The sequence below is a fragment of the Nelumbo lutea genome, chromosome 5 (genome assembly GCF_056320005.1).
Source record: "Nelumbo lutea isolate HS-2025 chromosome 5, American lotus-T2T, whole genome shotgun sequence".
NCBI lineage: Eukaryota > Viridiplantae > Streptophyta > Magnoliopsida > Proteales > Nelumbonaceae > Nelumbo > Nelumbo lutea.
In genome coordinates this window covers 13,513,296-13,761,020 of record NC_142688.1, presented here as the reverse complement: position 1 = coordinate 13,761,020, position 247,725 = coordinate 13,513,296, and the positions used below count along the sequence as shown (strand labels likewise).

Here is a 247,725-nt window from a genome sequence, read left to right as displayed (position 1 = left end):
CCAGTTCAAAATCAATTTAGATGGATTGGAAAGAGGAATAAGATATAATAGATTGGATTAATACCTTTCAAAATATTTATTAGATTGGATTAGACCTCATCCATCTGTAATAAATTTATATTGAATTGGAATGGTTTAAGCCAATATCTGATCTATCGATATAAGATAAGAATATATATGTCAATGGATTGGATTTGAGTTAAAACCAATCTAAATAAAAATGATTTTGAACAGATTTGAATAGTTAAAATTTTGAATTGAACCAATCCAAATTAATTCAAAACATTTATTGGATTGGGTTGGGCCTGATCCATTTATAGTAGACTCATTGAAACTAGATCGGATTGGACCAAATCTAGAACATCAACCTTAACCACGCACTCTCCCAATATTTACCGGTTGGAGTTGGACCATTCAATTCTTGAGCAAGACATGACCATTGATGAATTGAAACCTATTAAATAAATCATCACTCCCAACTTTCTTGATTCCATTTCTACAGTTCTACCTAAACCTAAGTTGCTCTGAGTAATTAAAGTGTTTGTCCTAGACGTTTGATTGTTCCGATTAAAACTCAACGCAATATTCACATTGGCGAGGGAGTGAAACTGAAATGCATCGTGGCGACTTGCGAGCAAACTGATTCCTAGCAATACGGAAGGGGAGTACTGTAAAAGCTAGAACAGTATGTAATACCGGTGCAAATGATTTGGTTCTTTTGCATCAATGTCTGTTCGAAGTTCAAACTCAAACAAAAAAAAAAAAATCATAATAATGAATGTTCTGGCCTTCTAGGTGGACTCGGTCATTTTGGGGGACGGGCACCCCCCTACCTTTTCCAGTTATCAGTTATCACGGAATCACCGTCAGTTGCATAATTACATATTTTTCAGTAACATTTAATAACGATAAAAAAAAAGAAAAAAAAGAAAATCACCAAATGGACCAACCCCCATTCCACCAACCATGAAGTTAGCTATTCAATCATGGTATGGCAAGACAGGATAACAATATATTGGATGTACCGATGTAGATTGTAGACGTGAAAATTGAAACCATGGAATTAAATTTAAAACCAAAACGAAACGATAGAATGTTGTGAAGAAAGAGAAACCAATTAGATAAGAATCCATTCTTCCGGTTTGGATGTTAAAAGCCTAAGATGTTTAATATATCACACACGAACACGACACACCCCCAACTCGGCCAGAACCCACCCACAATCAAAGCATGTAGAACGAGGCCCTTCAACAGTTCATAAATACAAGATATCATTCCACTAAGAATTAACAGAAAACCAAAACACCAAGAAATAATATAAAAATGGAGAAGTTAGACACGACAGTCAAACCAAGGCAATGCTGCTCTCACCACCTGGAGGCTTGCGGACACCACCTAGGTAGTCTCTGGAAGCTGCCTTCCCATCAGCGAAGATGTCGCTCCCACTCATCTCTCGCAGCTTCGCCTCGCTAAGCGACTTCTCAGCCGAACCGGGAGGTGCATCCCCTTTGAAGATGTCATTGCCGGAGAGCTCAGCAAATTTCTGGTTATGTATCTTCTTTGCTGTCTTCACCACCGGCTCCTCGCTAAACATGAAATTACTCTGACCTCCAGCAGGCTTTTAAAATTCACACCAAAATCACAACCCAGTTAGATCTCTGAAGAAAACAGAAAAAATAAATTAACAACAATAATAATAGAGGTAGGTAAATTGAAAAATGAGTACAAGTGGAAATGCATGTCAGAATAGGTAAATTGAAGAGCCTGTCCAAGCCTGTCATGTCCCCCATACCAGAAGTTGGCTCTCTAAATATCATCTTCCATGACAAAATAATTCAAAACCAACGGGAATTATTTTCCATGTACCATTTAAAACGATATAAAACACCCTATAAATAAGTAAATCTTTATTACCAGCAAAGAGAAATTAAAAAAAAAAACAAAATAATACAGCAATGGGAAGATTAGAGAGTAGAAGAAATTGATGAAAAATAAAAGAAAAATCAAAATGGATCCAATCCCACCCCCACACATTTAACTCACTCACGTTAGACACTTTGACGGATGTGCGTACATTACGTGGCACGGGTTCTCCCATGTCTTTGCCTTCTTTCTCCAAGGAGCGTGCAGCCAATGGTCGAGGTGGATTTTCAGGAGGGGGGCCAAATATATCATGCCCACTAAGCTCCTTGCACTTTGCCTCTGATAGCTGCTTCCTTATCGTTGCCTCAGACTCAATTTCAAGTGTCCCACTTAGCTCTCGCTGCTTTGCCACCTCAGGAATTGAAGTTGGCTTCTTGGGAGAAACACTCTCTTCAGCACTAAATGAGATCTGGCTGATCCCACTCAGTGCTTGCTGAGAAACCCAACCATAAGCCAAATTTCAGTTAGACATTCTGCTAAGCATATGCATATGAGTATATGTATCTGAAAGCTATAAGCGGAGCTGTCATGGTAATGCAGTAATGAGAGGCATGCATACTGTAGTGCACCTTAAATCTCAAAACAAATACCTGGTAAATCCGTAATCCTGTTTTATTGTTAGAAGCCGGATTAGCACTACCAGATTCTGCTGCATCATTCTCACTATCAGCTGCAAATATACCACTACCAGTCATCTCCCTCCACTTAGACCCTGAGCATGGTTTCCTGCAAATTTTAACACAGATTGTTCCAGAAGGCCTCAGGAAAACTATATAGGCAAAGTGTCATCTTGTTGAATTTAACACACCATGGAGATGTTCTGTTTTTCTGATATTTGAAAACGAGCTACAGTCTATAAAGGCATATAGATCATATCTATTCAGCAAAAATAATATTTTACTACTTACATAATCAGTTAGAAGTCATTCATTACTAGAAACTACAAAGCGATGTACCAAAACAGCAGGATGGTTGGTTGAAGGAAAGATCTAATAGAGTAATGGTCAATGAAGTGAGAGGCCTATAATTTGATGAAAAAAAATTGCATTTCATTCAGCACAAGTATTTCCTCTAAAATTTAATTTAGTGAGACCCTACTTTTTGTCAATATTTTTATTACTTCATATTCATGAGTAGCATTGAATCATATTTTTCCACCTCCCTACTAACTTAAATAACCATTTCCTATTATTCTTATCATTTAAGCATCATTTAGAAACAATCTTTCTTAATTGCTCCATTAATTTCAGAAAAAATCTTTTACGGTTTAACCTGAAATATGTCAAAATTTTAGCAAAATATTCAAAGTTTCATCTAAAATAAAGAGAACAAGCAATAACCAGTGGAGCAAGTATGTTGAGGCTCATAATGTGTTGTGTGCCTTGCCTGAAATCATGTGCATCTCACCTGAGATTTGTTGCTATATTTTGATGAATTAACCTTGAATTTGATGTTGAATACATAGTTTACAATATTGTAGGGTGTATTCATGATGTTGAATACATAGTTTACAAACAAGTCAAGTATAGAATTTGATACTCCAATTAATTAAGCTAATAGGCATTTGAAATTTGTTAGGCTTTCAAATTTTTTTGATGAATTAACCTTAAATTCGCATGGTCTTATACAATATTTTTTTTACTTTCTTCTAGTCTTTTTCAAAAGTGATGCCTCACTAAATCCAGGCATGTGCCTTGCCTTGAACCCTCCTGTTCCTCAGGCTCTGGGAGCCTCAGGCACTTAGTTGCACTTCTCACTTACAGAGACTGGCAATAACAAACAAGGCCCAGCAAGGGATGCATGAGCTGTCTACTTCCCAGGTCCACTCAAATAGACAATCATTTAATATTTCTAACCCACAATTGGCAGCCTGTACAATAGACTTATTAGTCAAACTACAAAGCATTAAATCTACAGATGTTCCTGAGCACAGTAGTTTCTTTTAGGACTTGTAGAAGACATAAACATAGACAGATGGAAAACTATCAAGGGGGAAAAAAAAAAGAACTTTAGAATGTGCCCCCAACAAAATTTTTCGTAGCAGAGGGACAATACAAACAGTCACCTCTCATGATAAAGAGGTTAATTAGAAGAAAGCATCAGAAAGAAAGTCCCAGTGATAGGTAAATGGCATATATGTAGCGAACTAGCCGGGTTAAAATTCCCTTTCCCAACAAAAAAATTCTGAACCAATAAAATAACCATAATAATGATCCTGGAAGGATATTTGAAAGGGATCTGCATAAAATGTTAGTAGCTTAATTAGGCATGATTTCATAGAAGATTTAGTTTTTTTTTTTCAATAAGTTTCATACAATAAATTGTTTTTAGTTTCTAAGAGACTATTACAAAGTTAAACAAACTAAGAGAGTTTGTAGGATTTAAATTAATTTTGCTCCATGCTTTTATATTTTAAGAGTGTTAGCAAAGCATTTGTAAACATCACTTATTCCTACACAACTAGAACATATCAAAATGTAGCATTTAGTAACTTCTTTTACCTATTGATTAGTAATGTTTCATTGAGATCAGGGAAATCCTGTCTCGGGTGTTTCAGATGCTCTAGCAAAATCTAAGGTGGGCAGTAACTCCTCATATAGCAATTCTTAGTTACCTTTGTAACTGTTAGGGAGGATCATTTTTTCCTGGTCTTTTCTGAGTTGTTTTGGTGAGGTGTATGTCTTATATATCTTGTGAATCCTTCCCTTTTTTAGTTTTAATGAAAGTTCCTTTCTTTAAAAACAGATCAGAAAAATAAAACACAATAAAAGGAAGAAAGCAAACAAAAGAAAACAAATCATGGGGATCTGACATACTCAAAAGAAAACAGCATCCCTAACACCACATGTACAAAATGTCCAAAAAACCAAGGAACCAGAAGCTCCAGAATAACAACCAGAAGGAAACCACCTCAAGGAATTTCCGATATGAATGTCATTCGAAAGAATAAAATCGATACACCAATGTATTAGGAAGGCATCTTGTATAATTGAATCCTCCAAACAAGGCTCATTATTGGACATTCTAAATTGATTGAGAATATTGAACTCCTTGAATTGACATTATTTGCATTGTTCCAAGTGTAGTAGACAAAACTATCACATATTTTAACTCCTGCAAGAACTTCCTTCCAAACTGGTATTATGAATATAGTTATGGAACTAGGAATTTAAAGAGATCGTTTCCTTTACAACAGATACACTATTTTTATATCAATACCAAATTCACCATTGCAAATATTTGGAGATGTAACACCGTAAGGGATATATGATGCGGTTGGCATACAAACTGAAGATCAAATATGCGAATTCAATATGTTGCTGAACAGGTGTTGTGAAAAGCCATGAAGTTAAAAGACATAATAGATAGGGAAAGAGATAATATTTTAGCTTGAAGGACGAGATCTTTTGCATGCAATCCATAATCCCATCTTCCTAAAAGCTACCGAGGAAAGGGGTGCAAGGCATCCAGACCTCAAACTTTGGATTTTTTTGGACTTACTATTAAGAAAGTTAAACGCAAATGAAGTTTAGGGAAATAAGAAAACATGTCTTCCAGCAGCCGTTCTTTTGATTGGAATGGGACACAACCTCCTTTTTTATCGGGGAAAAAAACAAAGAGTACAACAAGCTATCAAGTCTCGCAGACAACTGTCACTCTGACAATCCACAGCGAGTTCATTGATCAGAACAAAATAATCAGTCAGAGGAGAAATCTATCATATCCAAGTACGTCGATCTGGTTATAATTCCTTGAAGATCTGAACATCTTCATTTTAAGGGATCTAAATTCTAAAGTATCAGATCAAAAGTGAAAACCATTAGAGAGAGAGAGGGATTACTTATACATGATACTCCTTCAAATCGAGTGGCCTCATCGAATTAGGTAGATCGATGACAAAATATTTAGAAGAGGTGTACATTCCAAAGAGCATGTCAAAACCATTAACCGACCAGCAGATCTAAAGAAAACACTTCACTAAAACCCGAAGCATCCCATATCTTTTCCTTTAAAAAAAGTGGAACAGAAATCAAGGAATGCGAAAAGCATGAACAATGCAGACGAAACGGAGTTGAGAAACAACGAAGTCTCCGTCCAGCTCATCATAGGATAGCATTGATTACCACAAATGGAAACTCCAATAACAAGAGAAACTTCGAAGTTACAAGCAAGAAAAAAAAGGAGAAACAGTGCCATTGAATTTGAAGCACACTCGAGACTCGAACAGATCTCACCTTTTCAACAAGCTATCGACTTCTTCATCAGTAACCTGACCGCCGAAGAGAACTTTACTAATCCCGTCGGACGGCTGAAATTTTTCCAAGAAGAAAACCCTAAGTCGCCCAAATATCCAACAAATATTAAAAGCCATTCCATTCTCTAACAAAAACAGAAACACTTACTTGGTGAGTACGGATTGTCGGTCGCGAACCGGAAGTTGCAGAATTTGAAGCAGAGGAGTCGGCGGGAGGATTTTCGGACCATGTGAGCAGATCCGCTGTAGATGTGTGAGGCTTCCTCACAGGAGTAGTTCTCTCCATTTTCGTTCAACTTCTATCTTAGTACTCTAGCTGGAGTGCTCGCCTAAACAATGAGGAGTGAGAACGAAAGGAAAACAGGTCTCCAGATCTCTCCTCTCTCACTCCTCTCCTTGCCTTTAATGGTTTTAGTTTTAAGAAGCACTTCTGGCTCTGCGTTTTCTCTGTCTTCACGCACAAAAAAGCTCGATCTCCGGAAATGACGTGCCTGTCCTCTCCCTTTCTCTGTCTCTCTCTCTTTTTCTCTCTTCTCGCCTGCTCTCGCCCACTATATGAGTTTCCCAATCTGCTACTCTACCTTTTTTAAACTTTAAAACTGGAGGATATACCTCATACCGTCCTACTGGCTACTTCCACCACTAATTTGAATTTTCAATTTTTGTTTCGCTTCGCCTCTCATTCGTTCCGTACATTCAACCGGCACGTGTCTGTTTCTCCATGATAGACAACCGGCTCCACTCGGTTTCAGTTCTGATCAGAATCAACGTATTTAGGGGTGAATTCACCGAAATTTCCCCACATTGAGAGCGAGGGTAGAGCAACCTAGGCCAGAAGTAGCGAAGGTTTCGGTTTCAGAAGGTTGATTTTTGAATTTCAAACTGTCATTCGAGGGGTAGTTTGGTCAAGGCAGGGTTATTATCTGCTAAGACGTTAGACTAAACGAGAGATTCCGTTACATCTTACTATCTTAGGGACCAAATTATGAAAAACGCCTTGGAAATTATCAGAATGACCAAAATGTCGATGTGACGGGAATTGCCGTTGCGAGTGAGAATCGACATGATTGGGGGGATTTGGGGAATAAATAGTGTGTGTGGACTGTGGAGGTGACGAGAGCAGGCGGTGGATGACGGAGGGGAGGAAAGCACGCGTGAAGTGAAGGTGATCGGCAGGATCCGGTGCAACTCCTGTCATCGGAAGGCTGCAGACTCCAACTTCTGTGGATCGATCCAATTCTATTTCCTAGTCTCTCATTATGGGGGCATGCGTCCATAAAACGAAACGGTTGTGAAAATGGTAATCCAGACTCCAGACTCCAGCTGTATGACATATTCAGCAAAATGGAGCTCGACAAGGGCCAGGGGTGGTCACTGGTCAGTGGTCGTCCGGTGTTAAGACATAAAGACAACCAGTCGGAAACATGGCCGGACTCCAGCCAGAAACTCCAAATCGGACCTGCTACATCCAAATACAGAGCTATTTCTTCACATCAATCTCTCGGTACTGCCCCCCGCAGGCCACCCTTCACCTCAGTAGCCTAATGCCAGTAACTAATAAATGTTGTCAATGCTGAATTTTTCAATATCCACTCATGAAGCATGATGGTCCACGAATAACTTCTAACTCTTCTCCATTTCTCTCTCCGAGTTCGGCTCCCGTCAGGGCAACCACATTCGAGCAGCTTTTACAGTCTTATATCTCCATACTTTAAGCTTTATTTCATTTCATGGAGAGATATTTATATCTAAACTTGTAAGAGACTTCCTAGTAGTTAAGTCTATTAGTTAAGCACTTGCATTGCATGTAAGAATTTTTTTCATATTAATTAATTGAATTTTAGATATATCATAATTAAGAAATGAATAAAAAATTAACAAAACAAATAATATAATTAAAAATAAACTTAAATACTTATAGTAAATGTACACATGCATTGCAATGAAAATTTTAAATTATAATAACAATTATTATTATTATTATTAAATTTTATATTTCATTTCTATCATAAATAAAAATAATTTTTATTTAATATGATAAATGTATAGCATTAGAAATGTTCCTAAATGTTTTTGAAAAGAAAAATCTATACTTTTTATAAGTTTCTTTGAAAAGTTGGATCATTGACCTCCCATTTAAAAAAAGAAAATAGCTTTGTTTTTTGATCAGTTTTAAATTATATCCATCTACATTATATAAATAATTTTTACATATCACACAATTTTTGTTTGACATAATTAATATATAAAAATCTATGATGTGGGAAAGACATGGTACCGGAAGAGTTTTGACCAATCAAAGCCATCCATGAATTTTGATAAATAACATCTGATTGGCTACCAAATTTTTTATACCAGCTAATTGGTAAAAAAAACTAGATATCATATCTTTTCAATATTATAGTCGAACCCAATTTTCATATATTTTTTTGATTACATGTATTTTTTTATTACTTACAAAAATTTATTATTTAACTATAATATTATCAATTAATCCATTTGACCCAAACCACTATCCCACCACCCAAAAAGAAAAATAGTGTGATTTCTAGATTGACATTAATTTTGTATTACATTTCCATCATTGATAAAATTATTTCTTATAATATTTATTTTTGTTCAATACAATGAATGTATAATATTATAGATGTGCTCAATATTTTATTTTTGTATAAATACATAACATTAGATATGTGCCCAAAATTTTCTCTACTTTTCAATTTTTGTGATTCTTTGTATTTTCCATTTTTAAAACTATTATTATTTGACTATGACATCATTTCATTTATAGATTGATTTAAATTTGTCATTCCATTTTCATCATTTATAAAAATACTTCTTACATTTCATACTTATTTTTGTTCACTATAATGAATATATAACATTAGAAATGGGTCTAGTTCTTTTTTTTGTATTGTATATTTTACTTATTTTATTTTTCATTATTTAATTATGGCATTATTTATTAACCCATTTGACCCCAAATGGTTAAATTTCTTTCCCGCCATTAGGAGGGAAGAAAATGGTTTTGTTTTCAAAATATTTTTAAAAATATTTATTTTTATATTATTAAAATTAATATTATGGATTTAATTAGTATAATTTAATGATGAAAAAATACATCTTAAATATAAGATTTAATAACAAAAGATACCTTAGATATGAGAATTAATAAGAGAGAATACAAAAGTAGCTTTATTTCAATCAGTTTGAAATTTTATATTCCATTCCATCGTTAATAAAAATATTTCTTATTTATCATCAGTGTTTTCAACCTACCGTTGCCTCAACCAAATCAACCGTTCAAAACGTCACTTGGCCTTGATTTTCAGGTTTGGTTTTGTTGAGACTCACCCTTTCGGTCAAAAACTGTCTAACCCAGGTAGTTCAACCATTGACCCCTTCAACTGGCTATAGAGTCATGGGTTGCACACTTAATTATGTGCAAACTTTTGGAGGCCATAACTTTGCACTCCGATGTTTTCTTTTACTTTAGGTAAATTTTCAAGATCAATATGCCCCAAGGGCCTTAGGTGTCTTGCCTTGCTATTTTCACAAAAAAAAAAAGAGTCTCTTTTTTTGCCCCAAATTGCAATTTTTAATCTTTTTTATAAATAAAAATTAAAACTAAATAAAAAACATAAATAAATGTAACAGAAGACATATATTATATGTAAAACATAGTTATACACTATTTATGAATACAATATGTATTTTCACACACACACACACATAGAGAGAGAGAGAGAGAGTGATGATGTAGATCGGTTTGACCCATTCAACCTTGATGATTGAACTGGTGACCTATGACTTGAAGGCAAAAAAGGTTAAACTTCGGTCGGTTTTTAAAATATTGTTTATCATACCTATTACTGTTTAGTATGTCAAATATACGATGTTAAAAATGTTTTCATTTTTATTAAATTTATATATTTTTTTGCATTTTATACATTTTTTAATTTTACTATTTAATTGTGGCAACATGGATTGGGCCATTTTACCCAACCTGGTTTAATTTCTTGTTACCACCTAGATGAAAACACTATTTTTTTTTCTAGGTAGATTTTAAAAGTTTAAGTTTTATGTTCTTGGAATTATTAATTTATTATGTATGGATTTAATTATAGAATTTAATGATGAGAACAAACAAAAATGCCTTAAATATATGAATCAATGAAAGTGAATGCAAATTAATACCTTAAATGTTGGATTTAATGAGAGAGAATTGAATGCATTGAGTATCTTAAAATTACATATTTTCAACTCATTTAATAGCAATATTATATTACCCTATTTGCCCTCATTTTTTATCAATAAATTTAAATATAGAAGGATAATTTTGGTCTTCAAAAAATTCCAAAAACATTCTTGATGCTATTAATACTTTTTAAAGTAGTACCAATAGGGTAATCTAATATTGCTATATAAAAATATATTCTCTCTAATCATATATAATAATACATTTAAAAATGAAATCTGTAGGTATTTCAATCAATTCTACATTGCTATACAAAAAATATGTTAATAAACATTTTTAAACCTAACCAATCCACCCAATAGGGGCGCTCATAACCGAACCGTGGGGCATTTTTTGTAATTGAACCAATAGTACCATTTTTTAAAAAATCGGTAACCAAAACCTATCAGTTAACCGGTTAGGTTAACTGTCGGTTCGGTTCGTTGGTTTTCAGTTTTTTTAATTATTATAATATATATTATAAAAATATAAAAAAATTATAAATATATAAAGTATTATATTTTAAATAATAAATAATAAATTTATATATTATAAATATATATTTATATATAATGCATATTTATTAATTTATAATATATAAATAATATAAATAATAGATATAATATACATAAATATATATAAAATATATGGAAATATATGTATACCGGTCGATTTGATTAACCACGAGTTTTCTATATTAATTAACTGAAACCGAACCAATACCTTTAATTTTTAAAAACACTGAACCAAAACTGAACCATCAATTTGATTAATTAATTTTTTAGGGTTAGCATATCATTAATTGAGCCAGATGTGTTTTTTTTACTACAAGACACATTTTTGCGATCCCAATGAGCCCCCTGCAACGCTGTAACCTGTCATGCTTGTTCTGCGGATCACAAGCTGACGAGAGAATACGAATGCTATGCTTGGAAGTAGTTTCTGCTGGTTTTCTTCTCTCTACAGACATAAAGGGGGCCATAATTGTCAACTTTATTCTGTACTGCCACTGTGTCTGTGTATACCCTTGTGGACCGTTGGAACGTTCAACCGGGAACCGGCCTCTAAAACGGTTATTTGTCCAGATCAATTTTAAAAAATTTGATTCAATGTTTTATAAGATTTCTGTTCTTCTACCCACAAGAATTCTATTCACATAACACTTACTCTATGCATTGGGAACATCTCCCCATGTATAATAATGTATAAGAACATGAGATGTTACTCATGTGTGACTGCCACCTAATGTGGCTTCATCTTTAGGTTGCTAATTAAATGACAGAGAAAGTTGTAAATTTTTTATATAGAGAAAAATCCATTTGTTTACAATCTCTTTCCACAGCCCACATGGACAGAATAAGTAGTAGTTCTTTGAATTTAGTTAGTGTCTGTGAAGATGTTTTCTAAGTAGTTTAAGCATCATTTGGGAATGGTGTTGGCAACTTATTTAGAAATTTGGTCAGGTAAAGAATCATCCAAATCAAGGTTCAATTGATCTGTTCAGTCAAACTCTACAGCAAAATATTTAAAGAAATTATGTTTAACTTTATTACAAGGCTATTACTTGTTGACCTGTTGTAATAATGGTAAAATAAAATTTAGTTTTGAGTCTGTGGACAACTATAAATTAATGCTTGGCTCCCTGTCCAATCCACCCTGAAGACCCCATATAGTTGTGACCGACATTGAGTAATACCCTTTTATTTATTTTTATTAAAATGATGTCACTAATTGGCCTCACATCAGTACATGACCATCCGAAATTTTAGTTTATTTTATGAGCATATAATGTCAATATTTAGGATCTGTTTGGCTCATAATTAGAATCAGAATTGGAAAAACTGAAATAGATTCTTATTTCCAAGAGAGAGAGAGAGGGAATCACCATTCTATCAAATGAGAATGGGATTCTGATTCTACTCAACCAGATGGTCGAAATTTAAATGAATCATCCCAATTCTGATTCGTGACCCCTGTTCTTGTAAATAAAATTGACTTTTACTTACTTTTTATTTTTGATAAATCTTTACTTACCTTTACCTCAGTCTTTTTATAGAAAGTGAAAAAATGAGATTGAATTTTTAATGGAGAAGATGATGGTTTCATGAGAGAGAGAGAGAGAGATTTCGTTCAACAGAAACAGAGAGAGAAGTGGAGTCGTTAATATTGGACAGAAAAGGAAAGCCAGCGTGGCATCTATCAACTACTCACCAAAGGGTCTACTTGGCGCAATGCCTGATATGCAAGCAAGGACTCCGGATCTCTTACCTACAAGAATTTTGTTCATGCCTACCTATAATACACTATCCCCGTGAATTGAAAGCATCTCCCCCGATATAATACTATGCAGAGGATGAGATGTTCTCCATGTTTGATTCCAATAAATATGAACAAATTTCTCATGGGCAGGAGATTTAGACTCATAAGCAAACCGCTTCATTTGCCCAATTTAGGCCAAACCATACGATTTTGCTGTACTAATTATCAACTCAACCCAAATTTAGGCATTTAACACACACAAAACCTGGCCTACGCGCAATTTTATATTCCAATGCAGATGAGTTATAACCATCACCAGAGCTTCAGACACCATCCATATATCATCTTCATGTACAGCGCCAACACCCTTCACAGTTTTTAATTAGAGAGAGAGAAAGGGGCCAAGTGGGCAAGACTAGTGAGCAGGATAATGAAGTCCACGTGCAACTTGACTTGCAACGTACACAAACAACAAAACATGGGATTCCTTAAAGAAACCAAAGCGTGGTGATTAGATTATATATAGGTTGAAGATTTATATGCCCTATCTTTCATTGTTTGGCTTATTGATTGATTGATCGATGATAATATCTTACTTCACTTTATTGTATTGATAATATATTAGATGGCACAGCTGCTACTCTCCCACCTGTCAAAGTTGACAATAATTTTGGGAGCAGTTGGTCCACCCAAACTTAGTCCAAACCTACTAAAAACAGGTACAGTCATGCAGTGAATTCACTGTACCAGGGCGCTGCAGGACCCCATTGTGCACCATTCGTTCGCCGTTCGTTGTCATCCACGGATGGTGGAACCTGGACCTGCTCCACACAGTCTGTATCATATTGTTCCTTTGTTTTGCACAAGCCCAATTTCACCGACATCTCATTCTCAAAAAAAGTCACCGACATCTCTTACCACGTTGGATGGTCTACGTGGCAATTTTACTTGACATGTCAGCCGCATCTAGGGATCGCTGCTGATTGGATTAATTATCACAGAGAATATAAGACCCCACCACTGAACACATTGATTTGACTTCATTCATTTTCCTTAGATCGCTTGATAGATAGTTGGATGAATCATGAATCAACTAGCTAGGACTAGGAACCACCAATGATCGATCAACACCTTTGATATGTGATATGTGGGGACAGTCATTATTATAACATCAACTTAGTCATTGAGCATGGATTCGGAGTGGGGATTGATGTAACCATTTCTGGCTACATACCAATGTTTTGTGATGCCAAAATTTTTTGGCTAAGTACCTTGTTATTTGACCCGGTGGTGACGTGTCTTGGTGATGAGCTACTTGTTGGCGAACTGTCTGGTGGCGAACTGCCTAGTGGTGAACTGCCTGGTGGCAAGCTCCTTAGTGTCGAACTGCCTGGTGGCGAACTCCCTGGTGGAGAGCTACCGGGTGGCGAGTTCCCTACTAGGTGGCCTATGACTTAGAGAAAGGTGGAGCTCCCTAGTGCAGCGCAACCCGACCGCCTTCTGCATGAGGTGATATTCTTTCCTTCGTAGGCAGTGGGAGCTGAGGGACCTGTGAGAACTCCATCTTTTCCTCCTCTTTGCAGGCACCGGGAGCAGAGGGACCTGCGAGAACTGAATCAGAGGACCCGGGGGTATTTTCCCGGCGGGGGCTCTCCGACGCTTAAGTTAGCACTCTGATTGTAGAGAGCTTTGAAGATGATATTGGAGAAACGAGAGAGCTAGAGAACAGGAATTACCTCCATTTTTTCCATCCTCCTCCCCTTTGGGGGGTGAGGTCTTTATATACCGAAGTCCTCATGGGTTAGGTGGGTGAAAAGCCTCCAACCGGTAAGACTCGTCACATCCCGTCAAAACCGGGGTACGGTGGTGAACTCCTCGAGGTTGTCATGCTGGCGCCTGGGCCAGGTTGTCAGGGCGGTGCCTGCGTTAGTCGGCAGGTCGGTGTCTGGGCCAGGTTCTCAGGTCAGCGCCTGTGTCAGTCGGCGGGTCAATGTCTAGGCCAGGTCGTCAGGTCAACGCCCGTGTCAGTCGGCGGGTCAGTGTCTAGGCCAGGTCGTCATGCAGGAGATCTTCCTACGATACGTCAAACTACTCTTGTACTGAACTACCCTACAAGTGGCAAGTTGCTTAGTGGCGAGTTGCCCATGCAATGCCGAGCTGTCTAAGTTGCCAAGCTATGAGGGTGAGCTGCCTATGGTGAGCTGCATGTGGCTAGCCGCCTGTAGGGAGCTGCCTGTGGCGAACTGCCTATGGTGAGCTGCCTGTGGCAAGCTGCTTATGGCGAGCTCCCTGTGGCAAGCTGCTTATGGCGAGCTGCCCGTGGCAAGCTGTCAAGAGGTCACACTTAGTTGGCATGAGGTGCCACGTGTCACAATTCCACTGGAGGGCCAAATCTGCCCTCATCAGGGATCATACTCTCTAGTTGCGATCCTGATCCTTTTTCGGGAGAAAGGTTAACCTCCACATGATTTTTAAAAACGAACTGGTGATTGAACCAGTCAGAGGTTCGGTTATCGGTTTGAATGGTCTGATTGTTTGGCCCCAACGGCCGACCTATTTCTGACAAAAAAATTAATAAATTGGAAAATGGTCAAAGTTGTTCGAACGATTCGAATAGTTAATCGACCGGTTCAGCAGTTTGCTGACCAAAATCAACGATTTTAAAGAAAAAAACGATTTTAGAGGAAAATCAAACCAGTGACCGGTTCCCAATATTTTTGATCCAATATCCAGTCCGGTCCGGTTTTAAAAACAGTGAACCTCCATCTTCAATCCCTCAGGGAGATGGGTTCTCATCAAGGGACCCAAATTCCTGACCTTTTCAATTAATAGTTTTTTTTTTTTTCTGGAAAAGGGATATACTTAAAGGAAAGGAAAATTTTAAAGCATAATTGAGAAGGCCGGGATTTCACTCGCTATGCCTATCCCTGCCAAAGCAGTTTCCATCATTTATCCAATTAGGTGGGCGAATTCAAGTACATAGAAGGGACATGAAAATATATCATCTCTAAGATTGAGGATACTAAGTAGAAAGGTAAAAAAAACAAAAGAAAAGGAAAACAAAAACGTAAAAGGTAAAACCATAAGTCCCAAACCTCAACTTGGTTTACATGGGACACGGACATTGATATTTTTCTTTATTTCTTACCTATTCACCCTTAAAAACGGACCATATTTAAGAAACCAAATTTTATTTGACCCCTCCTATTTTATTTGAGTAGGGATAATTGTAAAAAAAAATAAATTTATTCATAGATTTTATAACCATATAAAATTCTTTTCCAAATGTTGGTGGAAAAAATTGCTACACTGCATTCAACATAGATCCCAATGGGAATACGAGGTAAGAAAGCTCAATCAAGTTGACTCGGATTTATGTGGAATCAGTTAAAACCTGGCCAAGTGAATTTATGTTGATGGCATTCCTTCTGAAATCCGACATTATTGTTTTAAGAATAACTGATTTAAAGAGTATTCATAGAAATTTCTTTTCCCTTTCATTTTTAGCAATCTTAATATCAACGTTTATCAAAAACAGATAATTCGTATCACATTGTAACCTGATTTCAGCGAGATTGGATCTGCTCGATCCCGACAAAGTGCACCTCACATGCGCATTCCATTATGTACTGGGAACATCTTTAGTACTTATGTGTTATTACTTATTATTTATGGGAGATGTTTTTAATACATGGGGATGTGCATGTGAAGTCGTTGTGAGGTGCAGTGTGTGAGAAGCAGATCCCAATTCAAATTGAGTCCTTTCTGATTTCTCATGTGAATAGGAGGCAGGGACGGATGCAATTACTGGAGTAATGTATATCCCAATACAAAGATTTGTCTGATATTGATCCAGTAGTTGAGATAGTCACTTAAGAGAATACTTTGGATCTCTGGCCAAACGATTGCATCCTCACATAAAGAACATCTCCCTTTGAACAAAATATAAAGTACAAGAAATTTCCCAATGGGATTATTTGGCCAACTGATCCAAACTCCACTCAACATCCCTTACGTGCATCTTGTTCAATCTCCATCCCATGTAACAATGCAAATCATGTAATACCAATGACAATGACTCTTCGGTGGCATTTGATAAATCTGAAACCTGAAGTTTGAAAAGTTAAAAAGATATTAAAAATGTTTGAAATTTAAAAAGAGGCATAAATGATTTTCTACTTTTTAGAGGCTATGGATAGATAATGTTGTTTGTGTTGGATCAAAACTTTAACATCTCAAATTGCCTAATTTTACTATTTTACCCCTATAATATGATTCTCTCCTCCTCTCCACACACACTCATATTGACATGTCTTAAGTATTATAAGCCCTCTTTTTTTTTTTTTGTGTGTGTGTGCAGAGCATAACAACCTTCAAAACAGACCTCCAAACAGTCTCACAATGATAAACCATTTATTATGAAGAAAAAATTTCCCAATAAACAACACCTATAAAACCAAAATGCAGCTTTGTCTATCTCAAACAAATCAAAATAAATATATACAAATCAAACAACTATGATAAATAAATCAAAATGCAGCTTTGTCTATCTCAAATAAATCAAACAATTGCAAACAAATCAAAATATTTAAACATAAACAAATCAAAATATGACTGCCTCTATCTCTTCCAATTTGGTTTACGATGACGGGGAGATTGGTGTTTTCTCTTTGTCTATCTCAAAAATCTAAAATTGGTTTCTTATGAACAGCCATTTGAAGAAGAAGAAGAAGAAGAAGAACACACCTTTGCTGCTTGGTCACCATTGGCTAGGCGTCTAGCCTGAGGATGCTACTTTAACACCTAAAAAATGAAGAATACAATAAGAAGCAACACGAGAGATTAGATGTATAACAACGAAGAAGCAAAATGGAAAGAAAAGAAAGAGTTGTGACCATGAACATACTTGGAGCAATCTTCAGACGTAGCGTAAGTGATGATCGCCTTTCTCGTTCGAGAAAATACAAATAATCTTAGGATTTTAGGTTTGGAGTTAAGCAGGGTCAAATCACATCATTTCAAAACTATTGAGGGTATTTTTGACTTTATGTTAGCTCTGAAATGCGTTATCAAACACCACCTTACTATTGCAATTTATGGTTATATATAAATATGAAAAAGCGTGATTGGGGAGATTTTATTATTATTATTATTATTATTATTAATTTTAGTTTTTCGTCACTTTGATAGGATTGTTTTATTTGTTTTATGTTAAGAGAGAATGGATGGCATTGACGTGAAGCCACTTTGCTAAGCAAGTTTCCGCATGATATAAAGAAAAAAGACTTCTTTATTCGGTTGATACAGTAAAAAAATTCCAAAACCTCATAAAAATAATAATTGAAAATGATATCTGGTTAAAAAAAAAAAAGGAAAATTTAGAGTTCAGTCATTGAATATTGCTTATTCATGGTGTAGGCGATTTCCAAGATTAAATAGTCAACGGTGGATTTTGAATTCTTGGTCATTTATGCATGGGCACATGGTAGTTGAAGAAAGACCGATGGATATTCTATTTGTTCGTAAGGTTTTCAATGGATAAGATACTCAATTAAATTTCGGAAAAGTATATTGCATCACATTTTAGAATTTAGAATTTTACTGTAATTTTATATAATTCAAAATAATAAATACTTTCACCTTAAAACACCAATATCTACTCGTATATTAGCATTAATTCTGAATTACTTTATTGGTAAGAATTCTTAGTGTGTATTTCCGATAATTACCAGCTTGATGAAGGTTGCATAAGACCTCTAGGATATTTTAGAATTTGAAACTCTATGCGTTATTAGAGATTAGAATTGGTTGGTGTCTTTCTCTCTTTCAAGACATCTCCACATTTTTTAGATAAATCTTAAATCAGATTATAATTTCTTAATTTTTAAAAGAATTTAAGTGACAACATTGACTTAATGTAACTCGATCTAACATTGAAAACACTGGAGCTTTAATATTGATGAGAATCAAGAGAGAGAAAGAGATAAAGTTTTTATTTATTTATTTTATTTTTTATTACTTAACCATCCCCAAAACCCATAACCCCAATATTGGTGCAGACGGGATCTGCCTCGGTCCCCACCACAATCAGCCAGAAACCTTACGAATTAGTTTTTTTTTTTTTTTCTTTTTTCACTAACTAGCTAGTTGGCACCTTGTATTATGGTTATGCAGCTTGTTTTCTAGTTTTTCCAATGCATATTTTATTTGGGTTATCTATAAAATACCCTCGGTTTCTGACAAGGGGAGGTTTAATGCAATTACCCTAAATAATAAGGCAAGGGATCGAAAGGGAAGTTTATGGTATTGTCAGAAAAGCTAGGGAAAGTTTAAAGTATTTTACCTTAAGGTCTTGTTCGCATTTTGGTAAGTTATTTATCCGGGTAAATATATTTATCTAAGTGTTTTCTAGGAAAGACTTATTCGGATAAGTGCATTTACTCATGTTCTTTTATTTTCCATGCAAATAAGACAATGATCATTTTAGCCATAAAAATCCATTATCGTAAGGGGCATTTTTGTTCTATTCAAGTATTGGCAACTTTTCCCAAATGTGAAAAATCTTTTACCCACCTAGGAGATGGGTATCACTTACCCACACATTAATCTGAAATAAGAACATGTGATTCTTGGTCAATGGGAACCAAAATCCCATTGACATCAAAATCCCCTTGACCAACTTTCCCCCCTCTCAAAATCCAGAAAAAGAACGCCCCCTAGATAGTAATAATAGATGAATGTTTAAGACTAAAAAAGATAACTGAATAATAGCAACTTGTGACGAGGGGGAATTTTTGGATTTGAGGTTTTTCTTGGTGCGTCAGGGGGCTACATCAAACCCATAAACCCCAACCCTTGCAGGTAACGAATTGGATCAAGTTTGATGTTCCCTCTCTTTTTAATTGGATCAATTCGGGTTCATGGTGAAGATGCATCTGGCAAGGTTTGGGTTGGACCAAACTCTAAACTCGTGCCAAAATGGACTTATTGGTAATTCGGTATATTTAAACCCTGGTGAAGGTGGGATTTGATCCTAAGTGATGCTATCCGGTCTGAGGTGTTCTGAACCGAGGTTGTAGTTAGATAATCCTATCAGCTGGACAAAACTGAGATGGAAGGACAAAGTTGTACATCGAAGTCTACAATCACAAGAAGAGTCAGAGGCATGAGGAATTGTTCCTCATGTAGGCACTCTGATGCTCAAGTTAGTGAGTAGTAAAGAGATTGGTCAAGATGAACAGATATATGTGGTTGGTCGAGACCGAGGTGAACGCAAGAAGGGTGCTTGATTGAGTTCCGAGTCTAAAAGTCCCTTACTTTGAGCGTGGTGTACCTATTTATAGTTGGACGTCCGTATTTGGGTCAGATAGGGCTTTTGAGATTCTTGGGATGAGGTTGTCCGCCAAGGTCCCTTTCCCGACAGAATTTACTTCATTGTCCATGTGGGACACTCTTCCTAGCCGCACCCATCCTTCACACAATTTTGGGTGACGATACCGATGTGGTCCTAAGGGGGCGGCCACGGAATCGACCACGTGACACCTTGGGCCAGCTTAACAACCACCTGAACACTAAATCTCTACTACAACTAACTAGAGACCTTATCAACTGAGAATTTGGATTTAGTTAAGGGTTGGAACTAACTAGAGACCTTATCAACTGAGAATTTGGATTTAGTTAAGGGTTGGAAGAAAACAAACCGGATAAAGGTTTATAAAGCTTTCTAATTCTTAGTTTACCGTTGAAAATTCTTCCAAGAGTTTTTAGTAGTATGCAAAAGTGAATTGGGGTATCCAAAATTAGGTTTAAATGCTGACTAAAAACCAACAATTGGAATATACCATACGTCACATATTAGTGGACCTAGTAGCCTATTGCCTTATTCTTTTGTGAAATCTCTTGCACTATGTCCATGATTTGGTTTGATTCCATTAATTATTCCATAATAGCAAGCAGTATGGACAAGAAAAGAAAGGCATCTATATGTATTTTAAAAAGAGGAAAGAGGGGAATGAAGGGTCCTCTCGCCATAGAAAATGTATGCACCATCTCCTTTTTTTCACTTTTCATATACATGTAGGTATTTATTTTTTAAATTAAATTTATAAAAAAAAATAAATAGTTACAATTAAAACCCTCTTAATTCTTAATTTCTCTAATAAAATCCATCATTACTTTTATCATAGAACTTTAAGGATGACAATTTTCTCCATCCCCACCAGGTACCCGACCTCCCTGACCCCATTGGGTTGGGGATGGGGATTGTTTTGGTGGGGGTGGGGATGAAGATGGGGATTAATAGAAATCTCTGACTGGGGTCGGGATTGGGATGGGGTTGAGGTGTGTTTGTATGCATGTGTGCGATATTATTTATATTTTAATTTTTTTTTATTTTAAGTAAATTTTTTTTCAAAAAAAAATTAAATAAAAAATTTCAGTGATTCAGGTTCCCCATAGGGAGCCTGCCCCGTTGCCATTCCTATAGAGCTCACAGAGATATCATCCTCTCATTTTTTGCAAATGTGGTTATATATTTTTAAATTAAATTGTTAAAAAATATAAAAAATCACAATTAAACATTTTATGTCTTAATTTTCTTTAATAAAGTCCATTATCAGCTTTGTCTAATAAGACCAGTCTTAAAACTCTCTCTCATCACCCCCAATAGTTAATATATTTGTAACATTTCCCCTCTCCCATTAAATCAATCTCTTCTTTCCTTTGCCAAGTTAAGACCCAACCCAAGACTAACCCCCGACATGATCCTAACTTATACCCAAACTGATGTTCAAACGTCAAATTGTTAACTCAAATCAAACCAAATTTCTATTCAACTTCACGCATGGGGTTATTTGCCGATTTATCCAAGAAATAACTAATGGATTTAAATGGTTGAAGTGATTAACTGAGTTGACTTTTTATTTTGCCTTTTAGTGAATATGTTATAAAGTGGTTTTTCTGTTTGAATTGTTTAGACAAATGACCTAGCTGTTCTCATACTCACTATAGCCCCTATAATGTATGTGATCTAATACCAAAAAATAAAATAAAAGGATGACTATTTTTTCTTTTTTCTTTTTTTTTGTAACAGGACCTCTTTTTTTTTATTTTAACCCTATGTTTTGTTTGAAGGATAGAGTAGGAAAAGGAAGGAAAACCTATATACAAGCTAGATTTGTCAAGGTTTTCCTTCCTTTCCCTACTTTTTCCTTCAAACCAAACATAGTGAATAATCTATTAAGTTGTAAGAGTCTCATTTGCACCAAAAAAAAGATGGTAAGATTCCTACCATAATAAAAAGTGGCATGCTACCTAAAAACTTATAACCCATCAACCAAAATCAAAAAAATGGTGACCAATCAACTCATTGGGCTGATATGTCTAATTGGTCAAAGTTCTTCCAGTTATCCAGTATCGTGCCTTTCTAACATCATAAATATTGTCAAATTGTAAACTCTTGAACGTTGATTGGCTTATTAGGTTAATTACTATACTCCATATTCTTTCATATTTTATAGTGGGGAAAGTATTCAATCTACTAAAGAACCAAAGAATACTCAATGAAAATATCTCCCAATGAATTTAACATACAACTTTCAATGCCTTTTTCTTTTCACAACGGGTTCAGAGGGCCAGTTTAGGGCTCCTCCACCCTCTAAACCGGTCAGACCCCCAATAATATACCCATAAGACGTATAAGAGTGGTCCCATAATGATATGTATCAGCCGATACGTATCGATACTCTAAACCTTCATACATGTTAATAGAAAACTTTCATAACATATTCACAATGAATATGATGGGTCATGGGAACTAATTCTCATTAAAAAAAAAAAATTAAACAAGAAGAAAATTCTTTAAGATATGGTGAATCTGTTCAGTTGAGAATATTACAAGTATAATATCAACCCAATCTTTATTATAGAATAAATTATTTGCTTTGGCACCACAAGAAAGAAACGCAACTTGCCAACTTTGAATAAATGATTTATTCAATTAACAGAAAAAACGAATGGAATTATTTTATTTCTTTGTTTTAGGAAAGTGGCACGGTCAGCAGCCTTCTCTGCCTCTCACCAAAATAGGATAAGTCTTGCATGTGGATGATTGAATTTTAATAAATGAATTCAAATAATAAAACGCCCACCGTGGGGCTCGAACCCACGACCACAAGGTTAAGAGCCTTGCGCTCTACCGACTGAGCTAGACGGGCACCTTGCCACTAAAGATTAATAAGTCTATCACAAAGAAACTGTATTTATGTTTTTATTTTATGAAGAACCGAGAACTAATCACATGGAAGAGGACTTTGGGGTTTAGGGAGCCTGGTCTCCTCCCCCTACTAGTGTTGTTTTGTGATTGATATAATATTTTTATTATACGGTTAAACTGTTAACCTTGTTTGGCCTTAAGACTCAGTCCGGAAGGAATACAAATACAAATATGTATAGTATAAATATATAAAAATTAATACAAAATACATAATTTTGTACTCTATATATTTGTATTTATACTCTTTCAAAACTGAGCTTAAGATCAACTTTATTTGGGTGTATGATTGGATTAGGGTTTTGATGTTTCAACCCAAGTTGGATTTGCTTATCCCGGCCTGCGAGGTCATAATATTCTACATATATGTGGAGGGTATTCTATTTAACCCCCATAGTCTTAGAGTGGAATCTATTTCTTTGTTTGTTTTGGATTTTTCACTATGCAGGAAATGAAACCTTCTAACCCATAAATCAAATTCCAGCTCACAGTTTCTTGGCTTTTGAAAATGTGTTATAAAAAAATATAATTAAAAGACTGCGGGTTCAAATTAAGTTGATTGGTATTGGTTGAACCCTATAGCCTACAGGGTCAGGGCAGGTTCAAAAACGTACATGTTATCAGTCAGGTCCGATCAGATTTGGATTGAATTAGGGATATCAACGGGTCGGGTTTGGCACGGGTTGTCACAACCCTACCCTGATCCAATCCGCCTTAAAAATACATAATTTTCGAGCCTGACCCAATCCTATTGGGTCTAACCTGATACTGACCTGTAGCATCCAACCCTATAGGGTCAGGTCAAACCAGGTTTTCCATTTAACCCGACCCATTAACATCCCTAGATTGAACCATTTGAACATAAGGTTGTGTTTGGCTGTAGTGCAATTTTATTTGCACTAGTACAAATGTATGGGAGTGCAAATGAAAACATATGCAAATTTAATTTAATTTTGTTTCGGATTTTACTTTATTCTACTTTGGGTCTTATTTTATTTAATTTTTATTGCAACCAAACAAAGTAAAGTAAAATTTGAAAAAAAAATATCAAAACTTGCACCCAAATCATTTGCGCTGCAACCAAACACAACCTAAAGGTTAGAGTGAAGGCAAATCCATACTGAATTCAACCAACTGAACTTGTATTGAGATCCCTAAGTAGCCTAGAGTTGAGATCTTCTGCCAACAAAACATGTTCCAACCCTCTATCAACCTCATCTAACACCGCACATCTCATCGTGAGACTAGAACCCACCATAAAAATGGGACCCACCATTTATGCAGGGGCGGAGCCAGGAAATTGTTATAAAGGGAGCCAAAACATAAATGAAGTATGGATGGGCCCATAGGGAGGCCAACTATTGAGATGGATAGGGGTGGGGGTATTCTACAGTGCGGATGAGAAATTGATGGTTGTGGACTGGAACACACCACACAACAATCCACTGTTGTTCTGAGCTGTGAATAGATTATGTGGATTGGACCAGTCCACACCACTTTTTTATTCAATGTATCTCACATACATTTTATGAATGGCCTACATATTCGATCATAAATGTCTAATTTTTGCATTTTATATAATAAATATATTGAAAAGGCATCCATAAATTAATATTAACCAATAAATATTAATTTTAATAAAAACGATAATAAAATAATTAAAAAATAAAAAAATTATTTTAAATATTAAAAATATTATTTTATTGACAAAAATATTAAAAATTTAATATTTAAATAAATAAAAAGGAGTGAAGAAGGAGCATCGCCAAGCTTGTGCTAGAATTAAAATTAGAAAATATTATTTTATTGATATAATATTAAAATTTATTATTTTAAAATATAAAAATTAAAAAAAAAAAGTATGTAGAAGAAATGTATTGCATCAAAATAAAGTGTGGAAATGCTGTGGACCAAGTCCATCCCGTGGCGTGGACCAAAATGGTGTATCCACGAGATGAACACGTTACCAAACACCACCTTAAGTTGCCAGTTGTCTCATAAGTCTCTCTCTCTCCACACGGTTGAAGAAATCTAAGCTCACTGTCCACACATAAAAACATCTGATTGACATTTTGATTAAAAAATGGGGAAGAACAAAAATTAAGGATCCAGCAGAAAGAAGGGATTATTTGGTCCTGGTGGAGTGAATGACGATGTTTTCCAATCTCATGGGTTATTGGACAATCCAACTTCAGTTTGATGCGTTTATACAATTCTGCTAATCATGCCCATGGGTACAGAATCTATAGAGCTTCTGTTTTCCATGAAACAAACTTGCCCATTCAGTTAGCAGGTCCTGAAACTAAGCTATCTATCTCTACTCCAGTGTTTGTAAAACTCCCAAGTTGGGCCTCAGACAACATGGACCAAAATTTTCATTAGACTCCTTGCTCGTTGCCCTTCCTCTCAGGAATATTTTATGTGATACAATGAGTCCTACACACATACACAAAGATTAGAAAAAAGTCCAAGTTATTCTGTTATGCGTACAACCTTTTAGTTTTACTCATTTTCAGCTGAAATGTTTGCCCATTAAATTTACAGATAAATTAATATATATATATAGTAAATTGGTATTACTAGGATAATTAATAATAAGGTATTATGTATTTTCATATACTCTCATTTTTTGCCAAAAGTAAGATGTCTTTAAAAATATATAATTCAATGTTTTCTTTTCTTTTTTTTTTTTTTTTGTCCTATCTGTAGTCTGAAAGGCAAAAGCTTGGGTTTGGTGTTTTTACAATGTGTTAGGGTTGGGCTTGGGCCTTTGGCCCACTCAACCTGGTCGGTCGCCACCCCTTCATAATCCTATAATTTAATGCGTAAACAAAATCTTAGCAGTTTAGATTATTCAGGTCCTGTGGAGAAGTGGAGTGCTTTTATAGTTTAATGAGTTAACTCAGGGAACTGCTACAGGGATTAAAAACTGAATGTAAATCACGCTGCATGGTTTGATTGGAGAGGGTGTGATTAGATGGGTGTGTTCAAGTCGAGAAGTGTTTTGCTCTCATCTTGAGATAGTACAAAAACTGTGTAAGGAACATCCACAGGGATTGGGATCTGCTCCTCACTCGGAGCACCTCACTCTAATCTCACATGCACATCTCATCATGCATTGGGAACATCTTCACTGAATAATAACGTATAGTATACAGAAGATGTTCCCAATGCATGGTATGATGTGCGTGTGAGGTTGGTATGAGGCGCCCTGTGTGAGGAGCAGGTCAGGTCTCCATTCACAGGCAGTAGACAACTAAATGAGGCAGCAGCATCTTTTCATTAAACTCTATCAAAGAGGGAAAGAAGAGAACGTGAGAATTTTGCATGAATAAGGTACTCAGTGCTCACACGAGGGATCATATTCAAGTTCGGCTTCTATCATGGCAAGTCAGGGCTCGCACTGTCAAGCATCCCCTTGCAACCTTGCATTAAGAATATCTTCCATGAAATAAATCATATAAATACGGAGATATTCCCAACATAGACTATAAAGATTATTGGAACGGGCTTTGCCCTGACCAAGGCCAGACTCATCATATTCATAAATACAGTCCCAACGAGGGGTAATCACTCTTGGCCCGGCCATCCCCACAAAATTTCCAGGCCGGGTTCCAGGTTTTTGTGTACATGCAAACGTACGAATCAATTCAAGCATGAGAGTTGAGGCAAGGCCTTACTATTGATCCATTGAGTTCTGTCCCCAAGCCTTCATCTACTAAATGATATGTAAACCATTTGTTAGCCTAAAGCCTAGTCAAATCCAACTTAATTTCAGTACATGTAGTATATATAATTTAATTTAATTTAATATTTTTAAAATAACTATTTTTTTATAACTTGGAAAGAGGGGAGACACTCAGACACATAACGGGGGTAGTACATCCCCAGTCCACAGCTTTGTTAGCTTCTCTAAAAGACGTGATGATACTCCACTTGGTCATTGATCAATTCAAATCCATTGAGCCTAATTTGGAAAGAGTACAAATACATATAAAATATAAGATTTTGCGCTCTACATATTTGTATTTATACTCTTTCGATAGGCTCAGTTTCGAAAGAATACAAATACAAATATATATAAAATATAAAACTTTATATTTTATATGCATTTATACCGTAAATATTTATATTTGTACCCTTTCCAAACTGAACATTTTCTGAAAACTCAGATCCTCTGCACCAATCAATAAGCAATCCTGTGTGGCAGAGGATATAAAAGTATAAAAAGCCCAGCAGGCCCAAAATTACGAATTGCTTTTTATCTTACAACTCTTCTTTTTGAGAAGTTATTCCAAAAACATAGAAGTGCTTGGGTTTTCAAAGGTAAAGAAGAAATAGAAATCCAATCCAATATTGCCCAAAATTACATACAAATTGGTCCACGAAGCCCAACAGGACCACATAACTATGCATCTCTTCTTCGAATTGTTTTTTTAATAAAATTTCTACAACGCCTCCAAGGCTGCCGCGAGTGCAAAAATGTCGTCATCTCCACCATTGCAGCCACCGTGCTTGCAGCCGCACTCGCTCCACCTCGTCGACCTTGCGTCCATCTTCCGTTTCACCATCTCCTTCGCTTCTGGTATTCGAACCTTCATTCCTATCTGCAGTGCAGGTGGCTTGAGGCCTTGGAGAAGGCTTCTTCTTCTTCTGCTCTCAGGAATTGTAGTAACCCATTTCTCGATTGCCAACTCGGGTGACTCGAAAACGTCTTTCCACGCTACTTCTGCTTTGCCCAGTAGCTTAGACCCGCCGATCCTCCCCAGAATCGGTGCTGTGCTTCTCCATCTGAGCTCAAACACCACGGTTTGTTGCTTGAGTTCCTCCACACAGTCTTGCGATCCGAAACACTCCAACGATATTGACTCGTTCCAACACGGGCTAGCCGTTGATGGGATTTCTTGACTGTTGAGCCGAACTCTCTCGTTGTTTCTCGCAGAGAGATAATACCTCATAAACAGGTTTCCAGCCGGTATGAATTCCAGGTTCTTAGCTCTTATGATTCTCAGTTCACAGTTAAGGTAAGGAAGATTTTGAGGGGCACCCATGGGAGCAGAGAGAGAGAGAGAGAGGGTTGATGAATTGGTGGTGGTGAAGGGAGGTCATGGTGTGTGGTGTTATATACAGGTGAGAGAAAGGCAGTCGCTTTTGCTTTGGAGGAAACCGCTATGTGGCGTCCATGGTATGAAAAAAAATTGGAGAAAATGGAGCAAACCCAAATCTTTTTTTTTTTTTGGGATACACTTGGATGCGGTATTCATCAACGAGCATAAAGCGATTTATGTGGTGACTGGTGACATCGAATCTGTAGATTCGTTGAGATTTAAAATAAGCCCTAGGGGTTCACCAAAGGACAAATATATACAGGAACAACCCCTGTTGAATCGGGTTGGGCAAAATCCGATCGATTAGGAAAAATGATTGTAATCCCAAATCGACCCGGATTAAATCGGACCAGAAACTCCACATCCTAACATGGAAATATCACTCGATCATTTTGGGCCCAGATTTGGTTAATCAGGCTTCGGTTGGTTTTACTCAACACTTGGGGCCATGTGACAATGGAGATGGTTTGTTGGATGAGTCCTCCAGCAATGGCGGATTGGGTGGCGATCCAACAGGGTTTCAGTTAGTTAGAGGTGAGCATTATTTGGTTAAAATAAAAAATTTCGCATTATATTATGTATTAAAATATATAATTTATTATATATATTGTATAATATATATTAAAATATATATAGTATTGAAATTCGGTTTTAACCAAAACTACCAAAAATTGAACAAAAAATTTTGATTTTTCAATATTTCTATTTTGGTTTTGTTTTTCTATTTAAAATTTTAGTTTTAAAATTTTTGATTTATTTGATTCGATTTTAACCAAATAAGTTATTTGATCACCCTTAGTTTCATTCTCGTATTGACCATCCAATGATTTCCTATCTAGGGGTGTCAATGGATCAGGTTTGGGTTGGATCCATCCAATTCAATATAAACGGATGGAACAGACATTGATTTCGACCAGCCCATATTTAATGGCCCAAAGTATTTATGGGATTAGATTGGACCTAGTCCATTTTTAATGAATTTATATTAGACTAGATCAGATTGAACCAATGTCCAATTCATTGATATGAGATAAGAGTATGGGTGTCAATGGAACAGGTTTGGATTGGACCTAATCTAAATTCAAACCAATTTAAACAGTTTGGATGGTCCAAGCATTAAATTGGATCAGTCTAGAATGATCCACAGTATTCATTGGATGACATATGGACCGGCCAATGACAGTCCTACTCCTATCTAATGGATGGACGGTTTGGAATTTGAATTGGCCACATGAAAAGGGATTAACTGATATCTCCGGAAGAGATATGATCTCATCGATATCAGTAGGCCAGATATGAGATATCCTCTCCCACTTTAATTCATCTAACCAGGTGGGCGTGACTAATGAACATATATAGTTTATGAGAGAAGGAATATTTTGGATAAACATTCAACAAGTTTATCACCTGGTTTTCGTCAGCTATGTCCATATTGAAGTCTTCTTAACTCCTGAAGACTCCAGTAATGACTAGACATCAGACGTTTAGTTTAACTACGTTCTTCAGTTTTAAAAGATTTCCTTTTGCTTTAATTTCTCTTTTTGGCCACTTGACAAAGTCACAAGGGGACTCTGCTGGAGCCTGGCGCTTAAAATTGCCAACTTGAAATGCAACGCAAGCCAAGTAGTGAAGCTTTTTTTAGTTTTATTTTGTGGGGTGGAAGAAAAAAGATTGGAGATAGGTAGCAGATGGGTGTCGTCTAAATCTGAATCTGATTGCCAGATGACTAGTCTATCAAACGCGTGCATATGTTTATGTAATAAGATGACAGTCTCAAGATCCAACGAGGATCCTTTCCGCGTTTAGGCCATATGTATAGAATCTGGAATTAGTGATAGAGATTATCCGAATTAGAAATGAGGAGGATCGACTAATAAGGTGAGATACTGAGATTGAGATATCTTTCTTTGTTTTTTTCTTATACCTACGTGTTAACCACAATTCAGTTTCTCCACTGCTGTCCATGCAACCAACAACTTGGCCTGTTTATTTTATTGTCATAAGCCCAAGCAATATTAGAGCTCTGGGTTGCTTTTTGATTAAATTACTATAACACAATAAAAAAAAAAAAAGATCCTCTCCTAACGGATCATATATATACACCCCTAGTTTCAGTCTTGCTCTTAGATGAGTTGTAAAGTTATATCTCTTTGAAAATTAGTTGATGAGAGATACTGGTTGCCAATTAACAGATACATGAAACAGCTTGGTTCAGAAATCCTACGAAAGGATTTCAGGATAACCTTAAGAGGAGACTCTGTTGGCGTCTTAGAGCTAAAGGGACTCCTTTTTTCTTTCGACGTGCGCCAACCACTGTTTCGCTGTGCTCCCCAACTGGTATTGAGGGATTATGTATTGTAGGTAGAGTCCGCTGTCCCCATCTGCTAATTAAAATCCTAAATACTAAAATTTAGAAAGGCTATATATGTGTAACAGGCTTTGTATTCATTCCATACTATTCAGAAGCTGCTGTGAACTCTGGCATGTGAACCTAGCCACATAATCAATCACTAGTGAACACGTCAGTGTTCCATGCACGTGGGATCCACATATGGTATAGGTCCCACCTATCCAGAAAACTGGTGCGTTCACAGTTCACTCCTGAGTAGGGATGCTCACAATTCGGTTGCCTTTTTTTAATAATCGAACTGGTGCTATCAGTTTTTGAAAAACCGGTAAGTGAAACCAAGCCGTAGCTAATCAGTTAACCAGTTGACCAGTTCGGTTCATCGGTTTTTTGATTTTTTAATTTTTATAATATATATTATAAAAATATACATGAATATATAATAAAAAATTATAAATATGTAAAATATTATATTTTAAATAATAAATAATATATCATATATTATAAATATATTTATATATAATACATACTTATTAATTTATAATATATAATATACATAAATATATAGAAATATATGTATACCGGTCAGTTCGATTAACCGCCAATTTTCTATATTGGTTAATACCTTTGGTTTTTTTAAAACGCCAAACCAAAACTGGTGTGTGTGGCTATATCGGTTAACTAATTTTTCAGTTCGATTTCAATCGGTTCAGTTTTTTTGTTTGTTTGCTCACCCCTACTCCTGATTGGTACATAGCATAGCTTAATTAATACATGCTCGTGTTCATGGCATATACATGGGCCCTAGTGATGGGATCTCTTGCAATAAGCCAATAACTGTTGTGCATGTGTGTGTGTGTGTGTGAAAAGTTAAAATCAGCCCCCTATCGCGTATTGAAAACATCGCCCGATGATAATACCAGAAGTGATGATGTCATTGTCGAGAGATGTTCCCAATACATGGCAGGAATGTGATGTGAGACGTTGTGGGGGGCTGATTTGATCTTGTATGTGAACCATGCCACACAACTAATAAGAAGTGGATGCTGACATGTTCACTAGTGATCATATGTCTATTGTACACAACCATGTGAAATCACCCAAGGTACATTTTCCACACAGTTTCCAACATCATCTATAGCCACACATCTCAAGTATGCCCCTATCCACTTCATAGTATTCTCTTTGTGACACGGGATCTTCTATCCACGAGAACTCTGCCCACGTCTACTCACAACACACTACCTCCGTGTATTGGGAACATCTCCCCCTGCATAATACAATGCAAAAGGATGAGATATTCTCCTAATCGTGGGAACTCTTTGTAACTGCCACACTCTCCTAATCATGTGGGAAAACTCCCCAGATTAGTGGGAGAGGTTTTGTTTTGGGCAACCTTTCTTAATTGTCAAGGTAACTACATGCAACTTTTGTGTGATGGAAACTTGCTTTTCTCTTCGGATTTGCTCTCTCCTTCTTTGTTTTTTCTCTGTTGGATTGTATTGGGTATAGGGGTGTCCATGGTTCAGCCCTTTTTTTTAAACCGAACCGGTGGTATTGGTTTTTCCATTTTGCCAAACCGAAACCGAACTGGTACCACCGGTTAACCAATCCATCGGTTTTGGTTTTTGACCGGTTTGATTCTTCGGTTTTTCGGTTTTTTATATTTATAATATATATTATATAAATATATATATATTATTATTATATTATAAATAATAAATGATATATAATATTTTAAAAATATATAATATATACAATATATTTATAAATAGATCGTTATAAATATAATATAAATATATATTTATATATATATAATGAATATACATTTATATAATACATAGAAAATATGTGACATATATTAAAATATATATAAAATATGCATATATACCAGTCGGTTGGGTTAACCGTCAATTTTTTGTAGGTTAACCGAAAACTAAACCAGTCTTTCGGTTTTTTAAAAATTCCAAACTAAAAGTGAATCTATTGATTCGGTTTTTTCGATTTGGTTTTTTCGATTCTTCATGGACACCCCAAATTGGGAATACGTAAACACACCGGTTCATTGTTTTGGGCTGTGAACCCGCTCAATTCATTTTATCAGCTATAATCCCTTCATTTTATCAACCATTTTACTGTATACACCAATTACCAACCACCAAAATGGGCCACAAACCTACAATATACCATACCTAATGCTCCCCAAAAGAAATGAGGCTCTGTTTAGTTTTTAGGAAGATTTGGGTGGGATGGAAAAAGATGGGATGGGATGGGAATTTCTATTTTTCGTTTTATATGGAAAAACAGTAGAAAAAAATACCCAACCACCCCTGCGTTCCCATTTTTTCCGTCTCACAGGCGTCGCAGTGATGATGAGAGGAAGCGAATCTCCGCTTGTTGCATCCACCACTGTGAAATTCTGCTTGAAGACCAGACTTCATCATGGTCATCACCATCATTTCTCTGCCTTCACAGAACCTTCTTCCGCCATTGCTGCCTCCATCGTTTCCGCCTCTGCCACCACCCCCGTTAAAACCATACACTTCTGTTTGACAGAAGCCAATCTGTCAAAGTGTTGAAATCATCCTTTGTTGGAAGGGCACCTCTGTTTGACAGAAGCCAATCTGCAATGACTGCAACAACGGCAGTGCAGGTCTTAACTGGTCGATGGAAGCAAAGAGGACACTGGCTTTGAGCTTTGCCAGACCGTCTCGGCTGATAAGTTCCCTCTCTTCCCATCCATCAATAGATAAGCCATGGTTGTTACATTCGGACCTATGACCATGAGATGAACCTCTGCTTAATTTTTCACTGGTTTTCTGCAACAAGGGATACCACCAAGCAAGCTAGCTCCAAAGCCCTCATCTCGCTGAACCATTTCAAAACTACAGTTATTTTGAAACTCTCCTGAGCCATGGATCCGGTCTTAACTTTGAACCAAGTGGCCAGAAAAATCGTCAGAGATCTGACCGTTGGGATAGGTTGAGGTTGAAGAAGAAAAGTCTCTCGAGTTTTCTCGAGATGTTGAAGAAGAAGGCCCAAAATATTTTCTCAAGTATTTTCACCGGGGTCGCACTGTTCTGGTGCAATACCGATTATACGATTTTGGGTCCCGCATCGTTTTTCTCATCCCAACCCCCTATTTCACTCAAAACAAATAAGAGAAAAAAGAATATTTTTGGAATATTTCAATTTTCTCGTCCCCATCCCACAAACCAAACGGAGCCCGAAAGAAAAGTAAAACAATGAAAATGCATATTTATCTTCTCAGACATAAAAACGATGAAAGGTTTTTTTTTTTTTTTTTTTATGTACACAAGCCTCTCTATCACTCTACAAATAATCAACTTTATCTGCTGCCTCTGTTTCACCCCTCATCTTTGCAGTTGAGTGCCAAAAAACGAGATAAAGTGGAAAAGAAATACAAGATACATATGGGACAGGTTTAATATCAGAACACGGACCAATCTTAAACTCTCCTTAAAGGACCAATTAAATTACCTTCAACGTTGGAACTTGTAACTTGAAAAAATGCAAAGGGCTCAACCAATCCAAGTTGGTCTGCTTCAACATTTCTTCACAGTATTATCAATATATGTTTACAGCTTTGCAGGTTCCCTAAGTCATGTAAAATCAAGTTTCATCCTCAGCAAGTTGCACATTGTATCCATGCTTTATCTCTGTTTCAAAAGTGTTCAACAAAAGGTTCAGGTGAATGGGCAACAACCATGCATGATAACATAAAAGAAATATTGATGTATTAAAGCTTATAAACATTGGCAATTGAATTGTTAAAGTGAAGCACATAATGTGTGAAGCTTGTGAGCACCAAAATTAAAACAAATATGTGATAAACAATTACACATTATGGTTCATCTTTATGAGGCCTTTAGTCCTGGTATTAACTATTAATTAAGGTCATCCACACTGCAGTCAATTAGTCTTTCGGTCTTGGAACATCATGAACACCTTGTACTATATCAACTCATATTACAGTAATCCATAAAGAGAATTTCTCCTCAATAGGGAGTGCATCATATCCCATTTATTGGTTATCGGGCTATATCATACAGAAGTTTAATAGTTATATGATTGATACCATTTTTTTATGAGTAGTTTATGATTGATATCCTTCTCGACTTAAAAAGATGTGTTTTTAGCATCAACTTGTTACTCAAGATTCAATTTGCATTTTCTTCATTTTATCACAATGGAAGTAGGTATCTTGAACCTTCAATTTTGGTCTCTGACACACTCAATGCAACTGTAAGCAGTTTAGCATTTCTATAATTTTATTTTTTTTTTCTTTTGGAGTAAAGGACAGATGTGCAGATTAAGAAAAGACATGTGCCTAATGTCAAATTTTCCTCACTTTGCAGATATTATCTAATCCTGGTTAAGAAAATAACAGAGTTGATATCAACTCGGTAACCAACTTGAGGCACCATTTCTATTTCAATATTTGAGATGTATCAAACTTGAGAAACTATATTGAATATGGAAAAAAAATCATGTTTGATTCATGCCTGTTGCCTAAAATATGATAATCAATCCCTGCCAAAAAAAAAAAAAAAAAGATAAAATATTATGAATAGGAGAAGAGTCATAAGAAATGCAAATTCTTCATGTGCAGTCATGCAGAGTTAGGATAATAATGGAATTATCAAGTGAGAGAACATCCAAACTTTATGTATTACAAGTAGAAAATTTTCAATCAACATCAATGGTTATTGCTCAGTTTAAAACAGAAAAAACAGAAAACGAGACAATATATAAAATCCACATGAAGAATTACTAGATTAAAACTCAACAGATCAATAGACTGCAACATGCCAATCTAAAAATTCATCATAACTACTGACCAAAATAATTTTATCAGCTAGGTCAAGAATCTGGTTCTGTTGATTGTTGACCTAACTGAATATGGAAACTATATTGAATATGGAAAAAAATCATGTTTGATTCATGCCTGTTGCCTAAAATATGATAATCAATCCCTGCCAAAAAAAAAAAGATAAAATATTATGAATAGGAGAAGAGTCATAAGAAATGCAAATTCTTCATGTGCAGTCATGCAGAGTTAGGATAATAATGGAATTATCAAGTGAGAGAACATCCAAACTTTATGTATTACAAGTAGAAAATTTTCAATCAACATCAATGGTTATTGCTCAGTTTAAAACAGAAAAAACAGAAAACGAGACAATATATAAAATCCACATGAAGAATTACTAGATTAAAACTCAACAGATCAATAGACTGCAACATGCCAATCTAAAAATTCATCATAACTACTGATCAAAATAATTTTATCAGCTAGGTCAAGAATCTGGTTCTGTTGATTGTTGACCTAACTGATCTAAATATGAATAGACTGATGGTGGATCCAGTTTGTTGGGGACCACGTTCCTAGAATTTATTGATAAAAATCACCATAAAATAATTGGACTGATACTTGCATAAAAGTTGAAATGTTTGGAACAACGGTACCTTTTATTGAAGGCTTCTCATAATTATCTTTCATTTCATCCTCATTTTTCCATTCACTGTCATTATCACCCATTTCTCCCCTTCCATCATTTCCTATGTCACTTTCACTAGCTGTCTCCCACTCAGAATCATCAGCATCTTGGGCATAGATGTCACCTAAATCACCCTCAGAATGAATACCCCCATGTTTAATAGCAGCTTCTCTAAATAACCAAGCAGCACGCATTTGCTTCTTCACTAAGCGTTCAGCATAGTCAGGAACCCTGTTTTGCCTCATTGAAAGATCAGGGTCATTTGACTGAGAACACTCATTTATGAACAGAATGGCATCTAATAAACTCTCTTTTGCTAAGCCAAGCATATCATATGCTTGAGCTCTCCTCCACAAGCTTTTAGCATGACGATTAGGAGGGTTATGAAGACATAATGCACGTGTAGCATCACTAATTGCTGCCAAGGGTTGTTGCAATAGTAGATGACACTGAGCTCGATTACTATATAACACAACTCTCTCCTTTTTGGACCTCATTGGACATAATGACAGTGCTTCAGAGTACTTTGATGCAGCTCCAGATATATTTCCAGAAGAAAACAGAGAATTGCCTTCCAGCTTGACAACTAGTGCTGCTGCTTGTTTGATATGAAGATCTTCCTTTGGCAGACTCTTCTCCCACTTAAATCTCTGCCTGGAATCTATCACTTCATCAATCAATTCTTTTGTACGACTACTGAGAGAGTTACGCCCTGTTCCTTGTGATTGGACACAATCTTGAAGAACATTAACAATAGAATCCCCGAGCTTCTTGTGATCACCCAGAGTTGAAATCTCTGCAAGGTCTGTAAGTGCTGGAACTGCCTTGTCAATTACCTGTAGAACAAAAATGCATAGCATTAAATATTGAATAGAATAGTCCAAGGTGAGGGCGGGCCTTGGCAGAACAGTTGGGTTGCTCCATTGTGACCTTGACCAGGGTTCAAATCTTGAAAACAGCCTCTCTGTATGTACAGGGATAAGGCTGCATACATCTGTCCCCCCCCAGACCCCGCATTGGTGGGAGCTTCGTGCACTGGGTTGCCCTTTTATGGTCCAAGGTACCCAGTACATTTATTGGCAGGTAGGATAAGTTAAAAAAATGATTTTGGTTCTTGTTGTCCTCTGCTTTGCTTTTCTTATTAGTACTTTTTCTTTGAAATTTTTATTGTGACCTGTTGGCAGGTAAGATTATCAGGAGCAGTGTTCTATTTAGACTTGTGCAGAGAACTCTTAATTGAATATGGCTTTTCTTTGTTAATTTGTGTGCACATATGTATCATAGAGAGAATATAGCAGGCTTTATGGTTGGAACATCAGCAAAATCCCACTAAAAGGGACTCAATGACAGATAGTGTATAATCATTTATAGAATAGGAATGTTTTATGGCTATAACGCAGAAAACCAGATTAAAGGACAGAAGAATACTTATTGCAGTTTTCTGGATCAATAATAAAGATTTTGAGAATAGAAATAATAAGGATACAATTGTCAAACCATATAAAGGCAAGAACAGCAAGAGAGTTCTAGATATACATACACTTATTGCATTCTTGGTTAACTTTTTATAGTTTTGTGAATAAATATTTGCAATGGGAATAGATCTCAGAAAAACTGATTCAGCAAACCTGTAAATATAATTAGTGAATTTGGAAAACAGGGTCCATTGCTTGGTGTAATGGTTAAATTAAATCAGAGTGAATTTGGCATCAGTTTAGTGGATCAATCGGGAATCCAAAGGTCTGTGTTGTGGTTAATCTGGAAACTATGGATAGGGTGGGCTATTGGAACTAAACCTGACATATTTAAACAACTATACATGAAAATTGAAAAGAAAATACCATATATAGAGAAAATAACGCATCATCTTCCATAAATAGAGTAATTATAACTCATTACTTATCAAGCTAGGTCCCCAAGTAAAGCACTTGAAACATATAAAAGGCATGGATAAAGGAATTGCACCTTGTGACAAATACTTGGATCCTGAACCAACCAAAGAAGACAGTCAATAGCCATGTACTGCCAGTCATCAGATGAGCGGGCAATATTACAGAGTGCTTCGATAACTCCGGGACAGCTTGCAACAGGCCCCCTACCAAGTTTATGATGACAAATTGTTCTTAATAAACCAATGCCTGCTGGTGAGTTTTCATTCACAAGTCCACCCCACAATCCTGGTAACTTCATTAAGAATTCAGGCTTGCATATAACAGAGAGAAATTCAGGCTTGAAAGCAAAGCAATTAATAAGCTGAAGAGACCAACACTGTAACTGGCTGGCCCATTCCTCTGCCTTCCTGGACTCCATTTCTACACCACCCATGCCACGTGTAAGCAAATCAGAGTGATAACTAAGCCTTCTATCAGCATACTGGTAAAAATGCAAGTAAACAATTTCCAATGAACCCATTGCCAGTTGAATGGAAAGCTCAAGAACTTCCCCATGACTTGCCACTGCAGGGAAAGTACTGGGATATGTAGCCAGGTGTCCTAGAGCTCGGACTGCAACTCGCTGTTCCACCCAGGTTAACCTCCCCCTTAAGAGCTCAACCAAGGGAGGAATTACTCCAGCATGCACTGCACTTTCTGCAAATTCTTCCATATTCATGGTATAAGATCCAATGATATGTGCTGCATAATAAGGAATGTATATATTCTGGTCATGAGAGAGCCAGCGGCGGTTCTTTAAACCCTTCCATATAAGTGCAGCCATGCATTCAAATATTCCCAAGTCAATGAACTCAGGATCATTGGGATGTGCCATTGCAGTGTTCCAAAGGCCACTGATTGGAAGAACCTGACCATCATCATCTTGAGAAGGTAGTTCCCTGAAGAACTTTAGTATACTTGTTCTACGTTTACTTGGATTAGCTTCCTTCATAACACAGAAGAAGCATCCTGGATATGGACAGTCCTGGGATATATTATCCATGTTCAGAAAATGGAACTATGCCTCACTGCATATCAATTTAATTTCTACAAATAACAAAAGGAATAAACATATTAGTGCTTCCCTAAGTAATAAGCATTAGTGAATGACAAATGATGACCAAGCAACCAAGTGATGGACTTATCTTCAGTGTATCAAAGAAAATTCAATAAATGTAGACCAAGTATTGTAAAAAACCGTACAAGTTTGTTGAACAATTCCCCAAGGCAAAAAGCTGCTTAACCAGTTGGATACCATCTTCAAGTATTGTAAATGCACAGAAATCATAGTGAGATCCAACTACTATTTATGGCTTTTTCTATGACCAGAAAACAACTAACCAACCAACCCACACGAAATGTGCAGATTAACAGAACTGCTGAACCAACTGCAGCATTTATTGAAGTCATCTCTTTTACATCATGTTAAAGCAAAAAACCAAGCAAAAAGTTAAAGGTGGGTGGCAAACTAACGAGACGACAAGAAAAACATTATAGTAATAAATAATAATAACAATAATAATAGTATTATTACTTGTAAGCGTGGCTGCTTCCTAAAAGTTCTAGCAAGTTATAAGAAATTGACGGTATAATAAAATGAAAAAAATGGGATAGATAACAAATGAAGTTTCACTGGTAAAGTTTGTTAGTCGGAATTCAATTAGCTGAAAAACACGAAATCGACAAGCCTAAGTACTGAACGAATAATCCAAAATTGTTTCCGTTAACAAGCAACAATGGAAAAATGTCAACTAAATACTACCGCAGAAGGTAACAAAATCAAAACCCTACTAAGCAGCCTCAAAATAGACGGCCCAGTGATCACAAGACTTTCAAAATCAAAGACAAAATAACAACAACCATGACTGACACTGAAAGATCGGATTCTGATGCTTGCGGAGAATGTACAGAGACATTGTAAGTCTATGAGACGAAAAAGATTGAAAAGAAAGAGGATTAAAAAGAGGAAAGAAAATTAGATACCTTTGTAGCAGCTGTATGATTGCTTTACAACACAGGCAGAAATGGACACTACCCGTTAGAACAAATGAAAAGCATAAAGAAAGCTTCTTCTACGGAGAGAGAGAGAGAGAGGGAGAGAGTGAGTGTTGGAGGGGGAATCTGACAGAAGAGTGGATCTTGCAGAGCTTATTTGTGATTTTGAATGCGCAAAGCAAAATTAAAATGGAGTGGGGCCACGAGGCCCACGACGATCCATTATTTTCCCTTTTTTCTTTTTGGTGTTTGAGATTGGAGAGGGGCGTACCTTCAACACCCTGTTTTCGTACTCAATTACAGATTTGCCCTTATTAACCACCCTACACCTTAGACGGATAGATATCCTAAACTTTCAATTTGCAATGGTTGATTAATCAGTCACCTGACCAGCTGGGCAAAAAAAAAACATTGATTTGGTTTGTCAATGAACACCTGATTTCAGGTGGTTGAACCGTTAATCTGAACAACTAGTTTTGGTATTAATTAATTATTTATATTTTTTAAAATTATAATGGATTATCCGTTCAAAATGGATGGTCAAACTGTTTGACTCCTGGATTGGTGTTTTACTATTTGGTCCAATTTTAAAAACTTTACTCTCAAAAATAGACACGTGGATCCATTGTTAGTATTTCATTAGTTAAACATTATATAATGTTAAAAGTATTCCTCTTATGTATTTTTTAGATCATTCTCAAGTAACCAAACATCTCACCATGATAATATTTTTACATGAACAACAAATAACATAGAGATAATGGCATATAAGGGCAATTTTTGGGTCCTAATATCGATAAAAATAATATTTAAAAAAATAAAAATTAAGCAACTTTTTAAAAATAATATCAATTAAAGGCAAAATCACTGTTCATATTCTTCTTCTTGCAATCTGTTCACCGGTGCTGCCACCGCTGGCAACACCTCTGCCTCCACCTCCGGCAACAGTTGTAGAGGTGGGCAGAGATAGAAATGGCGGCAGCGGAAGTTGTCGAAAAGTGACCATGCAAAATACAACATTCATTCACTTCAGTCTTTTACATTAATGTTTTCCCAGTACCCATCAATCTGTTGTAGTTTCAATTTCAATCCAAAGATGAAATGGAAGGGGAAAAGAAAACACGCATAAAAGAACAAAAGAACATTATCCCAACTCACTGGATGGCTTTTTGAAGGAAATAAAAATGACGGCGATGATAATCTATTCTGAAGTCATCTCTCAGGGCTTCCTCCAACGTCAATGTAGCGTTGTTTACCTCTGAAACTCCTAACAAACAAATCAATTGAAGAAAATAATATATATCAGCACCTTCTCCACTTGTGATCATCAACATTTCAAGATATATGGGAAAAATTAATTACAGAAAAAAAAAAGATCAACTGTACGTGATTGATTAGCTCAAGCTCACCATTCTCTGTAATATAAATGGTTGGGTCATTGTATCGTGCCTTTACATAGAGCAACATGTCTCGAATTCCTCTTGGGTATACATAAAGCCAATCCGAACCAGACTGTAAAATTATCAAACAAATAAGTCATAAACTGTTAATTAATCCATTTATTTAATATAATTAGTTGATTGATCGATTAGTCGTTGACATGAAACCGATACGTTTGGACCAATGGGGACACCGTTCCGTTGCGATGTCAAAATCACTCGAGAATCTGTAAGGTAGATTGCGAGAGCATAGTTGGAGGTGGAAGCGTTGGCTGCATAAGCAGTAGAGTAGTAATTTAATTATAGGAAATCGAACAATCCCTTCACTGCAATGGAATGGTCTTGTGAGAAATTTGGCAACCGATTTCCCACAAGAACTCGCATGTTGTCTGGATAGTCGCCATTGGTCAATGGGTCGGTGTACCTGTAATAAAAAATCTTATTCTCTTCTGCACCCGCCGCCTCTGCCTCCACCCATCTCCGACAACGCTGGCGGAGGTGGAAGTGGGCGGAGGTAGTCGAAAGTGCTACTGGAGCTGGCGGTGGTGAGTGATGACAACACTAGTAAATATTATTTTTAAAAAGTTAATTTATTTTTGAATTTTCTTAATAATATTACTTTTATTAATATTAGAGTCCAAAAATTGCCATTATATGCTATTATCCCAATAAGATATTCAAATATTCCAATGGTTATATTTTCTATTGATGATTTTACTCCATAAAATGATCTAAAAAATACATGAAAAAAGTATTTTTGACTTATCCTTTTCATATCATAGTCAAGCCCTATATAAATGGACCTATTGTTTTAGAATTCATGATATCAAGTATTGAAATTAAAAGTCTAAGATACCTGTCCGAGTTGACATCTCCGCCCTAGAGCACATCCCTGTCATGCATTGGGAGCATTTCACATGCGAAGCGATTAAAATCCTAAATTACATATTTTTAATGTTAAAATTTGATTCAATAAAGTACTAATTTAATTATGGGACATTGAACAATCCATTCACTGCAATGGATTGGTCTTGTGAGAATTTTGGCAACTGATTTCCCACAAGAACTCGCATGTTGTCTAGATAGTCGCCATAAGTCAATGGGTTGGTGTACCTGTAATAAAAAATCATATTCTCTTTTGTCGCCACCACCTCTACATCCGCCCACCTTCGGCAATGTTGGTGGAGATAGGCCGAAGTGCTACCGGAGGTGGTGATGGCGAGCGACAACAGCACTGGTAAATAGTGATTTTGTCCTTAATTGATATTATTTTTAAAAAGTTAATTTATTTTTAAATTTTTTTAATAATATTATTTTTATTAATATTAAAACCCAAAAGTTACCTTTATATGCTATTATCCCAATAAGATATTCAAATATTCTAATGATGATTTTACTTCATAAAATAATCTAAAAAATATATGGAAATAGTATTTTTTACTTATCCTTTTCATATCATAGTCAAACCCTATATAAATGGACCTAATTTTTTAGAATTCACGATATAAGTATTGAAATTAAAATTCCAAGATACCTGTCCGAGTTGACATCTCCACAAAAGTATTTTTGACTTATCCTTTTCAAATCATAGTCAAACCCTATATAAATGGACCTATTTTTTTAGAATTCATAAGTATTGAAATTTAAAATCCAAGATACCTGTCCGAGTTGACATCTCCGCCCTAGAGCACAACCATGTCGTGCATTGGGAGCATCTCGCATGCGAAGGGATTAAAATCCTAAATTACATATTTTTAGTGTTAAAATTTGATTCAATAAAGATGGAGGTGCAGGGAATCGAACCCCGTGCCTCTCGCATGCGAAGCGAGCGCTCTACCATATGAGCTACACCCCCGATATTTAAAAGTGCAACCACTTATTATTAATGAAACATATAGTAAAACGAAAATCTATCAAATTTTAGTCTTGAATTAGAAGTAATATCTAATTTTGTCTTTTAACATTTTATAAAAAACAATAGAGCCATAGACGGTTAAAATGAACATGTTCGGTGAAATGGCTCAAGGGGTCTCTCACAAACAACAAGTAGATTTTGGTTAATTTTCTAATTGATAATTAAGAAATAATAAGAAAGGGGCATTTTTGTCATTAAAAATAATGGGCGTGACAATAAAGGATGGCAATTTTTCCCATCCTCGACGGGGACTCGACTTCTCCAACCCGATGGGGTCAGGGATGATGATTGTTTTAGTGGAGCAAGAATAGGGATGGGAATTAATAGGAATCCCTGGTCGAGGTCGGTGTCAGGGATGGAGATTGATGTCCATGCCCTGCCCTGGCCCTAATTATATATTTTTATATATTTAAGTGTATATTATTTATATATATATATACATATTTAAAACATTGATTAAAATTTAAATTTTAGCACTTTTATTTATTTTAAAGTAAATATATTTTTCAAAAAAAACTATTATCTAAACAAATTTCGGGAATTTGGGTCCCCGCGGGGAATTCATCCCTGTTGGGGATCAGGGATAGAGGACAAATTTTATCCCCAACGAGGATCGAGGACAGGGTGGGGGTTAATTTCAAAATTGGGGGCGGGGGACAGGGAATATGATCCCCGCCCCGTTGCCATTCCTAGTGATAGCAATTAATTTTTAATATTTTTATGATTTATGATATGGGCTGTTTGGTCGAGATCAATAAGTACGTACACATTATAACCCATTAGTTGTTTTACGTTTCCAAAGCATGAAAACTAGGCAAATGTTTCATTCCCAAATGACTTTTTTTTTTTGGCAATAACAAAGAATAGGTAAATAAATTGGGAAGAAATAGATTAAGAGGGAGTTAATCAAATCGAATTCGGATATGACCCGATTCGATTCGATAAATATCCAAATTTGATCAATTATTTAATTCAATATATAAAAATTTTAAATGCTTTATATATATAATAATTAAATTATATACATAATTTATATATTTATATACTTTGTATATAAATAACATATTTATTAATTACCCAAACTAATTAATTAGTTGAATTTGAATCGATCGAATATTTAATTGGATTCAAAATCGAATATTAATTTTCAATATCCGTCATATATCAAATCGGTTTTTTTAATCATATTCAAATTTAGATATTGCTTGATCCAAATCGAATTCGATCTGTTTACACCCCCAGTCCCAACTTTCAATGATAGTCCCAACAAGTAAATAAGATGTGGAGCTGATGGACGAGAGCAATGTGTCTATTAACTATAAACCCTCTTCGCTCTTCAATCCATAGCACAACACAGTGCACACTGAGCCATTGATCCACACTTGCTTGGCTCAGGGCTGGCTCCAGTGATTTCACATTTGCCCCACCCCCACCCACAAGGGGGCGCCCCGTGACATTCCATAGCACATCCTAGCTGTGTATTAGGAACGTCTCCCATGTCTTATCCTTTCTTGTATTTATCAACAGGAGATGTTTCGATACACAACTAGGATGTGCTATGGGATGTTGCGGGGGGCTGGTGTGAACTCGGCTCTGGTGACCTTATTGTTACCCATTTGACTTCAATAGGACTTAGGATATTCTCTTCATACTTCATTTATGTATTGATAAATGACAGAAAATACATTTTTTAATGCATATTTACATTGATAATGAGATGTAAAAGTACATCAATCAAAAACTTACTTAAATGCAAATTTACTTATTTTTTATTGATATACTTTTACATGTCATTATCAATATAAATATGTATTAACAAATGTATTTTCTGTGATTTATCAATACATAAATGTAATTATTACCAAATAAATGAAAAAGTGAATCAGAGGACGAAATTATCATGAACCAGCATTTATACTCCATTAGTCCAGTTGTATAATTTCCAAACGAAGCCTTAGGGGTTGTGCTGCAATTGTACAACCCGACTTATGGGATATCATTATGTGTTTCACCTCATAGATAATTTAGTCAATTCACACCAGTTTGGAGGGAAAATTGGACTCCAACCACATTCTGATGCCCCAATACTTGAATATGCGTTAACAACCAACCACATGTGCGATGCGACCAGTACACGTGGAGGAAACAAATCACACTTGTAAACTGTTACAAGATCCATTTTCTCCATACTATTGGCCCCCTCCTCTCTAATCTCGTGAATGTATACACAACTCATACTCTATTATCTTGCTCTTTAATCACAATAGCTCACTTGCCGTATCTACTTATTTATCTCTTGTTAATTTGACTGTCATATATCTTTGCCTCCACAACCTGGTTTTTGAACTGCCGTTGATTTAGACTGTCGGACCGTTTGGCCCAAAAACCGTTTAAGCAATCGATTATATTTTACCTCAAACCTGGTTTTGGATAAAATACTGTTAAACTAATCAATGATCTATTAATTAAGGTGGTCAAACCATTGACCCCTTCAAACAATTTTTGGTCATTTTTTAGTTTTATTTTTCTATTTTATTTTAAATCTTTATCAAAATGGACCATCTGTTTGAACAGAACTGAATGGTCAAATTATCAATCAAAAAACCGGTGACCAAAACAATTCCATTTCTGAATCGTTTTTTAAAACCATACTTTACAAAGCCACCCCAAATACTTTTTATGATTGTTTGCGACCGATGAAAGGTAATACCAATCATCAGGCAACCTTCCTCCATCCAATGTTCGCAGGCCTTCTTCCCAGTTTCATATTGGAATCCTTTCATTTCCTTTCTTCATTTTTCCACTATTTTCCCTCATCCTCTTCTTTCTCTTCCCCTCTATTGTCATCATTGGTATTAGCAGCGACAAATTATTATCCCCTTCTTCTTCTTTTAACAGAGAAATATTGAAAATCTCAACTGGTTCCAATTCCAATCTCTAATTGAACCAAACAATAATAATAAACAATTTCGATTCCTCAGGATTTCAATTCTGATTTTGATTTCAATCTTGAACTCAAACCAAACGGACCCTCAAGTTGAAAGGAGAAGAAATAGGTGACTCAATATGGAGTGAATGTCTACGGAATTCAAAGTTAGTTATTTGAAATCAGAAATCTGCATTGAACCTGTCCGTAATTTTCCGTTATTTTTAACCCCATGTCTCTCCTGATACTGGTGTTGGTAAAATGGTACTCTCTCTCTCAATGCCGCTTACTGGAGTTGGAGTTGGTAACGTGTAAGGCTTCTCTAAGATCAGATATGCGGTCAATAAGCGCTCCCAACACTGTCCTAACAAAGTCTTGCATACTTACAAATTTTCAATGAATTTTTTAGACATTTTTTTGTTGATAAGGGATATTGGGATGGGAGATTGCAGGTTACCTGTTTTCGAGGAAAAAAAAAACACTATAAAAGGGAAAAAAACGGAAAATCTGAAAATAGACACACAACGCTCAAGAGGGATCCGCTAATGTTGGGAGCGTTAGTTGGGAGCATATACGAACTCGCAATCTCTCTCGAACACTACTAGTTCGCTTGCTAGCTATCGAGATAGGGTTCCCTTCCTTAACTCATGGGAGGAAGAAAATAGAAAACATTAGCCGAGGAAGGTCCGAGAAATGGCGATCATGTCTACTTCCCTCGCATCTCAACTGTCTGGCTCCAAATGCGCAATCTCCTCTTGTCCGCAGTTCTCCGGATTGCGTCGCTCCGGCTTGAGCTTGAAGTTGGATCAGTCGCACACTTTCTCAACCACCCAATCCTTCTTTGAGCATGTCAATTCTCATCTTCGTCTCTCCGATGGTCGACGAGGTTGCAGAGGTGTCATTACAATGGCCGGTTCTGGGAAGGTGGATATCTGTGCGTGTGTGTTTTGCTTTCATTTCTCCACTTCAAGTTATTGTAAAAACTTATGCTTCATATGTGTATTTATGTTTGTCTGTTGAGATTTTCTGCAAACTTTTGTTGGATGATGGTGTATGATTATAGACTTGGAGGAGCTGAGTTAGTTTTCTAGGACTAGATGACATCTATGATGGAGCACATCTGTATTAGATGGGGATTGTTCTCTTTAAGTGGATGTGGATGGATTATGCGGCTTGTCTTTCACTTTTAACTTGCTTGCTATTTTTCCTTTTTTCCTTCTTGCTTTCCTGAATTTTCCTTTCCTCAAATTTTAGACTTTAGTGGGTTCTCGTACTATTGCAGTAATATAGAAATAATTTGGTTACAAGGTTATTTCTTTTTTCATCTAATCCGGTTTGTTTTTCTTAAATCGATGGGGACTTCTAGTCTGAAATTTCTATTTGGAGGAGCCGGATTGAATAATTAGTCAGCATGGGAAGAAATAGGAAGACTTCAGGATTCTTATAAGGTCATAAAGTTCTGATTCACAGACTTCACAACATAGAGAGAGGAGATTGCATCCTCTCCCTTTGCAGTTGTTGAACATTATAGACTGCATATTTGTATGTTGATCAGTTTAATGTTCTGTTTTATGAAGCTCAATACATACAATGCATTATAGAATGTGCATTTCTCTCTTGATTGATTGTGGGGTTTTTGTTTTATGAAGAGAAGTCTGGGTAATTTAGTTATAGTAATGATCAGCCAAGTCTGTCGACCTTTCTACAAAAAAAAAAAAAAAAAAAAAAAAGAAAAACCGACCAACCAAGGGAAACTGGTTCAGTTAGCATGCATTTGAGGCTCTAAGTCAAGTTAAATGAAATATTGTCATGGTGGGACATACAATCTTTACTTAATGAAACAGAAACCAAAAGAAGTAAGTCAAGTTGTAGTATCAACTACCAAGTGTTGAAGATATATTGGTAAACATGTACAATCTAAGTGTGGTGGGACATTTTAATATTGGTAAACATATGCTCTAGATGGTAGGACATTTTAATACTGGGACCAATCAGGAGTGTGACCCTCAAAAAGACAGAGCCGTCCTTTTAGAAGACTGAAAATCTCATGGACTTTAGTTTCATGAACTTGACTTTTCATGAGATTCCAATGATGCAATTGCTTAGGTATTTGATATTAGGAAAGCTTTGGAGGCTTTCTTACATCTAATATATTCAGGATAGGACCACATTAGGAAGCATTTTGTTCTCTGTACCCCTTTTCTTAAGGCTGCAACTTGGGTCGGGTTGGCCCGAACCCAACCTGAAAAAGTTGGGTTGGGTTGGGCCGGCGTGATGCTCGGGTTAGGGTTAGGGTTGAAACTTATGAACTCGACTTTACTTCAGGTTGGGTTAGGGTTGCCTGAGGAACCCAACTCTGTGGTACATATCATATATAAATATATGTTATATATATGATATATCATACATTGATTTGTTTTGATGCATGATAGTTGTATAGCCCCCACCACACACTATCATTTATTTCTTTTAAGATAATCACTTCACTTAATCCTAATTGGAAATACTAAAACCTTAATAACAGATTTTGTGTTTTTTGAATATTTTATTCTTTATCTTCTCTCTGTTGTTTGCCACCCATAGCTTGCTGCCCATAAAAGATCTATTATAAGTCATAACTCATAATAAACATATCATATATAAATATATGTTATATATATGATATATCATACATTGATTTGTTTAGATGCATGATAGTTGTATAGCCCCCACCACATACTATCATTTATTTCTTTTAAGATAATCACTTCACTTAATCCTAATTGGAAATACTAAAACCTTAATAACAGATTTAGTGTTTTTTTGAATAATTTATTCTTTATCTTCTCTCCGTTGTTTGGCACCCATAGCTTGCTGCCCATAAAAGATCTATTATAAGTCATAACTCATAATAAACTATAGTTATTCTCATTTCAAACATCTTTTTTTCTAAATTTTGTGCTTAAAGAACCAATAAAAACATCAACAAACAAATATTAATAAAATATAGGATTAATATATGTAGTGAAACTTGAGTTAAGATATGAGATTAAGAAGTTCGTACGAGATTTTAAGGGATGGGAAGAAGGTTGGGTTGGGCCCAACCTGAGCCTAGCCCATCCCAAAGTTGACTTTGGGTTGGGTTGGTTTGAATTAAGGTTGAAGGAATTTAGTTAGGGTTCTGGTTAGGGTTGGGTAGGTCAGGTTGAAGGTCGGGTTGGGTTAGGGTTGGCGGTGCAACTTGGGCGGGCCCAACCCGAGCCCGAACCGGCCCAAGCCAGAATTTTACACGGGCTGGATTTGGATTTTCGGTCCTTGGGCTGGGCTCGGGCCTAGTTCGTAGGTAACCCGAGCCCGACCCAATTATATACATTTATACATATATGTGTATATATGTAAATGTTGCATACATATTTACAATATATATATATATATATATATATATATATATATACATATACATACATACATATTTGTATATATAACATTTGTATAGATATTTTGCATACATATTTATATACATACATAACTATATGTATATATATTTGCATAAATACATTTATATATGTATAATTTTAGAGTGGGTTCATTGACCAACCCGAGCCCGGGCCCGGGCCCGAGCCCAACCCGAGTGCATCAAATTACAGGGTGGGCTGGGCTTGGGTTGGGAAAATCGGGCTTGACCTTGGGCTTGGGCCTTAAACCCAAATTGTAGGGTCGGGCCTGGGTTGACCATAAATCCGACCCAACCCGCCCGACTTGCATCCCTTGCCTCAACTCGACCTAACCCAGTCTGACTTGCAGCCCTACCTTTTCTCCTATTTCTGGATGGGTAACAGGTAAGTGGTCAGAATGCTGAATGTGTGATTTGGTCTAGGGGTGTCAGTAGACAGCTTTGCTTGGGTTAGAGGTGGGATCCTGTTTGGGTAACATATCATTGGGTCTTGGAAGGGGTGGACCGTGGACTGGATATGGCCCTTTTGCATTTTCTTGCACAAAGTGGCTGCTCTCAGAATTAAAGCCATGTTCTCATGCTTGTTAGCCTGGGATTTTATCGTTCCATCATGGATCAGCCCTTAACAACCTATGATTTACTAATGCTATACAAAATGCAAAAGCCATGTTCTCATTTGGAGCTCTATATTATTGTTTTATTTTTGGGTTCCTGAGTGTTGCAGATTGTACTTTATGTCTTCCAGCACCTGATCTTTCACTTTTCTTGTCATTGCAGTTTTTCGTTGGTGGGAACTGGAAGTGTGTAAGTGTCTGCTATGACTTGCATGATATTCTCATTGTTTTGTCCTTATCTTGCTATTATATTGTTATTCGTCTAGTCTTAATGATCCTACCTGCTTTCAAGACCTTACTCAGTTATGTTTTGTTTGTTTGTTTGTTTTTTTTTTCTTTTTTTTTTTAAATAGAATGAAAGAGCTGCAAATAATCATCATTTACTTGATATTCTACTCTTGTAGTGGAATTTATTTAGTTAACAGCCTATATGGTGGGTGGATGGAGAGCGTGTTCAAGTGAGTCATTACTGATGAGACTCCCCCAGAACAAAACAAAGTGAATATATTAGATGGATGTGATCTAATTTCTTTTTGTAAATGTAAATGAATTGGAGTATTTTTTTGTCAATATGATGAGTATCCTTCACTAAATTTTCAGGGAAATGTTAAAACGGAAAATGCAATTAAGTAGAATACAAATACAAAATAATAAAGGATTGACATGTGAACAGGAGAGATTAGATAACCAATGCAATGAAGGCATCCACATGATCTGAATGGGTTTGTAAATGGCACGATAACACTTGGATCACTTTCTCAAGGGTCTAGCATTCTTGATTCCAGCATCTTGCTGACATTCTTTGGTCTTGTTTTATCCAATTCCAAGTCACCAAGTGTTCAGAAGCTTCAGCAGTTTATACTTTGTGTTCTTATTGTATCGATTAGAGTCTGAATTTGATGTAGTAGAAGATCAGCAGTTTATAATAAAGGATTGACATGTGAACAGGAGAGATTAGATAACCAATGCAATGAAGGCATCCACATGATCTGAATGGGTTTGTAAATGGCACGATAACACTTGGATCACTTTCTCAAGGGTCTAGCATTCTTGATTCCAGCATCTTGCTGACATTCTTTGGTCTTGTTTTATCCAATTCCAAGTCACCAAGTGTTCAGAAGCTTCAGCAGTTTATACTTTGTGTTCTTATTGTATCGATTAGAGTCTGAATTTGATGTAATAGAAGATCAGCAAGTTGAACAGCAGATTTGATGTGTAGTGAAAATTTCAAACCAGATCCAGAATAGATCTATGAAAGCCGGGGGGGATTCAAAGAAGAGATAAAATAGCCTAGGAGTTATGCTTGCACTTCTCTAGGAGTTGGCACCTAGAGGAGTCTGCACCATCAAGAATGTTAATTCAAACCAAATAAGAAGCAAATATTGCTCAAAAATCTATAATCCATTGATTGAATTATCATAGCCCTCAATGTGATGCCTAGTCGATAAGGTGCTCATGGAGGCTCGCCTTGCTTAATTGCTAAGATATTTTTCACATGGTGCTATTGGATACTTTTATATTCTTAAATATTTGACATCATAATAATAAAATATACATTATTAAACTAAACCATTCAGTTTAAGTTAAAATACTAGTTTATTTTTATAATTTTTTTCATTTGTTAAGGTTCAATCAACATGTATACTGCCTTGAATCATCAAATACTTCAGAACTTTATCTGATAAGCATGGAAGTGCTCAAAATTTTATCCAATTAACACATGGAGCACAATTCATCATCATCTTCGATCAGTAACTGAATTTTCGTTAAAAGATAAAAATATAGAGAGCACAAAGTACAAAGAGCAGGCAGAGATAAAACCCCTTATCTCCACATCACTACATCTCTAGTTTACAAGATAACCCGAAACATTTGATTACTCCCAACTTCTTGTTTTACTAAGGAATCAGCCATGCTGTTGGCCACCCTATGCATCCATTGAACTTTTACAACTATGCCCCTAGTCAACCATTTAAACCTTTTCAATTCATTTGTGTACATCCGTAAATCACTTCCTGTTTTTTTTTTGAGGAGAGGTAAAGTATAATTTCATTATATAAAAAGGGTCCCTCTACAGCTAGTGGCTGTACAAGAGGAAAGTACAAAACCAAACATTGTTCCTGAAATCATTTGCCAAATGACTTTCCCTCTCTTGCTTTGAGCCCCTGGAGGTGCCACCCTTTCAAAAAGTATTTTACCAATGTTGGGCAAGAACTATTGAAAGCAAATAGTGTACACTTTCAACCAGATGTTATAAGAGAAGTTTCAGTGCAATAACATGTTATTCATTGATTCTTCCAGCCCTGTTATAGAGTACACATTCTGCTGAATCAATCCCTACACCTCTAGATAATAGATTATCCTTAGTAAGGGTCCTATTTAAGTAGGTATACCAGATAGAAAAGCTACCTTTGAGAAGATGTATTTGTACCAGATTATACCCTTATGGTACTCCTGCTCTTATTCCTGAATTAACTTGTTATAAAAGGATCTTATAGTAAACTGCCTAGATTTCTCTTCCAACCACAATCTTTTGTCTTCTCTGCTAGGATCAATGTACATATTATAGAGCTTCTGAAGCAATCCTGTGAAAGGTTCCATCTCCCAATCATTTAAAGCTCTTCTGAAAATGGTATTTCATACTCTTCGCTTCTGTGAATCTCCTTCAGTTATCTTGTTATGCACATTCGTATCCTCACTTTCTGAATTCATTCCATAACTGCCTTTACTTCAGCTTTCAATGAATCTCCAACGCTAATCAATCCTGAGTATAACGCTACCACATGTCCCAACTCATTTTTCAATATGCCTTCAATACATTTGATATATGTGGGGCTAGGACATTTTTCTCTTCTTTTACCCTTTATTTTCTTTTATTCTTTTCTTAGGACAAAAATAGAAGCCCAACCCTTATATGTTTTGAATTTCTTTTCTACTTCCTTTTTTTTTCTGAATACGTTGATTTTCTATGTTTCAAATGAAGCTTATACATTTTTTTATGAAGATTTTTTGATGAATAATAATAAGTTTATTGATCCAGAAGCAAATTAGAGTGAGTTCATACATCACCCCAACGAGAGGCGCGAGCTACAACCCCTCCTTGAAACTTACAAGCAAACTAGGAAAGAAAAACAAGAATCACAACTGAGCCCAAAATAATTCTTCCCTTTTTACCCCTTGCTTAGCTAACACATCTGACAAGGTATTTGCTGATCTCCCCACCCACTGTACAGTGACCAACATATTCCTTGTCAACCAACTAAATTTTTTCATTTCATTCTTGTATCGCCACATAGCCTCTTCAGAATTTTTCAACCAACCCACCACCACTTTGGAATCCCCCTTGATTATTAGGTATTGTACCCCCGGCTGGTTTGCAAATTGGACCCCTTGTACACCAGCTAAAAGTTCTGCCCTGATGGAATTCCCAATTCCCAAGGGACCTGAGTAGAGCAACAAAGTCTCTCCCTTCTCATTTCTCAACGCACCCCCCACTCCGGATAATCCTGGATTACCCATGCTGCTTCCATCAAAGTTCAACTTTATTTAGCCTTCGGGTGGAGGAGACCAGCTTGTAATTGATTTGTCCTTTAGAGATGAACACCTTGCTACTGTTGACCAATTTCTCCAAATGTCATTAAAGGAGAATTGATGAAAGATTTCCAAGGTCTTCAACCAATGTATTGCCCTGTTTAACACACAGTCTTTCAAATCTTGGCTGTTCCTTTCCTTATCTTGAAAAATTCTGAAATTCCTTTCTTCCCAAAGAGTCCAAGTCAAGGCAGCACGAGCACATCTCCACATAATTCCCCCTATTTTTGTAGGCCAATAAAAGGTAGAATGGTTGAAGAGCATGTGAACTTCTGTTGGTAGACTCCAACTACCCCCAAACAATGAAAGTAGCCAAGCCTAAAGATCTGCAGAAAATGGACAAGATACTAATAGATGGTAGCAATCCTCACTGTGAGTTCTACAGAGGATACACCAATTAGGAGAAATACAGAGAAAAGGTCTTCTCTTTTGTAGGTTGTCTAAAGTGTTTACTTTCCCATGGAAAACTTCCCAACAAAAAGCCATAATTTTTGGGGGAACTGGCCTACACCAAATTTCTTTTGACGGAAAGGGTTGGTGAGTAGAAAGTTGAGAGATGGATTTGAAGAAAGAAGCACAAGTGAAGGTTCCATTGGGTCTAGGAGTCCAAACCCTCTTATCTGGCTTGGAGGGATCCAAACAAACCTGATTAAGACAATCAAGCAAAATAGAAAGAGACTCAATTTCAACATCCCTAAGTCCTCTACGAAACCCAAAATCCCAAGTAGGATCTAAGGGTGTTCCCAAAGGTGAGACAAATTTTGAGACCACCTTTTTTTTGTACAAAGAAATAGAAAAAAGCGAAGGGAACAAATCCTTTAACGGTGAGTCTCCTACCCAAATATCCTCCCAAAAAAGGATAGAGTTGCCAGAACAAACTTCATACCTGATAAAATTGAGGAATTGAGGAAGGGTGTTGTGAATAGCCTTTCAAGGTGCTGCTAGGTTAGCTTGCCTCGATACACCAACATCCCATCCATTCTCTGACCTCCCATGAATGCTTCTCACCACCTCATGCCACAATCTCTCTCTTTCCAAAGGCCATCTCCACAACCATTTCCCTAACAGAGCTTGATTCTTTCTAGTTACCCTCCCAAATCCCAAACCCCCCTCTTCTTTACTTCTGCACACAATTTCCCAATTAACCAAGTGATCATTTTTTTCTTGTCCCGGCTCCCATAAAAAGTCTCTCATCAATTTCTTCAGTTTCCTAGCTTCCCTAACTGGTATCCTAAAGACAGACATATAATAGGTAGGTAAGTTAGCCAAGGTAGCTCTTATTAGGGTAATTCTCCCTCCTAAAGAGATATAGTTCCTCTTCCATGAGACTAATTTCTTCTCAAACTTTTCTAACACTGGGGTCCAAAATCTACTCTCCCTAGATTTGCCCCTAAAGGAAGTCCTAAATATGACATAGGCCAAGCAAAGGTGGAACACTCAAGACACTCCGCAATAGCCTCGACCTCCCCTACCTCCAAATTTATACCTGCTATACAGCTCTTTTCCAGATTTATTCTCAAATTAGAGACACTTTCAAATCCTTTTATTAGCTCCTTTAGGTTTGCTACCTTTTCACTAAGAACTCCTTCACAAAAAATCATTAGGTCGTCTGCAAACTGAAGGTGGGTGATAGGGACTTGGTGTCTTCCTATTCACCAACCCCTAATGGCATCTTCGCTGTCAGCCTTAGTAATGATCCTACTAATCACATCAGCTACTAAGGTAAAAAGGAAGGGTGAAAGTGGATCCCCTTGCCTGACACCCCTGCAAGCTGGAAAAAAGTCCCTCACCGTATCATTTACCAGAATAGAGTAGTGACAAGTACTGATAGACCCAAAGATCCAACTACACCACTTGTCCCCAAATCCACCATTTCGCATAATCTCTAATAGAAATTCCCAGTCCACCAAATCATAGGCCTTTTCAAGATCCAATTTACAAATGAATCCTTTCTTACTAGACCTTTTCATTTCCTCCACACACTCATTCGCAATTAAGATCTGATCTATTATTTGTCGCCCTTGAATGAAAGCCCCATGGGTTTCACTAATGATGGGAGGGAGGACTGTTTTGATCCTCAATGAGAGCACTTTAGCCAGAATTTTATAGATGCTTGTCACCAGACTAATAGGCCTATAATCTTTTGGGTGGTTGGCATCATTCTTCTTAGGTATCAAAGCCAAAAAGGTGGCATTAATTCCAGGGCTTATAGTGTGATTGTCTACAAATTCCTTAAAGACTTCAACTAGATCCTCTTTCAACACCTCCCAACAGTCTTGATAAAAACCCATTGTAAAGCCATCTGGACCCAGAGCCTTGGATCTATCCATTAGAAAGACAACTTTCTTAATCTCTTCTTCCTCGAAATCCCTTTCCAGCCACCTTGCCACTCCTTCATCAATTCTTGGCCAATCCACCCTTTCCATGTCTGTTCTCTCACTCAAAGGCCTTCTATAAATCGATTTGAAGTGGTCCACAAATTTTCTGGCTATGTCATCCTGGTTGGTAATCACCTCCTCTCCTATCTCTAGCTTGGTCACAAAATTCTTTCTTCGTCTCCCATTTGCCAAATCATGGAAGAATCTAGTGTTCCCATCGCCTTCCTTAATCCACTTGTGTCTAGATTTTTGTCTCCAACTGATTTCTTCCCTCAATAACACTTCTTCCAAATCCTTTTTTAATTGTCTCCTTAACACTCTGTCCTCCTCGGTCAGCCCATTGTGAGATTCCTTTACATCCAAATTCTCTATTCGAGAGATTAGGCCCAATTTTTGCTCCTCAATTCTACCAAACTGATCTCTATTCCACTCTTTTATTTTGGCTCTCAACCTTTTTAATTTCTTATGGAACTTGATTCCCTTCCATCTTACCCCCCTCTCCTCCTCGCCCCACCACTCCACTTTTTTCACAAAATCTGGATGGGACAGTGATCGGAGGTGACCCTGGGTAACGCCCTAGCAACCAAGTTTTCCAAACTATTCTCCCAGGCAAGGTTAAATGAGAATCTATCCAACTTCGAGCACAAAGGGCTTTCTTGAAGGTTGGACCAAGTGTAACTGGCTTGCAACAGAGGTATTTCCTTCAGTTCACAATCTTCAATAAAACCATTAAATTTCCTCATGCTTGTTGAGATTACCTGTTGGGGATTACTGGTTTCATCAGAGAATCTAATGACGTTAAAATCCCCGCCCAGGCACCAAGGACCATCCCATAGCCCCTTGATTGCATATAGTTCCTCCCACATCTCATTCCTCTCTCTATAGGAATTAGGGCCATAAACATTGGTTAAGACCCATACACACCCATTTTCTACATTCTTGCACTTAATGGAAACTGAGAATCTGCCTATCAATTCTTCCGCTACTTCCACCACATCCTCCCTCCACAGTGTTACAATCCCCCCCGAGGCTCCTCAAGAAGGAAACGAGCTCCAACCTAAACCTCTAGACCTCCAAAAACTCCTCATCCATCTCCCATCTAATTCCATCAGTTTGGATTCTTGTAACAGCACAATATCAGGTTTTTCCCTTTGGAGTAGGTCTTTGATCGCCCTTCTCTTCCTTGCACTCCCTAACCCTCTTATATTCCAGCTAATAATTTTCATCGAGACAAAATAGCAAAGGAACCCAATAAGAGGCCATATTCTCCTCATTTTAGGCCCTTCCTCCTATCCCCTCTACCACTGAATTCTAAATCCCCCTCAATGTCTGAAATTAGCCTTTCCACTTCAGATCTTTTTTTCTTATTTGTTCCTCTTTTCCCCCCCTTCCCAATACAACCATCATCCTTTTTCTTTCCTCCATCCTTTCCAGCCAATGTTTGAGAAAGAATTTTACCCTACTCACACTTATTTTGGCTACAACATCTTTCTACAAGTCCTTCCTTTTTCTTTTGTTCCTCCATCATTGTACATATCAACTCCCAAATTCTATCCGCCTCCCCCTTACTACTTCCTTCCAACACCCTCTCTCCTCCTTCCACTATCACCCTCTCTCTTGCATTAGAACCTCTTGGATGGGAAGCTGGGATATCCGTTACAGGCATAGCAAACAAGTCAGTGCCTAAAACAGAATTGACACCCATACCTGATAGAACGAGGGTAGGACTAGAAACACTGGAAATGACTTGCTGACAGGCGGCAAATGGTTTTAAAGCCTTTCCCCTTTTTGGACAAGGTTGTGAAGTAGACATGGTAAAAGAATCACTTCCTGACGACCTACCCACTTGGAAAACCTTTCTTTATGTTTCCGACATTGGAATACCCGCATCCATCCTCACGGCCGATTCTTGTCCCGATCCACCAACATCCTGTAATTCATTAGACTCAGGGTCAGCTCCCTCGACGAAGGGAGGAGGAGTTTTCACAGCTTTAGAACCAATTTCTTCACCATTTCTAGTCTTCCCGCCACCTGCCTCTTCAGTCTCTTCCTCTAAAAACAACAGCTCTGTATGCAAGCTTTCTATTTCAAGAAAATCATTGTTGCTTTTCGGAGACAGACTTCCCAGACTTAGCGTTTCGTCTCTACCAGAGTCGTTATTGCTGTTTTGTTCACTCAACCAATCTTCAAGCCTTGTACTGTTCTCATTACTTGGCTTCAGGTATCTCGGGTTGCGCCTATCTGGTGAGAGACGGTTCGCCAAGTTGGATGGGACCCACTGTAGAGAGCCTCGAGACTGAGAGTCTTGAGATTTTTTTGCGCCTGATCTGTTTGATCGAGAGGAGGAGTTCGGGGTTGAAGAAGATAGATGCTTTATCTTGTCTATCATCTCATCCCTCCTCCCAGTCACGTGCTTACTTAACGTGTCTCTCGACCCATCTGTCTTGTAATTGGCATCGGGTTCAAGACTATAGGAGCCCAACTTTAAGGCCTTTACTTGAGATGCCTTCTCCGGCCCACCATAAAAGGGATCCACTCGATTGGGCCCTTCTTTTCGTCCCACGTGACCACTTAAAGAGTCACACTCCCTGTTTTAATGGTCGAACCAGCAACCTTCCCTGTCAGAGGTTGCTGGTTCAGCCCTCTCCCTTTCGACACTAGAAAATTTTTGTCTGTTTCCCCTAACACCACCTGCGCAAAGGATCTACCATTTGTCATAACCTTTTCTTGCTTTCTCCAGGTTTGACCTTCCAATTCCCCAAAGCTTTTTGGCTTCCCAGAATTTGTTGGCCCTTCTTAGTGAAGCATCCCTTCCCATTTGAATTACCCAATCTCACAAGTCCACGTAGTGCTTCTTCTTCCTCCTTCTCCCCTCCTACCATACGAGCCTCCTTCCACAGCCTTGCTTCAATGGAGGAAGCTAACCACACAGAGACAAAGCTCCCCTCTGTTCGTGCCTCTACCTTTTGTGGAATTTCTTCTGGCTTCACACCACTTAGCAGGATTGCTACTGAATAGAGGTCGCCCTAGAAAGCACCTTTCAAGATTCCTCCACACAACACAGCTATAGACTCTGCTATTTCTTGTTTCCATAGATGGAATGGCAAGCCTATTACGCGCACCACCACACCATCTTCGACAAAAAAATCCTTGGAGTTGGATGTTGGATTCCATTTGAAGACTGTGAATGATCCGAACTCAGCCTGAACATTGATAGCTGATATTTCCAAATCATTCTCTATTGGATCTAGGATGGCTTTACAGTTATCGAAGGGGGTTACTACGAAAACACTCTTCAACTTCAACTTGGTTGCCAGTAAGTCAGCTACCCTCCTCCAATCATTTACCTTTTCCTTGGCTTGTATCACAAGCTTACTATCCCATTCCTCTCTCTCTAGACCTCCCACCATTCTGCAATGGCCTTTTGTTTTTGCCATGACCACTGGCCCTTGTTCTACCCTGTTGTTGCTGAGATATGCCTTCTCCTCCCTTATGGAGGCTTTTTTCTCATTTGCTACTCTTTGACTAAGAAATCTTTGAGCAACTAGTCAACTTCTCCCCAACCTTGGTTCTGTTTTCCTGCTGGTAGACACACCAGTTGCCTTTGTCCCTTACCAAAAAATTCAGCCAAAGCTATGAAGAACCCCTTTCTATTCCTCTTACATTCAACAACATATCTTCTCCCTTCTAGTGTACTAAAATCCTGCCAGTTTATCTGCTTACCTTTTGAACAGGCTCCAGCTATGAACTCTCTTAGCCACTCGATCACTTCTAATCCTTCCAGCAATATTGTACCCTTTTTCGCTTCCCTTACCTTCAGGCTTACCTTCCCCTTGATTCTCATCTCTTCGAACAAGAGATTTTTTGCTTCTATCTTCAAGGATCTCCTCCACTGACCTACCTGCACGAACTCCATTTTCCTTCTATATGGTCCAAGGACTTTGTTGTAATCAAAATAGCGCTTAGCGCAGAAGATCCATGAGATTGGATTTAAACTTCCAAACTTCAATTGTGACAAATGTACTTTTTTATGAAGATTATAGACAATTAATAGCGAAAGATGGTTCTACTTGCTATGGAACCTAAGGAAACACCCTAGGATTCATGGTTTTTAATAAAAAAATCCATTGCCTAGGCAACTAGGAGATAATTAATAGTGGAAGATGGGTTTTACTCAATAAAAAAAAAACATCACCTAGCCTCACCTTGATGCCTTGAAAACCATGCCTTTAGGGTCCATTGCCTTGCTTTGACAACCAAGGAATACAAAGGTAGTCTAACACGTGAAACAATGAGTTTGCATGCACACAAAACTTTGTTTTGACCTTCTAATAAAACGTGGCATGCTATCAATCAAATGAAAAACCAAATCACCCAGTGAGTGCTTGCTTGAGTGATTTGGTTTTGATGTGTTCGCACGGTCACGACACTTACTTGTGATCCCCTAATAAATATAGATGTGCTATTAATCAAACAAAAACCAAATTATCTGGTGAGTGCATCTTGTTGTTGCTACCCCAAATGGCACACTAATGACTTGTTAGCATATGACAAAAATAGAGTTTGCCTCTAGTACTTTTTTGTGACAATTTAGAAATGTTAATATTGCCTAACATGTTCAACAATTAATTCAAATGACCATGACACTTTTATGCAACTCTCCAATAAAACACAAACATGCTATCAACCAAATCACCCAGTGAACGCATGCCTGGGTGATTTTGTTTCATTGAGTTCACATTGTCACAACACTTTCTTGCAACCCTACAATGAAACACAAAAATGTTAACACTCAAATGAAAAATCATATTACCTAGTGAGTGCATGCCTTTTTCCTACCCTATGATACAAAAACAAGCCGCTGACATATGAAAAAATAGAAACTACCTCTAAGGTTTACTACTTTACTATGACAATCAAGAATTGCCCAGGTAGTCTAATATGTGTTGTGATGTATTCACATGGTCACAATACTTTCTTGTGACTCTCCGGTAAAACACTAATCTGTTATTGGTCAAAAGAAAAACCAACTCACCTAGTGAGTGCATGCTTGAGTGATTTAATTCTGATGAGCTCACGTGAACATAACACTTTCTTGTGACCCTTCAATAAGTCATGACCATGCTAATAACCAAATTTAAAACAAAATCACCTTGTGAGTGCATGGCTTGGTGATTTGGTTTTGATTGGTTCACATGGTGACAACACTTTCTTGTGACCCCCCAATAATATTTTTTTTGATCAATAGCTTTGAAAGAATTTCATTAATTAGAAAACTTTAGGATACAACAAGAAGTTGTGAAAGAAGTCAGCTTAGAAAGTTGACCCAGGACAGAATTACAAATGTGCCCAAAACATGTGTTTTTTGAACCCCTTGCTTTGCTAAGCTATCTGCCAAATTGTTGGCAGATCTCCTAACCCATCCCACCTGGATTGACATGTTTCTTGACATCCATTTAAATCTTCAGAAATCATTCTTCAACTGCCATGTCACCCCTCCCCTTTCTTCAACCATTTTATCACAGTTTTTAAGTCTCCCTCGATGATCAGTCTATTAATATCCAATTCTTTAGCCTTCTCAACCCCATATGCTGCAGCTAGAAATTCTGCCCTTGCCACATCACCCTCTTCCACAGGACTGGAGTACAGAGCAATAATGAGTCCATTTTCATCTCTAATGCCCCTCCAATGCCTGAAGGGCCTGGGTTACCCACACAACTCCCATCAAAGTTCAGCTTCTTCCAACCATCTGTTGGAGGAGACCAAGCCTCAAAAAACCGTTGTCTCGTAGATGATGAGGCAGCAATAAGTCCCCAAACCCTAAAAAAGTCTTCGACCTTAAAAGCTGAAAACAGCTTCAAGTTTTTTATCCAATGTGCCATCCTCAATGTTATTGTTTCAACTAAAGCTTCCTTGCATTTTTCTTTACCTTCAAATATTCTATCATTTCTTTCCTCCCAAACGGTCCAAAGAATTGTTGCTCTAGTACACCTCCATAGAATCCTATCCCTCCTTTTCATGCCACTGATACCATTAGGGCTGAATAAACCTTCCACCTTGTCAGGAGAGGACCATCTGCACCCAAAAGGGGAAGTAAACCAAATGGTCCAAATAAAACAGACAAAAGGACAAGATATTAGAAGGTGGAAAGCAGTCTCACCACTCAACTTACACAGGACACACCAGTTAGGGGACAAGCACCAATTTGGTCTTTTCCTTTGAAGTACATCAAAGGTATTAATACAACCATGAAATACTTTCCAACAAAAAGCACTATTTTGGGGGGGGGGGGGGAGTAGGAGGGCACCAAATTTCTTTGACTGGGAAAGGAAGAGAAGATCGTGTGGCAACCAATGAATGTAGAAGGGATTTACAAGAAAACGACCCGTCAGAATTAGGACCCCGAATCCTAGAATTTGACCCACCTTCCCCCAAGAATACTGAATTCAGCAATCCTAACAGCTTAGACACTGCAAGAATCTCAGACTCTCTAAGGTTCCTGTTAAATCCAAAGTTCCAATTCAATCCTGGAATGTGAGATGGTTGACTTAGAAAATCTGAAATGGGCTTACCCTTGGACCTGGACAGATCACAAAGAGGAGGAAATTTCTCACCCAAAGGAGTATCCCCAATCCACACATCCTCCCAAAATCTGATTTTACTACCAGAAGATAAGTCGTACCTGATATGATTTAGGAAATGTAGGGAGAACATCATGGATGGCCTTCTAGGGAGCAGCCAAGGTAGCCTTACGGAGATATCCAGCATCCCATCCGTTGCTGGACATGCCATGAATGCTTGCAACCACTTTGTGTCATAATTTCTCATTTTCATTTGGAAACCTCCAAAGCCATTTGCAAAGCAAAGCCTGATTCTTCAGTCTAACATTACCTATTTCCAAACCCCCTTCCACCTTTAATAATACACAAACGTTCTATCGTTCAAATGAAATACCATATCATCCAATGAGCGCATGCTTGTTCTTTAACACTTTATTTGTTGCTTTTGGCACCTAATCATGAGTTCATGACCTATATCCAAAGCTTGTGCTGACATCTATGTTTCATGCATAGTCTCTAACTTTTTATTTCTCTTCATTTTTGAATAATTTCATCAATGTTTTAAAAACCAACCCGAAAGCCGAACCATTTTTGCCTCTGGGTCGCGGGTCACTAGTTTGACCAGGAGGGTCGAACGGAACAGTTCAGACTATTCCACGTCATCATATATATATGTATGTATTAAGTATATATTTATATACATATGTATAAATGTGTATGCATATATATTTTATTAATAAATAATGTATAAATATTAGATATGTTATATGTATTTTTAAATTTAATTTATATTTTTTAACTCAGTTTTTATTTTTTTATTTATAAAAAATATTCAAAATTGCAATTTGAGGATAAATATATATATATATTTTTGTGAAAATAGCGGGGCAAGGTGCCTACAGCTCCTTGGGATGCATAGATCTTGAAAAGTTACCCAAAATCCAAAAAAAAAAACGCTAATCGGACATCGGAGTGCAAAGTTACGACCTTCGAAAGTTTGCATACATTGAGTGTGCAACCCGCGACCCGGTGACCGGGTCAAATGGATCAACGATTGAACTGGCCGGGTTGAACGGTTCTTGACCATCTGATGGGTCTTGACTGAACCGGACCCAAGATCTTGGCCTGGTGACGTTCAAACGGTTCGACCGGCCGGGTCAACGACGGGCTGAAAACACTGAGTTTTATTTATATCTGGCTTTTTATTTCATAGCTTCCCGAAGTTTGTTGGTTGCCTCTGAACTAATTTTTGATAACTTAACATTGCATTTACCAAGTTCTGCTATGTTTTTGTTAAACTGGTCTTACCTTTTGTAGTTGACTTACCATTTCTGTTTTGTTTTTTTTTTTAATTTTTTAATTTTTATTTTTAGAATGGAACAAAGGAATCTATCAGCAAACTTGTTTCTGACTTAAATGGTGCTGAATTGGAGGCTGATGTTGGTGAGATAATTATATTCTGCTAAATTACTTTTACCATTTTTGAATTGTTTTTTTAGATCCAGCAAAATTCTTATGTCTTCTCTTTTCCTCTATGCTTTGGAAATATTATACCTTTGATGCTTAGAAAGGAAAAAATATCTTTGACTTATAAGAGTATTTTGAAAGCATTCCTTAAGTGTTAAGCTTGTTGGCCTTTTAATTTGTTGCATCAAAATTTGGCTCTTAATTGAGCCTTTATTCTGAAATAATAGTTGAGATAATAATTATTTTATATTTTCTACTTAAAAGGTGACAAGTCTTGTATATTTTCTTACTCATTTTTTCTCTTTTCTTTCTCTGGATGATGCAGATGTTGTTGTAGCACCTCCCTTCATATACATTGACCAGGTAAAGAACTCTTTAACAGATCGGATTGAGATATCTGCTCAAAATTCTTGGGTTGGAAAAGGTGGAGCTTTTACAGGGGAAATCAGGTTGTCTTCTTCTCCTGGTTGAATATGTATAAGTGGTTCAGAATTTCTAGTTTTTCTCTGTTTTAGCTCTGAACAATTTAAGCTATCACCTAGCAGTTTAACATGTCAGTACTTCTATCTTTTCTGTAACCAATCAAAGTTCTGATTTGGCTTGTTGGAAACTATTTCTGTAAATGTGTGGATCCTTGTTGTGAAAATACAAAGTTGCATGAAGACTATATCGGGACTTTTAAATGCCAAAATCTGGTTGCTGCAGTGAGGCAGAAGAAATTGGGATGTTGCTCCCTCTCCTCTTTTCTTTTCTTCCTGGAGATTGTAGTTCATGGAAATGGATGGAACATTTTTTTTTTTGAAAAACATTTAGAAGTTCTGGCTTCTTTCTATCATTTTGTGCAAAGCAGCAATCTACATAGGACATCCCACTCTCACAACAAGAAATAAAAAAAGGAAATTTATCCAATCTTTTGATTATGTTCTTTGTTTTTGTTATTGTTTTGGCTATTTTCCTTGGGATTATGTTGTTATCCTTTAATGATCAATGTACCCTATGAACAGAAAAATTAGATGATGTTCTTTAAGCATCAACTTATAAAGAGCTGACAAATAAATTTAATGAAATTGGAAACTTATAATTATTTTTCATTTACAGTGTGGAACAATTGAAGGATATAGGCTGCAATTGGGTAATTCTTGGGCATTCTGAGCGGAGACATATCATTGGTGAGGATGATCAGGTATGGGTTCCCAACACCCTCTTGAAATCTTTTCATTAAACACTAAATAGTTCTTGCTCTGTAAGTGAATCTACATTTTCAAATCAATTTTCTGAATGACAATATAAAATTTGAACTTGACTAACATCCTGCCACCAGTTTATAGGAAAGAAAGCTGCATATTCTCTAAGCCAGAATCTTAAGGTTATAGCATGCATTGGTGAAAAACTAGAAGAACGGGAAGCTGGGAAAACTTTTGATGTCTGTTTCCAACAGATGAAGGCATTTGCAGGCAAGTCTTTGCAGTATATCTTTCCTGCAGTTGCGCACTTTTTATTTTATTTTTAAATTCAGGTATGTTCATGAGATGCAGAGAATGTGCCTAGTTGGGAGGATGTAGTTATTGCATATGAGCCTGTATGGGCCATTGGCACCGGTAAAGTAGCCACCCCCCAGCAGGCCCAAGAAGTACATGTAGCTGTTCGTGACTGGCTAAAAAAGAATGTCTCAGAAGAAGTTGCTTCCAAAACACGCATTATTTATGGAGGTATTCCATTTCCAACTGCAACTTTGTTCATTTTGATTTATGGATACCATAAAATTGGTGAGGTTTTATGTACAGCATTCTTGGTATATTGTAAGTCTGGCATGTGAAATTGTCAAATATCTGATAATTGATGGAACTTTTTTTTTTTTTTTTTGCAACAGAAGACACATGATTCTGGATATTTTTTTTGGGTTTTCAAAATCATAAGAAAAGTGTAAAACATGTAAAGAAAGCCAGAATCTATATGTTGCACTTTCTAAAGAGGTCATAATTTGACTGGTCACCCTTTTCATTGCTAATAAGATATAATATTTGCTATTATTCCGTCTGGAGTAATGTTGTTGGGTTTTAAAGAGAAGGCAGCATCGACTGGAAATCTTTTCTTATTTAATAATGTAAATGTCTTTTAACCTTTTTATGAGCTTTCAAGTGTTATTATGTCATTTGTGACCTCTTCCAAAAGTATTCATTTGTGGCCCTCCAATGCATGCTGTTTGTTCAAGTAGTTCTCCCATCTTGCATGTGTATTATGCTTTTTGGTATGAGCTTCCAGGTTGAGTATCAGGCATTTTGATTAAGCCTCACTTCAAAGTGAACCTCAAGGCATAATCCTTGTACACCTTTCAAGTCATTGTATCAAGGTAGTGCTCATTGTTAAATAAAGCTGGTGTTAAAATTTTGAAATACATGTCTTTACTTATCTCATGTACTCCTCTTGCTTTTAACAAATGCAGTCACTCTTCTCTTGAAAAATTTGAAATACTTGTCATTACTCGTGGAAGAAAAATTCAGTAAATTCTCTTTTCTTTTGGTTAGAACAAAGACACGTGTTAACCCTTACATCAATGCCAATATTGGACTTTAATACATTATTTTAGCAGTGTGGCGAGTGAAGCACTGAGGGTCATAGTTTCATTGTTTTTTGATCCTTCAATGATGGTTTGGTACCTCTTCTGTGATTTTTTATCAATCTGTGACCAATGTGGTATAATCTTCTCTCCTTTGATATGTGCAGTAGGAGAATGGTTAATTGGTTGGAGATATTTCATGTTCCTTTTCATGCAATGTAAAAGAGAGATGCAATATAATCATTGGATGCTCTATTCTTTTCATTCTTGCATGCATTGGAGGGAATTTTAGGAAATTTATTGCTTCAAGGGTAGTGTGATAAATACATTGTTATGTAACCTAGGCCATAGAGCTAGTCAAATGCATCCAGACAAGAGACTAGGCGTAGGGGTGCAAGTCGGGCTGGGTTAGGTTGGGTTGATGCCAACTCTAACCCAACCCCAGTTGTTGAGCCCTCAACCCTACCCAACCTGACAGGTTGGCCTTTTTTTTAAACTTTATCTTCCTAAAATACCCTTATTTGTTAGACTTGAGATTAGCATATGAAGGTTCTTGAATTTTAGGATTATTATATGTACAAGGGCTGTGGTGCTTTAGGAGTACCATATTTTATATTGCACTTGAAAGTTTTTGCCTTGAAACTTAAAATTGTTGATATATATATATATATATATATATATATATGCATGTATTCATGGATGCAACCATACATGCATAATACATATTTATATAATATCTATACATACAAATAAGTCAGGTCCACATTTTTCAACCCTAACCCTGACTCAAACTTCAACCCAGTCCAACCCAATCCGACTGTTTTGGGTTGGCTTCAGGCTAACCTGGCCCAAGTTGCATCCCTAACTAGGGGTGTGTGTGGGTGTATGGGTATATGTGCATTTGTTTGTGTGTATACATGCATCTAGATATTGAAAATGTAAGTTTCTAAATCCCACATATATTTATAACTTAAATTATGTATCATTAAGTGTGTTAACTTTCTATATCCAATATATGTTTATTACTTATATTATTAATGTTACATATAATTACCGATACTATACACGGGGTCACCTTAATGTTTTAAGAGGTCCCAAGCCCATTTTATGGGGCATTCCTTGCCTGAACTTAGGTTGTTTATCCGGCTTCTTGCTATATTTGCTAATGACACAATATTCTAACCAATTAAGGTAATAAACTTTTTGAAACATTTTATTTCTTTTAGAATTTAGATTTGCATATCTTTTTTTTCTGTTGACTTTTCCTTTCTTTTCTTTTTCAAAAGTGATAGCCTAACTTTGTTCAGGCATGCGCCTCATTTGGGCCTTGTACCTTAGGCTATAGGAACCCTTTCCACTTTAGTTACACTTTCTTGCTTTTAAGACATTGGATCATATAGATAATCATTTTCTCTCATCCTTGTAGTGCCAGGTGTCACCAGGCTTTTCTAAAAGCACTTTTATACCTTTGTTTTTATCTCAGTTTGTTACTTAGTTGTTTAGGATGTGAAGCAAAGCATAGAGTATTATTTCTCAATATTTTGTCAAATTTAGACCGTGTACATGTTTGTTGGTTTCTAAGTTGTTTTGTAGTGATCTTTGCTTAGTTGTGCTTTGGGGAGGTTTGAGTCAACTATTGATGTAGTTTGGAGTGTGGTCCTTCTGGGTAGGGAGCTTTTACCCTGTACATTCTTTCTTTCTTTATCTATATAATTATACCTTACCTCTTTGAATATATACTGTGTACATATTTAAAAGTTTCCATGCCATTAAAGATAAAATGTCCCTGCACTAGTAGTGGTACACATATACAATAAGCATGTACTGTTATGTACAGGCTTTGGAGAGTCCTATTTGATTATTTGGCAGATGTCAGTATGTTCCCTTTGTGTGTGTTTGTGTGTTTCTCATTTCAATTACTGTTTGTATACTCTCATATACCTCTTAACTATTGATGTGATATCATAACTTAAGTCTAGATGATTAACAGTCGTGGTATTAAATGTTACTCGACTCTTGTTGCCTTTCATGGGCTTTTCAATGAAACTAGGTATCACGGCCTTGATAACAGTATTGTGGTTCCCAAAATTGCAAGTGATATTCTTTGTTCAATAATTTTAATTTCTTGGTTTTTTTATTGCTGTCTGATGCTTATCAATAATCACAGCCTGAATGCTCTGGTTCTAATTTTGGATGGCTCTCTAAATTCTTGATTTCATCATGAACTTGACTCCATTTGCAGGATCTGTAAATGGGAGCAACTGTGCAGAGCTTGCAAAACAAGAAGATATTGATGGATTTCTTGTTGGCGGTGCTTCCCTAAAGGTACTCCTCTAATTTGTGACAGAAAGTACTTTGAAATGCTTATTGATGATGCAATAAGGTGAGCTTATTATTATTATTTTGGAATGAATATAAGATGAAGGTATCACAGCAGGCATGACTTACCTTGATGTTTGTACCTTCAACATACATGAAAACAAGGAAGAGGGGATGTTTTGTGGATGGTTTTGCATATGGGCTCCATTTGGCAGACTTTCTTGACCAGAACCAGTCAAGTGGGATGATTTGAATCATCTCTCCATCTCATTCATCTGGATGCCAAGGAATAAATGTCCAGGAAATTCTATCCATCTCTTTTTTTTTTATTTTTTTTTTTATCAATAACAGTAAACAGTAATTTTATTAGAAAAGAGATGGAAATTACAACCAGAATGGAAGGGTAAAAAGTCTTAACCCTCCCTGTCAAAACTGAAAAAACATATTACAAGATATAGCCCAAAAGAAATTTGTTCTTCCCACCCCCTGTTTAGCCAAAGTGTTTGCCATAGAGTTAGCACTCCTCTTGGCCCATTGAACCCTTGTAAGCATGTTCTGAGTTAGCTGATTAATTTTCTTTCTTTCATTTGAGAACTTCCACAGGCTGGATTCTTCCTTCTGCAACCATCTAACAGTCAGCCGAGAGTCACCTTCCACCAGCAAATTGTTAATATTGAATTGCTTAGCTCTTTTAATTCCTTCTAGAGCTGCCAGGATTTCAGCTCTCAGTGAATCCCTCCAACCTATAGGTCCTGAGAACATAGCAATAATTCGACCTTCTTCGTCCCTGAAAATACCACCTATGCCTGAAGGGCCTGGATTTCCTTCGCTGCTACCATCAAAGTTCAATTTGATGAAACCCAAATCTGGTGGAGTCCAAACTGGTCTAAGAGCAATAGACATGGGGGCTGACCGAGCCACTTCTTCCCAATTTCTTATAATGTCTCCTACTGAATAGGCTTCAAAGAGCTTCAAAGACTTGACCCAATGGGCCACCATAACATATATAAGTTCTATGATGGCTTCCTTGCTTTTTTCTTTTTCATGAAATAATATTTGATTTCTTTCCTCCCAGACCGTCCAACAAACAGCAGCTCTAACACATCTCCACAAGATTTTACCTATTTTTTTTAGACCCCTCACTGATGTGGAATTAAACAAGCTTTGCACACTTGAAGGGGAGGGCCACTTGCAACCAAATAGAGAAAAAAAACCAACACCAGGTATCTGAAACAAAAGGGCAAGAAACTAACAAGTGATAACAGCTTTCACCATTCTTCTTACATAAGATGCACTAATGCGGGGATAAACACCAATTAGGCCTTTTCTTTTGAAGTAGGTCACAAGTGCTACACTTTTTTAGGATAGCTTCCCAGCAAAAAACACCTACCCTAGGAGGAATTGGGCTACCCCAAACTTTCCGAACTAGAAAAGGAGATCCAGGTATTGGACTAGGTTGTGTTAATGCTTTGAAAAAAGAGGAACAAGAAAAGATACCCGAAGGAACAAGAGACCAAACCCTAGAGTCCACACTGGAGGGTTCAAGAACTACTTTGTCCAAGATCTTAAGCAAATTCGAAATGGGTTCCAATTCAGAATCTCTAAGATCCCTTCTAAAATCTAAATTCCAACCAATAGTAGAAGTAGTAGACAAGGTAGCAAATGTTGCTACTGGTTCATTTTTAAACTTTGACAGAGCAAACAAAGAGGGAAATTGCTCTTTCAAGGGAATATCTCCCACCCAAGTATGTTCCCAAAAGTTCACAGACAAGCCAGAGCTAAGATCATACCTGATGAAGGGAAGAAATGATTGAAGGATGGCATGGATCGACTTCCACGGAGAAGCTCTTGAAGCCCTAGATGATAGTCCTGAATCCCAACCAATTGTCTCTTGCCCATGAATACTTAGGATTATTTTAGCCCACAGGTTCTCCCTTTCTTTGGACCACTTCCATAACCATTTTCCTAAAAGAGCTTGATTCTTCTTCTGCAGATTTCCCAACCCCAGTCCCTCTTCACTTTTGGATCTTGTAACTAGATCCCACCCAACTCTATGGTCCATTTTCTCCTCCCCTGGTTCCCATAAGAAGTTCCTCATTAGTTTTTCCAACACCCTACAGATTCCTTCAGGAATTCTGAACACAGATAGGAAATAGATTGGAAGGTTTGCCAATGTTGACTTAATCAAGGTTATCCTTCCCCCCCAAAGACAGGTGGTTCTTCCAAGAAGCTAACCTTTTAGTGAATCTATTAATCACCGGATTCCAAAAGCTCATTTTTTTCTAGGATTATCCCCTAATGGAAGCCCTAGATATTTTAGTGGCCATTGAGCTACACAACCTAAACCTTGGGCCCTTTCCTCCACCTCTCCAGCACTCGTATTAATACCAATCACACAGCTCTTGCCATTGTTTACTTTTAGGTTGGTCATTTGTTCTAACACCTTAACTACCTTCAGGTTGCTAACCCATCTAATCTCATCTCCACCACAAAACAAAATTGTGTCATCTGCAAATTGTAGGTGAGTGACCGCAATCCTATCCCTCCCAACTCTCCAACCACTAATCAAACTTCTTGAATCAGCCCTCTCAATAAACCTCCCAAACACTTCAGCAATTAGGGTAAAGAGGATCTCCTTGCCTAATACCCTGAACAGCTGGAAAATGATCCACCACATTGCTGTTCACTAAAACAGAATAATGGCAAGTCCTGATACACCCTTTTATCCACTTACATCTTCTCTGCCCAAATCCAAAGGACTCTAAAACTTCCAACAATAGAGACCAATCAACCGTATCATATGCCTTCTCTAGATCCAACTTACACACCAGCCCTTTCTCTCCTCTATTTTTATAATCTTCCACACTTTCATTTGCAATTAAGATTTGGTCCACAATTTGTCTATCCATCTCTTGTTTCAATTTTGTATTACCATATAGATTGATACAAGAGATGGAAAGAACTACCACACATGCACACATAAACACGTAAGAACTAGCATATGGAAATGTGAATTATATAATAAGGGTATTAATTTTGTTATTGTCATAATGTCATCACATCATTTGAATTTTCATTACTGCAGGGTCCTGAGTTTGCTACTATCATCAATTCTGTCACATTCAAGAAGGTGGCTGCTTGATTCTTTTTGATGGAGTCTGTGCAGATAAGGTCAATTAAAGGCCAAATAAAGGCTATTCAAGGTAGCAATGTAATGTATCCAAACTATGAGCGTTTCTATTTGAGTGGGGTGTTGATCAGAGCCCAGTTTTCCCATCCCATTGAGAACGAATGCTTATTTTTGTTGAACTTGGTACTCTTGTTTCTGGTTGAAATTAAATTAATAAAATTATGTTAGTGCAATCCGTCCGTTTTCTTAGTGAAAAACTAATATCAGCCAACACAGATCCCATTGACTTTAAGGAAGAGTCAGTAGATGACAGTAAATCACGGTCGTTGAAACCAATTTATAATGTGTTTCATACCAATTCTTGTAGGGCTAATAGGTTGAAGTTGGCCTCTTACAAAATCTTGGAGAGATGAGTTCAAATTCTCTTTTAGAAGAGATGAGTTCAAATTCTCTTTTAGAAGATGGTTTAGTGAGGTGCACTTGCACATTGCATTCCGCAGTGGTCTTTTAAGACAATCGGTTTTGGAGAAGAAATGTCATAGTTTAAGCAATTTGCTTTGGTGAAGTTCTCCTAAACAATAATAACAATGGATGGAATGCTAGTGAATTTTTGAAAAGCCATTTTAAGTGTAATATTTTTTTAGCATAATTTTAAGCGTAATTGGGTAGAAGAAGTTGAATACAAAGAGGACCTAACGGGCACATGCTTTAGTTGAATCCATTAAAAGGGAGAGAGAGAGAGAGAGAGAGAGAGAGAGAGAGAGAGATTCAACTTCATACAACACGTCCGCGGCCATTAAAAGTGCATCAGCAATGCCCTCAAAATGCAGCAAGCATACAACAGATTAATCTGCACGTGTCCCAGCAAAGCTGGATAACAGCTTCAGCCTCCTCACATTCATCCAATTTATTCCTTCACCAAATCACCACCACCGCCATGCTTATAGGGGTTTAGCGATAAAAGCTCAATCAACACAATTCAGTGAATTCCCAAACGGTCCCTAATTTTATCGGAAAGTCAACTTTTCGTGGCTTTTGCGATAGTGGCTTTCCTGCAGGTCCACCTTGCAGCGCCAGAAGCCGTTGCGTCAGCGTGAAATCCCTCACGACAGATGTTGAGTGTAGTTCGTTAGTGCCGCTGACAAGACATATTCATACATGCTTGATGCATCCAACGAATTGGGATATGTTACTCAGAGCGCACCTCATACCGACATCACAGCCACAGGAACATCTCCTATCAATAATAAATACAAATATACGGCCAGAATACGCTTTGTGAGGTGCATTATGTGAGAAGCAGATCCAAACTCCAACAATAGAGTTCTGGTAGTCTCCGCTCAGTTGCCGTATATCTCAATGTCAATGCTCAACCGAAACAGGATTCAGTCAGCAAAGTTCATTAGAACAACAGTCATTATAGCCTTGTATTGGGAATATCTCTCAATACCAACGCCCAACCAAAACAGGATTCAGTTGGAGCAAAGTCTATTCGAACAGTCATCGTAGCCTTGCATTGGGAATATCTTCCCATGAATTTAAGCAAAGAAGTACGGTGATATTCTCTATGCAAGACTATAAGGACTGTTCGAACACTGTTCGAACGGATTTTGCTCCGACTGAAGCCGATCTCCGCCCAACCAACCCGTTTGATAACGGCTGAACTGAACGATTCAATTCATCCATTTCAGCGGTTATCAAAGGTCCAAATAGTATCAACGGGGATTCTTCTTTCTTAACTCTTAAGAATCATCGGATACGCTACAAAATACAATAGCCGAAACGTGCCGCTCTAGCTTTTATTTTTTGAACTACAGCCACAGGAGACAGGAGAAGAATCCGGTCCGGACGTCTAGACTCTTTAGGGAAAGCCGAGAAACCTCGCTTGGGGTTTCTCAAATCACAGTTTCACTCCTTTTTCTCATCTTTCGAACTGCCTGTTTTCTTACCTAGATCTTTTCATTTTCTCTCGCCAGTTAGGCTCCTAAAGTTTCATATTTCCCGCTCACTATGCCTGCTGAAGGGGAGAAGCCTGTGAAAAAGGAGGTGGAAGACGAAGACGAAGATGAGATGAGTCTTAGTTCTTTTGTTAAAGACAAGAAGAAGAAACCCGTCTCTGGCAGCACGGAAGCTCGCGTGAAGACGACCAAAGTAAAGAAAGAAGAACCCAAAGAAGACGATGACTATAGACTCCCCATCAAAAAGAATTTGAAGAAGGCTGACAAGGTTTTCTCTCAAAATTTCCACCCGAATTTGTTTCTTTGTTTTTCTGTTCTATTTACCCTTTGATTACGCTTAGTATATAATTTGGTATTTTTCCTTATGCATTCGTTCGGGATTGAAGGATAAGAAAAAGAAGAAGAAAAAGAAGAAGGAAGAAGTAGAGAGGAAAGTGGCCGCTTCCCAAGAAAACGGAAAGAAGAAGGAGAAGAAAGTCTTTGATTTGCCTGGTCAGAGGCGTGAGACACCTGAGCAAGTACGGTGCTCTATCTATTCAATATCGTGTTCCTCATTTCTCTCATTTTCTAAAATTATATTTTTGTTTATTCATCCTTCCGGGAAATTTTCAGTGATGGGTTTGTTGCGTTATGGGTTTGCAGAGAGACCCATTAAGGATTTTCTATGAAAGTCTGTATCAACAGATACCTAATAGCGAAATGGCAGCTTTCTGGTAATAAAATCTCACTTCGTTTTTACTGCTTATACAGAGTTCATTGTCCTCTTTTGAGTGCTGCTTATATGGAGTTTATTTTCTCTGAAGAATGATTGTTTCAACGCCATTGACCTAAAATAGAGATAATGGAATTCCGATATCCTTTTTGGAATCTTTTTCAGTTATTTTTAATATTTTACTGCCGCATTTTTATCTGTCTTTTCTTTAGAAAAACATTAACAAGTATAGTCCATGTATAGGGAGAAGCTATGGAACACCCCAAAACGAGAACTGTACTATTCCATCTTTGCATAAAAAATATGCCAACAGAAAAGAATGATTAGTTAGGCACATCTCTAAAGCAGTTATGTTTATGTTCCCATAATCAAGAGTGGTGTAGTGCCTTTTCTTTTCTTTACTTACTATCTTCTCAAGACTCAACATTTTTTTTTTCTAAATAAAAATACTATATTATAACACCAAAATATTTTTATAGTCTGATTCTGATATACAAGGGAGCCAATCTGGAGCAGACTCAAAAACTTCCATAGGCTGCCTGGAATGTTTAGCATATTGGGCCAGAGAGTGATCTGGGATATTGTATCTATGGTTAATATTTCAAAGGGTACAAGGCCCAACTTTAGCTACTAGAGAAAGAACAAGAGACAGTAAATATAAACAAGTCCAAGATACAGAGGCCTTTGATAGTAAAGCATGCAAAATAAGCAAAGAGCCAGTGCAAATGAGAAGATTTCCGCATCCTTTTCAATCAGCTCACTATAAACCCCTGTAGATACCCGTTAACTTCTCTTCTTCAACCATGCCTTGAGATGTAAAACGTTCTGCATAAGCACCTATCACAGAAGCATGGGGAGTGAGAAAGAGATAACCACAGGAACTTAGATGGGAAGAAATGATACCTCCATCAGAAAATAATATATAAGAAATATCAGTAGATAACTGAATGGAATAAGGTATGGAAGTTCCCGGAGTAACACTTGCTGGAGGGATATCATGTGGACAGCGTGAAGTCACAAAATTGACTTGGTTAATTATCCAATGAACATAGACAACTTTCTGGTCAAGTAACTTTTCATTACATGCAAACCAGATATAATAAGAAGCTACAGGTATCCAACTGAGAATCTGAAGTCTCAACAGCTGTGACTTTTTTTTTTTTTTTATCAGCAACAGTTGTGACCTTGTTTTTAGACACCCTTGAATTTCTTCAGCCATATTGTCCAGATAACATCCAGAAGAAAAATCCTCCATGCCATCCCTTTTTATTGAAACCATTTATCTTTCTCCCTGACAAATACTTCTCTATAGATCTTGGCAGCACTGCTTTTGGTGACATAGTTGAAAGAAATACACCCATACGGGATAACCAAATTGATAATGTAAGAATATCCTCCATCTCCAATTAATCAATGTAAAATACAAAATTTTGGGGGCAGGGGGTGAATCTCCATACATCTTCTCAATGATTTGTCCATTGTTAATCACTTGCCCATTTCGGCTGTTCATTCCATGAAGGAAACTTTTGCAAGAACTGGTGGATCACATAATTATGTTGTGAAGAGGGGTGATATATAGTTGTTAGTTTCTTAAGGAAAGATCTGACAGAGTAACAGCAAATACTTCTTGACTTATTCCGGCTCCAAATCCTAGTATCAGGTCATGTTTCCTTGGAATACCGTTCTGAATCATATTAAGCAGATGAGCAAAATATTTAATCTTTTTTCCCCAATCATTCCAAAACTAGTGCAACTAAGGGGTCCAAACTGGCCCATACTCAGTTTTAGGCCCATACTCAGTTAACTCATATGGATCTGCTGCTAGGTTATCTTTGTCTTCAGCTACACCAAACAAGTTTGGAGAAAATCTCCGTCAAGGTCCTAGTGTCACGCCAATGATCCTTCTAGAAATAGGCTCTATATCCTGCCCTTATTTTTCACTTGATCATTTCAACATGTGAAGGATATACCTTTTCTTTCCCTTTCCAAGTGAAACAACCGTAAGAGGAAGGCCCTTTTTTCTTAATTGGTAACCATAAATTATATTGATAAAAGAATGATGTACAATAGTTAAGTATCCCTCTTAGGGATACTTGCTAACCTACCAATCTACTTCCTATCTGTCTTTAGGGTCCCACCTAGAGTAGCCAAGAAACTGGAGAAGTTGATGAAAGTCTTTCTTTGGGAATTGGGGGAAAGTAGAAAGAACCACTTGATTGAGTGGGAAGTGGTATGCCAGAGTAAAGAGGGGGGATTGGGCCTAGGGAATTTAATTCAAAAGAATATAACTTTGTTGGGGAAGTGGTTGTGGTTGTGGCCCTTGGAGAGAGAGAGAGAGAGAGGTTGTGGCATGAGATGGTAGGAACATAGTTCAAAGTATCAATACACCTCTGTGTCAATACGCCATGTATCGGGCGTATTGTGTCAATACTTTGAACCTTGGGTAGGAAGCATTCATGGTAGCTCAGAGAATGGGTGGGATGCTAGCATATCTCGTAGGCAGCCTTGGCAACACCTTGGAAGGCAATTCACAATATTCTTCCTTAGTTTCTCAGTTTTGTTAGGTATGATGTGACTGTTGGCAACTTAATCCCCTTTTGGGGGGACATTTGGGTTGGAGATACTCAGAGAATGGGTGGGATGCTAGCATATCTCGTAGGCAACCTTGGCAACACTTTGGAAGGCAATTCACAATATTCCTCCTTAGTTTCTCAATTTTGTTAGGTATGATGTGAGTGCTGGCTACTTAATCTTCTTTTGGGGGGATATTTGGGTTGGAGATACTCCTTTGAATGACCTCTTCCCTTCCTTTTTCTTGGTTTCTTGGTAAAAAAAACAAAGAGTTTGTCTCAAAAATTTTTCTCCCCTTTGGAAACTCCTTTGGCACCAAATTGGGATTTTGGGTTTCGTAGAGGTTTAAGGGATGAGGAGATTGAGTATCTAACCAACTTGTTGAGCCTTCTTGATACAGTCTGTTTGGACCCCTTTTTTTTGGCACCAACTTGTTGAGCCTCCAATCACTCCCTAATTACCGTTTCTTTATCTGTTTGGACCCCTTTGGACCATATAAACTAAGGCTGCAACTTGGGCTGGGTTGGCTCGAGCACAACCCGAAAAAGTTGGGCCGGGTTGATGCTTGGGTTAGGGTTGAAATTCATGAATCCGACTTCATTTCAGGCTGGTTAGGGTTGACCCCTTGGACAATCCGACTCTATAGTATATGTCATATATAAATATATGTTTTATATATATATATTATCATACATTGATTTGTTTAGATGTATGATAGTTGTATAGCCCTCACTACATACTATCATGTCTTTCTTTTAAGATAATCACTTCACTTAATCCCAAATGAAAAGACTAAAACCTTAATAACATATTTTATGTTTTTTGAATATTTTATTCTTCATCTCCTCTCTAATGTTTGCCGTGCATAAAAGATCTATCATAAGTCATAACTCATAATAAACTATGGTCATTTCAAACACTTATTTTTCCGAATTTTGTACTAAAAGAACCAATAAAAACATCAACAAACAAATACTAATAAAACATAGGGTTAATATATATAGTGAAAATTGAGTTAAGATTTGAGATTAAATAGTTTTATGAGATTTTAAGGGATGGGAAGAAGGTTGGGTTGGGCCCAACCTGAGCCAGCCCAACCCGAAGTTGACTTTGGGTTGGGTTAGGGTTGGGGGTTTAGAACTTAGGGTTGGTCTCAACCTGACCTAACCTGGCCCGACTTCTTTCTTCAAGTCCCTATGCCAATATCCCTCCTAGTAGTTTTTCCCTATTAAGGAAGTTTGGTGTGGGCTTATTCCCCCTCAGGTTATGGCCTCCTGTTGGGAAGTGTACCATGGGAAAGTAAACGTTTTGGATAATCTACAAAAGAGAAGACATTTCCTTTGTATCTCACCTAATTGGTGTATCCTTTGCAGGTCTCATGGTGAGGTACTAATATCCCATTCCTTTACTGTAGAGTTATGGGATTGGATTTTTTTGATGTTGGGGTGCAGGTGAAATAGGCTAACAAAAGTAAGCCTATTTGATCCTTTTACCTTTGCTTGGTGTCAAAGAAGAGGAAGAATTATGTGGATAGTTTGGGAAGAAAGGAATGCTAGAAATTTCGAAGAAAAGGACTTAAGGAGAGAATCCACCAAGAGCTAAGGGCTGCATTTTGAACAGGGTTATTCTCTGGTTCAAATCCTTGGATTTGTTCCACCAATTCTCCTTTAATGATATTTGGAGGAATTGGTCAATAGTGGCAAGCTGCTCCTCTATAAAGGCTAGAGTAAGTATAAGCTGGGCACCCCCTCCTGAAGGTTTCTTGAAGTTGAACTTTGGTGGAAGTAGTCAAGGTAATCTAGGCCCCTCTAGGATGGGAGGAGGAACGAGGCTGGAAATGTGGTTTTCTTTTACTCGGGTCATCTAGGAGTTGGCTACTCTACTAGGGCGGAATTACTAGCTTGCCCCTCAAGGTGTACAGTTTGCATTTCAGCTAGGTGTGTAACAAGGTATACAGTTGATCACTATTTACTACTTGCTTGGCCATTGCATGAGCCGAGTTTCTTGCTGATCTTTACCATAAGAGAATGATGCTATTACCTAGAACTTAAGTTGTTTCTCTATTCCTATCTACCCTGGTGATTACATTCCATTGGGTTCCAAGGAGTGCAAATTGTATGGTTGTCCAGTTGGTGCCTTAGCTAGGCAAAAGGTGCATAGGAGGGATTTGTATTGGGAAGTTCCAAGGAAAGCCTAATGCATGTTCTGTTGGGGTAGACAGTGGTTGCTACCTCTCTTTTGTAAATCTGTATATTTTGTTTATTTGGCTTTCAGCATTTTACCTCCAATAGCCACTTATCATAGTCTAGAGTTAGCCTTTTGCAAATGAATACCTAGGCTTATTGCATGGAGAAGACCTTAGTCCAGTCAACTAAATGGGGTTTTAGGTTATCCTTCCAGCCTTTCCTGCAAAAATCCCACTGCCATTCTGCTACTGCTTCAATTTGTTTGTGATTGTGACACATACCAGGATTGGGAATAAAGTGAGGAAATGGTTTTTTTTTTTTGATAAATGAGTAAAGTGAGGAAATGGGTGTTGCAATATGCTCTTGATCAATATCACCTTGCCTCATTAAAAAGATACTTTGTTTTCCAAAGACAGTATCCTTCCTTCAAAATGTTCTATGACTGGTTCCTATATGGATTTGGAGGTGAACTTCGCTGCAAGAAACAAACCCAAATACCCGGTATGAAGAGAGCTGACACGACAATCCACATTTTCATCAACCTGAATATTATTTTTTAGGTTCCAACTCCAATTTAGTATTAGAGCTTGGGTTAACCATTGTGACTGCTGAATAGTGCATGAAAGATACTCTGCAATTGGAAGTGCTGATGAATGAGTAGATCTATCACCTTGTTTATTAAGGAATGTGTTTCTTGAGGATAGTTTTCTAGGAAACTAGGTCTTTTTTGTCCATTCTTTTGGATTAAAAAAAGAGTCATATAATATGATATGCAAATATTTTAAAAGGCGAAGCCACTATGATATGAAATGGGATGCTTTTAGACCCTTCGGAATTTAGATACAACAGGAGTTGATCTCAAGGCATGATTCTTTATCTTCAAAGTCCATCCTATCAGTATAGTCAAGTTCTATAGGTAATCTTTAGGACTTTTGTGATGCCAAATGAGCAATTGTCTCAGCAATGACCAGATGTGCCTGGGTGAACAGATAAATATACTCGTTAAACTTCACAAAAACAAAGATATGGAACTACTAGACTATTGCAGATGGGTGGTAAAAACTACTGGATGAACCTTTTCTTTTCTCTATTTTAGAAAAATAAGGGTCTTTTTGGTTTGTGGTTTGGAATTGAAATCAGAATGTGGTCCATTCTGATTCCAATCGTTTGGTTGGGTGGGTTCAGAATCCAATTCCCATTCCTGGTGGAATGGCATTCCCCCATTTGAGGGAATGGTCAATTCCCTCCCCCTCCCTTGGGAACGAGAATCCATTCCAGCTGATTCCGATTCCCGTCTGAACCAAACAGGTAGGAGGTATAGACCATTCTGATTCCGATACCGACTGTGAACCAAACGGACCCTAAAGATGGTTTATTTTCATCTCTGTTTTTCAGTGCTTTAGTGCTCTCCCTTCTTAGCCAGACTTCAACCATTTTGGAAACATTAACTTGTGAGAATGATCATCTCAGTTGTGTTAAACAATATTTGGTGAATGGTAACAAACAATGCCAGGATGTAAGTCCTTGGTTTTTTCCCAGCAGATAAGGTGGGGCCTGTGACATATCCAGCTTAAAATATCTCTTCATGGGTCCACCATGCCTCTACGGTGAAGAATGCAGGGAGTTGCATAAGATTTTGTTTACTAGCATTCCTCCTAATGTTAGTAAAAACTATGCTAAATGATATTCTAAATAAGATAGATGGCCTGCCATTTGTTATTATATTTGTTGACTATAATTTAGAATTATGTTCAGTCATCAGTGGTAATTTTTATTTAATGTTAATATGCTTATGGAGGCTGCTAGGCTGCTTGGGTGACACTTTTGACTAACTACCACAAAATTTCAACTAGTTTGTTTAACTTTCTTTATATTTTTTGTTTTGCTTGCTTTACATTTATGTGTTCTGTAATATTGGCAAGGATCAAAATATTGATATGCCTGATACCAACAAGGCAACAATTGGGTATTGGTGTGTACATAGTTTTCAAGGTGCCAAGGTGAGGCTAGGCGACAGGGGGTTGCCTTGTTGCCTAGTCGCCTAGGTGATGGATTTTTTAAGTAGAAAAACATATACCTAGGGTAGTTCCCTAGATTCCATAATCATATTTTCTTAATAATTATCCATAATTTTCATAAGAAAATCATAAACTTCATGTTAAAGTATAGAAAATCAACATTTTCATGAGAAGACAAAGAAGAAAAGAAAATTAAAAAAATGTAGGGCTGAACCCTTATTTGACAAAATTTTAAGTTCTTTTTTTACTTATTGTTCAGGTTTTGAATGCAGCAGTTAGCAATGTCTGTGTTAATTAAATATTCTAGTTTAATAATGTCTATTTTATAATTATAATCTCAAAAAATTAAGAATATAAAAGTATTTTGTAACTCGATATACAAAACTGCTTGGTGATTGGGCGAGGCGAGACTCTAAGGGCGCCTTGTCACCTAGGCACCACCTTGACAACTATGGGTGCGTATTGGTAAGACCAATACTCTTGCTTTATTTTTTATTTATTTTATTTTATTTTATCAGCATGAGTGGGATGCCTTCTACCCAGTGTTTTAAAAGCGCAAGGCGCAGGGGTCAATTTGCACCTGAGGTGCAAGGAGAGGTGCACACCTTTTTTAAGCAAGGAACAAAAATAAAAAGGCTAAAAAATAATAAAAAAATCAAAAAATTATTAAACATAATATTAATAAAAATATAAACTTTAATTTTAAAATAAATGTTTTAAAAAACCTATTATCTAATATTAAAATACATAAATATAACATGTAAAGCATACTCAAATGAGAATTTAAAAATAAAATCAAATATATAAAACATTTTCAAGCATCTAAAACTCACAATCTCTTTTTCTCTCAATTGCATTACTTCAAGTAGCTAATGTGATGTAAAACATATTACATTCCTGATTCTACGAGCCACTTTTGTATCATGCCCCTCGAGGCAAGCCCAAAGAAGTCCATGTTAGGTCTTAAATTCTTAGTTCTCACACAAAAAATAATGATTTTATAGTTTTAATTGCTTTTTAAGAAGACATTTTATTAGGATGAATGCATGAGGTATTTTAGGATTCAAAAGTCTACCCAGGGAGGGCAACAACTAGCTGGGCCAATGGTGGGTTGAAAACATTGATTCAAAGTCTTATTTTTTAATATAGAACTTGCCTCTTGTATTCGATTTGTAAGGTGAATGAGGAATGCGGTTATTTTAGGAAGGCAAATTATAGTCGGGGGTTTTATGTAATATCAGCTCTACATTGGCAAGTGGTATTATCAGACCAACAAATCTCTACGTTTTCTTCTTTCACATTATTAATATAGCAAGCCATAGGGTAGATACTAGTGATGAAAAAGGATACTCCCAGTTATACCTTAGTTACACCATTTAGATTCTCTAGTAATCCATTTAGATCAATGATCATATCATGGTTGCTTTATAAAGGTAGGGCCTAGTTACTTTTGAGTTTTGTCATTGTGCTTAGCTTCCATATTTTTTAATTGGAAAACGATCTCGGTCTTCTTTGATTTTTATGACTACAAACTATTATTGGTGAATTCTAATAATCTTTGTGGGCCTCAGCAAATCTGTTGATCTTCATTCCGATTCCAAATCCAAGGGATTTTGATTCCGATTCCAATTGTGAACCGAACAGATCCTAAGATCTAGACATAAGACACGTACTACTTGAATTGTATAGAAATACAGTATGTTAGATCATACCTGGATTCTGTGTATATCATTGTTGTGAGAATCTTTCATTTAGCTCGAATTGCTTTACAGGATGATGGAGTCTGGCTTGCTGCCTCTGGAAGTGGCAAAGAAGGTTTATGAGAAGAAACTCAAGAGAAACCAGCTTCAGAAGCTTGGCTCGCCAGTGAAAACTGTTGCATTAGTAAAGAAAACCACGAAGTCCGTCACTGTTGAGAAAAAAGCACCCCCGCCGGCTTCCTCAGCAAAAAAGAAGACACCTGAACCCAAAAGTGTGTCAAAGAAGCGGAAGAGTGGAGATATCAGCTCCGAGAATGAATCGAGTGACGACGACTTCGTTCTGAGCAAGAAAAAGACGAAAAAGCAAAGAGCTAATTGATCGGGAAAATGGATCCATAATCACACATGTTTCATTCTCCCTCATTCTCTCTGATTAATTGGTATAGTATTTTGGTATTCCCGCGTACCTTGATCGCTTGTTGTCACAGTAGTGATAGTAATGTTAGTAGTATTACTTGTTACTGCCCCCCATTTAAATATTTTTCGGGCCTTTGGAAGGTCCAGCAGACGTGTAAGGTTCATCTTTATCTAGTGTTGGGCCCGGGCCCCCATCCAGCATCCCTATTGCTGGATGCCTTAGTTACAGTGAGAGAGACATGATCCATCATGTGGGCCCACAAAATTGTCAGTTTTTGGTTTCATTTATTGGGCCTAACACGATTGGAGGCTCACATTGCAAAAACCGGCTTTTTGAATCGAACAGGATGGTCGAACCAATGAGCTTTCCGAGCCTTTTTTTTTTGGATGGTCCTATCCTATGGGCCGAGTCACTGAACTGCCGATTTAAACTGGTAAAATACTGACCCAGTGAGAGTCCATTGGTTTTACCTCTGTTTGGTTCAAACCACATGGGTCTAATTGCCAATGGGCATGTGGATCACCATTCCGACCATCCATTTGAGGGTTATTGTAGTACTCCTGAGCTTAAGAATTTTTGGCTTTAGATTATTAATCATAGTGTCTTACCAAACGTTCAAAGCTTTTTTTTTTTTTTTGGCTCAATTTTGCTTTCTCACAGTCTAAAAGGTCAAAAGCGAAAATTTACCCGAAAGGATTGTTAGAGAAAAAAAAAGCTTTGGGTTGGAGGAAATCAAATCATAATAGGGTTTTATCTTTTAAGGGCAGGGGGATAAGAACATAAGACCAGCCGAAACTCAAAAGCATCTTTTGATGTTTTAAAATATCACATAAGAACATAAATTATTATTAAATTGTTATCAGAGAGAGACAGGGATTTGAATCACCGACGGGGCCTCCTGATACAGGCGTGCGTTTGTTTCAGTTTACTTTTGAAAGTGGGGTAGAGGAATGGGAGTAGGGAAACTGTGTTCTCATATTGGAGTTGGTGACACTAAAATATTAGTTATAAATGGTTTACCATGAACCATAATCATATACTGAGGGCTGTTAATCCGTTCCACATGTATATTGCAGATTTACAACAATTCAAAATTTTAAATACCTCCATCTATAACACTAATACCCGCCGTGTATTGGCATCAATTTTGAGTTGACACCTACCCCAACTGTACGGTGGAGACAAGATTTGTTGGGAGTGGACTGAACAGTAAAAACCCCTTTTCTTTTTCTGCATGGACCATGGAGTAAGTCATGGCCAACTGCTGTAGAAGGTGTTTGGCATTGGTGCTGGGAACACCGGTGTTTATTTTTTTGTTTGGAAACAGTGTTACCACATAGGCTGTTTTTTGGGAAAACAGCACTGATTTTGTTTTGTGAAGTGCTGTAGAACTATTTTCAGCATTGATCTATATTATCCAATACCCAAGATGGTGCCACATCATTGCATTGCTTGTAGCAACGGACCGTTTTCTGAGAAAACATTGAATTTGATGTTTCTTCATAACACACTTTCCTGATTTTCAAGACACAGGCAAGAGTAACATTTTTTTAGAAAAAATTGGTACCAAACAAGAGGCCGTTTTCTAAAACACTACTTTTTCTAAAACACCTACTTTTTCTAAAACGGCATCGATGCCAAACACCACCATAATTTGGTCATTTTGATGGTTCTTTAAAGCTCTTTTGGTTGGCCAAGTCAAAGCCTTAAGGCCACAGCATTGGCCACTTGTTCTTTTATTAAAATATATATATGAATGTGGAACTAAACAAAAGGTTTCAGCTTTTGAGCTATCTAATTATCTTATGACCACCATTAGTACAGTGGGCCATTAACTAATTAATTAATGTAATCCAATTTGCTTCGCAGAAAATGGGTTTGACAACTGAACATAATTTGTGTAGATGACAAGTGTTAATTAACTGGTGGGGACAAATCTTACTGCTCACTTTCTTTTCTCTGTGACAAATCAAAATCGAGTGTGTTGATACGGGCCAGGCCTCCCATCAAAAAAAGATTAATGATTTGGATACTTCTCATTCTTAATATTGCCCGGCTTCTGCATTACCAATGAAAAGACATTAGATAGCCCTTTTTTTTTTAATATAGAAAGATATTTTGGTCATTCAAGCAAATTAAGTCTTCTTCTTCTCATATAGACATAGTTATTGAAGTCAGCACTGAAGTTAATGGTTGTCGCACCTCAAAAAGAAAAACAAGTTAGTAGTTGTCTAAATGTATGTCATGCCATAGGTGCATGTATATCAAAATTATATTGGACTCCAACTTTAATAGGACTAGTATATGGAAGTTTATATATGAGAATGAATTATGACCACCACACAATTCTCCTTGCTATGCATTCTCTTTTATATTGGGTTCCACCAAGTCCCACAAAGTTTGTGGTTGAGATTCTTACTTTGTGTTATGAAAGATCATAAAATATGTAAATAAATAATAAGAAAATATGTAAATAAATAATAAGAAAGACAATGATTTTCTTACATAAGTAGGGTTGTTCATAAGAAGGCTCAATCCGATCAAATCGATTAATCCGGACCGATTCAATCCGAGTCGGCCGGGTTATCTTCAGCATCGGTCGGTTTTGGGTTGTAAAACATTATAAATCGATGGTTCGGGTCGGTTTCGATTTTCTTGTATAAAAATCGAAACCGACCCAAACCGAACCGACTAATTATCCCTTTATGAAGTTTAAATTAATTAAGCCCCCATAACTAACTGTGCCTCTTCAAATCTATTACATTGGCTAGATTAATGATTGTAATTAACTATCCTGAAGTCTCCCTATAGAATTCACCCAAATCCCAATTAAGACAATTAAACTTCAAAATGAATATATAATCAAAGGGATAGGTTGGTGGTTTTGGAGATAAAACTTAATTACTGAAAAGGTATATAACATATATACCTCTATAATATGCATTATTATTATATATGAGTTTTGCTCTTCTTCTTCTCTCCAAAGTGCAAACTGTGGACTAGAGGTATATCCTATTTATCAAAAGCAAGGCTTTTCCCGCATTCACTACCTCACACATTGTGGTGCCATAGTCCCTACATATATATTGCAATTGAGTTTTTGTCAAGCATGGTTGAGCTTAGAGCCGAAACCGACCGAAATCGACCCAACTCAACTCAAACCGACCAAATCGGTTTTGCTTAACACTGGGTTGGTTTTGGTTTCAAGTCCAAGTAACCCAACCCGTGAACAGCCCTAATAATAAGTTCAAACTTCAAAGTAAATTCCGTAAAGAAAAATGGAAATAGGAATGACAATGGGGTGGGGACTATCTCCCCCCATTCCCCACCATGATTTTGAAAAAAATCCCTATCTTTGACCGCAATCCCTGTTGGAGATAAAAATGATTCTCTATTCCTGATCTCTGACAGAGATGGATTCCTCGTTGGATATCTGAATCCTTGAAGTTTTAAAAAAAATAAATTTATTTAAATTGTTTTTTAAATATATTTTGATATATAAAATAAATGATATTATATTTATATATTTTTTATATATAATTGAGGTTGGGGCAGGGTGGAAAATTCACACCTCATCCTGATTGGATATCACTATCAATCTCCATCATTGTCAAGACAATCTTCATCCCCAATTCCTTCAGGTGGAGGAAACTGAACATCTTGTGGAGGCGGAAAAAATTGCCATGTCATAAAAGATGTGTGCTAGTTCACGTTTTTGTTGCAGCATGCATCGTATATTTTGCCATAAATCATTAAAAAAAGGTAAATTATAGATCATTACCTTGTATTTGAGGGGGTAATTTCCATTACCCTAACTTTCATATTTTGGCAAGGACCCTAACCCCCTCCATTAGCATTCTGCCATTTAACTGTGAAAAAGATTCTCATATAACTACTTAAACTTTTCTAAATTTGTTATTGGTTTAGTTGATAAAAGTTGCATGTTGTGTTTGTTGCAATTCCAAGTTTTCATATAAGTTTTTCTTTTTATTTTTATTGTAGTTTCCATTTTATAGAAGCTTCTTTAGTGGGTATTTTGATGAATCAATCTCTTTTTAAAAAATATATATGGGCTGTGTCGTGTTGGCACACAGGCAACACGACCCGCTCGATCGTGCCATGCTGGCCTAGCCCACGGACCTAAAACCCTAGGCCCAGCATGGCCCACATGATCATGTTGGGCCTAGCATATGCCATCGTGCTGGGTCGGGCTGTGCTAAGCCACGGGCAACATGACCCCATTTACATCTCTAGTGGCACTAAGACCAAATATAGGGTACTAATCGAATATTTTCTCTAAATAAAAATATATTTTTAAAATCAATTATTTATATAAATAAATTAATATAAAAAATGTATATTTATATTATAAATATAAATATATTAAAAACAAATTATTTTATTATAATCTCGATTAGGTTGACGGGCTACTCGAGCCGGTTATTGTAAAAAAACTCGACTCGAGTCAAGCTTGACTCGAACTCGATTAATGCAAGCCAAGTTCGAAAAAATTAGCAAGCCAAGACCGGACGAGTCTACGTTCTGTGCACCCATGGGTGCATTCGACGCGTGAACCTACCAATAAAAAATTGCACATGGGCAATATAAAAAATCACAAACGTTAACGGAAATTCACACGTTAGTAAAAAAAAATCCGGTTGAACCGGACACAAAAGGACAAAATCACATTATTTCTGTCATGTGGGATTTTTGAACTCCCACCCATTTTCTCCTCTCCTCCATCGAGCCCCAATACAGAAGCATCTCCCACCGACGACCTACTCACTGCAAATCGGCATTTGTAAACGTGTAACCTACCATCGGCGATAGATTTTCGAATTCCCCCTCCCCTAACTAGACTTCATCCCTTTGTCTTTTCTTCTTCAACCCAAACCCCAAAGGGGAAGACATTTCTTTTGTGGGTCTTGGTTTGCGCTTCTACGGTTCTACCTTCCTCTCTCCTCCTCCTTCGGGCTTCTGGCCTTCGAGGCTTATGAGATCATGGGCATTAAGTTCATCAACTTCCACATGATCCCCTGTGCTTTCATTTGATGGGGAACTACGTCTCCTGTGTGCAACTCCCGTCCGAAACACCAGTCGAGACCATCAAGCTCATCAAGTCAGACGGCCTCGTCAAGATCTACCTTCGACACATCAACGTTTCCGATCTCATTCTTGAGTTCCCAAAACACCTTGTCTGCCACTCTGATTCCTTCTACATAGGTCAGAAGATTCTGGCTCTCTCCGAGAACGCCAAGCTACAAGTACGCTTCTCCTTCCAAAACATTTCTTTCAATCCATCCTATCCTTTGTCGTCATTGCTTCATTCGCTTCCTTCCCATCTCAATCCTCTTCATCGTGTAATATCTCTAAGCACAAGTTTTTGAAGAAGGCTGCAAATCGTCAACCTTTCGATATTCAAAAAACTCCATCCAGATCTCTTCAGATTCGAGTATCGGATGAGTTAGGGGAAGATAAAAGACGACCAAGGAGAGGATGAAAATCACTACAAATTCAAAAACAGAGTTTGCACTACGCCTCAGTTGCAGAAGGATTATACGCAGCTTGTTGGGTATCGAGCTCGACAATGGAAACCGAGCTTGAGCCGATACGAAAGTCCGAAAGGAGGAAGCTAGCTTTCATCCTTAACGATGAAGAAAAGGAAGACATTCCATCAGTCGAAAGGGACCGGTTAGGTTCAGAGACCAGAACGTCTTCACGTTACTTCCACAAAAACTCCTTCAAAAACAAAAAACAAATTCAAGATCTAGGGAAATAAAAGCTTGTGAAAATTGTCAAGCATTCTTAATTTGAACCTCTTTACATTTTTGTAAAATTTCATTTTAATTTGTTTGATATAGGTATATATCATTCGTTTTAATTTCACATGAACAAGTTCCATAACTCTCTCTCTCTCTCTCTCTCTCTCTGTGTCTCTCTCCCTCATATTGTAAAACTACAACTCGTTCAAACATGTTTTTCTTCGGTCATAGTGGATTTCATCTCGTTCAAACAGGGGGTTGTTTTTGGAATTTGATTGTTAGAACTTGGAGTTGTTCTGAGTCGCAGAGCGAGCGAGCGTGAGAGAGATTTCAAGGGACAAGATGTTTTTGGTTGTGCCTGTCAGTTGATTCCTTGCCGCTGCCGGCAGATTTCACGTCACAAACGCCGGTTTGCAGTGAGGTCTCCTGTGGGATGCTCAATGGAGAAGAGAAAATGGGAGGGACTTCGGAATCACAAATGACCGAAGGAAATGTAATTTTGTCCATTTGTGTTCGGTTCAACCGGATTCCTTCAATTAACGTGCAAACTGCAAACTCCCGTTAAGTTGGTAATTTTCTAAGTTGCAGACATGTTCATTTCTGATTGATGGGTTCACGCTTCCGGTGAACCTATGGGTTCACAGAATGCGAGCTCAGACCGGACATCTTGCGAGTAGGCTCGATGACACGCTTACACCGCTACTAGCTACCTACGTATGCGGGTTTGATAGAGCAGGATCAACGCGTCGCAGGAGGTCCATTGAACTAACCACGTGAGAGAGAGATAATGGGGTTTATCCCACGCCTTCCGATTAAAACCACGCGTCCAGGATCAACGCGTCGCAGGAGGCTATCACCAACGCCAAGTAAACGAAATGGGATTTGCTCTGGCACCGACCTCAGTCACATCCCACCGTCTATTAGGAACATTTCCCATGATACAAGTACATTCCACCGTCTATTAAAAACATCTCCCACAAGTTTGGGAATGTTTCCGATGTATGATTGAGAGATGCCGTAAGGTCGGTGTGAGGAGCAGATCTCGATTCCAAAAACCATGTCCGCCGTCATAATTAGAAAGAATGAGTCGGTCGGTGATGGCGAGGTTTTTTTTTTTTTGGTAATAGGTGACGGTGAGATTGAGATTTTTTCAAAGGTTTGAAAGTGATCAGAACGCACATGCATTTTTAACCAATCAAACATCATCCCTTCCGTCTGATTTGATTCCCTATATTGGTCAAGGTAAACCTATATTATAACACAATACTAAAGTTGCTAATGCGATGGTGTATATGATTTTTTTTTTTGGATAGTGCGGGGTATATGATCAGGATCGTCCAATTGGTAGAAGCTTTGCTTGCGTGGCCCGCATCCGAAAAAATTCCAGCTGATTCAATGGGTCTATCCGTGTTATTATATTCATTTGGTCTATTGGGTGACGACTACATTTGCTTTTTCAATACAATATGGTACAATAAATCAATTTTATAGATAAACGGAAAGAGACAAGCAGTGACCAAACAGACCTTTGAAAATTGGATTAGTGATATAATATATATAAATAGAATACACCCAAAGACCAGGTCAGCCCTGGATAGAAGAACTGTAGAAGCGCCCCATCTTGTGGAAGAAGCCACAACCTCCGCCACTTCTTTTCTTTAACGCCTTTTCTTCCCAAAATAATTATTCACCTAACCTTGAGTTCTACGCCGTTGGATGAAATATAAGTGATATCATAAGGTTGTTAGATGCTGTTCCAGCGGCTCCAATCAATTGCCTATATTGCACCAAGTGATGAGAGGGCCACCACATGAATGACAAAGCAACCAACAAGGCAACAACGATCGATCGATCCATAAGGAGAATACAGGGAAGAACGTGAAAAGGAGCCTAAGGTAGGAAGGGAGGTGAATTATCGCGTGGACTTTGATCTACCAAATTATAATGGACCAAGTTGGATTAATGCATCACGAAACTTACTACAATGATCAAGGGTGATAAGGCATCGAACAACATTAAACTTGACAGGTTTTGAACACAGAATTATGATGAAACAACACGAACGGAGTAGCGTAAAAATAAACGAAAACCAAGATCCAAACGAACAGTGTTTTATTTTAATTTTCCCCGTTGCATCCAATACAGGGGGGAGCTTCGGCCTTCAGCAGCGTACCCCCCTTCTCTCTCTTCTGCTCATATCTTATTGTCTTTGAAAAAGGTCTCCTTTGACCATGAGCCCTGCTTTCTTCTCTTCTTCCTTGCCTTTGCTACAAACCTTCCTCCTCCCATCTCATCTCATTTCATGATTTTTCTCTGTCTTACTCTTACACATTATGATTAGCAGTTTCTATTTAGAAATTTGATGGTATTCTTCTCTGGAATCTGTCGCGGTTCTTCTGCCAATCATGGGGTTGTGCTTTTCAACCAGTAAGGTAAGTGGCTCAAGCAGCAACGCCAACAAATACAGCAACCGGGAAGAGAACAGGAAAACCTCTTCCAGAAAAAATTGCTCGTCGCGGCACCAGAAACGAAATCAGAGCCACAAGAATCGATCACACCAACAGCAACAAAGGAATTCTCAGCAGCATCAAAACAAGAATAACGTGCAATCGAGACGGCCGAGTGGGAGTACTGCTTGTGGGAAGCGGACCGATTTCGGGTACGCCAAGGATTTCGATCAGAGATATTCGGTCGGCAAGTTATTGGGTCATGGGCAATTTGGTTACACGTTTGTTGCCACTAATAAGGTCAATGGCGATCGGGTTGCCGTCAAGAGGATCGAAAAAAACAAGGTATGTTACGAATTGTTCTTCTTCTTCTGTCTTTCTGGAGATGCTTTATGGCTTTTTTTTTTTTTTTGATAGTTGGATGCTTTATGGCTTTTCGCGACCCAATTTCTGTGTTTTTGGCTTTCGGGGATGCTGTTAATTAAACTTGTGCCTTGGATTCTTGTAACATGCTTTGATTCCAAATTTCCAATACCATTAAAAGATTCGGTAGATTCTAAACCGCACCTATGCACTTCTCTCTCTCTCTCTCTCTCTCTCTCTCTCTCTCTCTCTCTTTCTCTCTCTCTCTCTCTCTCTCAATTTTTCTTAGATCTGTGATTTAAGTTGCATTTATCGATTTTGGCGGGAGTGAGTAAGCGATATACACCTCTCCTTCGGTTTCAGATTCTGCTTTCCAACCCACATGGCTGTTGGGAGGAGCTCTGGATTTGTTTCTGCAATTTAGACTGCTTGCCCAAATTATATAAGGTTGATAGGGCAACCTCCCCGCGAGGACCAGGTTCTGCAATTTCAATTTTAGTTGCAAATCTAGCAAGACGCTATTGTAGATTGTTACCTTATCACCTGTTTGAAATATCCAACCTAGCCTTGATCACCACCAACGTCTGCACATTAACCGTCACGTACATTAGGTGGATCAAATGGACAGTTTAAAGGTTAAACTATCAGTTTCAGTGGCAATTAGTGGGTTGGGTTATTGTTCATGCATATCCAGGAACCTATTAAATTGTTGTATATGGTATTTGGTCCTTTTTACGTTTTAATTTGCATTTTGGTCTAAATGAGTTTCCAAAACATCAAAGAATGCTGAAGCATCTTTCTGCCACAGCAATGGAAAAGAATGTCTACAAGAGATATCTCAGACTTCCTGAGTTCTTTCAATCACTTCTTTGCTATAGTTTGTGCATTGTAAGCCACCTATTGCCAGTCCCAGAAACTGTGGTTGATGAAAAGCAATATCGTTGATCCTCAATAAATGTGTCAAACATGCATCTTACTGGAAAGTCCTGATACTCTTATGGAATTAGAACTTATAAAAACCAGGCCAACTTAGCAAAGGACTCTTAACAACCAGCACAAGCATAAAGAACCTGGATTAAATTGTAGTTTTTGATCCGATGTCTTTTGATTGTACGAAGGGATAAAAGGAAACAAAGATAAGGAGAGACAAATGAATTATAACCACAACCTAAACCATTGTATAACCAAACAAAGATAAGGTAGAGATTCTTAACTTTTTCAATAAGTAACTAATTCCTTAATTTTGTCAACCAAGAAAACAAGATTCTTAATTTTTTGCTCTGTATTTTTTCTTTCTTCTTTGTCATCTCTTGTTTTACATAAAATTGTAATAGAACTTTAGGTTACTAGTTCTTTGAAGCTAATAGCTGGTTTGGTTAATTAAAGCAACATAGATAGTCCAAATTAATAGACTGGATACCTCTTACTGTTTAATAATTTCAGCAGTTATTTGGTCCTAATTGTATATTCTTCCCCATGGCTATTTATCTAAAGAGTAACATGTCTTCTTTTTGATAACCTTAGAATTAGAGTAAACACATACTTTTAAGTGGCAGGGTTTTTTTTCCTACTAGCTTCTTTTGCTAGGCAGTGATTCAATGATTAGTTGAATCAATGGCCAGAGTGATGAAGGAGAGAATTTTTTTGCTAGTCAATAGTTCAACTGAATAAGTAGTTTTTTTTGGCTTGTCTTTGTTCCCTCTGCAGTCTGGTTCCATCTGCCCTTAATCAGCTGTTCTTATGATTATTGGTCTAGGGGTGGTTAGTGGTTATAATAATTTTGTGTGGTGATTTGGTGATTCTACATCTAATATTCTTAATTCCAATAAAATGCTTTACCTTCTTTGCTAATATTTTAAAAACATTGGTGGCAGATGGTCCTTCCTATTGCTGTTGAGGACGTTAAAAGAGAGGTGAAGATATTGCAAGCTCTTACAGGCCATGAGAATGTGGTTCAATTCCATAATGCATTTGAGGATGATTCCTATGTCTATATAGTTATGGAGTAAGTAGTGTTCTTTGTCTTGTATGGTTGTCTTCCATTCTTGAACCTTTATTTGCATTTAGGTAATATTTCATCTTTGAGTATTACCTCTCTCTCCCTCCACTATTTTATTTTACCTGATTCTAATAGAAAAATATTTAGTTAATTGCTTGTACATTTTTAATATCAGGTTATGTGAGGGTGGTGAGCTACTGGATCGAATATTGGCCAAGTAAGATTTAACTCTTTTAATATAAGACTTCTCAAGTTTTGTTCTCTCTCTGGGATTCCCGCCCCCCCCCCCCCCCCAAAAAAAAAAAAAAAAAAAGACAGAAAATGTGAAAAAAAAAAAACACATGCATGTGCAATTATATGTTGCCTAGTCTTCTAAGCAATTTCATTTTCTCCTTTATGCTTGTCTTGTTCATGTTACCATCTCTTAGTAAATTTGAGTTTTTCCTTTGTAGGATGCATTTGTTCCATGATTTTAATCACCCAAAATAGCATATCACCTTATTGTTATTATTATAGTGGTATTGATTATGGAGTTTTTTTCTTCATTCAGAAAGGATAGCCGTTACACTGAGAAAGATGCAGCAATAATAGTGAGGCAAATGCTCAAAGTTGCAGCTGAGTGCCATTTACATGGATTGGTACATCGTGACATGAAACCTGAGGTAAATACAGAGTGCACAAACACTATAGATGTAGTTCATTCTACATAAAACTGCCTATGCTGAGAAATCCTTCCCCCTATGTTTGTCTTATTTGTAGAACTTTCTTTTCAAATCAACCAAAGAGGACTCACCCCTGAAGGCCACAGATTTTGGTCTATCTGATTTCATAAAACCGGGTCAGTAGAAACTTTACAAGAATGATAATATTTCTGCTGCTTTTAGAATGTGATAAAAGAAACTTCTTTTCTTGTAATTTTTTCTTGAACCTTCAATTGCTATACACAACAAAATATTATGTAGAATTAATTGGGTTTTAATGCATATAAGTTAATGTTTAAATATTGAAGTTATAAAAAGGTTTCCTTTTCTATCTTGTCTTCATAAGATTTTCATTTTTGCCAAGAAATTCCTTTAGTAATCTATGACCACGGTTAGAACAACACCTTGCTCTCTTTGGTGTCGGTCATTTGTTTTTGTAGATCAAGAAGTTCTTACTTGAAGATCAATATATTGTACTCTTAATTCACATGACTGATGATCTAATGCAGGAAAGCAATTCCAAGATATTGTTGGCAGTGCATACTATGTTGCACCAGAAGTATTGAAACGCAAGTCAGGGCCTGAATCTGATGTTTGGAGTATTGGTGTCATTACATACATTTTGCTCTGTGGCAGACGCCCATTTTGGGATAAGACCGAGGATGGTATATTCAAAGAGGTATAATACATTTTGAGGCTGAGATTTTTAGTGCATCATTCTTCTCTACTGATTTTTTTTCTTATTCAAAACAATCAGTACAGATGCAATTTTAATGCACTCATCCAGAGACTATGTGCATATAGACTTGTTTTACATTTTAATTGCTTGTCTTAATACATCAATGCATCCACACCTTTAGGTATTATTCTTTTATTTTGGATTTTTGGTCACCATTCCATAACATTATTCAGCTCCATTCCTTTCATAATTGATTTTACTATTGTCTTTAGTTCTTTTGCCTATAATCAGAAAAGTGAATCTCCCATGCTGTGATGAACTTATATTAGGCATCATATCTAGGGCCAATTCTCTGGCCCTAGATAATTTATCTTTCATTCTCTATGCTTGTTTTCCCTTGATTATGCAGCAGATTGATTCAAATACGTTTCCTTCTACCTAGAAAGGGTTAAAAAGGCTGAAAACTCAACCTTAGCTTAGAAATTTAGTCAGGCATAAGAAAAGCAATTGCAAGAGCAACAAGCCTTACCTTGGGGATGCAAGTTGGAACTTGGCTTTACCATCTTCAAAGTGAGTTTGTCTCAGGCATGCTCTACATAACTTGAACCTAAACCCTGCACACGCCAATATGGTTGAGATTAACTGGTTTTACTAATATGATAGGGCACTGCCTAATGCATCTGGAGATATAATTTTTATTGATCACCAAAAGATGATTTTTATTAATTTAATAATTTAATAACAGGTTACAAGTACTTTCCAGTGTATAACAATATTGAAAGGTCCCAAATACAATGATCATCAACCCTCTTTTTTGGCACAGCCAGCTACAGTTTTGCCCAAAATAGAGAAGGACTATCAGTCAGCTCCCTGTTTTTCTAGAGTGTCTGCCATCTGGAGATATAAATTTTATTATGTAAATAAAAAACAACATTAAACATGTTATAAGAGAACAAAGTTAAAAGGAAAATGTTCATTAATGGGAAGAAAATTTGAGAAAGCTAAAAATATAAACAAAATTTGTGCTTTTGAAATTGGAAAAGAAAGTAAGTATTAGATCAAAATGTGAAACAGAACAAAAACCAAATTGTGATTTGCAGTCCTAAACCCATCCTTCTGCTCGAGGTTGTGTTGATCATGATAAAAGCCCTAAGCCTGGAAGGAAAATAGAAAGGATGCCAGGAACACGAAACAGGGTTCTGGTTTCTTTATTATGTTTTGATCAAAATAGCATAGTTTAGAGCAATTTAGGTATTGATTTTGCTCATATGGCAGATCATTTGGACTACAATATGAATATTATATGCATTCTTTTCAGGTCTTAAAAGGTAAGCCTGATTTTCGCCGGAAGCCATGGCCAAGCATAAGTGACGGTGCTAAAGATTTTGTTAAAAAGTTATTGGTGAAGGATCCTCGTGCAAGACTGACTGCTGCTCAAGCCCTGTGTATGTTTCTTCTCTTGAAAAATTTAAATTCTGTAATTGCACTACATGTTTGGTTTTGTTGTTTTCTGGAGAAAGAAATGCATTTACTTTTTAAGAATTTTCTTTCCATGTCTGATATTTAACTAGTTTACTTGCCCATCACACTGATGGATTGTCATTTCTACTTTGTGCAATTTTTCCAGCACACCCATGGGTTAGAGAAGGGGGAGTTGCCTCAGAGATTCCTCTGGATATATCTGTACTATCAAACATGCGGCAATTTGTGAAGTATAGCCGGCTGAAACAGTTTGCACTAAGGGTAAGCAGTTCTTTTGGTTGTAATCCATTCACATGAGGACCAATTATTATTACTGGTCATCATTTGACACCTTTAAATCTCCAATGTTTTTTTTTTCTGGTTTTCTTTTTGAATGGTAAAATTTGCTATCGTTGATAAAATAAATATTCATGCTTCTTTCTTACAGGCATTGGCTAGTACACTTGGTGAAGATGAGCTGGCTGATCTCAAAGATCAGTTTGATGCAATTGATGTGGACAAAAATGGTGCTATTAGTCTTGAAGAAATGAGACAGGCATGCTTTCCTTCACATTTTTATGTGTCTTGTATAGAAATTTGATATCAGGCTATACATCACACAGTGCATGTAATTTGAATTCAGTTCTTTTAATGTACTGTACTTGTTTGTTTTTTTAATATAGGCCCTTGCAAAAGATCTTCCTTGGAGATTGAAGGGGCCACGAGTTCCTGAGATTGTTCAAGCGGTAGGTTAATTTCCTTCAATTTACTAATATGTATATATTTCAATTCCTTCTGTGGCTCCATATATGATGTTCTTGTTATTTTCCTTTTCTACTATTATAAGCTATTAAGCTACTGGTTTCTTCAAGTTCTTTTCTCACTACCAATCTAGGGTTTCCATTCATCATGTTTGAAGTGATAATGATCTGTTCTGATTGAATTCTAGAATAATGAAATGTTCTTAGTATTAATGAGTTCAAGAATAGTCTCAGTCCTACATCCATCCCTGCCGATTTGCACTGCACAGTCTTCATGCTCATGGTGCTCTAAATTATTTAGGAAACTTATGTCTTTAACTGTATTGGAACAAAATTTACCTTGTATTCCTGAAAATAACCTATCAAATCCAATTTCTTTATTGTTTATTTTGCATTATTTTCTTTAATAAGCGTTGTTGTCCTTTGCAAAATCTTCATCTATGCTAAAAATTCCATTTGCTGAGCTTCTCATCCTCCATTTCATTTTCTGCTCCCTTTTCTTGAGGCAGATTGATAGCAATACAGATGGGCTTGTGGATTTCTCTGAATTTGTTGCTGCTGCTCTGCGTGTGGATCAGTTAGAGGAACATGATTCTGAGAAGTGGCAGCTTCGATCTCACGCAGCTTTTGAGAAATTTGATGTGGATAGAGATGGATTCATTACACCAGAGGAACTAAGGCTGGTTAGTATTGAAGTTGACACACACTCTCTCTCTCTCACACACACACACACACACACAGAGATGGGCCCAGATACGAAGGAACTAGAAAACTACATGCACAAATCGATTTAAATTTAAGTTTTTTCCTTTTTAGTAAAAAGAAAATAATGGCCACCAGCGGAATACGCTGACAATAAGCATAAATTTTTCTTGTGAGTTGACTTTCATGATAAAGCGTCAAATCTCAAATGTAATATGCCACAGATCAACATCCTGCACACTCATTAAGGTTATGTTTAGTACAATTGTTGTTTCTACCTGAAACGTCAATACAAATTGGCATACAATTGTTATTAAAGGCTTTTTATAGTTGAAACAGGCATGCCTTAAAAATGCATGTGTGGAAGGCTGTTATGTATTTCAGTACGATACAGGGCTAACCCACGGAAACCCCAAATAAGGGGTGTTTCGGAATTTGACCACACTTAGGGAGTAGGCATGCCTAAAACCGACCCCCTGAAACAATTTTGAAAAAAAAAAACAAAAAAGAAATGTTATGAAGTATCAGAACACCGATAGACCTGTTCTTGTGTATCGGGTGCATCGATACTTTAAATCATGGTCATTCTCTAGCTGCAGTGACCCATCTCTCACCAATTTGTATTGATTAACCCAAAACGTTCCAGATAGAAACAGCCAAGGCATAGGAAAGCATTTCAAGGGTTGGTGCTGGAGAATCATCAATTAGACTTTGATAGGATAACCCATGATCCTCAGGTACTTGTATCATACATGATCCTCTTGGGTTAATTATTGCAATGGTAGGCTTCATTATGTGGATCCACGTTTTTCTGTACTTCACATCCCCCAAGCTTCACATGCCAATTAAACAATTCTACTGGTTTCCCCATCAAAAAAATGTTATCCTGGAACATGATAAATACTACCAACGATTAATCTTTTTTCTTTTATAATTGTATATAGCACACGGGATTGAAGGGTTCCATTGAGCCACTTCTTGAGGAAGCTGACATCGACAAGGACGGGAAGATCAGCTTATCAGAATTCCGTAAGCTTCTAAGAACAGCTAGCATGAGTTCACATAATGCACCTGGCCCATCTGGTGCACGAAATTCTCGCAAGTTGTAGATTTCAAGTGACGAGTTAAAAAAGTTTAGGGAACTAGAGAGGTAAGAGAACGGTCAGAGGTGAAACAGGAGTCTTTTTTTTTTCTGTAATCTTACTAGAGGATGGCACTTGGACCCAGGTGGCCTCATGTTCTTGCATCGCCACTCATTCTGAAGACCTCTGCTGTAAATGAAGTTTTCTGTTGTATCAAAACTGGCTCGCAGAAACAGTTTAGGCAAAGAGAAAATGCTTATAAAGAGTTGGTGGAATATTTTTGCCTTTTTAGCTGTATATCCTTGGGCTTTTTTTATCCTTCTCTGCAATGTACTGAGTCATATAAATTTGATTTCTCAGAATCAGAATCCACTTAACTTGTTTATATACTTATTTTTCATTATTCCAATTTTAATACTAACCAATGATACTATTTCTTTTTATAAGTTCAAAACTAAAGGCCTATTCATTTGTTTTAAAATCTGGCATCTAAAAGTGCAATAATTACATCAAGAGGTATATTTGGTGAACTATTTTTTTAACTATTAAATGCAGAGAATATTGTTTTGAATTCTGAAAATTATTAAATATCCATTTTAATCTTATATATGAGAGTTTTTGTTTGTCTTTTTAGGGTATCATTGGAAAATAAATAGTTGTATGATTGCACTTTAAAAGATAAGAGATAAAAGGAAATGAATAACCATTTTTCTATTGAAGTTAAAAGATTCATCTTAAGAAATAAGTGTTACGAGGAAATTAACAAGCCCTAAATTCAAAACTTGTGGCTAAACGTGGATGATCCAAGTTAGAGCCGATGTACATATGGTTCAAAGTATTGATAGGTATTCTATTGTATCTTTTGGTCCCCGATACACCTGTAATTTAGAGATCCATTTTTTTAAATAATAGTATATAAAAATATGTTTAAACTGAAATTTGAAAAAAAAAACTAAAAACATATAGGGAGTATGGTTCAAAGTACCAATACATCTCTACTCATAAAAAAGAGTATCGATATACCTTTGCCAATGCATAAAAGGTGTTGATACATTTTTTCCTTTTTTTTCCCTATTCATAGGCATGCTGATACAGTTTCCTATTACCATTAATTTCAAGCCATTAGTTTTAAGTCCCAATTAATATGGCTGTTGCCAGGGGTTATTTGGCTTTTAAGTCCCAATTAATATGGCTGTTTTAAGTCCCAATTTCAAGCCATTGAGTATATGTATGTATGCATGTATCAAGTCTATTCATTGTATACTCATAAACCCAATTATCGAGTATGTATCAACTTTATTGATTGGATACTCATAAACCCAATTATTGAGTGGGTTGGGTTTGAAACTTTGAATCGACCCGGCACAAAGTGCTACGGCTGTTCTAAGCAGCTGTTTGATAATGGCTAAGCTGCGCAAACAGAACAACTTGTTACTTTGGGATCGGATCATGATCTCATCCGATCCTATTTGGTCAAAGTTGGGTCACCCCTTGTTCAATCCAATATATGTTATATATTATATATGTGTGTGTGTTATTTATTTATTTATAAATATATTATTTATATTGTATTTTTGTAAATTTGTTATATTATTAATTTTTTTTATGAAAACATGTATATATAATGATGAAAATAATTAAAAAAATACTTGTATTTTTTGTTTTTTGTTTTTATTTAAATTGGCATATTTTATTTTTCTTTTAGTAATTTATTATTTTTTAAAGAAAACAGGTCAAATTAGATCAGATCTAAAGATTTGACTTACCGATAGGATTCGAATTCAAATCAATGCCTATTAGATCCTATCAAGTCTTTGGATCGGATCGTATCCAACATGAACAGTACCAAATCATATTCAGATATACCCTGATTCAAATCTGATATGATCCGATTGCATCCCTACTTCCACGTGTTCAACCCTTTTACCTTTAAAGACTAGAAATGCCTAATACAATATTTTATTGTTTTTAGAGAAATGCTGCAAAGAGGTCTTTTAATTCCTTAATAAATTTGAACAGATGATCTATATCCACCATTTAATTGATCCCATCTGATCATGTAGGTGAAAATTTTATATAATTAAGTAATTGTTGCTAGTAATTAAACGTCTATATTACATTACCATTGGTTCCACAACCAACTGAACAGCCATCGCATTCAGCTAATCCCAATTCAATAGTCTGCCTGATATAAATTTTGACGACCAACTAAGAACCAGCCACTTGCGGCCTTGCACTCTCATTTCACCGAGCCTCTGATCTAAAATGGCAAATCCTCTGAAAGGCAGTTTGAATGTGAGGCGTGCTTGTTATTTGTGTTTGATTTTGGTTAAACACTTGACATCAATCCAACTTTGGGAACTCCTCAGTCTTGCCTTGGTTATGTTTGTACTTTGGCCTCATTCATTTGCTTATATCTTAATAAGTTGGTCAGCCGAGTAATTGATAAACTTTTCTACATTTTTGCACTTTAAAAACACTGGTACCAAAGTTAGGCACGGATAAATAACGTTACCCAGGTACCGAAAAATGAACCGGGCCCTTTGTAAGTTTGTAGCAAAAGAAGCTTGATCGGATTGAATGTGTTGGAATATATTCCCTCTTTGTTACGTGGAACATGTTAAATCATTTCTTTGTGAGCTTGAGTGGGTATAAGTCTAAAATAAAGGCTGGTTACAGATAGAATACATGCTCGAGCATTTATGCCAAAGCCGACCATATCTCTTCACCAAACTGCTTTTACCATCTCTATATAATTCTTTCTCATCAGTTCTCACACTGAAAGATCTCTAGTTAGGACACAAACAGATACAAACATGGGCTGGTTTTATACTCAAAGAAGGGGTCCTGAGTGGAAACAAGGGTGGACTGGCCGGACCTTGGGCTCCATCTCTGCTCCTCCACCTCCTTTGCTCGTCATCTTCGCTATCGTCAGTCTATTCCTTTCGCTCTCTCGGTATACAGACTACAGGGCCCAGATGCAGCACGCTATGATCAGCTTCCAGTTTCTGCTTTTCCTGCTGCCCGTCGTATTGATCTTCGTCGTTCGGTCCATGGCCACCAACGGGAGATTCGTGCTTCGACTACCACGTCCAGAACACGATTCAATTCATCGAGTGGGGGGCTCCCCTTGGGGCGTTGCAGCGTTGGTGGTTGTTCTTCTGGTGATGATTTCTTACCAGTCGTCTTTCCACTCGCACTGGTTTCGACCACTGTGGAGATCAGCTTAATATAATCCTCCCTGTACAATCTTACATAGTTTGTACGCTGAAGTCCTGATTTTTCTTGGGTGTCCTTTCTGGGCTTGAGTTTTCTCGATCGGATGGTATTTTATCTGCTTGTCTAGAAACAGTTTTCTGTATCTATATCCTGGCATAGCTTTTGTTCAGATGTTACTTTCGGCGTCATGATACAACTATCAACTAGTGCAAATGTGAACCGGGCACCATCCGATGTTCATAAATTTAATCCAGTTTACACAATCAGACAAAAAACACAGTGTAGAGAAAGAGAGGCCTATTTCACATTTTGTTTGGCTCCATCAGGGACTCTCCAAATGGCACCGTTAGGGGTAGGGGTGCTCCCAACCGAACCGTGGGCTTATTTTTTAAATCCAATCGGGATACCGGTTTTTAGAAAATTGGTAGTCCAAATCGAATTGAAGCCGATCAGTTAACCATCAATTTTGGTTTGTCAGTTTTTTATTATTTATAATATATATTATAGAAAAATATATAAATATATATGATATTATATTTTAAATGATAAATAATATATTATATATTATAAATATATATTATGCATATTTATTAAATTATAATATATATATATATATATATATATATATATATATATATATATATATATATATATATATATATATATATATCAGTCGGTTTGATTAATCACTAATTTTTTATTTTGGTTAACTGAAACCAAACCGGTACCTTCGATTTTTTCCGGTTAACCAAATTTTTGGTTTTATTTCAATCAATTTTTTTGATCGGTTCAATTTTCCAGTTTTTTTTTTTTTTTAGCTTGCCCCTAGTTAGGGGATTAGGGATTCCACTAACCACTCGATCCATAATCACTGAAATTAGCAACTCATAGCAATAAAATTAGAGATGCAACTTGGATTTGTTCCCCATTGCGCCTCACATCATCCTCATAGAGCATCAAGGCGTGTATTGAGAACATCTCCCATACATATGTTATCATTCATGGGAAAATGTCCCAACACACAGCTGCAATGCGCAATGAGGATGGTGTGAGACGTGCTTTGTGAGATGCAAATCCGAACTCGATGCAACTTGGGTGTGTTGTCTAAGGCTAAGGCTAACCTAGCAACAAGCTAAGACTTAGGAGTTAGGGCCAATTTGAGAGGGTTGAACTGAAGATAAGCTTTGGTCCATCTGTTAATAACTGTTCAGTGGGTTGTGGAACCAATAATAACTTCCCATGCCATTGATAAAACCCAAGGGGTATACTGTGAACAGATACTGCATTCACAGCTTACACTTTCTCCTCTTAAGAAGGCAGATATTCTTGACAATTCACTTGGCCCAGAAACATGGAAAGCCAGAAAACTTTGCTCTTCAGCCCTCCCAAACAGTCACTTAGACTTTAGGTCCAATCCCAGCCCAGCCTAAAGTAAGGAGTTTGGATCTGCTGACTACAACACATTGCTGGCCACGCTCATCCACCTGTGCATTGAGAATATTGGTGGCACAATATAACCAATGCTCCATATGTGTGGTTGTATGAACGTGGACAGCAGATCTGGACTCTAAAACAAGTTTCAAAATAATTTAGGGATAAGTAGACTACACTCCACCTCAGAATTCTGAATTCCACTGCAGACTTACAATAATTCAAAATTTCAAACACCTTCACCTAAACACCAATGTCCATCCATGTATTGGCACTAATTCGGATCTGGCACCTATCCCAACTGTACCATGGAACTAAGATTTATAGGGATGGACTGAACAATAAAAACCCCTTCGATTTATTGATACTCTGGGTATGCAAAAATTCGTGTATCCGAAGTATTTTTTTTTTCAGTTTGACAAATTCAAACATGTGTATATGAGGATAAATGTTAATGTTTAAACACATTAAATAGCCCTAATTCTCAGTATTTGTCATTTTAGTGAATTTGAAAGCTGATATGCATCATATGATATTATGCATCAATACGTTGCATATTTTGAACATTGGCCCGAGATCAAAGCCCGAATTGACCAGTGTCCAGTGAGCTTGCATTTAGGTTGGGCCAGGCTTTGTTAGGCTCAAGTTACTTAGAGGCCAAACCCTAGTCTAGAGCCCAAAAAACAAAACCTAGCTGAGCCAACCCATGCAAAATCTAGTCGTGCTCATGTTGGACCCTTCTCTTACCATTCGAGAGGTGAGTGAGGAGACTTAGCTTTTGTTTTCCTTTTCCTTTTTCTTTCCGGTAGGAATGGGGGTTAGGTGTCTTATATCTAACTTAATATTGAAAAGGACCTATGTGATTTGGAAATGACCTTTGGTCTGTGTATTGGTAGCTTTGGTGTATTTATTACTAAAGAACATTTTTGGGGGTTCAAAGCTCCATTGCTCGTTTTGAGACCTTAGACTTATTGGTTGGAATATTGCTATTATTTCTGGATTTAGATGCCTTCAAACGGATGAAATGGGTCAAGAGCTAGCTTGTAATAATCCTCAACTTATTAGCAGCTGTAAGGGAAATATGGTTCCGTTTAAATGTTGTCAACACCTTATCTATAGATAATGCAATTCTTGATTTTTCTTCTTGTTTCACAAAAAAAAAAAAGTGATATCATCAGAAAAGGCCAAAAAGTTCTCGAATCCTGACAAAGTTTCAAACTTTCTGAACTTGAGGTATTTCTTAATATTTTTGGGATAAGAAAAGGACGGAATAATTCTCTCTCTCTCTCTCTATATATATATAGTGAAGATTTTAATAAAGTTAGAGAGGAGAACTGAGAACAAGAGCTCCAAAATCCATGAAGTAATTTCAAACCCCAGTTTGTTTTCCAAATAGCTATACACAAGAAAACATTAATAGAAGAATAGAGAATGGAGACGTAAATTAATCTCTTCTTAAAACCAAAAAAAAAAATTGTGAATCAAAGTATCAAACCACATACAGACAAGAGAACGAGAGAGAGAATTTCAGTAACTACTCCGTTAATCATTTTATACACTCATCTCGTTTTTCTATTAGTTTCACAAAAAAGGAAAAAGATAAAAAAAAAAAGCAAGTGATGAATCGTTAACCACGTTTGATCAATCAAAACAACAATCCCATTATGTGGGCAGACGTTTACACAGTAGTATACAACAACCAACTCCACAAAAAACACGAAACACTGAAATATATAGATATCTTTGAGCTAAAGATGAAAAGATGGTTTAATTTAAGCATAACCTATCATCTATATATATATATGAACCAGAAATCACAAATAAAAGAAAATAAAACTTAAAATTGATTTGATGGAGTTTATTGATCAGTTCAGACATCAGACAGACCAGTTATCAAGGAAGGTAGATTGGTAAGAAATCATGATAAGCAGCAAGACGATGACTGCCGCCACGATCCATGGAGAAGTACCCTCAGACGGTTGATGATGGGATCTCCTGCGACGTTCAGCAGGAGAGGTGGCAAATAGGAGGTGGGGATTGTCTATGGACGACAACCAGTGGAGAGCAATGAGTAAGACAATAGGAACGGCCATGAGTGCCCAACTCATCTTCTCCTCCGCAGCTTCTACTGCTGATTCATAGGAGAAGTACCAGGAGGTGCCCAGAAAGATGAAGAGCACCGCTAAAATTAGCAGCACTGGATATGGCAGAGGATTTAGAGTAAACACCTCCAAAATAGAGGAGGTTTGGCTTCTCTTCCCGTAGGCCATACTCAATGGAGCAAGCAAGAGATTTCAGGTTTCAACTTTCAAATTCTTGGGTCTATCGATATTTATGCCACAAGAGAAAGTGAGGAACCCACTATGGTGATTGGGTGTGTGTTTTCACGTAGCAAAATTAGTAGTATTAGATCTTCCTTCTATTCTTAATTTTCAAGTAATTTATTTATGGAAGAAAAGTAGAAATGGTTGGGCAAAAGAAAGCCGCGTATTCCCTTCTAGTACCCGATTTAGAAGGTTAATAATATGAGATCCAAATCCATTGCCACCTGGCTAAAATAATTAATGTATGGAAATTAAGGGTAAAAACCAATTAAGGCTTGTGTAATTACTAGACAATATGCCCTGTGGCCCCACATTTCTTATTACCTGTAATGTCGAATGATGTGATACAATGAATTTGGGGATTAGGGATGCTTCCTAAACCTCCTCTTAACATCAAAGCTTTGTGCCACCTATTCTTAACAGGTGGCAATTGCTAAGGCCCCAATTTTAATTTATTCTCTCACAACTATTGAGCTTAATTAACATTCTATATTATTTAAAATGCAGTGTCCACATCACCCTATTCTCTATCTTCATATTGCTTTTCAATTCTCTTAAAATTTTGTGGTTTTTTTAATTAAAAAAAAATCAAACAATGAAACTATTTTTTCCTTTTTTCCAATATATTTTTAGTGAGCCCCCAATCTAAGCCTCACAATAAAAAGATGATTAGAACAAGGTTATGTGTGTGTGGTTCTTGGTTGCTCTCCTCTTACTCTGGACTCTAGAGTAGGTACGGGTTAACGTCTCGTCTTGTTATAAATGTGTTCATTTTCAAGCAATGGTCGTTGTCTTTGTTTGATTTGGATTTTGCTAATTCAATCGGTTTCTACTTTCTTCTAATGTTGGTCCTCGTGTCAAAGGAAAAGTATTAAAAAAGTGAAATGTTATGTCTATTTGTTTCAAGCAAGGTTTGCTGAACGCGATGGCTGTTCAGGGGGCTGTGTAATCAATTATAAGGTTTTATATCAATAATAAAATACATGGGACCTATATCTTTTATAGTGAGGTTTATAAATTTATAACTGATATACTGGTATAGAATTTTATCATTAGTTCTACAGCCTGTTGAACAACCATCGCATTCAGCTAATCTGAATTCATTTATAACTTCAATTGAAATTTTAGTCCATCTTATCATGTTTGATTAGATGATGCTTTCTTTTCTATTGAAATTGAAAAAGATATTTGTCAACAAAAAAAATAAAAATTGAGAAAGATATCCACATGATCTTTCGCCGCATGTATGAAAGGAAAAATCCTTGACTGGTTGAGAAAAATAGTGCTTGGGCTGTTCGGAAGCTTCCTCTACATATTTCATTATTTTATTCATTATTCAATTATTTATTTGTCTTATTGGCTAAAAGGGTATTATTGCAAATAAAATCAGGAGAAAAAATGAGTCTGGATTTTTTATACTTGTTTTGCTTTCATGTGTATTGGGGTGGAGATGGACTCTGTTACTCACACCTGGCGCATCACAGGCGCCTCACATGTACATACTATCATGCATTGAGAACATCTCCCGTACTTATTAGTTATTATTCATGGAAGATGTTTTCATTGCACGGTGGATGTGCCTGTGAGGCACCCATTTGTGAGGAACAGATCCGTCACATTAGGATGCACTTCTAATCAAATAGCAGAACGCCAAACTTCACTTGACACCCTGGCTATGCTTTAAAAGTGCAAAGCACAAAAAAAAAAAGGTACAAGAGACAATTTGTTCCCAAGATGCAAGTGCAAGGCATTCCAATTTGGCCCAGTCCAAACCCGGTCCATCGACACCCTTACTTATACGACAGGCCATTTAGGTAACATTTTGTAAAGGTGTAAATGCAAATTTGAATATTACAAAATGAAAAAAAAAAAAAAAAAAACGGTTCAATAAAATCCAAAATGGATTACTTATCACATGTTAGAATGTATTGATCTTGTTTGGCTGCGGGAGTGCACTTCCGCAAAAGTCATATGACACATTTGTTTTAACAATAGTAAGCGCAAACAAATAGGAATGCCTAAATCAAATTTTAACCATTTGAGTACGAATTCTGCTCAACAGTAGAAAAGAACTAGGAACACACCTCTGTTCGTTCCATTTGATCTCGGAGAAGAAAGCTTTAGCCGATTGCATGTTCTATCATCATCGTATTTGCAAAGGGAGAAGAAACCCAACTTTATCTGAACAGGAAAGTACTAAACTCCCTATCGATTGTGACTTCCTCCATTATCTATTCTATATAGTAGAATGATCTGATTAGTTTACCCTTGAAACATATGAGAAACACATGTCTGATTTGTTCCTTCCTTCACATTAGCAGAACCAGACCCGAATCGTTAAAATCCCTTCTGTCTGAACTAGCTATTCAACTTCATTTGTTAAATTGTCATTCATTACTGATTCAATATTAGCATTTAATATTTCCTGTATAAATCACCTCAGTCTTACCTCATTCTATCATTTCTTGATAATTGTAACAATTGTACCAATCCAATATCAGCATTCATAATCAGACTATAAGCCTTATTTGCATTTTTTTTAACTTTTTGTACTACTTGGTTAAAGTCTGTTGTGTAAATTCTGTTATATACACAATTATTATCTCTTTCCTCCTCAAGCACTTTAATTATTATCATCATTGCTCATTTTCTTCTTGTTGTTAGCTTTTACCATTGAATCATTGTCTTGCTGGAACTGTTCTTCCTAAACCATCATATTTTACTCATAGCTTGCCCCTAGTTTCATTCTTGTTTGTGATATATATTTCTATTATGTCGGTGTTCTGGGTATCTTCAATCTGTACCCCATTCCATCATTATTCATTTGCTCATTTTGCATTTCTACTGTTTTCATAAATTTTAAAAAATAACTTATCCAAACATGTGCATAAAAACCGAAATTCACTTTTACCATTTTCGATGCATAGGGAAGAACAAAAAATGGAAAATATAGCACATATGTGACAATGTATTTATTGAATGCATTGTTTATGTTTCACATATTGCAGGCCTCATCGGTAACGCACAGAATAGTTGACGAAAACAACGAGACTATGCTTTGTATGGCTCTAATGTGAGAATGCATGGTGAGTTACCGGGAATACAGGTCAAACTTCAGAGGGAGCTTAAAGCAGGTCCATCTATGCATGGTCCATTTCCAGACCAGACTTTGCAATCTCCTGTCAATTGTTTCAGATTTCAGATGCTTTGAAGCAATATAATCATATTTGTATATACTATATAGTCTTCAAAGTTCAAACTGAGGGTTATAATACCGTATTGGGAGTGCACATATAGGTGGATTCGCTTAGCTCCTCAGTTGCAATCAATGCTGCACCACTTTCTTCTCAACTGTGGACTTACTCCTGGGCCTTAAAATTAAGCCCATTTGGCTAGCCAGCCAACGAGACCATATTCTCCAAATTGTCGAAACGTAACAGAGAGACAAGAGAGAGAGAGAGATAAATGAGTACACATATGGCATATTTATTTAATTAACTCATATATGCTATTACCCCTTAATTAAATAATATAGCCAAACATTCAACATAAGCATTACGCTCAACGGAGACGTTACAAAAGACTATCTGATCATCATCAAAGGGAAGAGATGAATCGACTACCAAACCATAAAAACTAGTGTGAAGGCAAGTTTCTTAGGCGAAAATTTCGTCGATACCCTTGTTTTTGCTTTCCGTTTCCAGCTTAGCCTTTTCCAGCTCTTCGATCTTTTGCTCCTTGGCCAGCTTCTTCAGCCTCGCAAGCTCCAGGTCCTTGCTCATCTTCCTTCGGTACATCTCGGCGAATGTGATGGGCTCTTCCAGGATTGCCTTCTCTCCTTCCTTGATCTTCAGTGGGTACACAATTGCCTCTGGAGCAGGGTTCTGGAATGTTGCAATCGACAGACGGCTGCAGTTGGAATTAACAACTGCCTGGTGATCGGCGTTCTTGAACCTCCCATTGCTCAGATACTGTGCACAATCAAACGATACTTATGAACAGAGCATAGCAAGTGTTGCAAGTGGGAACTGTGAATTAGGCTAGAACTTACGTGACCATGGTCGCCAAGGTTGACGACGAATGCCCCCTCGACGGGCTGAACAGTGATCCATGTCTTTCCCCCATCCTTTGTAGCTTGAAGGCCTCCGACCTGGTCCTGCAGAAGAAGAGTAATGGTGCCGGGGTCGGTGTGTCGCTTGAGGCCGAGCGTGAGGTTAGGCTGCGGGCATTTGGGATAATAGTTGACGACCACCTTTTGGTCCATGTCGACGCAAGCCTTAGTAAGGGCTTCTATTTCAAGCCCCATCGCCTCCGACAGCACCCCCAACAACTTGCAGGCCAGTTCCATGAGCTTCTCACTGTATTTCTCGGTCACTTCCTTCCACCCCTCCGGCTTGTCGGGCCACCTCGAGTAGTCCCTGGTGCGAAGTGGGTATGAGAAGTAGGTCACGATCTCACGCCAGTCCTGCACTGCCTCTCCCTGCAAATATCCAAATTCTTCTCAACACCCATTTTACATGAGGAATTTGAGTCCAATTTCATCATTAAATGGTCGCCAGAATTTGGGGGGGCGATGATAATTTTTTTCCCATCGCAACGGCATCAGCTCTGAACTATGATGAGCTCAAAGAGGATGAGGGTGGACTGTTGTAGATGACCAATCCAATGGCTGCAACTTGCAACCGCACCTCTTGTCAATCCTTTTTGAGTCGCGTCCTTCAAAAGGACACGTATTCAGATTGAACTAAACGTCAGCTGAGAAAATTAGTTATTTAACGCCCCGCACCGCATGAATGTGTGAGAGGTTTGAATGATTGTGACCGGTGTGGCCGTGTGGGGCGTTGTAATCGGTTCACAGATGAGTCAAATGCATTGACAACACACAAGGCTGCAGATGACCTCTCAAGTACCAGAGTCTTACGATGGGCTGCGCAACCAATGTCTCAAATCAAAGTATAACTCACACAGACACAGTCTCTAGTACGTACCTGGAGGTGACTGGATACGATGAATCCACCCTTCTTGCCGCCAGTCATGTCGAATCGGAGCTTCTCCTCGGCAGGTAACGCGAAGAAGTCCCTGGCGAGACGATTCATCTCGAAGATGAGATTGGCGTCCACGCCGTGATCAATTACCTGGAAGACCCCCCAGTCCTCGCATGCCTGCACGATTTTCTGGCAGATCTCGGACCTCCGACCGTCGGCCTCGTCAATTCCGGCGAGGGAAATCACGGGGACGTCGTTGCTGAACTGGTTGTAGGCCACCTTGGGACGCTCGTCTTCGTCTCGGACGAAAGACGACTGAAGCGTCTTCTCCTCCACCAGTTCCGTCAAAGTTGCAGGCTTTGCGGGTGCCATTGCTGCTCGCTGCTGTCCACTTCGTTTCTTTTTCTGGTTATTTTGGTTCTTTCTTTTTCGCTTCTTCTTCTGCGAAGAGTGATTGTCGATGAGCGGCTACATAAATAAATATAGGTGGGAGCTGAAGTTATTAACTTTCAGACTCGTGATTGTGAAGAGGTGTGGCAGCTCCATCTACCTCTCGTGTCACCTACCCTTCCCTTCGCCCCTCTTCTTTTCCTCCTCCTTTTTGTGTGCATCGCGACGTATCGTCAATCGTCATCTAATATTAGAAGGATTTTGGATTATAGCGAATCTCCACCGTCCATTCTCTATGCGTGTCACGGTTATGTTCAACATATATGATCGATCACACGCTCAATGTTCATGAATAGAATTGCCATAATACCCCTACAATCCTGGCCAATGCGTGTGGAATGATGAGGAGAAGAAACTGAGGCCTGAGGGTAGTTATGATCTTTTCCAAGTTTGGCATATAATTGCTTGAAGAATTCGTGACTAGCTATTTAGCTAATCGTCCAGGCATTGAAGGAAAGAAGAGTAAGAACTGACAAGAGTAGTAAGTAAGTAGAGAGAGTGCGCTCCGATTCTAAATTCATATGCCTAAACCAAACCACACGCTGTCATGTCAATCGCCCAGCTAACCCCTGAGAAGCTTCTTACCATAACACACACATATCAATCAAGCTCGGATCAGATACCCACACAATACAAGACACTCCGGTCGAACATCGAGAACATCTCTCATAAATGACAACTGAGATGTTCCCGATATGCGGCTGCAGCGTCTACTGGGTAGCATAGCAAGAGAAGAATTTCAACATGATGAGTTTTTATTATGTTGATATATTGCTATGGGTTAGAGAGCATCCTCTGATTCCCGTACGTGAGGACCCGGAATGTTAGCTATTGGTTGTTTAAATAACAATAGTATAATAAAGAGATGCATGAATTGAATGCAGCATGCATTTAAAGCTAACAATCCCAACAACAACTCACTACTTACAACCGCACCCATGAACTTCTATTTGAACCTACCTTCTAATGGAAGGTGCATTAAGTATATTTTTTTTTGCAAAATAAGAGGGGAAACATGAAAACTAGGGCAGGTTTTCGTATTTATGTGAAACTATGTTAGGGGTGTCTTTATGACCAATTTTTTCATATTATATATTATAGATTTACAGGGACCAGGATTAAGTCCCTGTTTGGAAGTGTTTATTTGTAGGCAATTCTTTGGGGAAATCACTTATTTTAGATCAGGAATACATCAATAAGCACTTATATGCATGGTTTTTGAACCATTGTTGACCCAAATGGTCAGACCTAGATAATGGTTTTTGGTCATTTTTATTTTAATTATTTTTTTTATTTTTTTAGTTTTTTAGTTTTTTATTTTTTTAATTGGAAGAAGCCATCCCTTCGAACCGGATGATCAAACCACTGACCTGGAAACTAGTGGCCAAAGCGATTCTGGTTTTCAAGTCGATTTTTAAAACATTGCTTATATGTGTTTGGTAAATAATGCCATTTTGAATAAGTTCAAATTTTTGACTTTTTTTTTTCAAGCACTTTTTGAAAATGCTCTTGTTGTGTTATTGGGTTATCTTGGCCCACCACATAATTTTTAAAATGCCTATACTAGTTCTATTTTTTTTTCCTTTTTCTCGTAATCATACTACCCAATGTTTTTAAATTGACGCTGACTCGAACAATCAAACCGTTCGGCCCGAGAACCGTCCAAACAACCGGTTCCAACATAGTAGCAGTAGTTCATATTTCATAGCTACTGAGTGGCCACCCCATGTAGGGGTGTCAATAGACCAGTTTTGGGTTGGTCCTTTTCAAATTAAAATAAAATTTGATGGATTAGATGGACCAATAAGACATTGAATTGGACCAGTCCAGTTCAAAGTATTTATTGGATTGGATTGGACCTGGTCCATTCATGATGGTTTATATTGGATTGGCTCATATTAAACTAATATCGAGTTCATTGTTACAAGATAGAATACAAGTGTCAATGAACCCATTTTCGATTGGACTATGTCCCAATCAAAATCAATTTGGACAGATTGGATGGATCAATAAGATATTTTGAATTGGGCCAATCGAGTTTAAAGTATTTATTGGATTGGATTGAACCTGGTCCATTTGTAATGGATTTATATTGGATTGGGTTGGATTGAACCAATATTTGGTCCACTAATAAAAGATAAGAACACAAGTATCAATAGACCAAGTTTGGGTTGGAACCACTTTGAACTAAGAATGGCAACAGGGCGGGGCAGGGACGGGGCCGTCCCAGCTAACAGGGACAAGGTTATCCCCATTCCCCGTGATTTTTTATAATGTTAACCATTTTATTTTTATTTTTTATTTTATTTAAAAAATAAAAATAAATATAAAAAAAGATTCAAACATATTCAACCATATTTTTAAAAATATTAATATATAGATGTATGTGTACATATATACATATATAACATATGCATACAAATATACATATATATTAGTGGGGATCCCACAGGGTGGGAGTGCACTCCTTGTCCTTGCCCCATCCCCGCTAATGGAGTGAAAATTTCCCAATCCCTGTCCCTGCGGGGGGAAAATCATCCCCATCCCCGCTCCATTCGGGATAGACCCCCATGGGAATCGGGAAAATGGAAAAAATTATCATTCCTAATTTGAACATATTGAACGGTATAGACATTGAGTTGGACTGGTCCAAAATACTCATTGGATTGGTTTGGACCTAGTCCATCTATAATGGACTTGATGAGGGCAGATTTGGCCCTCCAGTGAAATTGTGACACGTGGCACCTCGTGACAACTAGGAAAACACCCAGCCAACAAACTTACAAAATTGGTGACCCACCAGGGCACCAGTCTGGCCGGCCTGGCGCGACCTGCGCGGCGTGACCTGCGCGGCGCGCGCGCAGCCTAGCGCACGGCCTGCGCGACCTGGCCGACCTGGACCAGCCTAGCGCATGATCCGGCCAAGGCGCCCACCGACGAACCTGGCCTAAACACTGTCTCGTCGACTGACACAGGCGCCAGCTTGACGACCTGATCTAGACACTGACCCGCCGACTGACACAGGCGCCGACCTGACGACCTGGCCTAGACACTGACCCGTCGACTGACACAGGCGCCGACCTGACGACCTGGCCTAGACACTGACCCGCCGACTGACGCAGGCACCCCTCTGACAACCCGGCCCAGGCGCCAGCCTGACGACCTCGATGAGTTCACCACCGTACCCCGGTTCTGACAGGATGCGATGAGTCTTACCGTTTGGAGGCTTTTCACCCACCTAACCCACGAGGACTCCAATATATAAAGACTTCACCCCCGAAAGGGGAGGGGGATGAAAAAGAAAGGGAAGTAACCCTGCTATCTAGCTCTCTCATATTATCTTCAAAACTCTCTACAATAAGAGTGCTAACTTAAGCATCGGAGAGCCCCCATCGGGAAAATACCCCCGGGACCTCTGATTCAGTTCTCGCAGGTCCTTCAGCTCCCGCCGCCTACGAAGATGAGGAAAAGATGCAGTTCTCGGAAGTCCTTCAGCTCCCGCCACCTACAAGGAGGAGGAAGAGATGGAGTTCTCGGAGGTCCCTCAGCTCCCGCCACCTACAAGGAGGAGGAAAAGATGGAGTTCTTGGAGGTCCCTCAGCTCCCGCCACCTACAAGGAAGAGGAAAAGATGGAGTTCTCGGAGGTCCCTTAGCTCCCGCCACCTATAAAGATGAGGAAAAGATGGAGTTCTCGCAGGTCTCTCAGCTCCCGCCACCTACAAAGAGGAGGAAAAAATGAAGTTCTCGCAGGTCCCTCATCTCCCGCAGCCTACAAAGGAAAGAAGACCACCTCATGCTGAGGGCAGTCGGATTGCGCCGCACCAGGGAGCTCCAACATTCTCTAAGGCATCGGCCGCCTAGTAGGGAGTTCATCAGGCAGTTCGCCACCAGGGAGTTCGCCACCAGGCAGTTCGCCCCCAGACAGTTCGCCACCAAGGAGTTTGCCACCAAGCAGTTCGCCACCAAGGAGTTTGCCACCAAGCAATTCGCCCTCAGGCAGTTCGCCACCAGGGAGTTCGCCACCAGGCAGTTCGTCCCCAGGCAGTTCGCCACCAAGGCAGTTCGCCACCAGGCAGTTCGTCACTAAGGCACGCCACCACCGGGTCGAATAACGAGGTACTTTGCCAAAAAATTTTACATCACAAAACATTGGTACGTGGCCGAAAACAGTTACATCAGGACTAATACTACACCAGATCAGATTGGACCAAATCTGATCCAATTGACACCCCTATCACACGCTGCCACTCCGGTAATGTTTGGTTCACTGCTCTAGTCCTCATTCTATTAATTCTAACTCATTCTGGGCAAAGCCAAAAATGAATAACATTAGAGTGTTTGGTTACAAAATTCAGCCTTATAGCATGAAAACTGACTAGCCTTGCATGAAAAATAATCATGCCCCATCTTGCTCATTTCATTCTTTGAGGAAACTCTACCTATAAAACTATTGCCATGTTTACTTTTATGACAGAAATTTTATAAAAGTCCTTTTACAAAAGTACTTTTATTTGAAAGCACTTTTATGAAAGTACTTTTACGAAAGCACTTTTGTGGAAGTACTTTTATGAAAGCACTTTTATGAAAATACTTTTATAAAAGCAACGGAAGCTTTTTTAGGAAAGTATTTTTATAAAAAGCATTTTTACGAAACTACTTTTATAAAAGCACTTTTACGAAAGTACTTTTACAAAACATATATGCCAATTGGTAAACATTGACTATTGGAGACCTAGGCTGGCGATTTGTGAATACCGGCACAATTTTTTTTTAAAGAATGAAAATGAGCAACATAGGACACCTGTTAGTCTGAAAAGAATTCATTTTTAGGAAAAAAGTGTTTGGTTCATAACAATATTTTCTCATTCTGCCTATTTTTATCCATTCTTTTCCATTTTAGAATTTCATATTGGGTACGAATGAAAAAGAATGATAATTGAACTAAACATGTCATTCATTTGTCTTATTGTGCAGTGTTGCATTAAAACATCCTAATTTCATGATTTAAATTCAGGCATTGTAACTCAGTCTATTAGAACGAAATACCAACCAGAGCTGGAGAAGAACAAAGATGTTGCCGCTGTCATTATACTTGACTGCCTCCTTCATCTCCTTTAAGGCCCCATTTGGTTTGTGGTAATAGGGGTCTGAATGGAATCAGATTCGGAATGGGCTATTCTGGTTCCCACTGTTTAGTTGGGTGGAATTGAAATCTCATTCCCATTCTTAATGGAAGGGCATTCTCCATTTGAGGGAATGGTCATTCCCTTCCCCTCCCTTAGAAATGAGATCCTATTCTTGTTGATTCAAATTCTCATTTCCATTCTTATTTGAATCAAACAGGTTATGAGAATAGATGATTCCGATTTCGATTCCAATTCCGACTTTAAATCAAACGGACCCAAATTTCTATATGATATCATCGACTTCCGTTAGCTTTTTCTTGCAACCGCATTTTCTTGCTTTTGCTTCTCCCCTAAGCTCTCCTTATTTTCTTTCAATTTTTAGACAAAAATATTTCAATAGAAAACAAGCCAAACAAAAAAAATCTTTCTCTAATATCAGCTCTCTCTCTCTCTCTCTCTCTGAGATCGTGTCTCAGACTCTCAATCCCTACCCTATCTCTCAATATCTTCTTTTTTCCTCTGTTAACAATCTAAAACAATCATTATTTTTTATTAAACCATAAACTGCTGCCCGGGTCGAACTGTTTAGCGGTTCAACCATTCAGGTCGGAGACCATAAGGGTAATTTTGATATTTTATACAACTTAAAAGGTCGTATGATGCATACATGACCATTTTCTGTCCAATTTTCTGATAGAAAGTTAATGAAGGAGGATATTTGACTTGAATTGGGATTTGATTTGCTCCTCACAAAGCGCACCTCACAGCCCAACCCCACAGTGTATTGGGAATCTCCTCATGAATAATAATACAAAGTATGGAAAATATTCCTGATGTGCAACTGGGATATGTTGTGATGTTGGTGTAAGAAGCACACTGTGAAGAGCAGATCTGAACTCATTTGACACATGAAAACTGAGTCCAGATCTACTCTTCACATCAACCTCACAGCATGTATCAGCCGCACATCAGGAACATCTCCCTTGTATGTTATTATTTATGAGAGATATTCTCAATACATGTTGGGATGCGGCTGTGAGGCCAGCTGCTGTGACGAGAAGATCCCAATTCATGAAAGCTTGGAGATTTGAAACTTTTAATAGTTTAGTCAGTAATGTGGCACACCTCCCATAGTTCAGGGGCTTTTTGAAGTTTAGTCACTGTTAAATGGGGCTTGGATCTGCTACCCACAGGCTGTTCCCACATTGCCGCAGGGCTTTACAGCTGCTCATTGCTACAATCTCCATTGTCATTCATAGGAAGATGTTCCTAATACAGGGCGATGATGGTCTATGGGGATAGGAACGTGGGAGCAATTTGTGAATAGCAATCCGAACTTCCAAAGTGATTAGATGGTCCTAGGTGTTGGTATTTTTGTTCATATGGCGTCATTATTTTAAAGAAAATGCAAGTTGGGAAATTTAAACCCTAATCAACTGCTTTAAAAATTAAAGAACTAACCATCTATACACTACATCTAAATACACTAAATTTAAGAATAAAATACTTAAACCTCCCCTAGTATTTCATTTAAATACTGAAACATCCCCTCAATTTTTAAAAATAGACTCAAACCTCCCTTCTCAAAAGATGTAGACAAAAACCTCCTATCCATTTCTCTATCCATGTCTATTAGAACGTGATGTCATGTGCACTTTTAAGTTTATTAATTCCTATTTTGCCCTCCATTACTTCTTCGCACGTTTGATTGTGTCATATATGAAAAAATAAAAATAAAAATAAGAAAACGCCACCTTTCACCGAGTAAGGAAGACAACGTCCAATTCACCACTGCAATGGTGTTTCAAAGTGATATGAAACAAAAGACCATCAGAGATGGCCAATGGATCAGATAAAGATCAAGATATTCGAGTTGTAGTTCTTTGAGGGTGTTATTTAGAGCATCTCTTACCCTATCTGGCGACAAGTCAGAGGACTCAGAGCACCATAGCTTTGATGTGATTAAGAGGTGCTTTCTCTCCACGCCTGCTTGTATGGCCTTCTTCAGTGCATACCCAACCTCTTCTTGAACTTATACTCCAAAGCCGTGTCCATGTGTCAATAACCAGTTTCAACAATTGCAGTGAACACAGAAGCTTCAGAACCAAGGTCTAAATCCAATTTAAAAAGCGAGGGTAAGTGTTTAGGTGAAATACCAGGGGAGGTTCAAGTTTTTTACCCTAAATTTAATTATTAACAGTTTTGTTCATTACTATTTTTTGCTAATAATTTAATTTTTCATTATTTTTAAATGGACTTTAAATTAATTAAAGTTATCTTTAAAATCAATACACTTCCATTAATCAGGGCTTGTACTGTACACGGCATCCATATGCTGCACGGGCCGATGTCTAACAAGTAACAACTACTAAAGCAGAATCATACACATTTTTTTATGAATAACAAAATCATACACATTAGTGAACACCATATTTATGGTGCCTTGTTGCCTAGAACGGAGAGCCCATTTTAAGTTTCTACCCTGGAACACAGGTACAGTTCCGTCAAAGGGGTCCCGACTCTGATGATGGTTCTCATTACAGAGGAACCTAAGTTTAAAAGTTTCTTCTGAACAAGAAGAATAAAGATAAATGCAGACCTGATTGAGAAAGGGCTTCAAATGGGGCTGCAAACAACCATATGTGGACTGGAGCATACCCCCTACCATGCGCATAAGCGCATCAGATCATCTGTCGCGAATCTGTTATAGCTTGCATTCTCAAGTTTAATGCTTGCAGGATCACCTCCAGAAAAATGAAGATGTGGAAACTTGCCACCAGAGTCACCACAGGGAAGAGTATATATAACTCTGAAATTGTGGTTTCTTGACTTGATTTGGGGATGGATGCCATCGAAAAATATTTTTGCCTCAAACTCTCATTTTGCCGGCAACACTCCAGCAAATAAAATGATCTTAATTTTAAGACCCAGGCAGAAAAAAGAATCCAATCAGACTTTTCCTTCATACTGGAAATTCAGTTTGTAATCATGTTGCAAAGTTGCCAGTGTGCTTCTACAAGGACCCTCTGCAAAACAATGAGCAAGAGAATAGTAAGCTCCAGCTTGAGTAGTTTTTGTCAGAGCTAAACTTCTATCCTGATCACATCAACAGTACTAACCTCCCAATACTGTGTGAAGTTGTTGAAGATCATCGGCAGAGCATGCATCTATTAAAGCATAAACACCCGGTCTCAGAGCCTCATCTATTTCCCTGCAAATTAGGAAACAGAACTTGTTCACTGTAGTGTGATGCTTAAAATTCCAGCTGAATAAAAAAGATGGTGGGGGAGGGGACAGAGTATACACAGGTAAGAAAAGTATAAGCTAACAATCTATAAGATTCACAGATAATGGTAGAACCACCTTCTAATGCCCGTTTTAAAGGGTCCATATCCTGAATAAATCCATATGTAATTTGACAGAAACAGGAAAGAGTACCGTCCAAGGACATCCTTTTGCTGTCTTACCTGCAAAGGTTGAATAAAGAGAAGATAAAAACAGGATAAAATTAATAATTAATTAATTAGTCTAGAAGTGTGAGAAAATTATATTAAGGCAACACAATACTGATTACAGAAATGCTGAAATTTGAGAAATAATGCAAAGTGATGATCCTAAAATATCTATCCTTTGTCCTCGTGAAATATAAATGGTTTTGTATTTCAAAACTAGATAAGGTAATCTATATTTTTTATAAGTAAATGTGATTACACTAAAAAGAGGTAAGGTAATATATTTGATGCAAGATAGAAATAAATAAAATGCTTTACATCAATATGGACATAAGATGTTAAACATACATGGCAAGAGGTATCATTCCATGGTGATTTTTAATTTTAGTGGTAAAGAAAGACTGCTAGAACAACATATCCATTTCTTTTGCAGTGCAAACACTTTGGCATGTCACCAAGTCCATTGTTCTATAGATTGGTTTCTTAAAAATTCCAAGTACTAGGATATTTTGCAATGCATTTTGTACAAGCTAACAATATAATAGAGTTTTCCCCAGAAACAAATGAAGCATCAGAATGCCATTGATGATGCTTAATAAAAGGAGAGGCATGTTACATTGCCAAATGGCTAGTTTCTAACACCACAAACCTCTTTGATCAAAAAAAAAAAAAAAGAGAACACAAACCTCTTCATAAATCCTCCGAAGAAAACTTGCACACTTTACTCCCTCTTCAACTTCCCAAGCAAAATAACCTTTGCTGGCCACTAAATCAGTATCCACTGTCTCCAGACAACGAAGGAGAACAAAAACTGAATCTTCAAGCAGAGCGATACACCGTTCTGACTCACTATAGAATAATTACAGAAAGTAGGAATATATTAGCGCTAAATGAATCAGAAAACAAAGGGAAGGGCACCACAAACTAAATGCCTACATACATGTGAAACAAAACAATAAATAGGTACTTCATTGTCTGGTGGAAGTGTGGAAGCCTAACATGACAGAAGGAACAAATGAATATCAGAAATTGATTGTGTGCAAAGTTTTTTCCAAGTGGTTTTTTATGCATCCCTACTTTTATCTGCAAAGAATAAAATTACAGTAAAATCACCACCAGAACCCCATGCACCTTGCCACCAACATCTCAGACTAAAAAGTTCCACCCAGCGCACAAAAAAATTTATAAATAATTGATAGCTCACTATTCACCTTATATCCCAGCACACAAGCAGATAAGAAAAATACCTCTAGGACAACACACACACACACACACACACACTAAAAAACAGGCTTTAGAGGAGGAAATTGTACACATACCCCTTGTGATGCCTAAGGACAGCACACACTAATCTGCAGCATGCAGAAAAGAGATCTATTGAGAATTGCTGATCTACAATGTTTGAACTCATGCATGCTACATGCCTTGAATCTTGGTCACCTGAGCCTTGGGAAGTTCTAAGCTCATGGAAATCTTTAAAAAGTGCTGCTGGTGTGTGCAGACATTGCGCCACATGAGAGGAATCCATTTGAAACAGTGCATGTCTTCCAGCAACCTTCGTTAGTACCTCAATGCACATAAGAATTACTGATCCTGGATCTGGATTAACATGTCCATGGTTAGAGGTAACCTTTTTATAAAAGATTAATGTACCCTGCAGGTGAAGAATTATGTTGAATAGAGCACCAACTAAGCTCTGAATATGTCTTTTAACCACACTCAAGCGCTTGCGCCCTGTCAAATAGATCTGGAGTCAGAACATGCATGTCCATTATACAGCAATGAGGAGTTCTAAAAAGATATGATTTTTATGGAGTCTCAGGGAGTGAATAGTCCTAGGGATATGAGTTCACTTCAAACATGAAATTTATAAGTTCATATTATCACAAACCTATGCTATCAAATCAAAAAAAAAAAATGCATAAGATAATATGCATCTGCACAAGACACATTGATTTAATTGACCATACATGCCATGCATTCAATTATCTAATCGAAATAAATCCGCGCATTATTTATATAATTTTGTCTCTGTTACATTGCTTGAACCCAAAATTTCCTGTAATTTTGTCTAGGCTAAAATTATGGTTTTAGTCAACAAAAAGTAGAACCCAGACACAAAAACCAAGGTCCAACATAGAACCTCAAATCCGTCTACCAGATAAAAACATGTTTTTGAAGAGTAAAGAAGAAATTTTATTAAAATAAAAGAAAGGTACAAGCTGACTGGGTGTCAAGATGACACACCACACCATATTTGAAGAATAATATTCTTCAGATAAACCAAGGTTCAACATAGAACCTCAAATCCATCTACTAGATAAAAACATTTTTTGAGAGTAAAGAAGAAATTACGTTAAAATAAAAGAAAGGTACAATTTAACTGGGTATCAAGATAACACACCACACCATATCTGAAGAATAATAGAATAATATAATTACTAATAATAGAAAAGAAATGCAACTATTAGTAACCACCGCTAACTCATATAAACCATAAGCATCTGAAACTTAAGAAGATGTAATGAACATGGTGTAAAACTGTAAAAATACAACCAAATAACACCTAGTGTTAACTAGTAGTAGCCACACAGATCGTTTCTGGATCAACAGCATGAAACTTTACTAAAGAAAATAACCAAAGAGAACATAAGATGGTAATCATGCAGATCATCAAACAAATAACACAAACAGGAAATTGCAAAAGGCAAGTAATAAGTAAGAAGATCAAACAAACAGTATATCTTGAAAGATGAAAACATAGTTTATAGAAACTGCAAACAGATAAAGATAATATCAACCCATTTGTTGTAGAACATTTGGATGCAAATTTGTGCATAACATAACAATAGAGGGGCTGACTGGGGCACATCCCATATTAAGATAAACCAGGCACATATAAATTATTAATCAAAAACATCTTGATTTTTCAAGACTATATAAGGTATTGTATTATATAAAAAAACAAAAGTGCAAACACTTTTCCTAATTACAAGGCACTACACACCGGGGTATAATCAACATATACAGCTTTTTTAGTTACAAAAAAGCACAAGAAGACAACATCACTCCTACATAGCTATCCATTATTATTACAGACAGGGTATCTCCTATTTTTTCACTGGAGATGTGCTTGGTTTATAATAAATGGGATGTGCCCTAATTAGCATCCTTACATCATAGCTGAAACATAACCATTATAGATGGGGGAAGGGAAACTGGCATCAATTCTAGTACTTGCTTCAAGTAAGGGGAAAAAGTGCTAGGATCTTTGGATAACTTAAAGGGTATTCGAATTCAACAATACCTGAAACAGATTCAAGAATCGAATCCAAGCAGTCAACCCCAGCCGCAACAACTGGGGAGACCTTCCCCCCATCTTGGCTTCCAGTATGTATTTCATAGATCATATTGCAGCCCCCCTGCACCCCAACCAGTGCTCTCTCTATAGCCTGCATAGCTGACAATAGATGCAACTCCAAAGGCTTCCTGATCAAAACTTTGAATGACATCCTTAACCTAGCTTTAAATTCGTCCAAGTTGTATGGCCCGTGACAAAGTGATGATCCCAATGGTTCCATTTGACCTTGCAGTGTCTTTGTACTTGATTCTGTATCATGTGATGCTAGAGTAGCCCTTTTGCCCTGTAATGAAATGCATCTCCCTATTGCTCTTAAGTGTATATCTACAAGCCTTGCATACACATTTCTAGATGAAGTAGGATTGGTTATGGAAAAATTATTCCCTAAAACTTCCAGATATTTTAGAATACCATCTAACCAAACAAAAGAAAATGAGTGTGGCACTTCAACCATGTCTGCAAACTCTAATAGCACAAACTGTGAAATACCAATAAAAAGGGGAGTCAAAGTTGATGACAAGGGATTGAAGTCAATGAGCAATTTTAGTCCGAGAATAGCTGAAGAAGCAATAAAAAGCTGTCTGACTAAAAATGCCACTTCAGGATTTTCACCTTTTAACAAGCCACACACCAAAGACTTCTTCAAGTGCTCTAGCTCAAATGAATCAACTGCAGTCAGAATACTAACAGCACATTCTGCATGGTCTATCTGCAACCCTTCCTCCTGGAAACTGGAGCTTTTAACATCAGAATTCTTAGTATTTTCATGGTCATCATCAGTCTCAGATGCCGATCCATCCATTCTACCAGGAAAATTCTCCTCTTGTTTGCCAGATGAATTCATGATCTCATCTCCAGATATATTGAGTGACTCCTTGAAGATTAGCGAACCAGTTAGATGGTCTATTTCGGGAAGATTATGCAAATCAGATAAGCCCTGAGGCTGTTGACCATTCTCAAAAAGCAATTTGCGCAGGCAAAAATTCATAAAATTCTCAAACACACTTATGCAAAGACTGATCTCAGACATATGACCGAGCTTCTGTATCAATGATTTTGTTTTCACAGGGCAACACTTCTCATCTATGCTGTTCAAGGAAGATGCTAGACCCCACAAAAATCCTTGGAAGCAAGAAACTGTAGAAGACAATTTATTCAAATCGGCAACACTGACACCAGTTTCTAATTTCGTGTTACAACTATTATTTTTTAGAGCATCAAGCACGCTTTCGGTTTGTTCCTTCAGAGCCTTTGCCACAAGTATCACAACCTTCCAGGTATCAAACTGTTTGGAGAAATCATCACTAGGCTCAGCTTCAATTATATTATTCTGTTCTCTAGGCAAAATAAAATTGGGTAATTTCAGTTGAGGCCTTTCGTATGTTAGGGAGCTAATTGCAAGACCAGATTGATGTTTGATTAATGTCAGAAATACATATGATGTATGATCCATCAATGAGAAGAATATATCTTTCATTTGGCTAGCCTGCTCTCCCAATAATGAATATGAGAATCCACCAATTGCAGAGACAGACTTTAAAAGCCATATAACAGAAAAGGAACCATCAAATAGTATTGAAACAAGTGAGGATTCTTGTGCTCCTATTGTCTCCTCACAAGATACCATTACTAAGTATTTCAAGGCCCTCCGGCAGGATAAGAACAACCTGAAAAGCTCATAGCAACTGTTCAGGAATAACTTTCCCTGAACATTTAATAAGCTGCAAATCACAAACCTGAAAATACAGAAAATCAACTTTATCAATGCAAAAGTTGAACAAGAGAATACAGAACACACCAAACATAATGGCTCAGAAGGTTTAACAATGAAAGAAGATACCAAACTATATATCCTAGGGTAGTTCCCTAGGTTCCATAACCATCTTTCCTTAATAATTATTCATAATTTTCACAAGAGAAGTATAAATTTCATGTTCAAGTCTAGAAAATCAACACTTTATGAGAAGAAAAAGAACAAAGGAAAGAAAATTCACAAAATATCGGGGCGGAACCCTTACTTTTGTTATAGGAAAGAAGAAAAGAAAAGGTGGAAGAAGAAGATGTGGAAGAAGAAAATGTGTTGATTAGACAAAATGTTAAGTTCTTCCCTTTGCTTATTGGTTCAGGTTTTGAAATTTTTGAGGGCTCAATCAAGGATCAAAATTTCGATATGATACACCCAGTATCGGGTGTATTGTATTGTATCTTTGGGGTCCCGATACCTGTTTACAAGTGTTTTCGGGGACCCTTTTTTTTAAATAATATATATATTTAAAAATGAAATTGAACACCAAAGAAATAAATAAAAAAATAGGGGGAATATCGTTATAAGCACCGATACACCTCTACCGATACACAGAGGTGTATAGATACTTTGAACCATGGGTTCAATACAGCAGTTAGCAATTTTGCGTTGATTAAACCCTAACAAAATAAGAAAATAATAAAAAGAAATTAGTATATAAACGCATAAAATGAATATTCTAGTTTAATAATGTTATTTTAAAATTACAATGTCAAAAATTTAAAAATATAAAAGTATTTTATAGCCCAATGCACAAAACTACTTGGCGACTGGGCGAGGCAAGCCTCCAAGGGCGCCTTGTCACCTAGGTGTCGCCTTGACAACTATGCTTGGGAGGTCTCTTTTAATTCCTAGAAGGGGGCGGTTGAGGTTTGAAGAAGGTTGGGAAGCTCTAGTACGAGTGGCCTCCTTTTCTCTTTTTCTCCCATTAAGTCGGGTGCAATGAAACCCTAGTTTTTTAACTTTTTAGTATTGACCTCAGTTAGGTCCATAAAGAGTGAAAAACCATTTTTTTATTTTCATTTGATTAATGGAGCAATCTAGAAGTGAAATGAAACAAATTCCGATATCCAGGGTTGGTCCATTAGATTCCTTTTTGAGTGGAGTGACTACAATTAAATTAGATGGAACCAATTATCTAGCCTGGGCAAACTTGGTGCTAAACTGGCCTCCACCCCTATAGACTTAAATCACAAGCTTTCTGGTGCTGATGGTGAATTGTTGTCTGATAGGGGAGTGTTCCAAAGACTACTTGGGAAGTTGTTATATCTCTATATGACACGGCCAAATATTTCCTATGCAGCGAGTTTAGTTAGTTTATGCATTGTCCTAGAGATACACATTTAGCAGACACAGAAAGAGTTTTATATTATTTGAAAGGCACTCCAGGAAAAGGTATCATTTTTGCCAAACATGGACACATGAAGTTGGAAGCATACACTGATACTGACTGGGCCGGATGTATTGATGATAGGAGATCCACCTTAAGATACTGTGCTTTGGTAGCGGGGAACATTGTCTCATGGAGGAGTAAGAACTTGTCTATAGTAGCTAGATCTTCAGCTAAAGCAGAGTACAAGGCAATGACACATGGAGTGTCAGAATTATTGTGGTTGAGATCACTTTTGGGAGATTTGGGTGTTGACTGTGAGAAGCCAATGATGCTCTATTGTGATAATCAGGCAACTATCAACATTGCGCATAATCTCGTCCAACATGACAGAAATAAGCACATAGAGGTCAACAGACACTTTATATGAGAAAGAGTTGCTTCAGGGGAAGTTTGCTTGCCATTCATTGCTTCAAAGGAGCAGTTAACCGATGTCTTGACCAAGGGTGTTCCAAAAGGAAAATTAACTCACTATATAAGCAAGTTGGGCATGATTGAAATCTATGCTCAGCTTGAAGGGGAGTGTAGAGAGGACCGAATGGGCCCTAGTACTTATTTATGCTTTAAGTAGTGTGAAAACCTTATTTAGTCCTAGGTTACAATAGAGAAGTAGGAGAAGAAGAAAAAGGGTTCGGCCAGTAGAGGAAAATCAGTCCCCTCTCTAGTTGACCCACTTGTATTTATCTCCAATAACATAGTTACAAGAAAGACCATATTGTCCCTCATAAGTGATGGGACACATAACTTAAGCTTAAACAAAACAGACCTTTCACTCTCAAATAGATAAACCCAAATAACCAAAACACCCATGCTTTGTGTACTCTAACACTCCCCCTCAAGTTGGAGAGTATATGTCATATAGTCCTAGCTTGTCACAAATATAATCTACTCTACCCCGAGACAATCCCTTTGTAAAGAGATCTACCCACTAATTTTCTAAGCTCACATGAGATGTGGTTATCACTCCACTTATCACTTTCTCTCTCACAAAGTGAGAATCGACCTCAATATGCTTAGTTCTCTCATGGAAGACTGGGTTGGAAGAGATGTGAACAGCAGCTTGGTTATCACAGTATAGTCTCATGGGTTTGTCAACCGAGAACCCCATCTCTTGTAGCAAGTTCTTCAACCATACTAGTTCACATGTAGTATGAGCCATAGCTCTGTACTCAGCATCTGCACTACTTGCCACCACTGTTTGTTTCTTGCTCTTCCAAGTTACAAGATCGCTACCAAGGAAGGTACAATACCCTGTAGTTGATCTCCTATCTGATATAGAACCAACCCAATCAACATCTGTATATCCTACTATTTCAAGAGTCCCTCCACTTTGGTATAGCAAACCACGACCTGGAGCACCCTTCAAGTACGTAACAATCCTTAGAACTGCTTCCTAATGAGGAACCTGAGGATGTTGCATAAACTGACTCACCATACTCACAGCAAATGATATATCTAGTCAAGTAATAGTCAGATAATTCAACTTTCCCACCAACCTCCTGTATCTTCCAGGATCATCAAACTCTTCACCCGCATCAACACTCAACTTGACATTAAGTTCCATAAGAGTCTCTACTGGTTTAGCACATAAGAGTCATGTTTCTTCAAGTAGGTCAAGAACATATTTTCTTTGACATAAGTTAATTCCATGCCTTGACCTTACAACTTCTATTCCCAGGAAGTACTTCAGCTTACCCAAATCTTTCGTATTGAAGTGGTCCTGTAGGAATTTCTTTAACCTGTCAATCCCATTACTGTCACTCCCATTTATGACAATATCATCCACATACACCACTAGCAAGATTTTCCCATCTTTTGAGTCATGGTTGAACACAGAATGGTCTACCTGACACTGTTTCATCCCAAAGTCTTTCAATACCTCACTGAACCCGCCAAACCATGCACGTGGAGATTGTTTCAGTCCATAAATTGCCTTTTTGAATCTATAAACCTTACCATCCTCCCCCTGAGCAACAAACCCTGGCGGTTGCTCCATATACACTTCCTCAATGAGATCGCCATGTAGGAAAGCATTTTTTATGTCAAGTTGCACAGGAGGCCAATCATACATAGCAGCTAATGAAATCAACAACCGAACTGAACCAATTTTAGCCGCAAGAGAAAATGTCTCCATATAGTCCACACCATACAGCTGAGAATAGCCATTGGCCACTAACCTGGCCTTCAATCGCTCCACACTGCCATCTGGAAGATATTTCACTGTGTAGACCCATTTACACCCAACAGCATGCTTACCAAGAGGAAGAGCAGTGAGTTCCTACGTGTGATTGTGTTGTAGAGCAGAGAGTTCCTCTTCCATGGCTTGCCGCCACCCTGAGGAGGTAAGGGCTTCCTAGACAGTCTTGGGAATGGAAACAGATGATAGCAATGATATAAAGTTGCAATGAGAAGCAGAAGGTGAGCAGCTGAAACATAGTGTGAAATAGGATGAGAAGTACAAGTGTGTTTACCTTTCCGCAGGGCAATAGGAAGATCAATGTCCAAGGGAGAAGAAGCAATGACAGGATCTGTCGATGAGGGCTGAATTGGAGGAAGGGGCAGTGCTCTTTTGTGAGTAAACACTTGTCTAATTGGTGGCCTACCAATAGTAACTAGCATGGGAGGTGAATCTGCAATTGGAATGGGAACCACGAGAAGGGGATCTGCAACAGGGACGGGAAGATGAACTACGGGAGGAGAAGAAAACACAGTATCCGAGAAAAAAAGAACCGATTCAAAGAAGGTGGCATAGGAGCACACAAATGACTTATGGAAGTTAAGTTTATAGCACTTGTACCCTTTTTGAGTCCTTGACTAGCCAAGGAAGAAAGACTTAGTAGCTTGTGCATCTAACTTGTCTAAACCAGGCCCCAAGTTTTGAATAAAACAAACACATCCAAAGACTCTTGTGGTGAGAGGAAATGGAGACAAGGTGGCAAAACAGGATGTGAGGACAGCATCACTCCAAAAATGCTTTGGGACATTCATATTAAGCATCAAAGACCGAGCAGTTTCAAGGAGATGTCAATTTTTCCGTTCAGCTACACCATTCTGTTGTGGGGTGTTGGCACAAGAAGTTTGATGAATTATCCCATGGTGCTCTAAGTATTGCTGAAATGGTACTAAGGTGTACTCTTTGGCATTATCGGAGCGAAGCATTTTAATATGAACACCAAATTGAGTACGTATTTCAGTATCAAATTTTTGAAAAATAGAGAACAATTCACTACGATCTTTCATTAGATAAATCCATGTCATCCTTGAAAAGTCATCAACAAAAATTACAAAATACTTATAGCCATTGTATGACATCATTTTGATCGGACCCCAGACATCAGAATGAACTAAAAAAAAATGACTCAAGACACGACTATCAACTCTTGGACTAAAAGAGACTCTATAATGTTTCCCAAGCTGGCATGACTCACAATCCAAAGATGAAAGATGACTCAATGAAGAAACTAGTAACTTCAAAGCCTTGAGAGAATAATGACCAAGTCTGCAGTGCCATTGAAGAGGAGTAAGAGACGACTGAAAAGCTACTGGAGGACCACCACCATCAAAGTAATACAATCCACCTGCCTCATGCCCTCCACCAATCTTCATCCCCGTCTTGAGATCTTGAAACACACAAGAAGAGGGATAAAAGGTTATGGAACAATTAAGTGACTTGGTTAATCTACTAACAGACATAAGGTTAATGGGGAACTTGGGGACATATAAAACAGATGATAAAGACAAGGAAGAGAGATCAACATCACCAACACCACAGATGGGAGATGTAGAACCATTAGCTAGAGTATGTTGACTTTCAATAGTTGTATTCTGTTGAATGGGCAAGGGTAGTTGTGTTCTGCTAAGAAGATGTCTGAAGGAACTGCTCATATACTGCAACGGGTACACTCACCATCTCCTTCCCAAAAACACCAATAGATGTGGAGGGGATCGGATCAGTTTGTTGACTTTCAAAAACTATACCACTACCCTTAGTCACAGCATGGTTAGCCCAAGTGTTGGATGGACCATGTAAATCATAGCAGAAACTAACTGTCTGCCCCTCTAATCCACAGTATGTACACTTCCTAGGGGCATTACTTCTTCCTTTACCACGACCTCCCCCTGAGTCCCGAGCTCCCATCCGGCCACCAGCACGATTAAACATGGAACCACCACAGTTACTTGGAAGTCCACGACCACCACCACCACCTCTATTTCCACGGTCTCCCCCTCTAGTCACCACAAAACCAGATCTGTCTGAGAGAGAAGAATGCTCTATAGACTCAATAGATGTCCTCCTAAGACGGGCAAAAACTTCTTCAAGTGAGGGAAGAGCAGACCCCCCCCCCCAGTATTTGTGCTCAGACAGGCTCATATTCAGCCTTCAAACCCACCAAAAACCTTGTCACATCAATTTGCTCATGTTGTTGTTGAATCTGAACATCCTGTGTTAGAAGATGATACACATTGAGCTCATTTCGGATATTCCTCAGACTTGCATAGTATTCCTCCAAGTTTTGACTGCCTTTCATTAAATTAAAGTACTCTTGATACAACTGATACACCCTAGTTGTATTGTCTTGCCCAGAATACAGTTTCTTAGCATGATCCCAGATTTCTTTAGTTGTATCTAGGAACATAAAGTTCACGCTAATTTTTTGTTCCATGCTATTCCACAGCCATGTCATTATTTGTGCATCTTCCTGTTCCCAGTCACTAAACCCTAGAGAATCAGAGGGTTTCTCATCTCTCACATGTTTTACTTTTTTTTTTTGCTTCTAAAAACATAGTTACAAGAACATAGTTACAAGAAACACCATATTGTCCCTCATAAGTGATGGGACACATAACTTAAACTTAAACAAAACAGACCTTTCACTCTCAAATAGATAAACCTAAATGATCAAAATACCCCTGTTTTGTATACTCTAACAAGTAGCATCATGTTTACATTTTATGTGTTAATGGGCCTTTTTCGTTATGGGATTGTAAACTTGTTTTGTGTTTCTTTTAAGTTATTTAAGTGCTGGCCGCCCATTTAAGGGCAGAGATGTAATTAGTCATAGTTAAGTGAGTTTAATAAAAGATTAAGACAGAGGAGGAAACCATCGAACTCTCTTCTCCTTTCCCTTCTTCTTCTCCATCTTCTTCTTCCTTCAGCTGTAATCACCTCTTTTTCGTTTTCTTTTTCTTTTATTGCTGTAATCAGGTTTAGTTATCATATTTGAAGGACAGTTTTACATCTTTATGATTGGTAAGTCAAATCTCGGAACCCATGAGGTATTGATCAAGCTCCTACACCAGTGGCAAAGAAAATAGTTTTTTTTTAAGAATTAAAGTATCAATTCATCAAAAAGATAAAGTACAACCAGAGGCTGTACAAAGAAGTTACAAAACACATTTAGACCACAATCCCATTGGGAGATACAAACAAGCTTTCAAAATCGAAAAAAAAAAAAAACTATAGAGAAAATTGTCAACTTTTATCTGAGTCAAAGACCAAGAATACAGCTTCCCCATGATTTTCTACCACACTTCATCTTCTTGACAGCTTTTGTTTTGAAATATTCTTAAGCTTCTTTCTTGCCATATCAACCATAACACAGCACCTGGAATCAAATGCCATAAGATTTTCCCTTTCTTGCTTAGGCATTGAATTCTCCATCAGTTTACAAAAGCGTCCACTGATTCCAGGCAGCTACTTCTGACAGCAAAAATTCTGAAAATCCTCACCCAAATTTTGTGAGTGAAGCCATAGTGCAGTACCAGGTGGTTAACAGACTCATCCGCACTGTTGCATAACACTCATCTTTTAGAATCAATCAACACACCCCTACTAATCAAGTTGTCACTTGTAGGAATCTTATTCAGGTAAGCAGCCCACATAAAGAATGACACCTTTGATGGAATGTGGTTGCACCAGATTATATGCATAGGGAAATCCAGATCTTCTTCTTGAATCAGTTTAGAAAGATTTCACCGAGAACTGGCATTTGCTATCTGCTAGCCTTTTATCTGTTGCATTGATGTCTTTTTGGGTGTTGTACAGCCATTGAAGAAGCCTACCGAATGGTTCAATCTATCATTCATTCAAAGACCTTCCGAAAATAGGGTTCCAAACAAGCACCCCATTTTTGAGACTGGACATATTCAGCCACTTTTGCCTACTGTCTGCAGCAATTACAAATAATTCCAGGAAAACATCCTTCAGCTTATTGTTGCCACATCAACAATCCAGCCAAAAGTTTACTCTAGTACCCCCTTCCCACAACGACCTTGATTTCCTTGCTAAAAGAATTGCAGCTTTTTCCAATTCCCTTCAAAACTGAACAACCATACGACTGAGTTGCATCTCCAGGGACCCAACCTTCATTTCCTGAACCATATTTTGCTTCGATTACTCTCTTCCACAAGCAATTCCTTTGATGCTCCAGAACCACTTGCCAAGCAAGGCTAAATTCATTTCCTGGATTCTTCTTATTCCCATCCCTCCATTTTTTTTTTGTTTACACACCTTTCCCCAATTAACTAAATGAATTTTCTTACTTTCCTTCCATCCCTTCCACAGAAACTTTCATTTTCCTCTCAATCTGGTCTGCAACCCCAGCTGGAATTGGATACAGGGAAAGTAGGAAAAACAGGGAGGGAGGAAAGGACATTCTTAATTAATGTGAGCTTACCTCCCTTTGATAGGTACCTCGATTTACATCCAGCCAATCTCTTCTCAATCCTCTCCAAAATGGGTTCCCAAATAGACTTGGAATTATTAGCCCCTAAGGGCATTACCAAATACTTTAAAGGGAACTTTCCTACTTTAAACCCCCAAGAGTCAGCCCAAGATTGCACCCCCTGAACCTCTCCCACTGCCACCAGTTCACTTTTGTGAGCATTCAAATGTAACCCCGAGACCACTTCAAACCACCAAAGAATGCCCATTAGATTATCAATTTGCTCCCTGGATGCATTGCAAGAAAAAAAAAAAAAAACTGAATCATTTGCAAACTGTAACAGAGGAATTTCTAGCCTGTTTTCTCTCACCACGAATCCTTCCAAGAAACCTCCTGACATTGCTCTCCAAGTATTTCCCTAAAACTTCCATCACACATAAAAATAGCAACGGAGACAAGGAGTCTTAAGCCCCTTGAGCCCCTGAAATGACCACATGCCCTACCATTCACCAAAATCGAGGAGGGAGTTGTTACACAAACCTTCATCCAATTCCTCCACCTGGAACTGAGTTCATTCTCCCTAAAATGTAATCCGAAAAATCCCAGTTCACATGATCGTATGCTTTTTCAAGATCCATCTTGCATAGCAAACATGCTCTCCCACTTCCAACCCAAGAATCTATCAGCTCATTTGCAATTAATAGACCATCCACCATTTGTCTACCTCTCCCCTCAACAAATGCACCATGGAATTCGAAGATAACATACCCCATTACTGGTTTCATTCTTTAAGCCAAAACTTTTGATAGAATTTTGTAAATGCTACCAATGAGGCTGATCAGCCTAGTCCTTTAATTCTTCAGCTCCTTTCAATTTGAGTTTTTTAAGGGTTATTTTCTAATTTGTAAGTGCTGCAGCAATATGGTTAATCATCTTAGAGGGTCATTATAGTTTGAAGTGTCTTTTTAGAGAGTTTTGAAATTTTTAAAAGTTGTGGCTGTCATTACATCACTTTCTTTCAGCCTTTTTTTTTTTGATAGTTAGGTTTATCTGTTTTGCATGATTTTCGTTTCACTAGATAGGTTTCTCAATTATCAACCCAACAAGGCCAAGATCTTGTGAATCCTACGTGTTTTGAAAAGTTATAGCCATTTTAGTGACAGAGTGTAAGTCTAAGATAGGATTAGAAAGTTTGTAACTTTAAGGCCTACCTTGGAAGTTGTTTGTTTAGGTTTAATAGGATTTTTTAAATGTTTTGGTTTAATAAGATTAGTAATGAGTTACTGGAGTTAGCTTAAGAAATATTTTAAAACTTCATGTTGCAACATGTTAGTAACATGGTTAAGCTTAACAACATAAGAATCATATTAGTAACATGATTAATAGCTTAAGAAATGTCTTGGAAGTCAAAGTTCTAAGGTCTAATTTTAAGGCCTATCTTGGAAGTTGTTTGTTTCCCAAAATGAATCCTGTCAACTGCACATGGTTTCAAACAAATCTGCTGGGAGAAGTCACTAATAATTTGCATTAGACACATCCAGGCTCTTTTATTATGTGTGCCACAGCTTGGTATAGATTTCAAATCCATTGGATTACTACCATACTTGCCATAAATGACTTTTCTCCAAAGGTTTTTGTTAGAGTCGTCTGTACAAGGATAGTACAGTCCTTTTATGTTTAGTTATATATGTATTGCTCTGCTGATGTGGCCCTCACTTAAGTGAAGGCACAATGGTAATCCTAGTATATCTTAGAAGAGTATAAATAAAAGAAGGGCCGACTAGAGGTTTTGAGATTTTTCTCTCTAGTTCGGCTGTGACTTTCCTCCTTTTTCTTCTCCTTCTCTCTCTCTTTTCCTTCTCTTTCTTCTGATCTGAACATATACGAACATCTAATCTGAGTTTTATCATGGTATCAGAGTCACAATAATCAGTTCAGATCAGTTCTCTTTTTCTCTCTGTTCTGCGCATTCCTCTCTAGGGTTTTGCAGAATTCTCATTGATATTTAGAGAGTTTTCCAGAAATGAAGAAAAGGACTGGTCGTTTTCTCCTTTTGGGGGTTCCCATGCCTCCAATGAGTGCAGTCGTTGTGGTTGTGTGGTTGGTAGAAAACCCTCTACTCGCAATTCGAAGGGGGCTGGTTTTGTGATGGTGACAGTGCAGACTTGGTACCCTCTACTCGACAGGTACATGATCTTCGAACTAAGTTGTGGTATGTAGCAAGTTTCTTTTATATGTTGCAGAACTGAAAATATTATTCGTGAGGTGTGTTGTGAGGGTTTCTAGTGCTGACAGTAAACAGCAACAGTAGTGCTGTTGCTAAAAGTGGTGAGCAGTTGTGAATATTATTGCTGAAACAGTGGTGAATAGTTGTGAGTGTTGCTGCTGAAACCTGGTACTAGGAACCTTAATGGTGTTTAATCATTCGTGTGGAGTGTGGTGATTTATTAGAGCAGTAGAGTAACAATTTAGTGGTACAACCTCCCACTGTTTTTTTGTTCAGTCATGGGAGACAGCAGCGAATACAAATCAAGTGTGATGGTGCCTTCTGATTATCTGAATGTGCAGATGACCTCTATAAAACTGAATAGTGAGAATTATGTCCCTTGGGCCAAGTCTGTTGAAGTTTTCTTGAAAGCCAAAAAGAAAGTGAAACATGTGAGGGAAGATAAACCCTCAATTGATTCTCCGGGATATGATAAATGGGAGCATGAGGATGCTCAAATTATGACTTGGCTATGGAACAGCATGGAGTCCAAAATTAGTGTAAATTCATGTTTTTAGATACAGCCAAGGAAGTCTGGGATCATGCAAGGAAACTATATTCTGGACAAGATAGCACTACTAGGGTTTACCAACTATACCAAGAGTATTTCAATCTGCAACAAGCGAATCAGAGTCTTGAGGACTATTATGCCAGTATGAGAAATTTACGAAATGAGTTGAATATTTATCATCCTATTACACCTGATGTCAAAATTCAGCAAGAACAAAGAGAGCAGTTGGATGTGACCATATTTTTAGTAGGGCTGAAATCTGAGTATGAACCCGCAAGAGCACAGATATTAGGTGGATTTGCTCTTCCCTCTCTAGAGGAAGTGTTTGCTCGTCTTCGGAGGATTTCAGTTGGACCCATAGAGACTTCCACTATGTCAGATAGGTCTGCATTTGCAGTTACGAGAGGGGGAGGTCGTGGTGGTAGAGGAGGTCAGCATGGTCATGGTGGTGGTGGTGGTGGAAGGTATAATCGTGGTGGTAGTCGTGTTGGAGGATGAGACTCAGGGGGAGCCCGTGGTTGGGGACGTGGTAATACTCAGAGAAGGTGTACTCATTGTGGTATGGAGGGACAATACTATCAACTTTTGCTACGATCTCCATGGCCCACCTTCAACCTAGGCGAATCATGCAGTTGTAAATGGTGGTAGCTCAAGACAAGAATCTCAAGTCACTAATCAGATCCCCACTACATCTACAGATACTTCCAGAAAGGAGATGGTGAGTGTTTCATGGGATGAGTATGAGCGGTTCATTCAGGGTACATCTCAACAGAACACAGCTACCCTTACACACACAGGTATGGCTTGTCTGGCATCCACATCTTCCCGTTGAATTATAGATTCTGGAGCTTCCAATCATATGACTGGAACTCCATGTGTGTTTTCATCCATTTCTCCGTCTTCCACTTCCCAATCTGTTACTCTTGCCAATGGCTCTACATCAGCCATATGTGGTGTTGGTAATGTTGACACTGACTCATTATCCCTCTTCTCAGTTTTATATGTTCCCAAGTTTCCCTTTAACCTGATGTTTGTTAGTAAACTGACTCAGTCTCTTAATTGCTCAATAACTTTTTACCCTTCCTCTTGTGTGTTTTAGGATTTCAAGACGGGGATGAAGATTGGTGGAGGGCATGAAACTGGTGGACTGTATTATCTTGATGGAGGTGGTTCGGCAACAGCTCTTCAGTCATCTCTCCATTCATCAGTGGCACTGCAGACTTGGTCATCCATCTCTTAGAGCTCTTCAGTTACTTGTTCTGTCGTTGCGTCGTCTTTCCAATTTAAATTGTGAGTCATGTCAGTTTGGGAAACATCATCGTGTCTCCTTTAGTCCTAGAGTCGATAGTCGTACATCAAGTCCTTTTTCTTTAGTCCATTCGGACACCTGGGGTCCAAACAGAGTAGTGTCTTATAATGGTTACAAGTACTTTGTAATTTTTGTTGATGATTATTCAAGGATGACATGGCTTTACCTTATGAAAGAAAAGAGTGAATTGTTTTCTATCTTCCAAAAATTTTATGCTGAAATTCGCAATCAATTTGGTATAAATATTAAAATTCTTCATTTTGATAATGGTCGCGAGTATTTTTCCACACACTTACAAGAATATTTGGAACAACATGGCATTATCCATCAAACCTCATGTACCTACACCCCTCAACAAAATGGGGTGGCTTAAAGAAAAAACCGTCACCTTTTGGAAACTACTCGGTCCCTCTTACATCAGATGAATGTCCCCAAACCCTTTTGGAGTGATGTTGTACTCACATCTTGCTTTCTTATTAATCGTATGCCCATGTCTATCCTTGAAGGTCAGTCCCCTTTCTCTGTTTTGTTTCCCACGTTGTCTCATTTTCCCCTTACTCCCATAGTTTTTGGATGCACGTGTTTCGTTCATTATCTTGGGCCTGAAATGGACAAGTTGGATGCTAGATCCACTAAGTGTGTCTTTCTTGGCTATTCTATGACTCAAAAAGGGTATAAGTGTTATAACCCTCGTTCTCGGCATTCTTTTGTGTTTTCTGATGTTACATTTTTTAAGTTTGTTCCTTTCTTTTCCAGGCCGGATACATCTTTTCCAGGCCGGATCACGTTCCTCTTGTTCTAGTCGTGACCCAATCTTTGCCTCCAGTGCAGCTACCTGAGAGAGGACCACCTATCTGGCAAGTGTATACACATTGTTAGGCATCGGTCCTCCCCTAGCTTCATCACCGTCGACAGATCCGGCGGTTGATCCCACCCCAGCCCCAACTCCAAGTTCTAACCTTGATCTTCCCATTGCTTTGCAGAACTCCATCCCTTTTCCAATTTTGTTTATGTATCTCACATTTTGGCTTCCCATAGACAAATTGTTTCTATGTTACCCTCTGTCTCTGTTCCCAAGGATGTCCAAGAAGCCCTCAATAGTCCAGGGTGGCACCAAGCAATGGAAGAAGAACTCTCGGCCCTGACTCGTACTCATACGTGGGACCTCACTACTCTTTCTCCTGGTAAGCATGTGGTTGGTTGTAAGTGGGTGTACACGGTTAAATACTTACCTGATGGAAGTATTGAACGGTTGAAAGCTCGGTTAGTTGCCAAAAGTTATTCACAGCAGTATGGTATTGATTACACAGACACCTTCTCTCCGGTTGCCAAAATTGGGTCAGTTCGTGTTCTAATTTCTCTTGCTGCTATGTTTGATTGGCCCTTGTTTCGACTTGACATCAAGAATGCCTTTTTACTTTGTAATCTTCTTGAGGAGGTGTACATGGAGCAACCACTAGGATTTGTTGCTCAGGGGGAGGGTGAGAAGGTCTGTAGACTTAAGAAGGCTATTTATGGACTTAAACAATCTCCTCGTGCATGGTTTGGGAGATTTAGTGAAGTGGTGAAGAAATTTGAAATGAAACAGTGTCAGGTTGATCATTCCATATTCAGCTATGAATCAAATGCTGGGAATATTCTCTTGGTGGTATATGTAGATGACGTTGTTATCACAGGCAGTGACAGGCTAGGAATTGACAAGTTGAAGACTTACTTGCATGATCACTTCCAGACAAAGGATCTTGGCAAATTAAGATACTTCCTAGGGATAGAGGTTGCAAGGTCCAAGAATGGTATTAATCTGTGCCAGAGGAAATATGTTCTTGATTTGCTAGAGGAAACAGAGTTGTTGGGTGCCAGACCAGCTGAAAACCTATGGAACTGAATGCTAGATTGGGTAGTGATACAGGTGAGGAGTTTGAGGATCCTGGAAGGTACAAAAGGCTGGTGGGTAAGCTTAATTGCCTAACCATCACTCAACATGATATCTCATTTGCGGTCAGTGTAGTGAGTCAATTTATGCAGAATCTGAGAATCCCGGAGGCAGTCCTAAGGATTGTGAGGTATTTGAAGGGTGCTCCAGGTCGTGGTTTGTTGTATAAGAGCGGAGGAAGTCTTGAGATAGAGGGATACACGGATGCTGATTGGGTCGGGTCCATATCTGACAAAAGGTCCACAACAGGGTATTGCACTTTTCTTGGTGGGAACTTAGTGACATGGAAGAGTAAGAAGCAGATAGTGGTAGCAAGAAGCAGTGCAGAGGCTGAATATAGGGCTATGGCTCACACAACATGCGAACTGGTGTGGTTGAAGCATCTACTAGAGGAGATGGGATACTCGATTGACACTCATATAAAACTATACTGTGATAACCAAGTTGCAATTCATATCTCATCTAATCCAGTGTTTCACGAAAGGACGAAGCACATAGAAGTGGATTGCCACTTTGTACGTGAGAAGGTGCTTAGTGGAGTGATAAGTACAGCATATGTGAACACAGGAAATCAATGGGCAGATCTGTTTACCAAAGGGTTGAATCGGGGAAAAGTGGACTGCATATGTAACAAGCTGGGACCATATGACACATACTCACCAGCTTGAGGGGGAGTGTTAGAGTCGGCTGTACAAGGGTAGTACAGTCCTTTTATGTTGAGTTATATATGTATTGCTCTGCTGATGTGGTCCTCACTTAAGTGAGGGCACAATGGTAATCCTAGTATATCTTAGAAGAGTATAAATAAAAGAAGAGCCGACTAGAAGTTTTGAGATTTTTCTCTCTAGTTCGGCTGTGACTTTTCTCCTTCTTTTTCTTCTATTTCTCCTTCTCCTTCTCTCTCTCTTTTCCTTCTTTCTTCTGATCTGAACATATACGAACATCTAATGAGTTTTATCAGTTTTCCTTAACAGTATAAATTTGTCTTGAAGGAGAAAAAAACAGTAAGAATTTGTCTTTAAAAGGTACACTGTTTTTTTATGAATAAAGATAGTTTGTTTATCAATAACAGAATTTCATCAGATTCATAAAAAAATAGGTACATCAATCCAACTCTCTACAAGAGAGCAACATAAGAACTCACAATATTGCCCAGTACAATTGATCCCTTCCCACCCCCTGTTTGCCAAAGCATCTGCAAACGCATTTGCTGTTCTTTTCACCCACTGAAATTGGATGTCCATCCCCCTAGTTAGCCATTTGATTTCCCTTCTTTCATTAGCAAACTTCCAAAGACAGTTTCCCCTCTGTAACCAGCTTAACACCAACTTTGAGTCCCCTTCAATAATTAACTTTTGTACATTCAGTTCCTTACTCTTTCTAATAAAGATAGTTTTTTTTTTTTTGATAATTCTAATAAAGATAGTTTTATTACTTCAAAAGATAGTGGAGAACTCATACAACAGCCCGTGGAGAGGCACGAGTTGCAGCCTCTCTCAACTGATTACAAAAAAACTTAAAAGACAAGCATTACAGCTGAGCTCAAAACAAGACTTCCCTATTTGTCCCTTGCTTAGCTAAGCCATCAGCCAACGCATTTGCTGATATCCCCACCCACTGTGTATTAACAGATATTCCTTGTCATCCACTAAAATTTTTTTACTTCATTTCTGTAACACCATATAGTTTCCTCAGGGTTCTGCAACCACCCCACCACCACCTTGGAGTTCCCTTCTATAACAAGTTGTCCTACTCCTAATTGATTTGCAAGTTGCATTCCTTGTATGGCTGCTAATAGTTCTGCTCTAACTGAATCCCCAAATCCCAAAGGACCTGAATAGAGAAGTACAATATCTCCAGCCTCATTTCTCAAGACCCTTCCCATTCCAGAGCGCCCTGGATTGCCCTGACTGCTCCCAAAGGTACACTGATTTTGAAATTTTCTTTTTTATTTACCTTCAAAAAAATAGGTACACTGCTTTGAATATAGAGAGTAGTATAGTGTAAAGATTGTTTCTTGCTTTCATGCCCCCTGTGTAAATTTCTATACTAAAAAATTAACAAAATATTGTTTGTTACTCATCCAAAAAGAGGCCAAGGAACAACAAATATCCCCATCTCTTATAAGGACAACAAAATGATACAAATATAAAGCATAACACCATAATGTGTCTGAGCAGAACAACTGGGAATAACAAGACTACACAAAATAAACTTACTTTTCGAGGTTGAGAATATAGGTTGCGTATATCAATAAGGATCTTGAATTTGCATGACATTTTGGCATCCAGCATAAGAGATCAAGCAAATTTTGGCAAGCTGTAAGTTCCATGCTAGTTAAAGAAGAGGCTTTTTCCCCATTGTGGTGTTCTATAGACAAACAAGATTGAAAGGAATCTGGTTCAGATAATAAGGAACCATCATGCATACCATGTGTGCTATTTAAGTTCTCGAGCATAGACACATCTGTGCCCCAATCAGGTGGCAAATTAAAATCAAAAGACTTGAAGGAAGTGCAGATTAAGAGTGGTGATATTGACTTCTCTAGAGTGCGGCAAAATCTTGATGTTAGATGCCTGCAAAGAATCTAGAACAAGAAAAAACAGAAATATGTAATGCAGTGATTTCACAATAACACTCATGACAGCAAAAGCAAAAAATAAGAAAGAAAAGTATTTCAGAAACAACAGGAGAGGTCCAAAACCCAACCCCCAGCCACATGGAAGGCCGGTATGGCCAACCATACTGTCCATCTACTGGGCAACCTTCTGAAATGTGTATAGTACCTCAGTCCATGTGAGCATTTAGAATCTCTTGAATAGAGATGCCCATCAAAGAGGGGTTTTCAGCCATGTGATGAGGGGTGACTAAAATGTCTCATTAAATCATATGTGCAAACAAATTGACCCTATCAAGCTGCCACATAAGTGGTAAGGTCATATCTCAGATTTTCCTTGGGGGTGCTACCAAGAAAAAAAATAACTTAAGCATACACAGACATTGGGTTTGTGTGCATACAGATGGGGAGATTTCAGAAATATGATCTTACTGTTTGTTCATAGAGAACATTATCTCTGAGAAGTTTAAGAGAGATTTGCTGCATGGTGACTGTCCTGGGATGAAGAGTTTTGTCCATATTCTGCTTTTCAATATCTGTCGAATTACTTCTTACAGATGACAAAAAGTTATAGAACAAAAGCAACAAGAACTTCTTCGTCTTCTTCTTAGTAGCATGAATGCACCAGATATCAGTATTTTGGCAAAGAATCCACCAAATTGCAGTAGGCAATGACTTTTCGTTTACAGAAGAGACACAAAGATCCCATTCATTATCTTCCCACATACCCTCTGCTTCTTTTGATTCACAAGTTACATATTTACTTGGGGAGAAAGACACCTTTTTCGCAATTAATGAGAGGTAGCTCATCAGGAAACTAGTCAGACCAGATGACTCTTCCCTAAGAACAGAGATGCACCTTTTCCATTTTTTGCTTTCTTTTAGTGACAGACATGAGCCATCATCATCCATTGACTTCGTTTTTTCTAACTTTGCAGCCCTCTCCTGCAGGAACTCAACAGCTTTTATCTGCCTATTCAAATCAACAAGCCTCTGGAAAGACATTGCATGCATTACATAAATAAGAGGTGCACATCCAATGCCACTTTCCTGAAGGAAAGCATCTGAAACAGATTGTATAATAGTCAGAAGAGAAGTTGAAGATTTAATAACACAAGAAAAATAGCCTTCGTCCATCCAGTCATTCCTGTCTATCCAATCCTTTCCACAACATGCTGTAAATAAATCCCCCATTGTGGCTGACATCTTTTTTGAGGAATTTGGAGGCATGAGACTAATTGTTTGCTTGAACAAGCTTCGACATGAAATATACAAGCGAAAGGAAAACAATAATATCCAGGAAACACTATAGGGCAATGTCGGCAAATCATTTCTGCATTGGTGCATCTCATCATTGGAAAATGTTTTCCCTGTAACAGAAAAAAGGAACTCATGCACACTAACTGGCTGCTCTCCAGCTAAATAAGATAAGGTTGGACGTATTATAGTCATTATGTCTTTTACAGAGCTACCAACAAGAATACTATTCCCCATGGTGACAGTGGAAGAATCTAATACAAGTGTGTATATTTCAGACAAAACCCCTCCTAAAAGTTCGGTGTGTGGATGCAGAGACATGCTGCAACTTGGCATTTCTGACTCTCCAGATTCCTGTCCACTAGCCCTCAAAATACAAACTTTAATCAATTCCAATGATTCTGAAATATCTGCTTGTAACTGCTTAATGCATCCACTGACTTGCCCTTCCGGTGTAGATTTGACAGCATTAGAAATGGAAATCCTAAAGTTTTGTGAGCATACTAGCATTACCACCGATTCCACACATGTTTCAGAGGGCAAAGAAAGTGTGGGGAAGAAGACAAATCTTGAAAAACCATCGTTCCTACTGTTTCCCCAGACTCTCACTGCTTTACATAATGCAAAAAGGGGGACATGAACCTGCATAAGCATCAAATTATAAGAAAAACAGACCAAATCAAAGCACTTCTTTCTTTTTGCTTTTTCAAAAGTTGTAAAAAAATTACCCACCTATCTAATAATGGAAGAGTTCTTATGGTTTTTATGTCCATATTCTCCCTTTATTTTTACCATTTTGACTTAACCCAGCACATTAACCTGCACTAACAGTAAATTATAGGAAATTAGACCAACCACAGCCTTTTTTTTTTTCTTTTTGACAGAAGATTCTTTTTGTAAGTCCTGAACTATAGGGCTATTATGGTTGTATATTACTGTGTCCGAATGCTGGATGCATATCTTTTGTACAGACCTTTGGTGTACAAGGATCTTTTAATTAATGAGTAGACACATTTTAGCTTTTTTAAATAAAAACAAAAAGCCATACATATTTTTTAGTCGATATTCAACAGCCATACAAAACTAGCCACCTATCTAATAGAAATAGGAGAGCTCATGTGGTTTTATGTTCATGCTCTCCCTTCTGTTTCTGCCGTTTGGATTTAACGCACCACCTTAACATAACTAACCAACATAGAGTACTTGCTCCTAGAAGTGTAATTAAACCAAGGAGGTTAGCTTTAAAGCATGTGGTCTGTCCCACACCATGTCCTTCTCAACCTTTTTTCTATTTTTTACTTTCCTAATCTTCTTATTTCTACTTCTTGCAAGGGCTAATACATAAAACTTTATGTTTCTCATCCTGGAGTGAAAACTAGGCCAATTATTCACATCATTCTTATGTGCGATTAAGTATTTTTTTATCTGCAACGGTATAGTTTTATAAAATGATATACAACAATTTTGTGCCATGCACCTCTAATGAAGACCTAGTCCCCACAAGCCTCCCCACTGATTTTATCTTACAAACTTCCACCTTGGAGAATCATTCCCCAGTAATGATTGATTTATATTTACCTCTTTTCTAGCTAACCTATCTGTCAAGCAAGGGCCAATTTGCGCCTGAGGCACAAGGCGAGGCACACGCCTTTTTAAGCATGGCGCAAAATTACAAAAAAAAAAAGCTAAAAAATCAAAAAAAAATCAGAAAATTCAAAAAAATGCCAAAAAAATCAAAAATATTAAACATAATGTTAATAAAATATAAACTTAACTTCTAAAACAAATGTTTAAAAAAACCTATTATCTAAAACTAAAATACATAAACATAACATGTAAGCATATTCATATGAAAATTTAAAAATAAAAGCAAACATATAAAGCATTTCCAAGCATGTAAAATCCACAATATCTTTTTCTCCTTAATTGCATTGCTTCAAGTAGCTAATGTGATGTAAAACATATTGCATTCTTGATTCTATGAATCGCCTTTGTACCACGCCCCTCGAGGCAAGCCCGAACAAGTCTATGTTAGGGTCTGAAATTCTTATTTCTCATGTAAAGAATAATGATTTTATAACTTTCATTGCTTTTAAGAAGATATTTTATTGCAATGAATGAATGAACAACATTAGCAAATAGGGGGTTCTCGGAGACCCCGGCCCAGCCGTTAGACTCAAAAAAAAAAAAGCAAAAAGCACAAAATTTTAAAAAGGCGCATGCCTAGGCTAAGGTGCAAGGCGAAGGGGTGCGCCTAAGACTTGAGTGAGGCACATACCCCAAAATGTGCCTCGCCTGTGCGCCTCAAGCACACCTTTTAAATCACTGGGCAGATCTTATAACTTTTCTTCGAGATTGCAGCCATCTATCCAACCATTGTGATCATATATCCATACTTCCAATAACCTGTACTCCCCCAATTCCTGAAATTATAGGGTTCCCCCAAACTGCTTCCATCATATTAAGTTTTACCATGACATTTCTTGTCATGCAGTCCCCCTATTGCAATGCAATTCTTATTCCCCCTATAAAATCTATGGTCTAAGTTTTCCTTTTCTCTAGGTTCTACTTGCATATATTTCTACCAAACAACAATCTTTGACCACCAAGTAGACTATGAAGCTCAGAATATCATGGACCATCATCATTATCATGTGGTTGGCTACATGAGTCCTGTTTTACCATATGGGATTGGATATTAGACTCTAAGCCTTGTCCCAACTATATGGGGTCGGATACATGAATCTTGTTTTACCATTCCATTCTGTATCCATCGTTAAATTATAGGCACTTAAATCATCTCTTACTACTTCCACCTAAGTCCTTTTTGGCTTGCCCCTAGCTCTTCTAGCACCTTCAATGTGTTCAAAAGTAGATCATCAATGTAAGGCTAAATTGAAGAGACTGCCCCTGCTTAAATTTGACCACCTCTTCAATTTCTTATCATGAGTGTACTTCATGCCTTATTTGTTGATTTCATTCCTTAAATATATCTTTAGTCTTCTGACTTTCCTTCTTCACTTTGATATGTTTTCTTGCATTTTGATGCAATTTCTTTGGATGCATTGTGTCTTCTGAGATTTTGGAGCATTTAGAAACCTTTCACCGTCTAATAATTTTCATACTAGTTCTCTAGTTGTTAATTGTCTAGTTGATTGGTGCTTTGGGCATCTAGAAAAATGTTAACCATTTACATTAACATACAAAGTTTAAAAAAAAAAAAGAAAGAAAGAAACTAATGCTCAGTTTGGAAGGAGTACAAATACAAATGCGTAGAGTGCAAAACCTTGTATTTTATATTAATTTGTATGTATTTGTATTGTACATATTTGTATTTGTACTCTTTCCAAAGTGAGCCTAAAGGACAAATTTTCATAAATTGCTTATGGGGACTAGTAGCAAACTGCCTCATTTTAATTACAACAGAAAGGAGAACTCCTATTTAGGGCAGGACTCTTTCTTGACTGCCTTTATGCTTCAGTCCCCACCTACATCCTAACATTCCCTGCAATCACTGGATATCTTATATCAAAGTTATAGACCAACTTTTCAATAAAGAGAAAGATATTGAAAAGGATAAAGAAATATTATTGAAAAGGATAAAAAAGGATAAAGAGTAAAGAAATGACTTCATAAGAAATATTATTGAAAAGAAAAGGTAAGGAACAAAAAGAAAACTGGTATATAGAAAAGAGTAAAGAAGCATGATATGAAAAATAGAATATTTGGGAGTATCCTACTCTACCAGATGAAATTATGTATAGTAATCGCTATGTAATAAAATCGGAAAGATCACTAACCTGCCGAAGCTCACTGTAAATATGAATCAACTGGCACCCAAAGTGTTGAATATCCGAAATTAATCCACATTGATATGGTGTATCTATTAAAGATAGCTCAATAGCTGAGAAGGAAAGCATCATAAGCCATAAGCTTACAAGATCATTACCAGTAACCTCATATTCAATTTCTAACAAATATGAAAGAACAGAAATAATCTCTTTTGCTATTAAAATTGGCATCTCCATATCTCTTCCCTCATATATCTTTGATTCCAACCAGAATTGATGAATTTTGGCAGAAAACGATATAATTGTACTGTAGACCTCCTTCAAGAAGTTAAGACATTCTCCTTCAGATGTATCCTCTGTTCGGACATACAATCTTTCATGCATAAAGACATAAAGTATCTTATTGGCTGATCTGAGGGTGCAGTAGGCATCTAGCAACATGGGGCCTGCTTCCAAAGTATTTTTAGAATGCCTTTCAAGATCAAGCACCAAAGGTTCCATGAACCGTACAAAGAGGTCAAATAGCGATTTACTTGTTTCTGCATCCAACCTACTTGAAAGATTTGTCTTCGCTATGACTGTATTACTACTCCCAACAGAATTTCTGGATCTAAAGTCCTTATTATAACCTTCTAAATGTCTTGGAACCCCTGTTATGCCTATCGTGTCATTACTACCTTCAGAAAACACTGAGACTCCTTTTTGCTTCTTTACTCTTATGACAATCAAGTGAAACAGCTCTCCAAGGCCACCCAATGCCGACATCTTCTTCTCAGCCATAATAGTTTCAAGTTTCTCAAAAAAATGTCTGTGATAGCTTCTTGCAACGGCTTTCATGTCTTTCTTTTCCATAGCTTTTATTTTTATGCTATGCGACTCTATATAGTTCTCCGTACTCCGTGTGCTAAGAAAGCCATCCATGTGGGCCGCATGGAATAATCCATTGGACAATATATCTTTGACAATCTTCAATAGGTTTCCTGTCCATACAGAATTAGTGTCATCAGTCTGAAGATCTAACATTACGAACAAACTCATTAGTGGCTCTAGAAGTCTTTTGCTGAAGACACGAAAAACATTTTTTGGATTTGGGAGGACTCTAACACTCAAAAAGCTGGTGAAAAGGTCCAGCACCAGGCATGAGAGGCGAAGTAGAATAAAGCCCAAATTGCTACTAGCAAGTTTTCTGGAGTAGATCTCTTGAACAATATCAATCACTGACATAACAATTGAAGGCCACGGCTCTATACTGGCATGGAAAACCCTGCCACAGGAGGAGAATAGCAAGGAAACGCAATCTGCAACAAGACTATATAGTTCAAAGCCTTCACCAATAAAAACTAATTCCTTTTCTTGTTGTGCCATGTCACGAACTACTGACAACGCATCCACTGCAACGCAAGAAATTGCCCCCAACAAATTCGGTAAGAAACTCAGGGATATGTGCAACTTTGCAGATTCCACCAAGCAGAACTTGAAAATGACCCAACATCTGAAATCCAAACAAGCTTCCATGACTCCAGAATGAGGTTTCTTCCCCTCAACCATAATTTTCTTGTCTGAAGAAATCAATACTGACTGAATCCATTCGCTAAGGAACACAATTAGGCGTAAAATGCTCACCATTTCGGAACAACCGTTGGCGCCGTCCCCTTGACTATTGATTCTTGAATTGACGAACTGGAAAGCAAATTCTACTTTCCTACATGAAAATTAACCTTTATTTACCCATAAAAAATAAAAAAAAAATGTGTGCGTGGGGGGGGTGGGGGGGGCCTTGTCGAAAGGTCGCAAAGTTAAACATAGAATAACAGAAGTGCATAGATGATTACCGACCTTTGAACCTCGAGTTCTTTGTTTTGAAGAGATAAAATCAAGTCCAGGTTCTTCCACGATCCACCTTGTTTGGTATTAAGATTCGATTCTTTTCGCCCTTCTTCATTCAATTCGTTCTCTTTCTCCAGACGAGAAGCTTCTGAACCCCGTTTATCCGTTTCAGTATTGCTTAGTTTTCTCTTCTTCTTTCTGTGTTTTCCTTCTGGTTTTGTTTCCAACTCCGCCATTGTTGTGTTCTTCAAAACCTACTTAGATTCCTCATGAACTGCAGAAAAGCGGGAAGCGAATGCCTGAATGTTCTTCTGGAGTTCGTATTTCATAGGGTTTAAGCACGGATATGTAGATTATGTATTTCATGTCTCACCAAATTATAACAGTCTCTAAAAGATCAACGTTGTAAAATTCACGATTACTTGGTGGAAATGCTAAATGGTCGATGAAAATGATATGAGATAGTGCAATATGCTAAGCTTGATATATAATATTTTTTCAGTCGTTCCTAACGTCGCTAGGGTTTTAGCAATTGGGATTTATAAGGACGACCCTGGGCCTCTGCCCCAGAACAAACTAGTTCGAAGTTCGGACAAAACCAATGGGGCGAATGCGTGATTTTAGACGTATTTGTCAGACAGTCAGAATTTACATCTTCGCCCCACATTGCTCCACAACACATCCCAACGGAACATCTCCCATAATTGTCAGAATTCGCATCAGCGCCCCACAGGTGCTCACACACAATGGAATAGGGCCATCTGTTCTTCCGCACGAGCTTCATCTTTATGATTGCGAAGCTAACGGTGATGAGTTTACATATGCGCCCGAAAGGAGGCGCCCCACAATGCCCTTTGGGGCGCAGATGTAAACTCAACAGGGATTTCGTTTTCGCTTGACCCTCTTTTTTACTTGAATTCGAAGGAGAATCCCTGTTTACCGTCTTTTTGTGTCTGATCGAAATCTATTGATTTTTTCAATGTCGGTATTCATTCCGGCGGTCACACCGTCGGAAGGTAATCATTTCTGTATTATTATTTTATTTCTTTCACTACAAAACATATGAGGGAGGGTTTTTTTCACCACCGGCAAGGTCGAATGAACTCAACCCCTGTGCTGAAGAACCGCTCGCCATTGTTGTAATCGAGAAAAGCGAGAAAAAACTAAAGAACTCAACCCCCTGCATCCAGTTGTGGCAAAGCTATGAATTGTTTGGATCCGTGTGCTTTGGTTGTAATTGCGAAATTCAATCTCAAGGCCTTCAAGTCAATTATGTTCTTGGATTATCAAGACACCAGTTAACGGGTTAAAGCCCAAACAAGTGTGACATGGCTTGGAGGTTTCGGAACAAGGATAAATCTTGGCACAAGTACAGGGACTCCAGGAGGTTTAGAATCGGCATTAAAGAGGATTGTAGCTATGTGGTAAAATAATAAGAATACAGGAATGGACGTGTGACAAAGATGAGAGAGACGGAGAGTTGATTACCTTCCGACGGTGTGACCGTCGAAACGAACGCCCACATCGGAAAAATCAGTAGATTCCGATCGAAGACGGAAGGATGGTAAATAGGGGTTATCCTCCAAAGTCAAGTCGATAAAGATGGTCAAGCGGGAATGGGATCCCTGTTAGATAGCACAAGTTAGCTCCGCATGCATAAAAATGGAGCTCGTGCGGGAGGACAGGTGTCCCAGTTTCATTGTGTGGAGCACCTGTGGAGCGTTGGCTGTGGGGTGTTAATGCGAACTCGTTGTCATTGGTATACACATGGGATGTGGTGTGGGGCACTTATGGAGCGCATTTGGGAGTTCTATTTGTCATTGTTAGATCATGTTCTGATGTTCCAGATCCAGGATCTTCGATGTAAGGTATTTGCAATTTTGCACTGAAAAAACCAACTTAAGTTTAATTAATTAATTTAAAGCCAACTTAAGCTATACTAAAAAAGTAAAAAACTTAATATAGTGAATTAATTTTAGTAAGGAATAATAAAAGAAATGTTAATAAAAATGTTAATTTTAAGTATAGTTTTAATTAATATAAAATCCATTTAAAAATATAAAAAATTATAAATACCTTGTTGGGTTTTCTAAGAAACCTATGAATATATATATATATATATTAATATGGCTTAATTTGGAAGGAGTATAAATACACATATGTAGAGTGCAAAACCTTATATTTTGTATTGTTTTGTAGGGGTGGCAAATGGGTGGGTTGGGTATGGATTGAGTATCAACCCACCCATATTGACCCTCTTACCCATTGACTATCCATATTTATTGATGTTAGTGGGTCACAACCCACCCTAATCCACATTGACCTAAAATACAAAAATAAAAAGTGCACAAAAACATTGAAAATAATAAATATAATACATGTAAAACATCATAAATTATAAAAATTTTAAATGAAAGTATCATTTCTCATTAAAACAAAAAAAAATGTAAAAAAAAAATAGAAGATTGCAGAAAATGCAAAAAAAAATTACAAAAAATGCAAAATAATATATTTAGAAAAAAAATATAAAAATTGAAAAACAGAATTGCAAAAATTGGAAGTAATTATGAAAACCAACAAACGTTATATAAAACACAAAAACTACAAATAAAGGACAAAAAATATAGGAAATGAATAAATTGCAAAAAAAATCATTAAAACACTTAAATTATATAAAAAAAAAAACATGAGAATGCAAAAACAAAATCCAGGGAAAGTTATAAATTTGCAAGAAATTCAAAGGAAGATGGTAAATGAAATAGCTAACAATCAAATAATCAAAACAAATTAAAATATAAACTTTAAAAGAAAAATTAAAACATATATATTTTCATACCTGTTCAATTACAAAAATAAAAATAAAAATGAACTAGTGCTGTAAAGACCAAGAACAGCTATGGTCGATCAAACCTCTTGGAGAGAAACTTGAATCTGTCAGTAAGCTCAAAGGTAGAGCTCCAACCTTTACATTACCAGAGCCCCATCGATCAAAGGATTTATTTCAAGTTATTCATCGGCAACAAACCCTCGGAATAGAAAATGCCCCAAGGATCTGTGACAGCCATGGTCTGCTACAAGTGTCATTGGTGGAATAAGAACATAAAAATGGTTTTGTCAACATTTGAGAGCGCGGAAGAAAGAGAATAGAGACTGTTGGAACAGTGGACCTGGAACAATGGAACTTCATTCAATTGATTCTAAACTTCCCTTCACCCATCTGACCCTAACCCTTTATGACCCACTGGGACCCTCAACCCAACCCCACTCTGACCCTTTTCCCTTGACCCTAATTGGTCGTTGGACCCATAATGACACATATTTCGAATGGGTGGGTATGGGTGGATTCATGAGCGGGTGGGTTGGGTGGGTCAAATGGCTTGGGGTCAATATTGTCACACCTAATTTTGTATGTATTTATACCGTATATATTTGTATTTGTACTCTTTCCAAACATACATTTGGTACAAATGAACTCTCATGTTTTTTGACCTTAACAAAAATCTCCCTTGTTATTTTGAAAAAAAAGGGTGCAAATACCATCATTTGGTTGAAATTCTTAAATACAAAATGCTGATGTAAGTATTTTTTTTTTTCAAAATATAAATTTTACCCTTAGCCAACTTCATTCATTTGTAAATTTACTAATATACCTTGAAAAAATTGCCTCCTTTTACTTTGCTTAGGGTTGTTCACGGGTCGGGTTGGGTCGGTTTACTAGGTTTTCCCAACCGACCCGACCTGGTCAGGTTACCTAAGGTGGAAACTGAAATCGATCCACTGATAAGAAAAACCGACCTGGTTGGTTTGAGTCGGGTTGGGTCAGTTTGGGTCGGTTACGATTTTGCTCATGTACAAAAAGGACAGAGAAGCCTAAAACTATAAGAAATTTTATTTGACCATCATTTCAGCCATCTGAATTCAGTTCAGAGTCCAAGATAAATCTGAATTCAATTAAGGTAAAGAATAAAATCAATAAATTCTTCATGTAAAAATAAGTGCCTAGTAAGACAAAAGTTATCAATAAAATAGTCAAACCGTTTTATAGAAAGAAGGCTGAAATATTTATATTTCAAGAAACTTTATAAATTATAATCTAAATACATTTTAGTTAAGTAGGAACTAGCTAGACGACTAATTGGTTCGGGTCAGTTTCAATTTCCTTGTGTGAAAACCGAAACCAACCGGTGCTGATGAAAACTCGGCCGACTTGGGTTGGGTCGGTTTGGTCAAGTTGGGCCTTCTTATGAACAACCCTAGTCTTTGCATTGGTTTTTTACCTTACTCCATCCAAGAAGAGTATGGGTAATTCCCCTTTGAAAGTTGTTTGCCAAAATAAATTACTGGAGGGTAGAGTTGAAACGTTAAATTATTTATAATAATACCTTAACAATGATAAGGGTATTTTGGTAACTTCAATGCCATTGTTATTGAAAAAGCCAAGAAAAATTATGTATTTGCATTTTTTTCTAAAACTATTGGGGTAAGCCTTTGTTATGACCAAAATACAAAGGTGGGTTATAGATATAAGAGAAGTACTTTTTTGTAATTTTACCTAAAAAAAATAAATTAATAAAAATCAACTTTGAGATATAAAAAAATAATATAAATTTATCTAGAGCATAGTAAATTAGGCACTCTCACTAAAGCACAACTTAAATTGTGATCGAATAAACTAGACATATCCCAAAAAATAATATTTGAATTGGACTTAGATTGGCACCGCTTAATTGGAAATGTCATAGAGATTCGTCCTCAATTTTACTTATAAATAAAGTTTGTGCATTGCCAAGGTCTTTGCTAATATATATAATAAAAACAATAAATTGCTAAAACCTCCTTAAACTTACTGACCACTGTTGAATCTCTCATTAAGTTTGGTAATTGCAATCATGTCCCTACACTTTCACGGCAAAGTTGCAAGTAGATCCCTTTTGTTAGAATCAACTCTAAAAATAGGCATGAATGTGTCCAAAACACCCAATGCATTTATTATTGGAAACAATTTTTTTAGAAGGCCATTACTAATAATGGTTTCCACATAAAAATAATACAAACTTTATGAACAACAAAAAAAAGAGTCTAGAGTTACAGCTTTACCTTCGAGTGATACATATGAATAGCAAATTGGGAAAATAAATCAATTTCAAAAAAAAAAAAGAGAGATTGGAAAACTTTAGGGTAACCATTGATATGAAGATAAAATTTGAAAAATAAATATTTTGGCAAAAAATAATGCATGGTTTTTTTGGACATTTTCATGCTTATCGTTAGAAGATTCATAGTTACAAAATGAAGGGGATGTGTTTACCAACTTGCCCTAATAAAAAAAAGGGTAAAAGACTTAAATAGACCTTTGAGTTTTTCTTTTTTAAATATACATTGAAAATTTCATGTGTGCAATGATCTATGTCCGGCTCCCTCTCTCTCCCCCTTACTCGTGTTTATAGAAAAAATGGTTAAAATTTATCTATATTACTTTATTATTGTTTTATTTGAAATATTATTGAATACCACTAAGTCAATGGACCAATTTTGGATTGGACCTCGTCCAAACCCAAATCAATTTATACGGATTGGACAGACCAATGAGACATATTGAATTGAACCATTATAGACTTAGTGGTCCAAAGTATTTATTGGAGTAGATTGGTCCTGGTCATCCATAATGAATTTATATTGGATTGGGTTGGATTGAGCCAATATCTAGTCCATTGATAGAAGATAAGAATATGGGTGTCAATAGACCATGTTTGGATTAAAATGAATCTAAATTAAAACAAATTTGAACAGATATGATGATATAGACATTGAATTGGACTGGACTAGACGATCCAAAATATTCACCGGATTGGATTGGACTGGACCTAGTCTATTTGTAATAGGCTCACATTGGACTGGATCGGATTAGACCAAATACAATTCAATTGAGAGAGAGAGAGATATGGATGGATGGATAATGAGAATGAAAAATAAATAAATTCAACAAAAATCACACTCATTTAGGCATGAAAGCAAGGAAATTATCAGGGATAATAAAGATGAATGTGAAGCGATGGATCCATGGGATGATCCATATACCCCCATAATCTCCATAGACCCATGCCCCCCAAATCTCCATAGATGGTTGGCACCCATCCATGTTTATTCCCCACGCCATGTGGCTGTGTAAGTTTTGGACAAAAAATAAATAAAATAGGTTAAATTACATGGGAACTTTAGGGATAGTAACGCGTTAGTACCCGAACCTCAAAACATGCCACTGCAATATTTGAGCTCTCTAAAATTGTCAATTCACTACATGTCATTAGCAGTTTGCTAATTATTTGTATCACGCAATGATATGTGTTACTTGTTTCTTTAGATGCCAAAACTATCATTATTTAATATTTCTTGAGACCATTTTATTTTAGCTTGATTGTCTTATGTGGTGAGGGCAAGAATTACTCGTTTTCCTTGACAATAACGGTTATCTAAACCCCCTTTATCATAGATTGAATAACTGAAAAATAAAGGATTACAACAACGGTCTAAATCCCTCTTCTCCGACAACAACATTGTCTTTCCCAACAACACTTTTCTGTATGACTTATTCGGTAGGAAGCGCCCGTTCTTTGGCAGAGAAGTTAGGGGATAAAGTGAATAATGGTGCCCGGTCACAATGAAAATGGATTTAAATATGGCTATTTTGTCCATTTCAAAATTATGCCTCTATTGCCTATTAAAATCTAAATGGGTATTTGTATCATTAGTAACGATTTTGAACTAAAATGATAAATTTTGAACATTCAAGTACTACAGACCACAGTGACATAGACTAGCCCTAAAGTACACGTTACTAAAATATATTTTACCAAAGTAATGGGTATGAATGTGGAAAGGCATGCATGTGGTATTAATAATGGGTATGGAATATAACTATATAAGGTCAATCACCTAGATATTTTGCATACTCTTGTAAAAGTTGGGCATCCCCTTATATAACAATAGATTTGCGAGCTTAACACAAGAGAACCATGATACAGATTTCTAGAGGGTACAGATATTTTGCATACTCTTGCAAAATATATCTCCAACCATCAAGAATTCAGGATTACTGTAGCTATAGGAGAGTCGCATGGGGGATCCATAGGCTTAAGGGTCCTTTTTTGTATTTTATTTATTTTTTTTGTGAATGTCAAATGCATGATTTTCAAAATTGGACCGAAAAAACCAGGAATCAGTCAAGTGATCGGTTTCCGTTTTTTCCAAAACCCAAAAATCATTGATTTTGGTCAGCAAATTGCTGACTTGTGTGGTTAATTGTTTAAATAGTTTTGACCTTTTTTTTATTTTTTTATCAGAATGAACTAACTGTTTGATTTGAATGGTTAGACCGCTCGACCCGATAACCGAACCCCTGACCGATTTAGTCTCCAGGTCAGTTTTAAAAACCATGGTCAAGTGACCACGTAAACTATATATTAATTGGGGACAAACATGAAATTATTCCAACAATTTTATTATATAGAGTGTATATATGGTATTTTTTAACATATCCAAGAATGTCAAAATAACTTCGTTTTATCTACTTTAGTAAACTGCCCTATGCTCAGTTTGGGAGGCTTATAAATAAATAAATAAATATATATATATATATATATATATATATATATCCCAAATTTAGCCGTAACAACATACAAATTGGGTATAACATATAATATGGGCCCCGTGTGTTGACATTACCCATATATTGTATGTTAAAATCAATCAATAATAATAGTTTGCAAAGTTAATTAGTTAGTTAGCTAATATTAGTAATTCATAAAATTATTTATTGAATTTCCATTTGAAATTATTAACATAATAAAAAATTCAAAATAAATTACTAATTTTCAATTTGAACAATAATAACTGTAAAATTAATTACAAGAATATTATACTTAATTTATGATAACAAATCCTAACTATTACAAATTTTAAATATAGTAAACTTAGCATCATATCATAACTTACATTATACATCAATAACAATTTACTAAATAAACTAAAATTGATTTAAATTCAATTTTAAGACAATGAAAATAAGCACAACAAGTTGGGGTATGGGCTTGTCTTCACACTCAACTTATAATAACAAATTCTAATATTATTACAAGTTTTAAACTATTGTAAACTTAGCATAATATCATAACTTGAATTACACATCAATAACAAATTACTAAATAAATAAAAATAAAAATTGCATATTTAAAATTGATTTAAATCAAATTTTAAAATAATGAAAAATAAACACAAGTCAAGTTCAATATAGGCTTGCCTTGAGCCTAATCCGACCCTCTTATGCTTCTATTTAAACCAACATAATGACATATGGTTTCCAAACCTGACCAAACCCTATAAGGGTTTAACCTAATTCCAATTGGATTTTCATCTTTACAATTGTATATTTTCTATAGTGTATTTGAAAACCCGCTCGAGGCAATTGTTTTAATCGATGATTGGATTTAAGGTGGGTTTCAAGGAAGCCCAAACTTTGGTGACCAAGTAGAGGGTGGGGTGATATTTATCCCAATGTTTTAAAAAATGACCTAGGCCAAAACCTTTTGGACATAGGTTTATGGGTTAGCGATTCAACCATCTGGTCTAAATGAACGACCTGTTACAATTTAAAAAATATATATATTAAAATAAAAGCAACTAAAAACCATTATTTGGGTTGCTAACCAAGTTAAATGTTTTTGGAAAATAAGCGGTTTAGGGGTGAAACAGGTCCAATTGCTTGGATAGTTTCTAGGCCAAACGGTTCAACCGTTCGAGTTAGGAATGACAACAAGGTAAAGCGGGGACAAGGAGGCACTCCCCATCCCTGACCCCACAAAAAATAACCTCAATAAATATTATTAACAAATTTAATGAAATTTAATATAGATTTATCAAACAATAATACCTGCCATGAAAAATAATGATCGTAATATATTTAGTCTAACTTAAACCAATAAAGAATAGTATAATGCTGCATTTGGCATTCCTTTTCTTAATGACTTATCTTGTTTTTTGCAATTAAAATTTCAATAATCATAAGGGCATTTTAAATGCAAAAAGGAGACAAGCCCTTCAAATAAGGAATGCCAAATGCAATCTAAGACTCCTAGCTTAATTTCTTATAACAAAGCCCTTGCATCACACAAGCCCTCACTAGTAGACCTGTTCACAGCCCGACTCGGGCTTTGCCTTTACATTAGCAGAAAATGTTTAGGTTTGAACCCAAGCTCAGCCCGACCATTGGGTCTAGGTTTTGCGCCCGAACCTAGCCTGACTATAAAGGTTGAAGCCCGGGCCTGAGCCCGACTAGAAAATTGGAAAAAAAATTCCTTAATTCAATTAAAAGTTGTTTTATTTATACTAAAAGACCTCAAAACACAACAAAAAAATGAAAAATCTCATTATTACTTGAAAAAAGAGAAGAAAAATATATTATATATGTTTTTTTATTATATAAAATATATTTTCATTAATATAATATATTATTAAATTGGGCTAAAGCTCGGATTGGGCTTTTTTGAAAAAGTCCGAACCCAAACCCGCAAACCTAAAATCTTATCCAAGCCCGACTTAGATCGGGCCGATCCATCCAACCCGTCAAATTACCCAGCCCATGAATAAGTCTACTCACTAGTATAATTGTATAAGGTCAATGGTCTAGATATTTTTGCATAATATTTCAAAAGTGGGGCATCCACTTATAAAACAATATATTCATAAACTTATCACAAGAGAACCATGTTATTACAAATTTCTACAGAGTAAAGAGATTCTGCATCATCTTGCAAATATATATATATATATATATATATATATATATATTTATTACTTTTTTTTTCTTGTAAAATATATTTTCTGAACCACCGTTAAACTTAGGATTAGTGTAACTGGATCCATATGCTTAAGTTTTTTTTTTTTTTTTTTTTTAATGTCAAGTGACCACGTATTCGATGGGAACAAACATGACATGATCATAACGTTTTTATTATATAGTGTAGAGATGGAATTTTCGAACATACCCAGTAACGTTAAAATAACTTTTCTTATCTACTTTATTAATTTTGTAATTTTTTTGTACGCTCAGTTAGGGAGGAATATAAATATATGTACATTTAATATATATATATATATATATATATATATATATATATATATAACATAAGATTTTACACTTTATATTTATATTTGCACTCTTCCTAAACTGACGTGTGACAACATATGACAAAACATAACTCTGCAACATTTTTATTTTATTTTGAGTCGAGTTGTGGTGTGTCCAACCTATTTTTGGAAATTGGAATTCAAATTCAAACCAGATTCATGTCACAGATTTCACTTGCACTTAGCCTTGTTTGGTTCAAATTGGTGTATTGCATAGGCTAAAAACGTCCTTATGATATCGGCAAATTTAGAGATTGGCCCTAATATCAAAAAAATAATCATTTAATACAATTTTTAGAATAGGTTAACTATTTTTTTTAAATATCAAATATAGGCAAAAATACTATTCATCTCATTCTTCCTCCACACTATCTAATAAATATCTCCACCTCCAGTCTCTCTCTCTCCTTTTTATTTATTTTCTTCTTTGCATCTGAGTTGTTCCAAACTCGGAGCATAATTGCTATGAGTTATTCTTCTGAAGCACCTAGAAAAATACACGAAACACCGTACCAAGTACACAAATCAATGGTTTGGTTCCAACTACTAAGCTTGTTAGAGGTATTTGAAGCAGTTTTGAATGCAATTAAGGCCTGAAAATCATGATTGGAAGAGGTATATGAGTATGCTATGTGAAGAAGCGAAATACATATAACGAAATGCAAAAACACAAGAGTGGGTTTCCCATTTTTGCTTGCAGTAAAATAGCAACTATAAGGGTGAACAAAAAGTATAGATTTGTGATAAATATTTATTAATCTTGGGGAGATTTGTTTGGTGGTTTGAAGGAGGAAGGAGATGAAAAATGTTTCTGTTCCTATTTGATATTTTTCCTAAAAATAGTTAGCCTATTTTAATAATTATGTTAAAAATATAATTTTTATCGATATCAAGGCCCAAAAGTTGCCCTTAGACTATGATCCAAAAAAACTTAAAACCAATAATATAATAGTTATTGAATTGATAAATAATCATGTGGTATTTATCAAAATTCATTGGGGTTGATTGTTCAAATCCCTTCGGTACATATCTTTCAGGCAACATATGATGGTGTTTGGTATGGCTTCTGTTTCTTTGATAAATGGTGTTAGTTCATTGTAATATAAGCATTTGTATAAAAATGTTATTTGGTAAGCATGCTTATCAATAAACATTTATCTAGATTTACGTGCAAATCAACTGTTGAAAAAGCTTAATTTTAAAATTCTCACCAAGGTATTTATTTACTATTCTATTGACGTGGCACCTAACTGTAAGCAAACAATAGAAAAACGTTTACTAATCACTCTCCTCGATTTTGAATCACAAACATTTTTTTAAATAAACCAGCCATACCAAATACCCCCTAAATTATTCCTATTAAAAAATTCTCAATTTCAAAGAATCCGCTTCGTCCAATAAGAAGCCCAAAACGAAAGGTTAGGTCCATCTGGTCCAATCCAACCTAAGGGATCAACCGACCAATGTTGGGTAACGATCCTTTCACGAATTTCACGTGTTTCTTCCATATTTAGTCATATAACTTTTTTTTTTCTCCTCTCTCAAACTCACATAAGCTTTAAACTTAAACCAATTTATCCTACATCAATTATTGATCCATTTTCCCCACTATTTTTCTTTATTATATATATATATATATTTATTCTCGAATTTTAACATTATAATTGCTCTACGTAATATTGTATGATTTTTTGTTGGCTCCTTCTGAGGAGAGGAAGCTCCCTTTCACGGTGGATAAGAAAGCCACGTCGTCTAAATGATCCTTTCTTATTCGTTTTGGGCCAGGAGCCCAGGACAAAGATTACCGGCTGCGCACGAAATCGTGTCACGTTTTTACGTCATTTTTACGCGCGGATCAGTCCTTCATCCCCTATGTTAGCCACGCGGCAAGAAACAAGGCCATCGCACAGTATATTCGAAACTAGTAACCGGGGAAGAACCGAGAAAAGGTTGGATTATTACCACTTGCCGAGACAGTGGTGATCCAACTGTCCAGTTCTCAGGGTTGATATCGGTGAATGGTGATGGCTGGGCCGCTGCCCGCTGGGCGACAATCTCGTGGTCGTGGGCTGGTAAGCTCTCAAGTGTCAGGTCTCCTCGGATCTCTCGAGATGAACCACTTGTTGGCCACTCTATCGACCAAGACCAACCCAAGTCTTGGATCCACTGGCTCAGCTGGTTATCACACTTAAGTACACCGGCATTAACCCGTTGCCCTCACTTGTCAGTAGAGTCCACACTCCTCTGCTGCCCATCTTCCTACTTAATTAGATGATTATCATGATCGGTACCAACTTCGTGAGGTTCACGTATGGTCACTATTGCAGGCGGCATGTTCTTTTAAGTTTCATTTATTATTGGGTTTGCAGCCGTTGATGTGCTTGCAGGTGGTAGGTGGTCTAGGTTAATTAGCCTGCGCATTTCCGGCGCTTCCGAGGTCAGTCTTTTTCTTTTTCTTTTTTTTTTCCAGATTTTTTCCTAGCATGTTCCGTTTTGGTTAGTGTTCTCATGATCGAAGTAGTAGGGTTTCTGAGGCAGGAATTGTTGTTTCAAATCTTGTTGATTATATTTTTGTTTATTAACCGGTAGTATTTGATCTGTTTTCTGCAAGTTCCTTTTTTCGAATTATCAATTCTATTCCGTAATAAATACTTTGCTGGCATTGTAAACATTACTCTGGTGTTGGATTTATGGACAGACTTTATTGCTAACTTAATTAAGCTGATATAGCTGCAAATGCCTTTGGATTTTGAGTAGTTTCGTATTTTTGATTGTTCGTAGCTTTTGTTTTTTACTTTTTTGTGCGATGCAAATCTTATGATGCTTTGATGTTGAAGTGTATTTTTTTTTTCCCGCTATCTTTCTAATGTAGTTTTATTTTTATTTTAAAATTTTAATGGATTTGTATGTCTGAGAGCTCTTTGAGATATTGCTTAGTTCGTCTTCCGTTCTTATTTATCGAGTTTTAGTTTGATGACTATTATGTTTTTAAGCTTGTTCAAACACAGATTTTTGAAACCCTTGAACTACCTTCGAATCGACCTTGTTTCAATATTTGGTTAGTTTGGAAATGCCTGCAGTTGTAATGGACGTGTCTCAGAATGGTAGCGTAAGAAGTGTTGATCCACTATGCACCGTGGCTGAGATCGAAGAATGTGATTTCTCGAGGCTAGCTGACAGACCTAGACCCCTTAATATAGAAAGGCAGAGATCTTTCGATGAAAGGTCTCTTGGTGAATTGTCTATGGGTTTCTCCCCAAGACCTTCCTCCAGAAATGTTGAGAATCCCTTCCGTATGATAGATCACCTTGATAATATATATTCTCCTGGTAGAAGGTCTGGTTTGACCACCCCCCGCTCACAGACTTATTTCGAGACACACCCTACTGTTGCTGAAGCATGGGAAGCTTTGAGACGTTCTTTAGTGTACTTTCGTGGCCAGCCAGTTGGGACTATTGCTGCATTGGACCACTCCGAAGAAGAACTTAACTATGATCAGGTATAGTCCCTTACTCTCTTTCTCCCTTATTTATGCTGATAATGCATAAACTCTGTTTCTCCATCATGTTAGTGTATAGAAAGCAACATTTAGGTTTCATTTCTTACTGAATTAAATATCAGTTGGCTGATAGGTGAGGAGAAACTGTCCTATTATTTGGTTTCAGTTATATCTACTATTTTAAATTGGTTTATGTTGTATGTAATAACTGCTTTTCATTGCATGTGGAGAACTTGGCATCACACTGGCTCACCTTTCAATCTACTGGAAGTTTCACTGATCAGATGTCCATCTGTTGATGCATTCTGGCCCATTGGTTCAGGATCTTAGGAATTAGGACTAATGAACTTAGCTCACTCCAGATTGTCCATTTATTGCCAGAGCAAGTTCATCAGTGTGAAGCTTGTGGAAATCAGCATTTTGGATTGACAACCGACATTGCTGTTAAAATCAGCATTTTAGATTCCCATTTCTTTGGGTCTTGCTGAACTCTGGTTTCTCTGCATTTATGCACTAAGAACTGGATGGTGGACATCCCTTACCTGCTTCATCTCTATCATGCAATCTTATGATTTCTTTGCTTACAAAGACATGGTTGTATTAATGTTTGTGCTTGCTACTTCTGTAACTGCATTACCAGCGTATTATTTGCAATTGCTACCTATGTGTTTGTGGTTCTCATGTTAGCTTTATCAATTGCCATAACACTTATATGGTTTTTTTTTTTTTTTTTTTGGATCCACAGCACTTTATGGTTATTTGTGCTATTTCCCATTTGACAAAATCACCTTGTCTACGATTTGCCCCCTGACCGGATGGATCTCTTGATGTCATTTTTACCCAGGTTTTAAACTTCTTTGGCTTCCATGCTTAGCCTTTTCTCCATTACTACGATTACCTACTTGAATGCAGTTCCTAGATTGTATACTTGTATGCAACTTCTAAGATACATAATATACATTCTATTGACTTCCTGCAAATCACCATGCCCTCTAGGGTTTAAAAAATGTCAGCAACTTGTGCTATGGTGTTGCTCATGAGTTCAAAGATCCTAGAGGGCAAACATGAATGCTCCCAAACTTACATGGTCACAATGCCATTATTTACATTTGAAATTATTAAACCATACATGGACTTATCAATGAAAGAATATGATATGAAACCATGTTTTTAAAGTTAATTGATGGAAAACATATGATTGATGAGTTGATTGGTCAGTCAGTCTTGAGAGGAAGAGGTGGAGCTGTGAAGGGCAAGGTACCAAGTATAGTCCCCCAAAACAGAATTCAAGACAGATGGCTCCATAAACAGTGCAATATTATGAAACCTGTACTGAATATTGACTTTTAAGTCCTGGTAGCTTAAGAATCAACTATCTGGTACAAACTGTTGATTTAGTTTTAAATCTGGCTAATGGATTTACCCTCTGACTTTCAGTTTTAGTTCAGATTTTATAACACTGATTAGGTGTTAATGATAGGGATCATCGTATGATGGATCCTGGATGCAGTTCCATATAGAACATTGTGCTTTTTTGGTGAACTAATATGTGAATTACTGTAAAGATGGTACATGCAGTATGTCTGATGATGCTACAAAGTGTATAAAAAAACACACTTGACTTTTATGAGAAATTAGATTTCCTTGATTAGTTTAAATCAAAAGTTGTGTTTTTCAAAACAAAGTTAAGGGGAATCTGATATAGAACTCAAAGCAGTTTATAAATACCAAAGTTCAGAGTGGTATCCACCGATATGAAACTTTCAGAATTATTGATAAAAAAAAAATGAAACTTTCAGAATTTTCAAGTTTCAACCTGCAAAATAAGCTTAGTGATTGGCAACCAAGGAGCACCACCTACTTACATGATTTATCGGTCATACAAATATGTTATTTCTATTATTTGACCAATAGGGTTCAGGGTTGATAAAATTCTTGGATCTTGAAGCTTTTAGGAATTTAAACTTTCAAAAGAAGTTTGGTGCTTGACATGGCAAGGAGCACTTGTGTTCAAAAATTTTATTTGTGTTAAAATGTTAAATTGGAAATGATAATATGGTTAGTGGTGCTCTTCTAGTTAACACCATTTACTAATGGATCTTTGAATGCTAGTTAGTAAACCAAGTAAGAGTATTAGAAGCTGAGGACCTTGAAGAAACTTTTACACTAGTGTCTACATATCAAACTCTAAGTATCCGAGGCATATGGTTGTCTATTCATGGGAGCATAACTGCATTGCAAGAAAATCTATCTTTTAAAGTTTTGTATGTGTGTTGGTGGTGGGGGATCTTTTGCACCTCTTCTGGGTTGGGGGTCTTCACTTTTTTCCTCTGATTGGAAGTAAGGTAGGTATTGTATTAAAGATCAAAAAAGTGTACAACCTTGTACAAGTGTAGCCTGCTTCATAGAAGATCATTACTATTGCAGAAGGATTTAATTGGTCAATCTTGAAGAAGTTAACAGTTGGGGCTCAAGTGGCCTTCTTAGATGTTTGATTGTAAATATACAACCACATGGTTGTTCAGTTGGTGATAACAAGGGCTGACCTTATTATCATTAACCATAAAAGGGTGATCATCATTATCATATGGATGCTATTTGGGCATGTTCAGTTTGCAAGCTAGGCAGTTGTTGAACTTGTATAATCCATGAAATGGTTATCGGTTGGAGATTTACATGGCATAACTATTAGAGTCACAATGATGGTTATTCAGTTGTTTAACTTATAGTCACCATGATGTGGGTCATTATAAATGCTGCCTTCACATTAAAGTGCGTGCGAATATAAGTGGTTTGTGGATATAGATTAACTGCCTGATGTTATATACCAACAAATTCACAAATTCTTATTTCTCACCTCTGCATCACCTTCTTTCATGTTTATATCTCATAAGAACATGCAATCTCCTTGTTCTCCGATGATTATCATGAGAATAATTTGTGCAGTTATTGCTTTCTGATAAGCTTCACTACGTGACTATGGTACCTAACTACTTTTGTTATGGATAGGTATTTGTGAGAGATTTTGTTCCAAGTGCATTGGCCTTTTTGATGAATGGGGAACCTGAAATAGTAAAAAACTTTATTTTGAAAACTCTTCGTCTGCAATCTTGGGAAAAGAAGATTGATCGTTTCAAGCTAGGAGAAGGGGTAATGCCAGCAAGTTTTAAAGTGCTCCATGATCCTGTTAGGAACTATGAAACTTTGATTGCAGATTTCGGTGAGAGTGCAATAGGCAGAGTTGCTCCTGTTGATTCTGGATTTTGGTGGATTATACTGCTTCGGGCATATACAAAGTCTACAGGAGATTCTTCTTTGGCTGAAATGCCTGAGTGCCAAAGGGGTATGCGGCTTATTCTGAGTTTATGTCTTTCAGAAGGGTTTGACACATTCCCAACTCTGCTCTGTGCTGATGGATGTTGTATGGTTGATCGTAGAATGGTGAGTATGTGGTTGCTTCTTCTTTCTTGTATATCAATTATATGGTTACTAGTTGGTTCTCTCTCTCTCTCTCTCTCTCCCCCCCCCCCAACACACACACACACACACTTCTGTATCTGTCTATGCACATAAATGCATTCATATTCACAGACAAAAAATAAATAAACAAACAAATAAATAAATACATACTTATATGAGTTTCTCTTTACTAGTACTGCTGTTGCTGAAATAAATAGGACAAATATCCATAAGCCTAAAAATGGAGTCCAAAAACAAGAAAACAAGATTCCTTCTGTTCCAAAACTCTACCCTGGTCAATATAAGCAGAATATGTTAATGGTAGAGTTTTGAGGATAAATGGCTTTATGTCCTTGTCTTTACTATTTCTAGTGGGTGCATTGTTTGAGGGGGAATTCCTTTTACTTTATCTCTTTGGCTTGGGCCATGATAATTTGTCTAATTTCCCTTTATGTTCATTCACTGTCTGATGCTAGGGATATTTATGGTTAATTCCCTAGTATTGGTGCAAAGAATTTGTCTTTTTTTTTCAATGTTTTTGTGCAGAAAAGAAATTTTGTTAACCTAGTTGAACTTTGAACTGATGCCTCCAGTCACCCTGGAGATTATTTCCCCAGATCATCTACCTGCATGCCACTAAAGCAACGATTTTCATTAATAACCAATCCCATCCTGAAAGTTAAACATAAAAAACAAAGCATTGGAGGGGTGGGGGGATATAACTCAAGCCTCAGCTGTAACCTGTGGTGTGAAATTCCATCCTAAGGTGGAAAGTTCCTACCTTATGGAACAGTTCTTGGGAGATAGGTTGCACCATGAAACAATAATTGAATTCCAGATCATAGTTTTGATATACTATGCGTTCAAGTTATGAATTGCTCTTTCAGTAAAAGATGGCTAATGGGGATTTCCATGATTGAATCTATTTCCATAAACTCACCATTGCAAGACATTCCAACTTCCAAGGACCTAGGTGTTTCTGCATCAGCTAGCAGTATATGTTTTCCTGTCTAAACATATGTGACTCCCTTGATTAAGGATTTTTGCTTTTTCTTTAGTTCTTTTGGGTTATGTGCCCAAAAAGCCCAGATAAGGAGAAGAAATAGAGGTAATGGGTTAATGTTTAACCTATAAGTGTCTCATTATGTGTGTTCGTTCCTTTTCTTATCCACTTCTATATTTTCTCTTATATATTGGGCTGTCAAGTGTGAGAACACATTTTTGAGATTGAAAGCAGTCGTTTTGTGTGCAAAAAGGCCAAATGTTAGGTCTATATCCTGTCTACCCCTCCCTTTATCCACTATAGTTGTGATAGACATCGGGTAATGGTCCATTCAATATACTTCTCATAAGACTGGGTAAGCATCATGGGGCAGAATGCCTTGTTTCTTGCTTGCTCTTATGATATCTTACTATTAACTTCTTATCTCTGGCCAGTTGTAATGGAGACTTGGGATTGAGTCCCTCCTGCACCAAGGTTGGGGGGGTTATGGGTTTGGGGGATGAGCTAGCCCCCCAGTTGTGTAGCCCCATGGAGCCAGGAAAGAAAAAAAACCTTTGCATAAGTCTGGGTAAACTTCATGGAGCAAAATGTTTGGCAATCCAAGAGTGTCTAAGATAAGGAGTTAACGTAGACTAAGGGTACAATTAAAGAAGATTACAAGTGAGAGCACAGAAGGAACTGAGGATCTCAAACTAATATGATTAAATAGTCACTTGGGACAGTTTGGTCATGCACCATGAAAGTCTATCAAGCAATAGGAGTGCACTACTGCAGGTTGGAGGTTGTTATCATTTGTGATCTGTCTATACAAAAGTAAAAAAAATAGTATGGTATAACTATTACGTACTGTATAAGAAAAAGCTCACCCATAGTTTTTTATTGGTAGTTATTTTTCTCTTAAATCTTGAATTCTCATGTCTCAGGGCCTTGGTGTCTCAAGCCTACTTTGGTCTGGTTCTTCTTGCTTGGTATGGCTCCTATGATTAGATGTATGGTCTGGTCCTACTCATCCAGCTTAGACTGGTCCAACCCATCCATGCTTTATCCCAACTATATGGGGTTGGCTAGCTTAGACTGTTTTGTTAACCAAAAAAGAAGAAATATTGATGGTTGCAAGATTTATTGGTTACTAGGATATGAAAATCTATTTGTTATGGTATTTCTCAAAATTTATAAAAATGACCATCACTTTCAATGTAGTGTTATATTGGAAGGGGTCAAACTTGGGATTCCATTGTTTCTTAGTTATTACTCAGAAATAAAGTTCCGAAGATATGCAGTTATTTTGTTATAGATGGTTCAGAAATTCTGTGAGGAATATGTTTTGATTCATTGGTTTGACCACAGGTTTTAGTTTTTCCTGTTTTCTAGTCTAAGGTGTATGAATCCCTCTTTTCTCGTACCCTGTCATCTGTCTTTTTAAGTTCTAATGTCCTGAAGTGCAGTATGTTGTGATTACTTTTCCCCTATTTTGTACAGAATCTATTGGGTAATGCAGCTTAGGAACCCTTTGGATATGACATTAGCACAAGTGCAAATTCTTTGAAGCACTTGTCAAGCTCAAAGTTTTCAAGTTGCCAAGGTGAGCTTAGATGACTGGGGGGTGCCATGTCACCTAGTTGCCCAGGTGGGTGCCTGAGTGTCAGCCTAGCATTTTTTTAATAAAACCCTGAATACTAGGCTAATTCCATAGGTTCCATAGAAACCGACAATCATCTTTCACTAGCGGTTATCAATAATCTTCATAAAAAAAGCCGTAAACTTCACATTGAAACATAGAAAATCAACTTCTTCACAAGAAGAAAACGAAGGAAGAAAAGAAAATTTAGAGAATATAGGAGCTGGCCCCTTTTTGTCTTGGGAAAAGAAAAAAAAAGAAAAAAGAGGAAGATGAAGAAACTTTAAGTTTTGAAGTCTTCAAGGGTTAAAGATAGCATACAACACCAACATGTGTGTTGATTGAACCCTAACAAATAAGAACATAATAAAAAGAAAATAGTATACGAACCCATAAATGAATAATTTTGATCAATAATATCTATTTTATTATTATAACATCAAAAAGTAAAGAGTAAAAAAGTATTTTATAGCATCATGTAGAAAATAACTAGGTGTTTAAGTGAGGTCACCCTCTGTGGCACCTAGTTGCCTAGACATCGCCTTGACAACTATGGTAAGCTGATTGCTCAATGAGGTCAAATTAAAGTGAGAAGGTTTGTCAAATGTTGGATACCTAGGTAGTTGAGCTTGCTAGTTCTGGGTTAAGGAGAGCCTTTTTATATGACTACAGTTCTATTTCCATTTAATTTTTGTGGTTGTTGGTAGAGCTTTTCAATATGTATCCTCTTATGTACTCCTTGTCACTTAATATGATAAATAAAAATTATAGCCGAAAGGTTATCTTCACAGTTAACTTTTAAACTTTCTATCAAGGCACCAAAAAACTATAGTCTTAAGCAGTTAAGCCTAAAAATATATTTGGCAAAAAAGGTTTATGGTTATTTCTAGAGCACTTTCTTTTTTCAAGTAATCCTGTTAAGGGATCTTTGGAGAGTGTCAGACCAGGCTGCTTGACAACCCAATATTAAGATGAAAGAAATTTTAATTGGTAATTTCTCATACAAAACAAAAATAGGTGTGGGGACTCAGGTCTATGTGCTGGGAATGAAGGGGAGAGAAGTTGTCACTAACAAAAGAGAGGCGGGACAAGAGTGAAGAGACTGTGTCTATATAACTGGGAGCATTGCTTCAACTATTCATAGTGGTTGTGTATCACAGCAAGAAGAAGGTGAGCTCCAGAAAGAAACTGTTGTAGGAGTGACAGGCGGAAGAAGAGAAGGGGCAGATAAGCTAGAAGGAGAGGGAAGGGGAGAGGAGAGAGTCTACTTGGAGGTGGGCATTTTAGGAAATGCAACTACGGGTTCCTTGGGAAAGGAGGGGTAGTGAAGGGGGAAAATGAGAAAGCTTTAGTTAATCCCTATTCAAAGGTTTTCAAGAGAAAGAGACAATACAGAACAAGGCCACTACTAGATGATGATGAAGATGATTGGAAAAGGAGAAGGGAGAGGGAAGTGAAAGGGAGGAAGAAAAGGATTTAGATTCAGAGAAAGAAGAAATTCCAATAGATGAGACTCGTGTTATTGAAAATTTGATAGATGTGAAGATGTTTGTAAATACAGGACTAGAAGTGAGCATGGCATTGGGTCTTCTTGTCTTTGGGGGGAGAAGATTATACTAGAAAGATGTTCAAGGACTTAGAAAACATTATTCCAATGCCTGTGCGGGAGGATATTGGGGATACTTTTGAGAGCACCTTACTGCTTGATAGTGCTCATAACTTTTCATGTGCAGATAGATCCGAAGAAGTTGTAACTGAAAAAAGTACAGAGGAGGATGTTGTTAGTTTTTTTGAGAAAAATCCTGTCATGGGACTGGAAAGAATCATTGAGGGGCCTTATGTTTTGAAGTTCAGGAAGGACACTCTAGCAATCAGAAGAAACATAAAGATGTCTTGGTCTCAAAAGTTTTTGCTACGCTGAAAGGGGGTCTTCTTGGGGTTGGACCAAGCAAGAAGATGTTAAAATTCAAGATAACATCAAAGGAGGAGGGCTTATTTGTGTCTTGTTGGGGTGTTTTTTTTCCCCTTGTTGTTGCTTTGGGTCATAGTAGTAAGGGTGACTTTAAAATAAAAGATAACATCAAGAAGGAGGGCTTAGTTGTGTCTTGTTGGGGTGTTTTTTTCCCTTGTTGTTGCTTTGGGTCATAGTAGTAAGGGTGGCTTTAAAGGGTGGAATTGGATTGAAGTTTTATTTGTTTTTTCGCGTCTATGTTTGGGCTTGGTTGTTTGTCTCATGATGCAGGCTTGTTTTTAGCGAGTTCTTCATTTCCTGGTGTTTTGGGTTTTGGATTTCTTGGGTTTGTAGTGTGGTTTTTTGTGGAAGTTGCATTTTGCCTTGTTTCTCTCTTTCTCTCTCGTGACTTCTGGTCACTCTCCTTGTATCTTCTCCTTTTTATTTTAATAAAATCTTTTTTATTTTATTACCAAAAAACATACAAAACAAAAATAGGATGTGAAACTTTTAAAATTCCATAATTTATCTATTGGACAAAGAGCATGTCCTGTGTGTTGTTTGGGTTGTCTGTGTTTCAGCCTCGATCTGACCTCATTCGAATCATGTATCCACTTCGGACAAATACCTTGTGTGAAATAATTTTACTGATCTCCTGCCAACTGAGGGGTGGCTCAGTTGGTGTGTCAGCTGGACTGTGACGCAGATTCGATTCCTGCAACCACCAACCTTGGGGGGGGGGGAGTTATTAATGATGAGTATCACCAAATACCAAAAAAATAATGGGAGAATGACGGTTCAACCCAGGGTCAGAATTTGTAGGCCCAAAGTACCATTGGGGTAGGTGCCAGCTTGGAATTGATGCCAATTCACGGGCGGGCGTTGGTGCATAGAGTGTGGGTATTTGACATTTTGAATGTTTATAGATCTGCAGTGGGATTCAGAAATCTGATAACCCATACAAACCCTGTCAGAATGGCTTTGGTCTTCTTGCACTTAATACATCAAAGACATCTATTTGTTTGAGCATCTTGTGTGGGCAATAATAGATATTTTGTTAAGTTCCTTTTGTTTGTCTGTGCAATGTTTTAGATTTTTTCTTTGGATGAAAATTTCCTTCTTTCTAATGTTTTTTTCTGTGCTTTTCTCAAGTTGATTTTTGATAGTTTGTTCTCTTAATGTTCCATTCTTTTTCTATTTCAGGGTGTTTATGGGTACCCTATTGAAATACAAGCTCTTTTCTTCATGGCTCTGAGATGTGCTTTGGCTTTACTTAAACAAGATGACGAGGGCAAAGAATGCGTAGAGCTAATAGCTAAACGGCTCCATGCACTTAGTTTTCACATAAGAAGTTATTTTTGGCTTGATTTAAAGCAGCTCAATGATATTTACAGATATAAAACAGAGGAGTACTCTCACACTGCAGTTAACAAGTTCAATGTTATGCCAGATTCTCTTCCAGATTGGGTATTTGATTTCATGCCATCTCGTGGTGGTTACTTTATTGGAAATGTCAGCCCAGCAAGAATGGATTTCCGTTGGTTTTGCTTGGGTAATTGTGTTGCAATTTTGTCATCTTTGGCAACCCCTGAACAATCTGCAGCCATCATGGATCTTATTGAATCACGTTGGGAAGAATTGGTTGGAGAAATGCCATTAAAAATTTGTTATCCAGCCATAGAAGGTCATGAATGGAGGATCGTAACTGGCTGTGACCCCAAAAATACTAGGTGGAGTTATCACAATGGAGGATCTTGGCCAGGTAAAACTTGCATCATTCGACTCCTTGGTGCCAAAGTAGAATTCAGCTACACTTTTATAAAGTTGAATTACTAATCCACTAGCACGCTGAATCTTTATAAATATAACCATAATAAGATGGACTCTAAGCATCAATATATTCTTTTTGAGTTTTTGTTTGACATGTTGTCATGAGTTTAACCTTCAATTTTGTTTTCTCCCCTGGTGTGTGTGTTGTGTGGATACAGTCCTCCTATGGCTCCTAACAGCTGCATGCATCAAGACTGGACGCCCCCAGATTGCACGGCGTGCTATTGAGCTTGCTGAGATGCGGTTGTTAAAGGACAATTGGCCTGAATATTATGATGGGAAGCTTGGAAGATATATTGGGAAGCAGGCTCGTAAGTTCCAGACTTGGTCTGTAGCCGGCTACTTGGTTGCAAAGATGATGCTTGAAGACCCATCTCATTTGGGTATGGTGTCACTTGAGGAGGACAAACAGATGAAGCCCTTCATGAAGAGATCAGCCTCATGGACATGTTGATTCCTTTTCCCTCTTCTTTCCTCTTTCCTTTGTAATACTTTTAGTTAATATGTTAGAATTATGAGAAGGGATGTAACTGCATTGACAACGTTCATTAAGGTTGGCATATATCCTTTCACCGATGAGGTATTTCTAGTTTTTAGTTGATTAGTTTCTGAGAACGTACTTTGGTTCCCTCTTCCTACTAGAAAGGTCAAAACATTGAAACGTATTGGTGTATATAGATTGATACTTATCGGTTTTCAGGGTTACCGATACGCTATTAACGCTAAATACAATGATTTAAGACAAATGGCCATACTCAGTAGAAATACTCTTCCCAGGGATCCCTCATCCCTTGCATTGGATCGAAACTTGGAACAAAATTATTTCTATATTTATCGGCTCTAATAAACTTGCAATCGTAACATTTTTTTCGTCGTTTGAGAGGCACTGTTATGTTATAGTCTTATAGATGGGGGACCCAGAATCCGAGGAATTAGAGGAGGGTAAATAAGCTGTTTGTTTGTTTTCCGTTTAAAAACCAGGCCATTTTCAAAGTTGGTCATCCGAGTCTCCGTACCTCCACATAACACTCATTTCCGTTGACCTGCTTGCTGACAGAACCAATTAAAGTTGGGGAGGTTTGGTAATTGACTAATGGTAATGGACAGTTGGGGATTGTTCAACGGTTGTTGCGTGTTTTATTATCATTATCTTTTTATTTATGTAGTACTGCACTTGCACATTCCATTCCATTCAAATCCACCACCCACCACACCCACTTGCACGTTCCATAAGATAAGATATTATCCGTTTATTATGTAAATAAAATAGTTAATATGGTTCTTGGATTAATTAATCCTCTAGTCTATAACTATAAAGTATGGTGCAATAGACGATCTGTCAATTGTGATCGTCTGATGCGATTTACTAAAATCCGATACGGACGATATGTCGGTCGATACCCGACTCCGACTCTAGTCCTGTAGTCCTACCCCAACCAACACCCACCTTCCTTTCCTTTTCCAAATTCCGGTTATAACTTTGAATCCCAATCCCCACTTCAAAAATCAAAAACAAAAAATCAAAAATCAAAAACCAAAACGTACACGGCAGGCAGGAACCAGGAACGAACGAACCCTCAATTCTCAGACCTCTCTTCCCTCCAGCTCCAAGGCTCGAAGTCGCTTTTATATTTAAAACTGTAATTGATTAATTAGATAAGTAATAATTAATTATTAATATATCGATAATAGAAGTACGGACCGCAATTTCTTCTGCTACCAGAAGTGTATTGACCCTTTTACGGACGGGGACGATATTCGACCGATCTGGTTTTCTATTATACCTTGTCTTTGTCTTCTTCGTTTTCGGGTTGCGACGTGCTGACTGTGAGCTTCACAATCGAGCTAGACCGGAATGAAGGGACCGAAGAGGCCCATCCACGCCGTGGTGACATGGGTGAAGCGTCAACCTCCGAAAGTGAAGGCTTTCCTCGCTGTTGTCTCGGGCATGGCCGCGCTTGTTTTGCTCCGCTTTATTGTTCATGATCACGATAATCTATTCATAGGCGCTGAGACCGTTCACGCTATCGGAATCTCGGTTCTCATCTACAAACTCACCAAGGAGAAGACTTGTGCTGGTACTATTTCTAGGGTTACCCGTTATTTCTTTCTTTTTTTTTTTATTTTCTTTTTCCTGTTTCGGTTCATCTCAAGCTTTGATTTTTTTTTGGTCTTAGTAGGTTCATTATACGTGAGAAAGACACGAATTTTCTTTATTCTGTTTTCTCATAAAAATTTTACCCCGTCATGTTTGAACTTTGAAGAGAAATGGTCAATTGGCGATTTTTCATACACTAGGGTTGCTGATTTGGTCAATGTTGATTTTTTAATGAAGGAAACAATTTTCTTGGAGGGTGGGTGTGTTGGTGTTTTTTAATGGTTCTTTTATTTGAAACGATGATTATTGTACTTTATGTTCTGTTTGTACTTGGTATTACCTTGTCTGGGGTGGGAGAGATTTGGAAATAAGTCAGGGCTGCTTGATCAGGGTTTTTCCATCCAATAAACTGAGGTTTTAACTTTTTGGTTGAAAAGATGAATTTCTATTCCTCATTGTATGAAATTCATCTTAGCGGTTCTATAATCTTGTTGTGATTTTAATATTAATTTTGCATCCTGCATGTGTGGTAATGAGCAAAAACAAATCCTTTTGGATTCCATCTGCAATGGGGCTCTGATCTTTGGCATCATTGATTTTGTATTGAGAATGATACGGGATTCTGAGAACAAACTCTTTAATTTAAGGCCTACCTGCTTATCATGAACCCAGGCAGATATCCATGGGCATCTTACTTTTTCTTAGAAGGAAATCTTAAATGGAGAAGGGATAATGTCAGTTGAGTCATTAGTTGTCTGTTGTATGAGCTCATTTGTAAGGATCATGTAAGGGTGTTCTATGGCTCTATTGATCGTATCAAGTGGTTCAAAATGGGGTGCTTTTATGTGACAAATTATGGTTATTTTTCTATGCAGTGGTTTTAGAGGATACCTGTATGGAAAGGCATCACAACTTATCCAGTTATGTGGATGAAGATATCACTAATAAGCCTTATTCTTGTATATTTAGAGATGAAGTATTCCTGTAGATATACTCAACCTTGTAGCATCTGTGATTCTGATATTTAGAAGTTATGCATCAGAGCCTGGGTTTTTAATGTAAACAGTTCAGTCTGTTAAAATGTCATGTAACTTTTGATAGGATATATGACCTCTCCTGATACTGTATCTTTCATAAAATGGTTATAAAGAAAGTTTCATCCCAACGTGACCACTGTAGAATATTATACAGGTCAAGTTGAGTGATCTATGATAGTTTTAAGTTGTAGTAAGTTAAAGGGGTTTTGGCTATGGAATCAAGATAACTAGAGTTTTGTTAAACTAATTCACTAATAAAATAAGGTCTAGAATAATGATGTTAGAACTAACAATCTAGGTAGGGTGATGGAGAAGTTTATATAGACAATAATAAGTGATCAAGGATGTGATCTTCAGCTTTCCTATCCATGAAAAAGAAAAAAAAAGAAAAGAAAAAAAAAAGAAAAGAAAAATCTTCCACTTCCCTCCTCTTCACTATTGATTCCTTCTGCACTTTCCTTGCAAGAGGAGATGCCTTGGAGCATGGCTTCCTTACTAGATATCTCCTTAAGATCTGCTTTGAAGCAGGACTAACTTTTTTACTAATTTTATCATAAGAATATTTCCATAGCTTGTGCTTAAATCATAGATTTAATAGGTTAGTCCTTGGGGAATTTTGAGTTAGTAACTTAGGTATTTTTCTTGCCATGATTATCATACTCGAACCTTTGAAACCATAAGGCCTCATTCTTTTGAGCCTTCTCAGGTCCTGTAGGTGAAGGTAACTCCCTAATGGCCAAGCTGTTGGCAATGCTTCAAGGCTTGAAAACCAATAAAAAAAGAAAGGAAAAATGCTTCTAGGTTTGAAGTTGCTTCTTCCTCATGGTGGAATGGAGTGGTGATTGAAGGGGACTGACTGTTGTAATTGATTTTTTGTCCTTGTATATAGATAGATCGCAGAGGCTCCATTATATAATTAGATGCCAGAGCACTAGCTGATGGCTTGACACTTCATTCCAGTGGATTCAAAGATCAGCTAATGCTCTTGCAGACCTCTTATCTAGGGATTGGGCTGTTAAGTTGCACTAACTATGAGTGCATCTGGCCTAGGAGTGGACCAAGATTTGTAGTTGGGATGTAATAGCCTCTCTTAGTCTTACTGTCTTAGTCAACTTCATATTGTTCTCTTGGTGAGGTGGGTTTCTGAAAGTTTCTTTGGCTCAAATGGGTCTTTGATTTATGGACCTAGGGGTTCCTGGAGGGTGTTAAATTATAGTGGTCAGATGTAGGGTGGTGGTGCAAATTGCAATTTGGGTTATGCATTTGGTGTAGAGTTGATATAATTGGGAGGTCGGTTCAAGTTAATAGGGTGTTTCTCATTGAATGGATTGGATCGGTAGCAAGATTAAGGGGTAGAAATGAGATTTCACGTTTGGGGAGAAGGGAGGGCCTGCTTGTACATGTCACCCCTTTGCAAGAAGAAGTCCCCCAAAAAGGATAAGGATGGTTCTTAGTCATATGTTTGTGAACTGGAGGTTGAGTTTGGAGAAACATCCTCCCATTATCCTCCCTGGTGATACTATCTAGTTAAACTTTAATGACCACTTTATTGACAGTCTGGGTCCAAGAGAAGATTTTTATGGTTCGTTTTGTCTCACAGACAATGGTGACTACGTTGGAGCTTAAATATCATATGTACTAGAAAAGTCTTTTGCTGATGCTTCCTTTGAGTCATGGCCAAATTGGTAGATCATCAGACGGTCTGTGGTGTTTCTGTATTCGGAAGTACCCCCCAAAGAGATGCAATAGGCATCATCTAGACACTTGAGATGTTCTATTATCTTTTATCTTCATGAATCTAATCTATTGGTTACAGAGATTATGTTTTGAAGTTTCATTTTAATGGTATTGCTGCTTCTTGTGTTCAGAGGTTTCTTTTACATCCTTTTGTTTTTCCTTGTCCATGATGACTGTTAGCTGTCAATGTAAACGATTTGATAACAAATAAGGGAAACTGAGAGCTTTGTCAGCCTGATCAGTTTTCTTTGTCTTAAAATTTGTATCCAAAGTTTGAACATAATTGCAGGTTCCTTTAAAACTTGCCTTTTATTCTTTATTTTCTACAGTTGTTTTATAATGTGGTTGACCTAGCAGTGATAAAAATTCTTAATAATTGGAATCCTTTGAGTGTTAATTCTAGAGAGGAGATGATCTAGGTTTGAAGCTTATTGCGGAAATAGGTTGTGGAGTTATAAATGGAAGAAAAGGATGAGACTTGATATGATTGTGTTCCTAATAGCATGTGGTGCTTAGCCCCCTTGTCACGGGGATAATCGATGGGGCCCCGTGCGGCGCTCGATGGGATCGAGAAAGCATAGAAATGCAAGCAACAACACACAAAAGGAAACAAGAATGCACACAAATTAGACAAAAGGCAACTTGTATTGCATTAATCAGTGGTAAGCACAAGCACACAGTACAGTGTCAAGGGGATTCGTGCTTAACCTTTACACGCTTATGAGCTCACTCGACTACCTACCTCCTCTCAAAGAGTACGTTAAGCTTTTAGGGGAGTGATAGATTGATACATCAAAATACTGAATATTCATACTACTATTTACATAATTGCCATTGGCATACCCCTCTTTACAAAAAGAGTATAAGGACCCAACCCAAGACACTTAGATGGCGTGCTGATGGTGGCTGACATGTCACAGTCTCCCCCACTCAATTCAATCTTCGTCCTCGAAGATTCTTCCTCAGGTACTCATCCAGCTTCATTGCGAACGGAAGGAGGTCTTCTGCATGCTCCCAGGTGGTTTCTTCTGCAGGTCCCTTCCACTTCACTAGGTACTCCCATTTTGATGGTTGGGAGGATTGGGACAACCTATGGTTGAGGATGGAGCCAAGGGATCGGTTCTTGGGTGGTTGGTAGGATGGATGTGGACGTTGGCTTTGGTTTCGGGTGGTATCTTGGCTGTCGGCATGGTAGGGTTTGAGTTGGCTTACATGAAAGACAGGGTGCAATTTTAGCCAAGGAGGTAGTTTGAGTCTATAGGCTGATGCTCCTACTTTGGCTAGGATTTCACAAGGTCCCTCGTATTTTCTCACAAGCCCGAGGTGTACTCTTCGAAGACTAAGGCCGGGTCACCTACTTGGAAGTTCTCGGGTCGTCTACCCAAATCGGCCCATTTCTTAGTGAGGCTTGTGTGATGTCAAGGCATTCTTTCCATTCCCTGGTGAAAGTGGAGGCTCGAGGGCTTCTCCCTTGATGGTCGTTGACGATGCTGTGCGGACATCTTGGTAGTTGGCCGGTGATGACTTCAAAATGACTGATTGGTGGAGGAGCTCTTCTGTGTGTTGACGGAGAAATGTGCAATGTCCAGCAATTGAACCCAATTCTTCTGTGTAGCTGATACAAAATGACGGAGGTACTCTTCCAGGAGGGAGTTCATTCTCTCTGTCTGCCCATCTGACTCTGGATGGTTGCTGCTGGAGAAGTTCAAGTTTGAACCAAGAAGCTTGAATAGCTCTGTCCAGAAAGCACTAGTGAATCTGGGATCCTGATCACTAACAATGTTCTGTGGGACTCCTCAATATTTCACCACGTGCTTGAAGAAAAGGTATGCCGTGTCTTCAGCTGAAAGGTGCTTTGGTGCTGGGATGAAAGTGGCATACTTGGAAAATCTATCAACAACAACAACAATAATAAATGCATAGTCTCCCACCTTAGGAAGACCGCTGATGAAGTCCATGGAAACACTCTCCCAAGGTCGTGAGGGCGTTGGAAGAGGTTTTAGGAGTCCAAGAGGCTTGGCACGCTCAGGCTTGTCTTGTTGGCAAATTAGGCGTGTCCTTGTGTATTCTCGAACATCTTGCTCCATATGCCAATAGTAGGCATGTTGTAGAAGTGCCAAGGTATGCTGCCACCCAGGGTGTCTTGCCCATAAGCTGTTGTGACATTCACGTAGGAGAGTCTTCCTCAAGTCTTCAACTCTCGGTACAAATATCCGCCTCCCTTTGTCAAAAGAAGGCCTTCTTCAACCCAAAATCGCCTAGTCTTCCCTTCACGAGTAGTTGTTAATAAGCTATGAGCAATGGGGTTCTTCCTTAATGCGCTCAATGAGGTCCAGTCTGATATGGCTTTTAGAGGGACCTTTGCCTGTGGATAATGCTGCAAGCTCAGCCTTCCTACTAAGTGTATCAGCAACCCTGTTCATCGGCCCTGGCTTGTATTCTAGAGTCATGTCAAACTCCGCTAAGAAATCTTGCCATCGAGCTTGCTTAGGGCTCAGCTTCTTCTGTGACTGAAAGTAACTAGTAGCTATTTTGTTAGTCTTGACCACGAACTTGGAGCCAAGCAGGTAGTGTCACCATGTGCGGAGGTAGTGGACGATGGCTGTCATTTCCTTCTCTTGCACAGTGTACATCCTCTCTGTATCATTCAATTTGCGGCTCTCATAGGTGATGGGGTGTCCTTCTTGCATCAAGACCCCACCAATGGCAAAGTCAGAAGCATCTGTGTGTAGTTCATACGGCTTGCTTGGGTCAAGCAAGTCGAGGACAGATTCTGCTGAGACAATTCTCTTCAAATCATCAAAAGCTGTTTGGCAACATTCACTCCAGGTCCACATGCTAGTCTTCTTCAGTAAGTTGGTGAGGGCAGTGGCTCATGCTGAGAATCCAGAGATGAATCTTGATAGTAGTTCACGAGGCCAAGGAAGGAGCGAAGCTCGGTGACCCTGGTGGGAGGTGCCCAATCTTGAATGGCCCTAACTTTAGTTGGATCCATACTGATTGTGCCTGCTCGAATTATGTGGCCGAGGAAGGCCACCTCTTTTGTGGCGAAAGAGCATTTCTCCTTCTTAACAAACAGGTCGTTGTCTCGCAGGACCTGGAAAACAGTATGGAGGTGGTCAACATGTTCCTCCAAGGTTCTACTGTAAATTACAATATCATCAATATACACAACAACAAATTGGTCCAGGTAGGGATGAAATATTCTATTCATCAATGTACAAAAGGTGGCTGGAGCATTAGTGAGCCCAAAGGGTATGACAAGAAACTCAAAGGACTCATATCGGGTAACACAAGCTGTTTTGTGTTCATCCGCTTCGGCTATACACACTTGATAGTACCCCGACCTCAGGTCTAGCTTGGTGAAGTACTTGGCCTTGCTGAGCTGGTCAAAGAGGTCGGCCACCAAAGGTATGGGATATTTGTTCTTGATGGTGAGCTTGTTGAGAGCTCGGTAGTCAATACAGAGCCGAAGAGATCCATCACGCTTTTTCTGAAACAGGACTGGTGCTCCAAAAGGGGCCTTAGAAGGTTGAATCAACCTAGCATCCAACAACTCATTCAACTGCTTTCGTAGCTCGGCCAGCTCGGGAGGAGACATTCTGTATGGCGAGTGTGCTGGTGGTTTGGTTCCAAGCTCCAACTCAATCTTGTGATCAACTTCTCTCCTTGGGGGAAGCTTCTTCGGCAATGTGAGAGGCATGACATCCTGGAATTCTTCTAGTGCCATTGTAATTGCTGGCGGGATATGCCCGGTTGGTTGGTCAGGCAGGTTGGAGTCCACCAATGTGGCTAGGTAAGTGGTCTCTCCTTTCCGCACTCCATCCTTGAGTTGCAATGCTGAAAGCATCTTGGGGGTGGACTTGGTCTCTAGCACAACTGGAACCATGCAAGGAGCCTGATCTTCGAATATGCACACTGAGTTGAGGAAGGGCATGGGCACCACCTTTACTTGAGTTAAGAAGTCCATGCCGAGAACAACCTGAAAATCATCCATGGGCACGACTTAGAGGTTTATCATCCCTTCCCAGTCACCAAGTTGCAGGACCACCCCACGGGATACACCCTGTATGGGTTTGGCATTAGAGTTCACAGCCTTCAACCATCTGACTTCCTTGGTAGGTGCAAGTTCTACTCGGGATGCCTCCTCCATAGAAATAAAGTTGTGTGTAGCACTTGTATCCACCATTGGCTCTTGTGGGCTTACCATTCAAGCGAATGTCTACATACATCAGTTCCTTTGGCTTGAACTTCGGTGCTTCATGCGGGCTCGCCTTCTTCTTCATTGCATTGAGTCTTCATAGAGCCCCCATTCTTGTCTCTGGTTCCTTCTCCTCTTCGCTGTGCTCCTCATCACTAAGCTTTGCAAGCAAGGCATTGAGCTTCCCCCGACTAGGACAATCCTTGGTCCAATGTTTTCCCTCATAGATGAAGCATTGTGCTGGAGGTGTTCTCTTCACAAACTGACCACCCCTGTATCTAGGGTCCCCTTCAGGTCTCCTGTAGAACTTAAAAGTGTTGGGTTTACTTGGCCTAGAGTCTCCCTTGGGCCCGTAGTAAGGTTTCCTATCACCTCCTATCTTCCCTAGGCCCTGATATGAGTTGGGTTTGGGGCCGTCTTTGATTGGTCGCCTGTTGTCTACCAGTTGTTCAGCAATGACCATGGCTGTGGCGAGGTCCTTCACACATCGTCTCTGGAGTTCAAGCTCAGCCCATTGTTGTAGGCCGTCCATAAAGTTGAAAAGCAAGTCCTTGTCTGACATGTTCGTGATCTCGAGCGATAGTGCAGAGAACTCCTTCACGTACTCATGCAATGAACCCGTGTGCTTTAGGTTCTTGAGCTTCCGACGGGCTTGGTACTCCACGTTCTCTGGATAGAACTGGCGTTTTGTCTTCGCTCTTGAACACGGACTAGGTATCAATGGAGCATAATCCTCGCTCCGCATCGGCACATCTCCTGCGCCACCAAAACATTGCAACATTAGTAAGATACATAACAACAGTACGCACCTTGGCCGCCTCCTCAACGAGTTCGGCGGTGGTGAAATATTGTTCCATTTGCCATAGGAAGTTGTTGAGTTCCCGGGCATCGCGGGTCCCTGCATATGAGGTAGGCTCGCGGACTTTGATCTTTGGAGGGGCTGGAGCAGCAGGTGCACTGGTTGTACTGGCCATCAGCCTCTTCAGAAGGGTCACCTCGCTCTTCAAGTCGTCAAACTGGATCTGTAGGCCCTTCACCAGGTCTTCTAGTGGGTTGTCTGGCCTATTGGAGCTGTCACCAGACTGGTCCTCCAATCTTTCCACGACCGCTGCTACGGTCTCAAGGTTGAGTTGAAGCTCGTCCACACGGTCACGAGTTTCACCAACCATTGCTTCGCAACGCATGATGCGCTTGTCCATGGTCGCAAGCTTGTCAACTGACTTGTCATGCTTGCTAGGCTTTGAGCTGACGCCTTTGTCTTTGGGTGAGCTACCTCTAGGCTCGTCCTCATCATAGACCCGTGAGATCCCTTCCTGGATCTCCTCTCGCATATCACGCTTCTTCATCGGGCTGGTGTTGTTGCGGGGCATAACCGGGACTCGTTGGGCTTGACAGCCGCTAGTGTCAACGAGGCTCTGATGCCAACTATCACGGGGATAATCGATGGGGCCTCGTGCGGCGCTCGATGGGATCGAGAAATCCTAGAAATGCAAGCAACAACACACAAAAGGAAACAAGAATGCACACAAATTAGACAAAAGGCAACTTGTATTGCATTAATCAGTGGTAAGCACAAGCACACAGTACATTGTCGAGGGGATCTCGTGCTTAACCTTTACATGCTTATGAGCTCACTCGACTACCTACCTCCCCTCAAAGAGTATGTTAAGCATTTGGGGGAGTGATAGATTGATACATCAAAATACTGAATATTCATACTACTATTTACATAATTGCCATTGGCATTACCCCCCTTTACAGAAAGAGTACAAGGACCCAACCCAAGACACTTAGATGGCGTGCTGATGGCGCTGATGGTGGCTGACCCGTCACACTCTGTCATCTTTTCATCAGAATCTTTAGTTTTATTTGCGCGGTGTTCCCTTTACATGTAATCCTTCTATTTTGCATGAATGGTTGAATTTAAAAGTAATATTTTCTGATAGCCCATGATTTGTGATCAACTTTTTACAATTACATTTTTGCCCCTTGGAACCTAATTTCAGATTCTTATATATATATATCAGCTATTATAATCCTTTACCAATGCCACTTATCAGCCCAAAAGTGTAGATCCTCTCTTAATTCAGCTCCCATTGCTATTGCATATTTTAGCTTCACTTCTTTTACTTTTAACTCTTTGCAGGACTTTCACTCAAGTCTCAGGAACTAACAGCTATATTTTTAGCTGTTAGACTATACTGCAGTTTTGTCATGGAGTATGATATACACACAATCCTTGATTCAGCTACACTTGGGACAACCCTGTGGGTTATTTATATGATTCGTTTTAAACTAAAATCTAGTTACATGGAGGACAAAGATAATTTTGCCATATATTATGTGGTGAGTTTTCTTCATTGGGTTCCACATTCTTTTTTCATGAAATTGAACCTTGAGATGGTAATGTATTAATGAGCTGGTTTGTTAGAGTCTTAGAGATATACCTTGTAAGGATGAACAGAAGTACTTTACTTGTTTGCTTGGACCTGCAGTAGCTATTCTGTTGGCTTTGTAGGTTGTACATGCTACTGGTTATCTTTTTGTATTCTTTCTTGATTTGCGTTGGTCTCTCCTCTTAGTCATATTGGAGCCTTAACCTGCAAAATAATCCTAATCAGTACTTAGGACTGAGGTTTATATGCATGTATGAGTATACTGACTTGAAGAAACCTGAGACATCAATGTATCTGCTATTTATTTAGTATTAGCTTTATGCACAAGTGCTTGCTTATGCTAAAATAACTCAGCTGGTGGCACATGCTTGTGCCATCTATGAACATATATAATTTGATACACACTGACATAAAAAACCTGAAATATCAACCTGCGCATAATTTAACTTTATTTATAATGGATGTGAAATTTTTGTTTCTGCAGCTATGCCACAATATGAAAAGATGTACTTGTAATAATTTAATATTCATGAAATTTCTGTAACCGATACATAATAATAGTTGATAACAAGATGGGTGTATATAACATATAGGGTATATATCTTCTACCTGTGTCATTTAGTAAATAGAAAATTACTTCAAATCTTCCATTTTGCAATACTGGTCTCTTCTGTGTTCCTCTCCTTGCCCTCTTTTCAAGAGGCAACCTTGATCTTTCCACATGGCTAGAATAATTTCTTTTGGGGCCTTTTTCAAATTAAAGTGGAAAAATTTCAGATGGATTGTGTAACTTGGGGAAAATTTCAATACAAAGAGGGTTATAAGGTTGATGTCGATTGGGTTGGTTAGAATGCAACTGACCTAGAGGGTCCATTACCCAATGAATGGTTTAAATTGGCCATAGGATTCTTCCATGTGACAGAAGGTGGGAATTTCTCCACTTGCCTGATTAGGGACCTTTCTTCAAAAACACATAGTTGTGCATATGCATATGATCTGTAATGTGATTAACCAAGTTTTGCCTAAACATGTTGGTTGACTTGGCCAAATTTTAGAAAAAAATGGAATATATCTGTTGTTATTGTGTTCAGCCATTTTTATTAAGGGATGCTGGCACTTGTGAGGAAAAATGGTTGAGTCTTCAAAACACAAAATAATAGAATTCATTTGTATAAGCATTACTACTGTAATAAATACTTTTCATCACCATCATTGGTGTTGTTGTTTTGATCTTAATGTTGTTTTTATGGATTTATTGTTTGTCATTATTAACATTTTTTTTCCAACGTGGATGTAGGTGGTACCTTGTGCTTTATTAGCTCTATTTGTTCATCCATCAACAACACATCATCTTTTTAACAGGATTGCTTGGGCCTTTTGTGTATATATGGAAGCTGTTTCAGTATTACCACAGCTGCGTGTCATGCAGAATACCAAGGTAATACATGAAGGCAGAAAGATAAATCATTGATTTCTTAAGTTGGATGAATTACTATTTTTCTTCATACATAAACTCTGAAACCTGATATTTCTTTGACTCTGCAGATTGTTGAACCATTTACAGCTCATTATGTATTTGCATTGGGAATTGCAAGGTTCTTGAGCTGTGCTCATTGGGTCCTCCAGGTAAGATAACACAAGAAAGAATATCAGACGTTTCTCTTGGGTGCTCAAAGGTCTAATGGTCCAATAAAATTTGATTATTTTCTTTCTTTCTTTCTTTTTGTTTGAAGTGTCTCCTCAATCAGAAATATTCTCTCGAGTGTACAATCTTAAGCCTTCCAATTCAGAGAGCAGATTAGCTGAAACTTGATATGTGTTTTGGGCTGTGGGATCAATCATAATGCTCCACGCCAGCCAAAGTTCAGGGCCATGTGCACTTTATTGCTAGTGTGGGGTATTATGAATGGTCCCACACACTGAAATACAACTATTAAGTTCAGTTAATCTGTTCTCTCCAAATTCCAATCCATTGATTTTAGATATAAGATGTAGATAACCAATCGTAAGATTAGATGGTTGAGCCCATCCAACTGGGTTGGTTTTGCTTTATGTGAGGTCCCTAGGGAGGAACAATTCTATGTTGGATCCAACCTTGCTATATAACCAGTTACTTGTCCAACAAATATCATGAACCATAAATGACCATCATCATTGTCCATGCCTTAATCCCATCTATATGGGGGCCGGCTACATGCATTCTGTTTCACCAATCCATTCTATTTAAAGCTATATCCTCTGTTAAATTATTTGTGCTTAAATCATTTCTTACTACTTCTACCCATGTCCTTTTTGGCCTATCCCTAGCCTTTCTATCCCCTTGAACTTGTAACAGATCACTTCTAACTGGTGCTGTTGATGGTCTTTTATGCATTTGAACAAATCATCTTGGTCTACTTTTATCATCTATTGGGGCTACTCCTAGGTTCCTCCTATGGATGAAAAAGGAAAGAAAAGCATATGGTTGTTATCTGCCCTTTTTTTCCCGTGTAAACGCATATTGGTTATTTGTTCAGCTGCTATCTTTCAGGGTGAATTTTTCTCTGGCCACTTCCAGCAGGTAGGGATTAATTGGGTTTACATTCCACTGCTCATACTTCTGTTCTTGTGCCTATTAACAGGTATTGGATACTCGGGGACGCTTACTGACAGCTTTAGGCTATGGGATGTGGCCATCCATGGTTCTTCTCTCAGAAATTGTCCAAACTTTCATCCTTGCAGATTTCTGTTACTACTATGTCAAAAGGTGAGCAACAAGCTGAGTGAGTCGTCGCATTGCTATTTCTTTCCTCTGGCATGAGCCTTGTGAAGTATTGTAGTCCAATTAATAATGTAAATTCTTCTGATTTGCAGCCTAGTGGGTGGACAGCTTGTGCTACGCCTTCCATCTGGAGTGGTGTGAGAGAGCTTTTTCTTGTGCAATAGTTTGTAGTGTCAGTACAGCTACAAATGACATAAATTTTGGAAATGCGGGCATGTGCTCAACCTCGATTCCCTTATTTTGCTCTTCACGTGGTTCATGTATATCTCTTGACGGGATTGAGGGATGGCTGTAAAGATTGGTATCGGTATGCAGGAGATTTTGGGTAAAGAATATATATAATGTAATTTAGTGAATGGATTTGCATTTTAGGCTTCCTATAAAGCCAAAATTTACTTGGGAGGATACGACCATAGTCAATTGCATCTTTATTGTGCATTTCAGTGAGATGGATTGGTGGACATATACTTCGTTCCCAAATTACACCTCTATCCAAGGGAGGGGGAAGGGCGAGGGAATGGCCATTCCACCAGGAATTGGATTTTGATTCTATACATTCCAATTTATATCATAAATCTTTATTCTTGTCAAGGTTCAAAGTGTTGACACGTATCAGGCCGTATGGTTGATGTGTCGTATTGGAAGTTTTTTGATATGCCCGTACAGGTGTATTGGGATTTCGATCGGTTCAGGCAAGGTTTTAAATATCAATACGCCCGATATGCCAGTAGAGGCGTATCGGGCAGTATTGATACTGTTTTTTTTTTAATCCGGTTCAAAAGACCGGTTTAAGGTTTTTTTATCTCTTGAACCGGTCAAAACTCTGATACACCCGCTGTAGGAGTGTATTAGGATGCTCCTGATAGGATATGTTTGAACCTTGGGTTCAGGGGGTGGATGGGACTTTAAACCAGCACGTCTGAACTAGATTTGAAAAAGAAAATTAAAAAAAGAAAAAAACAAAGGTTATCGATACTGTCCAATACTATTATCAGGCGTATTAATATTTTGAACCTTGATTTCCACTAACCAAGCATACATTTATCATATATTGCATTGCCCTTGATGAAAGAATGTTCCCAGTTGCAATGTTGGGAGAGAAAGGGCGTAGAAAATATCGTTAATCTGGGAGAAGTTTCCTTTGGTTTTGTTCTCGTCGTTGAAAAAATTTTTTAGACCAAAATATGATTTATTCTCCAAATAAAATGCTTCCGCGGTTTCGCCTTTTTTAATTTGTTTGTTGAATATAGGAAGGCAGCCTGATTTTAGAAAGTTTCGCCATTTCTCCTTACTGTGAAGGTATGAAACAAAAACACAAAAAGAGAAACGACACAAAGGACCCGATTTTCCTCTTAACATCGTCGTCCGATACAAAAATAATAAACTTTACCTCGTTTACAGCAAATAGGTGGTGTGAGAGTGTGAGGTGAGGGTGATGATTATAATGCTGAGACATGGTTAATTAAGGTTAACTTGAATAGAAAACACAGCTGTATACAACGACACTATACAGCTGTCCTGTCGAGAAGCTAGTTTAGATACTTAGCTCAACAGCTCCACCGATGAGAACTCAGAACCTGTTCAATAGATAAATAGAGCCATAAAGAAAAAAGCAACAGTTCAGAAGCTGCGGAACCAATCTGTAACATCTCTTTCGCTTTCTGAGCCTTAGAGACTCAGGCAGATTCGTCTCTCTCTCTTTAACGGCGGCGGAAAGCTGTGGTGCGCCTTTCCGGTTCCTCTTTTTCTTTCCTCGTCTACAAAACCAGATGCTAACAGATGGCAGTGCACCACGTGCACTCTCTCTCGCTTCAATTCTTCTTGCCGTGTGGGACCCGCAAACTCATATTTGACAACCTGGCAGCATGACATGAGCCACCGGCACGTGCGGCTAATTTGGCTAATGGCTTGGCATTTAGTCAATACTGAATACTCAATAGTCTCCACCAAGCTTAAACCCTGAAGTGACTGACTGGAGCCGATGACTCCAGCTGAAGAACTAGCGCAGCCCTTGCCAAAATCCATTCCAATACTTGGGTTGGGTGTACATGAGATGCGAATGTTCCCATCCTCACATGCGCTTACCCTCTCTGTGACTCTATAAATAGAGTCTTGCGTTTCTTGGCTACATAACAATGGTAATCACCAACCAATACTCAAGCTGATAATTTCTTGAAGCCCAATTTTCTCTCTTAATTTCTTGCTCTGTCTCTCTGGTTATATCCCCCTCATGGTCATGGCTGACTATTACAGCTACAGGGCTGTTCTCGCTTCGCTTCTTATCTCTCTTCTTGTTCTTCAACTTGCTCAAGCTGATAACATGGTAAACTTTCAACTTATGGCGATACGCAGATTCACTTAAAGAAAAAGGGTAAATTTTCTGATCACTCTCTCTCTCTCTCTCTGGCTCTGTGTATGGAGCTGCTTGCAGGTTAGCAGTGGCAATGGCAACGGCACACAGAGCTCTCCCCCCAACACCATAGGTACTAATCTCACCTACATTTTATATATTACATACAGAGCAGTGAACAGAAGTCGTCAGATGAAAGAAAACGATCGATCATGGGGGAGGATCCCAGACCCAAGTTGCTATTGCTATGGTGATCTGCTTAACAAATAATAATTAATTTTATATATATATGTGGAATTTCAGATTGTGGTGCAGCATGTGCGACGAGGTGCAGCTTATCATCGAGGCCTCGGCTGTGCAATAGGGCTTGTGGGACTTGCTGCTACCGGTGCAAATGCGTCCCTCCGGGCACCTCCGGCAACCTTGAGGTCTGCCCCTGTTACGCCAACATGACAACCCGCGACAACCTACGCAAATGCCCTTAACCAACTCAGTCCTCAGGGATGGAAAGCTTTTTTTATTAAAAACCCTCTTTGGAGAATGATAGATTAGAGACCGTCAATTCATCTCTTCTTCTTCTTTTTTTATTAAAAACCCTCTTTGCAGCTTAATCAATTAATGATTTAATGTAATTTCTGTTTTCCGATGAATGGTCGCAAACTCACAATTGCAATTGAGACATGGGCCTTTTTAACCACCTTGTGGGGTGTAAGATGCATGCTTTTAATTAGTTCCGACCTGGTGGTAGCCAAATGGTCCCTAACCCTCCAGTTACGGAATTTTAACAGACTTGTCTATATAACAAGGAAGTATTATAGGAAAAAGAATCTTAAGTGGGTGGTAGGTGAACCACTAGAAATTATAAAATAACAGAGCTTAAAAATGGACCTGATTGAATTCAGAATTTCAGATAGTGGTGGTATACCCGAATCCAGTCCATTACACACCGGGAATATCCGAAATTCTGAATTTGATTTATTATCTTGTAATTCCATTACACATGATTCCAATTTCACTGTGAATACCAAAAAAAAAAAAGGTTTAAATGAATCGAATCAATCAAGTAAATGGTTTACTTTAATCTATTATTGGTGAAGGAAAGATTATTGGGTTTCACTTGTTAAGAGTTCTATAAAGATAGATTAGGTAGATTGATCAAGTAAAGAAGAGTGGGCCCATTGCTTGAATAAAACATGAATCGGTGTGTAAGGGGGCATAACGTTGTTAATCTCAAGATGGGTAATGATGTTGACTGGGTCCCAACAAACCAGCTCCACTGAAGGCCCACCATGCCAAGGCCCAGAAAAGTTGGCGTCTGTGCTGTCCCTCCAGAGAGGCAGGTGCCATTTGAGACCCTGCAGGGTGTTGGTACTGACTGTCTCATGACAGCTTCATCAGGATCTTTGTTTCTTATTGGATCCAACAATGACGTTGGAAAAGTTTCTGTTTATGTACGCCCGCCAGGGCCCAAGCCCAATTAAACAAACGAGAAGGATCCCTAATTTTGGTTCATTTTAATTTCAGGTTTTAGTGTTTTACTTTTATTTTGGTTCAACCATATTCGATATTCCATTGTACCGCAATCAAAGAGGGGCAAAACCAGCTAAAACATAAAATAGAAGGGTTTAAGCTTTAAACCAAATGTAGACTCAATTCATTCACACTCCCATACTTTTGTACCGATACAAAATTACACTACGCATGGACATAAATTTTGATTAGGTTGGAGTGGGGGTAATTCACGGGAGTAGAGGGTACAAATTTACCCAAGGCTCCGTTTGTTTCTAGTGCAAATCTGAACTTGATGCAAATTTAATTTGCATCTAGTTCAGTTTAATTTGATTAAGTTTGTATTTTTACTAGATGCAAAGTTTGCTCTTGCCTCTTCTCTCATTTGTATCCATTGGCAGTGTAAATTTTGCATCTGAAAAATCGATACAAAATTTCCACTATTTTCTCTAATTATGACTCTCTCTTATATAAAGTGAAGATCACATCAATTTGGTTCTTACCTTACTCCTTCCAAGTCCTAAACGAAGGACCTTCCTCCAATGTCCAATCACTTTTATGTAAATTGGGACCATATCGTTTTACTTCCTATTTAATTTCTTATCAGACTAAGGTGAAATCTGGGCCAGATTTACATTCAGCCCATTTTCACTTTTTTTGCATTTACACTAGTGAAATTTGCACTGTTAATGAATTAAGGCCCTTCGGGAGGAAATCAGCTGCACTGACCGAGTTACTAAAACTAACTTTAGTGGAAAATGGATTTATTAACTGCAGGATTAAAGTGTACTAGGATTTTTCAGGTTTTTTTTTTTTTTTTTTTCCAAATAAAGCTTTTAGGCTTTCAATTAGGCTCATCTTGCAAAGCCATGTGGCAGCTGCATGAAAGACCTCCCAAATGGCACTCTTCTGGAAGAGGGCTGAAGTGAAGCGACTTTTGGCTTTCCGATGTGGGCCCCACACACACATATCCTGTGAGCCATATGTAGTGAAAAATCCGGACAGTCCAAATTGGCCATTAATCAGTAATTTGAAGGAGGAACGTGTGGGTGTGTCCATTTGAACCTCTATGAATAATTTATCCTGAGCGCTTCAAAACAGCTGAATCAGCCCCTTCCAAACGGGACCTAATTAATAGATAAACACGACACATAGTGAGGATGACGTAAACACAAACACAATTACAATATTACATACGGGTGCTGATGTAGTAGGCACGTTAGATAAGTGCAATGAATGAGCATGTAATAGTTGTGTGTGACACATGCTTTAATTAATGTGTCTTTTGTCCAAACGTTTTTGCTTGGTTAGATAGGAATTAGTCATTATTTTATTATTTTTGTTGAAATAATTAAAAATAAAAAAATGAAAAAGTAAAACCTGAACATGTTGGAAGTTAGGATTCATTTACATTTTTCTTTATTATTGTTTTTTATTTTTAATTATTTTGAGAAAAATAATAAAATAATAGATAATTTCTGTCTAACGGAACAAAAGTATTAGAATGAAAGGTGCATTAACTAGGACATGTGTTACACAGCTATTATGTGCTTACGGGTCCAGATGTAGTAGGCACGTTAAGTAATTACCATGAGTGAACATGTAATAGTTGTGTGACACATGTCTTAGTTAATGCACATTTCATTCTAATGTTTTTGTTCCGTTAGGCAGAAACTATCTATTATTTTATTATTTTTGTCAAAATAATTAAAAATAAAAAACAATAAAAAAGAAAAACATAAATGAGTCCCAACTCTCAACATATTTAAGTTTTATTTTTTCATTATTTTTATTATTTTAATAAAAATAACAAAATAATAAATAATTTCTTTGTAATAGAACAAAAACATTTGAACGAAAGACAGATTAAGTGAAGAATGTATGACACAACTATTAAAACGTGCCTACTACTCCGGGCCCATTACATACTCCCCCCCTCCGTCCCTCACCGACCATATCAACGTCTTGGAAGTAACAGTCCTAAGTCCTAATTCAATAATTCAAGCCAAAGCTACGTGTGTACTGCATATATATGCATGCACGTGCATATTGAGTGACAGGTCTGTCCATTTCCCTATCCCTCTCTCTCGATCGTCTTCTTCAACAAACACTACACTACACTCAAAGTGGTTCGTTCAATTCCACAAACTCACAGCTGTACCTCATCAGTCCAGGCCCATTACAGCTGTGTGGGCCCCCACTAGACATCTGTGTTTGTGCCCATGGAAATTAAAAGTAGCCTCCTTTAATTTATAATCTCTCGCATAATATGAATGAGCTCAAATTTTCCTAGTTTTGAAGGAGGAAATTGAAACAAAGATATTACTATAACCAAACGACTCCTAACTTTTGTCTTAATTAATGCGATGAAAGAAGCTGAGGCTGAGACAAATCCCTGCGGAATGGGGTAGTAATGTGGAGTACCGAGTCTGGTAGTGATCTGCTAGGTTGACACCACATGTTCACACTTGCTCTTTATTACTTCTTCTTCTTCTGTTATTTTTTTTTCCTGATCGACGATTCTGCTTACATGACAACTGGTACGTCCGGATAAAGATAGAGAATGTTCCCGTCCTCGCATGCGCCTCCCCGACGTCTCTCTCTCTCTCTGTCAGTAGTGTATGTTGATTGTGCTATAAATACGACGCTAGCATCTTGGCAAAACCTTGAAAACCCATCAGCAGGTTTCCTCTCTGTTTGTCTCTGATATCTCCATTTTTGCCATGGCTGTTAACAGGGCTTGCTTTGCTTCATTTGTCATCATCTCCCTTGTTGTTCTTCATCTAGTTGAAGCTGATCGAATGGTAAATGCTTAACTTATCTTAACTTGCAAATTAAGCCTTCTCATATCAGTCATCAATTACTAAGAGGCATTCAATTCCTGCTGGTACATGACACGGATGAGTTGCAGTTGAGCAGTACAGAAGGTGCAGAAAGCTATTCATCGAACGCCATAGGTACGTATATTATTATGTTTTTTGCTTTGTTAATTTGTGTTGGAAGAAATTTGAAGTTAGAGAAGGGAGTTGCTTACATATTTACATATGGGATTCTAATTTTCTTTTTCTTGGGGTGGGGAGGAAATTGTAGATTGTGGTGCAGCATGTGCAGCGAGATGTAGGTTATCTTCGAGGCCGCGACTCTGCAAGAGGGCATGTGCAACCTGCTGCTACAGATGCAACTGCGTCCCACCTGGCACCTCCGGCAACGAAGAGGTCTGCCCTTGCTATGCCAGTATGACCACTCGTGGCAACCAGCACAAGTGTCCTTAACTATTAATTTCAATCAAATCACTCTTCATTCCTTACATTATTAGCTTTACTAGCTACTTGTTTATTTAGAAAATAAGAAACGATGGACCCCCGGCCTTCTCTAGCTTCTTCAAAATAAAATGCTTGAAATAATAATAATTATGGTATTTATTACCTACTGTTTGTGATTATTGTCCCTGTCTGTATTTGCTGGCTTAAAATGTGGAAAGATGTAAGGGTGATCTGGTAATTTTCTTTTGGAAGATCTAATAAGACGATGTGAGTTTTTGTACAGTTTGAAGATTGTTTGGTTAAGACACATCTATTTGTATGTCTTTTCGTATAAAAGATGAGTTGAAAAAAAAAAAAATGAAAAACTCCATTAAAACTTCTCAAAAATAACCTGAAATGGGCTTCCCTATTATTAGATTTCTAAAAAACCCAGCAACCCACACAAAAAGACAAAAAGACACGCCAAATAAAACCGTAATCATCATTAGATGTCCAAAGATGGATATCGTTCACCGCAGCTCTCCTTGTATTAGGTATGATGATCGAGTTCTTGCTGAACTAAGAAATCAAAGAGATAGCCACCACAATCCACAGACCCCCGAGGGTGAAAGCCCTCCATTTTCACCAAAGAGATTATTTGAGGCGGATCAAATTAAGAGATAGAATTGAAGGTACCAACACAACATTGAGGCGGGTCAAAGACTAGAATTAGGTACCAACACAACATCCTAAAGATTCTGATTTAACCAAGACAGATGGGTGTCAAACCGTTCACCATTACAATTAAGGACAACCCCAGCTTGCCAAAAGAGATTATTTGCGCAATTTGATGCAATCTGTTTCCGATTGAAACTTAATTTGCTTTGATTGCGAACGTTTAGCAAAGTCAATACCTATTGGCCCATATTGGCCCTTGGGAAATAAAGACGATCCAACAGACCAGACTGATCAGTACTTTTTATTCTTTGAAAATGCTTCTTTTGAAATTATGCGGACAAAATGGATGTGTGAAACAGAGTAAAAGGCACGAAGGCACATGTCTGCCACTCCGAATCTCTTCCCCACTTACTGTTCGCACATCCATACTCAGTACATGACCCGCTTTGGTCACTAGTTTTGGTCTAGGGCAATTTAAAATAATAATAATAATAATAAATAAAAACGGTCAGAAACTATTGTGTGAATCTATAGATCAATTGTTTGATCACTTAAGTCAACGGATCTTGACCAAGTCGATGTTTTTTGACAAAAAAACAGTTTAGAAATAAAACTAAACCGATTATTTGAATGGTTGAACAGTTTTTGGGCCAAACGGTCCAACTGTTTGGATCAAAGATGCTTTGAAAATTATGATTCAAATAGAAGAACTTGACCATAGTTCATTCATTATCATAACCTCGCTGTCACTACAACATTAATCATTCATGTGAATGGGCTCCAAACCTGACAGGAGACTGTTTGTGCCAACAGGCTGAGGGTGATCAAACTCTGTTCTAACAGCAGCGAATCCGTTGATAACAACTAGGTTCTATCCTTAAAAAAAAAAAAGAAAAAAGAAAAATAAAAAAAACTAGGTTCCAACTACTAATAAGTCACTCTATGCTATATTAGGGGTGACAGTTTCTCGGTGGTTTGGGATCCGGAAAGGGCCATATATAGCATATCAGTTGTCAGCATAAGATATCCGTGGCGAAAAAATACCCATGTAGGGCTATCCTTCAACTTTTGTGAGGGAGTGTGTTAGAGTATATAAGAGTCTCATCTAAAATAATTTTATTTTGGAGGGAGCTACACAGGAGTGCCCATCCCCAAACCGCAAACCCCCTTAAGTCCCCTACTGGGGGGTAGTAATGGTAAGTCGGTAATGGATCCCACGTCTCGGTAAAGCTGTAGCCATGGATGCACCAACTTGCAACTGGGCCACCAACCAGTTGGTCCACCTAACACTAGGGGTGCAAGTTGGGAACCCGATTTGAAGAATTTACACTGTATTGAAAGCTCAGGCCCATTGAAATCTTAACAATTTCCCAATTCAAGTCCGTCCAAATTGCACTCTTAATTAGCAGCTTCCAAGGCTTAAGCTTTTAGGTTAAATGGTTTATTGGAATTCAGCTTAGTAGGCACAACATAAGTAAGCACATAAAATGAGCACTTAATAAATATTTTGACAACCGTCAAAAGTGGATTTTAATTTTTTTTCTAGGGTGGGCTGAGGGTATTTTAAGGGATAAGTGTCAAAAAAATTTTCAAGTGCTCATTGAATGTGCTTATGATTCACTATGATACTGGAGAAGGTTCACATTTCCTAAATTGAAATTGTGAGTACATGAAATTATGATTCACTATGATACTTGAGAAGGTTCACATTTCCTAAAATGGAAATTGTGAGTACATGAAATTATGATTCACTATGATACTGGAGAAGCTTAGAATCAATCAACCAGTACATGAAATTATCATATTTTTCCAGTATCATAATATAGGGGGAAATCAAATTTAGGTTTTTTAAAAAATTTAACTCTCTCTTCTCTTTCTCATTAACTCCTTTAATTATCTCTCATCATTAATTCATCTTTAACTCTCTCTTCTCTCTCATTAACTCATTTAATTATCTCTCCTCATTAATGATTCCATTAACTCTTTCTCCTCCAATAACTCACTCCACTAATTTTCTCTCCTCTCAATTACTCCATTAAATCACTTTTTTTCTATTTTTTTATTCTTCTTTATTCTTCTTTATTTTTATTTTATTCTCTCTTATCTCATCATTAATCCAATAAACCAAGAGAAATTTGCTTAGGGGTGATCATTTCAGTCCAGCCCCATCAGGCCCAGATATTTTAGGGCCAAGTTGGGCCTAATACTTCAAGGCTTGCATGGGCCCAACTGTTTAAAAATTAGTTAATAAAAATATCATAAATAGTTAAATCACCTAAAAATAACAGAGAGAGAGAGAGAGAGAGAGAGAGAGAGAGAGAGAGAGAGAGAGAGAGAGAGAGAGAGAGAGAGAGAGTTTTACTCTCATCCAATTTTTTATTTCATTTTGAATTCTATTTAATTGGTTAGTTGTTAGAAAATTATAATTTGAAACATAATAACTAAAGTTAATAAAAATATTAAACCTTAGCAAGTTATTACCTAGCAATTATTAAAATTTAGTAAATTAATAAAATTAGTAGTTCATAAATTAAAAATGAAAATACATTTGAATTCTATTTAAAAAAATAATATTGATGGGATAATTAAAATTGATAATAAAAGTAACTAAATATTAAAAGTAATAAAACAAATCATTTGTATTTCACATAAAAATCATAAAACCTAATTGAAATAATAAAACTAATAATGGCCCAATTAGAAATGTCCTAAGACCCCTTCTATGGTTCTACTTAAGGATGACCATTTATAACTTAGCCCAACCCAACTAGACCTATAAATGTTCTAGCTCAAGCAACTATTTTATTGTGAGCTAGGTCTAATTTGAATTTGCACCAAGCCCACACATAATGTGGGCAATAGGGCTGTAAATGGATTGGATTCAAATCTATTCCTATCCAACTACATCTGATTATGAAATTTATAGTTATGCATCCGCATCTAATTATTATGTTGGATTCTAGATCCACAACTATTTTATTGTGTTTAAATTGAGCAAAATTTTAAAAAGTTTTAAAAACTAATTATTTTTAAAGTATATATGTAAAATAAATGTATATAAATATAAAAATATAAAATATTAAATTTATCAATTGTATACTTTATATAGACACACATAATATCTATATGTATACATAATTTTACTACATATATACATAAAGTAATAATTCTTTATTAGACTTAGATTTTAATCAGACTAAGTGGTGTTAAATCCACATCCAATATAATTATTAACTAGGTGCAAGTTCTAACATTTAAAATTCTTAATCTAGGATTACCAGATTCACAGTCTATTTGGGTATTAGATTTTCAAAGTCCAATGACAGCTCCAGGACAACGCCCAAGCTAAGAAACCCCTAAGCTTGACCTAAAAATTATATACATATATGGTAAATATTATTATATAATATTTAGATAACACATTTTATATTAATATATAGATAGGAATACAAATTTTAATTTAAAAAAATCATAGTTTTATAATTAACACGAGTAAGCCTATCCCTATCCCAGGTCGAGACAAATATTATTTACGTTTGAGGTGTGTGCCAGGCTGTCTTAGGCAACTTTAAAAGTTGGTAATACACTATCAAAATCTAGCCCAAAATCTTTTATTTTATTTTATTTTATTTTTGATTCATTGGGCTACACAATCGGGGTAGCCCACCCCCATAGCTCATTTGATTTCAATATTATCCAACAATAGTTAACAACCTAAAAATAATATATTCATGGATTGTATTCAATTTGGTTCAGTTCAATTACTAATGTCACATTGCTGTTAGGGGTGCAATTTAGGTGGGCTAAGTCAAGTTATGGATGAACCCAAGCCTAACTTGAAGTCTTAAACCTATGAATAAAAAAAAAGTCTTAAACCTTGAGCTTAAGCTTAGATTAATTTAATTATGACTAAAAAAGTTAATTTATAGATTAACTTAATTATGACTACAACATAATTTTATGTATTTACTAATATTTAAGTATTTTAAATATTTAAATAATATTTACAAAAAGTTGTAACATATAATCATTTATGAAATAAAATGAATAATATAGAACACTAATAGATAATATGAAAAAATAATTATTTTATTAAGTAATTAATAGTAATTTATTATTTTTGTAAAAAAATATTAGTATAGTTAATCTAAATTACTAAATTATGAAATTATTTGTATAACAAATTAATAAAATAAAGATTATTTATTTTAAACGACATTACATAATTATTAAATTATCAGTATCTTGTGGGACCACTATACTGTATTACTGTGCATTGACACCTCACGATATGGCGGTATATGTGGCCATTCCCATATAGCGACTTTAATTAAAATAAAACAAAAATACAAAAAATTCCCAACGGCTAGTTTCGAGCGCTTTACGAAGAGTTTCCATCTCTCTACACGCTCTAAGCCTCTAACGGTAACATTACCGTTGGAGCCACGTTTCAAATCTTTTTTAACCACACACAATTGTGCCTTAACATGCCATCTTTATATTTGTGTTCACTTTCCGATTTCTCTTTGTATTCAGTGTTCATTTTCGCCTTTCCCCTCCTTATCGTAATACAGTTCCCGGGCAAAAAAGCACACAATCCTCCTGCCAACAATGGAGACTCCATCATCAACGAGAAGGGTTACAACAAGATCACAAACCTCAGCCGCAATGAACAACATCCCCATTGCAAGTATGTCATTAATCGGAAATTCTACTGCAACGAATCTTTAGGTTTTCCTCTTCTCATTGGAATTTCTGTGTTTTTCTTTCTTTTCAGGGAAGAACGAAGAATCTGAAAAGGTACTATCAAGACAAAGAAATGGTAAATCCGATCGATCGGCGCTCTTTGACATCACGAATGATTCCCCCATTGTTGGGCTTGCTACGGGAAGCTTGCAAACCCCTTCATCCCTTGCCAAGAAGAGGAGTCTACCGAAGCATACACCAGGTTCCGGCGAGGCCTTACTCCGATGTCAGGTAAAGACACTCCTTCAAAAGGTCGAAGAAGAAGCGGAGATGTCGAAGCTGTCCTTGGAGCATCGCCCATTTCTCCACCTACATAGCGTCGTAAGCTCGCCATCTGGGCTTCTAGCCCCAACTCCAGCAAACACACCCCAAGTCCCCAATCTCTCCTGCAATGACGATATCAAATTGAATCCAAATGGGCTCTTGGCTTCTTCAACTCTGTCCGAAGTAGTAGATCAATCTATTGTTACCCAGGTTAGACCGATCAATCTTGATTTCAGTCATTTAATGTTTTAATTATATCTTTCTAGTTTTGCCTTCTTTCTTTCTTATCGACAATTTTTATTTATCTCCAGCAGTCGGACACGGACATGGTTGGAACAATAGAAGAGACTCTTGAATCTGAAAAGAGTCTCATCACTCGATCATTACTGCTGGATTTCTCTGAAAAATCAGAAATGCCTGATTCCTCAGAATGCTCATCTGTATTGACATACCAAGAAGGGACTGATGACCGTCCAGAGAAATCAATCGATGAAGACGACTCTTCAGTTTGGTCTTGTCAGGCTAACGCAAGTAGTATTAAAGATGAAGACGAAGGTGAAGACATCAATGAAGAAGATTACGTTGAAGAAGAAGAAGAAGAAGAAGAAGAAGAAGAACATTACAATGGAGAGGAAGAAGAAGATGAAGAAATTGGATCATTTGTGGATGAACTCTGCGAAGGGCTGAGCAAGATGAATGTGGGGGAGAAGAGAATGCCAGAGTTTACAGGGAAGCATACTCGATTTGTTTACAACAACGATGACGAGATAGAAGGAGAAGAGGAGGTTACAGAGACGAAAGCTGCAGCATCGCCTGGTATCGTCCACCTCAAGGGTATACCCGCACCACGAGGAAAGCATCTTCGCTTCCCCGAGGAAGAGGACTAAAAGGAAATAGGATTCCCGCACCACGAGGAAAGCATCTTCGCTTCCCCGAGGATTTTGATGATGGGGAGGGACGATTATCTTTCTTTTGTCTCTGTGTCTTCCTCGACACAATTTTTGTTTTTTGTTTTTTTTTTTTGACTTGGGCTTGGGAATTCTGTCATCTGTGTGTCGTTCTACAATCCAAAATGAGATGAATTCTATTTTCCATTAATAAAAAAACAGGGCTAAACCCAACAGTTTTTTGCTTTCCTATATTAATATCTAATTTGTGTATGCGCGGTGGAACACTGGACACTAGCTACCTCAAACAATTGTTGATTGGACCTGACGACTTGTTTTATTCCAATTTGATGCTTTCTAAAAAAGATTTTCATTTCTTTTTTATTTCTCTGTTTTATTCCAATTTGATTGAAGACCTGACGACTTGTTCCGCTTTTCATTTTCATTTCTCTGTTTTTCATCATGCTGCTTTGCGAATTGTGAGGACAGAGACCATGAAAACATGGCAAAAAAGACATAAATGGGATTTCTGACGATAAGATCAGATCAGCTGTGTTCTCAGCAGTGTACACATACTTTCATATTAAAAAAATTCCTGGAAGTGAGTGAACTTTGCCTTGCAAGAAAGGAAAAGCTAAACTTTGGTAGAAATCTTCGTTCTTCCCTGCAAGAAAGGAAAAGTTAAATTTGTTACATGTTTGTTGAGTAATTCGGTTGGGTATAAATCTTACTGCCTCGATCAGTTTTAGCTGTGGTCTGGGGTGGACCACCCCATCATGTATGTCTTATTTTATATTAAACTATACATTATGCTATATAAATATAATATGCCACATATTATATCTATCATTTTGTATTGGAAGAATGGGAAAAATTCTCGATTAATATCTGTAAAAAGACATAAATGCCTTTCAAGTGTTACTTAATTTTCTTTATTAACCAGTTAAATATTAACAAAAATTAACAGATCTAAATTCTTGTCTTTTTTGATCAAGAAAGTTGGTGTCATGTTGAGTGGGTATTTTGGTGATCCCAACTTTTTTAAATAAAAGAGACAAGACAAGAATATGAAACTGTTTAATTTTTTGTCAATGTTTAGATGATTGATAAAGAAAATTAGATGACACTCTAAGACATTTATATCTTCTAGATCTTATTAGCATAGGTTAGGCTATTCGGTTAGGCCCGGCATCGTCCAATCAACCGACAATGTTGTAATATTGTCCAATCAAAAACTAATTAATATTTTAATTTGAAATAATTAGGACACATCCCATTAGGCACATCTTTGAACAGACAAAGGAGATCGTCATTGGGTACCGTGAACAAAGAAATATCATACAAGTCGAAATTCAAAATAGAAGGTTACTTTCGTTTTCTAAAAGAGGTGATTTTTTGGGGGGTAAAGAGTACTTGCTTCAAGAAACACTGGAAAAGGAAAAAAAAAACATTTCGAAAATGTTCTCCCTTTGTATAAAAAATGGGATATGCTCATTTGCCTGAATCTAATATAAATTTTGCATTCAGTTAAATAAATGTATGTGGTTTGTGCTTAGAAATTTTTAATGAAAATAACGATAGTAAATAATATGTTTTTTGAAATTTTTTATATTTTCATATCTATAAAAAATATTTTTATTTGATGCATTTAATTTTTATTAATATAATGAATATATGATATTAGAGAAGTGTGCAAATGTTTTTTATAAATTTTTAGATTTTTTAATATTTTTGTATTTTTTTATTTTTTTCAATTTTCATTATTATTTAGGAATAATTTAAGTTCAGTCCACCTCAGAATTCATAATGGCGTAAGATTCCCAATTCATTAGAGGGAATGGTGTTTTATAGGGGGTTGGAGATAAATAAATTTGGGGAATTAATTTATGAATTCTAAGGTAGAATAGATTATAAAAAGGCCTATTATTTAACTATAGGATGAACTTTTAAATTACCCCTACTATCTAGCTAATCGATAAACTATACTTTGACTATTTAACTATTATCTTAAATTGTTTCTAACAATTATAATCACTATTAAATTATAATGAAGTGTCCCTTTTGCCTCTCTCTCTCTCACACTCTCTCCCCTTCTTCCCCTTCGTTCTCCCGCGTTCCTTTCCCCTGTTTTATCACGCCACTGCAACTGTAGTGGCAGATTTAAACTCAGCAATGCCTCCCCCGTTTTGGTTTGTCTTTTCTTCTTTCCCTTATCCCATTTTTCCTCTCCCCACATTCTCCCTCTCTATCCCTTTTCTTGTATCTTCACCACGGCGGATTTGGATCTGGCAGTCCATCCCCTCCAGTATAACCGAGTCAAATTAACCTTTTGAAAATCACATCTCTCTCTCTCTTGATCAAAAGTAGGGCGGTTTCTTGACCACACTCAACATCTATCGAAGCAAACATTTCCCGATCACAAAAGTAGGAAACCGAGCAACTCGAGCCTTGAGATATCTGTCTCTACAAGCTCAATGTCGAAACCCCAGATCTCCCGGCTCTCGATTTCACACTCTTCCTGAGATTTGAAAGTAGATTTGGGCCTGGGCAAAACGGAGCGGTGAGAGAAGCAGAACATAAGAGCAGCAAGAAAAATCAAGGCAAAGGAGACTAAGGGCCCTGATAGATCTCCGTGGCGGGTCCCCAATTCCTTTCCTTCAAGGGTTTTGGTTTTCAAATGATATGAAAGAGTGAAGATCACCTCTGCAAAAATTTAGAGGAATATTAGGAGATGTGATTTCTTGTTTTCGTGTGTTTCTACTGGTGTCTCTCTCTCGTCGGTGCCATTTATAATGTCAGGTCCTTGAGACGCCGCTGCACCCTTTGGAAGGACCGTTTAACCCGAGAAACAGAGCATCATCTCTCTCTCTCTCGCAGGTGTCGGTTAGAAACTTAGAATGTCAGGTTTAGGTCCTTAGATGATGGTGGTGATCCGAGTTCAACGCTGCCAGATCCAGCTCCCCCTCGCTAAACGCTGCCAGATCCTCTCCCTGCATGGTGGAGCTTGAACACTTACTGTGAGGGCCCAACTGCTGCCATTGTTGGAAATCCCACACCCGTCCCGCTGGCTAGTTGCTGCCATGCCGGAAATCCCAAAATGTCAGACAAACACCATTCCCTCTCTGAGCCATATCCGTCTTCATTCTCTTTCATATAAAGTATGAGCCATATCAGTTTACTTTCCATCTTACTCCTTGGTAAACAAATAGAATAATACAGTCTAACGTGAAACAAAAACAAAAGTTAACCAGAATCGACATGCACTCATGCATATTTACACCAGTGCAAATTTGAAACATTCTATTGGATGGGTGGTTTGAATTGATAAGCTCAGTCCATACTTTGGCCCTACCGGTAGTCACCTGTAACCAGTAGGATTGACTACTAATAAGTCTAAAATCGACCATGTTTGCAACCAATGATATCCAGTAGTAAAGATGATCACTTCTAAAACCCATAAAAGAAAGTTAAAAAAAAATCACTTCACATCCCTCCAAAATTGGATGGCCATAACAAAACTTTTAGAAACACAAGCTCTCTATGGTATGATAAGTGGGCCTTTATGTACATCTTACTAATGCATAACAAATACACACACTCACACAAAATAAAAAAGCAATACTGACATTCTTGCTTTTACACAATAGAGTAGATCACTAATTCAACTTAGGAAAATGACTAGCATTCTTCTTGTTTTGATTTTTATTGAAAATTCATACATTAAATCATAGTTATGGTCACATCTCACCCATAAATTGTAAAAAACGTATAAGTTCAATCAATTATTATAAGAATAAATAATGTGATACATCTAATTTCCTTTTGTTTGTTTGTTCACAAGGCAATGCCATTTCTCTAGTTTTTTCACTTAGAAAACACTTCAGACCAAGTGTGTTTGTCTTTGCACATTTTGATCAACAGTCTCAAATTGTTTTCCATCACAAGCTTCTTCCGTTCCACATCTCTCTAACAGATTTCTACTTTTCTTTATGACTGTTTAAATCACCTATTGGGCTAACTACTTAAACTTTATTTTTTCTCTCTATTAATTGAGAGTAAATACCAGCAAACAACTAGTGTATGTTTATGTATGCAGCTCTTGAAAGAAAGGAAACGATATCAAACAAATAGTTACATACAATTCTTGGATTTCTTTGCTCTATATGTACAAATGGGACTCATGAAAGAGACATGTCCAACTTTGTAATTTGGTGTCATTAATGGGTCCTACCCTGTTTGGTGAAACTTCCAAGAGTTGCATATGCTTGTTTGATACCTGAGAACTATGAACAAAGTGGGACCTGTTTTGTCTTGTGTGCCTTTTTGCAAGGTTTTTTTTTTTTTTTTTAAATTCATATCTGCTTCTTTTTTGTGGGTTAATTTAGAACAATTGATATTTAAATAAAGAATGTAATCCACCTTAGGTGCATTATTATTTAAGCGATTAAATTCTTGAGAATGAACCCGGATCTTCTACCCACGAACTCTTCTCACATCTCTACCCACAGGACATTACAGACGTGTATTAGGAATATCTTCTTTGTCATTCATGAGGAGATATTCCAAATAGTGTCTTGTGGGTAAGGATGTGGGAAGAATATATTGGTAAGTGGAAGTTGAATATAAAGAGGACCTCATGGGCACAAGTTTTCTTTGAATAGCATTTGTTCTATCTTCTCTAGTTGTAAGTGAAAATTTAGAAGTAACCTTATTTGTTATTCTTGCAACAAAATATGGGTGAGATACCATAGCTATATGATGGAAAGTTATATAAGCGCTCATGACTAATTAAATAAAAATGTAATATTATAATGAGGGCAGTTTTATCCTAACAGCAAGAAGGAGTAGGAATAGAGCTGCCAGCAAAAACATGCTAACACACTCTTAGCACAACAATCCAGCCGTATATCGGGAATATCTTAATTTAGCAGCAAGCAAGCTCCTTCATGTAGAAGTTTTAGAAGGTCAGTACCACTGAAATTGAATAACTTGGTTAGAGCAATGGTTAGATAAGAAGTCAAGCACAGCCAAATGACTAATTAGAGGCCTTTGCTTACAAAGCTTTACTCTATAACCAACCAACCATGGTTAAGCTACTAATAGAATTTCAGCATTAAGTTGAACTTTAGATGGCCTAACCTTGTCTGTTGTTTTTGACTTCTTAGATTTCAAGATACCTAGAGTTAATGGTGGGTCCAGATCCTCTATGCATGCGACACATGGCCATTGACAAGAACTGAGCAAAGCTTTCAGCAAAAGGCATTATCCGTGTTTGGGCCCAAACCCAAACCCACCAACCATTGATACATGTGTTTGGGCCCAAACCCCAACAGAGGGCCCACTTTTAAGTGGATCGTGGATCAAACATTTTTCCAAATAATTTAATAATACAAACCATCCAAATTCCAAAATGGAAGTGATTGATTGCAAAAGTAAGATAGGAAGAATCGGCCAACTTGACTTTTTGTTGTGCTATACCCTATATGCTGCCGATGAACGATCTTATCTCATCTCATCTCAGTCTCATTCTCACCGGAGAAATGAGAAATCTATTCGGCAGCGGGCAGCGGGGGCAGTGTGTGTGGGCACACCAAAGTACCGAAAGTACCGAAGTCGAAACGCCAAACACCAACATAAATACTGTTTTAAATTAGTCATGTTGTATGTACCCACATTGAATTATGGAAATGGAATTCATTCAATTCGAGGAAGTCTTCGTCTTTTCCTTTGAATAATAGCGTTTCCCGTAATTTCCCGGTATCTACTTGAAAAGGGACAACAACCAAAGAAAGTCACGCTGCACACATGACTCTCTCTCTCTCTCTCTGCCACGCCGAGGTGCAGACTGAGAAACGAATCATCATATCCCTCCCCTCTCTCTCTCTCTCTCTCTCTCTTCTCGTGTCGCAGAGATTTGAGAGGAGCGTATCAGAGCCGTCCAACGGAGCAAAATTGCATGGGCCGACACGTGGGATCCTTACACGTTGGCAGCTTGGAGAATTAAAAAATATGACTATTCCGACGTGGTCGACACGTGCGTTATGATTGTCGGAGGTTTCCGTGAAGATCCAATGACTCATGTGAAGCGGTTCATTTAAGCCGTCGATCATCGAATGACGCACGGGAAGGCCTTAGAGCTAGAGCCTAAAGGGGTGGGGCTGTAGAGAAATTGTATATCTGTGAAAGGGAAGTTCAGGACTCGGGAGTCAGGAGGAGGAGAAAGAAAGAGAGGCCGGCGTGTAAGGCATTGAAACGCCATTTTGTTTGTGCGAAAGCTTCGGCTTTGCCTTCTTGAGCTTGAAAGACCTGTCTCTGTCTCTGGATGCTAATCATCTCATTTTTTTGTTAATGGTCCTCGGTTTAAAGGTTGTTCCATCTTCTTTTCTGTTTTTTCGCAATCTTTCTCTTTTCCTGTTTGCTGATTATGGTTCAGAGAAAGCTTGAATTCAAGTTGGTGGGTTTTGAGCGATGAGTTGAATGAGGTTTGTTTTTGAAATATTTTCTCGATGGACTCGAGTAGAAGATCTGAAGTAAGAAAAAAGATATAAAAGATGGATCTCTTGTTCTCTGCGAAAAACTTGGTATGTTTAAGCGTGGAGATTCAAAGGTTTCGGAGATGTGGCTACTGTTCTTGGACATTTGTGGATTAATGGGTGTTATTTATTCGACGAGATCCGGTCCATTCCTGAAGGATTTCTCACGGGTGTTTCGAGCTTTTCCTAAGCTTTTCCTTTTCCCCACTTCTTTTTTCTCGTGAGATTTTTATCTGTGCCATTTTCGTCCATCTTTATCTTTTGGTGCTTTAGTTCGTGAAGAACCCGATTCTTCTAAACGCAAGGGATGAATTTGCCTTTTTCTTTTCCTGTCATCTTTTGTGACTTTTCGGGTATTCACTTTACGTTTTTTTATTTTTTTTTCTAGTTTTTCTCATTAACCGTTAATTTGAGCTTCTGTAGTCTCAGACAAGCTACAGAGGGGGTAAAAGAAGTAGGGAGACAGAGAAGCAGGGATATCTGGCAACGAATCGAGTTTCTTTTCGTTGTAACACCCAGAATCCTCACCTCCCCCCTTTCAGTTTTCTTTCCGGCGGTTTTTCCGGTAGAAAACCAAACACATCTCCGCGCGATTGTTTCTTCTTTTATTTACTCTAACCGATAATCTCGCCTTTCAACTCGCTTACATTTCGTTGTTGTTAAGTTCTTCGCGTGCACTCTGTTTCGTGTCTATTCCACATAGGTACTGATATAGAGAAAGAATCAAAACAGATATTTTTTTTTCGCAACTCTGATTATTCCTTCTCCTTTTTCTCTCATTGAAGGTGCTCGAGAAGAAAGATCGGGAGGTCCCTTTCGGATGTTTATTTATCCATCTTACTGAGTTGGGTTCAATCCATTGGAGCCGTGGAAAGTTTTATCCGTCGATGACAGTGGCCCAGAAATGGACAAGGTTCGAGAGGTGAAGCGTGGAACTAGTCGGTTCTCACCCACAAGGCGACCGAACAAGCAATCTGGACGCAGGCTAGCCTCCGGTAAATGAAGTATTATTACCTAATTCTCCCTCATTTCCGAACGAATTAACCTCTGAGGAAAAGAAAAGACAAACTTTCGCTGTTTGTCTTTATTTGTTTGTTATCGGTTCGTCGTGGGCTCTGTCATAGATAACGGATAATACGTCCACCTCGTTTATTCCTTCCCACTTTTATTACTTGGTTGTATTTTTGTGGATTCTCTCTCTCTCTCTCTCTCTCTCTCAATTTTGGGTAAGTTGTGGGTTTCTCTTTTATTAATCTTTCACTTGTTTATCTGCAGCTCTGAATAGTGGTGGTGATGATAATGTGGATTTATTGGAGAGACCAAAGAAGGAGAAAGTTTTAAGTGTGGTGGGTAAAGCGAGTCCGAGCAACGAAGACAGCGAAATGGGTGGTGGGTCTGAAGGAGAAGAAGAGCATTGCCGGGCGCCACCGCCGGCGTCGAGTGCTGGTGGCTGTAAGAAACTGAGGCTCCATAGAAAGGTGGGTTTCAGGGCTGTACACGAGAATCAGATGCTGATAGTCGCAGACAAATACGAAACTTATGGTTTCTAATCCTATTCAGTTCATTCTTTTCAGCCATTCGATGACTGCACTGCGGTCGATCCTGCCGCTGTTCCGCGTAAACTACGGTCAGGTGTGCAATGTGTGAACTAGAAACGGAATAATAATAATAATAACCTCAGTTTTTCTTTCTTTTTTATTTTATTTTATTTTGCTTAAGCCGATTTTCCTAACACGAATAATATATTTTGCCTAAAAGTGACCTGACATCGCTGAATTTCAGATACGTGCTTTTTAGTCAGATTTTATGAGAATTGTTCGTGCTCTCTTCGTTTTTCTTTTAAAAGAACCTAAAGAGTCGTAACTGTGTTCGCAACTGTATTTTTTTTGTCTTTTTCACCAGGATTTTGGAGGTGGCAAAGCATCGGAATATCCTGCATACTTTTTTTTTTTCAATTATTTATTATTTATAAAAATTTATGGATAACTGTATTTGGATTTGCTGCAGCTATGCAGCAGAAGCGAAACCGGGAATCAATATCGCCACCAAAGCCAGATGCAAAGAAGCCACATTCCATGCCCAATGGAATCGAATCGCCTCAGATAAATGGTTCAAAGAAATATAAGCAGAACTTGGTTAGTCAATCTTTATTTTCTTCTTCTCCTGGGCAATCAATCTCTTTTTCTTTCTCGCATGTGGGTTCTGAGTGGTTTAAGTCGTTTCTCCAGAAGCAAGATGGGGATTCAGAGCAATCCCCAAGTCAGGCGGGACCAATTACCAAAGATGAGGAAGAAGTGGTTGAGACTTTATATGCTTTGGCTACATCGATGCCCAACAATAAGCCTATTAAGGGCACCACGGATCAGAAATCTACAGAGTCCGCGGAGTGTTCAATCCCAGTTTCCAAAGGTCTCAATTTACTTCTCTCTCTAGTTTTCTGGTTTACTAAGTTAAGAGTTTTTTAAATGATTCTGCAGCTACAAAAGAGGAGCCCGAGAATGCTCCACGTGCTACCACTGCTGAAGTTACCAATATTTCTTCCAATGGAGGAGGTTCGCCTGGAGAACTTGCAAGAGACAACCCATTACGGCAATCTTCTATTCCAGAAGGGTCCTGTATTCTGGAGGGCCAGAAATTTGATCTAGGATCAGATTGTTCCTTAGTTGCTCAAGCAATTCCGCCAGGCCAGGAACGTACAGACAAGTCTAATCCGGAATATATAGATTACAAGCTTTTGTGCAAAGCGTCTTCCTTGGAGGTTCCATCGGAACTACGCTCTGAGGCCAGGTACTTCACTTCTTTGTTAAATCTATGTAGTCGTAGACGGTGGGGCGCTTATACAAGGGGGTTTGTAGTTAATTTTTAATAGTCGATTGAATTGACCTCTGTCCGTTTGATCTGCAGAGTAATGCAATCCAAAGAGGATGTAGCTCAGGCTTGTGGAAGAAAAACAGAGAACATGTTATGGCCAGTATGCTTCCGTCTCAACATTTAATAAACCACAATATCACATTTTCTTCCAGGGAATACGCTTGGATTCAAAATGGTTGACTTGGGTTATTTCTCAGGCTGCAGCTGTTTCGATGAAACCTGAACAACATCACCCCATCAATGAGAACATGGACAGTGGGAAACGTCTTGCATGTAAAGAAGGTATGGTCCTATCTTGTTATTATGCCAATTTTATAAGTTGGACATCTCAAATTTGCTGATAATCCACAATCTGATGTTCATATCAAAAAAGGAGCTCCATCTTTGTGGCCTGGTTTGTGCACATCAGGGTCGTGTGGTGTGGGAATTCGGAGTCCCTTAGAACGGTCTCTCTCTCTCTCTCTCTCTCTCTCTCTCTCTCTCTGGGTTTCCTTCATCATTCCATTCTTTTTCACCAACATATGCAAAGATGGTTCTTTTCAGGCCCTCATCAACCAAAGCTCCATTTTGGCTGGATGCTGCTACTTGTGTCACCAGACCTGATGTCTCTGTAAATGGTGTTTTAACTGAAAAGGTGAAGAGAATGTTTAGTACACGAATATGCTCACTTTTTTTTTTTTTTTTTTCTCGTTTACAGACTCGCAGCGTTATTTATTTCTCAACACTAATTAAGGCTACACTGTGTTGTAAAGGCTTTGCCAGGTATAGTTGATAGAAGGAAATCGTGGAAGAAATGTGCGGCTCATGTTTATATCAGTCGTCTCATCCGGGCATACCAGAATGCAGAGAAAAGTGTCAAGTTTCCTGTTCTTCCTGATCAATTGAAAGTAAAAGAAGAAACGAGGTCAGGTGGAGTCAGGAATGGTTTAAGTGGAGCTACTACTTCCTCGAGCAACACATACAGTTATGCTGCTGGGAAAAGTCTGAATGAAGCTATAATTGGCATTCAACCAGACAAGATGCTTCAGCAAGATCAGCCGCAAACTTCTGTAGCAACTGAAATTCTCAGTTCACAGAAGCTGGTAGGATCATATTCATTACCCACTAATGCCTTTCTCATACCTTTTATTCTGATTCTTGTGAATTGTGATTAACCCAACGATTTTTTTTTTTTTTTTTTTGGGGGGGGGGTGTGTTTGGCAGAATTGTGATTTTCTGTCCTTGTCAGCCGGCTACAGTGGTTTGGAAAGCAACAGCAATAACAACAAAAATAAAGGCAAAAATACTAGTAATAATAATCCAATAGGAAATGGCTTGGAATCCCCCACGCAACTCCGTCCCCCTTACCTCCATTCTCTTGTCCAACCTCCTTTAGTGCCCTTATCATTTCCCCCTAACCGCTATTCCAACTGCTCTCCATATACGGACCAGCTTACTGCAGCAACAGCGGCGCAGCAGGTTTGTCTTTATATCCTTTGCTTCTTGCATAAATTGTAGAAATTTGGGGTTACCTTGTCGGTTTAGGATTTTTTTTTTTCAAGCTAAATGAGTCCCAACTTCTTGTGGGCATACCTGATTGGTGGGTTACAGGTGAAAACTATACCTGATTGGTGTTGATGGGCATATGGCCACAGGCCAAGATAAACAGTCTATCATATGGTTGGCCGATAAACAGTGCTGAAGTTAGCTACATTTGATGGATGTTTAACAATGTTTTCCGTGTCTTTTTATGAAGCTTACAACTAAAGGTGCTCATGACACGGTTGGTTTTGTTTTTAAAACTAAAACAACTACCACATCACTAAATTGTTTTTAAAAACAAAAACTAATACATTAACAAAATACGGCGGGGGGGGGGGGGTAAAAACAAAAATCAATCATGTTGAACCCCCTAAGCTCTCTTATGGCCAGTTGGCCACTTAGATACACATGGACCCAACATAAACAGAGTTGGGATCTCCTGCCAACAAATCACGTTCCAGTACTCTATCAACAATGTGCAGTGTTGGATCATGTTGGTAGGGTGTTGAAACGTATTTTATTGGCAGGGGATACAGACAAGCGTTTTGGTTTCAAACTTCTTCACTGATTCGATCATCCATTCGGGTCCAATCTTACCACTGTTTGGACCAGCTTTTGTACTGTAATGAACCAATCAGCCAAACCAAGGGTGCTTCATAGAGGAAAAAAAAAACAGGAGACGAATTGGCTATTATTGTGGTGTTCTAACCAACAAATTATTGTTCGACCAATGAGAAGTTGATTTCACATTTGATGTTGGTTCCTAGGTCCAGTTACAGATACCTCAATATCTTGGCAATCCGTTCTATGGACTGCAATACCCAGGCCATGCTGGGCCGGCAAAGCAGCAGATGTGGGCAGCTCACCTGGCGGGGATACCTGGATGTCAGCTCTCAAAATGGCAGAACGGAATATATGATTCCACTTCACAAGTCTCCTCTCACGCCGTTCTGTCTACTTCCTCTCCCCCACTGGAGGTGATTGGCGCCAAGTTCCCTCCCAGTACGCAACAGCAGCCCTTTCCTGTCTCCTCTTCCTTATCCTCCAATATGGTGAGGAGGCAGCAGCACCATCCCCCAGGTGGCTATGATCAGGGTGGTGGTGGATTTCGCGCAAACAGTTCATCTCACTTGCAGATACTCTGCAACGCTGAGCAATTGTAACTGGAATGAGATGGGAACTGGGTTATCACATTGACATTGTTTTATTTGTTTCTGCATGGATCAACCATTTGACTTGGGCATTCTTCCATACTACATAGGAGTGGATGCTACTACAAATACGAGTTCTGGTACGCTGTTTAAGGCTTGGAGTGGAGGATAATGGATCATAACTCAGCAAGCAGCGAGCGATGAACCTTAATATTATAGCCTTGTACCAAGGGGGAGAAAAGAGAAAGGAGGAAATAGAAATGCTGCGCAATGGTAGGATTAAACCAAGACCCAATTAACAGCACAAGGGTCTCCAGGAATCTTGTGTAGATGTAAAGCATACCGTGGCCACCAAAAAAACATTTAAAACATAATTTTTCTATCGGGTGGTTGCCCTGCAGTTTCTCTAATTCCTACTGAATTTTTAGGAATCAACAAATTTTCACTTGGACTATGAATAACAAGAACAGCACTTTGAGATTAAAGAGTTAATACCTTCCGGATTGAAGGATGCCCATAAACGCACGTAGGAGGGCGGGGTGGTGGTGGTGGTGGCTTGAAGTTGCAAATTTCCTTTTTACCGTGTTTATTTTCTTGATTGGTCCTGGTATTCTTTCTTCCATTACGATGCTACCCTGTGAATTAAGGTGCATCTCAAAGCTAGCACTGACAGAATATCATAATTCACACAACTAATAATTTGTTTACTTAATTTCACTCTCGGGGAATATAACACAGAAAGTTCGAATAACCCCCCAAAAAAGAAATTATCATAACAGTGAGTAGACAACTTCGAAGCTAAAATACATAAAAGTAATATGATATGCAAAGCAATAAAGTTGTGGAACCAACCACATATGCTCGTAGCAGAGGGTTGAAACTTTTAATCAGCAGTGCCACTTGTGGAGGAAGCAAAGCGTTTAACCTTTGCAGCCAGAAAACTCTCCCAGAATGCACAGGAGAGGATAAAACAACTCAAAGTTCAGAAACGCACTTCCCGCTTATGAAATCCAAAACTCGAGTGACTGCCTGATCAAGGGCAGTAGTCACTGCCACCAAATTCTGTAAGAATTCTTCTGCAGTTGGCTTATCACCATCCACTATATCTGTAACAGCTTTCACAAATATAACCGGTACAGATAAAAGATCTGCCACATAGGCCACAGCTGCTCCCTGAGAGAGAGGGAAGAAGGATTAAGTTTCACCACCCTAATAATACTACCAACAGAGTTGACTAACTGATACAATGCCACTAACAGATTTGACACTACACGGATGTAGGTGCTATAGCAGAACTGCGGAAATTGACTGTAAAACGATGAGGTTTTATCACATTTTCTAATGCAAGGTTAAGGGGTTGTATATGTGCTCATGGTCGCAATGAAATGACTTTGCATTCAAATAGGGAGGTTGTAGAATAGGCACCACCATAACATGATGTAATAACATTATAAATTCTTACAGAGTATGGGGTTCTATTTGGATACCATTAACCGCAGTTAAAGTATGTCTAGTTACCCAAATAAAAAACTCTAGTTCCATCAGACTTCATGATACTGGAATAAGTTTCTAAACCGAGTAACTATTTGCTAGTTTGCTACATTAGCTGGCTAACCACAGTAAAATTGACATCATGACTCTACCCTGATAAATGGGAAAAGTCTTTTTAACATTTCAATCTTTTATTTTCCTGCAAGTAGATAGAATATAGTCAAGCTTGTTATAGAAGAGAAAATATTTTAGTGATTAGCATTGTAAATAAGGAGGTCTAATTTCCAAGATGTCACAACTCACGAGCTTGACAAAGAAAGCTTCTGTAAACTAATTAAATAGTTGCAAAGATCAAGAGAGGTGATTCGAAAAAGAAATCTAGGATTGAAATAGAGAAAAGTTGCAGCAAATAGAAATAATAACTGAAGTAGAAAAAACGGAGACAAATGTAGAGAAAAGAAGAAGAAACCAAGAGAGAACACATTAGGGTTTCACCCAAAACTCCTTTTCCTTCCAGAACTCCTTTTAGAAAATAGAAGCTTTTGAGACAATAATTACTTGAAGTCCATGACAACCTTGTGGACATCAGAAGACAGCTCATTGACACTGCATTTGGTTATGTAGTGGAAGAAAGGAAAATAAAATGTAAAACAGTAAAATGAAGTTATTTTCCTTAATTTTTCTGACAATGGAAACCAAAGGAGAAGAGGAAATTTCTTTTGACCACTTTTATTTTCTCTCCAAAAAAATGAAAGCAATAGAAAAACAATGGAGTGAAATGAAGCAAAACTGGCCCCACTCTCCTATAAAGAGAAAATATTTCTTTTCTTTCTTTTCTCATGATTTCTTCACAATCAACCAGTTGAAAGTAGAGCAAAATCCCAACTAAAATATGTCGGGCAGAAATTATAATTATGCATTTATGCCCCTAAACCCAGTTTTATGAGAAATTGGATCTCTCTCATATGAATGAAAGATTCTATGTGGTGATTGCATAATGCCTCATGATTTCCATTGTCCTAGACAGTAGGCACCAGAACAGTCTGTACCCACATGTAGGAAAGCTCAAGTCTTGCAGGAACTGTCTCTACTTTTTAGGGGTGCTCATTTGGTCTATTTGATTCGGTTCAGTTCGAAAGTTAGGCCATCTTCATGAATCAAACTGAATTAGGTTTAAAACCAAACCGAATTCAAATCAGTTCACTTCAGTTTTAAAGTGGTTAGAACATTTATAATTAAAAAATATATTTGGATTAATTTGCATTTTGGTTGAACTGGGTTGTTCTCAAACTGAACCAAACTGAAACCAGAATAAACTGAACCAAACTGGCTGATTCCATCTGGTTTGGTTTGGTTTTCTGTTCGATAACCAAATTTGAACACCCTTACTTCTTTTTCTTCTTCTTCCTCGCCAAAATTGACACTATTTTGGGCAACAGTGGCATTGCCCAGATGTCCAAGAGTATGAAAGAGCAAAAACTTCCATGTTCCAATTAGCCAACTGGACATGCCCACACTTGACAAACTCACTTTGGAGGAAATGATTTATCATGATTAACATATCAAGAAAACATCGATGATAAAGAACTTCATCTTCCAAAAAGACTAGTATTGTGATTTCTGAGGATGCAACTTGGGTCAGGTAGAGTTCAGCATTTTTTAACTTCTGAATGGGCCTAAGCCCAACGAAATTGTCAAATCAGTCAACCTCATTTGCATCCCTATTGATTGTCTCTCAAAAATAGGTATCCAATGAATGGTAGAAGTCAAAAAGAGGATGACTGTAGAAGAGCAATGTCCAACAACTGCTCAAAGGTCATCAATGCTATTGAGGGTTCCAAAAGGATGAGATCCATTTAAGGAAAAATGAGAGAAGTAACTCAACAAAAACAAATTAAGAGGCGTAATGGGGACTTGCATCTTCCATGCAAAATCTATCTTGTAGTGCAAATCTTTTCAGAAGATGGACAAGGAACTTTTTAGGGAAAAGAACATCTTGTTCAGATGGTTAAAACATCAACAACATCAACCAATAGTCTAGCATATAGGCTTTCAAAACAGGAAGAAAATCAGGTGTAGTTCTGGTGGGGGGCTTCCCTTCAAGGGTAGACTGAGTGGACTTGGATGCATATACAGTGGGTGAGCTTGTAGCTCAACATGGAAAGTGTTCTTATATCTGTTATATTTAGATTATTTTAATACAAATAAAATTAAAAATTAGAAAAGGAATTATCATCTTCATAAACAAAGAGAAGATAGTTGCTGCTTTTTTTTTTTTATAATTAAGATAGTTGCTGCTTTCGTCACATCTTAATTTTTATAGAGAAAAAGAATCACATGATAACAAGATTACCTCCATATCTTTAATTGCAGCATCATTTGCAATAATTGATGCTTCATCCTGTGGGGACATGTCCAGAGAGTCCCCAGTAGACAACTTGCCAATCTGTAACATTCAAATAGATCACAGTAAGAGCTCATATAAATTATTTAGAGGAGTGATTTGGCACATCTTAAAAGAAACCCATGTTTCTACTTTCTAGAGTTCAAATTGCTATACGGGGCTTATCTTTTAAAACATCTATCTTTTTAAGTAATAATCAGGGGCATGCTGCTTTATCAAAATTGTCTGACTGGTCAGGTTTCAGTCCCACAAGCAATTAAGAACGAGGACCCTCAACTGGATTGCTTGAAGCATGCTGCATGCCACTATTTAGATAGAGTTGACTTGAGGCAGTGTTATGTGGAGCCCATTAACTGGATGAGGTATCTGTCCTTGGACATACAAATGATTCTAAGTTTCTAACACTCCATGGATTCCGGAGCCCCTTGCTTAGTTAACATAAACTAATGGCTAATGTACTCAGTGAATGATGTTTGTCCTGTAAAACATTATCAAGTAAAAAAAGGGTCTGGGGAGGGACAGATGTATGCAGCCTTACCCCTGCACACACAGAGAGGCTGTTTCCAAAAACATTATCAAGTACCAAAGATAAAAAGATACGGCTCCATCTGTCAGTTTATCTATAGTATTATGTAAATAATTTGTTTTACTTCTACTTTTAATGTTTAATTATTCCATTTAGATCAACTTTAAAGTTTTGTAGGTTATGAAACAAGCTAATTCATAAAATGGGAAACAAATTAAAAATACCCATATTTACCATACAATAATCATCTCTTAGGCAATGCCTAGCCAACAAGATGTTCCCCTGTTACCCAACCTTAATTTGCACCTTAACAACCAACCATTCCTAGTTGCAAAAAATAGCTTAACACTAAAAATGTCTTTGTTCAGGGTTGTTCAACCCTTCTTATCTACATCATATACATGCACAATTTAATGAATACTCTTTGATTGCTAGCAGAAAGAAAAGAGAAAAAAGAAATAACAGAAATGAATACTCTTTAAATAGGCAAAATCACTGCCCTAAAGTAGCATATAAGAACATAAAATGATAACTTTACTAACAAAAGGAATAACAGAAAATAAAGATGGGGCATAAAAAAGAACCAGTATAGTATCAATTAAACATGTATCTCTCATACATATTGAATTGTTTCGCATAGGAAAAGGCAATTGAAAGCTAAGTTACATAATGCCTGCAGAATTAATCACAAAATATGAAAACCCTAGCCTTCATTGAAGTCATCCTCACTCTAGGTTCATACTGTTAACATTCATATGTTCTGCTTGATACCAAATATATTGGCCGTGCCATACCAGTCTTTTTTTTTTTTTTTTGATAATTAACTTGACTAACTTCCATCAAGTCCTAATTTCCCCTTCTACTTTAATCAGGACTGAAATAGAAAGAATTCTGTGCAAATAGACAGTCCACATGAAGACAACCCCACAGGGAATGTAAGGAATCCAATTCATTTCCAAGGAAAAGAAACATCCACACCACTAAAAAAAGGGCGGCCCAGTGCATGAGGCTCCTGCCAATGCAGGGTCTGGGGAGGGACAGATGTATGCAGCCTTACCCTGCACATACAGAGAGGCTGTTTCCAAGATTTGAACCTTGGTCACCCAGATCGCAATGGAGCAACCCAACTGTTGCACCAAGGCCCACTCTAAAACATCCATACCATTAATCAAAGCAAAATATCATGACTAAACTGAGAGAAGTCCAGGACAATCTTGGTCTGTTGAAGTCTAACCCATGGTTAGCTAATGTTAGTTGATCTTTTGATTTACGAACTAGTTTATTATGAACTAATTCATATTCAAACTTGTTCTTTGTGAATTAATTTGCAAGTTGGTTCACACAGGTTCAAACTGTACCATGATTTATGGTTTCAAATTAAGCTTGAAAGGTCCACCATAAGTATGCAAATAATCTGAATGGGATATTGATTAATTATATCCACCATCTCCTGTTATCTCTATGCAGTGCAAAGTTTCATCATCATCATTTAAGCCTTGTCCCAACTATATGGAGTCAGCTACACGAATCCTGTTTCACGATTTCGCTCTGCCACTAGCCCTCTTTAAGCCTTGTCCCAACTTTTGGGTGCTGCAGTACAATGTTTGAGGACTCCAAATATAAATGAAATCACTTGGATAAGGCTAATGAGTCCAAATGAAAGTAAAATTACTTTTTTAGTTATATAACTTTACAAATAGCTAAATAGTAATGATATTTAATTTTTTTTTTATAAATTATCTTTAACAATATATCAATGTTTTTAAAATCATAATTTATTGTAAATCAAAGAAGATATAGAATCAAACTGAATAAAAAATTATAACATTATTTCCTTTTCTGTAAATTTGTTAACAAACTTATTGATTAAAAAGCTGTTAATAAGCTAAAAAATAAAAAATACATTTACTAAAAACATATAGAAAAGTGATTTAACTCCATTTTAATCCATGTCTACCATATGCATACTTAATAGTTAATATGATACAATAGTTTACTACTTATGCAATATTAGTGTACGATGATACTATCAAGTTTGACATGAAAGTTGATTAACCCACACCACATACAATAGCTCTTTAACCCACCACATGTGATGGATAATAAACATACTAAAGTTTCTAAATAGATCACAAATAATCTAAACAATCATATTCTAGTAAGGGTTTTGAAACAAGACCCCCTTGAAAAATAAGGCTTAAGTAAAGAAATGACAAAAGTAGAGAACTAAGTCTCAATTCAATTGACCCAAATTGCATGAATCATATAAACCATAATATTCACAAATCAAATCATAGGATTCAAACAGTAATTGTAAGGTTTTTGCAGAAAAGTATTCAGGCATAATATTTGAATCGAAAACCTTGGGATTCACAATTCAAATTGTGAATCATATAGTTTAATCATAAAAATGAGAAACAATAAGCATATCCTATGTTTCAAGTATTGGTATTCACAAAAAAGTATTGGTAAAAACAACAAGATTTTTGCTCTATATGAAGAATTTTCCATTAGAAACTTGGGTTCAAGTATTGGTATTCACAAAAGTGAAACAATAAACACACTAAATCACACCTAGATCCTAGCCACAACCATACCCATAAACAACTGCAACAAAAACAACAGTTCTTATTTACTCTTGTTTGTAGTTCTAATAAAATTAGGGCATACTAATAAAGCTTTTGTTTTTAGCAAAGTCTTAACAGTAACTTGACCAAGTGGATGCCCCAGGGAGCATATCCTATGGTTAATTGTGCAGAAGTTTAGGTCCGATTAGAGTGAAGTAAAATTGTTTACATTAAAATGTAAATGTGGCCAAAACATTCAGAAAGGATGCAAAGTCACAGAAATTACTATAATGTGTTCCTACTACTTTTCTTCAAAGTAACAAATGACAAGAGATTATTGATGAATTGAGGGATCATACAGAAATTAAGAAAAGAAAGATAATAAAACAAAACAGGCATGAAAATATTAAAATAGAGATGAGCTAAAAGATTTCAAGAATAAGATAGAATATCTATCCTGGGGACATTGTGGGCATTGTATAATACCTTCAAGTTAAGTTCCTTCAAAAGATTTGGAGTTGAGAAGGTCTTCCGTGCACCAATTCCATATTGATCAAAAACCTGCAGAAAGAAAAGCAGATAAACAAAGAGTGAGCAGAAAAGCAAACAAAGTTTAGACATTTCAAAATTACCAAAATATATTATCTCCTTTCTATGAAATCACAAGGTAATAATTCTGTACTAGAGTCCACATTGATATAAAAAGAAATCATGTATAATAGGTGTTGCAGAGTTGCTTAAACAGAAAAGAGAAAAAAAAACCAAACATATGGTAATGGAATTGGTGCATTGTATCACTCCACTTGACTCAAACAGTAGTAAAAGGGAAGACACTCCTAATGCCTCATTTTTCATGCTCAAGTTCTTCAAATGCCAAATATAAATATACCCACCACCAAATAATGGAAATAATCAACTAGATCCATATATGCCCTGGAAATGTGCCCAATGTGGGCCATGAAATTGAAATTCAGCAAGAGATGACTAATGATTAAGGGGCATCAAATTTGAATATGCACAAAATTCATATTAATGGTGTTGCAGAGTTGCTTAAAGAAGCACACTATAAACATGTCTAAGGGACAAACCATCTATATCCTAGTATGTCTTCAATCTCTCAATCATTCAAAATTCATGATAATCTAGAATATCATATTATTCCTCAACTATTTGCTATATTGCAATCAAAAGTAACTCCTCATTCTGGAGTCCCAATTCCATTTTCATTCCCTGAGTACTGCTGATCCAAATTGTTTAGGTAGGATTTGCACCTCCAAGGAGAGTAGGATGGGAAAACGCTAAGACCTTTAAGTTGATGAATAAAACCTTAACAAATGGTTGTAGTGATATGAAAATGAACCGTATATATTAAATGTTGTGTAATTTCTGTCAAAGTTGATCATTTTAGTCAACATGAATACATTTCTTTTTAGGAATACAATATGTCAAACCAAAATGTAGAGAGAGGAACCCTCAATCATATAAGCATGATATATTATTACATAAACTTGATATATATAAATATGAATATATATTATTTGTGCAATATTAATATTAATATTGCATTAAAAGGAAATATAAGAAATAGATTAATGAAGGTGTATTATATATTCACCTTCCTCTTTGTAATTCTAATTGTGATAATTAATGAACTGTGTTAATGATAAAAAAAGATGTACTACATCTATTGGAACATTATAGAGGCCATTAGGTGGTGTAATGGTAAAATATAGGGTTGGCAGGCGTGAGAATGTGGATTCAAGTTTTGAGGATCGCCAGTTTTTGTGAAAAAAATGCCAAAGGTTAGGACACCACACTTAGTCTACTCCCAAACCACAGATAGCTGGACAAACGTTGGGTAATGGCCTTTTTATATCCATTGGAACATCATCTACCATTATTGTTATATTATTTTTTACTTCTTAATTCAATAATATGGACTAACATAATTGTTGCCAAAATATGTACATGGGTTTTATATAAAATTACAAGTTTGACTTTCAAAGCCTATAGGAAACTCCAATAGTGATTTGATATGCAATGGCAAAACAGGGGTAGACAGAAACTTGTTTTGGGGTGTACTGAGTACCATATGATGAAAAAAGAGAAAAATGGAAAGACAGGGATTCTCAACAAAAACAGGGGGTGCATAGCATGTACACAGGGATGCTCAACAAAAACTGAAACCAAACCAAACTGACCAATATACATTTATATATATGCATTTTATTGAATATATATTATACTTATATTTTTACTTATAAAATATGGTATAAATATAAAAAACTGGAAAACCAAAGAACCAAACTGGTAAAAAACTGAACCGATCAACTGGTTAACCGAACCGTGAGCACCCTTACTTGTACATATTATATTCTTTCAGCTAATTAATAAAACTCTTTGATCTGTTACTGATCAGAAAAAGAGGGAAAAAGAAAGAAGGAAAGAAAGAGGAGTGTTAAAATTCCATAGCTCCTATAAATCTAATACACTTCAAGCAGTTTTGTCAACGTGGTGAGGCAGCACCTAGTCATTTTCAGCCTACCTAAGTGAAAATCTGACTAGTCAGTGTCTGGACACTGACTGATCAACCATAATGACTAAAATTATGCAATAAAAGATATAGGACATTTAATACATAATCTCCATTTTGAAAACATAAAAGGAAAGGTTTAATAGGCACATATAAGAAGCAATGGTACTTCTCTTTCAGAGAGAGAATATATATGCAATCTTGACTACCTGATGTAATCCCTCTGTTAAAGGCAACTCTGTACCAGCACACTGATTCAAAGAAAATCTAAAGGAACTGCTATTGCTATTTCTCTTTCATTTTAGGTCTTGTATCTATTTTATATGTCCTCATCAAACCACGTTCAATAAGAGATGCTATAAAGCAATGGGTATGCATAACAATAGAAAGGAATTATATACTATTTTAAAAGGTAGAGATAAATAAAATAGATACAGGATTGTCCTAGGCAACTGGCTGAGTACATCACGGATGTTGACCCACCAGTTACTGATGCAGTCAATAGGCCCTTATCTGAGTAGTTGTTAACGAGTCAAAACATTGATCACTCTGACTTTACTATAACAGTGGCACTATTTTTCAACTTCCAACTAAAACTGGTTATTCAATGTTTGCATAGCCTTGTAGACTCAACTTTTGAACTAACAAAAAACTAAAAGTATCTCAACCACTGTCGTCCTGTAACCTTAATCCACTATTCCCCGAGATGACAAGGCAAACAATAATTCAAAGATAAATAAATAAAACAGGTGACGTGAAAAATGTAAACAGATGTGCACGCCCTATTGCAAAATTAGAATTATTATTTCAAAGCTTTTCCAATGCAAAACTCACTTTGACATAAAATGGCAGAAAAAATATTTAGGGGTATTTTGATAATTGTAAGTGGCTCAAGGACAATCATTCTTGGCAAAACAAATAAAAGAAAAAAGAAAAATACAGGGGATTAAAGATATATTAAGACATGAGTACTTACAGGTATAGGTATCCTTCTATCATGAAAAGCAACATCAGAAGCCAAGTATACATCCCCAATGCATGTCTCTTTTGCCTGAAAATATACAAGATCAACATTTTGATTTACATGATGCTTTTGCAACTTTCAATGTCATGTCACAAGGAAAACCATCATTGGACATTAAAACATGGAAAAGACCGGTATAAATTAATTCTACATTAAGCAGAAATATTATTTGAACAAACTAAAAATGGCGTATAGAAACAAATAATCCATTCTCCTTTCCATTGCTGATCAAGTAAAAGGGATAATACAATTTAACTTTTTCTATTTTTGATCAATAACTCTGAACATTTTCATTAATTAAGATGCTTTAATATACAACAAGAAGTTACAAAGAAATCAGCATAGAAGCTGACCCAACCCCCCTGAGTAGACATATTTCTCAGCTGCCAGGTCACTCCTTCCCCTTTTTGCAACCATTTTGTCACAGTTTTTGAGTCTCCCTCTCGATGATCAGTCTATTAATCCCCAGCTCTTTGGCCTTCTCAACCCCATATACTGCAGCTAGAAACTCTGCCCTAGCTACATCACCCTCCTCCATAGGACCGGAGAACAAAGCAATAATGGATCCATTTTCATTTCTAATACTTGAAGGGCCTGGGTTACCCACACAACCCCCATCAAAATTCAGCTTCATCCAACCCTCTGTTGGAGGGAGCCAGGTTTCACAAACCTGTCGCCTCATAGTTGATGAAGCAGCAATAAGTCCCCAAACCCTGAAGAAGTCTTCAACTTTAAAATCTGAGAACTGCTTTAAACTTTTTACCCAATGTGCCACCCTCAATGTTATTGTTTCCACAAGAGCTTCCTTGCATTTTTCCTTACTTTCAAATATTCTATCATTTCTTTCCTCCCAAATGGTCCAAAGTATTGCTGCTCTAGTGCACCTCCAGAGAATCCTTCCCCCTCCTTGTCTTACCACTGCAACCATTAGGGTTGAATAAACCTTCCAACCAATCAGGAGAAGACTACCTGCACCCAAAAAGGGAAGTAAACCAATTCCAAATAAAGCTGACAAAGGGGCATGATAATAAAAGGTGGATAGCAGTCTCACCACTCAACTTACACAGGACACACCAGTTAGGGGACAAGCACCCATTTGGCCTTCTCCTTTGAAGTACATCAAAGGTATTAATACAACCATGAAAGACTTCCCAACAAAAAGCACTGGTTTTAGGGGGAATAGGATGGCACCAAATTTCTTTGACTGGAAATTGAAGAGAAGATTGTGTGGCAACCATCGAATGAACAAAGGATTTACAAGAAAAAGATCCATCAGAATTAGGACCCCAAATTCTAGAATCTGACCCACCTTCCCCCAAGAAAACTGAATTCAGCAAACCTAGCAACTCAGAGACTGCAAGCAGTTCAGACTCTTTAAGATTCCTAATTTCCTATTAAAACAAAGGTTCCAATTCAATCCTGGAAAGTGAGAATGATGGTTTAGCAAATCAGAAATAGGCTTTCCCTTGAACCTAGACAAATCACAAAGAGAAGGAAATTTCTCCCCTAAAGGAGTATCCCCAAACCACAAATTCTCCCAGAATTTGATTTTACTACCAGAATACAAATCATACCTGATAAGATTAAGGAATATAGGGAGGACATCATGAATGGCCTTCCAAGGAGCAACCAAGTTAGCCCTACGTAGACAGCCAGCATCCCATCCGTTGCACGACATGCTATGAATGCTTGCAACCACTTTGTGCCATAATTTCTCATTTTCATTTGGAAACCTCTAGAGCCATTTGCCCAGCAAAGCCTGATTCTTAATTCTAACACTACCAATTCCCAAACCCCCTTCCTCTTTCAATTTACTCACCTTCTCCCATCTAACCAAATGAACATTCTTTTTCTTCCCTTGGCTCCCATAGAAAATCCCTTATGATTTTTTCAACTTTCCTTACTATCCTTTGTGGCATCCTAAACACTGACATATAGTACACTGGGAGATTTGCTAAAGTGGATTTAATTAGGGTTGTTCTCCTCCCCAATGAAATATAATTTCTTTTCCATGCCGTATCTCTATCCTTTCCACCACCGGAGACCAAAACTAGCAGATCTAGGATTATCTCCAAGGGGTAAACCCAAGTATTTCATTGGCCACTCACCTTTCTCACAACCTAGAGAACTTGCCAGAAATCTCACTTCATCTTCTTCAATGTTGACTCCAACCATTAAGCTCTTTGACCAATTAATCCTCAAATTAGACATCTTCTCAAGGAGATTCACAACCAGCCTCAAATTTTCCACTCCCTCCCTACTTCCTCCATCACAGAAAATAAGAATGTCATCTACAAATTGTAAATGAGTTACTAAAACATTGTCCCTCCCCACTGACCATTCCCTGAATAACTGCACCCCATTTGCTCTTGAAATCAATTTACTTAATGCTTCAGCAATCAGGGTAAAAAGAAAAGGAGAGAGGGGGTCACCACTGACCATTCCCATGATCCATTTACACCACAAGTTTCCAAACCCACATCTCCTCATAATTTCAATCAAGAATTTCCAATCCACTAAGCCATAGGCTTTTTCCAGATCCAACTTGATAGCCACTCCTTCCTCTTTGATCTTTTATGAGCCTCCACACAATCATTTGCAATTAATATTTGGTCAATAATCTGTCTATCCTGCACAAAGGCCCCTTGAGCTTGAGAAACTAAATGGGAGATCACCTTTTTAATCCTCAAAGACAGCACCTTTGCAATCAATCACCTTGTAAATACTGGTGACCAAACTTATTGGTCTGAAATCCCCTGGTTGGTTGGCATTATTCTTTTTTGAGATCAGAGCTAAAAAAGTAGAATTCATTCCTGGACTTATCACCCCTCTTCTATAGAACTCATTAAACACCCTAACCAATTTAACTATAAAAGTCAGCTAGTCAAAGTTTAGCCAAATTCGTTTCAAACAGCATCAAGGGGCTGTTTGACAATAGCTGAAATTTCTGAACTGAATGACTTATTGCTTTTTAGTGGATATAATAATTAAATAGTAAAATATTTGAACTTATTCACTGCCCACCTCAGATTTTGTTTCAAACAGCATTAAGGAGCTCACAACCTCCTTAAAAACTTATTCACTGAACGACAAAGCAATTAGCTTTTTAGTTCAGCCACATCAGTTGTAATCAAACAACCCCTAAATGCATCACAACTCACAAGTACATCAGAAAGTATTACAAAAGGTAACAACATTATGGGAACTAACTGTTCTGAAGGGAACAGATCATATTATAAATTGTTTAGTATTCATACATGTTACAGACATTCAGTTCAGAAAGCTACACACTCTAACCCAAATTAGGGCCCTATTAACTTTCACATGTTTTTTTTTTCTGTTTGCCTTAATTTCCAGAATGCTTGGGTTTCTCTCATGAAGGGAATGTTTCATCTTTTTGTAGAAAACCTACTTAGAACGCTTTCGAATCAAAATGTCTCATACAGCCCATCAATCTAAAAATCATCGTAAAGTTTCACTATTCCACCCTTGTGTTTGAGTGTTGAATTTTTTGCTTTTCCAATGTCCCATAGAAGATCTGCAATTTCCAGGACCTTTGTTAATCCTTTCTCTTAGTCCTAAATCATCCCTAAACCATTCTTAGCCATTGTTGTCAAAATCTTATGATTTACCAATTGATTCAAATTGTGAATACAAAGGATTTCAATTCAAATCTTATGTCTGAAATCCTTTCTGCAAAAATATTAGTATTATTATTTCAATCATTCCTTTTTCTTTTTTGAGAAAAAGTTGACTTTCATTAAGCAAAGAGAGGGAAGGATTTACAACCAGATGTATTAAGCCATACACCCCACCTGAAAAGCCAAAAAAAAGGAAGTCCCTCCCAACCAATTTACAAAGGTAGAAAAGAATCAATATACAACAAATCCCTGCCCACCCTATATTTTGCTAGAGCATCTGCCGCACTATTCAGTTCTCTAGAGATCCACCTGTAATGGCAATTTACCCGGGACAAGAATTCCCTGAACTCATTGAGGAGGTGAGTGAATCTCCACGGACTATCCCTTAAATTCTTTATCCGACTGATAACAATCCTTGAATCTCCTTCCACCACCACCAAAGAGATGTTGAGAGATACCACAGTCCTCAGACCCTCCAGAAAGATTTGATCCTCAGCTTCAACTGCTTCATCCTCTCCAAGAGGACCACTGAAGGCCCAAACCAGCTCAACAGTGGACTTTAGAATGCTTCCCCCATACCTGCCTGACCCCTGTGACTTGACAGACTAACACAGCTGCCATCAAACTTAAGAATGTTTTCCAAAGGGGATCTTGGAGCCAGGTTAACAATGTTAGTAGCAGCCACTGAAGAAGTCAGTAGATGCCTCTAAACTGCTTTTCCTCATTAAATCTTCCAAAGAAGAGTTTTTGTCTTCAAAAACTCTTTTGTTACGCTCTTCACACTGCATGGATGACTGCCTTACAATAAAGGGAACCTCTTTTACCCATTTTCACCCTGCCCACTGATTAAGAAAATCAATCACTGTATACATACATACATACATACATATATATATATATATATATATATTTGGGGGGGGGGGTGCAGTAGAAGCCGCTAGTAAAGAGGGTATCAAAGAAATATTGCCAAAGGCTACATTCTACCTCACAATTAATAAGAAGATAGTTACAGGATTCTCCATCCTTCAAACACATAACACAAGCATGAGGAGTGATACACAAATGCCCATTTTCTTCAAAATCCTGTTAAAAGTGTTGATACTACTAGGGGTGAGCATGGGGCGGTTCGGTTTGGTTCTAATGGCAGAACCTGGAACCTACCCTGTGAAGGTTGGTTCCTGGGTTGGCTCTGGCCTTGGTGGTTCTGGGGTTTGGTTCCAAACCCATGGAACCTGTACTTTCTTTACTCTCCCCCTTCAAAAAAAAAAAAAAATACACGTTCTTTAAAAACTTGATTTTTAATAAATATAATATATAGTTTAAAACTTATATTACCTTTACTGATTAAATTGGATAACTTAATATGTAGATTATCATTATATGGTTAAAAAGTTATAAATTAAATTTAAATCTTGTAAATATTACCTTTTACACTACTTATTGTACACATTCAAATATTAAAATGAAAACAAATGATCAAATCACTTAAGTAACTCAATCTCAATGGTCAAGTGTGACCATGGCCTTTGTAACCATGAATGCTTGGGTTCAAATCTTCACATCCCCAAAAGTATTCTGGGGTTTATTTCAAGGCAAGTTCGATTCCAAGGCAGGTTCCAACAAGGCTGGTTCGGGTAGGGTAAACCCCTAGACCCTGAAATGGGGTAGGGTCATTTGAAGGCCGGTCCGAGGTCAGTTCCATTCGGTTCCGGGTAGAACCTACCCATTTGCTTACCCCTAGATACTATCACAAGAAGCCACCCACACAAAGAAACAGATTCTCAGAGGGGCTACTGAGAGCAGAATTTTCTTGTAGGGGGGAATGGGGTTAGTGGAACCTGCCACTAGCATACAAAAAAGGGAATTGATAGAAAACTAACCATTAGGGGAAGGCCACCAGATTCTCCTATAATGGGAAAGAGGGGGAAGACAGAAGAGATAGAAGAAAGGAGAGAAGAAATGTCACAAGATTCAATAGTTAGGGCTTTACGGAAGTTGATTAAAGGAGAGGTTGTGCTTCCCTCTAGAGATGACCAAGGAGATGGTGGCCTCCTTATCCAAAGTAAACCTAAAGAGAGAAGGGGATAAGAGGAGCAAAGAGGTTATTGTCTATTGAGAATGTGTTAGGCAAGGTCTTTTTGGTCTTTCTTGTCTTTGGGCACCCATTTGAGGGCCTCCTTGTATTTTTATTTTCTTTCTCAATATAAATATCATGTTTGAAGGAAGTAAACAATAACACTCTCCCCTCTTTGTTACTTTCTTCTTCTTGCTCTCTTCAACACTCAACAAAACCCTAGATATTGCAACTTTGTCCAAGCCAAAGGTTGATCCAGAATTTAATCTGGTTATCATTACCTGGACTAAAATGCAAATGGGAGGAAAAAAAACCAAAGCAAGAGATAATACCTTTCAAAGGGCCAAGGGAGGAGGCTCTAGATAGAGCCTTGTTGCTATCCCACCTATTCCTATTACTTCCTTATTTTCTCTCAATCAATGAGGCCCACAGACAATCCTACTCCCAAGGGGAATCTCCACAACCATTTACCCAGAAAAGCTATGTTCCTCTCCTATAGGTGCCCCAACCCCAATCCCCTCCAATTTAGGTTTACACATCATCTTCCAATTCACCAAATGATCTCTCCTCTTGCCACCACCACCATCCCACAAAAAGTCTCTCTGCATCCTTTCAAGTTGATTTCTCACCCAGGCTGGGATCTTAAAAATCAAGAAAAAAAATAGGATGGCAAATTGGAGAGAGTTGTCTTAATAAGTGTGAGGGAAGGGGAAGACAGAGTAGAGGGGGAGAAGGACGAAGCCTCGGAGCACTAGGGAGAAAAAATTTGGCAATTAGTGTGTGGTTTCTTTGAGGACTTGCTCAAGAATGAAACAACAGAGGAAGCATTAGAAAAGATATTGGACAAACAGGAAAATGGTCGGATGAAAAGGTACTTAATTGGGGAACTCAAAGAGAAAGGAGGGGAACACTTAGTGGATTTAGTTGGGCAGTTGGATCTCCAGGTTAAAGAGTTGAAGGTCATTAAAGTTTACTCCAAAAAACAAGGAGGAGAAGAATGCTCAAAGGAAGAGAAAGTTGACAGAGGTAGAAACTAGAAAGAATAAAATCTGATGTAGTAGAGGATCTAGAATTTAGTGCAGTTGGATCTCCAGGTTAAAGAGTTGAAGGTCATTAAAGTTTACTCCAAAAAACAAGGAGGAGAAGAATGCTCAAAGGAAGAGAAAGTTGACAGAGGTAGAAACTAGAAAGAATAAAATCTGATGTAGTAGAGGATCTAGAATTTAGTGCGAGGGGGGAAAGAAGGAAAGCCCAAAAGTAGGGGAAAGGGTAAGGGGTGGTTTGGTATAAGTTGGCATGAAGATAGTGAGCTGGAATATTAGGGGGTTGGGCAGTGCTAGGAAGAGGCGATTAATAAAGAATCTACTTAGAAAAGAGAACCCTAATATAGTGATGCTTCAGGAAACAAAAGTTGTGGATATGGATAGAAGATGGGTGAGAAGTGTGTGGGGCTCTAGAGATATAGGATGGTCCTTTATTACATCATGGGGTACTTCAAGGGGTGTAGTAACAATGTGGAGGACTGATATGGTGGTGCCAATGGAAGAGCTAACAGGTCGGTTCTCACTTTCCCTAAAATTCAAGAATGTGGAAGATGGGTTTATTTGGGTGTTGATGAATATCTATAAACCCAATAGATATAGAGAAAGAGGAGAAATGTGGGAAGAGATTTTTTATATTAGGGGTTTAAGGGGGGATTTTAATGTCATCAGATTCACTAGTGAGACAAATAATCCCAATCAGAGAGTCTTTACTAGTATGAGGAAGTTTAATGATTTCATAGAGGAGTGTGAGCTAAAGGAATTTCCTACCTCACAAAGTTTGTTCACCTGGTCCAATTTAAAAATCCCCCATAGTTGCTCAAAGTTGGACAAATTTATTTTCACACTAGATTGGGAAGAGCATTGGAATGGTTTGGGGTCAAAAGCTTTACCGCGAGTTACTTCCCACCATTGCCCGATTAGTATTGGAACCAAAGACTTTTTGAGTGGCCCAAAACCTCTTAGGTTTGAGAACATGTGGCTTACACGCCCTAACTTTGTTTATAAGATAGAGGAATGGTGGGGAGCCAAAGTGCATGGCGTAAAGTTCCATAGGAAGTTACAAAGGCTTAAATGTGAAATCAAAGAGTGGAACAAAGATCATTTTGGAAGAATAGAGGAGAGGAAACTAGTGGTAACTTCTCAAATTGAGCATTTGGATGCCAAGGAAAGTTAAAGTTCATTAAATGAGGAAGATAAGTCTTTGAGATGATCATGGAAAGAAGAATTGGAAGTAATTTTATTGAGGGAAGAAATCAGTTGGAGGCAGAAATCAAGACACTTGTGGATCAAAGAGAGGGATGGGAATACTAAATTTTTCCATGCACTTGCTAACGGAAAAAGAAGAAAAAATTTTGTGGAGAAATTAGAAGTAAATGGAGAAACCCTAGTCAATCAAGAAGAGATCTCTAATTGTTTTGTGGCTCATTTCAAATGAATTTATAAAAGACAAGAGGGTGTGGGTGCTACTTTGGAAGGACTAGATTGGCCAAGGTTGAACCCGGTTTTGGCAAGAGTGTTGGAAAGGGATTTTGAGTTAGGGGAGATAAGAGGAGCTGTATTTTCAATGGATAGATCTAAAGCTCCAGAACCGGATGGTTTTAGTATGGCTTTTTATCAAGATTGTTGGGAGATAATTAAAGCGGACCTTTGGGCAGTCTTTGAGGAGTTTGCTAGGGAACATTTTATTAGTCCGAGAATGAATTCAACTTTCCTAGCTTTGATCACAAAGAAGGGAGGCACCAATCAACCGAGAGATTTCAGACCAATTAGCTTGGTAACAAGCATATATAAAATCTTGGCCAAAGTGTTGTCTTTAAGATTAAAGCTAGTCCTTCTTGATTTGATAAGCCATTCCCAAGGGGCGTTCATTAAAGGTAGACAGATCACTGATCAAATTTTGATAGCTAATGAATGTGTGGAGGATTAAAAAAAAGAAAAAAAAAGAAAAAAAAAAAGAGAAAAGAAAGGCTTTGTGTGTAAATTGGACTTGGAGAAAGCTTATGATATGGTTGATTTGTCCTTCCTCTTGGACACTGAAAAATTTTGGGTTTGGAGAGAGATGATGTGGATGGATAAAAGGGTGTTTGAAGACTTGTCATTATTCAGTCCTAGTTAATGGAGTGGTCAGAGACTTTTTCCCCAAAAAAGCATCAAAGGCTTCTCTAATCATCATGAAAGAGGTAGAGTCGCAAAGAGAGGGGACAGCCTTGCCTAATTCCTCTTGAAGCTTTGAAGAAGCCATGGGAGGAGCCATTGATAAGAACAGAAAACCCAACTGGTTGTACACAACCTTGTATCCATCCAATCCACCTATCACTAAAACTTTTCTTTTTTTTTTTTTTTGACAGATGTCATTAAAACCTTTCAGCTTCAAAATATTCCACAAGCACCCCCAATCCACCCTATCATAAGACTTTTCAAGGTTGAGCTTGCAAACCGCAGCTCCATGACCACTCTTTATTTGCATTTCATCCACTTCATTGGCTACGAGGACACTGTCAACTATCTGTCTCCCTCTTATGAAGGTGCTTTGGGTATTTGCCACCACCTCACAAACTACTTTCTTGAGATGGTTATCTAACACTTTTGGCTATTATTTTATAGATTCCCCAGGAGATTGATAGGTTTGTACTGTAGTCTTCAGTATCCAAAGTCCCCTATTTCTTAGGAATGAGCTTAATGAAAGTAGCATTATTCCTCATATTTACCTCAGTTAACATGTATAAATCATCAAATGCCTCTAGTAAATAAACTTTGGTAAAATCCCAACATTCATGGTAGAAACCCAAAGAGAATCCATCGAGTCCAGGGGCTTTTTCCTCAATCAAAGAAAACACTGCTTCTTTAACCTCATCTTCAGTAGACCTCCTTTCCAAACAGGTCTTAAGATTTTTTAAGAGGGTCTGACCTGTCCACTCCCTCAAATAGGGTTTCCAAATTCTCTCGATCAAATAAAGTTTCTCAAAGAAATCAATTATCTCACTCTTGTAATCATGTGATATTTTTATGTTTTAATAAAATTTCTATCATTCATAAACAAAATCAATTATCTCTTTCCTTATTTGCCCAAGGCCTTCTACCTCTTGGCCATTCACCAAAATCTTAATGACTAAATTAATTGTTCTCCTTCGTTTTTTTTATCAACTAATTATTCTCCTTCATTGGCATATTTATGGAAAAAATATTATTATATCCACTGGACCCTAGACCTCTGCGACTAATAGATCTCCTAACGACGGATTAGCATTTCCCAATCAGCCCTTAATTTCTTTCTTTCTTCCAACTCTTCTCTGGTCAACTACCAAGAAATCTCTTTTAAATCCACTTTGGAGATACCTTCAAGAACTTTACTTTTTTTCTTCTTCAAAAGATTTGAACTTTTGCTTACTCAACTCCTTACAATTTCCTTTTAACAAATTGAAGCTTCTTAGAAAATTTGTAACTTACCCATCCCTCTATTGAGTATTCCACCCACCAATTTGCGACCCTTTTTTCTTGAAATCAGGATGGACCCATTGCCTCTCAGCACTCTATCAGTGTCCAAGACAAGCGGCCAGTGATCAGAAGTACAGCAAGGAACCGTTTCTTGAGATGCCTTTTGGGAAATGCTCCTCCTAGTTCTTTACTTTGTTATTCCTTTATTTCTTTTATGGAAAATTACAGAAAGGTACCTTGTACTTTGGGGGTAGTGACACTTAAGGGCCTCTCATACTTTTAGAAATCAACACTCAGTCATTTACCAAAATGCCCATTCATGGTTTGAGTAATTGAGAGAAAAAAATTGCAAAATGACAGAAATGGACATAGTTAATGTGTGAATTGTTGTATTGCTTCAACGTCCTGTTCATTCAACTCTGAGAAAGAAAATGGGAAAGAAAGGGTTAGGATCAAGGGTTTAAAGACTCATTTAAGGAGATGGCATAACAATCTCATAAAGCATGCAAAGGGTAGTTTTGGGATTTTCAAATGTTTCAAGGTGCACATGGCATCACAAGCTCCAGATAAATGATGGAACGCTAACAGATGGACCTGAGTGTTAATTTCTGAAAGTACTAGGTACCTCATTGTCACAAGTGAAAGTTGAGGCCCTTAAGTGTCACTACCCTCAATGTACAGGATACTTCTCTGTAATTTTCCCTTTCTTTTAATGTTTTAAGGGGCTCTTGTTTTTAAAACCCTTAATAGAATATGATTATTTAGGTTATTTGAGACCTATTCAGAAGCCTTTTCAAGCCAAACGTGATTATATCATTTTACACTTCTACTGAACAAATCAATTTAATTCAACAATCTTTACAAAGAGGGGTAAAGTCACACTAATCAAAAGTGTTTTGTCTGATCTTCCTGTTTATTATTTGCCTTATTCCCAATCCCAGCAAGAACTGCTGCTATTTTGGAAAACAAGTTCTGAATTTTTTTATGGAAGGAGTGGAAAGAGGAAACAAAATGTCACATGGTAAATTGGAAGGCAATTTGCAAACCCAAAGTAAAAGGGGATCTAGGGATCAAATCTTTAAAGGAGGTCAATATTGTGCTTTTAGGGAAGTGGTTGTAGAGGTTTAATGAGCAACCGGATAGCCTGTGGAGAAGGTTAAAGGTTGCCAAGTATGTTTCGAGTAACAGGGGTTGAGAGACAGAAGATGTTAGATCATCCTATGGGTGCTCAATTTGGAGGGCGATTTAGAAAATTAATCCTTGGTTCATGAAGGGTGTGAAATATGATTTTTTTTGGTAATAAATAAAAAAGAAGAAAAAAAAATTATAAAAAAAGAGAAGGGTGTGAAATATGATGCTAGGAATGGTCAAAGGCTTCTCTTGTGGAAAGATCACTGGTGCAGGGATGGCCCATTACAGTTTTTATATCCTGACCTTTTTGAGATTGTTGTGAACAAGAATGCAATAGTAGCTGATTGTTTGGAGAGGCAGAATCAAAGTGGTGTTTGGAATCCTCAATTCTGGAGGAACCTAAACGACTGGGAGGTGACTTCTTTGATCAGTTTACTACAGATATTGTATGACTCAAGGACAACCGGTGTGAGGGAAGACAAAAGGAAGTGGATTTGAGAAATCAGGAAAATTTTCCGTTAAACCCTCCTTTAACAGCTTAATAAGGGAGGACACCTCTTTCTTCCCAAGCGATAGAATTTGGGTCAGAAATGTACCATCCAAACTGGCTTTTTTGTCTGGTCAACAGTTCTGGATAAGATTTTGACTAGGGATAGTCTAGTCAAAAGAGGTATAGAGGTGGTGGAAATGGACTTCTCCATGTGTATTGGATTTGTGGCAACTGCTAATCATATGTTGCTACGTTGTGATTTCTTTACTGGATATGGGTAAGATTGTTGCAGTTGTTCAAAGTGAAAATGAGCTTCCCAGATGATGTGAAGGGATTTTTAGGAGCTTCATATGTAAGGGGGTTAATCAAAGATGAAAGGGTAGCTTGGAGCATCCTTCCCACAGCAGTTTTCTGGGCAGTATGGTGTGAAAGAAATAACAGAATTTTTTAAGAGTATCAAGAACAAAAGAAGATTTTCTTTTTGTAAATCACTCTCTATTCAGAAATAGACACACAAGTTCTTTTTTATCAAGATTTTCTTTTTGTAAGAAATTTGTTAAGGCAACACCCTAAATACAACATCTCCACCAGAAAAACAGAAGACAAAAACATGCACAACAGGATCATTTGTATTGTCCCCAACAATCTTCATTCCTGACTTGAGCAAACTCAGATACACCAAATCCGGACTGAAACTGAAATGCCAAACCTGCCACCATTCTATCCAGAAATCGGAGCCCCATATCTCATTTTCAGTCCTAAATCAATATTTTAAAGTTTGTTTTTCAAATTTACCTCTTGCAGTAACTTCACATTTGGGTCTGTTTTCTTCCCAGGTACAAAGCCAATCACCACCCTCTTAAGCTTATCCTTGGATCACATGTACATTTCCATGAGAGATTTGGGGTAAAAATATTTCTCCTATGGTACAATCTAAATAGGGGTGTTACTGAAAAAAATGCATGGTACAATCTAAAAATCTGATGTCGTAGTTGAATAGTTGTAAAGCATTGAAAATCTGAATAGGGGTGTCCATGAAAAACCAAAAAACCGAACCAAACCAAAAAAAACAAACCACAAAATGCGGTTAACCAAACTGATCGGTTCGGTTTCGGTTCGGGATTTTTGAAAAACCGAAGGACCGGTTCGGTTTTCGGTTAACCTACAAAAACCGACGGTTAACCAAACTGACCGGTATATATATTTTTATGTATATTTTATATATATTTTTAATATATGTCACATATTTTCTATGTATTACATATAAATATATATTCATTATATATAAAAATATATACTTATATTATATTTATAATGATCTATTTATAAATATATTATATATATTTCAAATATTTATAATATATTATATATCATTTATATATATAATATAATATTACATATATTTGTATAATATATATTATAAATATAAAAAACCAAAAAACCGAACCGGTCAAAAACTGAAACTGACGGACTGGTTAACCGGTGGTACCGGTTCGGTTTTGGTTTGGAGAATTGGAAAAACCGGTACCACCGGTTCAGTTTACAAAAAAGTGCCATGGTTCGGTTAACCAAACCGTGGACACCCCTAATTATGATTTGCACTCCTATCTGATGCAAAATTTGTACTTTTGTCTCATTAGCACTGATTTGCAGCACATTGCAAAATTTGCACCACCTTCCTCCTCCCTCAATTCCCTCTCATATAAAGTAGGGACTGCATTATCTTGCTTCCTACATCACTCCCAAACAAATAACTTTACTCCAACCTCCATTCTCTTTCATATAAGGTGGGACCACAAAATTTTACCTTTTAATTTATTTCTCACTAACAAATAAGACAAAGCCAAATCTGAAGTAAAAGTAACCAGATTTTACACAGCCCATTTACACTCCCATGCATTTACACAAATGCAAATGAAAATTGCAATGCAAAAACTGAGCCTAAATAACAAAAACAGCATACAAACCAATAGTCACCATATAAAGATTTGAGAAATTACTACACATCAGAATGAAACAGGAATTTAAAGGTTCTTCAAACACACCTTAAAACCACCAGCAGTGCCTGCATTTATGATAAGGTCAGGCCTTAATGCTTGGATGGAAGCATATGTTACAAGAGATGCAGAAACTGTGCCCACACTATCAACCCCTGGGAGAAGCAAATTTCAAGGACTAGTCAAAATCAATTGATAACAGGATTACATGGAGGTCATAGTTATAATGACAGGTAGGAGACTTTTGTGAGAAGAAGTGAAATCAAGAATTTTGTGAGAAGAAGTATTCAGTGTAGAAAGTAAAAGGAAAAGTTAATTATGTTGTATGACAACTGTTCATTCCATTTTAATCTCATTCACAACTTAAAATGCAGAGCACAAATGCCTACTAACACATCATATATGCTAGGTTTGCATATATAATGGAAAATAAACATTAAACACAATGCTTTTCCATGGGTAATCTACTATCAAAACCATGCTGCTCATGAATATTAACTTTAAAAAAGAGGTCTTATGGAATATACAGAAACAAAAGATGATGAACTCAAAAAAGAAAGAAGTTTACTTATTCTAAAATGCATATATTCTCTATCTAATAGAGCTGAAAGCATCTTCTAATTTTATTGCACATATAAGAATTTTAAAGCATTATTATTGCCACTCAACTATGCTTTTATGATACAAAAAGATTTTATAATGGTCAATGCACCATTATATTTAACACACAATATAATATAAGAAATGAAAAGATAAACCAATGCAATTTTAACATGGATCGATAAGTTAATAACAATCCTAGAGGAAGTTTATGTCTGTAAGGATGATACTTTCCGCTTGTAATTTCTGGAGCTGAAGAAGATATATATATATATATATATATATATATATATATATATATATATATATATATATATATATATATATATATATATATATAGTTTGTAACTTTGTATCAAGGGAACCTCCCCCTCCTTTTGATTCTTATAATATAATATAATTTTAAATGCACGTTCATGGATATTGTAATCTTAGGAGCTGTACTCGAAGTAGTAAAGGAGAGAAGAGAATCTCTGAAATACAGTGAATGTCGAACTGAACTGCTCAGTCGACAGTACTATTATTTATATTATGATGTAGTACAATGATACGGGAAGTTACTGGAATGCCCCTGATTAGTGATGGGACACCCAGACAACTTAAAACATTAAACAGGATTATGCCCATTAACATAGGCCCAGTACAGGACAACTAAAACTTAAGTATAGGCTAATAAGAACTCTTATCAGCCGAATACTCATACATACAAAAACTTCAATCCAACACTCCCCTCAAGCTAAGCATGGATATCAATCATGTTTAGCTTGCCAAGCATGTCCCTAAACTTTGCTGCTGCCAGCCCTTTAGTCAGTACATCTGCAATTTGCATCTCAGATGGTGTATAAGGCACACAGAGTTCACCCGAGACAATTCTTTCTCTAACAAAGTGTCGATCAATCTCAATATGTTTTGTCCTGTCATGCTACACGGGATTGTTGGCAATGTTGATGGCAGCTTTATTGTCACAATACAGCCTGAGAGGACCTTTAGCCTTAATGCCAAGTTCATTAAGAAGAGTTCTGAGCAATAAGAGTTCAGCAACCCCGTGAGCCATAGCTCGATATTCTGCTTCTGCACTTGATCTAGCCACTACATTCTGCTTCTTACTACGCCATGTGACCAGGTTTCCTTCCACAAATGTACAATAACTCGAGGTTGTCTTCCTGTCTCCAACAGACCTAGCCCAATCTGCATCAGTGTAGGCTTCGATTTCAATTCTATTGTTTTTCCTGAAGAGAATTCCCTTCCCTGGGCAAGTCTTCAAGTACCTGAGAATCCTTTCAACTGCTTTCATATGAGGGATCTTTAGAGAGTGCATAAATTGACTGACAACATGCACAGCATAAGCAATATCTGGCCGAGTGAGGGATAAGTATATCAGCTTCCCTACCAATTTTTGGTATCTCTCTCTATCACAGTAGTCCTCCCCTATTGATTCCTACAGGCCATGATTCTGTTCTATTGGAGTATCTGTTGGTCTGTACCCCATCATGCCTGTTTCCTCTAGGAGGTCAAGAACATACTTCCGCTAACATATGTAGATTCCCTCTCTTGACCTGGCAACTTCAATCCCAAGAAAATATCTCAAACGACCCAAGTCTTTGATCTCAAATTCCAAAGTCAGAAACTCCTGCAATCTTTTTATCTCTTCCAAGTCATTCCCAGTAATTACCATATCATCCACATAAACAATGAGTGCAGTAAGTTTGCTATCCTGTCTCCTTATGAACAAGGTATGGTTTGCACCACTCTGAGTGTACCCCACTTTCTTCATGGCCCCACAAAGCCTCTCAAACCATGCACGGGGAGATTGCTTCAACCCATATAATGCTTTCCTCAGTTTGCACACCTTTCTACCAAAATCATAGCTTGGTGGAGGTTCCATAAATACCTCTTCGCGAAGGTCACCATTTAAGAAGACATTCTTCACATCCAGCTGATGAAGTTCCCATGAAAAATTTGCTGCTAGTGACAAAAGAACCCGAATTGTGTTGAGCTTTGCTACTAGGGCAAAGGTTTCTTTATAGTCAATCCCTTCTTTTTGAGTAAACCCCTTTGCCACAAGTCTGGCCTTGTACCTTTCAACAGACACGTCCTCCCTGTGCTTTATAGTAAACACCCACTTGCACCCAACAATGCTCTTCCCCTCTGGTAGATCTACTAATTCCCAAGTTCTTGCTTTCATTAGGGCTTTCATTTCTTCATTCATAGCTTCTTTCCATCTTGGATCAAACACAGCCTCTGAGTACCTAGAAGGAACACGCACAGAGGAAAGAGCAGACACAAAGGAATGATAAGCAGGAGATAAATGCGAGTAAGAAACAAAATCAGCAATGGGGTGCTGGGTGGTGCAAGAGCGAATAGGCTTACGAAGAGCAATAGGAAGATTCAAATCAGAAGTATGTGAGTTGGAATTACCTTGGATTGTAGAGACAGATTGATCCGAGTCCAACTGGTTGCTGTCATGAAATTGAGGGGCCCTTTTTCTTCTGTTGTATGTAAGTATCTCTTTTTGTTGCCTACTGGAGCCTTCAGAAACATCTGCAGCATCAGGAAGAGTAATCGGCACAGTGGGAGCCTCATTGGGTTGACCTAGAATGCCACAACGAGGAGTAGGAGGAGAGGATGGAAGACCCGAGGTAGATAGGGGAACAAAAAAGGAGGGAGAATGAGAATCCTCTTCCATCCCACTAATCTCCCCCTGAAAGGATTATGAAGACTGAAAATAGGGTTGAGACTCAAAGAAGACCACATCTCTGGTGACATACTTTCTCTTGGAGACAGGGTCATAACACTTGTAACCCATTTGTGTAGGAGAGTACCCTAGGAATATTCCCTTTGTAACCTTAGGATTCAGTTTGGTCTTCTTTGGATCCTTCACATGTATGAAACATATACAGCCAAAGACCCGAGGAGAAAGGGAAAAATCTGGAAGAGTGGGACACAAAACAGAGAAAGGGGTTTTCATACCCAACACCTTAGATGGCATCCGATTTATCAGATATGATGCAGTAAGAACGGCTTGAGACCAGTATTGCTTGGGAACTTTGTGCTGGAATAGTAAGGCTCGACCTGTCTCCAATAGATGTCTATTCTTGCGCTCAACAACCCCATTCTGCTGAGGGGTATAAGCACAGGATGACTGATGTAGTATGCCAGCATCTTCCATGAATAAGTTCAAGGATTTTTCAAAGTATTCAACAGCATTGTCTTACCTGAATTGCTTAATCTTCTTATTAAACTGAGTTTCAATCATCTTGCAAAATGCCATAGTTATCCGTGGTACTTCATCCCATCCTTTTAACAGGTATATCCATGTGCATCGAGAATAATGGTCAATAAAACTGATAAAATACCAGAAGCCATCAAAAGAAACAATGGGTGAAGGGCCCCAGACATCAGAATGAACCAAATCAAAAGCACAGATTTCATTACTAGAAATTGGATACACAGTTCTACATTGTTTTGACACTTGACATACTTCATAGGTTAAACTCTGACTTGAAATGCCCTAAAACAGTTCGGGAAACAACATTTCTAATGAAGAGAAAGACACATGACCTAGCCTAGCATGCCAAAGATGCAACTTAGCTTTTGACTCCACACTCTCCGAACTACTACCAGCAGATGCTTGTAAGGCTGAACCGATGTCTGCATCAAGATAGTAGAGTCCTCTATACTCATGACCGCACCCAATCGTTCTCCTTGTCAATCTGTCTTGGAAGACACAATGAGTAAGAAAAAAGGTTATACTACAGTTCAAATTTTTGGTAAGATTTGAAACAGACAAAAGATTTGAGGTGAGACTAGAAACATGTAAAACTGATTTAAGAGAGAGGTCCTTGCTTAGGTCAACCATTCCCTTTCCAGAGATAGTGGAGAAAGACCCGTCAGCAACTCTCATCTTATCCTGACCAAACAACAAATGATATGAAGAGAATAAGGAACACATATGTGTCATGTGGTCAGTTGCACCGGAATCAATAACCCAAGAAGCAGAGTCAATAGATCCAGTGGCACTGAAGGCAGAGGCTGTACCTGATCTGGCAAGAGATGTAGAAGCAAAAGAATTATTCCTTAGATGGGCTAATGCCCTGCTAAGGTCCTCTACCTCACTAGCAGTGAAGCCCAAAGCACCAGTTCCAGAGGAATCAACAACCTGTTCCATAGGAGAAGAAGACCCTGTTGGAGTATTCTGTGAGTTGTCACCATTGTTGCTGGTGACAAGGTTCCCACTTGTCGTAGGCCTGTTATCCCTAGAAGAAATTTCTCTGAATATTGGAGACATCTTGACTGCAGCCGCTGTGAATGTGACACTGATTAAGACTAGCCGAAGCAGTTCTGAAGGTTCTAAACCAGTTTTGGAGCAGGTTCTGATTAGCTGAAATGATCACAGCAGGTTCTGATTTGCCGAATTGATTACAGCAGGTTCAGGCAGCACTCGACACAGTTTCAAACTTGTTGAGACTGTCACAGTTCTGAAGCAGTTCAGTTACAGCAGCAAGCAAGGAGTTCTAGGCTAGTAACCGACCTGAAACTAAGGGTTCTCAACTGTTGTGCTATGCAGACTCCACTTGAACTTCGAGTACTGCAACTGTAAGGAGAGTGTCCCTTCTTCCGGCCAATACTAGAACTGCTGACATTAGTCCTCAACTAGGGTTCACAGTGCTGGACAATCTGGAGCCGAAGCAGTTCGGGTACAGTAGCAAGTAAAAGTTTGAGGCAGCAACTGTGCAGTGTAAGTTTTTACCATTGTGCTGTGCAGGGCTAAAGTAAGGCTGGTAACCGACCTGAAAATAGGGCTATTTACCACTGTTCTGTAAGAGTCTTGCTGGAGCACCGAAGCTGCAACTGTAGAAGAGGCTCTCCCCCTTTCGGCTAGTGCTAGGACTGCTGAAATCAGTCCTCAACTAGGTCTGTCCTATACAAACCTCTCTTAGTAGCCAAATAGCTACTACTTACTGGAAACAACCTAGTAGGACATCTACTTCTGGGTCTTACTTCCCTTGAGTCCTACAACCAAGAGAAACCCTAGGTTCGAACTTGCTTTACTCTCTTACACCCCTAGGTCTTTACTGCAACAACCCAGAAAAGGAAGAGAGAAGATGAAAAGACACAAGAGAAGAGAGTGCTCCTGCTAAAACCCTAGGTTTGAACTTGCTCCGATACCATGCAATCTTAGGAGCTATACTCGAAGTAGTAAAGGAGAGAAGAGAAACTCTGAAATACAGTGAATGTCAAACTGAACTGCTCAGTCGACAGTACTATTATTTATATTATGATGTAGTACAGTGATACAAGAAGTTACTGGAATGCCCCTGATTAGTGATGGTACACCCAAACAACTTAAAACACTAAACAGGATTAGGCCCAGTACAGGACAACCAAAACTTAAGTATAGGCTAATAAGAACTCTTATCAGCCGAATACTCATACATACAAAGACTTCAATCCAACAAATATGTCAAAGTTAGAGAGAGAGAGAGAGAGAGCAGATACTTACCCAACAATGGATCCTTTCCTGGCCAAATTACATTAAGATTCAGATCTTTGTAAACACCATAGTATCTTACCCAAGGAACCCCTTTAGGGAACCTGTAAAATTAGCAAGTTAGAGAAAAAGAACACAGAAAACAATATATGAGACATGAAAAGCCCTCAGTAAATGATTATTAGGTCTGATTCTAATAAAGAAAAAATCAGATAAAAGCAAGGTTCAAAGTTGTGTATTGTATCAGTATTGAAGGTCACCAAAATGCAAAATACCGAGAGTTAGGGGATATTAACAGTTTCAATTGTTAATATTCATTCTAACAAGCTTAACTGTAATGATTCAAACTGAAAAAATAAATAAAAAAAGAGTATCCACTGTTTGAAATGCACAATATGAATATCAATATTTTGAACCTTGGATAAAAGATGGAAACAGTTATGACAAAGGAAAAAAAAAAAGAAATCAGATATAACTACTGGAAGCCTTAAACATGTAACCTGAGATACAGAGATTTTCCAGTTTCTGCAGCATTGAGTTTTGTATAAATGTTTTAAAAGATAAGATAACAGCTCAGGGTTTGACACACGGGCAACTAGCCAGGCTTATGGGTGTTAAAAATAGCAGGTTGGCACTGCAGTTTCCATAAGTCGAAGATTACCAAAGAAAAAGGAACTCTTCTGGTAGAGAGCAAGGTCCAAGCCTAACGGGGAAAAAAATTTATCAGCAGTAATGAGGTGAAGGTTAGTATAATAGACGTGCAAGGAGATCTTTGTTCACCTACCAAAGGCTATACCTCTAGGCATCCAAACAAATACAGGAGGCAAAAATAAATAAACAAGGAGTTGAGATAAAAATAATTAGGCTTGAGAAATAGTAAAAATACAGAACATGAATAAAAGCATTGAAAGGGCAGAAGCAATCGAGTACCCCAAATAAATATGGACAGAAATAGAAGGCATCTAAAAGAATGAGGAGAGAGAGAGAGAGAGAGGAACTCACAAGGAATCGTGGTCCTCTGAAAGCTGGAACTTGGTGACAAGCGGAAGTGCTTCAGTCTGCATAGCTGACATTCCAAAACAAAACGGACGAAGAGAATAAAAATCTATAATAAGAAGAAAGCAAAACCAAAAAAAAGAAAAACAGAATAGAGAGAAGTTCAGAAACCCTAGAAGTTGGGACAAAGTTAGAAGTACCAATAATGATGACAATGGTTGAGATAGGTTTATTCTCTGCGTCTGCAACCATAGTCGTGGCCCGCTCCTCTACAACTTCCGTGCTGTCGTTATGAGGAGCCATGGAGCGGCCCTTTCTCGCTGCCTCTATCTCTCTCTATCTCGCTAACGAATCACTAACGCACACGTTCCAGCTCTCTGCAAGTGATTGTTAACCAAAGAAAAGGAAGAAAATGCGATTTCGACGATTTTCAGAGAGAGAGAGAGAGGGGGGGGGGGTTGGTCGTTTGTCTGTTCGGTACTGAGATGCGTGGGAATGATGATTGATATTTATCTGAGAAGGGCAGGCACGCAGAACGCTAGACGCTGGAGGCTGCGTTATGCGTTGCAATCATTAACGACAAGGCGTGCCGTACGTATACTGGAATGGAATGGAGTGCCTCATGATCTACATTTTATGTATTAACTATTGCTATGATGCCACGTGAGCGGTAAACATTAAGCCACCTGTAATTAGCAAAGATATTTGATGTATCATCCCTTTGCCGTCCAGTGCTGACGTTTTTGGAACTTGGAGTTTCGTTGAAAATCGAGGACTCCAATCAACGATTTAGATTTATCGCTGTGGTCCCACAATACGTCATTTGGCATTAATTCACGGTTCCTGTAATTTGGGCCTAGAAAATTCTGATCCCGGCTGATTGTTCGATATCAGGTAATTTGGATTTCGGAAGTATCTTCCTAACCCCAAAATCGAGGCAACGTCTCGATTCTCCTCAAGGTTTTTAAAATGGGAGAATGACGATTCAGTCAGGCCAGGTTAGAATTTTTAGCCTCAATGTACAGTTGGAGTGGGTTTCGGTTGAGGGTTGTTTACATTTTGAATGTTTATATGGTTTTGCAGTGGAAATCAGAAATTTGTATTGAGCCTGTTCGTATTTCTCTATTTTAAAATCGGACTGGACAGTGAACCTTTTTTGGGTCTAGTTTTTAGGTTGAATGGTTCGACCGTCTGATCTGAATGAACAGCCTATTCTGATAAAAATTAAAAAAAAACCCAAAAAAATGGTCAAAAATCGTTCTTGGGTTGAAAGGTTCGATTGCCTGGGTCAACAGTTCACAAACCAAATCAACGGTTTTTGGGCAAAAAGTGATTTTGGGGTTAAACAGAATTAGTCAAGTGACCAGTTCTCTCTTTTTTTTTTCTTTTGTCTAACCGTCCGATCTGATTTGGTTTTGAAAACATTGATTCTCCTAATAGATAATTTATACTTGGGAAAGTTTCACTTTAGTACCCTAAACTTTGGGGTTAGTATTAAGCTAGTACCTGAACTGTCAAATGTGTCATTGCATTACTTAAACTTTCAAAAGTGTCGGGTTGGTCCCTGCCATTAATCATCAATTATCTATTGAAAAATATCGAAACTACCCTTCAAAATAAGACACTATTCATTGTCTTCTACCTTGAGACTGAACCAATTGAGATGTTTGAGATTCTAGACTAATGAAGTCATTGTCTTCTACCTTTAAATTTGAAACACATTCTTGTCTAATTATTTGATTATTTATTTTTTTTTGCTTTTAGTTATTGCTTCCCTCTATCATATTTCATTTTTTTTTTCTCTATTTTCTTTGAAGATAATCGATTCAATCTCAAGGTAGAAGACAAATGAATAGTGTCTTATTTTGAAAGATAGTTTTGACATTTTTCAACAAATAACCGACAGTTGGTTAATGGCAGGGACCAACTTAACACTTTATTGAAAATTTAGGTTATGCAATGACATATTAAAAAATTTGGATACTAACCTAACACTACCCCCAAAATTCAGGGTACTAAAGTGAAAATTTTCCTTTATACTTTAGGGCAATGCCACTAAGGATTTCAAATTTCCAATGTGAGTATTAAATACCCTCCTCAACTTTTAAAACTTAACATTCAAGTCCAACTATTAGTATTCCTTTAATTATCCAAGCATCTGATGCCATGTGCGTTCAATTTCCCAAAATGACCTTTTATATGTTTTATGAAACCATTTGATGAGGTGAAATTTGAGTTCTACGATTCTGCATCAAAACATAATCATTCTCTCCAGCCAATTTAACAAATTCAATGGAGGATTGTATAATAAGAAATTTAAAATGGTCATTTTGGTAGTTTTACCACTCATTGCAACATAAAAGGTGCTGGACTTGGTGCTTGATTTTTGAAAGGTCAAGGAACTTAATTGTCACATTTGAAAATTGAGGTTTTTAATTGACTTTGTGGTTGGAAGGAAAGTAGGAAAAGAAAGGGAAGGGTGCCAACTGAGAGTGGTGGCTCGGTTTTCTTCACCTTTGAGAAGAGTTAGGAGTTATTGTTATTAAAAAAAAGTATTGTACTATGTCACTGGGGAAAGGGCAAGGGATTTAATACCAAAACAGAAAATGAAAGAGTAAAGAAACTTATACGAAAAAAGTGTCACTATTCACTGCCCTAATTTTTCCTAATAATATTAAGAAAGTATTCAATTTGTTGAGAAAATTGCATACTAATACCCTAGGCTATACTTTACTACTTTAGGGGTTGTAAAGTTAATACCTAAATTTCAAAACATATCATTACAGTACTTGAACTCTCAAGACTTGCCAATTTAGTCCACAAACGCAAATGACACAAATACCTTCTGAACACCATCTGATTTTCTTTACAATACCTACTTGAAATTCATGAAAAAAAGAAAGAGATGAGAAGATGTAGAATGTTTTACAACCCAAAAACCATTTCGAAAATCAAGAGAAGAGAGTGAGAAAGCCATCTAATTTGCCTTACTGGCCTTGGCGGCACAACCGCCAACAGCACCATTATTCGAAACAACGGAAACAACAACCTGGTCAATGGCGGCAACCACCTTCCTTTTGTCGCTGCCGGCCAGCTACCAGCCGGAGCCACTCTTCAGAAGCTCACATGTTTGGGACAATAACCGTGATCGACAATGAAATAACTGAAGGACATGAGCTGGGGTCTTCCCTGGTAGGTATAAATCACTTTTCAAAAACTCACTGCACTATTCCATGGCGGTGATCATCAGGATGACACCATTAGTTTTTTTGGTGTCCACCGAACAGCAGCTCCAGAGTCTCAGATTGCGATAGTTGGAGGCACCAGAAAATATAAGAAAGCA

At 37.6% G+C, this 247,725-nt stretch overlaps 16 protein-coding genes, 2 long non-coding RNA genes and 2 other non-coding genes across 42 annotated transcripts; 9 read left to right on the top strand and 11 right to left on the bottom strand.

Moving 5' to 3' along the window:
• Positions 1-1,117: 1,117 nt before the first annotated feature.
• Positions 1,118-7,891, bottom strand: LOC148850472 (uncharacterized). Of its 2 annotated transcripts, none has more exons than XM_088944850.1 (5): positions 6,327-7,891; positions 6,159-6,232; positions 2,514-2,649; positions 2,048-2,356; positions 1,118-1,618 (listed from the first exon to the last, which is right to left on the bottom strand). In XM_088944850.1, the coding sequence occupies exons 1-5, from the start codon at positions 6,462-6,464 to the stop codon at positions 1,346-1,348; spliced, it is 930 nt and encodes a 309-aa protein (XP_088800976.1). In that variant the 5' UTR covers positions 6,465-7,891; the 3' UTR covers positions 1,118-1,345. The 2 variants fall into 2 exon arrangements, with proteins under 2 accessions (XP_088800976.1, XP_088800977.1); XM_088944851.1 differs by having other exon boundaries at positions 2,075-2,356; positions 6,327-7,885.
• Positions 7,892-22,815: 14,924 nt separating this feature from the next.
• Positions 22,816-22,888, bottom strand: TRNAK-CUU (transfer RNA lysine (anticodon CUU)). The gene has a single exon. It is a non-coding gene; the product is annotated as a tRNA-Lys (tRNA).
• Positions 22,889-27,392: 4,504 nt separating this feature from the next.
• LOC148850470 (uncharacterized) lies at positions 27,393-27,995 on the bottom strand. The gene has a single exon (XM_088944212.1). The coding sequence runs from the start codon at positions 27,993-27,995 to the stop codon at positions 27,393-27,395; it is 603 nt and encodes a 200-aa protein (XP_088800338.1).
• Positions 27,996-33,631: 5,636 nt separating this feature from the next.
• LOC148850469 (uncharacterized) lies at positions 33,632-40,038 on the bottom strand. Of its 6 annotated transcripts, none has more exons than XM_088942977.1 (5): positions 39,836-40,002; positions 37,887-38,899; positions 35,890-36,757; positions 35,262-35,396; positions 33,632-34,079 (listed from the first exon to the last, which is right to left on the bottom strand). In XM_088942977.1, exons 2-4 carry the CDS (start codon positions 38,853-38,855, stop codon positions 35,284-35,286), a joined length of 1,950 nt encoding a protein of 649 aa, XP_088799103.1. In that variant the 5' UTR covers positions 38,856-38,899; positions 39,836-40,002; the 3' UTR covers positions 33,632-34,079; positions 35,262-35,283. The 6 variants fall into 6 exon arrangements, with proteins under 6 accessions (XP_088799103.1, XP_088799105.1, XP_088799104.1 ...); XM_088942979.1 differs by having other exon boundaries at positions 37,887-38,837; positions 39,836-39,991; XM_088942978.1 differs by lacking the exon at positions 39,836-40,002 and adding an exon at positions 39,056-39,793.
• Positions 40,039-43,068: 3,030 nt separating this feature from the next.
• On the bottom strand, positions 43,069-43,141 carry TRNAA-CGC (transfer RNA alanine (anticodon CGC)). The gene has a single exon. It is a non-coding gene; the product is annotated as a tRNA-Ala (tRNA).
• Positions 43,142-46,642: 3,501 nt separating this feature from the next.
• On the top strand, positions 46,643-72,409 carry LOC148850467 (triosephosphate isomerase, chloroplastic-like). The gene is made up of 9 exons (XM_088946987.1): positions 46,643-47,051; positions 50,338-50,364; positions 64,077-64,146; positions 64,496-64,619; positions 65,269-65,353; positions 65,492-65,624; positions 65,706-65,879; positions 68,970-69,052; positions 72,132-72,409. Exons 1-9 carry the CDS (start codon positions 46,821-46,823, stop codon positions 72,186-72,188), a joined length of 984 nt encoding a protein of 327 aa, XP_088803113.1. The 5' UTR covers positions 46,643-46,820; the 3' UTR covers positions 72,189-72,409.
• A 1,334-nt stretch (positions 72,410-73,743) lies between these two features.
• LOC148850465 (nucleolin) lies at positions 73,744-83,889 on the top strand. The gene is made up of 4 exons (XM_088946985.1): positions 73,744-74,402; positions 74,521-74,652; positions 74,777-74,847; positions 83,394-83,889. The coding sequence occupies exons 1-4, from the start codon at positions 74,187-74,189 to the stop codon at positions 83,698-83,700; spliced, it is 726 nt and encodes a 241-aa protein (XP_088803111.1). The 5' UTR covers positions 73,744-74,186; the 3' UTR covers positions 83,701-83,889.
• LOC148850466 (uncharacterized) lies at positions 75,478-83,466 on the bottom strand. Its single transcript, XR_016099678.1, has 2 exons — positions 83,334-83,466; positions 75,478-75,683 (listed from the first exon to the last, which is right to left on the bottom strand). It is a non-coding gene; the product is annotated as an uncharacterized LOC148850466 (long non-coding RNA).
• A 7,198-nt stretch (positions 83,890-91,087) lies between the features above and the next one.
• LOC148850464 (calcium-dependent protein kinase 28-like) lies at positions 91,088-100,083 on the top strand. Its single transcript, XM_088946984.1, has 12 exons — positions 91,088-92,293; positions 94,186-94,316; positions 94,486-94,527; positions 94,861-94,972; positions 95,070-95,148; positions 95,521-95,690; positions 97,009-97,135; positions 97,318-97,433; positions 97,600-97,707; positions 97,835-97,897; positions 98,422-98,595; positions 99,559-100,083. Exons 1-12 carry the CDS (start codon positions 91,907-91,909, stop codon positions 99,721-99,723), a joined length of 1,674 nt encoding a protein of 557 aa, XP_088803110.1. The 5' UTR covers positions 91,088-91,906; the 3' UTR covers positions 99,724-100,083.
• A 5,899-nt stretch (positions 100,084-105,982) lies between these two features.
• LOC148850463 (uncharacterized) lies at positions 105,983-106,751 on the bottom strand. Its single transcript, XM_088946983.1, has one exon. It carries the CDS (start codon positions 106,614-106,616, stop codon positions 106,224-106,226), a length of 393 nt encoding a protein of 130 aa, XP_088803109.1. The 5' UTR covers positions 106,617-106,751; the 3' UTR covers positions 105,983-106,223.
• Positions 106,752-110,155: 3,404 nt separating this feature from the next.
• LOC148850462 (naringenin,2-oxoglutarate 3-dioxygenase-like) lies at positions 110,156-112,100 on the bottom strand. The gene is made up of 3 exons (XM_088946982.1): positions 111,659-112,100; positions 110,722-111,150; positions 110,156-110,641 (listed from the first exon to the last, which is right to left on the bottom strand). Exons 1-3 carry the CDS (start codon positions 112,025-112,027, stop codon positions 110,327-110,329), a joined length of 1,113 nt encoding a protein of 370 aa, XP_088803108.1. The 5' UTR covers positions 112,028-112,100; the 3' UTR covers positions 110,156-110,326.
• Positions 112,101-119,601: 7,501 nt separating this feature from the next.
• LOC148850461 (Urb2/Npa2 family protein) lies at positions 119,602-151,033 on the bottom strand. Of its 3 annotated transcripts, XM_088946980.1 has the most exons (11): positions 150,904-151,033; positions 149,425-149,689; positions 147,598-149,290; positions 142,973-144,439; positions 142,143-142,510; positions 123,992-125,781; positions 122,004-122,418; positions 121,371-121,533; positions 120,596-120,699; positions 120,352-120,443; positions 119,602-120,258 (listed from the first exon to the last, which is right to left on the bottom strand). In XM_088946980.1, the coding sequence occupies exons 2-11, from the start codon at positions 149,649-149,651 to the stop codon at positions 120,182-120,184; spliced, it is 6,396 nt and encodes a 2,131-aa protein (XP_088803106.1). In that variant the 5' UTR covers positions 149,652-149,689; positions 150,904-151,033; the 3' UTR covers positions 119,602-120,181. The 3 variants fall into 3 exon arrangements, with proteins under 3 accessions (XP_088803106.1, XP_088803105.1, XP_088803107.1); XM_088946979.1 differs by lacking the exon at positions 150,904-151,033 and having other exon boundaries at positions 149,425-149,977; XM_088946981.1 differs by lacking the exons at positions 149,425-149,689; positions 150,904-151,033 and having other exon boundaries at positions 147,598-149,080; positions 149,212-149,282.
• Positions 151,034-161,498: 10,465 nt separating this feature from the next.
• A/N-INVB (Plant neutral invertase family protein) lies at positions 161,499-173,533 on the top strand. Of its 4 annotated transcripts, none has more exons than XM_088943759.1 (5): positions 161,499-162,034; positions 162,606-163,096; positions 166,106-166,537; positions 172,331-172,889; positions 173,116-173,533. In XM_088943759.1, the coding sequence occupies exons 2-5, from the start codon at positions 162,668-162,670 to the stop codon at positions 173,409-173,411; spliced, it is 1,716 nt and encodes a 571-aa protein (XP_088799885.1). In that variant the 5' UTR covers positions 161,499-162,034; positions 162,606-162,667; the 3' UTR covers positions 173,412-173,533. The 4 variants fall into 4 exon arrangements, with proteins under 4 accessions (XP_088799885.1, XP_088799889.1, XP_088799888.1 ...); XM_088943763.1 differs by having other exon boundaries at positions 161,504-162,034; positions 162,678-163,096; XM_088943762.1 differs by having other exon boundaries at positions 161,553-162,034; positions 162,591-163,096.
• Positions 173,534-174,142: 609 nt separating this feature from the next.
• LOC148850459 (uncharacterized) lies at positions 174,143-187,592 on the top strand. The gene is made up of 6 exons (XM_088943764.1): positions 174,143-175,035; positions 184,177-184,376; positions 185,724-185,864; positions 185,972-186,052; positions 187,048-187,172; positions 187,280-187,592. The coding sequence occupies exons 1-6, from the start codon at positions 174,813-174,815 to the stop codon at positions 187,326-187,328; spliced, it is 819 nt and encodes a 272-aa protein (XP_088799890.1). The 5' UTR covers positions 174,143-174,812; the 3' UTR covers positions 187,329-187,592.
• A 1,713-nt stretch (positions 187,593-189,305) lies between these two features.
• Positions 189,306-190,183, top strand: LOC148850458 (gibberellin-regulated protein 1-like). The gene is made up of 3 exons (XM_088943765.1): positions 189,306-189,510; positions 189,619-189,670; positions 189,841-190,183. The coding sequence occupies exons 1-3, from the start codon at positions 189,418-189,420 to the stop codon at positions 190,020-190,022; spliced, it is 327 nt and encodes a 108-aa protein (XP_088799891.1). The 5' UTR covers positions 189,306-189,417; the 3' UTR covers positions 190,023-190,183.
• Positions 190,184-193,343: 3,160 nt separating this feature from the next.
• LOC148850457 (snakin-2-like) lies at positions 193,344-194,591 on the top strand. 3 transcript variants are annotated; one of them, XM_088947647.1, is made up of 4 exons: positions 193,344-193,665; positions 193,784-193,850; positions 193,958-194,003; positions 194,137-194,591. In XM_088947647.1, exons 1-4 carry the CDS (start codon positions 193,610-193,612, stop codon positions 194,316-194,318), a joined length of 351 nt encoding a protein of 116 aa, XP_088803773.1. In that variant the 5' UTR covers positions 193,344-193,609; the 3' UTR covers positions 194,319-194,591. The 3 variants fall into 3 exon arrangements, with proteins under 3 accessions (XP_088803773.1, XP_088803774.1, XP_088803775.1); XM_088947648.1 differs by having other exon boundaries at positions 193,398-193,656; XM_088947649.1 differs by lacking the exon at positions 193,344-193,665 and having other exon boundaries at positions 193,693-193,850.
• A 4,703-nt stretch (positions 194,592-199,294) lies between these two features.
• LOC148850456 (uncharacterized) lies at positions 199,295-201,115 on the top strand. Of its 2 annotated transcripts, none has more exons than XM_088946654.1 (3): positions 199,295-199,656; positions 199,744-200,186; positions 200,288-201,115. In XM_088946654.1, the coding sequence occupies exons 1-3, from the start codon at positions 199,578-199,580 to the stop codon at positions 200,861-200,863; spliced, it is 1,098 nt and encodes a 365-aa protein (XP_088802780.1). In that variant the 5' UTR covers positions 199,295-199,577; the 3' UTR covers positions 200,864-201,115. The 2 variants fall into 2 exon arrangements, with proteins under 2 accessions (XP_088802780.1, XP_088802781.1); XM_088946655.1 differs by having other exon boundaries at positions 199,454-199,656; positions 200,291-201,115.
• A 5,870-nt stretch (positions 201,116-206,985) lies between these two features.
• On the top strand, positions 206,986-213,424 carry LOC148850455 (uncharacterized). 9 transcript variants are annotated; one of them, XM_088943753.1, is made up of 15 exons: positions 206,986-207,229; positions 208,182-208,391; positions 208,672-208,874; positions 208,971-209,028; positions 209,404-209,531; positions 209,625-209,805; positions 209,874-210,183; positions 210,301-210,367; positions 210,465-210,549; positions 210,641-210,713; positions 210,811-210,901; positions 211,020-211,349; positions 211,471-211,725; positions 212,556-212,765; positions 213,050-213,424. In XM_088943753.1, exons 2-15 carry the CDS (start codon positions 208,301-208,303, stop codon positions 213,119-213,121), a joined length of 2,154 nt encoding a protein of 717 aa, XP_088799879.1. In that variant the 5' UTR covers positions 206,986-207,229; positions 208,182-208,300; the 3' UTR covers positions 213,122-213,424. The 9 variants fall into 9 exon arrangements, with proteins under 9 accessions (XP_088799879.1, XP_088799881.1, XP_088799875.1 ...); XM_088943755.1 differs by lacking the exon at positions 212,556-212,765; XM_088943749.1 differs by having other exon boundaries at positions 212,556-213,424.
• On the bottom strand, positions 212,448-213,574 carry LOC148850454 (uncharacterized). The gene is made up of 2 exons (XR_016099046.1): positions 213,435-213,574; positions 212,448-212,937 (listed from the first exon to the last, which is right to left on the bottom strand). It is a non-coding gene; the product is annotated as an uncharacterized LOC148850454 (long non-coding RNA).
• Positions 213,575-213,622: 48 nt separating this feature from the next.
• LOC148850453 (5'-methylthioadenosine/S-adenosylhomocysteine nucleosidase-like) lies at positions 213,623-245,004 on the bottom strand. Its single transcript, XM_088943758.1, has 8 exons — positions 244,583-245,004; positions 244,389-244,452; positions 243,399-243,490; positions 237,344-237,450; positions 223,437-223,511; positions 220,414-220,488; positions 216,784-216,876; positions 213,623-214,112 (listed from the first exon to the last, which is right to left on the bottom strand). Exons 1-8 carry the CDS (start codon positions 244,683-244,685, stop codon positions 213,915-213,917), a joined length of 807 nt encoding a protein of 268 aa, XP_088799884.1. The 5' UTR covers positions 244,686-245,004; the 3' UTR covers positions 213,623-213,914.
• Positions 245,005-247,725: the final 2,721 nt, after the last annotated feature.

Excerpts from the sequence above, each read along its gene's own strand:
- LOC148850464 (XM_088946984.1), top strand. The coding sequence starts at position 91,907 with ATGGGGTTGTGCTTTTCAACCAGTAAGGTAAGTGGCTCAAGCAGCAAC. Across the intron at positions 94,973-95,069 it reads ATCGTGACATGAAACCTGAG|AACTTTCTTTTCAAATCAAC; the intron begins GTAAATACAGAG and ends TCTTATTTGTAG. Across the intron at positions 95,149-95,520 it reads ATCTGATTTCATAAAACCGG|GAAAGCAATTCCAAGATATT; the intron begins GTCAGTAGAAAC and ends GATCTAATGCAG.
- LOC148850461 (XM_088946980.1), bottom strand. The coding sequence starts at position 149,651 with ATGGCGGAGTTGGAAACAAAACCAGAAGGAAAACACAGAAAGAAGAAG. Across the intron at positions 142,511-142,972 it reads ATGTTCTCTATGAACAAACA|ATTCTTTGCAGGCATCTAAC; the intron begins GTAAGATCATAT and ends TTCTTGTTCTAG. Across the intron at positions 120,444-120,595 it reads TTTAAAACGGGCATTAGAAG|GGAAATAGATGAGGCTCTGA; the intron begins GTGGTTCTACCA and ends CCTAATTTGCAG.
- LOC148850470 (XM_088944212.1), bottom strand. The coding sequence starts at position 27,995 with ATGGGTGCCCCTCAAAATCTTCCTTACCTTAACTGTGAACTGAGAATC.
- LOC148850457 (XM_088947647.1), top strand. The coding sequence starts at position 193,610 with ATGTTCCCGTCCTCGCATGCGCCTCCCCGACGTCTCTCTCTCTCTCTG. Across the intron at positions 193,666-193,783 it reads TCTCTCTCTCTGTCAGTAGT|GGCTTGCTTTGCTTCATTTG; the intron begins GTATGTTGATTG and ends GGCTGTTAACAG. Across the intron at positions 194,004-194,136 it reads CTATTCATCGAACGCCATAG|ATTGTGGTGCAGCATGTGCA; the intron begins GTACGTATATTA and ends AGGAAATTGTAG.
- LOC148850459 (XM_088943764.1), top strand. The coding sequence starts at position 174,813 with ATGAAGGGACCGAAGAGGCCCATCCACGCCGTGGTGACATGGGTGAAG. Across the intron at positions 185,865-185,971 it reads GTGTCATGCAGAATACCAAG|ATTGTTGAACCATTTACAGC; the intron begins GTAATACATGAA and ends TTGACTCTGCAG. Across the intron at positions 186,053-187,047 it reads GTGCTCATTGGGTCCTCCAG|GTATTGGATACTCGGGGACG; the intron begins GTAAGATAACAC and ends GCCTATTAACAG.
- LOC148850472 (XM_088944850.1), bottom strand. The coding sequence starts at position 6,464 with ATGGAGAGAACTACTCCTGTGAGGAAGCCTCACACATCTACAGCGGAT. Across the intron at positions 6,233-6,326 it reads CGACAATCCGTACTCACCAA|CCGTCCGACGGGATTAGTAA; the intron begins GTAAGTGTTTCT and ends GAAAAATTTCAG. Across the intron at positions 1,619-2,047 it reads CATCCGTCAAAGTGTCTAAC|CCTGCTGGAGGTCAGAGTAA; the intron begins GTGAGTGAGTTA and ends GAATTTTAAAAG.
- LOC148850453 (XM_088943758.1), bottom strand. The coding sequence starts at position 244,685 with ATGGCTCCTCATAACGACAGCACGGAAGTTGTAGAGGAGCGGGCCACG. Across the intron at positions 216,877-220,413 it reads TGAAGGAACTTAACTTGAAG|ATTGGCAAGTTGTCTACTGG; the intron begins GTATTATACAAT and ends TGAATGTTACAG. Across the intron at positions 214,113-216,783 it reads CTGCAATTAAAGATATGGAG|GGAGCAGCTGTGGCCTATGT; the intron begins GTAATCTTGTTA and ends CCTCTCTCTCAG.
- LOC148850463 (XM_088946983.1), bottom strand. The coding sequence starts at position 106,616 with ATGGCCTACGGGAAGAGAAGCCAAACCTCCTCTATTTTGGAGGTGTTT.
- LOC148850467 (XM_088946987.1), top strand. The coding sequence starts at position 46,821 with ATGGCGATCATGTCTACTTCCCTCGCATCTCAACTGTCTGGCTCCAAA. Across the intron at positions 64,147-64,495 it reads TGAATTGGAGGCTGATGTTG|ATGTTGTTGTAGCACCTCCC; the intron begins GTGAGATAATTA and ends TGGATGATGCAG. Across the intron at positions 69,053-72,131 it reads TTGGCGGTGCTTCCCTAAAG|GGTCCTGAGTTTGCTACTAT; the intron begins GTACTCCTCTAA and ends TCATTACTGCAG.
- A/N-INVB (XM_088943759.1), top strand. The coding sequence starts at position 162,668 with ATGCCTGCAGTTGTAATGGACGTGTCTCAGAATGGTAGCGTAAGAAGT. Across the intron at positions 163,097-166,105 it reads AAGAACTTAACTATGATCAG|GTATTTGTGAGAGATTTTGT; the intron begins GTATAGTCCCTT and ends TGTTATGGATAG. Across the intron at positions 172,890-173,115 it reads CAATGGAGGATCTTGGCCAG|TCCTCCTATGGCTCCTAACA; the intron begins GTAAAACTTGCA and ends GTGTGGATACAG.
- LOC148850458 (XM_088943765.1), top strand. The coding sequence starts at position 189,418 with ATGGTCATGGCTGACTATTACAGCTACAGGGCTGTTCTCGCTTCGCTT. Across the intron at positions 189,511-189,618 it reads TTGCTCAAGCTGATAACATG|GTTAGCAGTGGCAATGGCAA; the intron begins GTAAACTTTCAA and ends AGCTGCTTGCAG. Across the intron at positions 189,671-189,840 it reads CTCTCCCCCCAACACCATAG|ATTGTGGTGCAGCATGTGCG; the intron begins GTACTAATCTCA and ends GTGGAATTTCAG.
- LOC148850455 (XM_088943749.1), top strand. The coding sequence starts at position 208,301 with ATGGACAAGGTTCGAGAGGTGAAGCGTGGAACTAGTCGGTTCTCACCC. Across the intron at positions 209,029-209,403 it reads TCCGCGTAAACTACGGTCAG|CTATGCAGCAGAAGCGAAAC; the intron begins GTGTGCAATGTG and ends GATTTGCTGCAG. Across the intron at positions 210,714-210,810 it reads ATTCGGAGTCCCTTAGAACG|GCCCTCATCAACCAAAGCTC; the intron begins GTCTCTCTCTCT and ends GGTTCTTTTCAG.
- LOC148850465 (XM_088946985.1), top strand. The coding sequence starts at position 74,187 with ATGCCTGCTGAAGGGGAGAAGCCTGTGAAAAAGGAGGTGGAAGACGAA. Across the intron at positions 74,403-74,520 it reads ATTTGAAGAAGGCTGACAAG|GATAAGAAAAAGAAGAAGAA; the intron begins GTTTTCTCTCAA and ends TCGGGATTGAAG. Across the intron at positions 74,848-83,393 it reads AGCGAAATGGCAGCTTTCTG|GATGATGGAGTCTGGCTTGC; the intron begins GTAATAAAATCT and ends ATTGCTTTACAG.
- LOC148850456 (XM_088946654.1), top strand. The coding sequence starts at position 199,578 with ATGGAGACTCCATCATCAACGAGAAGGGTTACAACAAGATCACAAACC. Across the intron at positions 199,657-199,743 it reads GAACAACATCCCCATTGCAA|GGAAGAACGAAGAATCTGAA; the intron begins GTATGTCATTAA and ends CTTTCTTTTCAG. Across the intron at positions 200,187-200,287 it reads ATCAATCTATTGTTACCCAG|CAGTCGGACACGGACATGGT; the intron begins GTTAGACCGATC and ends ATTTATCTCCAG.
- LOC148850462 (XM_088946982.1), bottom strand. The coding sequence starts at position 112,027 with ATGGCACCCGCAAAGCCTGCAACTTTGACGGAACTGGTGGAGGAGAAG. Across the intron at positions 111,151-111,658 it reads TCGTATCCAGTCACCTCCAG|GGAGAGGCAGTGCAGGACTG; the intron begins GTACGTACTAGA and ends GGATATTTGCAG. Across the intron at positions 110,642-110,721 it reads ACCTTGGCGACCATGGTCAC|TATCTGAGCAATGGGAGGTT; the intron begins GTAAGTTCTAGC and ends GATTGTGCACAG.
- LOC148850469 (XM_088942977.1), bottom strand. The coding sequence starts at position 38,855 with ATGGATAATATATCCCAGGACTGTCCATATCCAGGATGCTTCTTCTGT. Across the intron at positions 36,758-37,886 it reads ATCCAAGTATTTGTCACAAG|GTAATTGACAAGGCAGTTCC; the intron begins GTGCAATTCCTT and ends TTTGTTCTACAG. Across the intron at positions 35,397-35,889 it reads TGAGAAGCCTTCAATAAAAG|GGATTGATTATCATATTTTA; the intron begins GTACCGTTGTTC and ends TTTTTTTGGCAG.